General features: G+C 41.7%; 4 protein-coding genes, 1 long non-coding RNA gene, 1 other non-coding gene and 3 pseudogenes across 11 annotated transcripts; 4 read left to right on the top strand and 5 right to left on the bottom strand.

Moving 5' to 3' along the window:
* Positions 1 to 210: 210 nt before the first annotated feature.
* Positions 211 to 110,600, bottom strand: USP13 (ubiquitin specific peptidase 13). 2 transcript variants are annotated; one of them, XM_045788710.2, is made up of 21 exons: positions 110,284 to 110,600; positions 87,003 to 87,128; positions 80,553 to 80,613; positions 72,114 to 72,235; positions 66,423 to 66,565; positions 64,684 to 64,868; positions 57,858 to 57,952; positions 56,595 to 56,782; positions 51,101 to 51,172; positions 50,645 to 50,738; positions 41,220 to 41,345; positions 39,999 to 40,152; positions 37,682 to 37,856; positions 30,995 to 31,083; positions 28,550 to 28,672; positions 27,169 to 27,195; positions 23,701 to 23,844; positions 21,681 to 21,847; positions 19,962 to 20,115; positions 6,743 to 6,827; positions 211 to 5,065 (listed from the first exon to the last, which is right to left on the bottom strand). In XM_045788710.2, the coding sequence occupies exons 1-21, from the start codon at positions 110,449 to 110,451 to the stop codon at positions 4,972 to 4,974; spliced, it is 2,592 nt and encodes an 863-aa protein (XP_045644666.1). In that variant the 5' UTR covers positions 110,452 to 110,600; the 3' UTR covers positions 211 to 4,971. The 2 variants fall into 2 exon arrangements, with proteins under 2 accessions (XP_045644666.1, XP_087717546.1); XM_087861420.1 differs by lacking the exon at positions 211 to 5,065 and adding an exon at positions 5,132 to 5,180.
* Positions 90,830 to 91,009, top strand: LOC123786477 (small nucleolar RNA SNORA81). The gene has a single exon (XR_006777976.2). It is a non-coding gene; the product is annotated as a small nucleolar RNA SNORA81 (small nucleolar RNA).
* On the top strand, positions 101,935 to 102,431 carry LOC123786419 (large ribosomal subunit protein uL11 pseudogene; annotated as a pseudogene).
* A 1,435-nt stretch (positions 110,601 to 112,035) lies between the features above and the next one.
* Positions 112,036 to 122,834, bottom strand: LOC123786416 (uncharacterized). Its single transcript, XR_006777962.2, has 2 exons — positions 115,515 to 122,834; positions 112,036 to 114,778 (listed from the first exon to the last, which is right to left on the bottom strand). It is a non-coding gene; the product is annotated as an uncharacterized LOC123786416 (long non-coding RNA).
* Positions 122,835 to 131,269: 8,435 nt separating this feature from the next.
* Positions 131,270 to 146,557, bottom strand: NDUFB5 (NADH:ubiquinone oxidoreductase subunit B5). Its single transcript, XM_045788709.2, has 6 exons — positions 146,398 to 146,557; positions 139,346 to 139,434; positions 137,996 to 138,062; positions 136,406 to 136,467; positions 135,263 to 135,369; positions 131,270 to 131,497 (listed from the first exon to the last, which is right to left on the bottom strand). Exons 1-6 carry the CDS (start codon positions 146,519 to 146,521, stop codon positions 131,377 to 131,379), a joined length of 570 nt encoding a protein of 189 aa, XP_045644665.1. The 5' UTR covers positions 146,522 to 146,557; the 3' UTR covers positions 131,270 to 131,376.
* Positions 146,558 to 146,684: 127 nt separating this feature from the next.
* On the top strand, positions 146,685 to 175,760 carry MRPL47 (mitochondrial ribosomal protein L47). 3 transcript variants are annotated; one of them, XM_087861418.1, is made up of 7 exons: positions 146,685 to 146,818; positions 149,746 to 149,831; positions 150,602 to 150,662; positions 165,186 to 165,282; positions 170,532 to 170,662; positions 172,749 to 172,844; positions 175,531 to 175,760. In XM_087861418.1, exons 1-7 carry the CDS (start codon positions 146,721 to 146,723, stop codon positions 175,652 to 175,654), a joined length of 693 nt encoding a protein of 230 aa, XP_087717544.1. In that variant the 5' UTR covers positions 146,685 to 146,720; the 3' UTR covers positions 175,655 to 175,760. The 3 variants fall into 3 exon arrangements, with proteins under 3 accessions (XP_087717544.1, XP_045644660.1, XP_087717545.1); XM_045788704.2 differs by having other exon boundaries at positions 149,680 to 149,831; XM_087861419.1 differs by lacking the exons at positions 149,746 to 149,831; positions 150,602 to 150,662.
* Positions 175,761 to 175,915: 155 nt separating this feature from the next.
* ACTL6A (actin like 6A) lies at positions 175,916 to 204,082 on the bottom strand. Of its 3 annotated transcripts, none has more exons than XM_045788702.2 (14): positions 203,971 to 204,082; positions 194,755 to 194,831; positions 194,420 to 194,594; positions 191,910 to 192,010; positions 190,935 to 191,032; positions 186,227 to 186,321; positions 185,824 to 185,930; positions 185,637 to 185,726; positions 183,834 to 183,895; positions 183,436 to 183,550; positions 183,210 to 183,290; positions 180,588 to 180,683; positions 177,995 to 178,081; positions 175,916 to 176,595 (listed from the first exon to the last, which is right to left on the bottom strand). In XM_045788702.2, the coding sequence occupies exons 1-14, from the start codon at positions 203,993 to 203,995 to the stop codon at positions 176,515 to 176,517; spliced, it is 1,290 nt and encodes a 429-aa protein (XP_045644658.1). In that variant the 5' UTR covers positions 203,996 to 204,082; the 3' UTR covers positions 175,916 to 176,514. The 3 variants fall into 3 exon arrangements, with proteins under 3 accessions (XP_045644658.1, XP_045644659.1, XP_087717543.1); XM_045788703.2 differs by lacking the exon at positions 203,971 to 204,082 and adding an exon at positions 203,409 to 203,628; XM_087861417.1 differs by lacking the exon at positions 203,971 to 204,082 and adding an exon at positions 202,872 to 202,892.
* LOC148110209 (small ribosomal subunit protein eS1 pseudogene) lies at positions 197,452 to 199,665 on the bottom strand (annotated as a pseudogene).
* Positions 204,083 to 223,896: 19,814 nt separating the features above from the next.
* Positions 223,897 to 224,417, top strand: LOC123786469 (large ribosomal subunit protein uL5 pseudogene; annotated as a pseudogene).
* The last annotated feature ends 19,376 nt before the right edge of the window (positions 224,418 to 243,793 follow it).

Raw genomic sequence — 243,793 nt, 5'->3', positions numbered from 1 at the left:
TCCCCCACAAAAGTAGCATCTTGCACCACTGCTGACATTCCACTACTGGTGGGAATGAGGCGGCCTTGGTGCCCACACAAAGAAACCCTAAAAAGAAATAAAATTAGTCACTGTCTCAAGTTACCTGTTCCACTGATGGATGAGAACCTGCAAAGGGCAGAATCAGTTTACTTGGCATTTTGCAAAAGAAAAAAGAGCCGTAAAGGGACCTCAGCTTGTGAGAATAGCTTTTAATTTTAAAACAACTGAAGCAATAAATCATCCATCTCTCTTTCCATCACAGGCAATGCTCTCCCAAAACAGTTGAGATATTTTAACAACAACTGTGACTAGTGCAAAATAAAATAAATACAAACTCTTTCAGGAGCCAACATCAAACCCTGCTGGGCAGGTGGGCACAGGCGACAGGCTCAGCCTTTGCCAAGGCCGATGGGAGCGGCAAGATCGACACCGTGTCAGCACACCCAGCTCCAACAGACCAAACAATCCCTGGGGAGGGGAGGCCACAAGAGAATGTTGCCTAAAGTGAAGCAAATACGCCTAGCACCCTCAGGTTGCCATCATCCTTGGCACGTGGAAGATGCCAGAAAAATAAGTGCAAAGTTAGCAGCTTCTAAGCAAAGCTGAAGGAACAAGGTTTGGGGCTCGTTTGCTTTTGTTTTTTAATTGGAGTCTTATACATAGTGGTTTTTACACAGAAAAATCTCCTGCTTTCTGGAAGCCATTCTGTGCCTCACAGAGCTCCCGACTCCAGCGAAAATACACGTGCCGCTTCTATCTGGATGCTTGGGAGAATGACCTTCCACACGTGGCACCTCACTACCGACCCCACGCCATCTGGAGTCTGAGGCAGCGCTGTCCAAGTGCCATGTGAGCCACGTGTCTGCCGTTACAGGTTTGGGCAGCCATAGTTAAAAAAGATAAAAAGGAAAAAGTGAAATTTGAACAATGCCTTATTTATCTAAAATATTGTCATTGCAGCATGTAGTCAATATAAAATACGGATGAAATATTTTACATCCCCTTTTTTTGGTACCAAGCCTTCAAAATCTGGTGTGTGTTTTATGTGAACAGCACAATCTCGATTTGGACAAGCCCATTTTCATGAGGTCATGAGCCACATGTGGCTATTGGCCACTGCACTAAATAGCACAGACCTAGAGCATTTTAATACAAACTCTTTCAAGACGATTTTCGGAGTAGGGAATCTTCATGGCACTGGGTAGGTGATCTTATGCCAACTTAAGAGGATAGATTATTCACCTGTAACCTAGGATGTTTGACCCAAGGAAAGGGTGGAATCGCATCTCTTCTGATCTATTCCCTAGTCCCTCTCGTCACCTGCCACCTCCCCAAGACCATTACACCGTGAAGTGATTTAGCAACAGCGATGCCTGCAAGAGGAAAAGACATCCTTTCTCTGGTAGAAACTCTCTCCACACTTATTTGGGGATCCTAGGTATAACTGAATTACAGTAAGAAAATATTCTGTAAATATTACAGATTAGCTGAAAGTGGTTCTGAGGCTTTTCATCGCGGGAGGTGTTTTAAATCGATTTGTCATTTTTGAAGGGGCTGGAAACAAGGTATCTTCATGGACTGAGAAGTGAAGAGTTTCAAGAATGGGGGGAAAGTAGTATAATTACCCAAGAAACTGGGCAGAGAGGTCGGAGTGGGGACACTAAAAATGATGGAGCTTGTAAACTGGGGTGTATGAGCTGCAACAAACCAACACATTCCAACTAACCTCTCTGGGGTCCCTCACATCCCACATGTCTGGCCCCAGCAGTAACCACAGGAAGATAAAAATCGAATCGAATGTTAGGGCAGGAAGGGACTTCGGAGCTTATCCAGCCTAACGCACTCACTGTAAAGAAAAAGGCCCAGAGAGGTAAAGGGCCTGGGGCATCGGGGCGGAATCGGGCCCCAAGCCCAGGTGCGCTCAGCGGGCACAGCAGGTGAGGCTCTGCCAGGTCAGGTCATGGGGGTAAATGATGCTGGGGGTCACAGGCTCAGGCGACTTGTGGTAGGCTTCCTGTAGCCCGACGTGAGCGCGGGGGAATGGCAGGCACGTTCTCTTACAGTTGAAAGGAAAGAGCCCAGTCAATTCACAACACCGAAGCAATGCTGATGTAAAGTGCCATTAAAACGTGATTCTTCCCAGAGTCCTTTCCGCATGCTTTCTTCCCTTAGAGAAAAAAATCCCAATCTGAACCAAACTGGATTTCTCATTAGTTATATGGGCATTTAGATCAATTGACAAAATAAAAACTTTGATACATTTTCCAAAGACACATTCATTGGGATTTTACACAAACGGATATCAAAAGCTATTTACATGGGAAAAAAAAGTGCACTTTTTCACACGTACACCACACACAGTGAGAATGTCACAATTATACCACCACACCTCACACAGAGGACTCCTCACAGGCTGATAATCAGTTGACAAAATCCACACGCTATTCCAGTTTTCAGTCACAAGTAATCTCGTCAACGTATGTGTGTAAAATGAAGCAGTATGTTCCAGACTTTTATTCCAGGGAAACCTGCCTTGTCTATATTAAGGTATACACATAAATACACTTTTAAGCAAGAAAGAAACCCATTGTTTGCTCCAGTTTTTCCCCAACTCTCAATCTGAAATAAAGAATAGCACATATATAAAACTTCGCCTTGTGGAAATAGCCCTTTGTTTTGTGAGGCAGGAAAAAAAGGCAGCCACAGTATACTTTCTTACGATATGTTGAGGCATCGGAAGGGCTAAGTTTATTTTTCTACTTAAGGAAATTCAATAATGTATATAGCCTATAGTCTTATACTGATTTTACACCATTTTGCAAAGTTTTATTACAAAATTTTTATTTTGTTCAAAATACACATGCTATCTTTGTCCATATCTCACTCCAAATCCCCAGTCACTGCCCCCCCAACCCCCAAAGAAGGCCTTTGCTTTGTAATAGCATTAAAGTCATTTTTGATGTGTGTTTGGAGTCATTATTCCATGACACTCAGCCCTAGGGAGACTGGAGTTTGTAAGGCTGCTTAGCGTGGAGATTTCTACAGGAGTCAGAGACTCCTGGGACCCAGTGGGGCTGCTTTAGGGTATCCGAATCAACATTAAAGAGGGCGCTGGTGGGCACAACTGAGTAGAGAGAATTACCGCATGGTGCGCTCCCTCCTCACGCCAATTGCATTTGTTCCCAAATTGAAGAAAACCCCAGACAGAGAAGGAGGGAGCACACTTTACTCGGACCCACGAGGCGCCCCACCTGCTACTCTTTCACGGGGCACTGTATCAAATCTCACCATATCCTCAAAGCACGGCTGGCAAGAGAGAGCAGGTGTCATTGTGCAGGCAAGGAAAGTGAGGCACAGGGAGGATGAGGGACTTGCCCAGCTAGGGGCAGCACCCAAGTCTCCAGGCCCTGGGCCTCGGGCACGGCGTCCCTCACACACACGGTGCAGCTGAACTCCCTCGAGAGGAGCCCGGATCGTAACCCGAATCCTGACTCTTCATAACTCACCATGGCGTAATCCACCGTCCATGTGGCCTGTTACCCAGATGGTTCTACTTTACTTTCCTACAGTTTCTAGAAAGATCCTTTCTACCAAATGCCTGGTAAGCAGATGGCAACAGATCCTTCTTCACTTGACTGGACAATCTGAAATAGAAACTGCAGAGACCTTGGAATTCGGTGCAGAGCTGCAGGAAGACGGTAAACCGCTCTTGTTGTACTTTTTCACCACATTTGAAACTCTGATCTGATCCCAGGCGGCAACAAAAATACTGAGATACCAAAGTGGAAATGATGGTCTTTCATAATGTCCTGAAAGGTTTCTTTGCGCCCGAGGCCCTAGAGGTGCCCGGGATCACACTGCTAGTCGCAGCAAGTAAGCAGCTAGTCAGCAGCTAGTCAGGAGGTGATTAGCCCCGTGAGGGCGGAGAGGGGACTCTAGCCCCAGGAAGGTGTAGCAACAGGCAGGCAAAGAGCGCTGCGACAAGAAAATTACAGAGAAATTTGGGGCACGTAGTGTGATTCCAGGGAGTGGTTACGTGTTATGGTAAGATTCGCTTTTTTAACTAAAAATACACCCTATGCCTTTGCGGGAAGGGCTGCTGAGAAACAGAAGTCATCTACCTTTGTTTGGCAAATAACAACATCGTGCTGCTGTGGGCACCCGGCCTTATTCCACCAAATGTCACAAAGCCGGTGAATTCCTGACAGCACTGAAGAGACAACTCAGCCCTTTTTACGCCTGAAAATCTAAGTGGGGAGCCAATGTTTAAAACTGTTCCTGAGTTATAGTTTCTTTAAAATAGTTACTCGCTTTTCCCAGCTATGCTTAATACCAACTGCTTTAACCTTTAAAAACCAGCCCGGGGCAGATTTCCTGGTTGACGAGAACGGTCTCACCCTCACACATTCACACAATCACATTATGAATTTCGATACGATTAAATTAAAAATACCTTTCATTGCAGATGCTCTAATCTTCTATACATGGATAGGTCAGAAATTATGTGTAATGAAAAAATTGTCACAAATAAAGCCCATCCCATTACTGATTCTCAATATGAAGCAAAAATGGGCTTTTCGTTTATTGGGGGGTGAGGCCACACCACTGGCCCCCAAAGCATAATAGAGGGCTGGTGGCACGTTCCTATTTTTTGGTGTGACAGTGGCAAATCCCCCACCAGCAATATAAATACTTCTTTTTTTTAAATCATCCTCTCCTCGAACATTTATAAAAAGAAAAACTATCTACAGTAGTGTATCATCGCTAATAGAAATTTCCTCCCAGTTCTATTTCAGAAGGCGTCAAATGATGTTCTTGAAATAAACTATAAATACCCCATGTATTCCTTCATGTCTGGCTGTCCCAACTTCTGCTTTTTTTTTTTTTTTTTTTTTTTTGGCAAATTAAAAAGGCGTGTGGCTTCCTCTCGCCGACCGGCGCGTTGGAGGCTCAGCGTGGCACCCTGTGGTAAAAGTACATGTAGCCCAGGTCCTTGGGGGGCCTCTCTGAGGCACACACTCTGTGGTCATTGTAGATCACCCACCTGAAAACAAAAGACAGGAGAACTCGCTGGATTTCAGTCAGTCCCAGGAAGCGTGGCAGAAAACAAGTGACCGTACGTACTTCATCGAGAGGTTTTAAGATAACCAAACTCAGGCCTGCCGTATAAAAAGAGGGAGTGCTGGTGGGAAATTGCAACTGCTTTTTTTATTCTTGAGCTCAATCAAAAGGTAGATACGAAAGGAGTCTCCAAACGTTTAAAACCCTTTGGTTTCCAAGTCCCTTTTGTAGCAATCCATAGATGGCCTCAGAAATTAAGGCAAAGAATCATGTGCGCCAGTGTTTATTTCAGCCTGAGGTATAAAACCAGGTAAAAATAAGAAGGAAAGAGCCATGCAGGTGAACTATCACACAGCTATTAAAATGTCTTCAAAGAATATTTGGTAAAGTGAGAAAACAATCACAATATAGTATGATGTGGGGGAAGGGTTAAAATATTGTATGTGCTGCGTGCACACTGCAAGCTTTTGGAAAAGTTGTAAATGCGTACGTACAATTACAGGTAGCACGATCGTGTATACAGACGTATACTCTCTCCCAGTGACAATAATAAAGGAGAAATGTATCGAAACATAAACAATGATTCTCTTTAGGCTTCCGAATGACATAGTCTTTGTTATCTTTCTGCAATTTACAAATTTCTTACCATAAATTTTATTGCTTTTTGAATTATACTTAAGCTATTTTTCTTAAGAAAAGTATTTTGAAAAGAGCATCATGCTTGGTAATAAAAAGAAGTTACCGTCAATCAAGTGCCCGTGCTCAACTATTTCATTAATCAAGTTAAGAAGACGACACTACAAGACACACCAAAGGGGAGCACAACCAAGTCCCTGGCGGGAACCGGTGTCTCCCGCAGCGTGTGGCACGGTGTGAGAGGTCAACGTCCCACCAGGACAGGGCAAGTTTCTAGGTTTCTCCAGCATCCACGTGGCGGAGCACGGCCTCAAGCAGGAGGCTGGGCCTCAGGCTTCTCAGAGGGGAGCTCGCAGAAGAGAAACCGGCGGACTCCGTGAGGATCCAGCCCAAGGAGAAGCTCCTGAAGGGAGCGGCAGCCTTACGTGCCAAAATGCCTCCCTCCCCGCTCACCACACACCTAGTGGTTCTACTTACGAAGCCACGAAGCCAACTGCAAGGCCACAAGAGGGCAAAACAGTGGATGTTTAGGGAAGCCAGATAACACAGGAGGCCCAGTCAAATTTAAATAGCAGGGAAGTAACAAATAATTTTTAGTAGAAATACATTGCATGTAATATTTAAGACATGTTTATACTAAAAAGCTTTTCATTGTTTATCTGAAACTCAAATTTAACAGGGCACCTGAGTCTCCTGTTTTGTGGGCTAAAGCTGGCAATCCTACGCAGGTCCCAAACGCACACATTCTGCTGCCGGATGCATCTTATCTTGGAAAGTCGCTTAGGTGCAATGGTTGAGAGTGGCTTCGAATGCCAGCTCTGACATGGCTACTTCCAGGCTAGGTTCCCCCTCAGCTTCTCTGAGCCTCAGTGTCTTGGTGTGTAAAACGGCTCTGAGAGTATATCCCTGCAAAACCTGCACCGTGAGAACCAAATGGGGTAATACGGGCAACACCTAGCTGAGAGCCTGGCATACAGTAGGTGCTCAATAAAACATAGATAGTGATCTTCTAAAAAAGACTCACCTTCCTTCCTTTTTAATATGGCAAACATAATGGCCACTCATTGTAGATGTTCCCATGTGACTGATGAACGCAAATAATTCATACACTATGAAAGAGGAAACAACTCTGTTACAAGGCAGCATTTCTAGAAACCAAGAGCACTTCTGATCAGAATTTACAGGCAACAATGGTGCAACCCAGCAACTGTTTACATTGAAAGACAAAGTCTATTTGCCTTGCAATACTGAGAACACCCCCCCACACACACACACACAGATCCACCAGCTTCAACCTGCAAATTCCTGACAACACAGGACATAAACTATCAAAGCCCGGCTGACATGTAATCGTATCTGGAAGGGGATTAAAAATCCCGCAGTCGGGTCTGGTGGCGAGCTCGTGGGTCCAAAGGGGCAGTCCTGGCTCTATCACTCTGAAGCAGCCATGAGGGTGGAGGAGCTGTTTCCTCTCTCTGAGCCCGTTTCTTCACAGAGATGAAAAATCCACCCACTTCACAAAGTTGTATAAAGCTTAAATGAGCAATTCAGACTAAAATACCATACAAATGTCAGGATTATGAGGAAGACAGCAGAGAGCTGTTGTCATGTCATCATGCTTCCAAATAGCTTCTTGTGGTTTCTGCCTTGCTCTCAATAAACTGCACGGGACCAAAATTCAGACTTCATTCTCTCTGCACAAGGGCATATACGGCCTTCGAGGGCAAGGCCAGTGTTGATTCTCTGAGAAGTACCTCCTGCCAGCTAGCAGAGTATTCTGTTCATACCCATCCCAAACGAATTTCAGCTCATACTCCCCTGGCCCGGGCTAGACCTACACGGCACAGAGTGGATTCCATGGACCCACAGAGTGGGTAACAGTCCACTCTGCAAACTGTCACAGGCTATGACGAGACAGGAATAGAAACTGAGTGAGTGCTTACAAACTTTCATAATAATATGTCTGTGGAACCTAATAAGGAAAAAAAAAGGTTTGCATATTCATTTTTCTTGTGGTCTATTTTTAATTTACTCCATTTTCCAAAGTACTGTTTCTGGACAGACCCTTTCCCTCAACCCCCCCTCCCTCATTCCTCCTCTCCCTTGCTGTTCACCCAGGCTCATCCACTTACTCACCGGGAGTCCCCACCCTACTTCCCCTTGACCACAGCACACACTGCTGATTGCCTCCTCCTTCCTCAAATATTTGCCCCCAGCACACAACCATCTCTTGGTTGTCTAGCTGCCTCATTGGCTCCTCCTCATCTCCCTGATCTTTAAACACCGGTGACCTGGAGCTCGGACCACAGACCTTTCTTTTCTCCATCCTGATTTTTTCTCTTTCTTTGGATGACCTCATCCAGTCTCATGGTGTTAAATTGAATTATTTTCCTAATTTCCTGAATGTTCATTGCTAATGCACAGAAATACAATTGAATTTTGTATATTGATCTTGTTTCTTACAATCTTGCTAAACCCATTTATTAGTTCTAATAGCTTCTAGTAGATTCCTTAGAATTTTCTATATACAAAATTGTATCATCTGTAAAAAGAGAAACTTTATACTTCTTCCTTGCTAACCTGGATGCCTTTTATTTCATTTTCTCGCCTAATGGCCTTGGCTAGAAGGTCCTGTTACAATGCTATGGAAATGGCAAGAGAGGGGGCGCCCAGATGGCTCAGTCGGTTAAGTGTCCAGCTCTTGATTTCAGCTCAGGCCATGATCTCAGGGTCGGGTGACGGAGCCGCACGTCAGGCTCTGCACTCAGTGGGGAGTCTGCTTGAGATTCTCTCCCTCTCCCTCTGCCCCTTGCCCCCCTCCCGAAAGAAAGAAAGAAAGAAAGAAAGAAAGAAAGAAAGAAAGGGCAAGAGTGCACATCCTGTCTTGTTCCTGATCTTTGGGGAAAAGCATTCAGTCCCCCGCCATTCTGCATGATATGAGTGTGGGTTTTTTTAGATGGAAGTTTCCTTTCCTTCCCATTTTGTTGGGCATTCTCTCCCTGGCCTTATCTATCTTAGTTAATGGTGATTCCATTCTTCCATTCAGAACAAAATCTTGTCTTCTCTCTCACATACCTCTTTTTTTTTCTTTCTGGTAAATTTTTTGAGTACAGTTGACACACAATGTTACATCAGTTTCAGGTTTTCTCATGCTCTTTACACACATCCAATCCATCAGCTAATCTTGTCAACATTTCCTTCCAAATATATCCAGAATCCAACCACTTCTTGCCACCTCCACTAGTAATGTCTGATCCTAGTTACCATGATCACTTGCCTGAATTTTTACAACAGCCCCCTATCTGGGCTTCCTGCTTCCTTCCTTCCCCTCTACTGACTATTCTCAGTATGGCTGTCACAGTGGCCTTTAAAGGGAAGTCAGATTGTGGTTATTAGTGTTCAAAACCCTCCTGGTGGCATCCTGTATCTCAGAGTAAACTCTTCCTGTCACAATGGCCTATGAAGCTCATCTCCTCCCATATCCCCCCTCATTTCGCCCCAGCTGCTCCAGCCACCCCTTCACTCCACCCCAGCTACCCCTCTCACCCCACCCTAGTTCCTCCCCCTCTCCCCTTTACTCGACCCCAGCTACTCCCACTTTCCCCCTCATTCCACCCCAGCTACTCCTCTCTCCCCTCACTCCATCCCAGCTACCCCTTCTCCCTTTCACTCCACCCTAGCTACTCCCTCTCTCTCTCCCTCACTCCACGCCAGCTACTCCCACTTTCTCCCTCACTCCACCCCTGATACTCCTGCCTCCTGGCCGCTCCTCAGACACACCCAGCATGCTCTGGCCTTCAAGCCTCTACACTCACTGTTCCCTCTTTGAAACTCTTCTTTCAGATGTCACAAGACTTACCCCTCACTTCATTGAGGTCGTGGGTGAAATGTCACCTCACAGAGACCTTCCTGCATCACCTTATAAAAGAGCAACTCTCTCTCACCCTCACCTTCACCCCTAACCTCCCCCCCAACCTTGCTTTATTACTGTCCAGATAGCAAAAAGTAACTCCTGCCGTGTCCAAACTTACTTGTGTATTTATTTATTGTCTATCCCCTTTTATCTCCGGCTAGAATACAGCTCCATAAGGACAGGAAGTTGGTCTGTTCTGTTTACTGAAAGATTCCTGGCACAGAGAATGGTAGCTTAGCATGTAATAGGCATTTCATAAGTATTTGTTGAATATATAAATAAATGTGTGAATTAGAGAATAACTCTGTTCACTCCATTTCTTCATTTGTTTTTATATCATCTTACATTGTATATATTCTATAAATCACCTACCAAAGTATAAATTGGAGTATAAGTTAGTAAAATAATTATTAAAAAGGAAATGATTCAGAAGAGATTGTTTTTCCCATCAAGTTTTTGTTGCTGTCATATCAATTGATGACAAAAAACAAACCAACCAACCCAAGTTTAAAACCAGAAACCAGGCAAAAACAACGGTGAATGACAACCATTTTGCCTGGCACTTGGTTTCTGAAATAGTGACCCAGGAACCCTATGCTGGTCTGCCCTCCCTGTTGCCCCACAACACTAAGTACCTGCCCTACCCTGTAAACGAGGGAGAGTGTGGGCAGAGAACTTTTCACGTTTCTTGACCCTGGTTGGTTTTAAAACTCTTTTGGAATCATTCTGTATCACAGCCCAATTCTTCAGCTTGAGATACAGGACTGGTCTCCCGAAATGAAGCTGCTTTCTTAGAGTTTTCATGAAATAAAGAAAGGAGCCCAACCAAGGCTTCCCCCTCCCATGGAACTGTTCCCCAAAACAATGACTTAAATAACTGAACAGACTCTTTCATGAGCATTGCCCACATTAAGCCTGGGTCATTCAATGAAACACTGCTTAGATACCAACACAGGGTTGGTTGCTCTGATTTTACTCTTTGAGGGGTTGGCAAAACAAGTAGACAGAGAAAGGGGCAGATCCATACATTCCATATGCCCAAACATGTCATTAAGCCCCCCCAAAGGCATTTCTCCTCTCTTTGGTTAAAAACAACTCAATGTATCCTCAGAATCACAAAAAGGAATTAAAGAAAAAAAGATTAGCATAAATCTAAGTCCTATAATTAAAATTAACCATGTTTATCAATACAAGGAACCACCCCATGCATTATTCAAGATCTCCTGCTGGAACAGACAGCAAGAGAGAGCAGCTCTCTCAACACATTTGCAAAAACTCAACAGGTAAGAAATCTCAATTAATACTTGCTTCCAAAGAGAAAGTGAAGGTGAAGAAACCCAACAGGGAAGCTACTGCTGATTCTTCCCCCATTCGCAGAGGCCCCCTTCTAAAAACAGCATCGACATACACGCTCCCAAAGATGGGCAGACCCCTCTTCACGTAGATGGAAAAGGCAGTTTGAGGCAAGGCAAACCATTTTTTTTAAGATTTTATTTATTTATTTTGGGAGAGAGAAAGAGCATGTGAGTGCAGGGCGGAGGGGCAGAGGGAGAGGGAGAGAAAGTCTCGAGCAGACAGGAGCCCAGCACTGGGCACGATCGCATGACCCCGAGATCATTACCTGCCAAAACCAAGAGTCGGGCACCTCACCAACTGCCCCACCCAGGTGCCCCCCCCAAATCATTTTTAAAATGCTGACCTGCCACAGAGAAACTTTTCAAGCACGTAGAAAAGCTGGACAACATTGCCTAAACCACCATGACCCTCTAGAAAGCCAGAATTAAACAGGGTCTGAAACTAGCACCTTTCCCCCCCCGCCGTTCCCTCTCCCAACAAAAATGTGTCCTTTTTTGAACATAGAAAAATGGTTCCAACCTCTCTAACATGCAGAATTTTTTCATATCAAAATTTTACCACCCCGACCCCTACCCAACAAAACAGCGATTGTGCTCTGATTTTACTCTTTGAGAAAGCACTGTCAGAAAATGAATGTGACACTTGGAAAACAGAAGAGGCAGGGAGCCTGTCATTCATGTCCTGTGGAGGAATGGCCACCCAAGGATTGTCTAGGGTGGGGGCCGGCATAGTGCAATGACTCGTAAGCCAAATCCACCCAGGAGAAAGGGGAGGAGGAGAGGGACAAAAACATGAGATGACGCGAGTATGGCCCATAAAGCCTGAAACATTTACTGTCTGGCCCTTTAGAGGAAAGGCATGCTGGCCCCTGGTCTAGAGGGATGAGAGTTCGTCTCACTGCTTACTATTGATTAAAGATCCCAGACTTAGTCAAGTTACTCATTAACTTGTAAATTTTTGTTCAGTAAAGATAGAAAAAATTTCTGTCCAGCAGAACATATAACCTCAAGGATTTATGATCTGAAGACACTAATTTTATATTTAACTCAGCAATCGAATTATCTTTAATTATCCTAGCTTCTCAGATGCTTTGAACCGGTAATAACAACTAGCTGGTTCCCTCATTAATTAACGAGTCAAAGAAAATCTGTGATTTGTGCTTAGTTTAGATGTACCTGAGAATCGTGATTTAGCCTTTTAGAAAATTATAGTTCGACAACACATAATGACCTAAAGCAGTCTAGATTCAGGAATGCAGTTCAATTAATTATATTTTATAAATCCTATAGCATCTATCTATCTGTCTATCTATTTGAAAAGCTGTAGTATCTGGTATGGGTGCAACACTGATTTAGTCAGTCTGCAGAGAGGGCACAGAATACACAAACAGACTCCTTGAAATGCCCACCAAGACCCCAGGGGCTCCACAGCCTTCTGGTGCGAAACCCAAACTGAGTTTTCCAACCGAATCCTCCTAACTTCAATAATTTTTTCCATTACCTACCCCCTAACCTCTGTACAACAGATGGGAAAATATCATTGCCAATTTACTAACATATAACTCACAAACGCCTTAAATCTGCAAACAATCTCTACCCAGAACAGCGTGATTGCCCTCGTCCCTGCTCTGAGAAAAGACCAGTGGGAGGTAGGGGGAGATGGATTTGGATTTGGAGCTTTTAGAAAACTTCAGAATCCCCAAAAAGAGCGAAAGGAGCATTTGGGTAAATCAGTAACCGCTTAAGTCAGCTGACGACAAGGACAGAGTCTTTTAGGATCTACAAATCTCAACTCCACACAGCTCAAAATTACCAAACCCCTTGACTTCTCTTTATCATACGGCCTAAAACTCCAAATATCAAACAATTCCCTCCAAACTTCATAGTTCTCAGTAATTCATATTTTAGTATAAATTAGTTTATTTCGGAGTGGCTTCCTCTTCACTTCCAATAACGCCATGGGGGGAGGAACCCCCAGGAATTACAAACAGATGCTGAAGTGGGGTGAGCACTGGAGCCCAGCTGCATTGAGTGTGTTGCTTTCAAGTAACCCACTGGTGTTTAGCTCCCGTGTGGCTGCCCCCTCGTGCTCAGCGGATCCTACTCCCGCTGCGTTCCTCGGGAGCCTGGCACGTTAGGAGTCCCACCATTATGTAAGTGAAATGTCTCTCTGCTCCCCTTGCTGGAAAATCTCAGCTGCCCTAGAAGCTGTCAGAGCCATTACGGAGATGCGGCTGGAGAAGCCAGAGCAGATTTTGAGTAATCGCAGCGTAATCACATTTTAATTACACTGGCAATCAGTGAGTTCTTAAAAAAAAAAAAAAGAAAAGAAAGAAAGAAAGAAAAATTAAATGCTCATTAAGTGCAACATAGGAACAGAAATAATTTTGCAAATGGCAGAAGCCCAGATAGGTCAGACTGAAGACCTGATTTTCCACTCTTTACGATATTTAAAAACTCGACAGGAAGTTAGGTGATAGCCCTAAAATGTGCAGAATGTGATGATAAACAGAGCTTTCCAATAAATAGACTGCCGCCTCCCTTCCGATTTAGAAGATCTGTGATAAGATGAAGGAGGAAGTGCACAGGCTTCAAAATCAGAGACCTGAACTCCCAGCTGGTTCTCCCACTTCCCAGGCCCCTCACGTGCTGGGTCCCCATCCTCATGTGAACAGCTAGCTGCAGGCATGAAGGAAAGCTGTCCCGGAAGCGCCCAGGGCCTCGCAGGCTTCAGTGAAGGACAGCCACTGCCTAAGCCAGGGTTACTAGCACGAGCTCCTCCCAGCAAACTAGATCACATTAAAATAAAAGAGTTTCATGCAATGACATTATTTCCTCATTCCAAAAAAAAAAAAAGCAATAGTAATTTTTAGTTAACATATTCCCTAAAGGAAGCATTTGATACAAGTGTTCTTTAATCCCTATCCTTATAGAGTCACATTGTTTCCAATTCAAACTCCCACCTTGTCTTTATTTTCAGGGTTAACATGGTGTAGTGATGTCCTAGCAGCTCCTGTCCCCCTTCTTAAGGCAGTAGTAACTTCATCTGGCTTTTAGGGTGACGGTTCTCAAACACTTACGCTGAACCAGAACCACCTGGAGGGCCTGCCTCCAGCTCACTGGGCCCACCCCCAAAGGCCTGGAGTGGGACCCAACAATTTGCATTTCTACCCAGTTCACAGGTGATGCTGCTCACAGGGGATGCTGATTCTCCGGATCCAGGACTACATTTGAACAACTGTTTGAAGAGACCACACTTCCCTTCTCAGCTTACAAACTAGGAAGGAAGATGTCTCCACCCTCAGGCTCCATGAGTGGGGCCAGGGAACAGGGACAGGGCTGGGCAGCCCGAGTCTCAGGTTGCCAGGACCTTTGCTAAGAACTCCAGGACAATACTCGGCTGGATTTTAACCTGGAGAGATATATTGTGGGAGGCACTGGCAGCCACTTTGTGGCCATTAGGGAGAGCCTATCTGAAACTGACACCACCCCAGAGGAGGTACAGGGGAGGGGAGCAACCAGATAAAAGGATTTCAGTCCCACAATCAAGGGCATGCCTCGAGTCAGGTCTCCCTGGGACTGTCTGGCTCTTATGATACAATACTTCCCTTTTTGCTTGGACAAGCCTGGCTCGGCTGTCCTGCCCCTTACAGCAGGACCCAGAAAACTGAGGTTGCTGGTTTTACTTGGTTTGTCTGTGTCTGTTTTGGCTCTCCATTTTGCTCCTAAAAAACAATTACCTAACCTGTTAAATCGTCTTCATACCCCCAAGTCAAATGTCTCCATCAACTCACCAACCCAAAAAGAGGCCAAAAGCAATGTTTTGGAAATGTAAACAACCTACCGACACAGAATCCACACCTCCTGGGAATGAACCTATGAATTTAATGTAATTCTAATCAAATCCCTACAGAACAGCCAATTACAAGATCAGGAACTTTCCAAAATTCAGCAGTAACAATTTAGAAAATATAATGGGTAAAATTTTTATTCATAAGTAACACAGAAAATGTAATTCGGAGAAGAAACTAAACCAGAAATACACAGGAAGTTTATGAAGAAAACCATATAGCTTTGCAGGGGTGGAAGAAGGGAGAGATGAACTTAAAAAAAAAAAAAAAAAAAAAAAAAAAGGATAACATGTTTCTGGCCAGAAAAACTCAATATTGTAGACTTACCAGGTATTCCCAAGCTAACATGCAATATGTGAAACTCTCATACAAATCAATGAAAACCAGATGAAAACCTCAATAAAAATGGGAAAATGGACCAAACAAAATGAGGAAGTGATTAATTAACACAAGAAGAAAAACAACCAGCCAATAAATATATGAAAAATAAGGAAAATGCTTAGCCTGACTGCGCTGGCGGGGGGGGTGGGGGGGGCGGGCAGGAGAGCCACCGAAGCTGCCTTTCGGGGGGGAATTGTAATAATATGCATTAATACCTCAAAAATAGGTAATTTTGACTCAAAATCTTCACTTCTAGAAATTCATGCTAAGGATGTAATCTAATGAGGGCCCAAGAATGTTCATCATGGTGTCATTTTTAATAGAGAATAAGGGAAAGAGGACAGAAGAGAAAGAAACTTAAATGTTGAACAAGCGTTATTAACTGGATAAGGACTGAAGGAGGCATTTGCTGTACTTTGTAAACAGAATTCATCCTATAAGAAATTTATTATTTAAAAATAATTGCTGTCAGGCATCTGGGTGGCTCAGTCGGTTAAGCATCTGACTACAGCTCAGGTCACGATCTCAGGATTCTCAGATGGAACCTCACATGTGCCCCGCCCCTGCTCAATGGGGAGTCTCCTTCTCCCTCTCCCTCTGCCCCTTTCCCTGCTTGTGCTCTCTCTCTCTCAGATAAATAAAATCCTTAAAAATAATAATAGTAATAATAATTGCTGTCGTCTTCTGAATGTAAAAATCTCCCCATTATCTGAAACTCTTTCTGTAATCGTCTTTTTTTTTTAAGACTTTATTTATTTCTTTGACAGAGAGTCAGAGTGAGAGAGCACAAGTAGGGAGAGGGAGAACCAGGCTCCCCGCTGAGCAGACAGCCAGATGTGGGGCTGGATCCCAGGACCCTAAGATCATGACCTGAGCCGAAAGCAGACGCTTAACTGACTGAGCCACCCAGGCAGCCCTATAATCGCCTTTTATTCAAATAACAATTAGTTGGCCTAAAATCAGGTTTATAAATTATGGTACACTATACAATGGGATATTATTAATATACATTCAGTGATCTGGACATACATATATGTACATCTGCAGTTAGGGGGAAGCAGGTTATAAAATAGCATTTATAAAAGAGCATGTATAGGGGTGCCTGGGTGGCCCAGCCAGTTAAGCGGCTAACTCTTGGTTTTGGCTCAGGTCGTGAGACCATGCCTGGCCTCCAGCTCCACGCTCAGCATGGAGTCTGCCTGAGATTCTTTCTCCCTCTCCCTCTGCCCTTCCTGCTCATGCTCTTTCTCTCTCCCTCTCTCTCTAATAAATAAATAAAATCTTTAAAAAAAATAGCATGTATAGAATAGAATGTTTTATTTTCATAATATTCATACTTATACTCATTTTATATTTGCACAGAAAGGCCTAAAAAATATACACAAAACATTAACAGTGGCTATGACTTGGTGGTAGGATTGGAAATAATTTTTATTTTCTTCTTTTTGTATATCTGCATTTTCTCAAGTGGCTAAAATTATTAAATAGCCTTTTAATTATAAGAAAAATAAACAATATAATCGTTAATTAAAAAAAAAAAAGAAGTGACCGACCTATGAGTTCAGGTGCTAAGGCAGTGAAGTCTGAGAAATCACCTTCTTCCCTTGCTGTGACTTATGCAATGTGACACAAAATAGCGCCCTCCTAACCCCTCCACCTGGTACTTCGTGGAGGCAGCAGAAAACTATCCCTGTGGCCACTACCTCCTCATCTCCATCCGTTCTTCATTCAATCATTCATTCTCTGATCACCTGCTGTGGGCAAGGTACAGTGCTGGAAAAGCTACTTTAAAAACATTCATTCCTCTTAAAATCAGATAGAAAATGCATTTAGCGAGGGAGGGTGCGTTATGCTCTTTTGGTTTTTCATAATTAAAATTTTCACCTACCACTGCTTCTAGCTTCAGTGTACCCCACACTCGATGTCTCACAGTGCGTGGCTGTCTCCTTCTGCACCCTCACCCTAAGCGTGCGGGCAGTGAAGAGAAAGAGCACAGAGTTTGGCCCGCAGTGCCTTTAAATTAAAGGTGCGTGAAAGCGTCATCATGACATCCCATTCAAGGCTGCAACTCAACAACCACAGGGCCAGGAGTACCAAAAGATCACTCTGCAGTCAGCAAGCCCAAGGGGATCATGTGCTCTTCCATGACATTAATGACCATCTTCAAGAGAGTGGCGGGGCCCTCCAAGCTCCATCAGAAAACAGGGAAACCTAATGGGCAGACTCACCCTCTTTCTACAGCCATGTATCTTGGCAGCTTTACAATGGTCCCATCGTGTGGTTTATTCCTTCTGTGAGGGCTCACCATCCCAAAGAAAAGCCCATCACGGAAAACCAAGGAAGCAGTGAACCGATAGACAGGTAACATGTAATAAATCCTGTTCATGAATTATTGAATAACACCCATTACAGCTTTTAATATTTTAGGCAAGCCACTGATTTCCACAAAGTAATACAAGACCCGTTAGATGAATATGGAAGTAGGGAGAACTGTATCTCATCCTCTTCTTACCCTGTTGGGATTGTGACAGTTTCAGTGAAGAAATTACTGTTTTATATAAAAGAAGAAGAAAGTTTTCCTCCCACCCTCGTCTCTAGAGATAAATCAATACATACATTTTAGGTCTGGAAAGACTGCTAATGAGTAGACCATTAATGAGAGCTACAGCTATACCGTTACTGGAACGAATGCTGCCAAAGTAAAAAAAAAAATTTTTTTTTGAGAGAGAGCACGAGGTGGGAGGGGCAGAGGGAGAGCGAAAGAATCTCAAGCAGGGTCCATGCCCAGCACAGAGCCTGGGGTGGGGCTTGATCTCATGACCCTCAGATCATGACTGGAGCCGAAATCAAGAGCCAGACGCCCAACCAACTGTACCACCCAGGCACCCCTGCTAAGGTAAATTTAATTAAATCCAATTATTTTTTTACTCGGTACTTTCTACGTACTAGACACCATGAGCTTTATAAAAGTAAAACAGCCACTGCCCTCCACAAGCTCCCGAATAGGAGACACAGATATTTACATAAATAATTTTATTGCAAGATGAATTGGATAAGTCTTTCTTTTAAGATTTATTTATTTATTTGAGAGAGAAAGAGCACGAGCAGGGAAGGGGCCCGGGGAGAGAGAGAATCTCAAGCAGACTCCCTGCTGAGTGCGGGGCTCGAGCTCATGACCCTGAGATGATGACCAGAGCTGAAATGAAAAGTTGGACACTTAACCAACTAAGACACCTAGGTGCCCCTGAATTTGATACTTCTAATAACAGAAGAATAAATACTATATTATACGGGCTTCGGGCACAGGCCCTGGAGGCAGACGGCCTGGGTTGGGATTCTGCTTCTCCTCATCACTAGCTAGCTATGTGACTTTGACAAACTTAACCTTCTCTTCTACCTCAGTTTCTTCACCTATAAAATGGAGATAATCATGATATCCACCTCATAGGATCATTGTGAGAATTAAATATGGCACAAGTGGAAGTATTGTTCATGCTGGTATAATTATTACCAGCATGAGATAAGGGAGCGCTAATTACGAAGGTCCCGGGAAAGCAATCCCGTGGAATGGGATCTGTGGCCAGGTTGTGAACAATGGTAAGGATTTTAGCGTGCAGTGACGGGACAGAAGGGCATTTCACAATCGAGGATCAACCTGAGCGCAAGCCTGGAAGTAGGAAGAAGGGGCTTAGTGCCCTGACGAGGCTGGTGGTGTGGCATCTGACCTGTAGGTGGGGGGAGAGTGGGTACAGAAAAAATAACACCGAGAGACAAGGCACGCTGGCATCTACCTAGAGGAGGTGATGAATGCCAGGCTAACAAGCCTAAACGCTTTCCGAGGCAACGACAGCCAAAGAGGCAGGGCATCACAATGGTGAAGAACATGGGATTCTGGATTTGAATTTTAGCTCCGACTCTGAAGAGCTGTGTGACCTTGGGCAAGGTAACTAACCTTTCTGTGCCTCTGTTTTCTCACATGTAAAAGAGATGTGTTAAAGACTAAATGAGAGTTCATATGCAAAGTTCTTAGAACCACTGCCTGGTGCATAGTGACACATATGTGTTTGCTGTTAAAAGGTAGAGTGCTCTGGGTGTTATACACAACTAATGAATCATCGAGCCTTACATCGAAAACCGGGGATGTACTGTATGGTGACTAACATAATATAATAAAAAATCATTATTAAAAAAAAAAAAAAAAAGGTAGAGTGCTGTGCGACTCTTAATCTCGGGGTTGTGAGTTCGAGCCCCACATTGGGTGTAGAGATTACTAAAAAAAAGAAACTTAAAAAAAAAACGTAGACTACTGGCCGATGGCGCCTCTTGCTGCCATCTTGATTGGTCCTTCAGAAAATTATCAGCAGTTGGTATGGGCAATGACAGGGTCAAGGATATGACTGCTTTTCAGTCGTTCAAAAAAAAAAATTAACGTGAAAGTAAATGTTCTCTTTTGGACAAAAACTTCCATGGCCCATGAAAAAAAAACAAATCTCAATGGCAAAGTGACCGCAGGCACTACACGGAAGCACACACACTTCTAGGCAACGTGACTCTGAGTTTGTCCCACATTTTTTCAGATCACCATGGCCATGCAAAGTGGCAAAATGCACCATTTATGGGAAGGCGGGATCTGTGCTAACTTTTGGGTGATGGCAAAGGTTTTAATACGAGTGGTGGGAGGGAAGGGCATAAGCCGAATGCATGGTCATGACTGCTCCGACAATCCCTAAGGCAAGAACTTACTTCCAGATCCATCTTTGACTCTAGGTCCTTCAGGCTTGGCCTCAGAAATAATGTTTGCGTTGGCGTTATTCTCCATCTCGATCACAAAGTCACTGTCCTCCTCAAACTCAGGGTGACTAAAGATCCAATCCAGTGCTCTTTCCAGGTTATTATTCTAATAAAATAAAACATTTTTACAATGCATGCAGTCCCAGGGCCTCATTATATCCTGACCACTTGAACCAGGATGTCAAGCAGCTAAGACGGGAGGCCTGAATTCATTAGTCTTAAGTGCCTCTGAGTGCAAAGCTCTGACCCTGCATATGAAATGCACATTCAGCTGGCCTCTCCGAGTCTCCTAACTGAGGTCTGTAATTGGATTCACTGGGAAACAGTTCTGGGCAGCAGACCAGCATTCCAAAGCCCGTATCATCTCAGCGCAGCGTTTCTGCAGGCTGACGCTAACGATGGGCTACGGCCCACCACAGTCTGCCCTTTGCTCAAGTACAGCCCTTTCCTGGCCACACTGACTGCACACACTACATCCCCCATCAACTGTGTTTTCTGCAGAGAACTACGCCGGGCAGAGCGGGGCCAACATGAGGGCTGTGTTCGTGCCTCCTCTCCCACGATGTTAGCAGAATTGCTGAATTGCAGTGGAGACCAGATGAATGCCTTGATTAATGATGACAATACTGGTTAGTTAAGGACATTGTTTTAAACTTAACTCTGCAGTTCAAACCAATGACCATAAAAACATTTCCATTGTCCTCTGTTTGTGATATCATGGGCAGGTCAAAGAATTTGCTTAGACATCATCAGAATTGCCAATGAAACAGTCAGTCAAGAAAAATAAGTGGAGCAGAGCAAGTACCCTGGATAGAACTAACTCTGCTTAAGATATTTCAAGCACTTTAAAGTGCTCCAGCCACACTCCAGGAGTCAGGTGAGAGCAGCTATGACCTCAACAATGGAACCTCACAGGCAACTGGGCAGAACAGGTAAGCAGGAATTAGTAGCAGACATCCACTCAAAAATGCATATGGTGTGGCAAGGAAGGATGAGTTTTTAAAAAAACAAAAACAAAAAAAACCAGCACTTTCCTTCAATATTGAACAAATATCTGCTCTGCAAGAGGAAGACTTCGATCTACCCTCTAGTTTCACAGTCCTTCCCTCCCAATAACATCGGGAAGTACATGAATACCAGAAGGATCTTCTCCCCGCAGACGCAGAAGTGGAGAATTCCCAGGAGCTTCTCAGTCTTCTCTACGAGGACTTCTGCGAGACATTTCTCCAAGGTCTTGGTATCGGAAAAGCAAAATTTGTCCTAAAGAAACGCCTTATTGAACACGGAATCTTATGCATCCCTCTCTGCTCCAAGGCCACAAGGAAGCTCCAAGTCAAATCTTGGAGTCCCGCGCATAAACACTCAGGTGATACGGACTTCCTTTCGGTTTGGTCTTTCAGTTACTTTCATCTTGCCCCAGCTGCGTTATCTCCCTGTTGTTTTTTTATTTTTTATTCCCTATTCTTAAACTGTATCATTTCCCCCAATATTTATTTTAGCTGTACAGAGAATATATGCAAATGAATCTCTGGGGGCCACGGTGGGGTACAGAGTGAAACCAGCATGATTCAAAGTGATCGAGGGCCACTGGGAAGTCTCCACTGCTGCTGACAGCAATGCACATGGCCTCTGGTAAGAGGAGGTTTTCTCACACACAGGCTCTCTGCTTACCGTGGCTCGCAGCGCCTGAACAGCCTGATTCCGATGGAATCCCATGGAGGTAACGATAGCTACAATTTCCTCCGGGGGTTGGTTATCCAGTCCAGTAGCACCAAAAACAGAGGCTCCAGCAGAAGCTGCTCCCCCATAACCAGGCATGGTCAGCGGTTCGGCAAAATCTGGGGAAGACAATCACGCTCAGACCTTTTCCTTTTTTTAGTCTTGAGATAAACAACACCATGGAGCTAAGAAGGAAAAATACCTACAAAGCTATAATAATGAAGAAAGCTGGTATTGACATAAGTATAAACCTATAGATCAACTGAATAGGATTCAGAGAGTCCAAAAATGAACCCGCAGATTTATGGTCAGTTGAGCTCTGACAAGGGTGCCGAGACCATTCCAATGGGGACGGGGCAGTCTTCTCAACAGATGGTGCTGGAACAAGTGCATGTCCGCACGCAAGAGAATGAAGCTGGACCCCCGCCTCAGGCCATATTCAAAAATTAACTCAAAACGGCTCCCTGACCTCAATGGAGAGACCTTGAGTTAGGCAATGAACACAAGTGACAAAGTAAAAATATAGATAAATTCGACTTCATCAAAATTAAAAGCTTTTGTACTTCAAAAAATGCCATCAAGAAAGTGAAAACACTCACAGAATGAGAGAACATATTTGCACATCATGTATCTGGTAAGGTGCTTGTATTCAGAATATGAAAAGAACCACTCAACACTAAAAAAAAACCAAAAAACCTCCTTAAAAATGGGCAACAGATTTGAATAGACATTTCTCCAAATGCCCAAAGACATGCCTTCATAAATTACCCACAAGCACAGAAAGTTGCTCTACACATCATTAGTCATCAGGGAAATGCAAATGAAAACCACCGTGAGCTACCATTTTCCCATCCACTGGAACAGCTGTAATAAGAACAACAATGACAAGTGTTGGTGAGGATGTGAAGAAACTGGAACCCTCACACGCGGTGCTAGAATGTAAAATGGTACAGCTGCTGTGGAAAACACTTTGGCAGTTCCTCAAAAAGGTAAACGTGGAGTTACCATATGACATAGCAACTCTACTCGAGAGAAATTAAAACATGTTCACACAAAAATGTGTACTCAAAATGTTTATAGCCGCAGTATTCACAACAATCAAAAACCAGGAACCGCCCAAATGTCCACCAATATATGAAAAGATAAATAGCTTGTGTGTCCCTACAGCAAAATGTTCTTTTAGTGGTGACAGCTGCAGAATTCCATGAATTTAAGAGAAAGCACGGAAATGTACACCTCAAATGGGTAAATTCTATGGTATGTGAATTCTACCTTAATATAAATAGACAGAAGCAAAAGCTAACTAAACAGCCCCCATTTCTTCATGCACATTTTTCTATTTCAAGTCCTTATCATTTCTTCTAGAAGTGGAGGCGGACCTCAATTTATTGCACTTCATCTGACTTTGCAATTAAAGTATGAACATTTATTAGACATAATGCTATTATACACTTCATAGACTACAGAATGGTGTAAACATCACTTTTCTAGGCACTGGAAAAAACTCATTTGACTCACTTTAAGGTGATATTTTACTGTGGTCATCTGGGACTAAACCAGCAATATCTCTGACACATGCCTGTATAGCCCACGTCTTTCTAGTGGTCTTTGTGCCACTGAATTATAGACTTTAAAAGGGTGAATTACATCTCAAGAAAGCTATTATGAAAGAAAGAAAGAAAGAAAGAAAGAAAGAAAGAAAGAAAGAAAGAAAGAAAGAAAGAAAGAGAGAAAAGAGTAAAGGCGAACACTGTGAGTTTGCTTCATAGGCAAAGAGCCCCCTCATTGCAGCAGAAACGAAGTGAGCTAAGAGTGTAAATTATAAGGGGCAGGAAAAAGTGAGTGAAGAAGCTAAATTAGGAGCTCAAAAGGCAAGTTCTGGGACCCACTCAGAGGACATGGAAGGACCAAGGCTTAGCATCACTGAGGAGCCCATCAGACTCCAAAGCTACCCCCTCTTCCGACCACCCACCTGGCTCTTCCATATGAACGATGATCCAGTTGAAGGCCACTTCAGCTCCCATATTTCCAGTAAAGTACACAGCCTTCCGACACGCTTCGAGGGGGAAACCCATCTCAGCCAGCTGCATCACTGATGACTCATCAATTTCTGAGGCTACGGAGCACAACAGAATACTCTGGTGTAAAAACATAAACTCTCTTAAAATGTAATCTCTCTTTCTCCTCATCCTAGCTTCCCCTCATCCACTAGCCACATGTATCAAAAGAAAGTGCTATTTTGTTTGGTGTATAAATGGTGGTTTAACTTCATTTTGTTTGAATTCATCTAAATATTAAGCTATTTGAGCTTAAATATCTTTGACCTAAGTAGGAATCACGGTAATTACCTGGACAACGCAAGCACTGAAAAACAATTCCTTAATTTCATATGGGGAGATTGAGTGTATTCCCAGAACCATTCGGCCTCTCAGATCTTTCTCAAGACCTCTCCTACAGCAGCCTCTCCTATCACTGAGATCTGAAGAGAAAAGCATCATCCACAGGCCCAAAAGCCTATTCCTTAAATCTCGCAGGAAGCTATGCCAGGCCTTTAGGTGTATCAGCAATCAAAGGAAATAATCAGCTCTGGGAAATGGACAGACCAAATGTTAAGTATAGAAGGACAGACTATGTTCTGTAACGGTATACATTTAAGATATTAAAAAGAGATAGCTTTATAAACCTAATGTGGGCTTAGACACAGAGAGTCTTGTTTTCTTTTCTTTTCATAATGATATATAGATATTGGCGGAGATGTATGTGTATGTGTATGTATATGTGTATGTATACATGTATGCATATATGCACACGTATGTATATATAATGTATCAAATATACATAAAAACCTATAGGCATGTGTATATACATATATGTATGTGTAAACACAAATACATGTGTCTATAATACATATGTGTACCTGTGTATATATACACATCTGTATGTTTATGTATACACATTTGAACATGCATATACACGTGTGCTTACATGTATACACATATGTGTGTGCATGTGTGCACACATGCAAACCTACATAGTGCCCTCAAATTATCCAACAACTAGAGGGGAACAGGAGCACAAAATACATCCCTTATGTTTTCCACATCTGAGGTCTCTAATCTACTGAAAATTCTGCCAAAAAGGCAATTAGTAGAACTGAATAGTAGCAGTAGAACTGAGGATTGGAAATATCTGTTCTATAAAAACTATATTGAAAATGTGTTTATCAGGGCACCTGGGTGGCTCAGTCAGTTAAGTGCCTGACTCTTGATTTCAGCTCAGTCATGATCTCAGGGTCGTGAGATCAAGCGCCACCTCGGGCTCCATGCTGGGCATGGAGCCTGTTTAAGATTCTCTCCCTCTTCCACTCCCCCTCCTGCTCAACTCTCCCTCCCCCCGCCCACCCATGCTCTCTTTCTTTAAAAAAAGAAAAAAGAAAAAGAAAATGTGCTTATCAAAGTTCTCTCTTACAAGGAGGATACACAGAACCTCCTTCCAAGACCAAATTTTAAGAAATCAATGATTTAGGACAGTGATGATTCCCAAGTTGTGTTCTATGACACCTTAGTGTTCTAAGAGAGACGTCATTATTGAACCACAAAACAAGGGGTTTCTATGGCCAAAGAAGTTTTAAAATCTACATTCTCTATTCTCCCCTTAGAAATTAACATTGTGCATTATTAGCATAGTGAAGACACAAAAGTCCTGTCTTAAAGATTTCTACGGTAAGGAAACTAGGAAACTCTTTCTATGGAACACCTTTCAACATCTTGTAAGACTCTAATGTTCCCTACAATGCAATTTAAGAAGTGCAGCTTAATGAGTGGCTATGTGTGTCTCTAATAACATATTAGATTGAAAACATCTAATACCATTTTTGTGAAAAATAAAAGTGAGCCAGGCACAGGTAAAGGCCAGTGGAAGGATACACGCCAAGTGTTAACAATGGTTATAGATGAGTGATGAAACCATAAATGACTCTTACTGCTAACCCAGTTTGTAAGTATCTTTTTACTTTCATAATAAGAAAAGAGTTAAAGTTATTCTTTAAAAATCTGAGAAGTTTCGATGCAAATGTCAAACAATCCCAGATAATTCTATTTTCTCCTGTTGAGTACAGGTAGTTGCTGATAAGACAGCAGGCTTAGATCCGGGAGGAAATCAATGGCCAAACCATGAACCCTGGAAACTGCTGAGTGCTCCCGGTCAGAGACAGACTCCTCTGGCCCAGTCAGCGCCCACCACCCATCACCTCCCCCGGGGCAAGAGCCTTGCAGGCCAGCCCTCTGCAGGATCAGGAGCAGCCAGCAAACCTCTCACATGCCAGAAAAGGTCAAGTGGCCTGAAAAGCACACTGTGGACTTCCAGCCCAGGTTCTGTTCCCAGCTCTTGGGTCTCTGAAGTTTCCTGAGTCTCAGTTTTATCTTCTGTAAAAGGTCACCTGCCCTGCCCTTCTTACTGTGATAATCAAATGAGAATCTGGATTTTATATAAATAGTAAAGTTATATACTATTGAAAGAATTTGTGAAATAATAAACGCAATAAGACTCATGGTAACCATTCCAAAGTATTAACAACCATTGTCATTATTATAATTAGATTATTCACCGAGGCAATGATTTTCCCAAGACCCTCGTTGACCCTAACAGTTTCTAGCAATGAGCAAATCATAACCAACCAAGGAAAGGAAATGTGGAGGTCTAAGCCACGTGAGCAATCATTTGCAGTGTAAAACACATGAACTTCTAAATTAACAATAGTTTGTCTCCAGAAGGGCTTTGTAGATAACAGATTCAGTATTTAGTGTTAAACACTCTCCCTTCCTCCTAATTAATATCCAAATATTCACTATAAACAGTTTATTATGTTCTTTTCAGAAAACCATGAGTTATCAACTCCTAGAGGATTAAGGAACTGAAAGACTATAAAATTAACAGACTATCCAATGACACTACTAACCTTAAGAGTATTAATTAATGTTACCATGTCCTCTCAGTCATGAGTCTTCACTACATGTCCCACAGCAAGAAGGGCAAAAATGCCTGGCCACTGGGCTGTCACTGCAGAAAGAGCCCTACTCGTGCCCAGAGTGGGAAGAAATGGCCACCTGAGCCCACCCTCACATGTGAGGAGACTAAAGCTCAGAGAAGCGAAGCACACATTTCCAGCCTGCCGTCATAAACAGCAGGGCCACGTTTCCAGTCCAGCGCTGGTTGGTTTTCATGCTGGTGACCGCTCTCCTGAGCCACAGAGCCGCTAATCACCGTGCGTCCGGTTTACATGTGCTGCTAACTCAACTTGCAGACAAAGAGTCATTCCCACCCAGGAAAAGCTGCACACACACACATGCAGAGAACAATGCCCCTTTATGAAATTCCCACAGATAAACGTCAGACCAATGACAACTGTAGGACACTGAGAAAAATTTCGAAAGATACATACGGTCTATCAGTTGGTTCATCAGGCGATCTGGAAATTAACAGAGAGGCAGAGAATGAGACCAAAGCATGGCAAAGAGTTCTAGAGAAAGAAAAAGAGTCCATGCAGGGCAATCCCTAATCCCTCACCCCGAGGGATCCCACGCTGTTGTCAACCCCTCAGCACCCCACCACACCCAGCCTGCACATGAAATCATTACAGTAGGGAGTGAAAATAAACAGGTTTCAGACATTTCAACCAGGTAAAACATAATTATCATCTTAATGAACTAAATAATTTATCTCCCTGCATTTCTAAGAACTTCGTATAATTACAAACTAAGGATTCTGTTAAGAACATCAGAGAAAGCAGGAGCAGTGCTAATAAACCAGCCTGTACTCCTCTGATGCTCCCAGTGAACTCTGCTCTCTGGCCCCTTTAATGGGCCACGCATACCACATAACCCAGAGTGTCCCGCATGCAGGTCCCTTCTCTACTCTCCACACTCTACAATTTAACATCTGACTTAGCGTCCGAGAATAATGGAATAATGGAACATAGAGGCCTATCTTGAATCCTATCTTGCTCCTCCTGGATTCACCTTACCCTTCTTTTGCACTTGAATATGGTCACCAATAATATTCAATGTTCAACTGATGAGAAACCTGTGGAAGAGGGGCCCAGCGTGCTCTATCACTATTAATTGACCTAATCAACTGATTACAAAGGTGAACATTAAGTAAACAGGTGAGCAAATGAAACAGAATGAAACTGATTTCATCAGTAACTGAGCTAAAAATGAAACCGAGATTTTTTGGACACTGTCCTTGGATCCACAAAAGTGAAACAATTATTTTCTGCATGTACTTTTCCTTGAAAAAGCTAAGTATTCTGAACAAAAATTTCGCCTTCACAGGGCAAACTCCTCCCTTGCTATGAAACAGTGACAAAGCTGGGGAGGTGAAATGTGGTCAAGATTTTTAAACCAACGCACACTACTGAATTTCCCCTTTGGGTTATCCAGAGGTACTCCCGACATGACACAGCACCTCAAGATTGAGAGCCTACTAAAAGCACACTCCTTCTCTTCCCTACACGCCCATTTACCTGCAGGAAGGAGAGGGAAGGAGAGAGGGACGCCAGAGGCAACATAACCTAAAAACTTTATTGGAGATTTGCTGCCCTCTATTGCCAGTGATTTCTGCAGGTCCGTTTTAACTACTCATGATGGGTCTGTCCCTCTTCCCATGTCGGCTTGAAGTTTACAGTTGCGGCCAGGCCTCACTACTGTGTGTCGATGATGGGTCACAACACAGGCAGATGGCCAAGGGATGAGAAGAGACTCTTCCACTGGGGGTGGGGTGGGGAGAGGGTAGGAGAACATCCTCCTGGCAGAAGGTGGTACCTTTTGAGTCATCAGGAATGACTATAGGGGGGCTGATGTCCGGAAGTTCCTCCTCTCCTGGCTGTAACCCCCTGGCTCGGAGATGGTTGATATCAAGTAGGTCTGGCATATCAATAGAAACATCTACAAAGTGAGAGAGATTACATTCGCTGGACTCTCCAAAAACCCACAATCGCCCCCCAAAGCAAGCACCTCTAGGCAGAGCTAAGGGAATGTTGTTCAGGCCCCTGGAGTAGATCCCTGGACCAGCAGACTCACTGAGACTAGTTAGATTTCATGGAGAACCGGGGGAAAGGACAGAGCATTTCACACTGAACAAGCCAGAGGGTGCAAACTGGGAGCCCAAAGACCAGTGGTAGCAAACAGAATGTCTGATGTTTTTAAAACATTGGAAACAAATTCAATTTTTAAATCAGAAGATTTCATTCCAGATTATTTTGAAAAACAAATATTCTCATATGGTAACAAGTGGCCTGGGGCTGCTCTTCAGCTTCCACTCTAGATAACATGTGCCCCACAGGACTGCGAGACACAGAGCCCACTGCTCACGACTGTCCCCGTGACCCTGAGCGGCATATTTGCGATTCTGATTTTTATGGTTTTCTGAGCCGCGTCTTTATCCAAAGCGGAAATACCCAAGAAAGACCAAGATAGCTAGGCTACACGTTCCTTATATCCAATGTACCCCATCGTTCGCATCATCCCCCGTCCATCTGAGGCCGTCGAGTTTGCAGCCCCTAGATTACGCGCTTTCTCAGAGCCTGATGGCCGCAGTGATCAGTCTCACCAAGGTAATAAGGAATGAAGTTCTAAAGAAATAAATTCGATCTCAAGTGTATTAGTCTTGGGAAATTTTTTTTAACGTCTCAGGTCAGTTGTTATTGGGCTGACTTACTCAAATACAAAATTTATCGGTCTAAGAGCCTGTTGAGATTTAGTATTCTATTCAGATGAGATAATAATGAAAAATGGGTCCAAATGTTGGTGTGGAATAGGTCTCTCGGGCTGGCAAACAGGACTTGAAAATACTATCCCCAAAACCAGTTATGAGGCCAGGTATGTAAATCCTAGTTTAAAACAACAACCCAAAGAAAAAGCTTAGTAAAAAAATTTTTTGTCAATCTCAGGGGACAACAAAACAAACATAATGTCTGACCCACAAAATCAATACAACTGTTCTTCCACAGAGAAGTTCAGGTTCATTAAAGCAAGCTTTGAGGCTCCTTTAAATTCAGCAAGTCTATGAAATCTGATCTGAATTTTTTACCCTTTACGGAAATTCCAAGGACAGCGAAAAATAAGAACGCTGTTTCCAAAGCAGCTGCAAGGCTTTAGGAGAAAGCAGCCTTGTCTCTCAGGTACCTCTCAGGTCCACAGAGGACAGGCTGAGTGGTGAGCATCCTGCCCACAAAATCGCTGCACCGGGAAAATCGAAGATGAGCCGCAGACTCAGCCACGGCCCTGTGTCCTGTCACGTGGCAAACAAAGGCCGTGGCAACTGAGTGCTGGAGGCTCCCGGGGAAATCAGTCCTGCCGATTTCACTTTCTTTTTACCTACCCTCTCCAGATGAGCCGGTGAGTGCTTCATGAACCAGTGTAAGGCCTGAGTTGTCGTTTTTTAAGCACTCAGAAACATAAAACCTTTAAAAGACTGGCAGACAGTCTGAGGGGCTTGCTTGAGAAATGACAAAGGGTAAAACCGTACATCCTTCCGTGGCACGGGGGACCGCCTAATAACACCTTGACTTTGGATCCTGATGATGGAGAAAAGGTTCTTACACACTGCCTGGAAAACTCGGACCTCTAACAAGGGTCAAGGGCCTTTAAAATTAGCCAGAAAAAAGCCCAACGAAGCCAAATCAAATCCTTTTTTTGACAATTTCATGCAACTGACTGTACTCATTTTATTATTAATAAAATTTGTATGCTGTAAGTGACTGTGATTAGCCACACCTGCCTGCTTCGGAGGCCGAGGAGAGCTATTAAGAGGAGCATGTATCTTCGGTTACCTGCACCTCCAAGTGTGGGCTTTGGACCAGCAGCACCAGCAGCATCAGTATCGCCGGGGAGCTTGTGAGAAATAAAGACTCCCAGGCCCCACCCCAGACCTGCTGAACTAGCCCCTGCATTCTGCCACGAGCCCAGGTGATTTGTATGCATGTTAAAGTTTGGGAAGCATTGTTCATTTGATAACATGGGGGTCCCATTTTCACTCTTGGAGCCCAGTCATTCCAGAATGCATTATTAGAGGGATGGGTAACATGGGGTGATTTTCATTGTCAGTGCGTATCTTATGCTCTTGACTCAAAAGAGTAAGGTGGGGATGATGGGAAATGAATGACATGGAACTATTTCTGACAGCCAACCACACGGGCCCCTTCAGATGCCATTTTTTTCCAATGGCTAACTTGATGTTTTAAGCAAAAGCATGCAAAAGATACCTACCAAATTTTTTGGGAACCCAGTCAAGACCAAAAGTGAACTTCTTTATCTGCACTACCAAGTATTCAGGGAATGAGGCAAAGCGAGATGTTCTGGGAAACACAAGGGGATTAGATCAATGAAACAAGGCAATAAGAATCGTGAATATAGTTTTTGAAGCATCACAAGCTGATTGTCCGAGGCCTACCTGGCCGCGCCAGCCACTGCACCGAAGAGGAGGAACACGCAAACAGACATTAGCTGACACACACGCACCCACCCCAGTCACTCGTCCTGGCCTTCTCACAAGGACAAAGTGTTTAACAGAGGACAACGGTGTCCTTTGAGAAGGATCTGGAGCATGTTGCAAAATTACACTTTTACTTTGCTGTGGGGCTTTGTATTTCTGAAAAGTATTTTCAACCATAGACATTTGTTTTTTTCTAAAGCCCTTGTTAGATTTTAGTACAGTGGACCCTTGAACAATGCAGAGGTTAGGGGTGCTGACCCCCTGCCTTGTAGTAAAAAATATACATATAACTTTTGATTCCCCAAGAACTTAACTACTAATAGTCTACTGCTGCCCAGAAGCCTTATCAATAATATCAAGAGTCAATTAACACACATTTTTAGGTTATATGTATTATATACTGTATTCTCACAATAAAATAAGCTAGAGAAAATACAGCATTGTACTATAAAAAGCCCAAAGGACCCACACAGTTCAAACCTGTGTTGTTCAAGGGTCAACTCTGTGTGTGTGTGTGTGTGTGTGTGTGTGTGTGTGTGTGTGTGTATACACACATATTACATTTGCAGGAGTGTGCAGGCATGCGTCTGCTCTGTGCTTACATGTATGGTTTGAAAGGCTCCCCAAGCAATCCTGACATACCCCCCAGCCACCCCTCCCATGAATCACTATCCTACAACACAAAGTTGGCCTGAGGAGCATTCAGTGGAACTTTGGTTGAGGTTGACTATTGGAAATGCCAAAGCCTCATTAAAATACTACTGTATCTAAAATCCATGGATCCTAAAGGGGTATCGATGTATGTATGTGTGTATATATATATGCATACATATATACACATACACATACATATACATATATATATTTAAAGATTTAAGGTTCAGATTTAGCTTTTTAGTTAAGTATCTTAAATATCTTAATCTTAACCTTAAATTTTTAAATTAATACATATGGTCAATATCTCGAGTTTCCCTTCAAACTTTCAGGAATTGCCTGGACTTTGCTTTGACAATTTTATGCAGACTATTCACCTAGTACACCAAATCCATGCCCCAGTTCCAGCTCATTCTCTCCACATGTATCATCTTGGTTATAACAACCATTTCTACGTCAGTGTCAATGTGGATAGAGTAGGTATATGTAAGAAAGAAAATAAGCTGTAGGCAAATACTATATGTATCTTTTAAAATAAAAGATTCTAGGGGCGCCTGGGTGGCTCAGTCCTTAAGCGTCTGCCTTCGGCTCAGGGCGTGATCCCAGGGTCCTGGGATCAAGCCCCACACTGGATTCCCTGCTCTACTGGGAGCCTGGTTCTTCCTCTCCCACTCCCCCTGCTTGTGTTCCCTCTCTCCCTGGCTGTCTCTCTCTGTCAAATAAATAAATAAAATCTTTTTTATAAATAAATAAATAAATAAATAAATAAATAAATAAATAAATAAATAAATAAAAAGATTCTAGAACACTGTCCCCACAAACTCGACTTTTCAAATCTAAGCCATCACCTTCCACTTGGAATGCATCCTCCCAGAATTCAGAAAGCAAATACAAGTGTATTGCTGCCCCCTAGTGTAGAAGAGAAACCACAGTACAGGGACAGAGCACTATCCAAAAAAAGGGTCAGAAGATGTGGATTTGGGTCTAAGATATGCTACATAATTCACTCCAAATGTGAACAAATCACTGACCCTCCCTGAGGCTCCATTTCCACATCTACAAAACAGATTTATTGATAATATCTACCTTCCAGAGCTGTGCAATGTTCATGAAATGATGTGAAACCACTTGGCACACTAGAATATATACTATGTATACCTAGGAAATTCGCATGATTATTTTGTCATAAAAGAGCTAGAATCCACCAAGCGTTGGACACTGACTCAGACTGTTGCTGACCTGTTTTTTGCCCCAGGCAAGTCACTTAACCTCTCTGGATCCCAAATTCTCCATCATAAGGATGGTAGAAGCCTATAGGCAATAATGTTAAGGGAGTTCTTTCAAAAAAAGGAGATTAACCATCCTAAGGAATTTATCTATTATTATCCTGGTTCAGTCTTCAGAAATTATCATATTACCTCTAATTAGGTTTTCCTATTTTCTGAGAAGCAGTAATAAACATCATTCTTACTTAAATATAGCCAAGTCCTAATTTCACCAAAATCCAACAAACTCCATCCAGTTTTATCAACTAATGTAAAAATGTCACCTTTCTGATTGACCTCTTCCTCTCATCCCATCAACTTAAAAGCTGGAAAACATGTAACAGTGAGATCAGCCAAAAGTCATCAGTAAATCAATGACTTCCAAAATATGGTTCAGAAGCCCCAAGACTCTTGCAGTTGCTCTGTGGTCAGTAGCTGGGGGAGTAAATCAGCTGGTGATACCAGGGGGCAAGGGGCAGCACAGGGAACTGGAGGCCAGGTTGGGTGGGGGAGGGGTGGGTAATTTAACACATCCCTTTGCTGTGGGTAACTACCAATCTGAGAGTACCAGAAATCAGGTTGTATGACACCCACATTACATTTGCCCTGTTAAGTAAATGCACTTTATTCATTTTTGTAGCCTCTACAGGGTCTCAAATTAAATTACACAGGTAGTAACTACTGCTCAATATATATTTGTTCAAAATAATGTCAAAATTAATAATTTGCATTCATTAGTTGCAGGTTTGGGACAACAAGTTTGTTACCGAAATCTAGCAAAGTAAGCACCGCTTACTCTTTCATTCCTAAAATTCATTCTTGGAAATCAAAATTTTTCTTGAAAAGTTGTATCTTTAATAAAGACCATTAGAATGTAAGTCATTCAAATAGATCTAGGTAGACAGACAGCAAATTTACCTCCAAAACCTGCTATGGGAACTAAATGAGTCAGCAAAGTGCTTAGAATAGTGCCTGACAACACTACTGTGCGGTCTATTGACAACCTGTTATCATTATCTAAACTATATCAACTGTTCACTAATTATAATTGAGGCAAAAACACTACAAAAGCCTTAATAAGAAAAAAATATAAGCTGTCCCTTTCCATGAAATTAAGATTGTCTATTGTATTGAAAACCTGGCAACTAAAAAAATACAGTTCTGTCCTTTCCATTAAATATGTCGAAAATATGATAATTAATCAACCACAGTCAAACCTTACGACTCAAAGCCAAGAAAAGGAAGGAAAGATAAAAACAATGGTTATAACAATTATAGCATACACTTACTCTGCTCCGGGCACTACACAAAGCACTTTGCATAGTTTATCTCTCCTTACCCTCAGGCCCAACCCTATGAAGAAAGTACTATTATCATCCCCGCTTACAGATAAGGAAACAGCGGCTTAGGGTCACTGGGCCAAGGTCACATGTCAGTTAAGATTCAAACACTGCCCGTCCACCTAAAGCTTGTGCTCTGGAAACCCACACTGTGCTCTCCTCGTCATAAATGATAAAAGTCAAGACAAAATCTCTCCCTATTGACCCTTAACCCGTGAGCTGCTGGAGGGCAGGAACTAGGTCTTGTTCAACTCATTGCCTAGAATATTCCAGGTGAGCAATAATACTTGCTAGATGAATGAAATTTCCAAATACTAATATTCTTCCCAGAAACGGTCCATTCAGGACTATTTAAGAGAAAAGTCTTTATGTCTGGTCCATACTAACCAAAGATCTACAAAAAGGACACCTTTTGCCTCTTACTGGCCTTTTAGGCTCTGGGTCTGACACAAGAAAAATTCAAGGCTCCAAACATATAGTAAGGAGATCATGTCTATATTGCTAGAAATAAGAAAGAAAAAAAAAAACCCTTTTAGAAATCCACTGAACTGGCGTCCCCAAAACTAATATTTGAAACATGGTAAGGCCTAATAAGGAATATGCAAGGGGGCGCCTGGGTGGCACAGCGGTTGAGCGTCTGCCTTCGGCTCAGGGCATGATCCTGGCATTATGGGATCGAGCCCCACATCAGGCTCCTCCGCTATGAGCCTGCTTCTTCCTCTCCCACTCCCCCTGCTTGTGTTCCCTCTCTCGCTGGCTGTCTCTCTCTCTGTCGAATAAACAAATAAAATCTTTAAAAAAAAAAAAAGGAATATGCAAGGCTATATAAGGATTACAAGGATATGAGCATAAGCAAGCATGAACAGGAATGTGGGGTACTATATAACAGAGGCATTAAGAGTTTAAACTTCGAACTCAATCGATCTGAATGCATTCCAGGTCTGCCACTTACTGGCCAATTACTTCTTTTATTTCCTCATCCATAAAATGGGGAGAATAATAGCACCTACCCCATAGTAATATCAAGAGGATTAAATGATAATTGATGGTAAGTGCTTAACACATGACCTGGAATGATAAGTGGACAAAAAGTGGTAGTTGCTTTATTATCCTAAAACATGTTTTTTCTTTTTCCACAAAGACCAGTTTTCAATTACTAACAATTGGATACATCCAGTATTAACTTTTTTCATATACATAAAACCATGAGACCACATGTACGTATAAAAGACAGAGGAAAAGGAAAACTACATTTAATATCTACTGTTAAGGATTACAGAAAGCAGAAACCCCTCCCCTATATAGTTATGTTAGCACTGCCTACAACTAAATATTTCGTAGCACTTGAGGAGAAAACCAGGTAAGCAAGCATCATTCCTCCATTACAGATGGCAGAAGGACATTGGGTGGTGACTTTGCCCGAGGATAGAACATAAGCTGAGAAATGGACACGGGAGAAGAATCCAGATCTCCTGACCACTTGCCCTGGGGTGAGAGCCTCTGACTCTAGAAAGCTAATGCCTTCCAACTCCGTTTTAACATGGGCCTTTCCCAAGTGATGAGAAGGCTCCTTCCTGAAGGGCCAGAGACTATGTCATACCTTGTACTTCTACTTTTCTGAAGAGCAGAAAAGGGTGGCTAAGCAGACAGGGAATGAAGGACACTCTGCAGCTTACACCTGATGCTGGGGACTTTCTAGGTGGTCAGGTGCCCTGATCACTTCTATGTCCCACGTGGAATCAGAATTAAAGCACAAAGAGAAAAGAATCCATCTTTGAGGAACCTCCCACCTATTGTCAATAACTAAAGTTAAAAAAAAAAATCATCATGTTGTACGCCTTAAACTTATACAATATCATTTCATCTCAATATGCAGCAATATGTCAATATCTCAATACTGTCATCAATATCTCAATAAAACTGGGGGGAAAATAATGAAAGAAATCGGGTCTACCACTAAGATAGTGTGTAGATGTCTAACTGCCCAATGTGTCCAGACTGCAGTGAAGTGAATCTCACGCATTGAACATGCCAGCTCACCAACACTTCTCTGTAAGGACGCACGCACACACACACACACACACACACACACACACACACACAGATCCCATAACTGAGCAATCCTAGCATGAAAACTTACTCCACAATGGATAACTGATAACTGAATGGACTATTATCAATCTCATTTGGATATGAACAACATTTTTAAAAAGTATTTTAAGATAATATGGCCTTTTTTACACTTCTGAAATAAAGTCTTTGTGTTTTCCCATTTTTAACATACGAAGTCAATCATCTGAAACAAAGGGGCATCCCGAGCGACGGCTGTTGCAGAGAACCAGCTACTCGAGGGGGGAGAAACATCCAGCCGTGGCTCTTCACGCCTCACACCCCGCTGCATCAACTAGAGCTCCGTTTTAGCTAGGAGGACGGACGGCCAAAGAATACCAAAAAGGAGCAAAATTCCCAGGGCCAGACTTTCAGACCTCCTTTCATTTTATGCCACTCTGAGTGCTCTTTTTCCAATTGTGCGATGTGCATTGGCAAGGACTTGACTGTATAAAACAATTAATCAAGTGGGGAAAAAAATATTTTATGTACCCGACAATGAGGTGCATGATGTGGAAACAGAGGCTCTTCTACACCCTAAGCAGCTCATCTGAACGATGCTCAGAAGCCCTATGTCCACTTCGAGATGCCCCGAGAGCCCCGGTCACCACATACTAAGCCAAGTCTTTAATTATGGAATTAAAATCGATCATAGTGGAGTTTAAATATTGAACACTGTCTTAAGTATTTCTGTAATCTCTTTTTTAATATCATTTTTGCCATGTGGTAGTAGGGGTGGGGGTTTCGGGGGAGTTTTTGGCAAAAAAAAAAAAAAGCAAATTCCTAATAAAGGATAAACCACAACTTTCTTCCAAAAATAAATAAATAAATAGAAGAGAAGACATTCCCTCTCTAGCACACAGCATAGATTATAAGCCTGGTTTCTTGGACAGGCCTCACACAAGTGAGCTCTATGACCATTAGGGTTGCATGAATCATAACCCCATCTCACTACACACAAGCAAGCGTGCGCAGACTCGTACAACACCCCACCACCTCTCCCCTACCCAGTCCCCACCTCTCAAGGGCCCCTCCTCACCCCACTACCACCACACAAGCACAAACACACAAGTGAACACACATGCGCACTTACTTCACACCCGCAGACTTTGCTTGTAGGGCGCTGCTCCAGAAATCATCTACGTTCTCCGGTTCAGAAAAGGCCTGAAGGCAGGCACTAAAGGGTATCTTGGCACGAACCAACTCCGGAAGGGGTCTTCTGTTTGCTTCCGCTTCCCTTCTCGTTAACTCATAGGCAATCAGCTCATCTGAGAAAAAGACCAAATGAATGACCTTGTACTCTATCTTCTTGAAGTGGAAAACACCCTCTTTGGTCAATCTCTCTGCAGATGTCTGGGCCAGGGCAGGATTGCTTACTTGTTGCCCTTCACGGATGCAGAAAAGCCTGCTGAAAGGCTGTTCTCAAGCCATCTTTAAAGGGGCGCCAACAGTCTTTGTGAACCATTCATATTTTTTGCCTGTTCCCCTTTGAGACTGACAGCAGGGACCTGTGAACTCCAGCCCAGATCGGAGGCTCTGACCTCACACGTGCTGCGAGTGATGCAGGAACCTGGTCCAGAGGTCAAGGCTGGGATTACCCAATGCCACCTTCCAATCACGAAGTCTTCACACCACAGAATTTCACACTGAAGGAGACCCAAGGGTCATCTCTTCATTCTGATTAGAGGTCATGGACCAAGGGGCAAGATGAACTATAGGGACCACAGTCCTCCACTGCACTCAGCCCATGATTCTAACCAACACTGCCCAGACAACTTCGGGTTGAGGTTACGCACAAGGTCAGATAGCAGAGCTACCAACCTAGAAGGCCTTTCTACACAATTCCTACTCAATGATTAAATACCAAGGGGGAAAAAAGACAGCACACTATCAACTTCCCAGGAGTCAGCAGATCTGCTCTTGGAAACAGCCTATAAGTCAAAATTTTATATAGTTTTGAATGGGTCTTTCTGGGAATTCCTTTTGTTTACAAAAAAGAAAAAATCACTCCTGATTTATCAGTTTTTAGGCACCCTTATGCACCTACGTGTTTTCTTAAGCACTTCTGAATATGGGTTTAAAATTCATTGTCCAGTCCACAATCAGTTTATGATGTACTTATAGCTAGGATGCCAGCATTAGGTGTTCCCAACAATCAACTTCCAGAGACTAAATTATAAATCTTTCTGAAAGAGAATAGTTACCACTCATAAATTATAAACACTGAGTTAGAGAGGATCACAGAACTGAGCAGAACATCCCAGAGGCTGGCAAGAGAAAACAATTAAGCCTAATTCTAAAAAGGAAATAAACCACAGACCTCTACCCTCATTTCTCCCTTATATAATGGATAAGAATTAAGAAATTGACCAAAAGCTGCACGAGCTTATAGAAAATGGAAATCATTTCATCTTAAAATCATCATAATCATCGCTTTTCAATTAGCACAATATACTGAACACCCCCTCCAAAAAAAGAAGAAAGAAGGCCACCCAGTGAGTTACAGATCTTTGCAGAAATGACCAGTTCGTGGGACACAACAATATAGCAGACATTTCGTCTTTTTCTGCTTCTAAATGTTAATTCTAAGAAATACCATTTGTGGGGCGCCTGGGTGGCACAGTGGTTAAGCGTCTGCCTTCGGCTCAGGGCGTGATCCCGGCGTTATGGGATCGAGCCCCACATCAGGCTCCTCCGCTAGGAGCCTGCTTCTTCCTCTCCCACTCCCCCTGCTTGTGTTCCCTCTCTCGCTGGCTGTCTCTCTCTCTGTCAAATAAAAAAAAAAAAAATACCATTTGTCTATTCTGCCTGGGAAGAACCAGACAGGCTGACTGAAGAAAATTTCCCGAGACCCCAGCAGTTCCTCTACCTTCTTCCTGCTTCCGAAATCCAAAGACCCTTCAAATGGGCCTCACTCCTACAAGAGCCCTGCCCCACTACATCTCCCACAGGAGCAGTCTTCAATACTCATATGCCAAAGTCGGATTATTTCAAGAGATCACTGCTAGAACATCTTACCTCGAAAAATGCAGTTCTGATCATTTCCCCCAGAATTTATGGCACAACTCTTGAGTGCTAACGTTAAAGAATTTTCCACATCTATAATTACAAATAATGTTCCCCCAAATTAAGCTGACTCCAAGCCAACCAGTTGGTCAAATTTATAGTAAAATAGGTTCTACCCATAATCCCTCCAACAAAAACCCTCCGTGACGCATCTGACTCTTCTCACAAGAAAGGCACATGGGGACTGAGGAAAAGAGGAAAAGAGACGTGTGAACCAGACACCATCTGGGCTGGGTCTCCTCCTGACACGACTTAGAAGTGACTAAACCGCATTATCTCCGGTTCGAGGGTGTGTCGCTCGGAGGAGGAAGCACATCGCCAATTTCCCACTTTGGGACCGTTACCCTTGTTGGTTGCCGCCTCCATGGCCACAGGTAACTGCATCAGGTAATCCACCCTCTCCGTGTAGCGGACTTTGCGCGTCTGACAGCACTGAATACGTTCTTCCACCAAAAACCGAAAAACATCACTTGGGTTTTCTGAGCCAATGCGGTTCCTCTGAAGGTTAGATTAGATCAGGTTAGTAAACATATGCACATGAAGCCGTGAATAAAAATTGGCACAAGAGAGAATATGTGGATCTGGCATTCCTTGGGGCATGGCAGGTCGCCAGAGTGCTTTAATAACAAAACGCAGGCGTATATCCAAAAACGGGGGACAGGTTAAATAAACTATAGTTCATCGTGTGAATGAACATGATGCAGCCACTAACAGTTATGAAAGAGGAACTGACCTCAAGGGAGTCAGAAGAAAGGGGGTGAGGGAGCCAGACGAAAAAGAAGGGGGGAGAGTAAAGGTCTGCCCTGCAAAAATTAAGGCACGTGATATGATTGTGGAAATGCATTGGTGTAAATTATACACAAAAAAGAAATCATGCTACGTTCAAATATGTAATGATGTGGCAAAACATTCGCAACACCTTACGTGGAAAGCAGTGCTTCTAAAACAGCACGGCGGGAATTAACAAACGCACCCGGAAAGTGACTGGTGGGTCAGACTCCAAAATGTTAGCCCTGCTTATTTGTAGGGGCTGTTACCACTGGCTATTTTGACTTTCTCCTTTGTGCCTTTTTATGTCTTCCACAGAGAACATTTTTGTAATCAGAAAAAAAGAAGTTGTTTTTTAAGAGGGGGAAGAAAGCCTTTAATCACGAATTCCCGGTAGCTTTTAAAAACCACAGCACAGAATGTGATTCGACTCTGCTGGGAGCAAAGTACGACCATCTCTGAGTGGTGGCACAAGGACACCAAATACCACACTAGACTCTTAAGGAGCTTTGTCATGGAGCCAAAAAAAAAAAAAAAAAAACCAAAAAACTTTAGATGAAATAACAGACAAACTTTCCTTTAAGTACAAATTAAAAGGAGAACGGAGAGATCCAGAAGTGCTACAAAAGAAGGCATGAGCAGGGATCACGCCACACAAGGCAGTACGAGCTGGGACCGTGACAGACCGGGGAAAGGGGCTGGGGTGGGCAATCCCGGCCCCGCCACAGGGGACCACCCTGGGCGCCCTGCACCCTTCTTACAACCTTTCGAACATTTCCGAAGACTGACTTACTCACCTCTACTAGATTCACCAGGTGCAAGAAAAACTCCTGGGCATCCTGCTGTCTATTAGAGGAGAATTCGGGGTGGCTCTTGCTTACAAAGGCCTTAAACATGCGTGGAGAGATCCCATTCTGTTGAGGCTGAAACGGAAAAACAAAACCAACTCACCACACTTTCCTACACATTCAGGGCACTAAGCAGCCCGCAGAGTAGGGATTATTACCATAAGCCCCAGTCTTCAGAGGAGACGACTGAAGCCCACGGAAGCTACACAATGGTAAGAGCCAACACTCACTGGACGTGTCCTGTGGAGCGGGCACCACTAACAAGACATGATCAACACCCCCACTTTCTAAGGAAAGGCACCATGAGGTCCCTCGTCACAGGGTCTGCTGTGAGAGCCCACTGCAGAGCAGGCCAGAGAGGCGGCGTGAGTGGGGGTCCTGGGAAAGAAGGTAACACCTCCCTCCCCTCCCCATGAGAGAGCAGGAGAGAGGCCCTGGTAGAGACGGGGGTGCAGGCATTCCTCGTCTGATTGTGCTTCGCTTTACTGTGATGTGACCATACGGTGTTTTTTACAAATTGAAAGTTCGTGGCAGCCCCGTGTCAAGCAAGTCTACTGGTGTCATTTTCCCAACACCATTTGCTCATTTTGCATCTGTGTGTCAACTTTTGGTCATTCTCGAAATATTTGAAACTTCTTCATTTTATGGTATTTGTTATGGTGATCTGTGCTCAGTAATTACACTTCACTGAAAGCTCAGAGGACGGTCAGCATTTTTCAGCAATAAGGAGCTTTTAATTAAGGTATGTACATTGTTTTTTTAGACATAATGCTATTGCACACTGACTAGACCACAGTATCACGTAAGCATCATTTTTATAGGCACTGGGAAACCAAAAAATTCATTTGGCTCACTTGACTGCAACAGTCCCTTCGTTGTGGTGGTCTGGAAGCAAACCACGTTGTCTCCGAGGTATGCCTGTACTTGCAAGGTTGTCTCCGAGGTATGCCTGTACTTGCAAGGACAGGAAATGACACCACACACCCCGGTAACCGCTGCAGAGGTGCTCAGGCCACGCATCGGCCCTGGGCTGTTTCTGGATCAGAGCATGGTTGTTCCCAGGAGCTTGCCCCTCACCTGGAGATGCTGGAGGAGGCTGGCAGCAGCTGCCAGGATGACAGAGTGGGAAGAGCGGGTGGTGGGGACCACTCTGGAGGACAAGGCTACATGAACTTCCCCAGGGACCGGAAGGATAGCTCAGAAGGTAGCCAGCCTCCTTCAGAAAGGACACTGCCTAAGACAATGGAAGGTCGGCTGGCGGAGAAGACTTGAGGCAGGAGCCGGTGGGGGGGGTTACAGAGGTCAGCTGGACAGAGCATCAGGGAGAGGTCCCAGGGGAGGTCCCTAAGAGGACAAGCAGGGAGGATGGACATCTCTAAAGAACCACTAATGTGCCCCTACAAAAAGGCCAGCATGGCAGCCGGGAGGGAGCCAAATATTCTAGCTCGGCGAAAGGCTCTGCCTCTTGTCTAACGTCTCCATCCTATGGTCCTTGCTTGACTCTGGTGGGGCCAGACTCGGAGGGAGCAAGGACCAAAGACGACCAGAGGATGCTGATGCTAACCCTTGCGCACCGCTGGATTCCAAGACTCCCATGCTTGGTAAGGGAGAGAAGCTTTAACTGCCTTTGATGTGAACTGGACTTTTTGAATGCTGCTCATCTCCAGGAACTCACTGGAAAGCCACACAATCTGCCTGAGATGCTCTGAAGAAGCAGAGTGGGGTGAGGCCACATCACCATTGAGGACAGAGATGGGCTCATGAGAAAGCTGACTCCTGAGTCCCCTCCAAGTTCACACATCTAATAATAGTGTCACCTGTCACTTCATTTCACACTCAACAATAACCCTGCAGAGACGGTACTGCCGTTTTCCACATTTTATAGCTGGGGGAACTGAGATGGGTAAGGAAGTGCCAGACAGGTCTTCCAACTCCAAGTGGTCTTCCAGCCAGATTACCATGCAGCTAACAGAGCAGAACCAGAACGAAGTCCAGGTTCTGACTCCAATTCCAGGCTCTCTGATGCAAAGACGGGAGTGGTGGCTGTAGCCCCTCATAGGTCTCAGTGAGACACACCTCACCTTGCCGGCAAAGGAAGTAGTTCGTGTATTATGCAAAATGTGTGGCTGCTGCCTGCTCACTTCTTCTGAAAACCTCCATTTGCTCAGTTCCAGGCCACATTCCTGACTGGAGTCCAAAGAACGTGCTCCCTGGGCCATCACTGGGTTCGGAGCGCAAAGCACCTCCCACTTCCTTCAACTTTCAGTCTGCCCTGGCCCATGTCCTCAGCCTGACGGCAGGTGGAAGGCACGTCTCGTAGTCCTGTGAGTTCTCCTGGACACCCGGGCCAATGCCTAGGGTCCAGAGACCATGGTAGGTGTGCAAGGTCACACAGTCAGATGTGACAGGGGATGGGAAAATTCCCTTATCCACCTCCCTGCAGCTCCCCAACACATGTGTTCTAAGCAATGTTTCTAATAAAACTCGGGTGAACTGTCCTGTCTTGCTGAATATGTATCTGACCTCGTCATCCCGTATTTACTAATCACCTTCTTCACCTGGACCACTGTGGACTCTGCCCTCAAAGAGCTGAGAGACCGTGGGGAAATGAGAGACAACACACGTATCTATGATAAACGCAGAGGGGCGCTGCCCAGGACCTGGAACAGTGCCAGCAGCTCTTAGAGGAGAACGCCCCAAAGTCGCAGCATGGGGGCATCTGAGGATGTGGAAACTACATAAATGACCAGCTTGCACACATGCCTGGCTTCAGATGTGCTTCCAGTGCTAGGTAAAGGCCACTGTAAACCTGATGATTAATTTTACCTGTATATACACCTCCTGAAACCGAGGTAACAACTGTAACTCTCTTTACTCACACTGCTGACGCCTATCTGCGTTGCATCAGCCAATACAAGCATGCAAAAATAATGCCTTATCTCTGCATAATGGCTCACATTCATTCATCCATCTAACCCAAATTTACAAAGTGCTGTAACATGTCAGACATTCTTCTAGGAACTTAAATGAATACTTACGAGGTGCCAGGCATAGTTCTGAGTACCTTATACATGTAGCCTGCTTAACTCACTTAGCCTGATGATGATGATGATGATGATTTTCTCCATTTGACAGATGAGGAAACTGAGGCAAAGCAGTGTCAAGTAACTGGCCCAGCATCACACAACTACAAAAGTCAGTCACTTGCTCTCCCTCCATCTCACTGTCTGTCTCTGTGTCTGTCTGTCTGTCTCTCTCTCTCTCTTTATCCCACGTCTTAATACCGCTTTCACACACTAGTTCTCCTCTCCGATGGCCCTGAGTCCATCTTACCAGTTGCTGAGAAAGGAAGACCATATGTCTTGGACTCTGAGTAAGCCCCCTTCAAACCCATGCGCCTTGGGAGCCAACGTTACAAGTCAGTCCGGCAACTGCTCCTCAGGGGCAGCGCCTGGAATCAATCTTTTCCCCGGCGCATCTCTCTTTAGGCCTTCACACGAGCACACACTCACTGCCTGCTGCTGACTTTCTTCCTGCAAGCTGGGCTTCACCTTGACGTGCCTGCCAGTCCCCATCAAAGCAGCTGCCTCGGAAGCTGAACAAGTCCGTAAATTCAGGAAGCTGGCTGCTGGTCTTTGCCACTTTGTGGTCGTGCAACTGGGAGAAGTCTCAATAGGGACCGTGGTGAAATCCCTAGAACCTCAGCCCCGCGCCCAGCCTCCTTCACTACCCACACCGCTTCTCTTTCTCTACCCATTTCATTTCCTTGTTTTCTCTCACCTGCCCTTTCTTAATCCTTCGTTCAACCCTCTGCCAAGCTATAGCTTGAGAACTGTTGATCACTGGGAAGTTGTTGGAAAAGGCTTCCTAACCAGAGAGATGCTATCTCTCCCTCTCTCCACATCATACTGCAGACCAGCTCCTTCACAGCTGGTTTGAGCTTTTTTGTTCAACCTAGACTACTCCACAGTTAACGCCTTGATCATCAGCTGGGCTGGCTGCCTGCACCCGTATCCCACCCCTAGTCTACCTGGTTATGGAGGAAGTCCCCCTAATTCCCGTACTCAACTAATAGTACGTTCCCCTCATATCTAGTATTGTAGAAAGTCTTCCAGATCTAGCTTCCAGCTTATCGGAAACACAAGCTGAACAAGGCAACAGTCTTTAAAGCAATCCTGGGGCAAATGATTCAGCTCCTTCCACAACCCAATAGCTCGCAGAAAGAAAAGGAGGGGGACTTTTAAAAGTCATCTTTGCGTATAACACCCAGTGTTATACACACCTAATGAATCATCGAACTTTACATCAAAAACCAGGGATGTACTGTATGGTGACTAACATAATATAATAAAAAAAATATTATTATTAAAAAAAAGTCATCTTTGACACCACAGGGGGAAAGCCAGACATGGTCTGGGTATTAGATGATGCTGAGAACGGTGATTAATTTTGTTGCTTTGCTTCTAACACTTGAAACAACTTTTCACATGATTTTTATGTGGAAAAAAAAAGAAGGTATTCTAGTTACAGGTGTGTGCTAACCTTGACAGGTGAAAAGGAGGATGCCTGGATCTGGTGTTAACACTGCAGGAAAGGGGAGGGACAGGAAAGGGAGGACGGAGGAAGAGAAGGGGAAGGAAAAGTTGGGCCTAGGGGGGATTACTGAAACCAGACTGGCAGGATGGCAGTTGCTGAAGCTACACAATGCTACCTGTATGCATATCTGCAAATTAAAAAAAAAAAAAAAAAAAAAAACAATCTAAAGAGCAGGCTCTGGATAAGGCAGTTAATACTTAAAAGAAACCAAAAGTCAAAATAAGAACCAAAGAACTAAGTCAAAGAAACCACATTTCCTAGTTGGCAATGCGTCAGTGGTATCATCCCAATGACCCCTGTGGGTCTGTCACCGCACCCAAGGAGAGGGAGTGACCAGACGTGCCCAAGAGTCAGACCTGCCTTCAGGAAGCACGCACTCTCACCCACGAGCCGGCTCTTCCCCACCTAAAGCCACGGCTGGTCCCGACAACTAACTATATTAGGAGGGAGCCCCGGGAGTCCCCAAAATAGCAACCACCTAAGGAACCTGGCATATTTATAGGCTACTGTACCTACTTTCTCCATCAGCAACTGCAAAACAGAGCAGCTAAAATTAGCAAGAGGACTACGGTGTTCAGAATCTTTCCCAAATGCTTACCCAGGACTTTCTGTTTAACTTCACACCAAGAAGGGAGCCAGACACTCCTCACGCACATTCCTCGGAGCCTAATGCGTTAATTAATGCACACACAGCAAGAGTGGGGCTTGGTATCCCATTAGAGCCTCAGATATTCACACTGTATGACTCCAGGGGGAAGAAAGAAAGGCAGACACATCCCAGCCTGCCCCGAATACACAAGCGTATGACATCTGTTCATTTCAACTTTTACCCTTAAACCATAAACCTTGGATCTAACCCAGTTCCTAACCAGATCCAAACCCCAAATCTCCAAAGCTAAAGGAACAGAATGCATTCCCCAAGCTACTTTTCATATTTCAAAAAGTGAGTTAGAAACGTGACATTTGCCGCACCTAGGAAAATGGAGATTAATGAAAACATAGTTCTCATGCTTGGGGGTAAAATCACATCACCTCAAAGTCGAACACTGGTTATCTCAAAACTGAGACCAATAATTATGCGCCAAGGATTTTTTAGAGGGGAAATCAAATGAATTGTCACTTAAGAAATGCAGTTTGTCTGAAATATAGAATTATCTCAAACATGTTATCTTCAGAAGGAGAAATAAATCACAGAGTATTCAGCATTAAAATGTGTGAAAGCATGGTCTCAGATTGCATGAGATCAGGAATAGATTTTTTGAAGAAAGAGAAGTGAGAGGTTTTATCTACTACAGATGCAATTTAATTTTAAAAATCAATTCAGAACACATTTATGTAGAAATGGCAATGCCCAAAACAAATACTGCAAATCTTTTTATAGATGAAAATGTCCATTAAGCATATGCATGTACAAAAACTAGATTTCACCTTGGCCTGCAGACCGATTTAATACCAGCAAGCATGTAGCCTAGAAATGCAAGACAGAGGCACTGGGAAACAAGTTGCCGGGCCACCTGGTAATTCTGCAAACTTTAAGGACCCCCTTTTGTCATCCGCCTACACCATCCACACACCGAGGCACTGGACACCTGAAGCAAATGCCGAAACAACTGTTAGGGAAGCAGAATCGTGTAGAGGTCAAAAGCAGACTCCGGGGCCAGCCTGCCTGGTGTGAATCCCAGCCCCGCCCCTCACCGGCTGTGTGACTTCAGGCAAGGTTTCTGTGCATTCGTGAGCATGCAGCAAGAGCCTGGCCTTTCATAAGCAATCTTGGGTATCAGGACGACTGCTGGTGGGGGCGCTGCATGGCTCTGACTCTTGTCTCTTGCCCTCTCTCCCCGTCACCCCACATTCCGCTTGGGGTCCATCCCCTTCTCTGGTTTAGCACACCTTCTTTCTTCTTTCAGGGCATTTCAGGCACATTACAAATCACAAATGCCACAGGCCTGGGACAAGGCCACATGACCAAAGGGCTCCTGACCCCAAAGAGAACAGAGAGTCTCATAAACTGGTTTCTCTGAAACCAACTGCCAGCGAAAATCCTGGTGCCTCAGAAAGTCATTCCCTCCACTGTCAAGGGGAAGGGAGATTTTACTATGAATCACTTATCTGTTCAAGTGACAGCTTAAAGCTGACTCCTCCAGGGCCACAACGAAAATCGAAAATCTTATGGTCAATTCAAGCTCATTTTGAACGTGAAAGGGACCCTATCAATGCCTGAGCCAAAGACTCACTCATATCCCACCTGCTAGATGGGTCTGCCCCACGACCCCCAAGACACACACCGTACTATGGTCACATTCAGGATTCTTTCTCAAAGACCACTAGATCACGGCCCCATAGAGCAGGAAAGGATTTTACAAAACATCTAGATCAAAGGTCACACACCCAACTACAACAGCTTCCCTGCCAAGTCATGAATCACAAAGGGACTCCAGCTGAGGGCTGTGTGTCCTGTCTGAAGGGAGGGGGCTACTCAGCTCCAGCCATCTATCATGGGCCTGGAATTGCTACAGGGTCTGACTGTTTAAGAGAAGCTGGAAGCTCTGGGGCACCTGGGTGGCTCAATCAGTTAAGCATCCAACTCTTGGTTTCCGCTCAGGTCATGATCTCAGGGCCATGAGATCGAGCTCCACATCGGGTTCCACACTGGGCATGGAGCCTGCTTAAGATTCTCTCTCCCGCTCCCTCTGCCCCTCGCCCCTCATCTGCACTCACTCTCACGCTCGCTCGCTCTCTCAAAGAAAAAAAAAAAAAGAGAGAGAGAGCGAAGCTGGAAATTTACATGTCTATGTGTGGGCCAAGCAAAACACACATACAGGTCAAACATGGCCCAAATGCTGCCGGCTTACCCATGTTGGGCAGACAAAGCAGGAGTTTCTGCATGTAGGGTTCAGACCCGTAGAGGTCACAGAGCTACGGCACGACAGTCACTAAGCCCAATGGTGAGGAGCAGGCAAGGGCCCAAGCAGTCATTGTTCATAGAATTAATAAATCATGTGCCTTGCTCATATAAGAACTACTTTTTTCCTAATGTAAAAGGACATTTTAATATTAACAAAACCAAACTTTACTTGCAAACATCACTAAATTAGTAATTTTTCATTCATATTTTCTCAAATGAGAAAATTCCAAAAACACAACCACAGGCACGTAATATACCACGATTTTACTTACATTGGAGAGAGAAGCTTCCTACCTGCCACATTCACAACCACCACCTGGATGAATTCTGCCATTTGACTGCTGGGATTGGAAGTTTACGTGACTTGCCCACAGTCTCACAGCTCCTTATAGAGCCAAAAAGGGAAGCCAGAGTCCCCGAGACCCAATCCAGTCTCCTTCTCCTCCACCAAGGAAGGTGGGCTCTGACCCAAAAGTGGCCTGCAAAGTAGCATAGCATGGATGAAACCCCAGGATAAATGTGATGAAAAGAAAATGTTGGACCAAGCTGTTTTCACCAACACCTCTTCAAAGCCTCACAGGAGCTCAGAGATAGAAGAGGCCTGGATGACTCCCGTAAGCCAGCCCCACGTCCAAACCATCCCTTCAACTGTGTCCCAGATGAGGGCCTTCCAGTCTTGGATGGATAAGGAACGCAGTATCTTGCCATGCTGGATAGCAATGCATCGTTCAGCCTCCACCCCACTCTGCTCTCCCAGCCTGGCCATTTGGAGTGTCTACTTCCCTCTCCACCCTCTTCAACCCCTTCCTTCTTCTCACCTCCAAACACCACCTCTAAATGCTCCCTCATACTCTCCCTTCTCCCAGTTGCTCCACTTCCCCAACTAGATGGCTTCATTATGAACAAGAGTTTATTCACTTTTGATTCCTGCTGTCAATCTAGTTAAGGAAGACTGACTTCATGGGGGAGCACAGAGGCCAACACTTGAGAAACAGATTTGCCCCCCAAGTCAAGACAGAGCACTCTGAAGACAGAGCAGGTGGTGGGGGAAACGGGCATGCACTTCATTCAGTCCATAGGCAACAACATTAACCGGGCTGCCAAATGCAGCTGTGTAAGCTGTGCACTGCAGAATTTCGAGGGCACCACTCAAAAAGACCAGGTTGTGAGCAGTGCCCTCTGGAGTTGTGCAACAGAGCCGCCCAGGGAGGGGTCAGTAGCCCATTCTGCAGGCCCACAGAAATGCAAGGCTGGCTATTAGGAGATGGAGTGCATCAGTTATTCTACCAATAAACAGTGACTGAATGGCCAACTGAGTTTCTCATACCTGGGTGGGTTGACAAACCCCCTAGCAGCTTACCAAAAATGAGGACTGTCCAGACCTCTCCAGAAATTCAGAATCCTCAGCTCTGGAGGTGGGAGCAGGGTGGAGAAGGGGGTAGAATAGGAATGTGTATGCTGCTTTTTAACAACAAGCCTCTTGAAAAATCCCAGCAAATAAAGTTGAGGCTTAGGAGAAGAAAGATATTGTAAGGGCCAAGATTATGTTACCAAGGAGAAGATGTTTATATTTGTATAAGGCTTATTCCTTCCATCTCAGCTCTATTTTATGAAGAACAGTGTTCTGAAAACTGTTAATGATGACACTCACACATAATCCATAAAGCAGCTGTCACTAGAAACACCAACCCTAGCTATTTCTTACCACAATTTTTAAGAGCACACAGACACCCTAGACTCCAAAATGAAATAGCTATTCAGACAGCTCGCTAAATTTATAGCCACCATGTGCCAAATCATAGGAAATCCACCTTCTAGCCGGTAAAGGCCCCTCCTACCTGCATATCAACATGGCAAACCCTGGGGCACATACCTTGTGTTCCTCCTTCATCACCTGTTCAATGAGTTCAGATTTCACTGGAGGTTTTGAATACTGGCCCGAGAGAAGGCCATGTCCTAACTTAGTCCTGGACAGGAGGGAGAAAGAAAAACAAAAAGGTCATTGTTGTTTCCCCATAGAGACATTAACATTACCTATGAATGCTTTTAGGTGGAACATTTTATCTCGATTACTCAAAAATAACTTATTTATTTGATTTTTCTTGGTAACTGATGCCATTGTAAACTATCCTCAGTACTTCATAAATAACTATCAATATCTTTCTTCTTACAAAAGTAACACGTGCTCATTTTAGAACACTTTTATTACAGAAAATTTTTTAAAAAGGGAGAGAAATACCTTTAATTCTGCAACCCAGCAATAACCATTATGAACACTTATGGATACTTTTCTAAAAAAACTTCTAGATCCTTTTCAATCAGCACTTACATCTGTGTGTTGAAGTCCTGTGTTGGATCTAAAGGAGAGTAGTCAAATATTCTTGGAAGATTCCCTACATACCTAGGAAATGAGAAGGGAGAGTCAAAACATAAGAACTGAAAGAACAGAAACAAAATACGCTGCCATCCTAGGGAGACCTTCTTGCCTTTCTATCAAAGTGAACTCATCCACCTCAAGAAGACTTTTCCTGAGACCCTACCTCTGCAGCCATATTCATGGACCTCCCTAAACTGACTGTGCTTCCATCAGTGGGTCTCAACGCCGGCTGCAGGTTACAATCACCTATAGGGTTTCTCCAAAAAGTACCAAAGCCAGAGCCACCGTTCCCATGTCACTGCGTGAGACTGAGGATTTGCAATCTTCTCAAAGTCCCCCAAATGATTATAACATGTAGCCAGAATCAAGAACCACCAGTTTATGCCATCACAATTCCCATCTCAAAAACGAATGGTAAGGGGCGCCTGGGTGGCTCAGTTAGTTAAGCATTTGCTTTCGGTTCAGGTCGCGATCCCAGGACCCTGAGATCGAGCCCCACATCCGGCTCTCTGCTCAGCGGGCGCCTGCTTCTCCCTCTCCCTCTGCCTGCTGCTCCACCTGTTTGTGCTCTCTGTCTCTCTCTCACCATCAAAAAAAAAAAAAAAAAATTAAAAAAACAAATGGGAAGGAATTATGCCAATCATATCAAAATGAATAATGATGATAATAGCAGTGACAACTACCACTTTTTGAGGGCTCTCTGTATAATCCGGTGGGGTCTTCATGACAACCGTATGAGGAACGGATGGTTAGGGTTACCCATCAGAGAGAGGACAAATCAGGATGCTTCCAAGGTTACCCAAGGAAGGAGTGATGAAGCCCAGAGTGCACCCAGGCAGCCTGGCTCCAAAGCCCTGCTCTGAACGCTCTGCCCTGTCTGTGCTCCCTTGAGCAGGCCCCAGCCCCTCCTTCTGACAGTTCACCTTGACAGAGCAGCGCCAACTTCCACCACCCATCTCTAATCTCAAAGTACAATCATTCTTTTCACTTCTTCAGTTCATTTCCTATTTCATACCCTCGGCTTTGTGCTGTTCAACTTCCGATCTTCAGACTTTGACTCTCTGAGCGTGAAAGCTCTAGAGGGAAGAATCCAGAAGAAGATCCCGTTCCCTGGCACTTCATGCACCCTGCTCTGCCCACTTCTCTGACCTCAGTCCCATCCCTCTCCCTAGCCCATAGCACCCCGGCCACGTGCCCTTCTTTGCCAGGACATGCCAAGCTCACACCTGCTTCAAGGTCATGCCTTCTGCCGTCTCTTTCCCGAATGTTCTCTCCACGGACCTTTGCACCATCTCAGGTCTGTTTAAAAGGCACCTCCCCACCTCTCCTAATTCCCCATCACCTGACCCTGGCTGACTTTCTTCTTGGCATGCATCAGTATTTGCAATTTTATAATTTATCTCCTTGTTTATTATCTCTCTAGAGATTATATCCTGGAGTATAATCTCCATGAAGGCAGATAGGTTTTCTGAATTACTGCATCTCCAGCACTAGAATGGCATCTGCCATGTAAAAGGCACTCAAAAAATATTTGTTGAATGAATGCATTCATATCATTTAATCATATAATCAATTTCCATATTTGACCCCCTATAAACCAACAGAAAAGGCATTACTGCAACAAAGCCCTAGCAGAGAACCACGACACATTAGTAATTAGCAATGACCTCTAATGAGACCGCTCGACTCCTGGGCACCTGCTGTCTACAAACTCAGAATTTTTACCCCAGATTATGTACCTACGTCAAAATTAACAGAGCCCACCTCTCTGGGACAGTCCCTTTCTTTTTCTTTTTATTTTATAAGATTTTACTTATTTGAGAGAGAGAGAGAGGGCTCCAGTGAGAGCATGCACAAGCAGGGGGAGGGGCAGAGGGAAAAGCAGGCTCGCCACTGAGCAGGGAGCCCAACACGGGGCTTGATCACAGGACCCGGGATCATGACCTGAGCCAAAGGCAGACGCTTAACCGACTAAGCTACCCAGGCGCCCCAGGACAATCCCTTTCCGATGGCTTTTGGATATGTCACTAAGGCAACAATTCCATCTAGAAATTTTCAATGAACCAAGAGCCAAATAAGAAGAGATCAACCAAACTTTGTAACCAAACTATGCACAGAGACTGCACTGAGGACTTGTTAATATACAACATGATGAACTCATTACCTCTCTTACAAGTCGGCCTTTATCATATTTCGAAAGCTGACCAGATAAGAAAACCTCACTGGGAAGATGAACATTAGGGAAAAGGCTTATGCTTTCAGGCAAGATTGGTGGAGAAAAATGAAAAATAAAGGTGGTAAATCTTTGATGTCAGAAAAGTTTGTTTTGCTAGTCATTTCTATTACTTTTCTAATTGACGAGGAATATCCTTCATTACAACAAAGTTAAATTAAAACGCAGAAGGAATGCTAGGTACTTTTTGAAATACATATTGTAACTTCAGCTTGCAGTCTAGTGGTTCTCGAAAAAGTAGAGTTTTGCTATCTGCCATAACATCTTAGGTCTCATTCAATTTATCCAACAGTTTATTTCAATTTGATTCACATTAGAATTATTCTGAAATGTAAACCGGGTTCAAGTGGCAAGCAGGGTATCACGGAGTCAGGCTGACATTTCCGAATTACACTCTGATTGTGCGTAAGACATTTAATCTCTCCGTGAGTCACTCTTTCTACTTACAAAATGGAGACACTGCTCCTGGACCCAACTCCACTGAGAGCCAGTCCCGCTGGGGAGAAAGGAGTTTGAAGAGCAAGTATTTCAACCACGTGATGTTTGGTAAAAGAACGAACAGACTGAGGACAAGTATTATGAGTAGGTTGCTCGTGTTCTAATATACACAGTAAATGTTTAGAAAATAGAATGTTAGGGGCGCCTGGGTGGCACAGCGGTTAGGCGTCTGCCTTCGGCTCAGGGCGTGATCCCGGCATTGTGGGATCGAGCCCCACATCAGGCTCCTCTGCTGTGAGCCTGCTTCTTCCTCTCCCACTCCCCCTGCTTGTGTTCCCTCTCTCGCTGGCTGTCTCTATCTCTGTCAAATAAATAAATAAAATCTTTAAAAAAAATAGAATGTTAAATGTTCAGAATATTAAATGTACAATTCTGAGACTTTTGAAACAACACTGAGGGGAGATATTTGAATCTTAAATCCAAAACACAGACATGAGGTACATTTTTTCATTAGAGAAAAAAATTCAGAAAGGTGACTCTTCGTCAGACTTTGGAGGGTAGACCCCATTTTCAAAACCTATAGACTGTAAGGTACTGAAACTGTTGTTGGGTTTTGTAACCAAAGAACACAAATTCCCTCCATTCTAGTTTAAAAGAAATAATAATTATACAACATCTACCACAAGGACTTTCCTTCAATGTTTTTTTTAAAAATCAGGGACCATGAGACATGTAAGATGAAGTTACACCATTCCCCAGTCAAATAATAATACAAGTATGAGAGATGGGCAAAAATTTATAAAAATAATACGATGTGTCAGGCACCTGGGAGGCTCAGTGCGTTAAGCATCTGCCTTCGGCTCAGGTCCTGATCCCACGGTCTGGGATCGAGCCCCGCGCTGGGCTCCCTGCTCAGTGGGGAGTCTGCTTCCTCCTCTCTATCTGTTGCTCCCCCCAACTTGTGCTCCCCCCCAAATAAATAAAATTTAAAAATATATATATGATGTGTGAGGCATACCTTTGAAAAAGTGTTCCCATCTCAGAGCTTCGAACTTGCTCTTCCTCTGTCCAAAACCCTCTGTCCCCACTGCTGTCTATCAGTCAAGGTGTGTGTCCCTTTGTGTCGAACTTGCTCTTCCTCTGTCCAAAACCCTCTGTCCCCACTGCTGCCTATCAGTCAAGGTGTGTGTCCCTTTGTGTGCCCTTTCTTCAAAGAGATCCTCCCTGACCATCTCTTCTCCTTTGCCTTCATGCAACTTACCATGTTTATAACCATGCAGTTGTTCTTCTGATCATTTATTCACTGTCTGTTTCCCCAAGTGGGGCCAGGCAGCAGATCCTTTTGTTCACCACTGACCCCCCCCCCAGCACCCTGCTGAGCAGAGCAGAACCCACTCTTCATTGGCTGGATGAGGAAATGAAAACTAGACATGCAAACTGACCATAAATTACCAAAGCCAGAAAACAGCAAAAAGAATAAGTCTTCAAATACCAAGAAAGAAAAAAAAAGGATATTTGATATACTTTTGATTAACTACCATGAAAGCCATTAGCATTTCAACTTCATGTGGGTAAAAAATTGCCCTGGGCTATTCCTAGCGTGCTGTCTGCCCCTCCGTCTGTGAGTACGTGTGTGTCCTCTTCCATACTTGAACCACAGTGGAAACCAACCCACTCTGGAATACACTACAGATAATTTTCTAAATTTTCTAAACTTTAGGCAGTGGCTGCCCATGACTGTACCAGCCTCGGTCCCAGTCTGTGCAGCCCCCCTTCTAAGCCCAGCCCCGGGAAGAGAAGGGCCACAGACACAGCCGCTCTGCCCTCCGTGTGGGAGGAAGAAGGCAGCCTCTAAACACACGCTTACGAAACATCTTCCATCAGTGCCTCCCAATTATCTGTGGCGAAGGGCCAGCGTTTTTGTTTATTTCAACTCATACAGATGACTCCTTTAAGATATATAATAAAAGTAAATTATTAGAAAAATGAAATGCCACTTATAAAGCCTGACAATTTCAGGGGCGCCTGGGCGGCTCGGTGGTTGGGCATCTGCCTTTGGCCCAGGGCATGATCCTGGGGTCCTGGGATTGAACCCCACATCGGGCTCCCTGCTCCGCTGGGAGCCTGCTTCTTCCTCTCCCACTCCCCCTGCTTGTGTTCCCTCTCTCGTTTGCTGTCTCTCTCTCTCTGTCAAATAAATAAATAAAATCTTTAAAATAAATAAATAAATAAAATAAAATAAAGCCTGACAATGTTGACTTGCTACGAAAATTCCCACATGCTCTTTCTCCATCTCCATAGTTATCACAGATCCATACCCAGCAGTCCAAGGACCAGCGCCAGTCTATGAACCACATTTCGAGTAGCAAATAACACAAAGCTTAAATCCTCTAAGAAACTCCACTCACCAGGAGGGCAACACTGACCAAACCGATCACTGAATCTCTCCTAGCGCATCTACAGAAGGAATGCGGCAGGCATGCTGTGAAGATGGGTGATTAATATTTTCTTGGCATAGAGGGTGATTGAAGGTCTGAAAACGGAAGCCATCGTTAATACGACAAACCCCAGTAAGTTTCTCAGTTACGAAGCTCTCCTCATCTCACCTGATTCCCGTAACACTGGACAAGTGTTCTCACCCAGCTTCAGTGCAAGAAGTCACACCATGAGGCTGTGGTGACATGTCCAGCAGCTGATGAAGACGGGCTTCCCCCACACACACCGGGCTGGACGAAGGGCATCGCTGTGCGCCCAGGTCCGCGGGGGGACACTTACGCTCTCTGGAATTCTGGGATGCTGAAGATGGCCTGCATGACAGAACTCAGGTAGCAGCTGTTGCCCAGATTCTTGAGCCCCGTGTACCCGGGGCCATACATGGGCTTCAGCTTCGTCCCTGTCTCCTGGATCACTTCCCACTCGCTGACCCGAGGCTTGATGTCATTGTCCCGAAGCCCATTCTCTGTCTGGGACAAAGTCATTGAAGGAAACCAACTTTTAGTTGTAATTATCACCCAAAGCTCACGTCCCAAGAGTTATTTCTAACAACAGTTGATGCTTCAGCCTCTTTGTTCCCCACACTAAGCAGAAAAATCACCTAATTCAAAAGACTGACATGGTGGTGCTGCACAAAAATGTCCCTGTATTTAACGCCGCAGAACCGCACACTTTAGAGTAGTTAAAATGGTAAATTTTATGCTATGTATGTCTTTCCACAGTAAAAACACACACGTGCACTTCAAAGGTTTAAAAATGAAAGAGAAAGAGACCGAGAGGAAAGGAGATAGGAGGAAGAAAGACAGACAGGAATGGAAAGAAAGAAGCTAGTAGAGTAATTTCAAGGGAAAATACAATGCAACCCAGCAAACAGAAGGGCAAGGCCGCTGGAGAGGAAAGTGAAGGAAAATCATGGGCCTTGGAAGTGTCTTGAAATAGGAGGGAGGTTTAAAGAAGAGCAGACAACATAAAGGGTGACATGAGTGAGGAGAGCTGGGGAGAGGGAGAAGGGCTGGGAGGGAAGGGCCCAAGCGAAGCGCACCCTGGAGCAGCTCCCGGCAGGGGCGGACGTTACATAGTCACGACAGCAGCTTGAAAACACAATATTAAATGAAGCAAAGCTTTTCCCATCAACAACAATATGTTGGCTTATTCTTTCCACCCCCGAGCTCTGCTTCCCTTCCTGAAATTAATTAAAGCGATGTCGGTCACAGATAATTTTAAAGGTCATCTTCCCGTACCTTCTCGCTTCAGTGAACAAGGAGTGATTCATGCAACTCTCCATCAAAGGAGACAGAAATTTTACAAGTAAACTCCAACTGAAACAAATGGTACTTGACGAGATGCCATGTTTATTACAACATAAAAAAAAAAATTTAAAGCTGGTAGCCAAAAGAAAATGCTAATTAATTAAATTCAAGAAGCAAATGCAAACGTTAAAACCTAAAACCTATAAAAGTAAGATTCCTGTTACAGCAATTACATATTAAAGGAACCAAAGGGTTCCCTCCCTGCAAGACAGGAATACAAAGTGGACCTCCTTACCCCATGCATATGAAGCATATCAATTCCAAAATGTGCTAAGTGCTTGGCCAAATGAGGATCCAAAACCGGTTCTTCTTCTTGAAAAGAATAAACATCTACAGGGTGAAGAGACAATAAGGAATGAGATCTTTAATCAAGTTGTTCAATATTCAACATACATCTATTGAGCTCCCACTAGGCGCCGGGCTTGGGATACCTCGAGGAAGAAAGCCAACGAACCCTCTTGTGAGTTACACTCAACTGGAGAGAAGACAGATGATAAACAACAAACATAATTAACAGGTCTATTTTGTAATTATACCCATATATCATTTTTTTGACATTTCAGAAAGTTAATTTTTATAAAGGTTTTTTGAGACAAAAAAAAAATTGAAAAAGCGGTGTCTAACGTTAAAATCATTGAAATTAGACAAGTGTGAATGCCTAACAATTGATTTTCTAACCAAAACAGCACTGGCATAACGACAGTGCAGGAGGAGGGAAGGGTGAGGGAGGAGAGCGTGGCACCACCGACCATGGCAGGGGGAGCCTTCGAGGGAAGAGTGGGGACACACAGGCCCTCAGGAGCAGCTGAATGGCTAGAGTGAGGTGTCAGGTCCAAGACAAAACAAAATTCTGCCTGTGGAATCCTCTCAGACCAACCAGCTCACCAACTTCCACCTCCCACCTGCCCCTTCTTCCCTTCTTTCCAACTTTAGTGTCCACACCCCACAGAGCTGGTGAGGGGCTTAGTGAGGACGGTTCAGTACTTCCCAAATGTGTCTACCTCATAGCAAGCAGCAAATGAGGATGCACCTGGTCCAGTGGGGTAACTCAGGAGGTTCCAGCCACCCCAGGCCTGGCTCACCGGTGCCAGGGCCTGTGGGATTGGCATCTTGGCCTTCTTGGCAAATCCCCAAAAAAGCTATTGAAACCACTGTCTTGTGTGTCCTCATACAGCAATGCAATGTGGGAGAGGGGACCGATATCTTCAGGTCCATTTTGCAGATGAGGAAAAGAGGCTCATAAGGTTAAATCATTTGCCTCAAACCCCACAGGTGGCCCAGAACCCAGGTATCCTGACGCCTCCCCCAGTCCTTTTTCCTCTACACTCAACTATCTCCTTAGATCTGTCGGGAGATTCAGAGACTTGGTGAAGCAAGATCCCGAGCCCTTAACAGGAAGGGAGAGTCAAAAACCACAATTTCTTCACTCTTAAATTGGAAAAACAAAATCTGTTACAAGGAAAATAGATATCAAAACAGAAGGAGCTCCTAGGGGGCTCAGTCAGTTGAGCGTCCTACTCTTGGTTTCAGCTCAGGTCATGATCTTGAGTCGTGGGATTGGGCCCCACGTTGGGCTCCAAGCTGGGTGTGGAGTCTGCTTGAGATTCTCTCTTCCTCTGCACCTCCCACTCATGTTCTCTCTCTCTCTCTAAAATAAGTAAATAAGGGCACCTGGGTGGTTCAGTCAGTTAAATGTCTGCCTTTGGCTCAGGTCATTATCCTGGGGTCCCTGGATCGAGTCCTGCATTGGGCTCCCTGCTCAGCTGGGAGTCTGCTTCTCCCTCTTCCTCTGCCCCTCCCCCTGCCCCTGCTCTATGTCTTTCTCTCTCTCCCTCTCCCAACGAAATAAATAAAATCTTCTAAAATATAAAATAAATTAAATTAAATAAGTAAATAAATTTTTTTAAAAAGATAGCATTCTTTAGGACAGCAAAAGATAGACTGTCCAAGGATTTTCCTCCTCTTTGGAACATCACACACACACACACACACACACACACACACACACGCACACAAGCTATGGTGACTTTCTGACCCAAACCCAAATATGTGGAGACTCCCTGCCACCAAAGGAAGTCAGTCTTTCTATTATTAATAGATTAGATGTTGTATAGCTTTCTCTGTTATCCCTCTTCCTCTAGGGGCCCATTTTAACTTGTAGATAGGCAGCCTGCATTTATAGCCTTTCTTTAGTACAATTTGGTGTTCTCAAAAGAAAAAACAAAAGACAAAATCCCCCTGGGGCGCCTGGGTAGCACGGTCATTAAAGTGTCTGCCTCCAGCTCAGGGCGTGATCCTGGCGTCCCAGGATCGAGTCCCACATCGGGCTCCTCCGCTGGGAGCCTGCTTCTTCCTCTCCCACTCCCGCTGCTGTGTTCCCCCTCTTGCTGGCTGTCTCTCTGTCACATAAATAATAAATAAAATCTTTAAAAAAAAAAAAAAAAGACAAAATCCCCAGCCCAACCAAGAAAAACTTCCCCAAAAGTTTAAATGCTAAAACCATCAACAAAAATGTTTAATAACTTGAAACAAATACATAAATAATATTTTTTAATCTATGACAAGTGACAAGAAAAATACCACTCAAATACTGGCTGAAGGTGAAAATGACATTCCCTAGGCACTTTAACGTTGGTTATTATTAACGAGTGAAATAGTTTTGAAGACTTAAGACTTGAAGCCTCCAATTATTTGAGCTTTATTAGAAAATAACAAAGTTCCCAGAACTGAACAGTTGGCATTGGCATAGGATTTTGAAGTAAGTGAAAATCACACTTATTTCAAGCACTATATAATTCTTCATTTGTTAGGCTCATGCCCTGTTGAGAAATTAATGTTTCCTCCTTCTAGTCATTAATGGTCAGACACGACAGGTTTTTTTTACCCCAATGACAAAAACAGTTTAGTGAGTAACATACAAGAAATCTAAAAATGAACTGTGATCCTTGAATTTGGCAATCATGAAGAATTTATAAATGACATGTAGTCATAGAAAAAATATTTGAAGTGGACTCAGGAAAGAGTACCCTAAGACGCTTCTGAGCTAGTATAGATGGCAATTTCACAGCTGCTGTGAGCATCTCCAGAAGCTTCTCCTGCAACAACCAAGGCACTGAGGCTTCTTCTTAGGTAACCTAGTTTCACGATAGAAGAACAGAACACGCTCTCTTGTCTCTGTCCCTCCTCACTCCCTTCCCACCCAGAACCTCATCCTCGCTTTGCCAACTCAACGTCTCCTCCCACAGAGGAAAGCTCTTTTTATTTGTTTGTGTGTATGGTGATCTGTTTCTTGGTTTGTTTGTGGCCGTACTCATGGAGACCCAGAATGGAATCTGATATGGGGGCCACTTTTGCTACCCACACCACCACAATGGCCTCGCCTAGGCAGTCCAGCCTTCTCGGAAGAACCGATTCTAAGTTGCGACCTCAAGGTAAGTAGGAGTTTCTCACCAAACAGCTATATCCTTATTGGGGAGAAGGAAACCGGGATGATCAGATCACATAACCATTAAATAGTTGAGTCCACAACCTGCTTGGATTCCATGTTCACTAAGCAAGACTCTAAATATAAGTCAGCTCCCCACAGGGAAAGAATGTACTGGTCAAGCCAACATAAACATCCCACTTACAGGCAGTTGTGGTTCTCACCATAAACTAAAAAATAAACACTTTCTCCTTTGCGAGTTGAATTAGCCTCAGCGAGCCTAGCAAATATGGAAGTGGGACCATTGGTAGTGGTACCTTCACCAGGAGGTGGCCACCCGCCCCTAGACAGAGGGCACCCCACGCGCCTAGGCCTCAATGTCCACACGGCTCATCGTCAGACATTAAGGGAAACTTAAGCGTGTTTTCATTAACTTATTTGGCTTTAAAATAAACGAGTTACAGCTAGCAATCTATTAAACAGACTTAAAAGAAACTAACATAACATTGACGCAGCCCATAAACTGATATGATAATTAGACGGAAAATAATCATTTGTGTTAAAACCAACTCTGCACAAGACAAGCAGATATCAAATCCTGATCTTTCTTCAAAAAGTGAGCATTATTTCAGGTGAATGAATTCAAGAACTCTCCTCTCGGGCTATGTGATCTACATTGCTCTTTGTTTTATGCCTTCTATGAAACAGGAATATTTATTCAAATACTCTCAATTATATAAGGAAAAGTTCTCCCTCCTCTACAAACAAACAAAACAAAAGAACACCTAACTATGGCAGATAATGAATTAATATTCTTAGCAGCTAGAGAGGTTTTTAATTTATTTTTAAAGAGTTTTTTCAAGCCAATAAGGAACACCTACACATGTGCCTACTAGAAAATCAACCTAAAAAATTCATAAATAGAACTACAAATAGCCAAAAATACTATGAAAAATGTTCAGCCTCACTAGGAAAGCAAACGAAAACAAGATACCAGATTAGCAAAGGTTCTTAAAAACAGCAAATACCCGAAGTTGTCAAAGATTTGCTGAAATGGGTATTCTCATACACTGTTAATGGAAATGTAAATTACTGTAACTGTTTAAAAGAGAAATTTGGCAACTAAAAATTTAAAGCATTCAACACTTTGTTCATAAGAATTTATCCTAAATATATCATCAGACAAACATCCAAAGATTTCCATATATACAAGGATGCTCATCAGAATAGTAAAAAAATTATAACAACTAACAGGGGAATAGTGAGATGATTTACGGAACTATCGTGGGATACTGAAGAGTATTTAATAACATGGAATATATGTGTGTGTGTGTATATAAATATAATATGTATATATATATATTTAATGTTAAACAGAGGAAAACAAGGAATAGAACTTTATACAGTATGATTCCATTTTTGTAAAAATGTGGGACGGGGGCAGGTTGGGTAGGGGGGTTGTATAAGAATTGATCAAGGCCTTAAAACAGAAAACAAAACTGAAAGAAAATACCCAAGTTGTCAGAAATGATTTGCCAAATGATATTACTACTGATTTTTATTTACTTCTCTAAATTTTTCAGTTTCCTAAATATGTTACAGTATCTGCCCCTTGTATAATCAAAGGGCAAATATAAAATGTTTCTTCCTCAAGTCGAAAGGAAAAAAATTTTAGATGAAAAAAAGAAAAAAGTCTAAATCATAGTTTGAATATAAGTTTCATGCTAGAAAAAAGGTTTCTGGAAAATTAAAGACATGTAGAGAACAGAATTAACCCTTGCCTTTATTATTAGCATACATTTAAATAGAATCTAATTATTTAAATACTTACATACCAGTCGGTTTATTTAATAAAAGTATTTGCACCTACCACGTGTAAGGTTTTATATGGAACCCAAAGATGAGTAAGACATAGCTCTGCCTTCAAACAACTGAAATTTTAGAACCAAGCCATGTATACAAATAGCTGTAGTCTTAGGTTGTTCTGGGAACTGGACTTCTAATAACTGGTCTTATCAAAGCACTACAAAAAACAACATAGAAAGGTAACACATTTAGGGCACCTGGGTGGCACAGTCAGTTAGGCGTCTGACTCTTGGTTTCCACTCAGGTTGTGATCTCAGGGTCATGAGATTAAGCCCTGCGTCTGGCTCCTTACGCAGCATGGAGTCTGCTTGGGATTCTCTCTCCGTCTCCCTCTGCCTCCATCACCCACGCCCACACTCACTATTGTGCGCACTCTCACGCTCTCTCTCTCTCTCTTTAAATGAATAAGGCTTAAAAAAAAAAAAGAAGACACATTCAAATTATTCTCCCCTTACAATTTTACCCACTAGAATTTCTATATTACAAATCCTTCCCACTGTAGCCTTATGAAGGTTGCCTTGTACAGCAGTCATTCAACAGAGCGAAGACCTGTAAGCGACTTGCTATAACCCTCAATCCAACTGCATGTCCCGAATTTCCTCTTCAGATCCTGGAATTCATAGGATTCAGCCTTACTTGTGTAGAGGTTTACCTAGCAGGGGGGTGGGGGGATGTCTGGCATTTTTGTAGCTACTCATCTCTAATGAGTTAAAAATCAGTCCACTAACTTTAGAAGCAGGAAGATTATCCAAAATGTGAATCAAGAGAATCTTTACATGACCAAACTGTCAGCCCTCACTTATAAAACAAACGAAAAACAAAACCAGTTCGATGGAAAAGGCCTGGTAGACAAGAAGGGTGCCATAGTTAGAGAAAACATCCTAGCCAATTAACTCTGAAGCAGCCTAATTCAGTCCTAGAAAGAGAACAGAAGAAAAGACAAATGTCTTTGTATTTCTCCTAAAAAACCATCTGACCTTAAAGTAAAGAAGAAATAGAGACTAAAACTTGGAAAGATGAAGAAGACCTAGGTGCTGGTCCAGATCTATGCTTACTTAGTAAACGTTTTCAATGACGCTTAGATGATGGATTCTTATAGCCCCTGCTCAGCATTTGTGTTTGTTATTGACCCCGATATATTATTTCTCTTCTCCATCACAAAATGGTAGATGGAATGAACTGTACAAACATGCCCAAAACTAACTTTTGAGAGTATACGGTGGGAGAACGTAAAGAAAGAGAACCAATCCTGAAGCTGACAGTACAAGTAGGAACCAAGTCTAATCCTCGGCCGCCAGCTGATGTCAGCGACTCTGACACACAGCATCTTTTCATATCCCTCTCCTTCGTGACTCCATTTGTTTCTAAAATGATCCTAACCCCCATCGTGAATTCTAGGGATTCCCTCTACTGTTCTAATGGTGGACTTGATTCTCCCTGTTCCCTTCACAAGTCCTGGTTCCTACCCCGTCCTCTTAGCCAAGAGATACACAGAAAGACAGTAATAACAGGTAACAGTAGCCACTGCCTTTTCTTGCAGCCTTACCGTGAGCTCTGGGCTAAATACTTTATGCGCATTAACAGACCTGTGAGGGAGCTACCACGATCGTCCTCAAGACACGGCACCTGAAGCTGAGAAGGATTTGAAGACTTGCCAGTAAGAGGCAGAATCAGGATTCAAACCTGAGCTGTGCCTGACCTAGGAAGGAAGGCAGCGGTTCAATTAAGAGGCGCCACTGCAAGCTCGCGAAGTCGGGAACGGCACACTCACCTGCCCCGTCGGGGGTGATGGTTCCCAGCTTCACGGCTAGAGGGTAGCCCATGTCTCTGTAATGCTCCAGTGCGTGCCCGTTGCCTCCAGAGCTGTCAAAGAACCACTTCCCACACAGCACGGAGCCATCGGTCAGATTCAACCAGAGGTTTTCCCGCAGGTCACACCTGGCACACTTCCAACCACTGAAAAGTCAGTGAGCAGTTAGTATCGCCGGAATGCGAGGCAGAGCTAGAAAATTCACATCCAAGACAAACCAACTGTCTCAAGCTGGGGCCACAGGAAACGGTGAGTGGAACAACGGAAACCAATGCTTCCTCCCCCCACTTCTCCCTTGAGAATATTAATGTCACCCGTCCCAGAGCAGCAGGACCAATCAGTACCCTGCCTGCCTTTGCAATGGCTCTTTTACTTTAGAAAACTGACACGGGGTGCCTGGGTGGCTCAGTTGGTTAGGCGTCTGCCCTTCAGCTCAGGTCATGATCTCAGGGTCCTAAGGATCAGAGCTCCCTGTCGGGCTCCCTGCTCAGCGGGGAGCCTGCTTCTCCCTCTGCCTCTCTCTCACTCTCTCTCAAATAAATAATCTTAAAAAAAAAAAAAATGAAAACTGGCACAGAGGTCAGAAGCGGAAGTCATTTCCTTCAAATTCCTATGTGAGGGACAGTGGAGCTCAAATAAAACTAAAACATGAAGGGAGGTGGCTCCGTGGCGCAATGGATAGCTTCTAAAACATGAAGGGAAGGACCCCATGTGCATAAACATGTAAAGTTCTAAAGCATTAACCACACCTAGTAAAACTAGTTTAAACAAAATTCTACTAAGCAGCAGATCTGAATGAAGTGAAAAGAATGTCAGCTTCACAGAAGGTTAAATGTCAGGTACGTGCCGAGTACCTTACGGAAGTTTGATCATCTAATTCTGTTGAACACCCTTCAGAATCAGTATTCCCAGCCCCATTGTCAAAGGGAGAAACTGAGGCCCAGAAGTAGCCTGCCTTCCCCTACACAGAATGGGAAGGCAGCACAGGCAGGGCTCAACAAGACTAGAACACCCACCTCTGTCCACACAACAGACCTAACAGGAGATGCTAATGTGGCCCAAAGAGCTTTCCAGACACAAAGGTGACAACCAAAGACTGGTAAAAGTTGGGTTCCCCTAGAAGCAGACTCTGAAACAAAGGCCTGAATGTAAATGGCTTCTTTAGGAGGTGATCCCAGGAAGCACTGGAGGGAAGGAAGACTGGAAAGGGCAGGAACCCAGTCCAGGTATGTCAACAAGCAGATGACCACCATGGGCAACTGGGGCTCAGTCCAGCTGGGGAACTCCAGAAGACTGTCCACTCAAGGGGTCAGGGTCCAGGGTATTTATCCATCCACTCCACAGTCACTGGTTGAAGGCTGTTGCAGGAGGACGGGAGGGAGCATTAACTCCATGGCATTTCTCACTGTCCCACGCACAGGCCTACCTCGCCTCAGCAGGCAGAGAAAGCCCTCAAGCAAAGAGCTGCGGGTGCTTGCCACTGAGAGCTGAGGGGTGGGGATGAGCTCAGGGGTATGGGCTGGCCACGCTCAGCCTCTACAAAGGTACAGATACTTTTAGAAAGAATCTTGAGCTTAGCTTTAATCAGAGGCATCTGGTAAAAATATATATAACTGCTAATTCAGAGAAGGGGTAGAAACATAAATATTCCTTTGGCTAGTTTTAAGGGGTAACGTTTCATTTTGCTATCTGACACTCACTTTGGAGGAATCCTGACTCCATTGTCCAACTGGGTAAGGTTATTGGCGTATTTGGATACTGGCAATTCATTTTCCCATGTGTCTGGGTCCTGCTTTCTATATGGAGATTTTGAGCTGAGAACCGCATCGCAAGCAATTGTTACCTGTAAGACAAACCCAGATGTCATATGTAAAAACAGTTTGAGAGAACAGCAACTTCTAGAAAAAAAGTTTAAAAGTTTATTAATAAATATAGCCTGATCCAAGAAAATTCAGACAGCAGTGATCATACGAGCAAGACCCTAGTTATCTGATTCCAGCACTTTCTCCATGAATCTGACTAGGTTTTGTCCCTAACCTGGAGTGTGCAGTATTGACAATGATACAAGATAGCAAGGAACCCAATTCAGTTTGTAAACCCAAGCACAGGAGTCAGATTTAACAATTTCTTAGCAAGCAGAGTGAAAAGTATTCGGTGAACCATTTACAAGAGTGAAATTAGCTACAGGAATGCCTAGGATTTACCCAAGTGGTGTGCTTTCCTCCTAACAAATATACACCCAGATATCCAATATCCTCAACCCATCACACAATGGCATGCAGTCAAGGGCATTTGAATGGAATGCAAGCAGCATGGCTCCATTTCTTAATCTGGTGCAAATGTGACCCTGGATGGGGACATGCCTAGGTGTCTCTGTCCCAGATCAGTCAACATCATGAGCAAATCTGTGATGTCCAGCTTGGCACCAACTGACCACAGGGGAAGGGGGTGCAAATTCTCTGCTTTCTCCTAAACCTAATTAATCGGCACATGGGCCTATCACCACATTTGCTATTTACTTAATGCTATAATCACTATTTCTAGCTGTCTTTAAAAAACATATTCTGGTGGGAATGTCGCATGGGGCAGCCACTTTGGCAAAGAGTTTGGCAGTTCCACAAATGGTTAAACTGAGCAATTCGACTTCTAGGTATATAGCCAAGAAAAATGAAAATATAAGCCCATGCTGAAGCTTACATACAAATGTTCACAGCAGCCTTATTTAGAATAGCCAAAAAGCAGAAACAAGCCCGATGCCCATTAATGACAAATGGATAAATAAAATGTCTTATGCCCACACAATGAAATGTTATTCAGCAATAAAAGGGAATGAAGTCCTGATACATGTTACAACGTGAATGAATCTTGACCATGCATGCTAAGTAAAAAACGCCAGCCACAAAGAACTCTGTATAATGTACGATTCCATTTATATGAAATGTCCAGAATAGGCAAATCCATTGAGACAGAAAGTAGATTAGTGATTGCCAGAGGCTGGAGGGACGACAGGTGGAGGGGTGATGAAAATATTCCACAAGGAGATAGTAGCAATGGATGCCCAACTCCGAATACAACAAAAGCCACTGGGATGGTTTAAAAAAGTTTTTAAACCGAGGTCTGTATCCTACCTCACTAACATCCTGCGCAATTAGCTGAACTTCACGCAGAGTGTTTCCCCCTGGGTAGCTGTAGAACTCATTAAGAGACAACGAAGGAAGCTCCCTCAGCTGCCATCTCCCACCCACCCAACCCATGAGCTATTCCTCTTCCTCCTACACCCAAAATCTATTTGGAACCTTCCTCTTCTCAACTTCAGTCCACACTCGTCTTGGTCCCGACCACTAACACAGCTCACCCGGACGGCCACATTGCAGCTTCCTCCTCCACACCTGCCCCCCACCCCCCTGCACAGCCACACCTGCCCCCCACCCCCCTGCACAGCAGCCAGACTGGTCTGCTGGGACTATCAGACCCTCTCCTGCTGCAGCTTAAAACTCTCCAAGGTGTACCGATGGCTGACACTGAGCAAGGCACAGTCAGGAGTTAAGGACGAGGTCTGTGCCCTCAAAAAGCGTATGCTCCATGACACGCCAGGCATCCGTAAATATATTTAAACCTTTTAAAAGAGATAAACAAATCACGGAACTTTACATCAAAAACTTGGGATGTACTGTATGGTGACTAACATAACATAATAAAAAATTCTTATTAAAAAAAAAGATAGTCCCACTCATCTCTCACCACAAGCACTTTTATACCAATTAGCCTTTCCTTTCAATTATCAAAATGCATCTCCCACTTCCTTCCAGGAATGCCTCTAGAAAACAGGGTTGAGGTCACCACAAAGCCCTTCCTGATCCTCTGGGTTTGGGCTCCCTGAACCCTTCCGTGCTGCCGTAGCATTCTGGCTACACATCCTAATCTTTTTAGTCTGGTCTCTTATTACAATCTCCTGGTTGCTTCAATGACTGTCCCCGTCCTCCTCCGAATCTTCTCCACCGTGCACAATAATGTTGACCAAGATTTGAATACAACATTCTCCCTTTTCTTTGAATATACTTGTTGGTGACACTCAACGTTTCCTCAAACTTCGGGGCCACTACAAACCACTGATCTAGCGTGTTCAGAGTATCAGCTGAAATCACTGAGCGGCCCTTCACATGGACCACAGCTGAAGATCGGGATCCATCACCCTATAATTATGCCATGAATTATCCTTTCCTGGATTTGTTGTCTAGAATGAAGAGAAACAAACGTGGTACTAGTCCTGGCTCCATCCCAGGACTCACAGGCCTCAAATTCTGTGGTGTTCTGGAACCGACTCCAACTGGCTCACAGAATTATTGTTAAATTTTAAGAAATTCTGCAAGATGATTGTTAAACACAGCCGTTATTGAAAAATTTAATTATAAAAACTTATAATCACGTAAAATATATTTTTAAAAAGTAACAAATCTTCTTCACTTCCTGTTCTACTATATCTTAGGGTTTTCTGTGTGCTCCTGAGGTTATTTACATTTACCTTATGTGACTGGTGGGAATTCTATATAATGGTGTGCGACCACACACTCGTTTCAGCACTGCTTTCGGAGACACCATGCTAGCCTGAAATCAGCCATGGTGGGAATATTTACACCACAAAAATCACCAAACACTACAAAGCAGGCCTCTCCCCCAGGGAGCTGTTTGCTAAATATTTACAAGCACACCAGCGCTTGAGTTCCTGATGTCTAAGATGAGGCATTGGATTTCAGGCTATAATATCCCTACTGAGCTCCAAATGCTATGTCTCTGCGAACTCCACATCACTGAGAGGTGGTTTAACTTTCTGGTAGAATCCACGGAGTTCTTATCTGGAACAGAATTTTTTTCTGAGCTGACAAGCTCAAAAGATGAAGGAAGAGTCATCCGGTTGCGTGTTTTCAGCTCAATAATTTTTGTTATTTAAAAGCTTAAAAAGAGGGGCGCCTGGGTGGCTCAGTCATTAAGCGTCTGCCTTTGGCTCAGGGCGTGATCCCGGAGTCCTGGGATCGAGCCCCACATCGGGCTCCTCCGCTGGGATCCTGCTTCTTCCTCTCCCACTCCCCCTGCCTGTGTTCCCTCTCCCTCTGGCTGTCTCTCTCTGTCAAATAAATAAATAAATCTTTAAAAATAAATAAATAAATAAATAAATAAATAAATAAATAAATAAATAAATAAATAAATAAATAATAAAAGCTTAAAAAAAGCCTGCCTTCGGCTCAGGTCATGATCCCAGGGTCCTGGGATCAAGCCCCACATCGGGCTTCCTGCGCAGTGGGGAGTCTGCTTCTCTCTCTCCCCCTGCTCAGTCTCTCTCTCTCTTTCTCTCTCTCACACACACACCTACTTGCTCATTCTGTCTCTCAAATAAATAAATAAAATCTTTCAAAGCTTAAAACAAGAATATCAGACACAAAAAAATGTAGCAGAAGCATGAAAAGAAAAGATAGGAACTAGCACCTGTTATACAAATAAATCCTATTAGTTACCATCAGATAAACCCAGGCTTCTCCTTCAGCATCCCCACCCCAACTTTCAAGTAATTCTCCCTCTCCTTTTTAAGAAAATTTTTACAAATTTCTTGATTCTAAAAGATTCTGTATTAAAAATTATAACACACACAGAGGGATTCGGATTTCTATGACCCTTCACTCTTATTTAAATAAAAGTATTCACACTTCGAATTATATTCTGAATATAGAAATAATCACTTAAAGTCTCCTTCATTAACTTTTTCACATAAAGGCTTTTCCTTCATAAGTGAGTGAGAGAAAAATCATTTCTCGTGACATTTATTCACAATGTGCTTCTTTATTTCTTTTCTGACGGCTGACGTTAAGAGTTACATTGAACAAGGACAGGCAGTAAGAACTCTCAGTATCATGGAGATACAAGCTTTAGTATGTAATTTCAGGTAATGGGACGAGGTGAGACCATTTTGCCTGCTCATATATTTTATCCTTGGTAACAGCCACATGAGTCAACACAGGGAACTAGAGAAAGGCGAGGTAATTTAATTCTCTATGCACTGCTAAACACGGTGCACTCAGCACTAAAAAGGATATGTCACATATAATAATTAGAGGAAAGAGCTACAGTAGCTAAATACACAACATTTTCATTTCTATGGTCTTATGTTTAGGTAGAAAGTAGGTCAGGGGCAAAAGAGGTTAAATGGTAGAAACCTGGTCTCTAATGACATGGGAACCCCAAGCACAAACACACCCCCCCTCCTGGCAGAGGCAAGCGAGCAGGTGGCTGGAGATACAAAGTCACACAATGTCCTGAAGATTCCCGGACCTAAACACCTGGCTTTTGTGCTGGGGGAGTGCGAGGAGGGAAGAAGAGAGCTAGCACGTCTAAACTCCATGGACCCTGAGCTCCCGGCTCCCGGGGGCCAGGCTCTGAGAAGTCAGGGTGTGCACAGAGTGGGAAAGAGAAAAAGAAAGGGAAGAGAACAAAGGACAGAAGGATGGGGTGGGGGAGACAATACCGGAAAGGAGGAAAGAACAGGAAAAATACTTGGGTCCTTGTAGGAGCTCGAGCCTCCTTACAGGATCAAAGTACAACCGAACGTGGCTCCCTCACCCCGCCCTTGCCACCCCCGGCTTCATGTTTTCAGGAAGGTGAATGTTACTCCACAAAATACACGAGAAGGGAAGCGAAAAAAAAAAAAAGAAATTCACCACCAAATGTAAACGTTAAAACCCAGAAAGTAGTCTTGGTCTTCATGAGGAGCAAAACTTTCAAGGCGTCTCACGTTACCACGGAGCTCCTGCAGCCCTGTGATTTGTAAACATTTGGTTGTTTTTACAATCGTGTTGCTGTTGTTTCGGCAGAGGAATCCTTACTTTTCCCAAACAAAATCTCACATGGAAGGCTAACATGCAGAAGAGATAAAAATATAGCCATTCCTCTGATCAGAAGACACCCCTCTCCAACAGCCCCTGTCCATCTCAGGGGCACAGTGTGAAAACCTCAGCAGCAGACTGTGAGTTGCGAGTGGCAAGGAGCCAGCCCACCGAGGGGGAGGGGGCAGCCCACCGTGGGGAGGTGGGGGATGCCAGGCCGCTTGCGGGAGGCCAGCCCACAGGGGAGAGATCAGCCCAATGTTCATATACTTAGAGGCCCACGCAGCAATGGAAATAACACGCAGCAGAGGGTATCCGGCCGAACGCCACTATAAACCCTCACCCTGCAAGACCCTTTCACAGAGAAGAAGCAATATGCTCGTGTTCGTGCTCATTCTTCTCTTCTCTCATTCAGCCGGCCTTCCCCGCCCCCCGAGCGCACACACACCGCACACGCACACACACACCTGACACAGAGAGCCACGCGCATCTAGCTAGCAGCCGTGCACACTCACTGACCAGGGCTGGTAACTCCTCAATATTTGGCAGTGCTATTTCATAGTGGTCTGGGAATATAACAAGTTTGGCTTCGTCTTCATATTCATAATCGTCGCTATTTAAATCGTCATCAGTATCTAGATCTGAGGAAAAAACAAAAACAAAGAACAAGAAGTGAAGAGAGAACATTCTACACCAAGGCAGCACTCACTGGGAAAGCCAGAAATCCACAGGAATGACAAACCAAGAGCATGACATTTACGGTTCCCTCCTCTGACGACCATCCGTCTGCCCCAAACCAGGAGTAAGAGGCCCACCATCTTTCCCGAGTTATGAATACTTCTTAATAAGTGACAGATGTATAAAGACTGAGTCCTGTCATCAGCTTTACAATTAAAATAGACACATGTGCTAGGTATTCAATTTGTAAAGGCTTTTAAAGGAGTCAATTGTTCGTTATGATCTGTTGGGTACCTGGCTCCTGACTGCATAAGAATGGATTGGAATGTTTTTCACAACACGGTAACCTGGAAGAAAGTACAGGGTTTCAGAATAGAAAAACCAAGGTTCAATTCCACCTCCCAAATTTAATGTAACTTTGAGCAAGTCCCAAAGCCTCTAATCCTTAGTTTCCTCATTTGTAGAATGGCGGTAATAGCTCTTATCTCACAAAGCTCATACGAGGAATAAATACGAAATTGTACACAAGACATCTGGCGCATAATAGGTAGTCGATAAGTGACAGCTATTATTTAAAAGTAAAATCTCAAGTTCCCTCTCTCTGTCTCTCTCTCCCTGTCCCCCTCTGGGAGTTATTAAGATATTGCAGGGGGTGGGGGAGACCCCACAATATAAGTAGTCCTGCTGTCCTCAGGCTGTGCAGAATTTTCAGTAAGAAAATTGAGCTCCTCTAGCCTGCTATGTTCCCAGTCATCACCTGTTTGCCCGGCTAATCTCTGGTGAAGGTTAAGTGAAGGCTCAAGGAAACGTCTTGTCACAATATTTACACGGACATTTTGGCCTTACATTCACACGGATGCCAGTATCCCAGCTCAGGTCTGTATATTTACATGTTTGGAACTACGGTGACAAGGAGCTGTTGAGCCATCTTCCACTCACATCACACATAAACAGGGACACAAACATGGGTCTGTATACAGAAGAAAGTTATTCTCCTAGACAGAGCAACCACTTGAGGACCAAGGATCTAGGTTGTTATTACCTTGTTGTTTGCCTCCAACCAAAAAACCTAGTATCTTTTTGTGCACCGCTCTGCTCCCCAATTCTCAAAACGAGGCAGTTTCAAGTGGAAAATAAGATACAGTGAAAACATGGTCTCGACAATTTAATAAAATATCCCAAATAATAAGAATCAGAAATGCCAAAATAAAGAAATAGCCAATATTATTAGATAGCATTAAGAGGTTAGTTTGACAAAAAGCAATGTTAAAGATGATTCTAAGAGTTTAAGAAGTCGTTAAAGGCGTTACTTGCTAGATAGGATGCTGCCCAATTCATGAATCATGTAATAAAAGCAATGAGATCTTCAAATGTTTTTTAAAAGTAACACAAGGCATTTTTTAAAGGAAATGATTCAAACAAAGACAGACATTCTATATGTTATAAAAATTTGAATGCCCCCATATCTATCATTTTAAAAATTAGAACCTAAATGTTCTATGAGAATGGTGTTCAACCCAGAATATTCTTTAAATGATCTTTATTTAGACTGTGTAGAAACATGGAAATATTTATGCTACGTCAATGTTAAAAACACAAAATTCATCTTCACCGTAAAGACAATTTTGTAAAAGTTATGCTCATAGACAAGAAATAGAAGGAAATCCGAACAAATGAGAACAGTGAATGGATAAGCACTTTTCTAAATTCTTAAATCTTTATTGTATCTTTTATAACAATTTTGTTACAACTCTTTTGTTTTTGTGTACAGATTCGGCTCATATTACATTATTACCTAAGCGTTTCTTATGCACAGAAAACACACTCTTAATACTAAGTCAAGTCTTACCTGGCCAAACACAATGATAAACTAAGTCTTAAAAAAGTCCTGCTCTGTCATTTACTAACTATGTAACTCTGGGCAAGTTCTTTCCGAGATCATTTTCCTCACGGGTAAGCTATGAATGATGTTATCTGCCCCACAAGATTGCTGAGCAGATTAAACAAGATAAGGCTTTGAGGCACCTAGCATAGGATCTAGCAGGTATTAGGGGCTCCACAGAGAGTGGCCACCATCGTCACCATCACCACCTTCTCGACACTCCTGACAACCAACATAATCAAAATGGCCTTCCCCTCCCTTTGGCTGGTCCCAGGAAGACCACAATACCACGTGGGGATCCTCCTGCGTGATCGCGCTGTGGAGAAAGGAACTTCAAAGGCTTCTAGACTGTAAGCTGTCAGAGCAGGACACGGGTCTCACTCACCTTGCATATGCCCGGCCCCTGCACAGTACCCAGCACACACCACACACGCAGTAAACGTCTGCGAAAGGAGACTCCAGGAAGTTACAAACCCTAATATGCTAAGGAAACAGCAAAGCAGGAGCATCAGAAGGGTAGTTGTGAGTTGGGAGTTTTTTTAATTGGTAACAGGTATGTGCTTAAAAATAAGCAAAAGTGCTATTGTGCAAAAAAGCAGGACTTTGTTGGGCTTCTTTACGCTTCGTCTACAGTGCTTTTATTTTTCATTTAATGGGATAGAAGGGGACCATGATCTTTCCCAAACACCTTTATCCAAATTAAGGAAAAGTCGGTAGCAGTAACCTACAGTCTGCTTTTAAGGGACAAACCTAAGATTTCTCCTAAAGATGTATGTCCCCACAAAACTCAGTTCCGAAGTTCCCTAGAGTCTTACCACCCCAAAATATCTAGTTGAGGAACCTACAGAGAAATTATACCCTAGGTATGATCTAGTGCTGTGAAATCTGACCAGCCATTCACCCTCACAAGAAGGTATGGGGGAAACCTCCTTGAACGCAGGCCCTGGTCTGGAACCTACTTCAGAAGGAAGTGGCAGAATGGAGTTTACCAGAACCTTCTGGCCATTATAGACACAGATGATTTCCCTGAACAGGCCCATTCCTAAAACCTTCCACAAATGCTTTGTTTTCAGCCTGTCTCTCATCAAGTGTGAATGCTAGGGTGAAAACTAAAAAAGTGGAAATTTAAGCTCTCTGAGGTTTAGTGGTGGTTCTTCAATGTCCCAAACTTCAGACACAGAAGAACTTGACTCCTTTAATCCTATTTCTGAAAACTGGTGGGAAAGAGGGGAACTCAATAAAAATGTGAATATTTAACACTGTGTTAATGACATACCAAAGGTCTGCACTAAATGCCTTAGCAGCTATTTACACATCTAGACACATTTGTAGCTTGACTGTAAAAAATATGTAAGATTAGGCCAGAACCAAATCATGAGTCCTGGGGTATTTCTTTGAAGATCCTGGACTCCCTTATATCCCCCCCCTTTCATCTCATAAAACAGTAAGTTTTATATTAGCTGAGTCCAAACATTCACAATCTCCCCTATTGTCGTAAGTTATCTTTTAAAAGACAACCTAACAGTGTCCCTCTCTAGCTTAAAAACATTGACGCAGAGCTACCCACTTTCTCAGTGCACAGCAGGCCTAAGCCAAAAGAAATGCCCAATAGCTCTGTTTATTTAGTAGTTGGGCCCAAACAACTTAATAAGTATTTATGTCCTAATGACTTAGTAACCATTTGAAAAAAATATACATAAGTGAAAAGGCAGAAATGTTTTATTTCACTCTTAAATAACCACAATCCCTTGCTAACGGGATGTGTGCCCCTGTTGGGCACTGCACAACTTCTCTCTGAATCAAATGGAACACAGCCTCCCTCATTTCCTGTTCCACATGTATCTTCACATGGTACTTGCCTTTTACCATAGAAACCACCAAAAAACCAGCTTCACAAACAGGTAAAGTCCCTGAAAGGAATTTAGGATACCCCAGTAGTAAAACGACACCATGCTAATAGTTCATGCAATGCTCAAGCATCACTGCTGTTCCCTTGAAGGGTTAAAATATCCCGTGATGCACCTGTGAGTTCACTATAGCACCCTCGGGTGCCTCAGACCACAGTTCGGAAGCTAAGTGTTAATGGTCCCCAACTGCCTACAGGAAAAAAGTCTAAAAGCATGGTATATATCTATACTATTACTGGAAGAATATACAAGATATATAAGAATGTGCAAATAGAAAATACTCCTTGTCTCTGGGGAGAGTAACCTAGCAAGCTAGGAAACAGAGAAGCAAGAAAGACTTACTTTTCATTGTAGAGCCCCTTACAACTTTTCAGTTTTAAGCTTTGTCCAAAAAATACTGTTCTAAAAATGTTTTTTAAATCCTAAATATTGGGGTGCCTGGGTGGCACAGCGGTTAAGCGTCTGCCTTCGGCTCAGGGCGTGATCCCGGCGTTGTGGGATCGAGCCCCATGTCAGGCTCCTCCACTATGAGCCTGCTTCTTCCTCTCCCACTCCCCCTGCTTGTGTTCCCTCTCTCGCTGGCTGTCTCTATCCTGTCGAATAAATAAATAAAATCTTAAAAAAAAAAAATCCTAAATATAAAAAGTATAAAATTTAAGTGATTTAAAAATTTATAATTGTCACTGTTGATTTAAAAACACACACACACACATACACACACCAGCAAAAGCTAGCGTTGAGGGAAGGATCCTTAACTGTGACTTCACCTGAATGAACGTCAAGGTAATCAGGAAGAGTGACTTGAATGTTGAGGGGCAAGATGATGCCCCAGAGACTTGGATAAGCCATTCAGCACCAGCTAATGGCCTCAGTTTCCCTTATAGAGTCAATATTGAAGGTCATAACTGAATGATTCAATGGGTTCAGTGTCACTGTTGAGTCAGTGAAAAAGGAATTGGTCACAAGTCATGAAGTGACCGGAGAAAAAGCAGCTTCTATCCAAGAGAAAGCATCAATCAGCTACATCTATTTTGTGAGGGGAAGACGGGCATCATGATGACATTTCAATACCAATGAAAAAATGCTTTCTAGTCAAAGAAACAAAGAGACTGCAAGAGAGTTCTGAGTTCTCCTCCTCTCCAAGAAGAGACAACCCCAACGTCCCTTTTAGGGAAGGAGTATGTGGCAGAGACTGCTTGCTGCCTCCAAGTAGCCACTCTCCCCTTTTTCCTCAAACAGACTTTACTCAATGAAGCCAGATAATAAACTTAATGTACTTTCCAGTCTCCTGTAGAGCACATGGTATGGCCACGTGACCAAGTCCTGACCAGAGAGGTGTAAACTGAAGTGTTGCTTAGGGATCTGTGAGAAGACCGACAAAAGGAAGCTGATGACTCCACAGGGAGACTAGATATTTTCTTGTCATTCCCCTCTTCCTCTTTGCTCTTTCTGGGATCGGGATGTAATGGCAGGAATTCCAGAAGCCATTTCGGACCAGGTAGTGACCTTGAGGTTAGAATCACAGGGCACGGGGGCGCCTGGGGTGGCACAGCGGTTAAGCGTCTGCCTTCGGCTCAGGGCGTGACCCCGGCGTTATGGGATCGAGCCCCACATCAGGCTCCTCCGCTGTGAGCCTGCTTCTTCCTCTCCCACTCCCCCTGCTTGTGTTCCCTCTCTCGCTGGCTGTCTCTATCTCTGTCGAATAAATAAATAAAATCTTTAAAAAAAAAAAAAAAGAATCACAGGGCAGGATGGAGGGTGAAGTCGAGATAGGGGAAGAGTCTAGATCCTGATGAACATGAGGCCAGCACATCAGCCTGGACTTGCTGCTTCCCGATATCCTCTACATGAGAGAGAAATAAACATCCACCTTATTGCAAGTCACCAATATTTTAAGTTTTCTGTTACATAAGCCAGATCTAAGCCTAATATGGTCCTTCACCTGAATGCACAGGCCACATCAGCTTGAAAACAGCTGTCATCAGTGTAACAAGAGAAAAGTCCTAGGGGACATGAAGCATCATATCAAGGGAACTGTAAATCTGGGCTTGCAAAGCCAAATTCTTACTGGGATGAAGCAGCCAACATCAATTTGTGACATATCTGGGTAATAAACAATAGAGAGAAGCAGGGCCTGAGGCAAGCCCCAAAGTGCCAATGGCGTTTACATTTAAATTTTTTTTTAACTGGTGGAGTCTAAATAGAATATATCTGCTGAACTGTGATTTTCAGGTATGTTCTGTGGTTTTCTACCGTAGGGAATGTTGAGTGAACACAGACAGCAGCCTGTAGAAATAGACCAGCTGAAATGGAATGGTAGGTTAGCATTTCCCAAGAAGCAATGGAAAAGGTCCACACAGTACGAAGCACCAAACCTCAGTGTTTACTTTTGGATTAATTCTTAAAATAGTTACTTTACCATATTCTATACCACCAAAATGATCACTAGAGAAATCAAACTGCAAGGTCTTTCAAGCAAAAGACACAAAGGTTAAAGGACAGGAGGTCAGCTGACTTCTCCATTCAGCCAAAGAAAATAATGAAAAATAACACCAGTAATTCAAAATGTTTAATTATTTCCACCTTCAAAAATGCCACGTCGATGCCATTTAACTCAGAAGTCACATCATCTCTATTAGTAGAAGGGAGCCCAAGGCTGATAACCAAAGCATCAGAATGCACCCAGTCATTTCAGCGTTGAGGCCCATTCTGAGCTGGTTTGGGTTTGGTTGGTTGATTTGGATTGTGGTTCAAAGACCACAGAGAGGTGGGAAAGATTGGCCAGGGCAGAAAAACCAGCTACAGATAAGCTTCATAAAGAAAAACACGACTGAAAATCAGGACAGAAGGCAGCAAGCATGAGTCCAGTGTAGAATAATGGAGAATCAAAGCAGAAGGACACTCAGCTCCATGACTGTATCCAATGGCTTTACTTTTCAAATAATTAATGTGTCTTTTCCTTACAACAGTAACACATGTTTGTTATAGAAAAAATTTAAACACCAGATAAACAAAAAGAAGAAAATAAAAATCACCTCAATCCCACCACCAAGAAAGAGCTACTATATTAACAATCTGGAATATATTTTCCAGACTCTTCTGGACTCTCAGTTATATATCCATACGTGTACGTATATACCCACACATGTATACACACACACATACATGTACACACATAGATCTTTTTTTCCCCAAAATGAAATCATAACATGCAAATGATTTTGAAATTTCTTTTAAACAATAATCCTAGGCATTTAAGGATATAAACTTGCTTGGTCAAAAATTATCAAGTCACGGGGGCGCCTGGGTGGCACAGCAGTTAAGCGTCTGCCTTCGGCTCAGGGCGTGATCCCGGCGTTATGGGATCAAGCCCCACATCAGGCTTTTCCGCTATGAGCCTGCTTCTTCCTCTCCCACTCCCCCTGCTTGTGTTCCCTCTCTCGCTGGCTGTCTCTATCTCTGTCAAATTAATAAATAAAAAAAAATCTTAAAAAAAAAATTATCAAGTCACTTTTTCTCCTGGCAAAACCATGTCAGAAGTTTAATGTGAAAAATGAGCATGATGACATAAACTGGTGCTTATTTGCATGAACAAAACTGGCTCTTCGGAATGAGGGAGAAGAAAATCACTGCTAGGCACACACCACAATAATCATTGCTGCAAGCAAGATCCCCCGACAGATGATACAATTAGTGTGCAAAACTTTGAGGAGACACAAGATATTAGCATAGTCTCAAAGTATTACTCCCAAAGTATTTATTAATTACACTGTATCTTCACAGTGGAGAAACCAAGCCAATGCCACCTCAACAAGGGATCAAGGTTACAGCACCAATATGAAGACAGCTCAGCATCACATGCCCCCCAGTATCATGCACTGAGGCGGGCACATCACCTCTGTGGTGTTCTGGCCAAAAACGCATTACCTCAGACTTTGGAGGAAACATCACACAAACCCGAATGGAGGAACATTCTACAGAATAACTACCCAGTATTCTTAAAAAGTGTCACAATTATTAAAGACAAAAAAAAAAAAAATACTGAGGAACTATCAAAGATTAGACAGGATTAAAAAAGACATGACAACTAAATACAACATGGGATCCTAAAAAAAAGGACATTAGTGGGAAAAAATTGTGAAATCTGAATAAAGTTTGTAGTTGGGCTAATATTAAAAAAAGAAAAAAAAATTTTTAAATATCTCTACTTTCAAGGCAGTGAAAAAAGAGAGCAGAAGCAGAATCATAATTACTCTCCAGTCACTGTAAGTATAATTGCTTCAGAACACTAAACCCAACTCAAAGAGTGCTAGAAGCATCCTTCACCCCTAGGTAAACACAGAGCGGAGGCAGATCATCACAAGGTAAGTGGGCTCCTCTTATCATTAAACTGGAGAGCAATAAATAGCCTATTATTCCAAATCAAACAAGCACGTGCACACACACACACACAGAAAATCTGGGCACACTATTGATAACTATTTACGTTACCTAAAAAAATCTTGGAATTCCTCCTTTTTGGTAAAGCTCCACCAGATGCCCCTCTTACCTTCTGAAAAGAAAACAAGAGATTGTTAAAATGCAGCTTAGAGAATAGACAACGGGGAAGGGTGGGGACAGTACATCTCATAGGTTCTCGGATTTTACGAAAGGCCAAGAGGAAATTCTCAACCTGGACTAGAGACTCCAGGATAAACCAGAACTTGACCAGGTCAATGGAGGTAGGTGAAGGGTAATACAGTTGTGCTACCTGATTATTTTCACCAAGTTATCAAGACAGCACTTCTGGAAAGGGAAGTGGAACCGGGATCCAGGTGAACCAGACATTCCAATTTTGAATCGGCACATGCTCCCTAGAGGCTGGAGTCCGTGCCCAATGTTGGCACTACTCTGGCGAGATGACGGTGGCTCCCAGAGGGAAGGCCCTTACTCTCTTATTCCCCTGCTACCCACTGGGTCCCTGTGCTTGGTCCTGGGCATGCACAACAATCACTGTTGAGAGAGCTAATAAATACTGACAAGCAGTCACTGATGTTCTGGTCATATGAAACCTCGGTCTAACCTCCCTGAACATTTCTGGAACACCAACTAATGGCTAGTTGCCATCGAGGCTTCGTGTATTTTCTACCTCCGGTGGAAGTCCCTGGTAGTGGTGAAATAAACACCCATCAAGTGGTTATGCAAAAGAAATCATTCGTTACCCTTCGGACACACACAAAATTTTACTCTCAAATACGATTACAAAAATTTTTGTTTCGGGCGCCTGGGTGGCTCAGTCAGTTAAGCGTCTGCCTTCATGTCAGGTCAGGATCCCAGGGTCCTGGGAGTGAGTCCCACATTGGGCTCCTTGCTCATCTGAGCGTCTGCTTCTTCCTGTCCCTCCACGCCCTCCCCACCCCCTTGTGCTCTCTCTCTCTCTCTCAAATAAATAAGATCTTTAAAAAAAATTTTTTTGTTTCAAATGACCAAACTCTTGTTTCCACACTGTTTGTCCTCTCAGTTATTTGAAAACGCACATTTCCAGCACACCAGGGTGTGAGGGTCAAAGCCCGGCATCTTTCCAAGTGGCCACGTGTTATGGCAGCCTCAAGGCCTTGCTGCTGCTTTAGTTCGTTCCATTATCAGTCTTAAGTCTCCTTTGCCACATTTTATTACTTGGCATTGAAGGCTGACTCACCTTTGCGATTCTCACATTAAGTTTTTACAGCTTTTACTATAAGTTTATAGTTCGCATCTTAGGCATGTGAAAATGATTGAACACGTTAGCTCAAAAACCTGTCTCTCCAAATACCGATACCAAATTCACATCCCCTCTCTTGGAATCCCTCTCCTCCAAGGTCTCTGAGCCGCTGTTCCTCTCCCCACCACATGTCTGCCTCAAAAAAGGGATGAAATAAAACCTGTACCAAAGGCACATTTGACAGTCCTGGAGATAACTGGAAATCTCTCTGCCGAAGTTTAGGGCATGCTTTTAATTGTTCCAACCTCACCGTCTCCTCCATTCCTGCACGATGGTGGAGGGAGAAAGAAGGAGAGGGGCTGCATGAAGACCGGCTAGAACTCGAGGCTCTCCCTAATTCTGCCATTCGCACCTTAGACTTGGATTAGATCCACTTCCTTTCAGAAAAAACAAAAACAAAAAAACCCACTGGGTCTTCCTTCCAAAGACCATCGCCTCTGTGCCTGCCTCAGTCTCCACTAGAAATCAATGGGGTTTGAGAAATGGGAACTCCTAAGTCGGCAAACATGACTATGCCCATGGGTCAGGCTCTCTGGTGGCACTGAGGCTGCAAAGTGAATGAAGACATGGTCCATCCCTTGAGGAGCCCACCAGCAAAGTAGGGGAGCATATTTGCAAACAAATAGCACAACTGACTCTGGTGAGTATTAAGAGCTATGTGAACAAGGTAGGATCATAAGGAGGAAATGACAGTTCTGGAGGTGGAGATTGTGGGCAGGTAAGAAGAGGAGCAGGTCTGGCATTTAGCAACTGCTCAGCAAATTTTGTTCAATGGATGGATGAATGGATGAATAAATCGATGGAAGATGGGTGGACACACAGATGAATGGATTGGTGGATCGACGGATGAATGAATGAATGAATGGTTGGATGATTAATGGATGAATGGACAGGTAGCATATGGATGGGATGAGGCATCCCAGGGAGAAAAAACAAACAGCATGTACAAAGGTATTTCAGGAAGAAGTAGTTTGATATGTCTAGAGCACAAAGCTGGTGGAGTAAAAGTAGAGTCAGAGAGGCTAGAAGGGCCAGACTATGGAAAGCCTTGCAATCACATGGAAAAAAATCTGGACTTCATCCTGCAACAAAAGGAGATACCAGAGATTTAAGCTTCAGAGTCCCACAGATGCACAGATGCATGCATTAGAAAAGCTCACTCTGGGTGCAGCATGCACGCTAGGTGGGATGGAAGGCAGCAATTCTGAAGGAAAGATTAGTCAGGAAGCTAGAGCATTAGTCTTTTTAAGGGATAATGAACCCTCAGACAAAAACAGCAGGATGGAGAGGACAGGATGGACTGAAGTCCGTGGCTTCTGGACTGAAGAGCCATTTAGGAGGTCCAAATAACTAGACTTGGGTCACCAACCAGCCATAGAATGAAAGAACAATCCAAAAGATTTCTACATCTCCAGAATTCAAGACGAAGGACAACCCTGAGAAAGAGGCTTATTCATTGAGTCTGGGCACACTGAGCTTGAAGTACCTACGAGGTGTTCAAATAGGTAAAGCCACGTCAGAGTCAGACGGTCAGATCTTTGGCTCTGGAGAGACACTGATCAGGAAGTCATCGGTTCAGAGACAGCGGTTAAACGAGAATACAGACGACGCTGATGAGGAAGAGCAGCTTTCGAAGAAAGATGGTGAAAGGCACCCTGGGAAGTATGGATATTTAAGGAGTAAATGAATGAAGAGATAGCTAGTGAGACAAAGTCAGAAAAGGTGGCCTGAAAAACAGGAGGAAGCCAGGAAAGAATGGTGCCAAAGAAAGCAGGACAGGAGCAGTTCCAAGAGGCAAACAAGTTCAAATACTCAAAAAGTCAAGTAAAATCAGGGCTGAAACGTATCCACCAAGCATGACAACTCAGCAGTCACTGCAGCCCCGGCAGTCTGAGTGGATCAGCAGGAAGATCGACCCGACGGCAATGCTGAACTTCCAGCGAGGTATACGAGAGATGATGAGAACAGGAAAGCTTTTAAAGACACTTTATAATTGAGGGATGGGATGACCAAAAGAGGACACAAATTACAGGGACAGTTTTGCGATGTGTTCTTTTTTAAGGTGGGATGGAAAAGCCAGAAGAGGGAGATGTTGAAGAAAAGGGAGTCAAAGAAGAAGCAGGTTTCTGAGGAAGAAACAGAGCTGTGAGGACAGAGAGAGTATAGCTTTCTGCTGGGATGCGGCAACCAGAGGCAATGAGTTCCCAGGAGGCAAGACGGGAGTTCAGGCAGTTCCTGTCCAGGGTCCCTGTTTCAGGGAAGTACAAGTCAAATCGTTTTCTGAGAATGATGAGGGACACTCTGGTAATGCCCTGAGGACTGATCCAGAGTCTGGAGTGGGAGAAGCTGCAGGCCAGGTTCGCTGGGCAGTGAGTGGGCCCCGCGGAAGGGGGATGCCAGGAGTCTGACATGGCCCCAGACCACGGTAGTGCCAGATTGCTCGCAGTGTGCGCCTGGAAGCCAGGATGACGCTGACGGCATACCTGGCCCTGGCTCCGAGGAGGCAAGACAAGGGTATAAGCGTCCCTTGAGGGCACCAGTGGTAAGAGAACATTTCAAGTCCTGAGAAGCAGTCTCAACAAACAGGGGAAGTGGCCACCTGGACAAGTCACGGCCCTACAAACTGCAAGGAGGGAAAACCACAGAGTGAAATCAGAATAAATGAGAGCTACACTGAGAGAGGGTTGTGGTCAGAGAGTGAAATATTTAACCGAAAAATTCAGAGGCAGAGCTAACCACACCAGATTATCAGCATTCTGCGATTCTACCACAACCTCTGGGAGCACATTATCTCAAGCCTCGGGGCCTCGGTTTCATTTCCCTCCCCCCTGGTTTCCTAACACTTCATCATTTTACACTAAGACATATGTCCGGGACAAAGCGTACCTCCTCAGAATTGCTAGGTCCCACATAACAGGAGGAGTGAATATAAATCATGTACTATCAGGCCAACATTTGATTATTTTAAAGCTAATCATTGAGTTGATGGCTTATCTGACCTCCTGGCCTTTCTTCCTCCTCTTCCTCCTACTCTGCCCACTGTCCAATTTGGGGATCTCTCCTTTGTCTGGAACTTAAACAGAGAACATATTAGGTAGGCTAGGGTGAACGATCAGATGAACTTCAAATCAGCGTTGACTATTTAGAAGTCCCAACACAGTCTACAAACTATTAGGACTGAAGTGAAAGCTGAACAGTATTGCTAAGTATAAAAATCAATATTTGAAAATTAATCACATCCCCAAACATCATCAATAACCAATTAAAATACATGAAGAAGTAAAAATTAGCAGTAACAACAGTTACAAAAATTACAGAGTACCTAAAAAAATCTCACAAAATACAAGCTCTTTAACTGAAAATTACAAAATAGTACTGAAGGAGACAAAGAGAACTGAATAAACAGAGAGATATGACATTTTGAATACTCATTCAATAAATATTTATGAAGCACCTACTATGTGCTGGGACTGTTAAGTGCTGAAGACACAGAACTGAACAAAACAGACAAAAGTCCCTGCCTTCGCAGAGCTTACCCGATGCTGTGGATTATAGATTAATCTCCAAATTCACTATGATCGTGCTCGAAATCTCAATAGGTTTTTTTAAGATAGATGAACTGATTCTAAAATCTACATAGGAAAATAAACATGCAGACCCAGGGAAGTTCTGGAAAAAGTGCTTGCACTACCAGATATCAAGGCTTGCTGCACCAGTGCAGAGACAGAAAAATAAGATCAACAGAAAAGAACCGAGAGCCCCAAAACAGACCCAAGGACAAATGGCCAGTTAAAATATTAAAAAAGATGGTACTATAAATCATTGAGAAAGACTGCACTACTCCAGTAATAGCAGGACAACTGGTTACCAGTAAGGAAAATAAAAAACAGATTCCCATACTTCATACAAATACAACAATAAACTATAGACAGATTAAAGTCCAAAAATGTCAAAACACACATACGCCCATGCAAACACGCATGCACTTCAAAAACAAAAGTTTTAAAAGAAATATCGTTATGACCTTGAGTTGGGCAACAATTTCTTAGATAAGATACAAAAGGCACAATTCATAAAAGAAAGGTTTAATAAAACTAACATCGAATTCAAAACTTCTGTACACAATAATTCATAAATGAAGCAAAAAGTCAAGCCACAGACCATAAGAAAAAAGGAAAATCAGAGACGAGAAAACCAGGACGGCCAACAGGCATATATAAAGATGTTTGATCCTTGCAGAAGGAAATGCCAATTATTTAGATGCTACTTTGCGGCCTTAGGTTGACAAAAATCAAAGATCTGACCAAGTGTTGGTGAGGGTGTGGGAAAACAGAAATTGATAATCATAGCAGATAGTACAAATCAGTGCAACCCCACTGGGGAAGGATTTGGTAATACCTCGTCAAAACGAAGATAAGCACCCCTACACTCCCGCATTACCACTTCCAGATATTTAATGGTTGCATCATTTGTAGAAGCGAAAAAAAAAGGAAACAATCTAAATGTTCATCTGTAGGACACAGGATAATAAATGACAAGGTATTCATAAGAGGGAATAGCAAACAAATCATAAAATGAATTAAGTATATTCAGATGGATTGCAACACAGACAGACTTCAAGAACAACATGAAAAGGGAAAGCTCTACACAGAATTATAGGTAACAGTATGACAGTATTTATCTACAACTTAAAACCACATAAAGTCCTTCTACATATTGTTCATGACTATCTGTACATAAATAAGATATAATGACGTACATAGGAATGAGAACAAACTCGCAGCCATGGTTACTACTGGGGAGGAAAACAAAAGGGACTTGAGCTTTCGGGAAAGCTCTTTCTCTTGCTTAAAAAAAAAAAGTCTGAAGCAAAAATATCCAAATATTTTTTTCATTTCTGATTTGGGGATTTCTGACATTATTTTGTGTACTTATCTGTATTTTTAACTTAATTTTTTTTTCCTTCAGTCGACTCATGTCTTGTTAACACTAATGAGAAATTCAGAGGAAGAGAAAAATTAAACTGGGTAAGGTAGGGTTTGGGGAAACCTATGAATTTCTGTCAATGGCTACGTTTTTGTTTCCCATCATCAAAGGGCATCAGAAGTCACGTGGGCAGAGTAAACCCTGGAGTAATAAGGCACAGCTTGACAATGTTACAGGAAAGATATCAAGGCCAGTTCTCCCAGCGTGTGTCTCACCTCTCGCACGTGTCTTTTCAGGTGCATGTATACACTCTGTCCAGTTTTTCGAAAATGTCTTTCAACATGTTCCCTTCCAAAGGCCAAAAATGTATTCATGCATACATAGAGTCCACCTTCAGAATTCTAGGAGAAAGAGACAGGTGACAAAATTAGCCACGGATACCTCACCAAGTCATTTAGATACAAAAAGGGGAAGTGAAGGAGGGTGAAAGATGAAGACAAGACCCGGCAAAAGGCCACCTGGCCGCCGTAGTCACCTGCGATGACCCTCTGGGGTCCACGGCCACCCGCAGCAGCAGCTCCCGCTCCAACCCCAGGCTCCAGGTGCCCCCGGACAGCTGTGCACAATTTCCCAGTTGGATGGGAGACTCAGAGGCCTGAGAAATAAACATGCTTGTCTGAGTCTCCAAACTGGGGTAAAGGACGATAAGGGAAAGATAGAAGCTTGGCAAGTGATCCGACTACCACCAGTGCAATGGTTTATCAATCCCTCACTGATGGGTGCAAGTCTCCAGGAACATGAAGTTGTATATACTCTTTTAGCAGGACGGGTTCTTCCATTCAAAGATAATCTTCCCTTCCTTCGGGGTCACATGATATTTGATGGTGCCCATGAATAAGTTGTGACAAATTAATAAATCAATAATAACTTAGAGTAAATAATAAAGGATGGAGTCCTATCATAATCATAGCTTTTTTTTTAGTTTTTTTTTAAGATTTTTTTTTTTAAAGATTTTATTTATTCATTTGACACAGAGAGAGAGAAAGCCAGGGAGAGAGGGAACACAGGCAGGGGGAGTGGGAGAGAAAGAAGCAGGCTCCCAGTGGAGGAGCCCAATGTGGGGCTCGATCCCAGGACTCCAGGATCACGCCCTGAGTCGAAGGCAGACGCTTAACGACTGAGCCACACAGGCGTCCTCATAGCTACATATTTTTGCATGCCTGATATGTGCCCCAGGTGCTTCTCATATATTATTTCTAATCCTGATAATACCGCAAGCTGCTTATTCTTATTTCCATTTTACAGTTTAAATAAAAGAACTAAAGATAAGTCACTTGCCCAAGTTCACACAGCTTGGAAGTGTCCGTTAAACTAAAGCTATTTCTCTTTTTATCCTTCTATGCCACATTTTGAATATTACTTAATTACAGACATATTGGCACAATGAACAGTCAAGGATATTGTTCACATTTTAGATGCTTGAGTTTCTATCCCAATTTCATCTCTCCTCTTTCTCTCACTTTGTTTAATATGCTTCTCTATAAATTTTGCATATAAAATTAGCCATCCTTGGGGCACCTGGGTGGCTGAGTCGGTTGAGCGTCTGACTCTTGGTTTCAACTCAGGTCATAATGTCTGGGTCATGAGATCAAGCCCCACATTGGACTCCTCACTCAGCACAGAGTCTAACTGAGATTCTCCCCTCTGCCCCCCAAATAAATAAATAAATAAAATCTATAAAATTAGCCATCTTTTCCTCAATGAAAGTGGATTTTTATTAAGCTCTTGTCAGTCTCACCTCACCAAATAATTTTTTTTAAAGATTTTATTTATTCATTCAACAGAGAGAGAGACAGCCAGCGAGAGAGGGAATACAGGCAGGGAGAGTGGGAGAGGAAGAAGCAGGCTCCCAGCAGAAGAGCCTGACGTGGGGCTCAATCCCAGAACACCGGGATCACGCCCTGAGCCGAAGGCAGACGCTTAACGACTGAGCCACCCAGGCGCCCCACACCAAATAATTTTTTAAAAACAATTTTTTTTAAAAATCTATCAGAATTGACAACAAGGACCTATCAAAATTCCTTACATTACATTTTAGTAGAGCACAAATTCAACGTCAAAACAGGCACCGATGTTCACTACAAATATATGAAAAATAATTTTTGAGTTCCAATAACTCCAGATTGTATATTTTTTAAGTTTCTAATAAAATTCTCCAACACTGTATCTATGGTTATAAGCCAGATATAAAGGAGTCTTATCACAATGAGGATATTACAGCAGCATTAGTTCAGATATGTGCCTATTACTGTAGCAAATATGTTGCATAAGACAAGAAAAGGAAAAAGGCATAAAGATCACAAAGAAAGAAGTAAAATGGTCTCGATTTGCTGATAACATTATAGTCAATACGGAAAATCCTTAAAAATCTACAAACTACTAACTAGTAAAACTAATAAATGAATTTAGCAAGGTCATGGAATACAGGTTTATAGGCAAAAATCAATTTCAATTTTATACTCTGGCAACAAACATCTTGCAAATAAAATTTTTAAAATTTGACTATAATACAGTATTCAGAAAACTCAGAGTTATGTAGCTTATGCTTCTGGATAACTTTTTCTCTTTAAATGAGATCATTTGAATAAAACTAGAAAAGTTTTTCAACCAGAGGCAACGTATTATATTCACTTGATCAGCAGATTAAATCCTTTCAAAAGTTTTAAATAGACGTGTTTTTTGCATCGTCATAACTCTTAAAAAACTTACATCACTATAATGGTCCGTTATTCATTAGGCCCATTAAATTGAGCACCACATCGTGTGGTTTAAAAAATAACATTTCCATTCTCTTCCAATAAAATGTAATTCAATCAAAAAGAATTCAAAGTAGAAGATATACCAGGGAAAATATGAGATTTGCAACCAGTCCTGAACTGCCACTAATGAGCTCTGTGGCCTAAAGGTCGTCATTCAGTCTCTGAGCTTCGGTACTTTCCTTGCTAAGCATGGCTGCAGCAATAATTCCCACCTCACAGGGTTTCATTAAGTTCAAAGGGGGTGACATACATGCCGTGCTGTTTGAAGCATTATATAAACAATACCAATTATTTATTATGAGCTACAGTTCTGTGTGCCACGTGTATCTCCTATTATCTCAATTATTTTATAATTGGGGGAAATAAGCAGAAGGAAAAAAACAGTGAGTCTGACAACCACACTGGCTGGGGGCAACAAATATTAATCTACCAGAAAAATATATTAAGCAACTAGCAGGAGCACCAAGAAATTAGCAAGTGGAAGAAGAAAAATGCTCAAGGACAGCATTTTTCTGGAGAAAAATACAGAATAGCTATATGATGCAAGAGTTTATAAAGTAATCTCTAAAGTAGTCATAAAGTCTTTGCTAATTTTCATTGCCAAGAGTTTCTGACGTATTAGGGAATTTGATTAAAAAATTTAATATACCCCGAACATTCACCCTCACTTTCTGGGGTCACCTGATATTGTCACAAAGTCCATAATCGGTGAGGGAAATGCATTAGTATTCACAGGCAGATGGCCCCACACGGGGAAGGATCCTATGACAAACGTCCTCGGTCTCTTCCATGCCACACGTGGCTGGCCTCTGAAGCCGTGTGTGTCCCTCCACGAGCGGCTCAGAGATGGAGACACTGCCCACAGGACTTGTCAGCTCTACTAAAATGTCAGGACACACTGAGGCCCAAATCCCTTTAAAAGCTACCCCATATTGAACAAACACTTCAGTCTACTGATCCATGCTTTCTTCGCTCTTGCTACATTAATGTCTACATATTGGTCCTTTAAGACACTTTCTTTCACATTCAAAGGCAGTGCTCCATGCCATGTGCTCTGAACACCTTCTTTCACTAATGATGACAAGTCTATGCTCGCAAGTCTCTCTCTCGCAATTTCTTTGGTTGATAGCCTGGGATCAGAGCTGAGCTGATTCTTAGTTTTCGAACCCTCAACTTCATGCTCTCATTAACCAGCCCCAGCCCCACTAAGATTACTGCCCCGGAAAATACCGTAAAGCCCTTGCCTTCCTGTGGGGGCAAGTGCAGCCACAGAATCGGGCAGGACCTTCCTTTGTGTAAGCGCTGCGCTAAAACTGCAGAAACTAGGGTCACATCGTGGGTTTTGTAATGGTGCTGGCACAATACATACGAGAAGAAAAGGAACTGCACTAGAGTATAGAGACTGGGGTGAGCCTCTCTCTTAGTGTCCCGTGTCCTTTGTCTTAAGGTGTGATGCACTATGTCTTTAGAAAAAAATAAAAATAGGGGGCACCTGGGTGGCTCAGTCGGTTGAGCATCCAACTCTTGATTCAGCTCAGGTCATGATCTCAGGATCGTGAGATCAAGCCCCACATCGAGCTCTGCGTTCAGTTCAGAGTCTGGCTTGAGATTCTCTCTCTCCTTCTCCCTCTGCCCCTCCCCCGGCCCTCACCTCACTTTCTCTCTCCCTCTCTAAAAAAATTTTAAAAATTTACAGAAAGAAATCATGCAGGTTAGAAAACTACCAATTGACAGTGAAATACAACTTGAAGAATAAGAGGGCAGAATACAAAATAATGCTTTTCTCAAGCTATGATGGTAGAGTGCTTTATTAAATTAAAACAGGTTACAAATGAAATTCAGATATACTGCAATAATTCTTTAAATAAACTGTAGCATGCAGGAAGATTCCAAAAATATATTCATTCTATGGTAACTGCTTAATATATGTCAAACCACAAGAAACATAAACATGGGGGGAAATCACTGATAAAAGTTAATGGGACAGTTAGATATCAGTACACAACAAAATTAACCTTGATCCATATCTTATACCAAACACTGGAATAAGGTCCAGAGAGCTCTAACAGATAAGCATTTAAAAAGCTAGAAAAGAGCAGAAGAGCATATTTATCCCACTTCTGAAGGGGAAAATAATTTCTGGCCAAGAAAATTTGGGTTAGAGAAATGGAGTAGTTGAGTATAAAAATGTAAACACTAATGAGCAAGTTTTACACCACAAAATAAAATAAACAAAGAGAAAACCAATCACAACACAATGAGGAAAGATGTAAAGTACAATGAAGAAAAGTTTATATCCAAACTACGTAAAAACTGATAAAATTTCAAGACGTCAGCATTCAGGCTTAACTTGGTAAGTTTTTCTCTTAAGATCGTGTAGTTTAATTATGAGAAAATATTAAAATCAAATCATCACATTCTCACTACCTCCTGAAGTAATAAGGACATTACAACCATCTCAGGGCAAGTACATGCCTACAAACTAGCAAAAGTATTAAAATTACAAAGGCTGAAGGCACAGATAAAACCTATATATGTATACTGTCACAGTGTAAATCGGTTCCATCTCTCTAGAGATCAATACACCTATGACCCTTTGACACAGTATTTCTCCTTTGGGTACAGACTTCAGGAACCCAAAAGACAGAGAAAAAAAAAAAAAACCTAATTTGCACAAAAATATTCACAGATGCACTATTTATAATAGGAAAAAGAGCTCCCAAACAGAGGAGCTAAGAACTTGTGGCATATAAACACAACAAAATATTATAATGTTATTTTTCTTTTTTTCTTTTTTCAAGATTTTTTTTTTAATTCAAGTTAGTTCACATGTAGTGTAGTATTAGTTTCGGGGATAGAATTTAGTGATTCATCAGTTGCATATAACAGCCAGTGCTCATTACATCACGTGCCCTCCTTAATGCCCATCACCCGCTTATCCCTTCCCCAACCAACTTCCCTCCAGCAACCCTCATTTTGTTTCCTATGGTTAAGAGTCTCTTACAGTTTCTCTCCCTCTGTTTTCATCTTATTTTATTTTTCCCTCCCTTTCCCTATGATTCTCTGTTTTGTTTTTTAAATTTCACATATGAGTAAGATCATATGATAATTGTCTTTTTCTGATTGACTTATTTTGCTTAGCATAATACCCTCCAATTCCATCCACGTTGTTGCAAATGGCAAGATCTCATTCTTTTTGATGGCTGAGTAAATATTAAGAATTGTAAGTCGTATATATAGGACAGAGTACAGAATTGTATATAGTACGCACAGAAAAGTAATGTTCATGAAAAAAGCATATGCTGATGACAAGGAGGAAAGAGAAGAGAGGAAGGGAAGTCTGTTCATTGACAAAAACCTGAAATGAAGCTGCAACGTCATCAATGGTTTTATATTCAAGTTCTTCACCTTGGGGCTGACAGGCTTACCTCCCATTACCTTTGTGCTGGGTCCAAAGAAGTGTGTGTCAAACTACTATCATGAAGGACTACATTGTTTTGTGTTGTATTTCATTTTGTTTCTGTTCATTAAGGAAAGACATGTGACCCCATTGCATGTGACTAGTCCCCGCTCCAGCCAGACGTGAACTTACTCCCACAAGTAAGTCCCACAAAACCCAAATGGGTCTACATGCTGTTCAAACAAACTAATCCATTGGATGTGGCTACAGTGTCAAGTTGCTATAGAAATTTCTAAATGCTTACTCTCAATGTTGGTACTTATCTCTTGGAACCAGTCAGCTGACCACACTTGAGTAGCACTGGCCTAGAGCTACTGGCTGCCATGTCCACACCCCATTCTTAGAACTGCTGAGGACAAGACAGTTCTAAGAATGTCTCATGGTCAAGAAAGTTTCAAGGACCTTCAGAGACAACGGGTCAGGCCCCAGACCTTCAGAGCAGCGCACCTCAAAAACCAGCTACATACACCAATGCCTCCATGACTGTACAAGCCCCCCGGAGCCCACGCCTGCCACTTGTCACCTGCCAGCCCGTGCCCATGACCAATTCCCAATATCTCCTGACTCATCACCGTGTGCTGCTGGACCTTAACCCCAAATCCACTTGTATTTCCTAACTGTTACCATCGCATTTATTGAATGGTGTGGCTGTGAGAAACCCAGGCTTCCTTCATTCCAGGCCACCACGTTCAGATCCTGAATCACACATTCGCTCCTTGAGGGCAGGGAAATCACGTCACGTTCATTTCTTTCTTTTTTTTTTTAAGATTTTATTTATTTATTTGACAGAGAGAGAGAGAGACAGCCAGCGAGAGAGGGAACACAAGCAGGGGGAGTGGGAGAGGAAGAAGCAGGCTCATAGCGGAGGAGCCTGATGCGGGACTTGATCCCAGAACGCTGGGATGACGCCCTGAGCCGAAGGCAGACACTTAACGACTGAGCCACCCCGGCGCCCCACGTCACCGTCATTTCTGAATTCCAACAACAGTACCTGGTACAGAGTAGAACTGAAGAAACATTTACGGACTGAGTGGCAAAGCTGGTGTAGTGATTCGTCATTCAGTTACAGCATTTAGTCTCTCTCTGGAACTGATTCTCAGTGCCCTTCTGATCTGTATGTAAGACACTTCCGAGCACAGGCTCCATTTCAAGTCTTTGACCTAACTAAACAATGCGGATCATCAAGAGAACGCTGATGGCCTTGCATAGAAAACCAGCCTCAAGCATCTGCAAGAACACTAGCTTTTCAGGTTTGTTCAGCTAAAGCCAGACTCTCAGCAGCTTGGACACTTGAACCCTGTTACCCCAGCTCCCCTACTTTCTGTGACCAAGCCAGCCTCACTGGTTCTTCATCCCACCTTAGACCCTATCTGGCTCCTCCTTGCCGAGGCTACCCAGCCCAGAACAGCCAGAGCGCTTCTCTGCATGTTCTTAGCTAAATAAGATTCGACCGATCATTTTCATGATGCACTGAACAGAAATTTGACCAACATGCAAGACTTGACTTAGAAACCTGAAATTGCAAGGAAGTCAAGAAATACCATTCAGGACTTCTTGAAAGCTCTATAATGATCCCCTGAGACAATGTCTCCCACCCCACAATCACACCACGAGAGAAGAGCAACATTAGAAACCCATGCATTGCTTAAACCCACTCCTCAAAGCATTTCAGTATAAACATGATATACACACAGACATTCATTTATTACTGTACATTGTATTATCCTAGCTACTATTCAGAAGTAACATCAAGGACAAAGTCACCTTTTTTGTACTGCTGTCTCTTAAAAGAATATGAAAACCGAGGCGAACATAAAGGTCAAGGTTACATGTTTTCAGAATAGCAAGTGAACAGTCATTTTAAATAAAAATACACCACATTGTCAATCAGTAGGTGTTCAGAGAACTTTGTTTACGATGGTGTGTTCTTGGAGACCGGCCTCCGCTGGAAGACAGGAAGGGAGAGCGAGCCTGTGTGAAGAGTGCACTCAGGAAAGAGTCGCTGCGTAACACTTGTTTTTATAACCACAGAACAGTGTGGAAAACAAGCGGTCATTGCCGCAAAGAGAAACATGATGTAGGTAGACGGAGTCACAACAAATCCATGTCCAGGACAAATTACATACTAACACCAAGGAAGGCTGTGACTCACACACTCGTGCAAAGGGGAGATGAAAAAGGACAAGAACACAGTATTTTCTAGAACACTGATATTAAAAAAATACATAAAAGGAAAGAAAAAGCAATGAACTGAGCTAGCTACTTGTAGCAGTGAAAGGAAATCACCCGAATGCCCAAGAACAGATTTCTTTAGTAATTTACACATTCATGAACTGTAACACCCTTCAGCAATTTAAAATTTATTTGTAATGCGTATTTACTGATAGGAAAAGCTCTGCATGGTATTTTTGAGCAAAAAAAGCAAGTAACCAAACAGCACGTATGACGTTACAATATACACAACATGCTGGCCCTGTACGGCGTGTGATGTCATCTCTGCACGCAGACATCACGTGGGATGGTCTTCTTCATGTTGTCTTTCACATTTTCTAATTTTTCTTCAGGAAAATTGATTCATTATTTAAATGTAAAAAATAATAAAATTTTTCTTAACCAAATGTGTTTAAAACTAATTATATGTATACATAATAGAACGAGCAGTTGTTCAAATGCTCCCTTTTCTTAACCCAAGCTTTCTTTAGGTTTTTGCAACCAACTAGCTCTAAGGAGCTGTATATTCTTGATACAGTAAAAGTGTGATCTGAAATCACTAAGATTATCTCAAAATGTATAGCTCAGGAAATTTGGGAACACAGTAGTAAAAGAGGAGACGGAGAGTGTAATCTCAGGGAGACAGAGGAGACTATGATGACAAGAGAGAAAGGAAACAAAGCAAGGGCACTGTACCCCAGGCCAGGTAGATGCCTTCCGTGTTCACAGAAGGGTATTGAGAGATCGATCATCTGTGTGGAGTGGGAAAAAGCTATGAAGGAGAATGAGGCTGTGATGTCTTCTCTGGGGGTTAGAGAAGTTGGTGGAGTGTGGGGCAGGAGGAGTTGATTCAGCAGAGGGAAAGAAAGTCAAGCACAATTGGTACTCTGATTACATTTACATCCTACTACAAGATCACCCAGGCTACTGGGGGGAGCCGTAGGGTGGGGGCCAAGAGAATATATGGTCACGAAGCTATTATGCAGTCTAGACCCACGCTACCTCTGGCCACATGGAAATATTTAGCTCTAAATTAATTTAAATTAGTTGAATTAGAAGTTCGGTTTCTCAAACACAAAGGCCACATGGCAAGTGCTCAGTGGCCTCATGTGGCTGGAGATGCAGAACAACTCCATCACCACAGAAAGTTCTTTTACACAGCCCTCGTCTAAACAAGGCAAGATGGTGGCTCAGCCTGGGGGAGGTGGCAGGAAGTCGCAGAAGGGGACTCACAGCAGGGACTGGGAAACTTCGGCAGACACAGGTTATAACTTTAGGATAGAGCCCCTGGGCAAAGAAGATGGATTAGAGGTAGGGGTATGTGGAAAAGGGTAGAATCAAGGACAACTCCTGTTTTAATTCATTAGACTCATAAGACGACCCAACTCTCTCTGCTCAACTCTTGCTTTCATCAAGCAACCACCTGCCTATTAATTCTGCCTCTCACATACCTCCAATCTGAATGGTACCTATAAATATTCCAATGACCAGAGCACAGACCCCCAGTACATTCTGGCTTCTAGAGCCAAACAAACAAACAAGAGTTTTTCAATGCAAAAATTAAGTACAGGCAGATGGGAAGCCAATGTGCAATAAGAAAGCAAAACAAGGTTCGAGATCAAGGGCAGCAAGCAGGCAATCCACAGCAAGGAGAAATATGATGAGGAAAGAACACTATCGAAAACCAGGCTGGACAGCAAGGAAAGCCTCAAACAGCTCGCCAGTTGAACAAAACTTCCAGAACACAATATTTGCAAAATCCAGAAACCTTGCTTCCAACAGCAAATCCACTGAAATAAAATAATCCAAATAAACTAAGTAGAAGAAACCAAATGCATATAATCCCAGGAGAGTGCAGGCCTCTCTGATAGACATCGATAAATCATGCTCGTGGCCGTGAAGTGTTAAGAAAAAATAGAAATATTGATGTAGGAATGATTCTTCCAGTTTGCTCCAACTTTTGCCTCTTTCGTCTCTGTAGAGGGACTCCCATGGACACCTTAGAGCTGCACAACCAACCCAGACAGCTAAAGGCAGAGTCCAAACAACTACATTTTGACACACTATAGATTTACCACGGTTCTGTCACTTAGGACCTCTTTTCCTAAGGATAAAACCACACCCTTGCTCTGGGTATTTGGAGCCATGAGGATGCTGTCCCCCAAACAGCTGGGGAAGGGTTTTGGCAAGGCACGAGGAGCGGCTACTACAAGGTTCACAGGACAAATGAACAAAATAAAACTCATCAGAGTGAGGACACTGAGGTGAGCACCTTCGGCCGAGATAAACCAAAGCTACGTCCACGTAAGCAGTTCCCAGCTTACATCTAAAAAGAGAAAATGTTGAAACCACCTTGTCAAAGGTAAAAACATTTTATAGTCATTTCTTCTCATTTTTTTTTAAGATTTTATTTATTGATTTGACAGAGAGAGAGACAGCCAGCGAGAGAGGGAACACAAGCAGGGAGAGTGGGAGAGGAAGAAGCAGGCTCATAGCGGAGCCGGGAGCCCGATGCAGGGCTCAATCCCAGGACTCTGGGATCACGCTCTGAGCCGAAGCAGACGCTTAACAACTGAGCCACCCAGGCGCCCCATCTTCTCATTTTTAAAAAGAGATGGTTTTCTTCAGGATGCATTTCCCCTGACAAACTATATTAAACATGAGGATTGGGTTTCCAGGCTAACCCATAAAAACCCATCACTACGAGCTGGATCTGAGTATGAATAATAGCCCTGCACAGAGTTCCCCCCAAGGAGGTCAGCAAACACTCCTGCCCAAGGCTTTTGCTGCAGGGCAGAGCCTCATGCAGAATTATCAAGTACAGGCTGTCTCTCCCTGGCAACCCCAAGACACTATAAATCCCATTTCACTGTCTTCTCAGAAGAATCCCCCCCCATTAAATCCCACTAAAGAGACGGCTAATATTAAGTAGGTTTAATGGGAAGCCATGATTATAACAATAATCATTACCTGCCAGGTACGTAGTACAGAGGGAAAAGCCGAGGCTCCGAGAAATTCAGTGAAATTAAGATACCTGCTGAAGTCTTACTGCTACTACGTAGCAACGGGGTGAGGGGAGGGGCTGGAACCCAGGCCAGTCTGGCCCTCCACATGCTGCCTAGTGCCACTGAGAAGCAGATGTTGTTTTGGTGGAAGGAGCCAGGTGGGCGGCTGTGGGCAAGCCCATGACATCATGGAGGCTTGGGGGGAAAGAGCAGTTTCTTCCTTTTTACCAAGGCTGTTTCCTTCCAGGAAAGCAGAAGGGGCAGACAAAGGAGAGCAGCCGCACAAGTGGCTTGCGCCAGGTGCTCTGCCAGGCTTTCCTGAAGGGGAGGAGACAGGCTCCACCTGCTCCACTTCCCAAACTCCAAAGGACAGCTGGAGACCCTGGGAGGTGGCTGTCCCAGGCTGACAGCTCCCCGACAGAACAGTGGCAAGACCCAAGGTGCTGGGCTCCGGACCCCTGGGAAAGCAGCTGCAGGGTCTGGCAGCCCCCAAAGCCCACCCACCCTCATCAACCGATGGCCAGCCAGTAGTCTGGATCTGTCGGTGGTCCTGCTCTGCTGGTACAGGCCCAGAGATATAGTGCACATCGGCTGGGGCTCCCTCCAAAGCTGCAGGCTAGAGAGTCCATGGCAGAACCCGCCCAAAGGCACACGTCCAAAGGAACACACCAGCAGCTGTACCTAAGAGTTCCAATACGTGAATTACTTTCGCCCTTGTCCCCTGCCCACTCCTCTCTCCTCCTGGCCAGTTAATCCACTGATCCCACTAACAGACCACCAAGCCTATTTCTAAGACTGCTGGGGACAGAGACATCAGTGTCCAGGTCACCACTTTGAGCAACACCCAAAGAATTAACCAGGGCCAACATAGCAACACTTGGTTGGATCAGGAGAAAGTTTTCATAATTGCAACTCACAAGAGCCGTCAGCCTCTGGGCCCATCGCCCATGTAGTCTATATGGGGCGGATTTACTCTAGAGTGATTTTATTTCATACAACGGTAAAATCTGCATGTATTCCATCTATAACTACTTGTGCCACATGATTATCTGTTCAAATTTCTAATTCCTTAAGGAAATACTGCCCCAGCCTCCTGCATGAGTTTCTCTATGCAGCACTCGAACACCGGACCTGACCGTCTCACCCTCACTGACGCCCCTGATACACTCCATCTGCGGGCTACAAACCGTGAGGTCACCGTTAGCTCCTCCCACCCCTTCATCCGCAGCATACTCGGTCACTAAGTTGCATTGTATCATTCATCAAAATGTCTACTGAGTTTATTCCCACCACTCCACCATCTCTAGCCCCACTGTCATCACCCTCAAGAAAGAACCACTCCCCCAATATTACTACTACCCCGATCCTACTACCCCCATTCCTCTTCAAATTGTCCCCACCTTAGTCCTCATTGGGCTTCCAGGACAGGAAATAACCACGTCCTCATGCTGCTCCCTGGCTCCTGACCGGCCAGCCCATCAGTCTAACCTTACCAAGGCCGACCTTTATAAACCGCAGAGGATTCAGCCTCGCTTTCCTGTTGCCCAAATAATCCTCTCTTCCTCACATATGTGCCAAGCTTGGTCCCACATCCGTGCCTCTGTCCCTTCCTCCCCCAAAATGCCACTTTTCAGATCCCATCCAGGTGTCCAGACCAATAACTTTTCTAGATTTTATTGATTATTCCTGCATCTGAAATCTCCATTCATACGTGGTAAATGCCACACTGTTCAAAATTTAATACTCTCTAAGTGCTTCAGGGTCTAACGTCATGACACATCAGGGCTTAAATCCCACCTGTGTCCCACACCAGTCTTTGAACAAGTCCCTGAGCAAGCTACGTAACTCTCTCTCAGTTTCTTCTTCTGTCAAACCGGGCAACCATAGTAATTATAATTTACAAGCCAATTACTATTGTAACTAAAAGAGATAATGTATATAAAAGTACCCAGTACTGTGTTTGACTCCTAGTAGACACTCAGAATTGCACTCATACTCCACACTATGCTAGAAACATCCTTGTCATACTCTACTGTGGTCCTCTGTTTCCCTCCTAAATACTCAGACCCTCCCAGGGCAGTGCTGGGTACATAGTAGGATCTAAGTAAGTGTGAATACTTGCTAATTAACACAAAACAAACTGGTTTTTTTAAAGATTTTATTTATTTATTTGACAGAGAGAGAGAGACAGCCAGCGAGAGAGGGAGCACAAGCAGGTGGAGTGGGAGAGGAAGAAGCAGGCTCCCAGGGGAGGAGCCTGATGTGGGGCTCGATCCCAGAACGCCAGGATCACGCCCTGAGCAGAAGGCAGACGCTTAACGACTGAGCCACCCAGGCGCCCCCAGACTGTTTTCTTTTTAATCTCATCACAGGAAGCCCCATACTCTTGTGCACCTCAAGCACCATCTCTAGTCGAGGCACGCTCAGATTCATTGAATTCTTGTCATTATTGCACTGACCTGCTGTTCCAGCCCTAAAAATAGGTGCTCTTGTTCCCATCTTCCCTGAGCTTGGGGACAAGAGGAGTCCTGGGCTGACTGCCCATAATACTGAACATGAGCAGCCAGAGGCCGGGGCTACATCCACAGAGACCAGCCCTCTCGTCATCTCCCCGAGGGGCATCACGTCCACCAAGATCCCTGTGGCGCCCAGAAACACAACACACAAAACACCCAGCAAGGGCCCAAGACACCTCTCCCTAGCTTGTCAAGGGTCAAGTTTACGACTTTTTAGATTATGACAAAATAAAAATACAGTATTAGCTACTTTTAATGACATTTTTTATTCCAAAATACATATTCATGATTTTTAAAAAAAATAGAAAAAACAGGGGCGACTGGGTGGCTCAGTCACTTAAACGTCCAACCCTTGATCTCAGCTCAGGTCTCCATCTCACAGTGAGTTCAAGGCCCCTGTTGGGCTCATGCCTACTTAAAAAAAAAAAAAAAAAGATAGAAAAACAGAAAAGATGCAGCCTTACTAGCACAGGTGCACAAGACCCCAACCGTTCCGTGTCCTCAACAATCGGTATCCCAACCGTGACAGAGGTGTACTAAGTACTTTGTGAGCACAGGAAAATGGGTGTCTGACTCAGCTTGGGGAGATGGGAGTGGTGAGTGCTTTACGGAGAACATGTGAGCTGGTTTTTAAGGATCAGTAGGGTTTTCCCTGGGGGGAAAGCATTCCAGGGGTTGGGAGAAGGCATTCCAGGCCAAGGGAAGAGCATGCGCCAATACATGGAGGGCCGAAAGCATGGAGCACGCGAAGAACACAAAGTCCCTTGGGCCAAAGGGAATGTAAGTAGAGGTTAGGTGCTAAGTGACAGCACTGGCAGGAAAGTTGGATCAACTTGGTAAACGGATTGAGGTGCTATGTTAGGAAAGCCTGAATGGTGCTTTGAAAATATCTCGGCAGCGAAATGACACAGTAAGACTCAGGTTTTAGAAAAACTAAGGGTGCAATGTGACAGACTGGAAGGAAGGCAAGGTGGTCAGTTAAGAAAACTCTTGTACAACAGTCCAGGCAAGAGATGATGAGGGCTTGCGCCTGGGCCGTGGATAAAGAGAGAGCAAGCTATCCCAGAACCTGGTGTCTAGTGGGATGTAATATAAAAGAGAGGGAAAGCTTTTGACTTTGGCCTCAGAGGACGTGAAGGTGCGACTCTCTTCGGTGGTCCCAAATCCGGGTTCATCGGACACCAGCTGCCTCCACCATGCCACCTAAGTTCAGCCCCAATGAGATCAAAGTCCTGTACCTGAGGTGCCCCAGTGGTGAAGTTAGTGCCTCGTCTGCCCTGGCCCCAAAGATGGGCCCGCTGGGTCTGTCTCCAAAAACAGTTGGTGATGACATCGCCGAGGCGGCCAGTGATTGGAAGGGTCTAAAGATTACAGTGAAACTGACCATTCAGAACAGACAGGCCCAGATTGAAGCGGTACCTTCTGCCTCTGCCCTGACTATCAAAGCCTTCAGTGAACCACCAAGAGACAGCAAGAAGCAGAAAAACATTAAGCACAGTGGAAATATCACTTTTGATGAGATTGTCAATATTGGCTGACAGCGGTGGCACCGATCTTTAGCCAGAGAACTCTCTGGAACCATTAAAGAGATCGTGGGACTGCCCAGTGGGTGGGCTGCCATGCTGATGGCTGCCACCTTCATGACTTCATAGATGACATCAACAGTGATGCTGTGGAATGCCCAGCTAGTTAACTACAGAGGAAAATAATTCAATAAGGGGTCATTTGACCAAATAAACAAATAAACGATGGGGCGCCTGGGTGGCTCAGTCGGTTAAGCATTTGCCTTTGGCTCAGGTCATGATCCCTGGGTCCTGAGATTGAGCCCCGTTATCAGGGTCTCTGCTCGGCGGGGAGTCTGCTTCTCCCTCTGCCTCTTCCTCTGCCTGCTGCTCTGCGTGCTTGCGCTCTCTCTCTCTGTCAAATAAATAAACAAAATCTCTAAAAATAAATAAATAAAATAAAACAAAATATAATAAAATAAAGGAGAGGGAGATACACGCATGCCCACAGCAGCCTTATTCACAATAGGCAAAAATGGAAGCAAGCCAAGTGTCCCTCAGCAGATGAATGGATAAACAAGATGTGGTCTACACATACAATGGAATGTTACTCTGGCTTTAAAAGGGAAGGAAACTCTGACACATGCTACAACATGGACAAACCTTGAAAACATGGTAAGCAAAATAAGCCCATCACAAAAGGGTAACTACTGTATGGTCTCGCTTAGCAAATTGAGACAGAAAATAGAATGGTTGCCAGGGGCCGGGAGGCTGGAGGGTGGGGGCCTGGGAAGTTATTGGTTAAGGGGGACAGAGTTTCAGTTTTGCAAGATGAAGAGCTCCAGAGATGCTTGGTGGTGATGGTCATGCAACAACATGAATGTCCTTTAATGCCACCGAACAGTACGCTTAAACATGATTAAGATGGTTAAATTTATGTTAAGTGCATTTTATACAATTTTTTTTAAAGCAAGAGAGGAAGAGGGAGGCAGAGTTGATAATATTGTACATCTCCCAGCCTGTGGCCCTAAATGAAGGGCAGCACCTTTAAGTGCATTCCAGTCCACAGGAAGAACAATGCAGGGGAGTGAAAACAGAATTCAGAGCCACACAGATGTCCAGGCTCAATACAACTGAGGACACAAACTTTCCCAAAAGGCTCCCTGACAGGATCAGCATCATCTCTGATATTCCTAGACTCTGAAAATGATACAACTTGAAAGATAATCAACAGCAGCCAAAAAGAGATAGGAAGTGACTTCTTGATTATTTGTTTGGAAAAGCGGGATTCTAGTGTATGTGGGGCAGATTACGCAAATACGTCAATTTCATTCCTTGCTGAAAACCCAAAGAAAAGAACAGTAAAGACAGTATGTTTTTAAGAAACATCAACCGTAGCAACAAAATCTGGAAACCGAACTGCAGATAGAGAAGCAGCACAAGACTAAGACAAGCCAACAAAGAGGAATCCTAGCTAGGCCTGCTGCAGAGAAAACCAAGATCCGATCTGACGTCCACCCCAAAATTTCCAAGAGACTCCAGAACTAGTAGCTCCAGGTAACTCTGGAAGCTGGGGTGAAAGAAGGGCTGAAGGAAGAACAATGCAGGGGAGTGAAAAGAGAATTCGCTCTCAGGAAGGAAGGTTTGAAAATCCGTCTAGGTAGCAGTCAGAGCCCCAGATCCCTCCTCTACTCCCAGTGGGCCCTCCCCCACAGGCAACCACTGGAGGTTTATTCTCTAGAGCAGGTAAAAACACGGGACTCGGGTCTGTGGGACAAGGGGCTCAGTTGAAGATAGAGGTTCCATTCTGAATATGCGGAGACTTAGAGTTGTGTGTGTAATGTATATGTGTCAGTCCGGATGTGGACCAAACACACCAACTATTCCAGGTCTTTCAAGCAGGAAGGGATTTAATATAGGGAATTAGAGGGTACGTAATCATGGTTAGAGCTGTGAGAGCCAAGGTCAGAGAAACCACCACTCAGGTTCAGGAAATCCAGATGCACAAGCATCGTAAGAAACTGGGTAGATGATCCCCGCTCCCCCATGGCTGAGGTGGCCTGGAGTCCCAGAAGGATACTCTGAAGCTGATGGGAAAACCCCACATCTAGCACGGGCCACTGCTTTAGTAACAATGTGGCTTCTCCTTCTGAAACTCTCACTGGCAGAATCAAAATCAGAATCCTTCTGTCTAGGGCACCTGGGTGGTTGGTTAAGTGACTGCATTTGGCTCTGGTTATGATCCCAGGGTTCTGGGATCAAGCCCCACACTGGGCTCCCTGCTCTTCGGGGTGGCTGCTTCTCCCTCTCCCTCTGCCCCTCCCCCACACACAGGCTCTCACTCTCTCTCTCTTCTCTCAAATAAATAAATTAAATCTTTTTTTAAAAAGAAAAAGAATCTCCCTATCAAAGGATTCTGGCAACTGTAGCGTCCAGGTTCCCAGCCCCTACAACATGGGAGAGGGCTTAACAAAACGGGGATAGAGTGGAGAACCAGGGGACCATATCCGGCCATATCCAATATCCAGATGCCCAGACCACCCTCATCCTCTCCTCCCACTCAGTTCCCTGCTCCCCCAGTGATGGCAGATAGACCTTCACTTTCCAGGCAGAAGATGACAAAAGTCTCCTAACCAGTGGCCAGAGGAAAAAAATTAGGATGCTAATATTTAAGGTTCTCAAAGAAACATCCCAGCCAAATCACCCTCCAGGGAAGCTCACAGTCAACAGAATAAGGAATTCTCACCTCCAAAAAGGTCAACAATTTCCAGCTAAGTAGCTGCAATTTTTTTTGAAGGACCTCAAATCTCTAAATTTTAATTTCCTTCAAAAAGAATGTACATGAGACATATGACATCTATAGTTGAGCTAAGATTAACAACCAATCATCCAATCACCACAAATGTAAAAATGTGAACCCATAAAAGCCATGATGCAGGTGGAATGTGTCACTGGAGTAACCAGGTGTGCCCATACTATAGAACTCTAGAATTCTGGTTTTTAAAGTATGACCTGGAACCCCTATCATGCCCTCAAGGCCCTTCAAGTGATCTACGAGGTCAAAACTATTTTCATAACATGAACTTATCTATCTTTTCCACTCCTATTCTCTCCTGAGCATACAGAGGCATTTTTAAGACTCTGCATAATATCTGATGACACCGTCACTCTAACAGCTAACAGAATAGAAGTTGTTTTAAACTTTTCTCAGTCTTCATTTCTAACAGGGCAAATATCAATAGACAGAAACCACACGAAAGCTCTCTGGCATCCTCAATAATATTTAAGAGTATACAGGGGCCAAAAATCTTGAGAATCATTGCTATAAAACAACATTTTAGTCAGATGCTTTTGGAAAGGAACTTTTAATATGTGAAACTAATTAGGATGAGTTTAAGTTTATGTTTTCAGAGGGAAAAGAAATAGTCAATGTTTTACTATCTTAAATCTGTTGGTCCCTTAGGAAGGAGATTTTCCCACATAGATCCCCAAATTAAATTACTTTTCCCCTACAAGTAAGCACCATGATGCAAGCCTGACAGCCTGGAAGGTAGCATGCACACCACTATAGTAGCGAGCCCCTAACACGAGCTGTTCCTACAAGTAAATGATCTCAAAGCCTTTCCCAGTGGCTATGTAAACCAGCCAGTACCATGAGGTCCCCGTTCCCCAGAGTTTTACAAAGGAACATGGAGAACCAACAGTGACATCTCAACATCGCCAAGGGATCTCAGAGCTTCAGAGAATGGGAAACAAGCGCCTTTTTATAAAATCACGCTGATGCTGGAAGGGAAGGAGAGGTGTGAGGGACTGCTTATGCTGGTGTCACATTCTCTCAGGCCACCTTTTCAGTGCGTGCAGCTGCTTGTCAGAGCAGGTGTGGCCACGCCTCACTGCACTGGGATCACTCTCTTCTCAGTAGCTGCTGGTCGCGGGAAGGCTTCTCAGGCAGCCCTTCCAGCACAAATACGAACCTGGAAGAGTGAGGGCATTTCATCCCTGGAGCACCCTTGACCAACAGCCCACGGGAGCCAGTGGATAAATATTCCCCTCTCCATGTCCCAGGTGGAAGACACCGAGGCACACTCAACAGTTCCTCAGAGGTCCCTGGACGGAGTGAGCACCAGTGGTCCATCATGGCAGCCGGCTCAATAACTTATTCTTGGGTTGGCTTTCCTTCTTCCTCTTTGTCATCATTCCCTTGGATGTGCTTCCTCTTATGTTCCCTGATACCTTTCCAAAATAAACTGCCCATGCTAAGCCCTTGTCTCAGTCTTTCAGTTGACCCCAGCTAAGACAAGGCATAAGATAGGCTCTCCACTTCATGGGGAGCCAGGTGGGGAAGGGGCATAGTTAACACAGGAGTGGCCCAGCTCCTCTCTGATCCTAAAGCTTGGTAGAAGCCTTCACATCTAGCAGATGTTTTAAAATGAGCAGTTAAATGAAAAGAGAATGAAATGATAGCCGACTATGGAAGAGCAACTACAACTAACTGCTGTGTTGTATGACACAGACTCTAAGTAACGTGGGTTTCACAGGAAACGATGAAATCTCAAGCAGAAGATGATCAAGACAGGAGGGTGGTTCTGGAAAAGGAAATGAGTCTTAGCCACTGGAGACCAAGAGACTGACTTCCCGGGGCTGGCAGCCTAAAGCTGAGGGGAGGCGGGTCAGAGTACATTCAGATGAACGAGGGGTTCAACAACCAAAGGGGTGAGTAGATTTTACATGGTGGTCCATGAAGCCTTGTGAGAAAAAGTGTGGACCAAGGTCTCCCCTTAATCACACCAAACTTTCTACATAACCCCGGACAATCAAACACTTGGGCTTACAACCCATGACTGACTCTCTTTATCTCTTTCTTTTCTTCCTAGAGTGATTACGAATTGTCCGGGCATACTTTACACATTAATTTATTTAATCCACAAAACAACCCCATGAGGTAGGTTCTATTATTGCCCCCATTGCACAGATGGAGAACCTGGAACACAGAGAAGTGACACAGCTGGGAGACAGAGCTGGGGTTAAACCCTGCCACTCTGGCTCTCTCTCACACTGTGTCCCCCACAGTCAATAAAGTCACCACATCCCACATGATAATCCCACATGATTCCTTTCGCAGTGTTTCCCATATGTTGTATCCTTAGCATTTTCAGAACCTGTAACCACAGGTAATTCATACATTTCCTAGGCAGTAGTTGGGTTCCTGGTATATATATATACATATATATATATATATACATATATATATATACATATATATATATATATACATATATATATATATATATATATATATATATATGTATATATATACATATATATATATATATATATCAGATGCTGGGCCAGCTGTGGGGGATAAAGATGCAAAGTCCTCACTCTCCAGGAAGGTCACGTTACACACCTTACAAGAGGTGAACCTACAGGTCAAGGTGAGAAGGTAGGCCTGGGCTGAAATTGGGACGAATTGGTAGGTGAAAAACACAAATTCTCACTCATCCCAGAAGAAGTAGCACTCAGCATCTGCCCTGTGCTAAGCCCTAGAAGGCAGGAAGGAAGGAGAGGACACTGAAATGAGTTACCATACAGTCCCACTCAATCCTCATAAGCAGGTAAGGGATAGCAAAACTGTTCACAGCAGGCCTTAGACATCGTAGATCTGTAATAAAAAATGATTGATTCAGTCTCCCTCTAACAGCACTTTAAGTCACATATCTTATAGTAGTTTTCCATAACTGACCATATTAAATCAAGTTCCATATAAATTCAATGCCCTCATCTTCTACTCTCAAGTCTGACCTCGCTACTGGTTAAATCAATCTTTTTCTTCCCAGTACATTACAAGCAAACAGGAAAACATTCACACTTTATGTGTTTGCCCATGTGATTTACCTTGCTGGATGTTGGTCTTCTTTGTTTCTATCCATCTTTATCTATGGCCATTTTCAGAAGTATCCAACGATTTTTTCTTCCACCCACATGGCTTTGGTCTTTCCTCTACCACAGTCCCATGGCACCTGTAGACTGAAGTCTCTGGGGTGTTTGGCACCAGTGGATTTTACTCTCTACAGCTCTAACAGCCATGCATGTATGAGTTGGCACATACTAGGTGCTCAATATCCCTTATCTGATTCATGATTAAGTGTTAAGTACCATAGGGAAAGATCTCCCATGATCACACACTGTGCGTTAATACAACTTGTATAAAACCTTCTTTCTCTTCCTTCTCATAGATAATGAAATATACTGATTCATCGGCCTTGTAAATAAGCCCAGTCTCCCCAAGGAACTACTGTGATATGAATGGAATCATCATTTTACACTGGACATGATGCTTCTAGAATAGTGTTTGGCACACCATTAACTCCCAATAACTATTTATGGAAGTCAATTAAAACAATCAGCTTTATTTCACACCTGCCACATACTATATAATGTGGTAAAGATTTCCAATAACAACGTTTTGAATTTGAAGAGCAACCCCAATCGAACTATCCTAAAAGACTAGGCCACTTTCTTCTTCCTGGACTTCACAGGAATTCAATTGCTTAACTTAGTTAAGACCATCATCCCTCTCCACCCTGAGGAGCTACTCGTGGGAACCTGCCCATCACTGGGCACAAAATCTGAAAATGGCATTTTCAAATACTTTGTGGAGAATACGATTTAATGACACTGCTGACAGTCACTTCAAGTAGTGTGATCACAATATGCTAAGTATTTAAATACGACCATCTCATTCTACTTAGACCTTTTTGAAAGAAAATAATGAACAAAAAGTGAAATTTTTATCCCCCAAATGATCCGGAATTAGCATAAAAGAAAAACTGAATATCGCAGGGAGGATACGAATTCTGGGAGGCCAATGTGTAACAAACTAGCCAATATCAATCCAGCAGATAATAAAGGGTACTTTGGAAAATTCGCCTCTTATTTGGGTTTATTTTTTTTTCCCTCCAACAATACTCTACATAATGTGAGTAAAATGTGTTCGACTATTGTTTGAAACCTGCCTCAGTCCCTCTAATCCACGCGCCTCGCGGTTGCATTGAGATCTGCCGGGTGACACATGAGATCTAAAGTGGGTGGATAAAAATAACCTGGTCCTCAAAAAGACATGATAAACGCCAGACAGCTGAGTCACTTTGAAGCCCATCTGACTCTGGAAAGGGACATTCACCCTCCTTTTCCTTGTCGCACATATACATGCCACCTGGTGAAAAACACCACCAACCGCCCTGGGTGGAAGGCGGTGATCTGTCGTAACTTCCCCTCCAGTCTCAGGTCACGACCCGCGGCTAAACTTTTAATAATTTATACTAATGCATCTCAGCCCAGGCGATTCATATAGAGGAGTAAGGGGAATGACTGAAAGAAACCATAATAGTCCAGTAGACCCCCTATTTCTGCTGCCCAATTGGAGGGACCCGAAGGTTTCTTCTGACATTCTAACGGGAAGAAAAGGAGTGGGGAGCAATGGAAAGTGGGGGAAGAAAAGCTCGGCGAGGAAATCCGAATTGTCCGGGAGTGGGAATCCCTGAGCAAAGCAAACGGTCCCAGAAAGAGAAGGGCTGTGTGTGTGTCGGCCGGGGGGCGGGGGGATCGATGCGGTCACCCAGCCGCCCTCCGCTCTCGCCCCCAGAGAGGACGCAAACCATCCGCAACGTGCAGTTAGATCAGGGAACTCTTCCATTGGATCTATCTTTCAAACGGTGGCGGGGCTGGGGCCAAGCAGCTGGGAACTGGGGCCCTGTCAGCCTCGGAAGGCTGGCCGAGCAAACCCCGCGGCGACCCAGTCTTCAGCTGCAGCAGCCTCGGGGAAAGCAGCGCCCCGCACGCAGTAGGCGCTCACTCGGTGTTTGCCGAACTGCAGTGCCCCTGAGCCAACTCCGCCGCCGGGGGAGGAGGTCCCCGGCTGCCACTGCGCATCTTCTCCCCCAGCTTCACGTGCCGCCCAGTTGCGCGGCTCGCGGCCGCCACAGGCCGCTGGCACCGCGACCCTCCCCCGAGGCGCCGCGAACGCCGCCGAGCCTCACTTACGGGGGAGTCGTACGAGAAGGCGCACTCGTTCTTGTACACCCTGTCCCCCGACCTGGGCACGCGGATCGTGGGCATGTGAGGCACCAGCAGCTCGCCGATGTCTCCTGCAGCCATCTTCCTGCTGCCGCTGCCGCCCGGCATGCCGAACAGGGCGCCCCGGCGCTGCATGGCCGCGGCGTGCGCCCGAGCGGAGCCGAGCCGGGTCGGGCCGGAGCGCTGGGTCTGCCCGCGGCGGCGGCGGCGGCGGCGGCGGCGGGCTGCGCGGGCGACGGGAGCCGAGCCGGGGCTGGCGGGCAGAGAGGGCCGCGGGGCGGGAACGGGCACCGGGGGCCTGGGGCGGGCGGGCGGGGGTGTGGGGGACGCTGCTATTTTTAATCCAATGGCGAATCGCCGGCCCAGCTGCAGCGTCAGGCGGGGCGCTGGGGAGCGCCAGCCGCAGCGCGCCGGGGAGGGGGCGCTGGAGAGGGGCCCTGAGCCCAGATCCGGCTCGGCGGCGGGGGATTGGGGGCGGGGGACGAGCCCCCCGGGCGCGGGAGCCGGGAGCTGGCGGGGTGCTCCCCTCGGCCCCGCCGGCGGGCTGCAGTGGGGCAGCCCCACGGTGTTTTCTACCCTAGATCGATAGGTTGCGAAGGGGCAACTGCGAGGTAGCTAACACAAAGAGTAGGATTTGGGGGTTTACAAACCGCTTGCTTCTAAAACAACTGAAGATAAAAGCGGGGACTTCCCCTGCCCGGGGAAGGGTGGGACTCGATGTGCAAATCTGGATTGCACAGCGGCGGGCCCAAATCGAAATTTGCGCTGTGCACTTAAGTGTTAACCTCTCTAAGCCTTGTTCCCCACTTTTTTAACATCTAAAGCTCATTAAAAGAGAATAGAATAGGATCCAGTGAGGATGGACATATATTTTTGCAATAATACAGATTTCTTTCTTACGTATGGTGGGAAGGATCAAGATTTTTTCGGGGCGGGGAGAAGCTTTATATTTTTCTCTCTGGAGCGTATTTTGCCTGATTTGTTCGAGGTCCCCGCGTCGAACGTTGAATAGCCTGATTTGAGCATCTTATTCAGACGCACATATTCCCGTCTTGCAGGTCCAGTTCCTCAAAATAAACAATGAATGGGGGGCGGGGGAGATGAATAATTTGCGAACAGAGCTTGCCTCACAGCATACTCTCATTTTCTCCAAAAAATTCTTAAAACATAGGTTCGATTCCGCTGAGGTTCCCTAACTACACCCAGTGTAAAGGACAGGGTACCCTGGGATTCCTGCCAATTAACGGAAAGCAGTAATAGCAAAAAATAGAGAATAAAATGTTGGTTTCTGTAAGGCTCTCTCAAACAAATCAAACTGTGTTTAAAATCTTTTTCCCCCTCCCATTATTTGTGTTACTCTGCCTGATTCTGCAGATGTGCTGGTTTCCGCTGGGAGATGGCAAGGGTACCTGGAATTTGATGTGAAGTAGAAACATGAGCCCCTCTCTTGCCCTGCTTGCCTAAATTTTCATAGCGTCAAGCAAGGCTGAGGCACACTTCACATTCAGGTTCATGGATGATGCTTGCTTGTCCAATTGCAGAGAAAAAGTTTATTCTAAGGCATTCAAATTCTACAGTTTAAAATATTTCTAGATTAAATGCAATTTAAATCAAGACACCGTTTTTCATCCTTCAGACTGATTAAGATATGTTGAGTTGGCGCAGCGTGGGAAATAGGCCCTCCTACACATTATCGGTGGGAATAAAAACGGTAAACAATAACAATATCGACCATAATTTAATATGCATATACTGTTTCCCCAGCAATTCCTCATCTAGACATTTATGCTACAGGGAACTTCACACTGTGTAAGGATACTTGTTAGAGCATTGTTTACAAAAGACTGGGAACAGCCTAAAGATGCCTTTGTAGGAAGTGGTTAAAATACAGCCCTGTTGAGAAGAATGAAGTGATCATTATCTGCTGATGTGGACCAATTTCCAAATCATATTACTACATGAAAAAAGCAAAGTGCAACTCAGTGTGCAAATGCAAGGAATGCATGCAAGGCACTCTGGTGCACCCAGAATGTCACCGGCCTTCGTCCAGTTGGTTGTACCTATGATAAATATTATATATATATATATACACACACACACAGAGGCTAAATTATATATACTGTGTGTGTGTGTGTGTGTGTGAGTGTGTGTATGTGTGTATGTGTGTATTTGTTTGGCCTTAAGATGTCTCTAGAAGACTACGTAAGAAAGTAATGACAGTCAGGCTCTGTGGAAAGGAACACAAAGCCTGAGAGTAGAGAGGGACCTACTGCCAGTCTTTACCCTTCTGTACTATTTACATTTTTACTTTGTGCAAGTATTGCTTAAAAAAATAATTAAAACTCGGGGCGCCTGGGTGGCGCAGTCGTTAAGCGTCTGCCTTCGGCTCAGGGCGTGATCCCAGCGTTCTGGGATCGAGCCCCACATCAGGCTCCTCCGCTAGGAGCCTGCTTCTTCCTCTCCCACTCCCCCTGCTTGTGTTCCCTCTCTCGCTGGCTGTCTCTGTTAAATAAATAAATAAAATCTTTAAAAATAATAATAATAATAATTAAAACTCAATTATACAAAAACTCTAAGTTCAATAACCAGTTAACATGTTTGTGTATATTAACCTCACATACTTACAATGTTTATACAATATTATTGCAACTGGGTAAAAATCAACATGCATTTTGACAAGACTGGAAAGACATGGAAAATTTAAATAGTTATCTTTAGAATTTGGTTATACGATTTTGTTTCTATTTTCAGAATGTCTTCAAAGACGTTACATTTGTTTTATAATATAAACATTTATTTTTTTTAAGATTTTTAAAGATTTATTTGTTCATTTGAGACAGAGAGCATAAGCAGGGGAGAGAGGCAGAGGGAAAGGGAGAAGCAGACTCCCCGCTGAGCCAGAAGCGGATCTGGGGCTCCATGGGGTACACAGTGGGGGACTAGATGAGGGACTCGATCCCAGGACCCAGAGATTATGACCTGAGCCAAAGGCGATGCTTAACCATCTGAGCTACCCAGGCGCCCCTATAATATAAAAATTTATTGAGACACAAAGTAAGAGAAACTTCAATGAATTAAGACAATGTCTTAATCATGTCATTTCAGGAAAAAAAATCTCATTCAATTACTGGAACTTTTTAACTTAATCTTGCCAATTCTACCTCTGAATTTATAACCAGACTATTTTACTGAAAAGTTTCGAGTTAGGAATAACCACGCCTCAGATAAAACCTCATTGGCTCCAACACCGCCACTGCTCGAAGATCATTGAACCAGACCATTTTACTAATGGGCCAGTTTCTCCATGTAAATCTTGAGCAAAGAGCAGGATTGAAGTGATGATGGGTAAACAATTTTCACTTCCAACATAAATTCACAGCCTTACTGAAGACATTTCAGAGGAGCTAAGACGAAGAACTAACTTTTGCCACGTCAAGTGTTGGGCCGACAGATCAGTACTGCTCACCAGCCCCCTCGCAGGACATTCCCCGCGAGTCAGCCCCCCTTGGCCTGGCGTTCAAGGACCTCGCCCTTTGATACTCCTTCAGACTTCAGTCCCACACCTACTCCCGGTAAGCTCGATGATATTGTCCCAAGGATAAACGCGCCTGTCTCCTAGCCTTGGTTGAAAGCTCTCCGCTCTCATTTCAATCTTCTCAATCCTTTCAAGCCTTTTCTGACTGCTCCAACCCTCTGGGACCCATCTTAAACACAGACAGCCCCTGTTGCCTGTATCCGTCACTGCATTCTGCCAAAGAACATCTTTTGTACGTTATTCAATTACTCTGGGTTCCATATCTTTTCTCTCTATATGAATAAGACACTCTTCGAAAGAATTTATTTCTCAGGATGCCTCGGTGGCTCCGTCGGTTAAGCTTCTGCCTTCAGCTCAGGTCATGATCCCAGCGTGCTAGGATCGAGTCTGGAGTCGGGTTCCCTGCTCAGCGGAGAGCCTGCTTCTCCCTCTGCTTGTGCTTTCTGTCTCTCTCTGACAAATAAATGAAATCTTTTTTTAAAAAATGAAAGAAGTTATTTCTCTTAGTGTCTTTGCACGTTGTGGAATATTGCCAACCCAAAAAGTTACTGCTCTGTTTATTTTAGGCACTCAATAAGTACCTACCAAGTGAATGACTCACATCTGTGACACTGTAATAGATATGTTTTGCAGTCAGCTTTGTGTCTTTTAGGTAAATTCATTGTTTCACAAATTTTGTTCCCAGAACCGATGTAGGTTACATTAAAGCATGACATGAATGTTACTGTGACTAATGCCAAAAGGGGAACTGGGGAAATCTACAGAGAAAAAAGATATCTTAATTATTTCAATTAATGAAGTAGCTCTTGACCTCAGATGTCCTCCAGTAGTGTGCAGTGATCTAGTAAAGCCGCGTATGGTGATAGCTTGTGGTGGAGGCATATCCATAAAACGTTCCATCCTGGCCGATAGCCTCTGCCGGAAGCACTGGTTATTAAGTGTAAAACAATAGGTCACTGCTTAAGAAATGTAATACGCACTCTAATGAATCATGGAACTTTACATCAGAAACCAGGGATGTACTGTATGTTGACTAACATAATATAATAAAAAAACATTAAAATAAAAAAAAAGAAATGTAATACGTTTTCCATTTGAGAAAATTCTACATAACCATCAAAAGTCATGTGATATAAGAATATTCATTGACATGGAAAAATGTTCACTATAATGCAAACTTCAAAGACGGGTTATAAATGAGCATATACACTATGATTCTGTTTAAATACACACACACATATATACATAGTCATAGCACAGAAAAGAGATTAGATTGGAGTAGGCCATATGTTAATGGTGGTTATCTCTAAGTGAAAAAGAAATTTGTGCTTTTCCGTGTTATTTAAATGTTTTGCATTAACTATCCATTTATTTTTCTTAATAAGGGGAGATGTTAACTTTTTACACTATTACTGATTATATCAATTTCTTTTCCACCTGCCCTCTTTCTAGCCTGCTTGTCCCCTTCACCACCCATGTAAAACTTAGCAAGTTTTTGCTTAGGTTTATGGGCAGTGTGCGTAACTAGAAGGGAGGTTCACACTGGAATGAGCAAACTCCTTGAACAACTCTTACATCAAGATGAGCTAAGCTGTTACTTAGTTTGAGAGGAAATCTGAGATCCCTGTTCACATTTTTGGGTTCTGTGATGTGTAATACTCACCACAGTTCTTCCAGAAGCCTGACTCATAAGTTACTCATAGAGATAGGTAGGCATACTGCCTTTTAGGCCGCTCTGACACAATCCCTACTCATGCTCATTTGCCATTTCCATGTGCACACAAGAAGACATGTCCTCCAGTCAGGTATAGAAAAGCCTGTTATAAACATGGTAAAAAAAGGAAAAAAATATATATATATGTATGTATATACATACACACATACACACACACGCACACACACACACACACACACACATACACACCCCCCATGGGGCCACAGGTCACTTTTCAGGTATCCTAATAAAGCAGGTTACCTAAATATGATACATATTGGCTCCAAAATCCAAAGAAACTCATCAAACATTGTGCCCCATTCTTTTTAAAAAAAAAAAATTATTTATTTGAGAGAGAGAGAGAACATAAGTTGGGGGGGCAGAGGGAGAGGGAGAAGCAGATTCCCCACTGAGCAGGGAGCCCAACAGGGAGGGGGGCTCTATCCTAGGACCCTGAGATCATGACCTGAGCCAAAGGCAGACGCTAAACCAACTGAGCCACCCAGGTGCCCCATGCCTCATTCTTAGAGCGAGGGAGCTCAAGATGAAGAACTTGACCTTTATTCCCCTATCTTATTAAACTCCGCTCTGGAATTTCACTGGGATGGCAGTCCCTATATTTCCCAGAATATATCACCTACCCTCTGTCACAGGACACCTGCCTCTTCCTGCTTTCCAGGTCCTGTCTGCACATTGTCATCACTCTAGGGGTTAACATGATGTCCTACAGATGTTGACGGCCAAGGTGAAGAGTCAGTGCACCGCAGCCCATGGACCGAATCCAGCCTGCAGTTTCTTTTGTAAGTTCTGTTGGAGCCCAAGCACACTCTGTTTACACACTGTCTCGGACTGCTTCTGTGCTACAACCACAAAGTGCAACAGAGACCATACAGACCCAGGATATTCATGTCCGACCCTCTACAGGAAAAGTTTGCCAGCCCCTGGTCAAGATCCCTACGGTTATATGGTATGATCCAGAATCGGAGATTTGGTGTAACCTTAGACTTGTGCTGCTTATCCTCCAGGTGATGGCAAACCTGTTTATCTGAATGGAGCAAATACTTTCACCAGATCGATAGCTGCAAACCGAATGCCAGGAGATGTATTAATTTGCTTCAGTAAGGAAATCGTCTCTGGAATATCAGCCAAGTTGAAATCACCAACTTGTCAACTTTACCACAGTTCACCATCATTCTTCATTCTACTGGGAAAAATAATAGGAAATGATGGGGGAAAGAGTGGGAATATGATGCAATCACCAACTCTGTCTTCCTGGTCTTTGATACTGGCATGAATTCACTTGAAGAGCAGCTGTGTTTCGTGTTAACACTTTTGTTAGAGAAGAACACCAGTGACATCCTCTTGGTCTTTCCTACTATAGTAATGATTACTCCACAGGTAAGGGAGCCATCGTGGAGATTCTACAATTCGCTAAGGTTAAGTATGCCAATACTTTCAAGAACTGGCGTACTCTCCACAGGAGGAGCTTGGGTCCCTCCGTGAGTGGGATCAGAAGCTCATACATCATCTATTTCCAATAAGCCTCCCCTCTGGCAGGTAGGAGTGGCATTCCACCAGGCTATCGTTTCCATCAGAGCCAGTGTCCGAGAGTCTCTAACAAGTTTGGATAGTTCTCATCCTCCAGGGCAGTTACTAGGGGAGTGGTTGCAGGGAAGGCCACAGGTAGGTTCGTAGTGTCCATATTCGATAATACTGCAGCATCTTTCCTGAGGAACTCAGCCCCCTCTTCAATCAAGAAGCTCTATGGTGTCAACTTACTCCTGTCTGTAACTGTGACTATTCAGCGTGGTGGCTTGATTCAGGTCTTTGCTTGCTAAACTTGGAGATGGGGAGGGTGGGCTATATCTTAGTGGAATGTCCACTGCTTGCACTCCTGGGAGCCCCACAAGAAACCATAGCCAGAGTTATCTGTGAATTAGCCATTTCCTGAGATCTGTTCATCATGTTTGGACTGCTGCCTAATACCATAATGACTCCAGCTTTGCTCCTGGCAGTAAATTTCTACCACCTGAGGTCCATCTAGGACTCCTCCCAGCCCCACAGAAATCAGAAAGCTCACTTTAGGGCCAACTCTTGTCAGCAGCACTCAGACCCATTGGAATGATGAGCAAATTACCTTTGAAAGATTCTGAGCCCCACTGGAGACATATCTGATAGATCAAATTCAGCATTTCTGTATCTTCAGTCCCTTCCACTATGCTATGTCAAGGAACTTTTAACCCTTTGTCACCATCTAGCATGAGCCAGCATTTGGGCAACCAATTTTGCATTAGGATCATGCCAATACTAATACATTTTATACAGAATGTCTGCTGAGTAAATCCATATTAATCAAATTGGCCTGATCCAAATTCATGTTTTGCCCTCCTTGATCAAATATCCTCAAAATTCATTCCCACAAACATTGCCCCATTTTATAGAATTTGCTAATTCTTATGATTCCTTTGAGTATAGCAGCTGAACTCCTTCCACTCTGATTTTGCAGTTTACTTAGGGACCACGTTGAGTTACCAATGAAAATGTTTATCAGTAGAAAACACTGCAGGGTTGGACAATGGGAAAAATGCTAATGAGCCTAAAAGGGAGTATAGCTTTCCTAGAAAAGGAAAGTGTGTTAGGGGGGAAGTCCAGAAGGATTTCAGAATTGGGGATTCTCCAAGTCTCCTACATACTCCTAGATTTCCCTGGTTCAGTCATGGGTATCCTACTCTTCTCTCATCTGTGCCATAACTTGAACATAAAATACATGAAAAAAAAAATAAGTGAGACAGCATTTTCAAAAGTTTAATTTGATTTTCAGGAATCTCATTCTACGGATGCAAGCAGAAAGCAATCATTTTATCATGGTCACATAAAGACTTTGAGATTCGTCCTATTCCTTAAAGACTGTAAATACTCGAGCATGCCCATCCCTTGCATCAAATTATCCAATGTCTTTTAAAATAGAGCCCTGACATTTCCCTCTCCCTAGGGTCTAGGGCAGCCACCTTTCCCCAGAGCTACATGGCTCTGGACACACAGTCACAGATGACACAAGTGCTAACTTGGTTGATCTATTTCACCACTGAGTATTATGGGCTGCTATTTTCTATCTTGAAATCTGAATGGAAATCTAACTGCCTTCTATCCAATTTGTAACTGAAAAGCAAATCCAATACTCCCTCATATCCTCAGGATCTGCTGCTTGCAAACATTCTCTGAGACTGACAAAGTTTGAGTTCTTCTGTTGTAAGCAATAGAAACTAGCTCTGACCTATGTAAGCACTATGAAGGAATGTCTTGGAAGACTTATGGATAAACTTCCAATACTGAAGGATAGATTGAACTATCAGAAACCAAACGTCCAAAGTCACAGTAGCAGCCACTTAGAGACTTTGTTTCCAGAGGCTGCCACCTGTTGATGTGACAATAATTTCATCCCATCCATATGTGTCTCTACTCAAGATCCAGATTTTTGTAGTGGGAAAGGGGCCATTCTGCAAAGAAGGTATGCTGATCAGCAATACCTACATACATACATACATTCATACATACATTCATACATACATACATACATATATACATTCATACATACATACATACATACATTCATACATACATACATACATTCATACATACATACATACATATTACTATACTCATCTTGCAAAATTTGCTACAAGGATATGAAATATTTGTAAAGTACTTGGCAGACTTCTTGGACTATGCTAACCATTCTTATTATTTCTATCATTGTCCACAAATCTGACTCCTTTCTTCCTCTCTGTGGGAATGACTGCAGGCTACTTTGGGGAACTGCTTTCCCCCGTATATATTTCTAAGAATGTCGAGTCTACTCAACATTCATTGATCACTTCATGAACATTCATGCTTTTTACTTTTGCTCTTGATGAACCCTAGTTGGAATATTCTCCTCCATTCTTTAAATGTATCTAAATCCCACTTGCCCCACATTTTTCAGAAAGCCTATCACATACATTTACTGCCTGTGCCGCTCATGAGCTACTAAAGTATATATGTTTTTTAATCTTTGTTTATGCACTGTCACCCTAACTAGAATGCAAGTTGCATGAGACCAGAGATCTTTGTAATATGTCTTTGTATCCCCAAGCCTAAACCTTGCTTCTACATAGAGAAGTTGCTCCAAAAAATTTTGTTTTTAAGAATGTTTATTACTGTGAAAAGATTGCTAATTGATTTCCAAAGCTGAGCTCTCCTTCTCCCTTAGAAAAATCAATCAGTTAATGGGCTCGGGGGGGGGGGGGGCGGGGAACTAAATGTTCCAACTTTGCATCTCAGTGCAGCTAGTATGTTCTAGATATTAAGATGTAAGCAGAAGGTTATGGCTTTCTGAAGCCTGGCTTCTGGATGTAATGCCTGAAGCTCCCGCAGCCATCTTGGAACTTGAAGTGACCCTAAGAATGGAATCCAGGTGTGACAGAGCATAAAGATGGAAAGATACTGTGTCCTTCATAGTTTCTTAGAGCCACATACTAGTTAGTCCTGGGCTACCTACTTCTGAATGGTCTTACATAAAAGAAAAATAAAATTTTATCTTGTTTAAGTCACCTTTTTTGAAAGGCATAGTCAGTGGCGAATGCTCTGTTACAAGTAACTAAATACACTTTCTAAATGATACAGCTACTATTAGAAAACACAGACCAGTTTTTTAAAATTCTTATCACTTAGTACATAGCACTAAGTAATTATACTTTATTAAAAGCTCCTATGATCTCCTGACTCATACAATAGGCTGAATAACAGCCCCTTAAAGATATTCAGGTCCTAATCCCTAGAATCCGTAAATATTATCTTACATGGAAAAAAAATGTGCTTGACATGTGTGATTAAATTAAAGATCCTGAGATGGAGAGATTATACTAGATTATCCGAGTGGGTCCTAAATGTGATCACAAATGTCCTTATAAGAGAGGGGCAGAATGAGCTTTGACATACACAGAAGAAGAAATGGCAATGTGACGACACAGGCAAAGATTGGAGTGATAGGGCTACAAGCCAGTGAGTGCTGGCAGCCACCACAAGCTGGAAGACCAAGGACAAACTCTCTCCTGGAGCCTCCGTAGGAGCATGGCCCTGGCAACACCTGACTTCAGCTCAGTGATACTGACTTTAGGCTTGGCTTCCAGAACTGTGAAAAAATAAATTCTGTCATTGTAAGCCACCACATTTGTGGTAATTTGTTCCAGCAGCCATAAGAAATTAATACAACTTGAATTACCTGCCACAGACAATAACCAGCATACTGGAGGAATGCACAAAATAAATTTAAAGGACAGACTGGTTTGGAAAGAATCAAGGATCCAGGAAGTTTATCACTGGAAAGAAAATGACATTGCAGGCAGAGGGAGCAGGGCAAGGACTTTGGGTTTCCTCCTTACAGGCAAGGGAGGATCACTGAAAATGGTGAGTAGGAGAGTGACACATGAATCTGACCTTCGAGGAAGACGAGGCTGGTGGCTTAGGCTGCAGGGGGCACAGCTGCTGGTAGAAAGAGCCTGGAGGGGGATCCTTCCTGGAGTTGGAAGAAGCCATCCAGCAGGAAATGACTGAACCGGGGGAAGCCAGGGGAAATCATGTTTTTGTGAGAGAATTTGCACAATACAAATCAACAGGACATTGATTTGGGAGAGCGAAGGCCAGTGATCTACTCCTAGCTATGGCTATCCAGCTGTACTTCCTACCTGTATCACCAGAGAGAACTAATTAACTACTCCAGACTGGACTGTGTCTCTTCATCTGTATTCAGAAGATTAAAAAAAAAGATACTTTCTTGGATGAAAAAAAATTATATAAGAATCGCACCTTCCCTTTCCTTCCTCTCACTTTCATTGCTTCCTGTATTTTTTTTTAACTCAGATATCTCCTAACCCTCCTGAAAGGACGCCATGACAAAAGACCACAGTGGGAGAGAGCTCCAAAGTACTGAGGAAGTCAAGATGTGCTAATGAAACTTCTGACAGATACGCATGGTGTCACTCATTATAAACTGTGTTGTATCATTTTCAGTGTCACATTGACAGCCCCATCAAATTAAGTAGTTTGCAAGAATAGCTTAAATATATGAATATTTCTCAAGAAAAGTGTGTTCTGGGGCGCCTGGGTGGCACAGCGGTTGAGCGTCTGCCTTCGGCTCAGGGCGTGATCCCGGCGTTATGGGATCGAGCCCCACATCAGGCTCCTCCGCTGGGAGCCTGCTTCTTCCTCTCCCACTCCCCCTGCTGTGTTCCCTCTCTCGCTGGCTGTCTCTATCTCTGTCAAATAAATAAATAAAATGTTAAAAAAAAAAAGTGTGTCCTATGAGGCTGTCAGGAGAAGAAGAAGGTAAAGGACAATAAAAGGATGAGGAGGAGGAGGAAAGGGGGGAAAAAAGAGGGGGAGAGAAATAGGAAAAGAGCAGTAATGTATTGAGCTCCTGCTGCACCAGGGGCTACATGTGTTATGCCATATAATCCTCGCAAAACCCTACCTTGAATGAGTCTTACATCTTTTTTCCACCATCATAGTCCTAACAACAGAAACAATACGAAAACACTGAGACAAAACAGGAGGTAAAGCTCACAAATTATCCCAAATTCTTCCACTCAGAACTACTGTTGTTTACAGTACGAGAACTTCACTCTAGCTCTCTCTCCATGTATTTCTATAGATTACAAGGTGGATGGAATGGCTAGTCGGAAATAACTTTTTTAAAATGGGAACACGTGATATCTGAAGCAAGCTTGGTTTTTCTACCTTATAAATGATCTGATTTTTCTACCTGGAAATTTCCCCTACCCCCATTTTACTTTAAAAACAGTTTTTAAGTACAATACAGTGTTATCAACTACAGTCACCATGTTATACATTAGATCCTCTGTCTTTATTCATCTTATAGCTGAGAGTACCCTTTTTCCAACCTCTCCCCATTTCCCTCATCTATAAGCCCTAAATGCTATCACTGAATCAGGATATTTTTTAGCATCTATTTTTCCATTGTTTCCTAGAACACAGTAGGTCCTTTTTATCATTGGCTTAGGTTCTTCCTTTATTTCTTAGAAATTTCCCTTCGTGGGGCACCTGGGTGCCTCAATCAGTTAAGCATCTTGATTTTGGCTGGGGTCGTGATCTTGCGGTCATGGGATCAGGCCCCGCTCCGGGCTCTGCACTCAGTGCAGCCTGCTTGAGATTCTCTCCTTCTCCCTCTGCCCCTCTGCTCGCGCTCTCTCTCTAAATAAAATCTAAAAACAAAGAGGGAAGGAAGGGAGGGAGGGAGGGAGGAAGGAAAGGAGGGAGGGAGGGAGGGAGGGAGGGAGGGAGGGAGGGAGGAAGGAAGGAAGGAAGGAAGGAAGGAAGGAAGGAAGGAAGGAAGGAAGGAAGGAAAGGAAAGGAAAGGAAATATCCCTTCTTACATCTCCATCTCAGGGATTTCAGTGCTTGCTCCTACTTCACATTTCATCTTCAACATGATTTGGACTGGCAATAGGGGGCAGAAGCCAAAGCAAGGGAAATCCAAAGCTCACAGTAAAAAAAAACATCAAGCACACAAGAAAAAGCGTGATTAGTGATGACAGCTGCAACAACCAATACACAAAACATACCTGCACGACTTCAGGTACTTGAATTCTCAGACTATAAAATAACTCTGATTATCGTGTTCAAAGAAATGGAAGACAGATTTTTAAATACCGGCAGGGAACATAGGACTTTCTGAAGAAATGTGTTTTGTTGGTATTAATCATCTTTTATTGCAATTCAATGAGGACATCAAACAATTTAGTAAACAGTGTCAAATGCCAAGATCTGGAATGCTGAACAAAGGTATAAGGTCTGTGCTAAGTGGGAAAGAATATGCTGAGAATTACAGTGTCGAAAGAAGCTGTCACAAAATCATACCATCAGGCTGACAACAGATTTGAAGTTGAGAAAATTGATGCCCTCTTATGAGGCCTACGGGAGTGTGAATTGGTCCAACATGAACAGGAAGGCAACTTCGAAACATGTACCAAAAACCTGAAAACATCGTCTTTGGCTAAAATTTCCCTTCTGGGAGTTTATTCTAAAGAACCAATTCAGAATGCATGGAAAGAAGGACGCCTAGGTGGTGCAGTTGGTTAGGCATCTGACTCTGCTCAGGTCATGATCTAGGGGTCATGAGATCGAGCCCCAGGTCAGGCTCTGCACTCAGTGCAGAGCCCGCTTAGGATTCTTTCCCTCTGCCCCTCCCCACCACACCCTTGCCCTGCTCATGCTCTCTCTAAAAAAAAAAAAGGAAAAATTTAATTATGATATTAGAAACAACATAGATGCCCCAAAACAGATTGTTAAATAAGTTATGCACATCCAAGGGAAAGGAGGAGACTGGACACTTAGGGACAGATATGCTAAACGAAAGTCACCGAGTCCTGTCACTTCCCCTCTGAGACCGGTGTGCTTCTATTTATTTATTTTTAATTCCTTTTGAAAATCTGGTACAACTTTTATTTGATGCAACCTCAGGCTACTTACTTTACTTAACCTTTCTGGGCCTCAGTTTTCTTATTTAAGAGAAAATAGTCAAATCTACACTGCAACATTATTGTAAGAAATAAATCGGATTAAATAGACAAAGTACAGCGGCGCCTGGGTGGCACAGCGGTTAAGCGTCTGCCTTCGGCTCAGGGCATGATCCCCGCGTTATGGGATCGAGCCCCACATCAGGCTCCTCCGCTATGAGCCTGCTTCTTCCTGTCCCACTCCCCCTGCTTGTGTTCCCTCTCTCGCTGGCTGTCTCTATCTCTGTCGAATAAAGAAATAAAATCTTTAAAATAAATAAATAAATAAATAAATAAATAAATAAATAAATAAATAAATAGACAAAGTACTTAATTAGTGTTTGCTATGTAGTGGACTCAGTAAGGGGTAGCTACTTCTAATTCATTAAAAAAGAGATGTGAAAAACAGTAACATAGCATCGCAAAAAGTTGGAGGGGAAAAATAATGCCTCCACCTTATGTCAACCATTTTATCTTTTTTCACTTCACTTTTAGGTTTTGTTCACATTTGCAATTATGGTGGACATACACTTATTTTTTATACATTATTTTTAAAACTTTTAAAATTGAAAGTAACAATAAAGTTGTATAATAAAATAGTACAAGGAACACTCATATCCTCTTTACTCAGATTATCTATAATCCTTATACTTCATTTGCTTGAATTTGTTCTTATTCCTATGTATATACAAGGGTGTATAAGTGAGTGAAATACGCACATGTACATACACACACATATGATACACAGATATACACATGTATCGCATTAGTCCACAAGGACTGCCAGAACAAAGTACATAGACTGGGGGACTGAAACAACAGAAAACTATTTTCTCAGAACTCAGAAGGCCCCCAGTCCAAGATCAAGGTGTCAGCAGGGTTGGTTTCTCCTGAGGCCTCCCTCCTTGGCTTGTAGATGGCCATTTCCCTGCACCTTCCCATGATCTTCCCTCTGTACATGTGTGTGCTCTAATCTGCTCCTCTTAGAAGACCAGTCATGTTGGGTTAGGGCCTCCCCAGTGACCTCATTTTAACTTAATTACCTCTTTAAAGACCCTACCTTCAAATATAGTCATAGTCCGAGGTACTGGGAGTTAGGACTTCAACATATGAGTTGTGGGGGAGACACAATTCAGCCCGTAACACACAACACACACACACACACACACACACACACAGATCTAAATCTATAGATACACACAGCCACAAATACACATAATACGTATATATGTGTAAATATATTCATATCATATACATAAGTACATATATTCATATACATACATGGACATGTATTTATACACGTGTATGTATATATGTATATACACCATTGATAAATATATTTTTTCTGAAACGTTTGAGGTAAGTCACACACATCACATACATCACCTTTACCCTAAATATTTCTACTCTCTACCTCTAATAAATATGTCTATTTCCTAAGAATGGGGCTAGTCTCTCATACAACTACAGAGTGTTATCAACTTCGTACATTCACTGTTGTGATACTTCCATCTGATCCACCTTCCATACTCCCATTTTGCCAGCTGGTCTGACAATATCCTTTATGACATTTCCTCCCGCTCCAGTGCAGTGCAGTATCAAGTATTGCATTTACTTGCATATCTCTCCACCCCCTTTTTATGTGGAAGATTTCCACAGCCTTTTCTTGTCTTTTATGACATTCGTATTTTTAAAAAATATACTTCAGATCTTTAAAAAAAATGGAATACTTACCATTTTTGTTTGGCTGATCTTTCCTTGCAGTTAGACTGAATTACACTGAAGTTATACATTCGTGGTTGGCATAGTGCCTGGGTCGTGTTCTTCTCAGGGTACATCCCTATGTCCCTCATATCTGATGTTAACTTTTGTGTGTGATGCTAATTTTGCTTATCAGGTCAAGGTGTTGCCTGACTTCTCCACTGCATAATTATGTTTAGCATGAAGTTACTTTTCCATCCTGCTATTTTCACGTAACATTATAGAAGATTGAAAAGAAAAAACACATTATTGAAGATTGGCAGAGAATCTAGTTTCCTTTCAACAGCCATTCTCCAAAATTTTTAGCTGGTTATAATCACGTGACTTGAAAATGGTTGTAATCATGTGACTAAGTCCCGTCCAGCGATGCGGGAACAGAAATGACATGTGACTTCCGGGTTTATGTTTTAGAAGGAAAGAGCATTTCTATTTCCCTTTTCTATTTCCCACTTCCCATTGGCTGGGATTTAATCATGACAGCTGAGGCTAGATTGGCCATCTTGGACCATGCAATGGAAGCTGCATGTGTAGAATGGCAGAGCAACAAGACAGAAGGAGCCTAGCATCCTAGGAATTTCATGGAGGAGAGCCACCATACCAGCTGACACTTCTACAAAGAGAGAGAAGTAAACTTCCATCGCATTTGTGATATATTTGGGGCTTTTCTAACAGCTTTGGTACCTGTATTTTGATTAAAATAGGTGTTTCCCTTCATTGCCACAGTTTTTATAATCGTTAATTGCTATATAATATTCCACCAAGTGATGTGTAAATAAACAATTCTCCTATTAAGTATGTATTGCTCATGTTTTTCCACTATTACATTTATAACTATATTGCACTATATTACATATATAACATTATATATAACATATATATAGCATTATATACTCTATATGGCATTATATATTATATACACGTTATAATTAGAACTTAGTGTGTACAACTTTTTCATTTTTGTGGATTATTTCCTTAAGATAAATTCCTAGATATGTGATTAGGCTAAAAATAGAAAAGAGATCATGGCTCTAGGTAGGTTCTGTTCAAATGTTGTCCGAAAAGAGACTCTGTGGTTGGATTCTGATGTGCAGTGCTGAACAACTTATGCTTTTGGATAATTAACTGAATGTGATGCTAAGTGATGTGCTTTAGCAATTAATATATAACTTAAAACAAATCAAAACGTGAATTGAGGTTAATTATAACTGATACATTAGAGGATATTTATTTACATATTTTCAATGTCAATAGTACTGCCATCCTAATGAAATATATAAAAATTGGCGAAATGTGGGCATATGTAGAACTACCATACAATCCAGCAATTCCACTTCTAGATATTTATCCAAAGAAAATGAAAACACTAATTTGAAAAGATATATACATTACTATGTTCATTGCAGCATCATTTACAATAGCCAAGATATAGAGCAACCTAAATGTTCACCCATAGGTGAATGGGTAAAGCAGATGTGATATTTATATATAACGAAATATTACTCAGCCATAAAAAGAGAATGAATTCTTGCCATTTGTGACAACATGGACAGACCTAGAGGGTATTATGCTAAATGAAGTAAGTCAGACAGAAAAAGAGAAATACCATGACTTTGCTTATATGTGGAATCTAAAAAACAAAACAGAAACCAACTCGTAGATACAGAGAACAAACTGATGGTTGCCAGAGGAAAGGGTGTTGCTGGGGGTGGTGGTGGACAAAATAGGGGAAGGGGATTAAAAAGTACTAACTTACAGTTGTAATAAGACACGGGGTTATAATGTACAACATAGAGAATACAGTCAATAATAGTGTAACCGCTTTAAATGGTGACGGATGAAAACTAGACTTATTGAGGTGACCATTTCATCATGTGTATAAATATTGAATTACTGTGTTATACACCTGAAACTAATACAATATTGCATGTCAATCATTAATAAAAAATAATAAAAATATAAAAACAGAAAGATGTGGGCATGTACCTGGAGGATATAATTCATCACATCATGACTAAGTTACTTTTTCAATTCTTCATTTGATTACATCAAGGAAAGCCTCCATTTGGTACTGGTACGTTTTTAACACCACTAATTTCCTTTTAAAACTCTCCATTTTCAACAAAAGGAGAGTGAGGCCTTAGGCCCAGAGCTTTGGGTGGGCAACAGAATCTAGGTGGAATATAATAGTTATATCTGTGATTACTTTTTAAGTATGACAAGGGGCCGATTTTCTATTCATAGTCATGATACATTTCTTTTTTCAAACTTGAAGTTTAAAAAGGTCAATTTAAAGAGAATATTCAGTATATATCACACGTGGAGGCAAAATAGAAACAGTTAAAATCAAGGACTGAAATTTGAGGAAGAGTGGCGTAAGGAAAGAGACTGAGCCCAGGAATTTACTGCAAACTCTTTTTTGATCTCCAGCAGAGTGTATTTGTTTCTAAGGAGAATAGTATGGCTAATTTACATTGTAGAATTTGGACTTTTTCCATGGTTTGGAAGTAGTGTCAAAAACATTGCTCATTGAATGTCCACAATAGCTAAATCGTGGAAGGAGCCAAGATGCCCTGCAACAGATGACTGGATTAAGAAGTTGTGGTCCATATATACAATGGAATATTACTCAGCAATCAGAAAGAATGAGTTCTCAACATTTGCTACAACATGGACAGCACTGGAGGAGATAATGCTTAGTGAAATAAGTCAAGCAGAGAAAGACAACTATCATATGATTTCTCTCATCTATGGAACATAAGAACTAGAATGATCAGTAGGGGAAGAAAGGGATAAAGAAAGGGGGGGTAATCAGAAGGGGGAATGAAACATGAGAGACTATGGACTATGAGAAACAAACTGAGGGCTACAGAGGGGAGGGGGGTGGGGGAATGGGATAGACCGGTGATGGGTAGTAAGGAGGGCACATATTGCATGGTGCACTGGGTGTTATACACAACTAATGAATCATCGAGCCTTACATCGAAAACCGGGGATGTACTGTATGGTGACTAACATAATATAATAAAAAATCATTATTAATAAAAAAAAAAAAAAAAAAAAACATTGCTCATTGGCTCTTGTCTACCTGTAACTCCATTACTCCTTGAAGTCAATAGGCTTGAAGCAGACATAGTATGGGATATTTAGTAATTTTCTTGAAAAAGGAGTAGTCAATCTTTAGTTGGCCAAGAGAAGTCTTCATCGCCTATTATTTACTAGTGTAGTAGGCACTTTACATACATTGTCCCAGTAATCTTTACAACACCACTGGGGGATGAAGATCATAATCTCTTTTATATAGGGCTCAAAGCAGTGACGGAAATTTCCCAATATAAGATAGAAGAGGAGATTCAATATAAAGTTCCTGGTGTAGTGTCTGGCACATGTAGTGGATACCAAGTAGATGGTAGTCATCAATACTGTCCTAGTAATCAGCAAGCTCAGGATTTAGTCTGAGGTCTGCTCAATTCAAGCAAGCCCATGTTTTTTTAACACCGTGCTGGGCTCTGTAGAATTGCAGAAGAAAAAAAATAAAGATAACCCAAAACAATGTTAAATCCATGTATCATCTACTCAACAGACCTTTACTCAGTGTCTCCTGTGTTCCCGATGCTATGAAATGAGCTTATAATCATTCCATGTTGCCTTCGGCTAGCTTGGGATCCCACAGGTTGCTACAGTGCCATTCTTCCTGTCAAACCCAATGCATATAATTTCTGCTTTAGCATCTACCATTTATACTAAAGAGTAAACTCTTGGGAGGAAATATGTCTACTGTGATGACCACTTCATTCTTTGCCTGTATCATAGTGACTAATATAGAGTAAGCTTAAATATCTGAATTCGAAAAAATTACATAAAAATCAATATAAACACATACATACTAGCCTTATTAAAATTTCCCTTCAAGAAACACTTTCAAAACCTTAAAAAAAAAATTCATATGATCCCAGCTATGTTAAAAAAAGGAAGACTGAAGGAAATTTCTCAAATTTCTTTATGGATGGTGGCATTAGTAGTATTTCTTATGCTTTCCATATCTTTATGTTGTGTTTTCTTACATCTGTATTAGTAGAAAGGAGAAAATAAAGTAAAACCTAATAATGCCAGAAAATAACCTGTAAACTCCAAGACATATGAACATAAATGTATACAGATGAAGCATCATTCACAGTTACCATTCTCAAGACCTATCTGTATCCATTCTCCTTACCCCTTTCCTACAAAATTGAATTATGCGTGTAAACAGAGGCTTAGGGACAGCATGCCCTTCCCTCAAATCTTTTGTTAGAATTATGAGGTGGTCATTAGACTGCATAGGGAATCTTCCCAATGAAATCTAGAAGTAGTTGGGTGAGGCAGCCCTCTTCTGGGGAAATAAGAAAATGCAACTACTAAGGATCCCGGCTGAATTGTACAGGGCACTGAGTGCCTCCAGCGTACAAGGGTACTGAAAGGTATTTCTTGAAAACAATGGATTTTTTAGCTAAAGTCATTCTGGAAGTTGAAGTGTTAATATTTATTTTTGTAAATACTGAGTATGTGTTTAAAATCTCTGAGCCTCAATTTCTTATCTGTAAAACATAAAGTGATAGTACTTCGTAAGTTGATTTTGAAACTAATGTAAAAAATACAATCATTTAGCACAGTGCTCAGCACACAGTAAAATGTTTAATAAGTGGTAGCCATTATTTTAGCTGTTACTCACGTTTTATAATCTTTGCAGTAATCATTTTACCTTGTGTAACTTTTCCAGTGTTTACAAAAAAAAGGGCTCTAGGAATCTTAAGAGATTGCATCTAAGAAAAAGGGTGCAAGTGTGCATGCATTTAAAAAGCATAATATATTACACTACATCTGAAACTAATGTAACATTGTGTGTCTACTCTACTTCAATAAAAATCACTTTAGTGACAAAAGTTACAGGCAGAAAACATGAAAATATTCAACTGAGATTTGTTCACTGAAAAATTGTTTATTAAGATGTTAATGTTTTATATAGTTCAGTAATTGTGTAATTTAAAATTCTGAATCACCACTGAATAATCTAGATATGTATATAAACTACTACGTTTCCTCATATTTAACATAATTAGACTTTTCTAACTTCCAATTATCAGACAAATAAAACTTTGATCTTTCAAAGTCACACCCCTAGGAGTTCATAAATTCCTACTTGCCCAAGTTTTTTTTAATATATGGTAAACCCTCATAAAGGAGGAAGCCAAAACACACAAATCAAAAGTCTTATTCTGCCTTTCACAATGCAAATCAAATCATCACAATGTACACTTTAAACACCTTACAATTTGTCAATTATGCCTCAATAAAGCTGAAAAAAAACTGAAATGCCATATGAAAGTCTTAACCTGAAACAATGTTGAGAAAGAGTGCAATGGAAGATCTTTTATTCATCATGTGAGCAAAAATACAGAATATATTTACTGATTAATTTTCCCCTTAAAGAGAATATACTTCGTATTTAGAGAAATAAAAGATTAATTGTCGGGAGTTGCTTTTGGAGAATAATCAATCAGCGCCTTATCAATAGTTGAATACTGATACCAGGGACCATCACCTCTCGCTCGCATTAACCTTCGCACTTCCAGCTCCTTTAACCTATAACAAACAGGATAGCAATATTGTGGGTCCAGCATTTCCAATTGCAAAATTAATTATTTCCATAAAGAATAACCACTAGAGAGTCTTTTGCTTTTGTGTAAAGTATTATGTAAAGTATTAATGTACCTCCATAGATCCATGGGTATGCATATATCTGATATGCACCTATAAGCAAAATCTGGAACTTATCTCTGACTTTCATTATCTTGCTTAGGTAGTTAGCCAACAAATACTGTTTTTAATCACCAAAACCACTTGAATTGATGATCTATTCTCTCCTCTTGTCCCTGGCTTTTTATTTGGACAGATGACTTTCACATCAATAATGGTAATGCATTTCCTGTCTTCTTGCCTTTTAGAAAACCTCTTGAGACCACATATTCCTGAAATAGCTCCTCTCCAAAGCAAACCATAAGAGACTCTTAACTATAGAGAACAAACTGAGGGTTGCAGGAGGGGAGGTGGGCAGGGGATAGGCTAAATGGGTGATGGGTATTAAGGAGGGCACTTGTGTTGAGCACTAGGAGGTGTTCTATGTAAGTGATGAATCACTAAATTCTACTCCTGAAACCAATATTACACTATATGTTAACTAACCAGAATTTAAATAAAAACTTGAAAAATAAATAAACTAAAAAATGAAAGGGTCTTTTCTCCATCAAACCTTTCTCTTTCCATTTTTATAGACTACATATTAAAATTGTCATATGACTGGAAATTTATCACAGTTAAATAAATCACTTTATTAACCTTAACCAGCTCATTGACCCTATCCCCTATCTATGAGAAATTAGAAACCTTTGTGATTGTGTATCTAAGAGAGTATATTTCTTTCCCTTTTTTTAGGATTATCTATCTTCGTATTATCCTTCTTCTTTTCTACTCTTTAGAATGTAATTATCCAAAATGCAAATATTAAAATATTCATCAAAAGGACTGGTTAAATAAATTATGCTTCACCCTTGTAAGAGACTACTAGTCATCTGTTAAAAAGAATGAGGAAAATCTGTATATAGTAAATACAGATGATACATATATGGTTAAATTAAAAATGCAAGGCCTAAAATGAATATGTGTAGCATCTTCCCATTTCGTTAAAAAATAGAAACTAATAATCTGTGACTATGTATATGAACATACGCAGAGAGTATTAAAAAATATGGAGGGCCATAATTAATAGTTATCTCTAGGGGGAGACCATTATGGGAGGTAGTCCCTTTCTATTTTGTATCTTTCTTTTATGCTTTGATTTTCCAAATACCTAAATATACTTTTTAAAAAATGCAGGTATTCTCATTCCATCCTCACAATGGCATCTTTTCTTTGGGGGTAGAAGTCAAGGTTTTATTTTTATTTTTACTTTCTTTTGTTTGGGAATTTGTTTAAAATCTCTATGTCTAAGGAATTCTGGGATCTGTCTTTTAATTGGAACTCAAAGGTATATGTCTGAAGTTCAAAAGAGTCCAACGTACTAAGTATGAGCCATATTGCTGTTTCACGCTCTTAAATACTTAACAATTCCATATGGTAACTATATACATATATAATTAGAAATCTATGGGGCGCCTGGGTGGCACAGCGGTTGGGCGTCTGCCTTCGGCTCAGGGCGTGATCCCAGCGTTATGGGATAAAGTCCCACATCGGGCTCCTCTGCTATGAGCCTGCTTCTTCCTCTCCCACTCCCCCTGCTTGTGTTCCCTCTCTCGCTGGCTGGCTCTCTGTCACATAAATAAATAAAATCTTTAAAAAAAAAAAAAAGAAATCTAGAAAACAGGCCAATCATATGTTCGTTTAATCATTTAAATATTTTTTTACTATAATAACAATTTTTATAAACTACAAAGTTTAAAAGAGAATAAACAGAAAGCAGATCAATGGGGGCCTGGGGCCAGGAGTAGTGGATGGGGAATGACTGGAAAGGACAGCAAATAGGCTCAGTTGGTGATTGAAATGACCTTGACTGTGGTGGTTACACAGCTGTTTATCTTTGTCAAAAACTCACCAAACTTAATGGGTACATGTGACTGTATGTAAACCTCACAACAAACACTAAGATAAATCTCAACAAACACAATTTAAAAGTAGCAAAAGGAAACACGAGTGAACATTTAAAAAAATAATTTGGACTTACATACTTGCTTATTTAACCACTATCAGCGACCTATGTATGCAAAATCCCAAAAGCTAAAGAAAAAGACTGACAAACCTGACAATAATGAAATGAGTAAATATATATAAAGTAATTAAAACACTAATACATAGTACGTGTTCAGAAACATATTAGCTTCTACTATACTTTTGTCATCCGAAACATAAAAACACTTCGGTTGCAAAAAAATTCTACACTATCAAAAGACAAATGACAAGTTGGGAAAACAACTGTAACAAAACCCAAAAGAGATATTTTAAATGTATAAATTAGTAGAAAAATGGGCAATTTACACGAAACAAACACAACCAATAGATATATGAAAAAATAATCTTACAAAAAAAATACAAAATTGAAATAATGAGATAACATTTTTTCAACTATCTTAACAGCAAAATGCTTAGGTTTGATAATTTCCATTTACAAGGATAGTTATGGAAAACAGAAATGTATTGGTGGCAGAAAAAAACAACCGGTACAACTTTTTGGAAAAGAGTTTGGCAACAACTATCTAAAATTTAAAACTACAACATTTGGTTTATCAGTGCCACTGCTAGGAATTTATATTTCAGACCCACCAAATAAATATGCAGAAATCTATGTATGAGGATATTCACCATAGCACTATGTATATTATTAAAAAACTTGGAAAGAACCTAAGTACCAACAACACGGGACTGGTTAAAAAATTAAGGCACATCCATCCAGTGAAATATATGACGCAGCCATTAAAATGAATGGGGCATATACTATTATAGAAAGATCACCAAGATATATTTAAGTGAAATGAAGACAAGGTGCAGAACAGTGTTTATAAGAGGATTCTATTTGTGTTAAAACATGTATTTTTAAAATTCAATTAGCCAACATATAGTAAGTACATCATTACTTTCAGATGTAGTGTTCAATGATTCATCGGTTGCATACCCAGTGCTCATTGCATCACATGCTCTCCTTAATGCTCATCACCCAATTACCCCATTCTCCCACCCACCTCCCCTCCAGCAACCCCCAGTTTGTTTCCTATAATTAAGTGTCTCTTATGGTTTTTCTCCCTCTCTGATGACTTCCCATTCAGTTTTATGGTCCTCTGCACTGTTTCTTATATTCCACATGAGTGAAACCATGTGATAACTGTCTTTCTCTGATTGACTTATTTCGCTCGGCATAATACCCTACAGTTCCATCCACATCGATGTAAACGGTAAGTATTAGTGTTAATATATTTTTAATGCATAATTTTTTTTAGGAACAGATACAAGAAATAACTAAATAGTAGTCGCCTTTAAGGATGAGACTAGGTAGAAGAGGAAAGGAAATTGGGGGATAGGGGCAAAAGGAGGGGAGGGCTGCCTTGCACTTAAGAGTGGAATATTTTAAAAAGAATTCCTTTTACTCTAACAGATATTATCAACTAACAGTCTCTCAGTTTCCAACGTGTACACTCCACTCTGAATGAGGTATTCCCTCCCTATCTTTATCCTTTTACATGGAGCATCCTACAGTGCTGATATAGTTTATTAAATTTTTTCTCTTGGATTGCAATAGTAAGAAAGGATTTTCTTCCTTGCCCCACTTCCCACCTTTTTTTTTAATTATTATTTTTTTTTTACCGTAAATCAGCCTTTTCAGCTTCAATCTGAAGGATAGCCATTGTTTTTTCATAATTCTTTTCAGGGCCATCAAAAAAAGTTCGGGCAATCCATCTTGATATAGGATGCTGCAAGAGAAAATTTGTTTATTTTCTGAACAGTACTTTGCTCTTCCAGTTTACAACTCTTTAAAATGGCCGTGTCAGGTAAACCAGTAATACTAAATGCCAACTACTTTATATGTATTTTAAATAATTTTAATCCATTAGATGGATACTATTTTTGTCCCCATTTTATAGATGAGCAAATTGCAGAGTTACACAGTTACTAAGTGCCAGCATCTGGACTCGAACCAGGTCTGACTCCAAAACTGTGCTCTTTGCCATTACACTACACTGAGTACACCTTAAGTGGCAGATTTAGGAGCCCAACCCAGAGTTTGGTGATCAAAAACTGAAGCTCCTTCTCTGAGCACAGATAAACTACCTGTATGGCCTGCCTTAAGGTACAATAATGATACATTTCTTTCCTGAAATACAGTTCATTCAGATAATAAAACATGATAGTATTTACTCTAATCAAGGCCATCTCACTACAACACTTGTAAAGACAAGTAACCAGATTAACTTTCAGTTTTAGTAGCAGTGACAGTGTAGTAAAATGACCAACAGTATGGGCTGTCAGGCCAAGCCTACCTAGGTTCCAATACTGGCCCTACTTGTTGGACACGTCACTTATCCTCTTTAAAGTCTCAGTCTCTTCATCTCTGACTTGGGAATTATATTAGCACATTTCACATGGAATAAGAGAATGTTTGCAAAATACTACCATAGCGCCTGTGACATAGTAGGTGCTCAATAAAAGACAGCTAGCATTAGCATGGGTAAAATCTTTTCTCTAGCATTGAACTTGGGATAAATTCTGTTACTCTGCTAGAGTAAGAACACACTACAGAGTCATTCTTTAAAACACCGTGATGATTAAAGTAATAAAACGCAGAAAATTATCAAAAGAAGTTGCTTGTAAAAAGTGAGCACAAAATGTATCATCTCCTTGACATCAAAAACTGAATATAAAACAGTATCATAATTGCTAAATTAAGACATTAATCAGTGCACTGACAAGACACCTAACAGAAAGTAACTTTCAACGACCTATACCAACCTTGAAATATTCCCAGTGTTCTGGGATGTAGCCTTCTGGAATCTCTGCTAACTCAGCTTCACCTAGTAAGAGAAAATAGTGTATCCAAGTTTAGCATCAGGAGTTTATAATATTAATTCTTCCCCATTTAAATAAGAAACCAACTTCTTGTGGTTTTAAAGGAACTTTTGTTTGTACCAATGAAGATTCAAACACAGTTGACCCTTGAACAATATGGGTTTGAATGGCATGGGTCTACTTACATGTGGATTTTTTATAGTACAGTACTGTAAATATATTTTCTCTTCCTTAAGATTTTAATAACATTTTTTCTCTAGCTTACTTTTTTCATTTAATTTCACTTATTTGAGAAAGAGAGCATGTGCGCAGGTGGGGAGGGGCAGAGGAAGATGGAGAAGGAGAGAAGTGGACTCCCCGCTGGGGAATGGCCGAGCCTGATGCCGAGCCTGATGCGGGGCTGGATCTACAACCATGAGATCATGACCTGAGCCGAAACCAAGAGTCGGACACTTAACCGACTGAGCCACCCAGGCGCCCCTCTTTAGCTTACTTTATTAGAAGAATACAGTATATAATACAAAAAACATTCAAAGTATGTGTTAATCAACTCTTTATGTTATTGACAGGTTTCTGGTCACAATAGGCTATTAGTAAAGTTTTGGGAGGGAGTCAAAAATTATATGTGATTTTTGACTGAGCAGGGGGTTGACACCCCAACATTGTTCAAGGATGACTATATTTTAATTACTTTAATGTGGTTGAAAATCATTTCATTCATTAGATATTTTTTAGATGTCTTCTATGTGTAAGGCATTGCCTATAGTCATTATATAAGAGTTTCAAACTTTGTTTTTATATAGTATAACAAAATATAATAAAAGATACATTATTCCTTCTGGCTTTCCCTATCACTACTAGACAAAACATTTTAGGATTCAAGATGTTAGAAGTACTTTGGGCAGAATTTCCCATGAAAATCTAATGTTAGCTGTCTTTCACAGTTTCATTCTTTTTTAGATTATAATTTTATGTGTTCCAAGATGGATAAAAAAAATTCTTCCATCCCTCAGCCTCTCTTTCACCTCTATCTCTTTCTATTTTCCTTATTCAGATTTGTCAAAGCTGGTTTGGAGAAATAACGAGGAGGAGGAAAACGAGGCTTTCTGAAGCCTTTTGTGGCCTCCACAGAGTTGATGACCTTAAAGGTTTTTGGAGGAAAAAAAAATGTTTAAAAAAATCGTATATTATTGCAGATTGAGATTTGGTTACTGTAAAATAAAATACCATGCCTATGTTCATTATTTAAATAACTTTTCTTGGGGCGCCCGGGTGGCTCAGGTCATGATCCCAGGATCCTGGGATCAAGCCCCACACTGGGCTCTCTGCTCAGCAGGGAGCCTGCTTCTCCCTTTCCCTGTGCCTCCCGCTCCCCCTGCTTGTGATCTCTCTACCAAATAAAAAATAAAATCTTAAAAAAAAAAGATTAAAAATAAGTAAATAAATAATTTTACTTTATAACATCCATAATTTCTTTGTTATTGATATACATAGATTTTAAAATTTTACCAATTTAGTTGGAGAGGAACTTACCAATGAATATGTTCACCAGAGTTATGCCAATTGCTACTGGAATCCCAGTCAACAAAATGTAGAATTTCTGTTGAGATTAAAAAATAGTTTTCATATAACCATTTCCTGACTCTATTTCCCCATTCTCAAATTGTCTACAATTTTTTATTTCCTTACATTGCCTGTAAAAGAAACTTGCCAAATTGGAGATGTGATACCAAATTATTTCTGAGATTTTCTTTTACTCTAACATTTAGATGTCTATATTTGGCACCAAAAATGAAAGAAAAAAGTAAGGATTAATTGTACAAGTATAATACAATATCTATGTAAGTGATTTTTCATTTTTTGGTTAACACAATGTAATAAAAGTTGAGAAGTTTTCGTATTAAGATGAAAACGGCAAAAACATTTGAGTGATTTCAAACACTGTAGAGTTTGAGTTGGTCATGACAAGAAAAGTGGGAGCTCAACCAAAAGGATGAAGAGGGACATTAAGCACAAAGGGCAAGCAAGAGGTCTAGAGGGCAGCCATTGCTCAAATGGTCACAACTATAGGAACAGTGGCAGAGAGTCCAGACAATCTTCCATCTTCCAAGCCTCTACTTTTCCTTATAAAGCCTTGAGATACAAATATACAGCCAGTAGCCCACTTGATCCTCTGAAATCAATGTTCCTGAACAATACAGATATAAAAAACCATAACCCAAAATAATGGAGTTACTTAAAGAAGTCTTTCAGTGAGTTCCTTGGTAATTTAAAGAATATTTTAGTAATACAGATAATTATCCCCAAACAAATCCATTTTCAAAGTTCTGTAATTTATAGATTTTGGTGTGTGCATGCGCACGTGCACGCACAGGGAACAAAGATTATATTTCAAAACCCCACAATCTTAAGAATAAAGGAATGGGGGGCGCCTGGGTGGCACAGCGGTTAAGCGTCTGCCTTCGGCTCAGGGCGTGATCCTGGCGTTATGGGATCGAGCCCCACATCAGGCTTCTCCACTATCAGCCTGCTTCTTCCTCTCCCACTCCCCCTGCTTGTGTTGCCTCTCTTGCTGGCTGTCTCTCTGTCAAATAAATAAATAAAATCTTAAAAAAAAAAAAAAAAAGAAGAAGGGAATGGCTCAAATTTTACCTCCAATACACATGAATCCTTTTTTATGAAGAAGGAAAGGTTCACTAATTTAAAATGAAATTCAAAAACAAATCAGACATTACTACAAAATCTCAACATTTATTGAAAAAAGAAATATGAATTTACAAAATAATGTCTTTTATAAAATGAAAGATGTTCTCTAAATAGACAAAAAAACACACATTCCTATTTGTATATAAAGAGTTTAGTTCAGCAAGATTTTTAACGTACCATTAAACTCAAAAACCGCCTGTCATAGAATCCAGATGGTTTGATGATAAACAGTCTTTTCCCATGGTCTCCACTGTGTCGCACAGGAGCTAGAAATATTAAATTACCCTGTTATATGTAAGGCTCAAGGTATACTGTTACATTCTAAGATCAAATCAGGTTTTAAGAAAATGTACATGCATAAATGTTTAATATGAATTAAGATAAAAAATACATATTTTGAGTACTGAAGGCAGAGCAGACAGGTATCTTTAAAGAGACTGATGTACTGTTGTAAACTATAGTTCTCTCCATTTTTATTCAACGTTACAAAAATATCTAAATAATTGTTTGAATTTGTTTCCATAGCAGACAGGTAGGTCAAATACTCTTGGTGGGCTACTTATCTTTGTTTACCGCTATAATAAATATTTGCTAAAGCTATTAAATAAATAAACTTAATTTAGACTGTGTCATTTAAAAAAAAATTCTGTCATTTCATATGATGAGGCAATATACATTAGGGACTTGCAGCAAAATAGATGGAAAGACATCTATTCAACATATCTCTGGCAGGAATTTGAACTTGTTCAAAAGTAAACACTGTAACACGTATCAATAAAATCACTCTGTAAGCCATTTCTGATTGTGAATATTGTCCTCTTCAAATTCTCCCTCTGATGGTATATAATCAACTCTCACTGGAGATAAACTGAGGCAAAATTTCACTCCTAATCTTATTTCTACACGATTTCCCTTTCTTGGACATCTGGAAGGACCACTGCAAACACTGTAAGCCCTTTCTGCTAGAAGCAGGAAAGGATCTCACTGTTACTGGGAAACTGAACTTACTGTTTCTGCTGTGTGTAACTGTATTCACGGAAATTTCACATGAGAGTCACTGTGGGATAAAAAACTAATTCCGATTAAAGGAATTTCAGTCATGGTAGAGGTCATAAAGATTTGTATCCTTTGTTCAAGCTTAAATGTCTGGAATGCCCTCCCCTCTCCTGAAATCTATTCTTTAGGCTCAGATGACATTTTATCCTCCAAGAAACCAACCCTCTTCCCAAGCCTATCAGATCTCTCCTACCTTTGAACTGCTGTATATTCTAGTGATATTCATACTTGCTTTCACTGCTCCCACTGAAATATAAATGTCTTGAAGGCAGTAACTGAATTTTTAATTTTGGCATCACCCACAGCAGCTTGCAATGAATTTAGGACGTTAATTCATAAGAGAATTAGAAGCTGGCATGAATTCACTGAGTACAATTCATACTATTAAGGTTTCTAAAATAACAAGAGAATGTGACAAAGTAATTATGTATTTCAGAAAATAATTGGAAAGATATAATAGAATTCTTTGTGGACTAGGTGGGGAAAAAAGGGCTGGATAACAGCATAAACCACTCATTAATTCAATAAATATCTAAGTGCCTACTATGTGCAGGTCCTATGCTAGGCCTACAGTCTAAAAGGGATATAGATCCCACTGGGAGAAACAAATACACATAATTAGCCATCTGTAAGTACAACAAAGAGAAGAAGCAGGATGCAATGTCAGAAAAAAACAGGCCCGAAGTTCCTATTTACACAGGATGGTGGGGGAGTATGAGGAAGATGCATTATAAGCTGAGAGAGGTAGCAAGTTAGATGAATTTGTAACGGGTGATGGATTGATTACACCCAAAAGGTGCTGGTTACTTAACTCAATAACCTGCCAAAAGGCTCTCTCCATAGCCCTGAGAGGTCAAGATTTCTACACATGGCCTGGATGAAGTAAAAATGGCATTCCTGATGACACAAATCTACTACTACAAGAGTGGCTACTACATTGATGATGAAGTGGGATCCCAAAAGTCTTCATACGCATTCACAAAACGCTGATTCTTTTTTTTTTTTTTTAAAGATTTTACTTACCTATTTGACAGAGAGAGACAGCAAGAGAGGGAACACAAGCAAGGGGAGTGGGAGGGGGAGAAGTAGACTTCCCGCTGAGCAGGGAGCCCAATGCGGGGCTCAATCCCAGGACCCCGGGATCATGATCTGAGCCGAAGGCAGATGCTTAACAGCTGAGCCACCCAGGCACCCCCAAAAGACTGATTCTAAAAGGACTAAATATAGTAGGTGGAAAGTCCTGACCGCATCCCCCAAAAGTTGCTCACAGGTTTAAGAGTCATTGATGTGATGTTACCAAGAAGGCCGAAGACAATTCAACCCTAATCTTATGTACTAGAAGCATAGAGTCAAAACAGAAGACCCACCCCCGTCTCCTAACCACACCTGCAGAAGTGTGTCCATCCCAGAGTACACTGTTTTGTTATTGGAACAATCTGGAGCACACCCAATTTAAGCAACCAGGAGAGCAAACAACCTGGAAACTGACACAGTGAAGCTTAAAGAATGGAAACTGATGGGCCTACAAAAAAAGAAGACTGGGTAGAAACCAGATAAGTGTCTTTAAATAGCTGAAGGGCTATCCCAGGACAAAGGGCTTGTATTACTCTGTGTTGACCTAAAAGGATCAATGTGTGAAAGAGTAATTTTCAGCTTAATACAAGGAAGAAGTTTCTAACAATTTTACTGGTTCAAAATAAAATTGGACTGCATCTCCAGTTCCCCTTTATGGAGTTATTCAAGTATCAACAATGGATGTAACAAGGATACTCTGGGGGTTGGCCTGGAGGACTTCTAAGGTCCTTTTCCTCAAAGAATCTGAATACATGGCCTGTCTTAGAACAAAAGGGCATACCATTGGACTTTATCAGTCTCAATGATTCCCTTCCAATTCCAAGAACTTTTTCCAGTCTTCATGTTTTTGCACTTACTTTCCTCTTTGCCCAAAAGCTTTTCCCCAGGCTCTTTGAATAGTTACCTCCACACCTCATCCTGCAGGGCCGAGATCAAATGTAACCTCCTCGAAGGGGCCTTCTTTGGGTACCCTATAGAAAGCTGGCCTTCCACTTATCCTCCTTAATATCATTTGGTTAGTTCCTTTAGACTAACACACACCAAGCCTGATTTTTTTTAAGCCCGATTATTTTGTTAAAGTCCGTCAGGTCAAGGACTGTATTATTCGATACTGTACCTTCAGTACCCTTTAGTGTCTGCCACATGGTAGGTGCCCCAACAGTATTGTTGAATTTCTATTTCTTAAGTAAATTAAATGTTAGTCAGGATCCTTCCTTGCCTTCTGAAAGTAAATCAGAATAGACAGTGTACTCCCAATTTTCCCTTTCAATCAGGCAGACAGACAGAAAGACACACACAAACACACATACCCCACAGAGAAAGTGAGATGGATCAAACTGCATGGTTTTAGAAACAACTGATTATGAGTAACACTATTAATAGATATGGAAAATGTTACAAACAAAAAACTACGGAAGAATGCTTGGTCTGGCTTCATTAATGCAGTTAGGAAAGTGAACTGCTTGCTTTCTTTACATATAATTACCCTACTGTTAAACAACAATTATTCGTGTCATTAAATGTGGTAAATAACTATTATTACTATTAGCTTTTCTAAAGTATACTTCATAGCACTAAACTCTTTTCAAATATTCTGAACCTTCATGATTTGTTGTTGATGTAGTAAGGCCATCTGCTTACAATCTAAAAATATTAGGGTGAACACTGCTTACAACCAGGTGACTGCCTGGATTTCCAGAACTCAGATTCTCCTTCTACCAAAATATGCATCTTCTACCATTCTCTAAAGCCTGGAAATTCTCAAATAGGTATTCATTTAGCCATATAAAACTAAAGTTTCAATAACCAATTTTTTTAAATGTAAATAACTTCAGGAAAGTTATGGTTTTGACAACTGTGATATTTGTGAGGATCAAATAAGATAATGTAGATTTTGTGTCTTCATGACAACAATCGAAAATTGGCCATTTTCTTCCTCTCATTCTCAGACTATTCCCAGTTAATGACTCCACCAACTCAATTACCCAGGATAAAAATCTCACTTATCTTCCTTGCACTTATCCCTTGCTCATGAGTTGACAAGGCCTCTTGATTCTAAGATTCAAACTCTGGATTTCTTTCCATGCTCTTTTCACCTCACTGGCTTAAGTAATCAACACCCCCTTAGAAGCCAACAAATATTCAGAAGCATCTTCCCAAAACACTACTGATGTTGCTCTCCTGCTAAAACATTCACTCTCTGCAGACTACAAGAGAGTTAAGATACTTTGGTTTTGTATTCAGTGCCTCCACTCCCCCAATTTAATCCCAGCTTCCCTTTCTTAAGCCTTTTCTCTAAACACCTACCTATCCCAAAAGCCCCATATTCAGATATATCAGAAAATACATCCTCTTTTTCTGCCAATTGCACCTGTTAAAACTATCCAGAATTTAGTTAAAATGTCCCACCTTCTACATCTGAATTAACTCCATACTGCTTTGTTTATATAATATTTAAATACTCTTCTCAGGTTTTTTTTTAAACCATAATATGTACACATCAGTCTTCAAGTTAAAGCTCCTGCAGCTGAGGAAAGAACTTAAGTTCATTTCTGGAATCCTTTGATATATGACAATAAATAATTTAATTAAACAGAATACTTGTATCTGCTTACTTCCTGAGAAAGGTTTTCAGTGACGGTGAATGAAGATAACGTGACAGTACCAGATGTTTAAGAAATGGGTGGCCACAGGGCTCTGTAGAAGGCTAATGCTTCTTTTTTTTTTTTTTTAAAGATTTTATTTATTTATTTGACAGAGATAGAGACAGCCAGCAAGAGAGGGAACACAAGCAGGGGGAATGGGAGAGGAAGAAGCAGGCTCGCAGCAGAGGAGCCTGATGTGGGGCTCGATCCCATAACGCCGGGATAACGCCCTGAGCCGAAGGCAGACGCTTAACCGCTGTGCTACCCAGGCGCCCCAAGGCTAATGCTTCTAAATCTAGGTGCCATGGATTTTCCCACTCACTCTTCACAACTCCTTTATGAGGTAGGTTAAAATTATCCTCCTTTTTTCTTTTAAGCAGTTCTTATGGTAAGAGATAAGTACCTTTCAAAATGACATTCTAGAAAGATGAAAACTTATGCAGAAACATATTTCAGGGTTTTTTTTTTTTTTAAGATTTTATTTATTTATTTGACAGAGACAGCCAGTGAGAGAGGGAACACAAGCAGGGGGAGTGGGTGAGGAAGAAGCAGGCTCCTAGCAGAGGAGCCTGATGTGGGGCTCGATCCCAGAACGCCAGGATCACGCCCTGAGCCAAAGGCAGACGCTTAACGACTGTGCCACCCAGGCGCCCCCATATTTCAGGGTTATAAATTCTTGTCAGAGATTAGATTTATTTCTCTGTCAACAGAATATAAGCATACTTGTAATAAACATCCTCTTTTTTTAAAGATGAAGAAACACAGGTTCCAAGTAATAGCCTTCCACTTAGCTTCCAAGATATGATGACCCAAGGTCACACAGCTACTAAACTCTGGAGCCAGGATTTGAACGTAGGCAGTCTAGCTCCAGAGAAAACAAACCAAGGCAAGGTTCTCTACACTGCTGGATCTTACAGTCTCATAGGGGCAGACATAAGCAATAATGTAACAGATTAAAACCTTTCATTCCACAGTGACAGATGAGACCATCTGCAAAATACCTTTGAAAGCAGGCATGAGGTTGAAACGCAGTCACTCTAGTGTAGCTATTAGGTCCTTTCCTGCTTCCAGTGGAAAGGGTGTAGATTATCTGTGTAGATCCTTCCACAACTCGAAGAATGCGGAACAATGTATAGAGGTTCTAGGAGTGAGATTTTTATCTGAATTTATCTCCAGCAAGGCAGGATTAAATACTATCCCCAGCAAGTATTTGATGAGGATGTTTGTAATCAGAAATGGCTTACGAACAGAATGTATCAAAGAATGTTTGCACATGTAGTTTTTTAACAGGTTCAAATTCCTGCTGGAAATTTGTTGAATACCACTGGTTCTTTCCATCATTTTTGCAACAAGTCTCTGTAGAATGCTTCATCATGTGAAGTGACGTAAGTCAAATTAAATTGGAAGAAGAAAAAAGCGGTAAACAGTAAAAGATATTTTGAGGTTGCAGATCTTTTGGAATCACTTCCTCTCTACCTACTTGTATTGCCTAGAGCAGATAACTTATAGCATATTTTTTACCAAGAGCGTTAAATGAATTAATACCTTTAAAATCTTAGGATGGTACATGCCACACAGGTGTTCAATAAATGTTAGCTACTGTTATTATTATTAAATTTGATGCAGTACTGCATTATTTTTGTAATAACTAAGTCACAGTTCCTTCATTAGTAAAATGGGGATAATAACATTGTACTTACTTTCCAGTCTTTGAAAGAATTAGACTGAATACAAGGCAACTGAGACTCCGCTATTATGATTATTCATTCTCCTATAAGTCAATACACAGTCTCCAAGAAGCTCCAACTAGCCCTCCCATAACTTTCCTTCATGGGCCCCTTCCTAAGATATTAAAAATTATTATTTTATGACTGCGTTGATATAAAACGAGTACAATCCTAGCTGGATTCATTACCACATATCATTAACATTAACCCTAAAAACATAGGTTTTTTTTTCCCTTCTGGTTTTAAAAGAAATTAAAACATTTTCATGGACCCTAAAAGTATCGTGTAGGCACTGTGCCTACTTAATGAGTTAGTCCTGAGCCTCTCCACCTGCCTACCTATTACTTAGCACCGGTGGGCTCCTGGGCAACATGACTTCCAATCTTATGGGACTATTACCTATTGTGGGTGGAACGTACAAAGAATCTGGTGCCTGAGAAACATAGGTCTTAGCTCTATGCCCCCTTAACCTCAACTTCACCCGCAAATTAGCACCAATTGGAATGGCTGAGAGACAAAGTGTTTCACAAATGCTAATTAACAATTTAAACGCAAACGATCTGATTACTTCAGGAAAACCCTTGTCTCCTCACAAAGACACTCCGTCTCTCCTCCCAAGCCCCAGGCCCGCAATTTCTCCCAGATCTCACCAAGGTCACCTGGGAAGAGTTCTCCATCTCTCACCCCACATCCCCTGAGCGCGCTTTCTCCCAAAGCTAGCACCCACCGACAGTCTTCGGAAAGCCACGGGTGAGGAAGCCCCCGAATCCAAGCCGAGTACCAAGCCGGCGGCCGGAAAGAGCTGCCACTGCAGTGACCGAAGCCCGCTGCAATAAGCTCATGGCCGCCATGGCTACTACGGGCAATTGAAACACTGGGGAGAGTCACGGGAGCCGAAAGAGCCAATTTACGAACCACGGCGAAGGCGGAAGTGGCCATGTTGAGTGAGGGCAAAGCCTATTTCTGTTTTCCCCATCCGGTGAGACACCGGAAGTAACGTCTTCGGAGAAAAAAAAAAAAAAAAAGCGGTGTGCTTATTTCTGTGGAAATATGGCTGCCGCCAGTTTCGGCGTTCTTTGCAGAAAAGCCTTAACTGGCCTGAAGGTTTCCAGGTCGCTTATAAGTCCTCAGGCCCTAGCTAGCACAGGGTAAGTGATGTGAGGAGTAGGTTTGTTCTCCTCTTCGACTTTAGATCTTGTTTGGCTGCCGAGATGCTGAAAACAGCTGAGAGGCCGTGCGGATGGCTGAGACCAAACGCACTTGAGTGAGGAGGGAATGACCTTAAAAAGTCGCCCGCCTCCGACATTTCCGTTCCTTCCTCATTTTGTTTTCTCCTACTGTGGACCAGGCAGTCCGTGGGGTCTGTGGATACCCAGCATTTGTTGAATTAAACCTAGAGGTACAGAAGCATCCTGTTTGGCTGGGTGAGTTGCACTAAAGAGTTTTTGGTTATGGAACGGAGTCAGGTTTGGATGGATAAAAACGAAGAGGCCTTTGTACGTCCAGAATCTGTCACAAAGAGATTGCTTAGTAATGTTGAGTGAATAAATGAAAGTAGTCAAATGAACGGAAAGTAGCCCTGCAGGTGTGAGAAAAGAATATCCTACGTATGGTGTTCATTATTTCTGGAAAGACAGTTTGTGTTCTGGACAGACCAACTAGAGTTTATGGTGTATGGTTTCCTCACTTTTATTGGCTTTTGTGTGTACAGAGTTGAATTTTATACATAGTTGAGTATGTCGGATTTTTAAAAATTATTTTATTTATTTATTTATTTATTTATTTATTTATTTATTTATTTATTTATTTATTTATTTATTTTAAGTAGGCTCCACGCTCCTCTGGCGATGGAGCCCATCGCCCGGCTTGAAAGGAAGTAATCTATGTACCCTTGAATCCAGCACAGACAATTGTTGAGCGTCTATTATGTGCTACAATATTATTACTTACACTTACCTTAGAGACAAGAATATTTTTTTCATTTTGTAGAGGCTCAAAGGTTGTAACTTGATAAAGGTGACAAACTTGGATCAATTGTCTCTTCCTCATCATCCTTTTTTCTTCAAAATAAATTTTAAATTTTTATTATTAAATGAATATCTGTTCATTTGCAGACACCTGGGAAAATAAGGCAAAGTGTTTTGAAGAAAGTAATAATAGACTATAATTTTTGCCACTCATACATGAAGATCTCCTTCCATTCTTTTTAACTTTGCATATATACACATAGATGTAATCTTAAAATAAAGCCAGAATATATTTACATATATGCAGTTTTGTGCTTTACCCTTGTTTCCCCAACATGTTATTTTTAAAAATTTCAAACCAACAGAAAAAGTTGTAAGAGTAGTACAAAGAATAACCGTATACTCTTCATCTTTATTAAGCAATCCTTAGCAATTTTGTCACGTTTTCTATATCCCTTTATATCCACGCCTTTATTTGTTTTTTCTGAGCTGTTTGAGGCATATTAGAATTTCAGACATCGTGACACTTCAGTGTATATCTCTTAAGAACAAAAACACTGTCTTAATAACAACAGTACTACAATGATCACGCTGGAGAATGTAGTATCAATATACTACAATTACTGTTCTTTTATCTAGCATTATAGTCCAAATTCAAATGTCCTCAATTATCTTGCTAATTTCTTTTTTTTTCTTTCTTAAGGGTCCTGTCAGTGATCATTCACTGCATTAGTTGTTATGTCTCCTTCATTGTCTACAATCCAGAACATTTTTTTAAAAAATGAGCCTTTTTAGATTATTCCTCCATTTGGATTTGTCTGATTGCATCCTTGTGGTTAGATTCAGGTTAAATTTTTTTGATAGAAATACAACACTTGTGATGTACTCTTTAAAAACATGATTTTTAGGGACCCCTTGGGTGGCTTAGTTAGTTAAGTGTCTGCCTTGGGGCTCAGGTCACAATGGGATTAAGTCCCATGTTGGGCTCCTTGCTCAGCGGGAGCTTCTCCTTCAGCCTGCCATTCCCCCTGCTTGTGCTCTCCCTCTCTCTCTCTCTCTCTCTCTCTCTGACAAATAAATAAATCTTTTAAACAACAACAACAACATGATTTTTAAATTACTACACAATAAATTATACCAATACACAGTAATTGGGGGGCTAGGTGGCTCAGTCTGTTGAGTATCCAACTCTTGATTCCTGCACAGGTCATGATTTTAGGGTTGTGGGATTGAGCTGCCCCCCACCCCGACCCAGGCTCCACACTCAGTATGGAGTCACCTTGGATTCTTCCTCTGCCCCTCCCCCTGCACCAGTGCATATGAGTACATACACGCTTGCTTGCACACTCTCTCCCTCTCTCAAATAAATCTTTAAAAAAAACCAAATGCACAAATAATTTTTTAACCATTTCCTGGTCGCATATTTACATTATTATCAACTTTTGGATATCACATATAATGCTTTAATAGACATTTTTACTTACCAATTTCCATCTATAATATTTTTAGTTGAAATTTCTAGATGAGGAATTATTGGGTTGAAGGGGGAAGCATGGAGGCTTATGATACATGTTTGCAAAATTAACCTTCCGAATGTTTTTATCTGCTCCTAGAACCACAAGCAGTGTATGAAAGGCCTAAAAATGTTACTTTGAAATATATCAGTGGGGAGGGAGTCTTTAGAGGTTGGGACTCTTGATCTCAGGGTTATGAGTTTAAGCCCCATGTTGGAGCCTACTTAAAAAACTAAAAAATAAAATTATATATATACATATATATATATATATATGTATATATATATATATGTGTGTGTATATATATATATAACCTCCAAAATCATGTGAATATATTAACCTCTAAAATTAAAGGGTAGCAACATCTATAATGCAATATTTAAAATAATTTCTGAAGCATTTTATGTTTGTTTCTTGTGCAGAAACCCTGAGTAATTTTTTTAACATTGGAGATGAGGAAATGATTCCAGTCATTGTTGATGAAATCCAGTGTTGTAAAACTTTAATCTCTTGTTTATATATGTTCAGTTGCAGGTTTTCCCTTAGTCTTTTGCCTAAGAACATACCAAATGTCACATCTTTTCACCAGTGTAGATTACTTCATACCACGTTGTCAAGGAAAGGACTGGAAGAATTTTTTGATGACCCAAAGAACTGGGGGGAAGAAAAAGTGAAATCTGGTAAGATAGTTGGGTTGATCAATATTAAATATATTTAATATTTATTGAACCCTCTATCATTTTGGGATTATTTATGCACCTTGGAAATCATTTAAGTGTTTCTTTTTTTGATTTCCTTTGGGAATGTCAAAGAAAATGAAAAGGATAATGTAATAGTAGAGTTAATTGTTGATTGGCAGGTTGGCAAAAAGTTTAGAAGAGGAGTAGGTTGAAATTGTTAAAAGGGGCGCCTGCCTGGGTGGCTCGGTTGGTTGAGCATCCAGCTCCCGATTTTGGCTCAGGTTATCTCAGGATCGTGAGATTGGGCCCCGCATCTGGGCTCAGTGCTGTTCACCCAGGAATGGCTTGGGATTCTCTCTCCCCCTGCCTGTCCCCCCACTTGCATGCACACGCATGCTCTCTCTCTAAACAAATAAAATATTTAAAAAAGAAAAAACAAATTGTTAATTGAAGTGAGGTTTAAGGTTTGTTTTAGATTTCATTTTTTAGAGATAATTGAATATTGATTTATGATACAACAGGTTTGTTTTAGATTTCATTTTTTAGAGATTATTGAATATTAATTTATGATGAATGCTGTTGCCAGTCACATTACTAATATTTTCGTGTGTTACCTAATTTAATGCCAATTTAATCTTAATTATGCATTATACTATAATACAAAACTATTATATTTTATAGATAAGCAAATGGGTTTAGAGAGGTTAAGTAATTTGCCACAGGGCAAATAGCTAGAATATTATTTCATGTGAATTTCATAATTTTAATAGGAGCTTCATGGACCTGTCAGCAATTAAGGAATAAAAGTAATGAAGATTTACATAAACTTTGGTAAGTATATTGAGTACATTAATATGTAGGCTCAGTCAGTAGAGCATGTGACTCTTGATCTTGGGGTTGTAAATTCAAGCCCCATATTGGATATAGAGATTACTTCAAAATAGAATCTTAGGATATATACATGTGTGTAGGTGTTTGAAGCAGTTAAAGTATAACAATGAGGTATAAACGTTGTATCTATTTGATGTAAGAAACTGAGTAACATGATTTGTCTTATAATACTATGGATGATATATAAAATCATTAAGGATTTTATATATATGACAGGTTAAATTACATTAAGGCATATGTATCAGTGTTCTCAAGTATTTGGGGATTTAGAAATCTTACTGCTACTAGTCATACTAGCATCTTTATTCTAACAATTTTAGTAAACTAATGAAATGGGAAGAGTTTGTTACATTTAGGCCTTCCTCCTTTTTATTACCTTGTGCATGGTCTGTAATCTTTATTTACTCTGGGGAAGTATGTTGGAGGGTGCATTTAATTGGGAATTTAGCTAGATATTTCTGGCAGATTTTCCTGATGAATTAGAGAGGGTTGAGAGAATTTAAGACAGGGTTACATTTTTAATGGATTATTTACTTACTTATTTGTATTTATTGTTATTAAGGAGTAATTGACATAACATTATATTAGTTTTGGGGATACAATGTAGTGATTTGATATTTGTATGCATTGTAAAATGATCACCTTAATAAGTCCAGTTCAAATATGTCACTGTACATAATTAGAAAATTTTTTTCCTTGTGATGAGAACTTTCAAGATCTGCTTTCCTAGCTGTTTGCAAATAAGCAGTACAGTATTATCAACTATAGTCACATTACATCCCTATGACTTATTTATTTTATAACTGGAAATTTGTACTTGTTCACCCCCTCACCCATTTTGCTATTAACCTTAAAAATAAAACAGTTATTTTACCAGCAAAAATGGGTTTATTCAGGAATAACAGAATTGAATTTAAGGACAAGCAAGCTATGCCAAAACCATAGGCAAGTCCAACAGAGGAATATTATTTTATGGAGAAGGAGGATAAAGTTGGATGGGTTGTTTTGAATGAAAGTCCATTGAACATTGGAGAAAAGCAAGAATTCAGGGTGATGATGGTTTCTCATTAGCTGAGCTGCAGAGGTAGTCAGTTTCTGGTAGGAGATGACAGTGTATGTCTTTCCCCATTGAAGCCTGTAATTGATTCTTTTTCTATTGAGGATTCTTCTGTTAGGGATCTGTAATTGGCATTTTTTCCTGTAATTGAGATGGAGTGGTATCGCTCCCCCTTCCGGCATTCCCTTCCATCATCTTCAGTCCACTTTAGTTAGGTGTGGACTGAAGATCAAGTCCCCCTTTTGATCAAGATCTTTCCTTGAAAGCAGTGCTGATTTAGACTCGGTTTTTCGATATTTAGTGGTATTGTCCTTCAGTGCCAGGAAGGACCTTTCCTGGTTGTCATGTCCTACCTTGAAGGGAAAGTGCCAAACAGTTGGGAACCTTGTAAGGCCACATTTGAGTAACAAGGAAGGTTAAGAGGGAGAATTCTCTGGCAGTTCCCATCTAAAGTTTGTATCTTCTCAAGGCCCAGCTGTTGGAGATCATCTCCTTATTGGGTGCATCATTTTTTTTTAATTTCAGTATAGTTAACATAGTGTTATATTAGTTTCAGGTATACAATATAGTGATTGATCAATTCTATACATTACTTAGTGCTCATCACCGTAAGTATACTCTTAATCTCCTTCACCTGTTTCACTACCCCACCCCCCACCTCCCTTCTCAGAACCATCAGTTTGTTCTCTATAGTTAAGGCTGTTTGTCTCTTTTTTACTTTGTTTTGTTTCTTAAATTCCACATATGAGTGCAATCATATGGTATTTGTCTTTCTCGGACTTACTTCACACAGCATTATATGTTCTAGATCCATCTTTGTGGTTGCAAATGGCAAGATTTCATTCTTTTTTATGGCTGAGTAAATTCTATTGTACATATATACCACATTTTGTTTATCTATTCATCTATCGATGGGTACTTGGGTTGCTTCCATACTTTGGCTATTGTAAGTAATCCTGCAGTAAACATACGGCTGCATATATCTTTTCGAATTTGTTTTAGTATTCTTCGGGTAAATACCCAGTAGTAAAATTACTGGATCATGTGGTAATTCTATTTTTAATTTTTTGAGGAACCTCCATGCTGTTTTCCACATTGGCTATGCCAGATTGCATTCCTACCAACAGGACACAAGAGTTTCTTTTTCTCTGTATCCTTGTCCATACTTATGTCTTGTGGTTTTTATTTTAGCCATTCTGACAGGTATGAAATGATATCTCATTGTGGTTTTGATTTGCGTTTCCCTGATGATAAGTGATTTTGAGCATCTTTTCATGTGTCTGTCAGCCATTTGTGTGTATTCTTTGGGGAAATGTCTGTTCATGTCTTTTGTCCATTTTTTAATTTGGTTATTTGTGGGTTTTTTGGTGTTGAGTTCTATAAATTCTTTATGTATTTTAGATACTAAGGCTTTATCAGATATGTCATTTGCAAATATCTTCTCCCATTCACTGTGTTGTCTTTTTGTTTTTTTGGTTATTTCCTTTGCTGTGCAGAAGCTTTGTATTTGAATTGTCCCAATACTTTATTTTTTTTTTTAATTTATTTTATGAAAAGTAGACCACACCCAGTGTGGAGCCCAACATGGGGCCTGAACTCACGACCCTGAGATCAAGACCTGAGCCTACATGTACAGTCAGATGCTTAACCGACTGAACCACCCAGGCATCCCCACAGTAGTTTATTTTTGCTTTTGTTTCCCTTGCCTCGGGACACCTATCTAGAAAAATGTTGGAATGGTTGGTATCAGAGAAATTACTGCCTGTGCTCTCTTCTAGGATTTTTATGGTTTCAGGTCTCACAGTTAGGTCTTTAATCCACTTTGAGTTTATTTTTGTGTATGGTGTAAGAAAGTGGTCCGATTTCATTGTTTTGCATGTAGCTGTCTAGTTTTCCCAACACCATTTGTTGAAGAGACTGTCTCTTTCCCATTGCATAATCTTGCCTCCTTTGTTGAAGATTAATTGACCACATACTTGTGGGTTTATTTTTTTTAAGGTTTTATGTGTTTATTTGAGAGAGAGAGAGAGAGAGCACGTGCGTGAGGCGGGGAGGAGCAGGAGGGGGTGGGAGAGAGAATCTTAAGGAGACCCCGCTGAGTACAGAGCGGGACCCTGAGATCAGGACCTGAGCTGAACCAAGAGTTGGAGGCTTAATTGACTGAGCCACCCAGGTGCCCTTTGTGGGTTTATTTTTGAGCTCTCTATTCTGTTCCGTTGATCTAGGTGCCTTTTTTTGTTCCAATACCATACTCTTGATTACCGTAGTTTTATAGTATAACTTGAAATCTGGATTGTGATACCTCTGGTTTTGTCCTATTTCAAGATTGCTTTGGGTGTTCTGGGTCTTTTGTGGTTCCACGCAAATTTTAGGATTGCTTATTTCCAGTTCTGTGAACAATGCTATTGGTATTTTGATAGGGATTGCATTAAATATGTAGATAGCTTCGAGTAGTATGGCCATTTGAATAATACTTGTTCTCCTAAGCCATGAGCATGGAATATCTTTTTGTATGTGCTGTCCTCAGTTTCTTTCATCGGTGTTTTATAGTTTTCAGAGTACAGATTTTTCACGTCCTGGGTTAAGTTTATTCCTAAGTACCTTATTATTCTTGGTGCAATTGTAAATGGGATTGTTTTCTTAATTTCTTTTTCTGCTGCTTCATTATTAGCGTATAGAAATGCAGCAGATTTCTGTAGATTAATTTGGTATCTTGGACCTTGCTGAATTCATGTGTTCTAGTAGTTTTTTGATAGAGTCTTTAGGGTTTTCTACATATAGTATGTCATCTGCAAATAGTGAAAGTTTTCTTTCTTACCAATTTGGATGCCTTTTTTTTGTTGTTGTTGTTGTCTCCTATGGCTAGGACTTCCTGTACTGTGTAGAATAGAAGTTGTGAGAGTGGACATCCTTGTCTTATTCCTGATGTTAGGGGAAAAGCTCTCAGTTTTCCCCCATTGAGTATGATGTTTGCTGTGGATTTTTCATAGATGGCCTTTATTATGTTGAGGTATTTTCCCTCTAAATTTACTTTGTTGAGGGTTTTTATCATGAATAGATACTGTATTTTGTCAAAAGATTTTTCTGCAGCTGTTGAAATGATCATATGGTTTTTATCTTTTCTCTTGTTGATGTGATGTATCATGTTGATTGATTTGTGAATATTGAGCCATTCTCTCATCTCAGGAATAAATCCCACTTGATTATGGTGAATTGTTTTTTTAATGCATTGTTGGATTTTTCTTGCTGATATTTTGTTGAGGATTTTTGCATCTGTATTCATCAGAGATACTGGCTTGGAGTCCTCTTTTTTTGCTATGAGGGTAATGCTGGCATCAAAGAATGAATTTGGAAGCTTTCCTTCCTCTTCTGTTGTTTGGAATAGTTTGAGAATAAGTATTAACTGTTCTTTAAAAGGTAGAATTCCTGGGGTTCCTGGGTGGCCCCGTCGGTTAAGCATCTGACTCTTAATTCCAGCTCAGGTCATGATCTCAGGGTCCTGAGATCAAACCCCACATTGGGCTCCTCACTCAGCGAGGAGTCTACTTGGAGATTCTCTCTCTCTCCCTCTGCTCCTCCCACTTGCGTGCCTTCCACCTGCGTGTATGCATGTGGTGTCTCTCTCTCTCTCTCAAATAAATAAGTGTTTTAAATAAATGAATGAATGAATAAATAAATAAATAAATAAATAAATGGTAGAATTCCCCTGTGAAGCGAGCTGGTCCTAGATTTTTGTTGGTTGGAAATTTTTGATTACTGCTTCAATTTCATTGCTGGTAATTGATCTGTTCAAATTTTCTATTTCTTCCTGATTCTGTTTTGGGAGGTTATGTGTTTCTAGGAATTTATTTATTTCTTGTAGATTGTCCAATTTGTTGACATATAATTTTTCATAATAGTCTCCTGTAATCCTTGTTATTTCTCTTCTTTCATTTATGATTTTGTTTGGGTTCTCTCTCTTTTTTTATGAGTCTGGCTAAAGGTTTATTTATTTTGTTGATCTTTTCAAAGAATCAGCTTCTGATTTCATTGATGTGCTCTGTTGTTTTATTTTCTATTTCATTTATCTCTGCTCTAATCTTTATTATTTCCTTCCTCCTGCTGGTTTGGGGTTTTGTTTGTTGTTCTTTTTCTAGCTCCTTTAGGTGTAAGGTTAGTTGTTTGAGATTTTTCTTGCTTTTTGATATAGACCTATATTGCTGTAAATTTCCCTCTTAGAACTGCTTTTGCTGCATCCCATAAATTTTGAACCTGCTGTTTTCATTTTCATTTGTCTTCATGTGTTGTTGTTTTTTTTTCCCTCTTTGATTTGGTTGACCCATTCATTTTTCAGTAGCATGTTATTTTAACCTCCGTGTATTTATGTTTTTTCCAGATTTTTCTTGTAGTTGACTTCTGGTTTCATAGCATTTGTGGTCAGAAAAGATGCATAGTACAACTTCGATTTTTTAAAATTTGTTAAGACTTCTTTTGTGGCCTAACATGTGACCTGCTCTGGAGAATGTTTGATGTGCTCTTGAAAAAGAATGTGTATTCTACTGTTTTAGGATGGAATGTTCTGAATATATCTGTTAGATCCATTTGGTCCAATGTGTCATTCAGAGCTACTCTTCCATTGCTGATTTTCTGTTTAGATGATCTCTCCATTGATGTAAATGGGGTATTAAAGTCCTCTGGTATTGTTGTATTACTATCAGTTACTTCCTTTATGTTATTAGCTGCTTTATGTGTTTAGGTGCTCCCATGTTAGGTGCATAAATATACACAATTGTTAGGTCTTGTTGAATTGTTCCCTTTACATTATATAGTGTCCTTCCTTGTCTCTTGTTATAGTCTTAATGTCTTAAAGTCTCTTTTGTCCAATATAAATATTGCTACCCATTTTCCTTTTGCTTCCATTTGCATGATAAATGCTTTTCCATCCCTCCACTTTCAATCTGCATATGCCTTTAGGTCTGAAATGAGTCTCCTGTAGGCAGCATATAGATAGGTCTTGCTTTTTTATCCATTTATCACCCTTTGTCTTTTGATTAGAGCATTTCGTCCATTTACATTCGAAGTAGTTATTGATAGCTATCCACTTTATTACTGTTTTATGATTGTTTTTATCCTCTGTTCCTTTCTTCTCTTGCTCTCTTATAGTTTACTGGCTTTCTTTAGGGATATATTTGGGTTCCTTTCTTATTTTTTATGTATTGATTCCTGGTTTTTGATTTGTGATTACTTTTAGGTTTATATATAACACCTTGTGCATGTAGCAGTCTGTATTAGGTTGATGGTCACTTAAGTTTGGAACCCATCCTAAAACCACTAAACTTTTACTCCTCTACTCCTCATGTTTTATGTATATAGTGTCATACTTTGCATCCTTCTATTTTGTGAATTCCTAGACTGATTTTTATAGATACACTTAATTTTACTGCTTTTGGGCTTCCTACTTTCCTTATTCCTGCTTATGGTCTTTCTAACATCTGTTAACATCTGTTATAAGGCTGTTTTAGTGATGAATTCCTTTAACTTTTGTTTGTCTGGGAAACTCTTTCTCTCTTCTTGTATTCTGAATGATAGCTTTGCTGAATGATAGACTATTATTGATTGCAGATTTTTTCTTTCAGCATTTAAAATACATCATGCCACTCTCTGGCCTGCAAATTTTCTGCTGAAATCAGCTGATAGCCTTATGGGGTTTCCCTTGTAGGTAACTGTTTTCTTTTGCTGCTTTTAAAATTCTCTCTTGATCACTACTTTTTGCCATTTTAATTACTATGTGTCTTGGTGTGGACCTCCTTAGGTTGCTTTTGTTGGGGGCTCTCCTGGATCTGAATTTCTGTTTCCTTCCCCATATTCAAGAAGTTTTCAGCTATTATTTCTTCAAATAAATTTCCTGCCCCCTTTTTTCTTTCTTCCCCTTCTGGGATCCCTATAATATGAATGTTATTATGCTTGATGGTGTTGCTGAGTTCCCTAAGTCTATTTTCATTTTTTCCCCCCTCACATTCAGCATGATTGCTTTCCATTATTCTGTCCTCCAGGTCACTGATCTGTTTTTCTGTTTCCTATAGTCTGCTATTTATTCTCTCTAGTGTATTTTTAATTTCAGTTATTGAGTTGTTCATCTTTGATTGATACTTTTTTATACTTTCTGTTTGTTGAGGGTCTTGCTGAGGTCCTCCATTCTTTTCTCAAGTCCAGTGAGTGTCTTTATGACCATTATTTTAAATTCTCTATCAGGAAAATTACTTACATCTGTTTCGTTTAGGTCTCTTGCTGTGATTTTGTCCTTTTCTTTCATTTGGGGCATATTCCTCAGTCTCCTCATTTTTGTCTAACTCTGCATCTGTTTCTGTGTATTAGGAAAGTCAGCTATGTGTCTTGCTCATGAAAGAAGAGGTCCTGTATGCCCTGCAGTGCAGTGTCCCCTGTTCACCAGCACCTGGCATTTTAGGGCTATCTCCTATGTGTGTTGCATGCGCCTTGTGTCTGAGGTGTGTTTGGATTGTCAGTCTAGTCATCTACAATGATTTGCTTTGTGTGTTGTGGGCAGGATTTGGTGCCGGTGTTGTTAGTGTGCCAGTCTGGGGCCACCGTGGCTTGAGTTGGGCCAGATCAGGCATTTGCTAGAGCTGCGGTTGCTCCGAACTGCAGGGTGTTCTCCCCGTGTTGTCCCCTAAGAAGCTTTCATTGTTGAGCAAGGCCTGCAGTCACGCCAGGTGTCTGCTCCCCGTCCACTGCTGGGAGCACGGTGGAACTAGTGTGTGCGGTTATCTTCCTCTCTCCTCAAGATGGGAGTCAATTTGGGGTGGTATTGACCCCTGTCAGGGCTGCTTGCACACTGCCAGGCTTGTGGTGCCATTTTGGATGGACTCCTACTGAGAGAGAGTTGGAGGGAGCAGGTCCACGGAAAAACAAAGGGGCAGGTGCACAGTGTTAGCAGAGTTTGTGCAGGTCTGCTGTGGGAGGAGGCCGGGTTGGAGGGAGTAGATCTGTGGAAGTGGATAGGGGCCAGGCACACTGGTACCAAGCTAGGTGGAGAGTGTTTGCACTGCACTGCTTCCTGTAGGTGTCTGTGTATCTAGGGAAGGGAAATGGCACCTACAAATTCCTTTGTTCTTAGCGAAGTCTCCCTAACATCCTTGCCCCTCCAGCGTAGTTCCCGAGACTAACAAACAAATCTCCCTCCTGTACACCCCAGGATTCTTTCAAACCTGTGCTCTGTTTTGTATCTCAGTTGGACTGTTTGTTGTACTGTTTCTTTAAGCATGGGGACTCCATTTCCTCTCACCCTCAACTCTCTTGGGCGCAATCCTGCTGCTTTTTAAAGTTACAAGTGTTAAACCCCAGTGATTGTAAGAATTCCAGAAATTAAGCCCCTCTGCTTTTCCAAGGCAAATGTTACAGGGATTCATCTTCCCAGTGCAGGTCCTCCATGCCTGGGGGCCTGGCACAAGATCTGCTCCTCTCTCCTCTCTGCATCCACCAGGTCCCTCCTACGGACAGTCCCCTAGGCTTGTTTGGCTCTCCACTATGTCTCCACCCTCCTACTATCTTTGATGTGGCCTCCTGTCTACATTTAGCTGTGGAAAGTCTGTGCTGCCAGTCTTGGGTCGTTTTCTGGGTTATTTACACTGATGGGGTGTTATCTAAGTGTGTCTGTGGGAAGAGGTAAGCCTAGGACCCTACTACTCTGCCATCTTCCACGTGTCTGGGTATGGTTTTTACAAAAGTTTAACAGGCAGCAAAGTACAAAAATTTAAAATAACTGTACAAAATACAAGAAGTAGCAATTCAGAATCATTTCATGATTCTAATCTAGGACACTAGATCTAAAAGTACTCAACCGAAAATATTTTTGGTACTTAATCCAACTTAGAGGAGAAAAGTTCTCCCTACAGAGGCAAACACAGAGTCATGTATGCCTCCTGCAAGTCCCCACTTAAAGTAGCCATGAAAGCAAAATAGTGGATACTTCGAGAACACACTGGAAGAATCAGCCAAGTGCCTTTTGGAAGATACAGTGCAGGTGTAAACATGAATTGATAATTAGTGAACTTTTGCAAAAAATAGCAGAATTTCAAAGCTGTATTAAAACAGTGTTATCTCGAAAGAACTGTTTGAAAACAGACATTATCCAATGCTACAACCTTTAAGGTTGCATATTCAGAGACCATGATTCTGGATAAGAATCCAGAATCAGATAATAGTTCAGATGAAAGACTTTTGTGAATTCTGTACCTTCTACCCTTCAGAAAAAGCCAGTGAAAAAGTAGTTCGTCAGGAGATCATGATGAAAGGCCATAATGAAAAAAGGTTTCCCTCTTCACAGGCATTTGGGAAATGTGCACAAGGGTATTTTCTTTTCATGAAAGAGATAGTAGAAGCAAACAGGAAAAGGTATGCAGACCTGGTCTGGACATGTTGAGAAAGCTGTCTCGTCACAGTCACATGTCTGCTTCAATTCCAGGAACTTTATACTTTTCAGGTCACTAGATGCTGTGCAGGTCCAGTTAGGGTTTAGTGCTTTTTCTAGATGTGTCGTGTGGATCCAGGATTCTATCCCTTGGAGTTTAGTGGCACAAGGTTGAAGAGAGTCTTTCTGGAGATGTCTTTTTCAGTAGATGAAATCTTCAGGTTGCAAAGTGTGATGCTAAGGTTGCCATCTCCAGGGAGCGCACTGTGAAAAGATTGCTCTACCAAAGCATGATTATTTTTTTTTAAGAATTTATTTAATTTATTTGACAGAGAGACAGTGAGAGAGGGAACACAAGCAGGCGGAGCCGGGAGAGGGAGAGGCAGGCTTCCCGCTGAGCAGGGAGCCCGACGCAGGGCTCCCGTCCTAGGACCCTGGGATCATGACCTGAGCCAAAAGCAGATAATTAACCGACTGAGCCGCCCGGTGCCGCTCCATTATTATTTCTTAAGTAGCCTTAATTAAAGGGGTGGTGGCAGGAATGGCTCTGAGACAAGGGGGAATCCTCATGCCACAGAGTCTAGTTGTTAGCTGTAATACCTTATGGGGTTGATGATGGTCCCCATATTTTGGGGTGAGTACTCCCAAGGGCATTCCCTTCTCTCTTACAAAGAGGAAAAAGGAAAGTTGATGATTAGGATGTCCAAGGGCAGGGGGCATTACTAGGCTTTTTTTAAAGTTCCAAAGGTTACATCTTCCTGATCTTTCCAAATAATAAGGTCAAGTTTGTCATTTTTTAATAAAGCATATAGAGTTTGAGTCCTAAGAGAGAATTTTGGGATCCCGTTTCCAACGGTAGCCAGCAAGTCCAAGAAAATCTCATCATTGGTGCTTAGTTTTAGATTTGGGGAAGTTCAGGATGTCTTGAAGTCTACCTGGATCCAGATGTCCTTGTTCCAAGCTCAGGTGCCCTAAGTATCAAACCTAAGTTTGTGTAAACTGCAGTTTTTCTTTGGAGAGTTTATGTGCCTTTAAGGCCAAAGTTGCAACAGTTAGATGCTGTCAGGAATTCCTGTGAAGAGTTTTGAGAAAGGGAGCAGAGAAGCAAGTCATCTACATATTATAACAAAGTAGAGCCTACAGAAAACTGTACCATATAAATCAGTTTTTAACATTTGTTAAAGTAAGAAGGACTCTCTGTAGACCTGAGGCATTACTGGCCAGGTGTATTTCCCATTCTTCGAAGTGAAAGCAAAAAGATGAGCTCTCCTTATCAGCTGGAATACTAAAATATGTACTGCAGAGATTAGTTACGGTGAAAAATCTGCTTTCAGTGGGAATGGATGTCAGTAGCAATGGGGGGGGTGGGAGCCATTCGGAACAAGGTTCAAGGGATAACAATGTTATTTATTGCTTAGAGGCCCTGGGCTACCCGCCATCCTTGGCCATTGGGTTTTCTTACGGGTGAAATAAGGGTATTACAAGGACTAGTATAGGGATTAAAGCAGCCCAGAGCCTTGTAATCTTTTATTAAGACTTCTTTATGGCTATTCATTAATACTGGGAACAGGTTTTGAGGGATCTGTTTGAACCTTGATGGGAAATGCATTGTGGATTCTGCCAATATCAGTTGAAGATCTTGCTCATAAAGAGGATGATAGCTGATCCAATAGGGACAAATGATCAGTGTCCCCAGATTCAGCTACAGTGCTCTCCGAGATGTATCAAACAATAGATGTCAAAGGGCCATTTAATTTACGTAATTGGCTATTTTGATACTACCATCAAATTCTAGAATTGTTTCCTTGTTTTGGAAGAAAGGAATTCTGGTATGGTATTTTTCTAAGAGATCTGCCCCATAGGGGCAGGGGAACTAAGGAGGAGTTGTGTCTCTCAAAGTGCCTGCAAATTGGAATCAGTTCAGAGACAAAAACCTGTGTGGTTTATTAGAGATCCCTATTACTTGAACTGTCTCAGTACTCTGAGGCAGAGGCTGCTTTATAGCTGTGGGGTTGAGCACCAAGAGTATAGCTCTCACATCAGTAGAGACAGATTCATTCCCAATCTGGAGAGTGGTTTCTCTGAGCTGATGAAGAGGGAAGATTGGCAAGAGCTCCTGTTGCTCCTCAGAGCACTGTCACTGGGAATTAGGAAGACATTGGAAAGGCTGGCTGGACGGCTGAAGGCTCTTGGGGCATTTCAGCTGGTAACAATCTTTTTTTTTTTTTTTTAATATCCTGGCTCTTTGAAATAATAGAAAGTAGGAGGGTTTTTGTTTTGTTTAGGGCCCTTATTTGCAAGAGTTGAAAAGTAAGAATTTTAGTGGTCTTTTAGGTGACTCTCCTAAGGATGCAAATAAGCTCGTTTGCCAAATTAACTAAATCTGGAGTGAACATAGTTTTCCCTTTCCACCCTGGTCCTTGTAACTAAAACAGAAGTATCTTGGTTCAGTCCATTAATAAATAATACGGTTAATGTTACCCAAGTGGATTCATCATATAAAAGGAAGACCAAATTGTCTTTAAATTTTTTTTAAAGATAATTTGGAGTCTATTAGAATAGTAATGACAGATTTACCAGGCTTTTCATTCTAGTCAACAGACTTAGGAAAAAGTACTGTAATTGCTTGGTGGAGATTTCCAGTGAGTGTTCTAGCATCTTGCCAAAAGTTAGGGATCTTTTTCTCTGGATCCTTTTAGGATGTTTCTATCGAGCTAGTTTCATCTAGTGTTTGGTCTAGCCCTCACCAACACGGATATGGACTAATTATCAATCTGAGAGACCGGGTTGGTGAGTTTGAATGACTATGCTAAATTCTTCAGAAACCTCTGGTTATCCTCAGTCACTTTAGGGAACTCTTTAACTATGGCTTGCAATTCAGCCTTAGTGCAGTGAGCATAGATATGTGGGGTTTATTTAGATCCTCAGAAGACTTAACTTTAAAGGGGCAGGTCTTAACAGGTTCAGGAAAGGAAAGGAGAGAGTAAGAAAGGTTTAGAGGAAAAGGGAAGTTTGATGAGAGAATTCACATGGGGAAACTGGGGGTATTGAGGGGAGGCTGTGCAGAAGGGAAGGAGGAGGATGGCTCCAGATGTGGGGCCTGAACACAGGTGGCTGCTGCGGATCCTGAGACAAAGAAGATAGGAGGGGAAAAGACCTTATAAGCCTTTTTGTCTTTTTAATTGTTTGTCTGTTAGCCTAGAAATTGTATCTTGCAGAGAGGCAATTTTAGATTCCTAATAATGTTTGGAAGTTTTGCAATACCAATCAGTCCTATTCCATCTTGGCAATTTTAGAGCCATGGCTGTCCAGTTCAGTTTTGAAAAAGGTAAGGTTGGGGAGATTGAAAGATCTCCCAAATGGCCACTAAAACTCCAATTTATAGTTGGCAGTCAAATGTCTGGGGGCCTGAAACTTGCTGTTGGCATGTAAAGTGGGAGAGAGCCTTAGAGGGGCTGAAGCCTTAAATCTGCAGACCTTGGCTCTACAGGCAGTGTTGGAGAGCTGGAGAAGCGGTGTTGGAAAAGTCAACACGCATTTGGTGTCAGGATGGAAAAAACCTCTCATTTGGAATCAGAAAAAAACCTCTCATTTGGAATCAGAAGTGTTATGTATAGAACAGCTCAGATTATAATAGAAAAATTAGTTGTATGAAAGCACTGTTACTGTTGGTTATTGGTAAAGGGCTAGTCAGGGCTGTACAGTATTCATCTTGGTAAAACCAGACAATTTATCTTCTGCCAGCTCCTTCCCCAAAATCATCTTCTTCCATAGCTTAAGATACCCCAGTGCCTTTGTGTCATTTTCAGTGCCCTCCACATTTATTTCCTTTCCTTTCTTCCAGCTCTAAATCTCAAACAGATTTAGTCACAAAACCTGCCCCCACTTCAGCTTTGCCACATCGGTACATTTGGTTATGTTTGCTTTGCTTTCCTTTCCAGCCTAACAGATCCCATCTCTCTGAAGCTTTTCTCGGTCATCCCAGCTAGAGGAGATGTGTCCCCTCTCTCCCACTAATTCTTCTGGTACTTGTCTATACCACGTAATACACCACATCACATTACAATTTCTGAGGCAGCCTAGTGGAGTAAAAATAAAAAGAATTACGCACACAAGGAGTCTAGAATTTGAATCTTGAATTAGCTATGTGCCCCACAATAGCTTACTTCTATCAGCCGTACTTTTTTCTTTTAGAAAGTAGAAATAGGCCCAACCTCAAAGAGTTGTGAGAATTAATGAGGTAATACATATAAAATGCTTAGCACATTGCCTGGCATATAATAGGCGCCAAATAAATGTTATCTTCCATCTTCTCTCTCTACTTGGAATGTAGGGACTTTTTTTTTTAATGTTTTTTCGTAAACTCTCTTGGCACTTAATACAGTATGTGTCACATGGAAAATTTATTAAATGAATAAGAATCAATACAGCTTTGTTTAAAGGATAATTCTTTATAATGATATTCTGTAAATCAAGATTTCTGAAGGACTTTTGAGTACAGATCATCAGTTTGATGTCAAAAATTAAACCTCGGCGGGGGGCGCCTGGGTGGTACAGTCGTTAAGTGTCTGCCTTCGGCTCAGGGCGTGATCCCAGCGTTCTGGGATCGAGCCCCACATCAGGCTCCTCCGCTGGAAGCCTGCTTCTTCCTCTCCCGCTACCCCTGCTTGTGTTCCCTCTCTTGCTGGCTGTCTCTCTCTGTCAAATAAATAAATTAAATTAAATAAAAATTAAAACCTTAGGGGCACCCAGGTGGCTCAGTTAGTTAAACGTCCAACTCTTGGTTTCACATCAGGTCATGATCTCATGCTCCTGGGTCAAGGCCCGAGAGGGACTCTGCATGCAGCAGGGAATCTGCTTGAGATTTGCCCCCTCTGCCCCTCCCCCAACTGCTCTCTCTTGCTCTCTCTGTGTTTCTCTATAATCAATCTTTCAAAAAAAATTACAACCGTAATGTAATCATAGAATAGCATCACAAGCTTTGTGTTCTTTGCTATAGGTATGTGCTACTGAAAGAAAGAAACATGCTCCTAACTCTAGAGCAGGAGGCCAAGCGGCAGAAATTGCCAATGCCAAGTCCGGAGCGGTTAGAAAAGGTAACATTTTTGGGGCGCCTGGGTGGCACAGCAGTTAAGCGTCTGCCTTTGGCTCAGGGCGTGATCCTGGCGTTATGGGATCGAGCCCCACATCAGGCTCCTCCACTATGAGCCTACTTCTTCCTCTCCCACTCCCCCTGCTTGTGTTCCCTCTCCCGCTGGCTGTCTCTCTCTCTGTCAAATAAATAAATAAAATCTTTAAAAAAAAAAAAAGGTAACATTTCTGGGAGGCTGCAGACTGTTGTATGGGATAAAAGCCAACAGATGTTAAGTGTATGGTTCCTGTATTTCTTGGCAAGTAGATTTCTTTTTTAAAATTTGTTCGGTTTTTAGTAAATGGACAGAGTTGTGCAACCTTCACTATTTTAGAACACCTCCATCACCCCAAAATGAAGTGTCATGCCCATTTGTCGTCACTCCCCATTCCCAGCTGCAAACCTCAATAGATATGCGGACATGCGTTTTTATTTCTCTTAGGTAGATACTTAAGAGTGAAATTGCTGGGTCCTATGGTAAATTTATGTTTAATGTTTTAGGAAACAGCCCAATTCTTCTCTAAAGTATATGCACCATTTTACATTTCTAGTACCAGTTTAACTACTTCCTTACAAACCAGGTCAAAGTTTTTAATACTTTTTTTTATTGTGGTAAAAAACACATACCATAAAACTTACCTTTTTAGTCATTTTTAAATGTATAGTCCAGTAGTGTTAAGAATATTCACATTGTTGGGGCGCCTGGGTGGCTCAGTCATTAAGCGTCTGCCTTCGGCTCAGGGCGTGATCCCGGCATTCTGGGATCGAGCCCCACATCAGACTCCTCTGCTGGGAGCCTGCTTCTTCCTCTCCCACTCCCCCTGCTGTGTTCCCTCTCTCGCTGGCTGTCTCTATCTCTCTGTCAAGTAAATGAATAAAATCTTTAAAAAAAAAAAAAAAGAATATTCACATTGTTGTGAACAGGTCAACTATTGTTCAAATTAGGTTTTCTTCATCATTAAAAAAAAAAAATCCGAGGGTGCCTTGGTGGCTCAGTCAGTTGAGTGACCGACTCTTGATCTCAGCTCAGGTCTTGATCTCAGAGCTGTGAGTTCAAGCCCCAAATTGGGCTTCATGCTGGGCATGGAGCCTACTTTAAAAAAAATGCCTTAGGGGGCGCCTGGGTGGCTCAGTCGTTAAGCATCTGCCTTAGGCTCAGGGCGTGATCCCAGAGTCCTGGGATCGAGCCCCACATCAGGCTCCTCTGCTGGGAGCCTGCTTCTTCCTCTCCCACTCCCCCTGCCTGTGTTCCCTCTCTTGCTGGCTGGCTTGCTCTCTCTGTCAAATAAATAAATAAAACCTTTAAAAGAAAATGCCTTGGGTTCATTATTTCCACTCCTAGAGGTAGTCAGTCATACGTATTTCCTGTTTATCCATCAGAATTTTTCTCTGCATGTAGAAGCGTGCCTAATTATTTTTATTTACAATAAATAAATACTCTAATTTGGTTATACTGTATAAGCTCTTCTGACATTGGCATTTTCCACTTACCTAGTATGTCCTGGATGTCTTTCCCTATCAGCGTATGTAGATCTGCCTTTTCTTTTTCGTGGCTGTACACATTTAAGCTAGTTCTTCCATGTCGAAGTTTTTTGTTTTATTTAGTTAGATTTCTCAGGGTTTTTTGCCTGGATTGCCTGCGAGTCAGCTGTTTGTTGACGTGTCTGTGCCAGAATAAGTAAGTAGCCAGTGAGAACAGAGCTCAGCAGTTTGCCCGGCCTGGGCCTCCACTGTGCTTCGCGTTCCTTTCCCCGCCCTACTCAATGGCCGGCACTGCCACGCCGCCTCTAAGAGGGAGGACCTGATATCCCCGCAGAGTCTAACGAGGTAGGGAGTAACAGCAGTTATTTACCCTAGTTAGAATTCTATAGCGTATTTGGTTTTTTAAACTTTATTTTGACATGAGACTGACAGAAAAGTTAAGAGCATGGTACAGAGGTACCTTTCACCCAGTTTCCCCCAGTGAGTATTTTACCACATTTGCTTTCTCCTTCTCTGCCTCCTTCTCTAAATAACACATTTTTTTCTTCAGAAGTTTAAGAGTAAGTTATATACATAAATAATTAAGTATATGTTGCTCGAACAACAAGGATATTCCCTTATATAACTATTGTACACTTTCCAAAATCAGGAAATTAACACTGAGGCAGTACTGTTACCTAGTCCGCAGATCCCTTTCATCAGTTAACAACATCCTTCACAGAAAGAAAATCCTGGATCATTTGTTTTCAGTTGTTCTCTTTAGTCTCCTTTGATCTGGATACTCAGTCTTTCTTTGTGTGTCGGGACATTGAGGTTCTTTTGAAGAACATAGGCCAGTTTGGGTTTGTACAATGTTTCTCCTTATAGTCATGATGATTGGCCGAAACGTCATGGAGGTGATACTGTTTTCTTCACAGTGCATGATATTAGGCACAGGATGGGGATTTTTTCTGTTACTGGTATTGACGTTAATGATTTTTTTAGTGTGGTATCTGCCAGGTCTCTCCACTGTGCATATAGTTAGTAATTTTTCTTTGTATTGAGATCATATAAGTGTCCTGTAATTCCTCAAACTTGCACTGACTAGTTTCAACACATCTGTTGATCAGTTATTGCTATGATGTTTGCTAAGTGGTTTTCTCATCCCACAATTCATTCTTCGTTTATTGGTTAGCTTTTTTCTGTAAGGACTGGTTTTCTCTTCTGTTTCTTCCTTCTTTCCTATCACTGTGGACTCCTGGATTCCAGTTTTATTCAGTAAGTTATAATTCTTTCATCCCATCATTCCAGACTTAATGGCCAGTGTGGGTTCCTTCAGGCTGGCCCTGTGTTCTCATCATTCTTTCATGAGGCACAGCAAGTTGTTTGGGTTCGCTTTGTACATTTCCTGCCCAGCCCTTTCACAGAGGAATACCCTCATTCCTTTTAGTGGAGGGTGATGTATTTAGAAACTAAGATCTGGGTGGTAGGTGTCCTCATTGCTACACAACATTTGTAAAGTATTGAGATTTTATTTTCGGGTATATTTGCTAATTCTGCTATTAAGGAAAGTTATGTTTTAGAGATTTTTTTTTTAAGATTTTATTTATTTATTTATCAGAGAGCGAGCAAGCACAAGCAGGGGGAGTGGCAGGCAGAGGAGAAGCAGGCTCCCTGCTGAGCAAGGATCCTGATGTGGGACTCGATCCCAGGACTCTGGGATCATGACCTGAGCCAGAGCACACACTTAACTGACCGAGCCATCCAGGTGTTCCTGTTTTAGAGATTCTTAATAAAAGTACATTGGCTGGTTATAAATAGCACATTATTTGGTGAAGAAGCTTTTGCTTGTTCTAAGATTTTTAAACTTCAGTAATAGATTACCCCTTCTCCCTGTTTTAAAAAATATGTATTTCAGAAGTGAACTTTATCCCCATAGGTCCTATGTATCCCACTTTCCGAATAAGTAGAATCCAAAAATAATGAACGTTTTCTCCAGATAAGCTGAAAGCAATAATTTTTTTTAAGCCTCAAATGTATGGAGTCTTCTCAGTGTTTTGTGAGGCACTACTAAGGAGAACTTACCAAGAAAAATATTTAAAAAGAATGATTCCCAATTTAAGATATAAACTGAAGATTTCGAAGTGTGTAGGGACACTCTTGGCTCTGGAATAGTTAAACTAGAAAGGAAAGAAAGCTCTTTGAGGTTGGCTTGTTTTGAATAAGGTGATTTTCCTTCTTACCTGGTGGCGTGAACATGAGTAATCGGATGTTAACTCTGTGGACTGGGTAGCCGTTTACTGTCTTGGTGAGCTAACATTACATTTCAGTTAGGAGCCCCAGAAGTAACCTTGCATAGGACAACTCGAATGCAGCCAGTTTACAGCCAGGCCTACTAAGTTCCTAAGGGCTACACAGCTTCGTAGTGGGCCCCACCCAGTCTGGTGTCTTCACGCTTCTAAGTTTGTCTGTCTTCAAAATAGGATTCACCATTCTCACCCATCTTTTATTTCTCAAAGATTTTGTAGAAATTCATATAATTAAGAAGAAGTACATGTGGATTCAGCTGCTCAGTGTGGCTTTGATTGAAGAAGGGAGAACAGAAGCACTGAGTGTGAGCTGAGTGTACGGGTTATGAGGTAGTCTATCTAAATTTGTGGCTTTCATATCTCTTTTGGGTCCCGCAGCTACCTGGAGGACTATCTTCTTTTGGGGGGTGTGAATGTGAGGTGGGTGGCAGAGGGGGAGAGGGAGAGAGAATCTTAAGTAGGCTCCACACCCAGTATGGAGCCCAATGTGGGGCTCGATCTCATGACCCCGAGATCATGACCTGAGCCGAAATCAAGAGTCAGACGCTTAATCGACTGAGCCACTCAGGTGTCTTTGGAAGATTATAATCTAATCTCTCTATGCCTCCCCCTTACCCCCCATTTTTGAGAGCTCTTTTAAGAAACAAATGTGTATATGCAATATTTCTATTTGTTATGATGCTCACAGATAATATATATAACCAGCTAAAAATGCCTCTCGGTATTTAGAACTATGAAAACATTTAGCTCATCTGTCATTATAGCCCCCAAATGTGAATATTTATAAAAAAAATATTGCCTTACCAATATATTATTATATGCATTATAAAACTCAATAGAAATGTTAAAAGAAAGAGATTAGAATAAATAGAGGTCCTAATAGGATCTTCTTGCATCTGGATGGATCTTTGGAGATTAGGCTCAGGGTAGACTGATATTCCATTCTCTGTAATGGTAGCAGCTGCCAGTTAGGTCAAAACATCAGTGTCTGTGTGTTTGGGCACACTGATTAAGGCCAAAACATGGGTTTTAATATTAAAAAGTAGCAAACTGTTATCACTTACTAGTTCATCGAGTTTTGAAATAACAGGAGTCAGTTGGGGCCTCCATAAGGAATCTCTGCAAGTGTAACCCACACCAAACAAAACTAGTACATATATATGGAAATCTGAGCTAAGTAGATTTTCATTTAAATGAAACTTAACTTCTGGGGCGTTTTGTGTTTTTTTACAAAAAGTGGTATTATAAACACCCATATATGCATACGTGTGCCAAAAAGATTTTTAGGAAATATTTGACAGAATGGTTCTTGACAGAAATATTCATTAAGGTTTTCTGTACCATTGTCTTTATATGTTCTCTCTCTCTCTCTCTCTTTTTTTTTTTTTTTTTGGTATTTGTTGTAGGTGATTGTTGAAATTGTATCTTCTTATTCTCTTACCAGGTAATAGATTCCATGGATGCATTAGATAAGGTTGTCCAGGAAAGAGAAGATGCTTTAAGACTTCTTCAAACTGGTCAAGAAAAAGCTAGACCTGGTGCTTGGAGAAGAGACATCTTTGGAAGAATCATCTGGTACATAGTTTCCACTGTGATTTTTCTAAGATGAGCGTGGTAGTCTCATGCCTTTTTCTCCTGTCCAGTATCTTTTACAAAAACCTCACCATATGAAATATATGATAGATGTATCTAATGTAAACAGAGGTCCCCAGGCCCCTTTAGCTCCCCAAGATATGAAAGTAGCATTATATGGTAGTTCAGGCACCCCATTCTCATGATTCAATTATTTGTAGGGTCTTTATAACAGTAGTTCCTAATCCTATGTCAGTCATACGACTTTTTGAGAATTTGATTAAAGTCATAGATCCTTTCCCTAGAAAAATGTACATGTGCACGTATAATTTCAAAGGATTAGAAATACCATGAAGCTAATTTTAGGACACATACCTGCTCATTAAGAACCTGAGATTTAAAAAATTCTTTTTTTTTTTTTTTTTTTTTAAGATTTCATTTATTTATTTGACAGAGAGAGACATAATATATTGACAAGAGAGGGAACACAAGCAAGGGGAGTGTGAGAGGGAGAAGCAGGCTTCCCGCCAAGCAGGGAGCCCGATGCAGGGCTCAGTCCCAGGACCCTGGGATCATCACCTGAGCCGAAGGCAGATGCTTAACGGCTGAGCCACCACCTAGGCGCCCCTTAGATTTAAAAAATTCTCAAAAAAAAAAAAAGTTCTCAAGGAATAAGGCCACATAAACCCGTTTCAATGTTTGCTCCCACTGCAATGCTTATCCCACTAGGATAAGCCCTAGTCCAAATTATGAAACTGTTTATTTTCATTACATCATTCCACTTTTTGTCCCTCTAGTTCTTGAAGTTCTGTCAGACCTTGGGAAAGGATCTGATAATAAACATTCAAACTGAGGTGTAAATAATTAAGAAGACCCAGTGTAGTCTGTCTCTTCCAGGGCTTTATTGACATTTGGATTGAGCTGCTGAAAGGGAGCATACTTAGTAGAATTTTAAACATCAGTCAACAAAATGAGGAAGGCATTGTGGGTGATTGGAGACCTTTTCTGTACTCTTGAAATTAAACCACATAATAGTGCTTACTCATTAGATAGGCTCTTTTAATGGAGTTTGCAGTAATGGGGCTGCTTGGAGCCAACTGTAGGGGAGTAGCTGTATGTCTGTAACTGTGTAATCCAATACAGGAAAGAGAGAAATTAATTTCCAGAACATCTAACTAGAAACTTCATGTTATTTTTTACTAATTTTTATTTGGATTAATCCAGTTGAGGTCAATTAGGAAAGGGTGAGATAAAGAATAGAATCTGTGTCAATATTAGAATCCGGGTGAGTGCTGTTCTCTTCCAGATTTTTAAAATTTTGCTTTTTAACTTTTCCAGGGCTAAACAAAGTAGTGAACAACGCAATTATATCATCTTTCCAATGTAGCCTATTAACTCAAACATTGTAATTCCAGTGCCTTTTTCCTCATTTGCTATTGCGTGTTAAAATATTTACGATAGCCTTTTAAATGCAGAGCTCCTTCTTAAAAACATTTCATCTAAGGTTTTTTTTCTGTCAAAAAGAACATGTGGCATATTATATTAATTATATTAATATTCTTGCAGGGGGTGGGGCAGAAGGAAAGAGAATCCTAAGCAGGCCCTGTGCTCAGCGCAGAGCACGATGCAGGGCTTGATCTCACGACACTCAGATCATGACCTGGGGCGAAATAAAGAGTCAGACCTTTAACCAACTGAGCCACCCACATGCCCCTGTAAAATCTTTTAAAAGCCAGTTACAGGGGCGCCTGGATGGCACAGCGGTTAAGCGTCTGCCTTCGGCTCAGGGCGTGATCCTGGTGTTATGGGATCGAGCCCCACATCAGGCTCTTCTGCTATGAGCCTGCTTCTTCCTCTCCCACTCCCCCTGCTTGTGTTCCCTCTCTCGCTGCCTGTCTCTATCTCTGTCAAATAAATAAATAAAAATCTTTAAAAAAAAATAAATAAAAGCCAGTTACAAAAAAAAAAGCCAGTTACATCTCATTTTATTGAAAATATATTTAGCTCGAAGATGGCTAAAACTCTGTAAAAAGTGAAAAATATATTAAATATTTTCTATTAAGGCAGTATCTTTTTGTTTTCTTGGCAGGCACAAATTCAAGCAGTGGCCTATACCTTGGTACCTAAATAAAAGGTACAATAGGAAGCGATTCTTTGCGATGCCCTATGTGGAACGTTTTGTCAGGTGAGCACAAATACCCTTGATAACAAGACTTATCTTTACGTTAGATGACACAGGTTAAGCTTTTACATAAGTCATGCATGTACATTGTGGAAAAAAATACAAGAATCAGGTAGAAAAGATGAAATTCAAGTCTTCCATAATCTCACTATCCTGAAATAGCTTCTAGTGTATATCCTCTGAAAAATTTGTATTGCCTTTCTATTCATCAGTCTGTATGTAAGTACATGATTAAATCCCTCTGTAATGTGAAAAGGAAGGTCCAAATACTTCAGTTGCGTAACATATGAGCTCATGTTATTGCATGAAAAGGGGCTAGGGCGAGGGGGCGCATCTTTTGTTTTGTTAATGGTGTAACTTTTGGAGAGCACCTAATGATGGGGCCTAGTTTCTAGAAGAACCAACTCTGCATAGGTGGTTGAAACTTGCAGTTCCACTCCCTGATTTCTGGAGACGGGAAAGGGGCTGGAGGTGAATCAGGTGCCGGTGGCCAGTGATTAATCAGCCATGCCTAGGTAATGAATCCTCCATAAAAACCCAAGAGGGCAGGGTTCGGGTTCGGGGAGCTTCCCTGTTGGTGTGCAGCACCTGGAGACTGGAGGAGAGTGGGACGCCCCGGTCTCTGCCCTGTGCACCTTTTCAGATTGCTCTGAGTTCATATCCTTTTATAATAAGTCAGTAATATAGTGAGTAAAGGGATTTCCTGAATTCTGTGAGCGACTCCAGCAAATGAATCGTACCTAAGGAGGGGTCTTTGGAACCTCTGATTTATTTATTTATTTTTTAAAGATTTTATTTATTTATTCGACACAGATAGAGACAGCCAGCGAGAGAGGGAACACAAGCAGGGGGAGTGGGAGAGGAAGAAGCAGGCTCATAGCAGAGGAGCCTGATGTGGGGATCGATCCCGTAACGCTGGGATCACGCCGAGCCGAAGGCAGACGCTTAACTGCTGTGCCACCGAGGCGCCCCTGGAACCTCTGATTTATAGCCAGCCTGGCAGAAGTATAGATCGTAACCTGGACTTGGAACTGGCATCTGAAGTTCAAGGAGGAAACTGTGGGAACTTCCAGTCTGTAGCGGGTTGCTGAGCACAGGCAAGGACCTCTGACACAGTTTCAATGGAGACAGTGTCAGAATTAAGTTGAAGTCTCAGACATTCTGCTAGTGTCTGAGAATTGCTTGGTAGGAGGGCAGGGGTAGGGGGACCACCACCAGAATTAGGTCCGGAACCCTTTTATGTAGTACGTCCATTCTACATGGGCATTAAGCAGCATTGGTCCTCCTCATCATCAGTGCTCTAGATGCCATCAGTCCTTGATGTAACCCTTCCTGCAGAAGGTCTCCAGGATCTGTCCTCTGTGCTCATCTCTGCCCTGTGCGTTCCCTCTTCATCAAAATGAATTACTGAACATCTTCCTCACTCCAGTCCGTTCCAATATTGCTTCCTGGCTGATTTTCCTCAGACCTTCTTACCACATTAGTGCTGTTCAAAAATCTGTGGCTTCGTCTGCAGAACAGATCCCCACTCCTTCCACCCTAGTGGAACACCCTAGTGTTTTCCACAACTATTAGCCACGTATCCTTCATGAAAGACCTTCCTGTCCTTATTTCCTGAACAGTCTGTTCATTTTCCTTTTGTTGCTCCTTTATCTACAGGTCTAAAATCCCTCCATCATTCACATTTTAAGGCCCAGTTCAGATTCTAAGCAACTGAAGAAATTCAACTGTACTGTTTTTTTTTCCTCCACAATTTCTCCAAGCCTAATGTGCCATTTGGTTCTTTTGTCCCTTAGTCATATACGGTGAAGCTATAATTGACTTTTAAAATAATGAGAATTTATGAATCCAGTGTCACTCTTACAGGCCTTATACATGTTAGATTTATTCTATTTTTGAAACTACCTTTTTTAGCCTTCCCTTCAGAGCATAAAGCATAATCTTCTGACTATTCTTAAGAATAACCTTTATTCTTTCATATGGGTTTATTAATTTTTTTAATGGTCAAAATTTAATTGGAGCAAAGAGGATGAATAAAATGGGTCATCTGATTTCAGCTTTGCTTAGTCTTTATACTTAATTTACGGAATACCTTATATCATATTTTTAAACATCTACGCCTATTTTGGTCTTCACCCAGATTCTTATCTCAAATTTCTATGACCTCTCCCACAGCACTGGCATATTAAATTATTCACTACGTATCTTTTAATTCTTGTTATATTTTATATAAACTTATGCCTAGTGATCAATAAAATATCCTGGAAAATATCAACTAAAGTGACCCTAGAGGTCAAAATAATTTAGCTGAGGCACAAACGCTTCCTGCTCCAGGATGCTGGTGGGTAGAAGTGAACTCACATAGAGAGTGGCGAGTCTAACTACAGGTAAGCGTCATCTCTTAGTATAGTTTTATTCTCTCTGTTGGAGGGAAAATGATATGGTAGACTGAGTGCTATTTGGAATTCGGGAATTCTTAAAAGTCTCAGGATATATCTCAAGATACAGAAAAATCCATTGACTTGTGTCGGTTTACAGTGATTATTCAAGTTTAATAGTCTGCATGACACACGTAAGATGGAGGCTGGTGTGACTAAGGCTTTTAAGTAATTGATTTAGACGTACTTTGATAGTATTGAATAACGGGAATAGTTTTGTATAAATTGCTGTTATGCTTTTATTATTCTAGATTGAGACTTGAGAAACAAGCCCGCATTGAAGCAAGAAAGAAAAGTTTAGAGAAAAAGAAAGAAAAATTTCTTCAGAAAAAGTTTCCACATCTTTCTGAAGCCCAGAAGTCAAGTCTTGTCTAAAATGTCTGAATTCTTAAGTTGCCATTTTGTTTTCCTTGGATAACCGTCTATATACAAAAGTACATAAGTATTAAGTAATTTTATTAAAAATTTGTGTTTTTAGTCAGATGACTGTCAACTCTTTTAAGGGTTAATATGGCATGCTAACTCGAAGTGATCATGCTTCTGCCAGAATTTTTTAAAAATCAAGTATAAAGTTCAGACACCCACTTTATAAATGCTGACATCTAAGCAGACTTTAATTAACATCACTTGTACCTCAGGGTGGGAAAGTGATGCCAACTGCTATAGCAAAGGCAGTAAGGTCGTTTTGGAATTCAGGTAATATTTTTACTGTTATGTTAATAGCATGTGAAGGGGGTGTGGATATTACTATTAATAAACAGTTCTTTCACTCAAAATCATGATAAATACATTTAGTCCTTAAAGTAGTTAAGTCATAACACAACAATAATCCAAAAAGGTATTTCTGGAATGGCTAATAATTTTATTTAATTTTGTAAGCCTAAGATAAAAAGCATAGGCAATAAGTTTTACTAGTCAATAAAAACCAATTCTAATCACTGGTAATTAACATACTAAACAGAGTTGGAAAGCATTTTACTGAAAGCAAAATATTTAGAGAAAATAGACATTTATACAAAATTATAAAATGCTTGTAATAAGAATAAGTGCATTTCAAGGAAAGCACAAACTTATCTTAATTTATAGAGCCAGTTAAAGCCTTAAAAAATTTAAGTGGAAATCGAAATATGCAAAAATGTATAAACATTCTACAAAAGATGGTCATTCTTTTCCTGAGTATACTAAAGCTATGAAACTTAAGGTGACACAGGAAGGTAGAGCTCTGGGAACTCTTTTCAAGGGCATTTCCTTTCTACACACTGTTTCCCTCCTTCTTCATATTCTTGTTTGGAAATCCACATCTGTTGAAAGGTACCCTGTAAAATGGAAAGAAAAGTTATATATTATGCCTTTTTATTAGGAAATAATTTTTTTTAAGATTGATTGATTGATTGATTGATTTATTAGACAGAGACAGCCAGCGAGAGAGGGAACACAAGCAAGGGGAGTGGGAGAGGAAGAAGCAGGCTCCCAGTGGAGGAGCCTGATGTGGGGCTCGATCCTGGAACGCCGGGATCACGCCCTGAGCCGAAGGCAGACGCTTCACGACTGCACCACCCAGGCGCCCCCAGGAAATAATTCTTAAATATCTTTTCACAACTCCCAATCTTTCCCTTAAGCCCCTCCCCCCAAATAGTCCTCCATTACTCCCCTGTTTTTGCCCTCCTCCACAACACTCAAAGACACTATTTAGAAAGAATATTAAGTCTTCCTATTCACACTGTCATGAGGCTTTAGAAAATGGCTGTCACAGGAAGATGGGGGGTTTAGCTATGATGGCTTGCTGCCAACTTACAACAACAAAAGAAACTGTCATTGGAAGGCTTGATCCCAGTACAGAACTGAAGAGCTATCCTAGCACTTGACTAACGGCAGCATTTAGATCTCCAAAGTGCTCATCCATCAGGACTAGGATAAAGTTCTGCAAGTACACGCACAATAGTACATAGGCACCGCAGAAGGTGGAAAGGAGGAAAATGACCCAAGGAAGAAGGAGCCAAGGCTACATGAGTAATAAAACATAAAAGTAGGACAAATTCATTCCCTAAGATGGACTCTATCCAAGTGGATTCATGCATGGTATTCCATTTTGATCTAAGATCTATTAAAAGACTACAAATAGAACAAATACATAAATAGACATTTACTAGCTTAAAAATGTTCAGTATAAGTACTTCACGACATTTACTTCGGTGCTCTGGGGTGAAGAGGGAATTCTCCCGAGTCTAGGGTTGCAGGTAAGTACGAGGACTTTTTCTCCTGATTGAGAGCAAGCACCTGTCCAAGCAACATGCAAAACCCAGCACCATGACTTCACCATTTGCCCCAAAAGCCAACTCCTGATTTCCTCCACCTCACCAAGAGGCCAGGGAGCAACCAGGACCTGAGAAGGAATGATTTAATTTTAAGTGTGCTACAGAGAAGTCCTGACCAGTGTCAATGGGAGTATGAGAAGAGGCATAAATCAGTAAATTCCCACCTCTGTTTGAGAAGGGAAATTGAGATTAGACTGACAAATAGCCACTGATAAGGCACTGAAGCATTTTGTTAAATTAGCACATGTGAAACTGGTATTAGGTCCTCTACTCATTTGATAGTTCTAAACTACAAAGATAAATGATGCACTGGAATTAAATGTCTTCTTACTAAATTTACTATATTTACTGGTACACTTAAATCATTCAATAAGACTATTTTTCAAAGTAGTTTACTAACCAAAGATGCTAGAATTGAGCCACCAATCCATGAACTAAACCTCCGTTCTACTGTTGTATTATTTGCAATCAATTTCAACCGCATACTCTAAAATAGAGAGGGAAAAATAAGTATTAGTACAATCAAAACAGATGACTCAACTCAGAAAATTCGGTTTTGATGACTGCCTAATGACTGTTTCAAACACCAATTATACATGATTATTTTGCAGCAGTTAGGCTAATAATAGGCATGGGTTGAATTACTGTACAAAGTACTTTGACTAAGCTACTTTGTGGCTTTTAATGTATAATAATAAATTATATAATCCTTAGGAAGCTGCATACTAAATGTATGGCATTCACAATTTATATCCTAGAATAGCAAACATCCTGAATACTTACCTAAAAATCAGGTACTATGCTAAGTACTTCATATATTATTTCATTTCTTCCAACACCAGATCTAATTATTACCCCAACCTGCCACCCTTTCTATAATCCTCAACTTGCTCACTACTACTTTTTTTAGGCCTTCACACTGTCCTAATCCTTCCTGCCTATGGTCACCCCACCCCCCTCCACTTCCAAATCAAAATGCAGACATCAAACTTCAGGTTAAATTTTTTTATTTATACTGATGTCCTCCCAAATTAGTGTTTATATTTTGAACTCTCTTCACAAACAGAGTTTATGGCTCAGTATTGTCCCTGTCTCCCTGTATCAAGAGATTTTCCCCCTACGTAGGACTTTGTTTCTGGGGATAGTTCTCAAATTGTTGATACTTCCCTATTATTTTGTATGAACACACAGTTTGAGTCTTTTTCACAGTGAATAAATGTGTATGTTTTGGGGGTAGAATATGTGCTACGGGAGGGAGGGGGTGCTGGGAGCAGGGGGGATGAACACCTTGTAGGTGAGGAACTGGTTGATACCTATTGCAATGTACTTTTTGTTCCTGTTACTGCATTGATTTTTTAATTGCCTCCTAAATGACAAGGATAATACCGAACTGCTCTTGACCAGACCTTGGACAGCCCAGGTCTATACTCATTATTCTGGGACTTCCTATCAAATCTAATGATTAGTACTGTAAGTAAGATCTTTTCCAGATATGACTGTACCTCCAAGAATGTAGTAAATACAAGTCAGGTGTCAATCCTGTGCCTATCTCAATATTTAAATAACAATATAACAACTTAAATAACAATGATTAAAATGTGTCATACATAAAATTTTCCTTTATATGAGAAACAAAAAAGACTACCAAATATATAAATTCTATAGATAAAATTAGGGCCCATGTAACCCTTAATAAGTTTCTTTTAATGTAATAACTAGTACAGAGTAACATACAAAAAACTACTTGATAGAAGTTTTAAAATCTAAAGATTATGACTACTACTCTGTTATCAATGTGTACCAGAACTTCTCCCCAAACCACGTTCTTCTAATCCTTTTAAAATCCTTTTTAAAGTTCTCACAATGCGCCCAGTGATCTTTTTAAAACAAACACAGGAGCTCTGCAGTCCTCTGCCAAATTTTATCCCAGAAGTTCACTATAGTAACATGACCTGGTACCTATCTGTGTGGGTGGAATTGTGGCCCCCAAAGAGATATGTTGAAGTTCTAATCCCTGGTACCTGTAAATGTTACTTAATTTAGAAATAGGTTCTTTGCAAACGTAATTAGGATACAAATTAAGATAAGGTCATACTGGAGCAGAGTGCGCCCTTAATCCAATAGGACAGGAATTTTTCTAATGAAGAGAATAGACCACGAGAGAGGACTGCCCTATGACAATGGAGACAGACTGAAGTGTTGGAGCTGCAACCAGTAATCACCAAAGGATTCCTGGCAAGTGGTCTGATGCTAAGAAGAGGGAAAAGAATTCTCATCTCTATCTTAGAGAAAGCAGGGCCTGCTGACATGTTGATTTCAGACTTTTAGCTTGGAGAACAGAGAATAAATTCCTGTTGTGTTAAGCTACCCAGTTTAGTTTGTGGTACTTTGTTATGGCTGCCTTGGGAAATTAATACACCATCCACTTCCCAGCTGTATCACTCTTCCCACTTCTGCACAGACTAAGCCAACTACGTTGAAATACCGGAATACGCCATCTTCCTTCATAGTCTGCACATGGTATTCCTCCAACTAGATGTCCTTTCATAAATTACCAACCAGTTGAACTCCTATTCACTCAGACAGTTTCTTCATGAGGGAGTTAAGTGCTTGCTCTACAGTGTTCCCTAGTGCCTGGTTCATGACCTACTAAAACCACTTAGCATGTTACAGTCTTTATGCATTTCTGTTCCTCCTAGCCAACTGAGCCCTTAGTGGGCAGGGACTATAGTTTATATCCCTAGTGCCTAGCAGACTATAGGTACTTAAATATGAAATCAATGAATAAAAGATACAAACAGTACAAGAGTCATCTATGAAAAGATGTCATCTATGAAAATTTATTTGACTAGGGCTATTAACCTTTTTTAGGTAATACTGTATTAGGCACACACAAAATATCAATCTACTACTGAAAAACCCTATCTGTAAGATTACACCAGCGATGAGGACACATGACTGAAGAATACCACTAAAGAACAAACAAAACTTACTGGGGGAGTTTTCTGAGAGAGCTCTCTATTCAACCTGTCAGTAAAGCTCTGTATTAGCGTGTTTCCTCCTGCCACTATAACACTTCCATAGAGACCCTAGGATAAAAAAAAAATAAATTAGTTCCAAGTGTTTCTGTTTTTTGGGGTTTTTTTTAAGATTTTATTTATTTACTTGAGAGAGAGAGAACACAGAGGGAGAGGGAGACAAAGACCCCTCCTGAGCAGGGAGCCCAATGTGGAGCTTGATCCCAGGACCCTGGGAGCATGACCCAAGCCAAAGGCAGACGCTTAACCAACTGAGCCACCCAGGTGCCCGTTTCCAACAGTTTTAAATACAACTACAACTAAAACTATGTCATCCTCTACCATTTTCCCTTTCTTTTTTAATTTTTTTACTTCTGTATAGGCCTAGTATCTTAATCCAGTGGTTCTCAATCCTCGATGCACATTCAATTCATTTAGGGAATTTATAAAACATCAATGCTGGAGGCAATTAAATAAAAATCTGGGGATGGGGCCCAGGCAAAGGTTTTGTTAGTTTGTTTAAAACTCCAGATGATTCTGGGGCGCCTGGATGACTCAGTCGGTTGAGCATCCAACTCTTGGTTTTGGCTCCCGTCATGACCTCATGGCTCATGGGCTCAAGCCCTGCATTGGGGGTTCGGAACTCAGTGCAGAGTCTGCTTGAAGATTCCCTCCCTCTGCCCCTTCCCCCACTTGCATGCTCCCTCTCTTAAAAAAAAAAAAAAAGAAAAAACCTCCAGATGATTTAATGTGCATTAAAGTTTAAGAACCACTAACTTAAAACAATTATTCTAAAACTAAAACCCAAACATAATTTTTTTGGCAGATAGCTGCCAATATTTAGTTAGAGGTTTATTTTATACCTTCATCTTGGAATGATCATCTAGAATTTACAGTATTTAAAAAAAGACAATGAAGATTATTTAGTGACTCTGACGGACGATGCATAATCATAATATCCCTGGCCAAAATGACTGCTACCTTTCTCTTACAGGGGTTTGTATCAGAACCACATGGGGAACTTTTTCAAAATCGGCATGCTGATTCCTCTCCCAAATACAAACAACTCTCCACTTACAAGGAGTATATTTACCTATAATTTGCATGTATGTATCAGAAAGCTAAATGTCACCCTGCCTTTTTTTTTTTAAGTTTTTATTTGAATTTCGTTAACATACATGTCAGCCTGTATGCTTTTTTAGTGGCTAAGTTCATATTTTAAAAATTTACTCCAAATGTCTAAATCACATAACTTTTAAAAGAAAATGGAATATAGAAGCATGTCCTCTGCAATCAACATTAGTTAAGGGAGAAATCTCACTAAAAACAAAAAGTTATCACACTCTTATAATAAGTATAATTCATTGCCTTCGCCGAAAGTGGCCCTGAGTTTGTGCTAAAAAACTCCATACTTACATCCCTATTGTCCCAGAAGCAGCCATGCCTGCTAGGTGGCTAGCCGAAATAAAGAACATTTTTCATAGCCACCCAAAGTCTTTTTTTGAACATGTTTTTTATACATCCCTAGCTATCAGCACTATGCCTCTAAGCAAATGAATTAACTCAATTTTTAAGACAGTATGCTGGCTACAAACTGGATCTAGCGATTATTTTTTAAGATTTTTTTTTTTAAAGATTTTATTTATTTATGTGACAGAGAGAGAGACAGCCAGCAAGAGAGGGAACACAAGCAGGGAGAATGGGAGAGGAAGAAGCAGGCTCCCAGCAGAGCAGGGAGCCCGATGCGGGGCTCGATCCCAGGACCCTGGGACCATGACCTGAGCCGAAGGCAGACACTTAACCACCTGAGCCACCCAGGCACCCCTCATTTTTTTAAGATTTTTAAAAATTTTGTTTATTAGAGAGAAAGAATAGGGAGCAAGCACGAGCAGGGGGAGAGGCAGAGTGAGAGGCTGCCTCCCCACTCCCAGGGAGCCCGAGCCAGGGCTAAATCCCAGGACCCTGGGATTATGAACTGAGCCGAAGGCAGACGGTTAACTGACTGAGCCATGCAGATGCCCTTGAATCTAGGGTTTAAATAAGATATGATCAATCTAATAATTAGTATGTATATATGGAGTTAGTATTTAAAACTTGGGAAAGCGCAAAAAAATATGAAGGTTGATTCTCTAAACTCCATGTGAAAGTTACATTATTTAAACCCATACCTTCCTGAACAATAAAAGTAGAAAAACTATACAAAAAAAATCATCAATGATATATATTTTGGTTTGTCACGTTTTTGGAAATCTCTAGAAGAGCACTGTCCAAGGAACTTTCAGTGATGACAGAAATGTTTCCTATCTGCACTGTCAAATAGTAGCCGTTAGCTGCACTTACAATGTGGCTAGTGCAACTGAAAAATGGGATTTTAAATTTCTACTTATTTAAATTGGCACACGTGGCTGGTAGCTTCCACACTGGACACCATAGCTCTAGAGTTTTGCATTTTTCCTTTTCTAGTACTTCATGATTTTACATATTCTAAAATGGACTTTAAAGTCAATGGCCAAAGTTGACAACTTAAAATACTGATCTGGGGGCACTTTCTTACCCTAAAAAATACCTTTATACTATAAACAGGAGGCTGACACTTACTGGTCTGATATCAATATCGCACATTCCAACACTTGTCGTGACCACGTGACTGACTCCCAGCATTGTATTTCCTGATAACCCCTACAACAAAATAAAAATGAGCAGTCAACAGAAGAACTTCAACACACCCAAAAATATCTAGTCAGTCTTATTTAGGATTGATAATTACACAAGATCTTCACATATATGGGAGAAGCCAAGCTAATTATGAGACAAGCTTTCAGACCTTTACATTGGAAGGGTCAAATAATCCTTCAGGAATCTTTAACCGCTCTGCTCCGAAGTCGCAGTTGTACCCATTGGGGAATTCGTAATGAACAGTTGGCATCTGTGCAGCTACTCTGAAACCAGATCAAACAACATTCAACAAAAGACAAAAATCCTGCTCAAAATGATAAACTAAGAAATCATCAACTTGTAAGAAAACAGAGTGAGAATATCTTTCTTTTATAATGTTAGCCAGTGTTTCTTACCATAACTTTTTACCCTTAGACCAGTTAAGTATATTTTGCAATTCTTTAAACAAATCAATTTCTTTCTTCATTTATGACGTATTCAGTGTTTAGAAGATTAGTATGAAGGTTTTAATGAGCTATTATAAATCTTGTAGATAAGAAAACATACTGTTCATCATAAGTTGAATCCGATACTTGAAGTACTGAAGCTTGAAAGTCCTGGATAACACACTATGGATTTAAAAAAAAAAAAAAAAAAAGTTTTTAAGAAACAAGGTCATGGAGATTTGTTGCAATCTATACTTTTGTAATATTATATTTAAAATACTTTTCTTAATGAAACTGGACCATGTTCCTGGATGGCAAAGTCATTTCAAGGATATAAGTCTATCCAGCAAGTATTCAGAGTATCAAGAAACCCAATTCTAAACATTTGCATTAGAAACTATATTATACCACATTTAAGTTAACAATAATTACAGAACAATGATGAAATCAAAACAATCGGGAACCTCTGTACCTGTCCTGCATAACAAAACTGGTTTCAGAACACTGTTTTTTCCTTAAAAATAATCCTAGACTTAGAAGCCAGATGTCATTATCTGAATATGTATACATCGCACATACATGGCATCTTATGTAATTTTTAATGACTGCACGTAGTATAAAATAATTTAAAATTTTGCTACGAAATACAGACAATCTCTGGGCTGCTAAGGAAAAATCTAATATCTAGGCAAAACTGTTAATCATCTTCACAATTTTTCCTTCTACTTAACACCCACAAAAAATCTTTATCTTTAGATGCAAAGAAAGTATCAGAGAGGATACATCCCTGACATAGTAAATTATGACTTTCATATCCTTTTACTGTTAGAAATGAACATACGTCTGTGGTGTAAGAGGTTTTACTAACCTATCTTCCTTTAAGTTAGATGTTCAGAGATGGATTTTTATAGTAAAGAGAATCTTACTGGCTCCTTACTAGGAATAATGACACTTTTTTTTAAATATGGCTGACTGATGTTAAAAAAGAGAAGATAGGGATGCCTGGGTGGCTCAGTCAGTTAAGCATCTGCCTTCAGCTCATGGATCCTGGGATCAAGTCCTGCATCGGGCTCCTCGCTCAATGGGGAGCCTGCTTCTCCATCTGCCTGCTGCTCCCCCTGCTTGTACTCTCTCTCTTTGGCAAATAAATAATATCTTAAAAAAAAAAAAAGAGAGAGAGAGAGAGAACATAACTGAGCCATACTAGCAGGTCTCTACAGACTAAAACCATTATCTTAGACAAAAAACGTACAGAATAGCATGTTTGTTTTTACTCCAGAACCAAAGTTCCTTCCAGGTCTTATCATTGTAATCCAAATGAACATAGTAGTTTGTTGTGATAATTTGTTTGACAAATATGAAAAGCACCCCTTCCCTCTCAAAATAAACTATTATTTTTGTTTCTAGAATACCATTAAAACTATAAAGTGCACAGGGTGCCTGGGTGGCTCAGTCAGTTAAGCGACCAACTTCAGCTCACGTCATGATCTCAGGGTCCTGGGAGTGAGCCCCGAATTGGGCCCTGCACTCAGCAGGGGAGGCTGCTTCTCCTTCTGCCTCTCCCTCTGCCCCTCCCCCCACTCATGCTGTCTCTCTCTCTCAAACAAATAAAATCTTGAAAAAAAATATAAACTGCTCACATTCTATTAAAAAACTTAGAGCCTATAATAGTTTCATAAAGATGGGGTGCCTGGGTGGCTCACTCGGTTAAGTGTCTGCCTCCAGCTCAGGTCATTATCCCAGGGTCCTGGGATCGAGCCCCACGTCAGGCTCCGTCCCTGCTCAGTGGGAGCCTGCTTCTCCCTCTCCTCCCCACTTGCTTGTGCTCTCTCTCGTTATCTCTGTCACTATCCGTCTCTCTCTCTCAAATAAATAAATAAAATCTTAAAAAAAAAAGTTTCATAAAGAGAATAAGGGTACTTACATTACACATGTAATTGTGCCAAGACCTTGTAACCTGTGGCAACTTCTCTTTTCTTTTCCAGTTCGCTGGAGATCCTTCACGAACAGCTTCCTGAGTACCAAAAGCATGTGATAGGTTAACAGAGTTCACAACATGGGGGTGGGGAGTTGGAGAAAAATTCCAAAGAGAAAATTCGAGCATCACTTACTTTTGATGCAATCATATATGGAGGAATCAGTTCTATATTCATTTCTTGGAAGAGTTCTCTGCATTGCATAGTAATGAAGTCTCCAGCAAGAGGGGATTTCACAATGCCTATGAAAACAGATTAAACAAGGCTAAGACAGCATTAAATCCAAGCTCTAAGACAAATTCTTCTGTGTATATATATATGAATAATTTTTTCAAGTAGAATTAACTGAGTTATCCCTCTAAGCATGAATGAAGCCATGCATCAGTTTTAAATATACATTATAAGGATTTTTAAAAAAACTCTTAACAAAGAGACATTATTTGGAAGCTGATATGTGATGGTCCAATTCACCGCTCTGTTATCTATATCTTCATGACAGCGAACATCATCTCAGCGTACCCTCGTTAAATCCATTTACCTTGCTGAAGGACATAGCCATCGTGAACTGGAATTGCAGTGGTATGAGTGGCTCCACTGTCCAAAATAAGCCCAGTAGAACGACCATTAGCAAATCTAGTTTAAAGCATTAAGGAAAAGAAAGCATCAAGCCTCCTAAAATAATGTTTATTGCAAAGGGAAAGTTTTATTAAGGCATTCTTAGATATGTGTATTTAACATTCTTTAAACATGTGATTCTGGCTTAAAATGTGTTAAAGTTAACCCAGGGATGAAAGCTGGTGTCAAATAACTAGCTTAAAGACTAATGACAACAGGCAGGACTTCCAAAATGATGGTGACAGCAAGTTGGGGAAACCTTATCCCAGAGAGACATCTATTAAACTGGTCAAAATTAGCACAATCAGTCAAAAGTCTCTGGAGACAGATGAAAGGACTTATATTTAACAAAATCTATAGAAACTCGGTAAGAACGGCGGGAGGCTGTGGCATTTGAGCTAGGAACTAAAACCACTGCCCACACAGGATTAAAGAAAAATCATTTCAGCAGTGTGGGAGCTGACTGGCAGTTCCCACAACTCAATGGGAAAGCTACTCCAGGTGGATTCAACAGCCAACAAATACTGGCAGATCCCATCTCCCACAGCTCTGTGCTGCAGAGGGCCTGCGTCACGTGAACCTCATAAAACAACATGTAGGAGTAGGGCCATTCACTTGGTCATCAAATATCTATTGAGCATCTATTACGTGCCTAGTGTCAAGTATGGTACTGAATAAAGGAAGACAGTCAGTCTGGCCCTGGCATTCCCAAGCACAGACGGCACAAAAAGGTGCCCTGAAACGGACTCTGCCCTGAAGTATATCCTGTTTAGTAGAGATCGGTAACGCTGTGAAAAGAACAGCTGACAGTGGCCCGGGGGTATAACAGAGAGACCACCTAACCAACCCTGGGGAAATCCAAACGTAAGCTAGGGAGGAGAACACAGGGAAGATACAGGAACACGTGGGAAGTGCAGGTGGCAAGAAGTGACGGTGAGGCCAGGGAAGTGCAAAGTAGTATAGCAGAGCCTATAAGAATGTGGAAGATGATTCTGGCTTAAAGCAGCCTGGCAATTAAAGATTATTAGGGGGACAGTGAGAAGAATGGGCAAGGTAAGAGGAAGGGTTGCAGTAATCAAGGAAAGAGCTTGCACCGAAAGCAGTGGCAGTGGAGAGAGAGAAATCAAAGGATTTGAGAGGTAGCGGGGAGAAAAAAAAAATAGGTCTTGATGACTAAATTTGAAAGGTTAAAGAGATTTCTAGTCTGGGCAACTGGGAGTAAGAAGATAAAAAGAAGGAAAAGGAATAAATTTGAGGGGAGAGAAGATTAATTCAGTTTTGGACATAATGAGTTTAAAGTGCTTCAATGGATAATTAATACAAAAAGTTCTAGTAGGCCAGCTGGATGTGGGCCTGGAGCTCACAACAAAGATCTGGGATACAAAACAGATACAGATTTGGAATTTGTTAGTGTAGAACTGGTATCTGAAGCCAAGGAAATGGATAATTTAAACCAGAAAAAGCATGTCAAGAGAGACGAAGGGCAAAGGGCAGAAAACCAAGCAATGGGTAAGAATGATCAGAAATCAATGAGAATCAATGGCCAGAAAGATAGGCTGGCGATTTATCTTTGCTAGTACTGGTACTCTACCTCTGGTCAACTATATACATAAACATTAATCTGATGTTGTATTAGTACAAAGCGCAGACACAGTAATTACCAGACTAGAAAGTGGCATAAAGGCAATATGGACCTTCCTATAACTAACAATTCAAAATCTGGACAAATTATCTTAAATGACCATTTTAAGATACTAGAAAGTGTTCAAAAGCAGTCAAAATTCAGCCAAAACTTATTCTCATAAAACTGCAACTGGAAGGGGTAAGAAGTTCAAGTTTGTAGCTTCCTTGCCTGAAAGTGCTCCCCAGCTACGTGGCTACAGCTTGGGAAAGCAGTGGTGGAAAACCGCAACTTTACCACCTTGAGTGAACAGAGAAAGGAGTTCAGGGCTGGGAGAAAAGCTGGACAGGTAAGGTAGAAACCCTAGAAGCCAGAGAACTACAAAAGGGGTCACACCCAAAATCGGAGTATACAATATACCCACATCTCTGACTGACTGCGGAACTCTTCAGGGGCAGGACGTCAGGGGGCCCGACAAAAACGAGAGAGAACAGAGAGTAATTCACTCTTCAAAACTGGAGCAGCACCTAGGAGTTCTGTGATTTTACTACATTTTTAGCTACTGCATTCTCCAACAGTACACACCTTGGACAGCAGAAGATCCTTTTTACTAGCTTGAGGTGTCAAGAGGACAGAGCCTGGGGTTGGCAGATATGAGAACCCAGCTATGAATTAAGTGAGATAAAACAATGCTACCCTTCTAATATTTTTGTTTCGGAAAATACATCTTTTTCATTAAAATGTTATTTATGGGGGCGCCTGGGTGGCTCAGCCATTAAGCGTCTGCCTTTGGCTCAGATCATGATCCCAGGGTCCTGGGATCGAGCCCTGCATTGGGCTCCCTGCTCAGCGGGAAGCCTGCTTCTCCCTCTCACACTCCCCTTGTGTTCCCTCTCTCGCTGTCTCTCTCTGTCAAATAAAATCTTAAAAAAAAAATGTTATTTATGTTAACCTTAATGGGTCTTTTTTGGTCATTTTTAAGTGAATAAATAAATGCTAAAACAATTCTCAGTTGGGGTGCCTGGGTGGCTCAGTGAGCGTCTGACTCTTGGTTCTTGCTCAGGTCATGATCTGCGGTCATGAGTCCTGACTCAAATATACGACACTGTTTAAAAAAAAAAGTTGTGATTACTTCTTTCTTTTGTCTTTAGACACATGGTAAAATCTTTTAGAGATACACGCTAAAGTTTCTAGGGATAAAATTGTATCATGTCTGGGATATACTTCAAAATCATAGTGGGAGAGGCAGTGGGTAGCGTTATAACTACTACAAGTTAGCTATGTGTTGAAAATTGTTGAACTATGTGATAGGCACATGGAAGTTCAATACAACATTGTATCGTCTTTTGTGTTAGAAATTTTCCATACTAAAAGGTTAAAAATAGAACAATGCCCCATTCTGCTTACACACTCCTTGTTAAGGAAGTAGCCAAATAGACCTATGTTCAAATTCAGTAAAGCCACTTGCAAACTGTGGACTTGAACCACTTTACTTACTTTGACCACGTTCCTGAGAGGGTTATAGGAGTATTAAATGAGAACGCACACAGTGCTAGCTAGCATTCTCCATCCTCTACACAAAAACCTGCGATGGCATACTAGGGTCTAAAGTTCAAATTTTAAAAATCTAACCTGCAAGGTCTCTACAGTTTAACCTAAAACTATTTCCACAACTCCTTCTGAAGTCTAACAGAAATCTTGAACTATAAACTAAGTCACTGGAAAGAACACTTACACTTTCTACCTCCACGCTTTTGCTAAAGTCATCTCCAAAACACAGCACTACAGACAATGTTAGATTACAGTTACCACAGTGATTTACGTATAAATATATACGTAAAATTTATTTGACTATTATAGCAATCTAGGGAGGTATAAGGCATAAATGAGTAAAAAGTAAAGCTAGGGTTTAAGTACTTAATTCAAAATCACACAGTTTGTAAGCATTTCAACTTAAACTAAATACAGGGCTCCTTCCCCATATCATACAAATAAATTCTATTCTCTTCATAAAGATTTTTAAGATTTTTATTTATTTATTTGACAGAGAGAGAGCGCAAGCAGGCAGAGCAGCAGGCAGATGGAGAGGGAGAAGCAGACTCCCCGCTGCGGAGGGAGCCTGACTCAGGGCTCGATCCCAGGACCCTGAGATCAGGACCTGAGCCAAAGGCAGACACTTAACTGACTGAGCCACCCAGGCACCCCATGTTCTCTTTATAAAGATTTGTCAAGCTACTATTTTCCTCTGATGAACTTCCACAATTATCATACAAAAATTTCAAATTAATCATGTACTTCTTCATGACTTTTACCAGTTATTTTGAAGTATCATTTTTTTTTAAGATTTTATTTATTTGTCAGAGAGAGAGAGAGAATGGCAGGCAGAGGAAGAAGCAGGCTAGGCTCCCTGATGAGCAAGGAGCCTGCCTTGGGACTCGATCCCATCAGACCCAAGCTGAAGGCAGACGCTTAACCGACTGAGCCGCCCAGGCATCCCTTAAAGTACTATTTAAATTTATTATTTACCTTTTAACACGAATATTACATTACAAATTCTTTGAGATAAGGACATAATATCTCCTTGTCTGTCCCTTAACATGCCTACAATAAATATTCGGTGATTTTTTAAAATATTGGTGATTAAGCCTTAAGTGAATTCACAGGTAATTTCCACTTTTCTATAGTCATGGGAGGGGAGAAAGGAAATGACAATCTTTGAACTTGTTTAATTCAGCTGGCTTACACCCGACCCTCTGTTCACATTCCCCTCTGAAAACAAAAAATTTTTAAACCTTGTCACAGCAGGACTTGGGCATTTCTTTCTTATTTCCCTCTAATAACTAATTGGTATATTTATTCCAATAACAGATAGCTTAAAAGGAAGAGAGAAAAAAAACCCAAACTTCTGAACAAGCAAGAACTGGCTCATGTCTTCCTGCTGGGGGCGTTCTCTTTAACGGCACCACATTTACTTTGAAAGAAAAGCTGAGTATTACTCTTTCAAGGATACGCTGTCAAAACTGCAGTTTTGCAAAGGAAGAATGCAGGGATGTTGTAGTGTTCAAACATTAACTCTGTCAGTTTCTCTCTCTTTGCTCTAGTATTCCACTTGAGAAGAGGGAAAAAGAAATGCAAGTTATTTACTGTTTAAAAACTAAAATGTTGATTTCAAGATTCAATACAGCACTATACTAACAAGGATGTAAACATTAAAAATAGAAAAGAGTACCACACAAAATAATCTTCATAAGAATATATGTATATTTATTTCTATTTATAAATAAATATAGTAAATATAAATTAAAATTTATCATTTAATAAAAAAAATTTATCATTTAATAAAAAGTAAAACTGTTGCTATGAATTCTACAAGTTACAGACTTTTCAAAGTACAAGAAAATCATGATTCTTAGAAACATGAAGTATTACTAAATCTTAAGACTGAATCTAGTCATTTTAAACCACCAAATGCTCCTACATAGAGTTGGCACTCCTAAAGGAAACTAGGTTAAAAACAGTAACATAATATTGATAATTTATGATCTAATTATGCTAGCCTGCTAGGCTCTTTGGACTCTGTACCAAATTTATTTCACAAGAGGCTTCAGTCTCATAATTTCCAGCCCTAGTTCCACACTTGACTTCTCTCCTGGAGAGCAGGGTATAAAAGCAGGTACACCCTGCCCATGGGGCATAAGGGACAATTCATGAACCCAAATGGGAAGCAGCCCAAGGAAATCAAATGTTAAATAAATCCCCAGAAAAAATAATCAAACCCCATTTAGAGTGCTTTGTTATTGTTCTTTGATTATTTTAATTACTTAAATAAAAATTATAACAGTATATAAAAATTAATCCCCCTTTCCCTAATTTTCAAAATTCAAAATATGAACTTCTATGCCTCTAAAGAAAAAGAAAACATTATTTGAATGAGTTTAAAAAACAACAACTACTACAGAAACTCAGAAAAGAAAGTCTGTCTTACCGGTGCTTCTGACATGAGAACAGGATGCAGGCTGGCTTCTGATTTGACATGCATTTTGTAGGTATGATCCAAAATAGCCTGGAAACTATCCCAGTCTTCAACTACAATGTAAGATTAACACCGTGAAAACAATGCTTAGTTGAAGATGAATACAGAATCTTTTAAGAGACTGTTTCTACAGTTTAACATTAACACTTTAATATACAGAACCTACTTATTTCATATTTACTTCATAATATGGTACTTTATATAGACATCATCTTTGTTTTCTATGAATATGGAAACTCTTTTTCATTCCTCCAGCCCCCACAGTATCACAACCCCTACCTAGACCTGTCCCAAATGTAATTAGTGTATCTACCACACCCAAAATACCAAATAAGTATTATTCAGTAAGTACTTACTAGAGGCACAGTATGCAATTCAAATGGTGAGAAAATACAAAAGAATGGTATGATCTAGACCTGATATTCAAAAAGCTTATAATCTACTTGAAAAAAGATGAGAAGACATAAAAAAAAAACCCTCAGGGAATATAATACTCCTTCAATCTGGCTTCCACGTAAACATTCCATCAAAAATGCTTGCGTAAGTCAATGACCCTCTAACAGACAAATCCAGCAGAACTTCACATTTGTAGTATTACTTGACCTCTTTAACATTATCTGACACTACTGACTGCTCAAGCTTACAAACGTGCTCTACCACAGTAAAAGAAGAATGTCATGACTTATACAACATACTCCCACAGCCGTGAGGATTTTGTTTTTGTCAATGAACTTTGTTAGTCACTCTAACTTTTCTCTTCCCTTCTTAGTGTAAATCTCAATGTCACAGCTGAGAACAATGAGAATGAATCACTTCTATTCTTCCAGAACTTGTTCTTCCCTTGCCCTTCTGCTGAATATTCATTCTCCTACATCCCTAACTATTCCTTCTCATTCTCCTTCATGGGCACCGTTTCTTCTCTTGGGTTAACTACAGAACAAGCTCTGACAAGGAACCCCATCATCAACCCCTGTCTCGTATTTCACACTCTTTCTGACTAATATAATGCAACTCCATGTCTTAAAATTTTTCTTATCCGCCTACAAGAGCACCTATATTCCAACACTTTGAACGCAATAACGAACTAATTTACATGCTGTACAGAAAAAAGCCTGCTTGCAACGCTGACCCTTGGCTGGCATCCGGGAATTTGACTGATAACCAGTTCCCTACTCTGATATAAAACTTTCCCTAAATGATAAGAGTAGTTCTCTGCGCCTAAACTGTTTGTACAATGTGATTTATGCTGAACACCTTTCTTTCCCTCTGGGAGCCTTGGATTTTAGTACATGTGAGGCACAGGGTCCCTACGTGACCACCTCCAGTAAAAATCGTCTCCAGTGAGCTCCTCTGGTAGACAACACATATGTTGTTACATCTCGTCGCTGGAGGAATTAGGTACATCCTGCCTGACTCCACTGTGAGAAGACTGAAAAGTTTGCACTGGTTTCCTCTGGACTTCACTCCATGCCCTTTTTTCCTATTTTGCTTTGTATCCTTTCAGTGTAATAAATTTTAGCCATAAGTACAACTATATGCTGAATGCTGTGAGTCCTTCTCATGAATAACTGGACCTAAGAGTGATCTCGGGTATTATACTTGCCTCTTAAGACCATAAAACTTGCTCCTTCCCATTCTATCCTACTTCAATGCATGGTACCCAATCACCCCAATCAAAAATTAGGAAATTTTTTCAACTCTTCTCTTTTCACCTCTTTGATTTCTCTCAAAGCCACCTCAGGATCTCTACCATCAGTGATGAAATTTCAACCCTCTTCACTTCTCATCTGAATTTTCACTTCCCTGATACCCCTGCCTCTAGTAACTCCCTCCAGTCTAGCCTACACACTGCTTTTAGAATCACTTCTCCAGCTGGCAAATATGAACACTTCACACCTCTGTTAAAATTCCTTTGGTGTTACCTTTCAGAGTTGCCAGCTTGGCATGGTTTATAAGCCCTATTATGACTGCTCTCTGCCCAACTTTCCTGCAACTGGTCCTAATGCACCCACTGTTACAGCCATACTTAACTGATGATCTTTCTAAACAGGTATGCTTCTTCCACAGCTCCACCTCTTTACATATGCTGGTTGCTCTCCTTTACCCAGCCTTCCAGTCAGGCTAATCCTTATTTATTGATCAAGATCCAATACAAAAGTTACCTCCTTTATGAAAACCATCGCTGACGCCCAATGGCAGAGTTAAATACCTCTCCTTTCTAATCCCACTGCTTATCAAACATAGCTATAACACTTATCCTACTTATTTGTATATTTATATCTATCTCCCCTATGAGTTTTTTAAGGAAGAGGAACATGTTTGATGCACCTTTGTATTCTCAGTGCCTGGAACATCAGTTTGTGGAGTAAAAACAAAATATCTGATATTCAACTTACAAGTTTTACGTCTGAAACATAGCATGTACACTCTATAAATCAAATCCATAGAAACAAACATCGTACCCATCCCATTTTTTAGTGGTGAAATGGCCTCCGTGTTCTCCCTGGGAACACGCAGGGCATTCGTATCTATGTAATAGGTGGGGCCGCCTTGTTTGCCTTTATCGCCGTCTATTTCCATCAGCGTGCTTCCATCATCTCTTTCTACCACCATACCAATAGCTGTGGGGAAATCCACCTGGAAGAGTCAAAAACATAATACAAGTTTTACCTGCTTTTATCAGGTAGTCATTTTTTCCCAACTAAAGTCTTTTACCATAACTGAGTCAGAATTTCTGCATGAATTTAATTCTACATAAATGGCCCTTTCACATCCAATTAATTAACACTACACTTACCTTGGGACAGTCTTCACCAGCATAACCAGCTCTCACAGTATAGGACCCAATATCAAAAACAAGAGCTCCAACTTCGTCTGAAAAGATGAAAAGATAATTAACATTAACAACCTACAAGTATCATATGAAAATTAAGAGTACTTAATGTGCTTAAAATGAGAAAGTATGTGAAACCTCTATTACAAATTAAAACAGGTATTACATTCATATCATTACCAGCTTGAACCTAGTTTTAAATACACCTTAAAATAAAGATTCACTTAGTTAAAATATAACAAGTCATACGCTGTATATCAGTATAGGTTCAATCAGGAATGAGATGGTACACTAAAATTGGGTAATTTGCAAGAGTTTACTTATTAAAGGGACTATTTACAAAGATATAGGCACAATACAGGAAAACCAAAAGGGATAGTATGGTACGCTAGCACTCATAGAGATCTGTTACCACCCTTAGAACTGAAGAAACATGGAGAAAGAACTGTTACCAGAACCCAGAGAGAGTTATGTTTGGAGGGCTACCTGAGAGGAGCTGTGACTTCAGTTGAGGGTTGCAGTGAGCCATGGCTAACCCTGAGGGGAAGGAACCAGACTAATAAATATGCCAACCTTTCTCTCCCCCACGCTCCACTGGCTGGGGTGATCTCACAATTTCTCACCCAAGCTGGGCCACTTCTGAATGCACAAAGGGTTCCGTATTAATAGTTCCACCAGGACAAGAGGCATAAAGCAGGACATATGGTTACCCTACCAGTGGCCAAACCAGAGGTTAAGAGACCCACTGAGGCACTCTCTAAGGATCAGCCTTCAAGGGCACAAAGAGGGTGGAAATGGGTGGAAAGTAGATCCAGAGGTGCAAAAGGTACCATTTTTTCATATGTTAAGGGAAATTACATTCCATGCAATTAAAGAAGAAACTTAGCAAACCCCAAGAAAAAAAGGGACTCTGAAGAATTAGAGTTTAAGATATAATTATATAGGCCAAGTAAAAATCATTAAAATGAAGTTATCAAAGTTCGTGCATTTCAAAGATTTTTAGTAAAGTTTAAGGCTGAGGAAGAAAGCTGGTAATTTTTTTTTTCACATACATATTCAGAGGAAAGCCTCTAATTATACTTTAAAAAATTTCATCCAAAACAGCATGCCTCCAAAAACAAAACACTTGGGTTTTCCAGGCACTAATTTTTCAAAGAAGAATTTTTTTCAATCATTAAAAAGAATAAAGAACTATTATTATCTCCATTAAACTGGCAAAATCCATCTGATAAGACCAAGTGTTGTCAAAGATGTAGGGAAAGAAAAGCTCCTACACATTTGCTTATAAAAGCTGTAAACTGATACAACCACATGCACAATTTAATCACATGACTAAAGTTGAAAATGTGCATACACAAAAATTACACTTTTACCTTCTCTAGAGAAACTCTCTCACACATGTCACAAGGAGATACGTTTCAGAATGTTTACTAGCTATGTGACCTTGGGTGATTTCTAACCTTTCTGCCTCAGTTTCCTCATATATAAATGTGCATAATAATAGTTCCTATCCCTATCTCATAGGATGCTCTAATAATTATGTAAATGTGTTAAATGCTATAATGCATGTAAGCACCTAGAACAGTACCTGCACATAATAATCACAGTAAGTGGGAGCCACTATTAACCATTATTATCACCACACTGCTCATCACAGGAAAAAAATAGAAATAATCTAATGGTCTCTCAGTAGGGAAATAGATAGACTATAATTTATTCACACCATGAAATACTATACAGCAGTTAAAATGAATGGTCTAGATCTACATGTATTAATATGGATAAATCTCCAAAAAATGACTAGCTTGAAAAGCTAGTTACTACACACACACACACACACATACACATTATGATACTGTTTAATTCATTATGGACACACACACTGGGTAAAAGTATAAAATATGCATGGGGTCTGGGAATGTTGCCTACAACTTTGGTTCTGTGGCTACCTCTAAGGAGGGAGAGAAGGGGACTCTATATCCCACATTCTACTTCTTAAAATATCTCAAGCAAATACAGTAAAATATTATACCAATTTATCACATATAAACTTATGCATATTTTTAGTATGTCTGAAGTACTTAAAATTAACTTTTAAAATAAAGAAAAATTAATGATTATATAGATAGTTGTAGTTAAGAGATGGTGTCCTTACAGAATAATGATCTCATTTTTATTCAAATAAAATGAAGAGCCATCTATTTTTCTTATTTGAAAGGAAGTTTCTGCATTTATTACATTTCCCAAAGTAATTATCCATTCTCTATACAATTCTCTGATCCAAATTATTTTGTCTGAAAGTAGCGGTCCTTAAAAGCAGAACATGCATTTGTTGTCACCACAGCGTGTACATTCAAGCACAAATGGTAAAGTTACTAATGAATATGAATTAATAAACGTTAACACTGACTAACCAGAATATTGGCTAAAGAAATATCCTAACTAGGGGCGCCTGGGTGGCTCAGTCGTTGAGCGTCTGCCTTCGGCTCAGGGCGTGATCCCGGCGTTATCGGATCCAGCCCCACATCAGGCTCCTCCGCTGGGAGCCTGCTTCTTCCTCTCCCACTCCCCCTGCTTGTGTTCCCTCTCTCGCTGGCTGTCTCTCTCTCTGTCAAATAAATAAATAAAATCTTAAAAAAAAAAAAAAAGAAATATCCTAACTAAATAAATGAATTGCCTTACCTGGTTAACCAAAATTTTCAATGACTGTTCTCAAAGGATCAATCTTTTGTCCTATACCAGGGCTCTTAACCTTTTCTGTATCATGAACCTCTTTCACAAAGCTCTGGGCTGAACTGTTTTCCCCCTAAAATTCATATGTTGAAGTCTTAACCCTTAGTACCTTAAAACAGGACTATATTTAGAGATTAAGATCTTAATTTAAAGAGGTGATTAAATTAAAATGAGATCGTAAGATGGGCCCTCACCCACTATGACCGGTGTCCTTGCATGAAGAAAACATTTGGACACAGATTCATACAGAGGAAAGACCATGTGAAAATACAGGGAGAAGACAGCTTTTATAAGCCAAGGAGAAAGACCTCCAAAGAAAACAACCCTGTCAACACTTTGATATCAGATTTCTTGCCTCCAGAATGGAGAGAAAATTAATTTCTGTTATTTAAGCCACACAGTCTGTGGTACTTTGTTACAGCAGCCCTAGCAAACAAATACAGACACGTTAGGAAACTTATGATTCCCTACTTAGAAAAAATTATAAAAGAAACCAATTATAATAAAATATAGTTCTACCTGTGGATTACTTAGGGAGGCCAGGGACCACATATTTTGAACCCCTCCCTTAATTTACCCTTTCATAGGTAATCTGTTCCGCCCTACAGCCTCAACTTTATCAAAATATTAATAATTCCAATCACAAATCTCTCTCAAGCCCTCACCTTCATCTAGATCCGTATCTCAAACTTTTTTTTTTAATTTTTTTTAAAAAATTTATTTGTCAGAGAGAGAGAGAGAGAAAGAAAAGCAGCAGGCAGAGGAAGAAGCAGGCTCCCCTCTGAGCACTTGATCCCAGGACCGTAGGATCATGACCCGAGCCAAAGGCAGATGCTTAACCAACTGAGCCACCCAGGTGTCCCTCAAACTTTTTTTTGAGCATCACAAATAAGATTTTTTGTTACCATTAAACGTCTGAATTTTAAACAGCTTCTTGGACTGGTGGTTCGTATCCATCAGCTTGTTCAATTTTAGCACTGGTCTCATCCCCAGAAGCTTTTACCAGAATTACTACCTTCACCATGAAACTCCATGAGCTTTCTCAATTCAAACCTGGGCTTCTTCAGCATTTTTACTTTTCTAAAAAAGACATCATGGAGAAGATGAATAGATCGGCAAGCTTTTTCTATGTCTTTTCTGATGGTGTCTGGAATCAATTTATTGATCACTTCTTTCAAATCATTTGTCTGCACCTCTCAGGTCATAATCTCCATCATCTTTTTCTGGATTTGGTGCTGAGCATAAAAGGTCTTCTGAATCGAATTTTGGCAATTTTTAGTAAAACTAACACCAAATAAATGAAGCAAATAACCATCAGTAGTCTTGACCTCAACATGAGCTTCAGTCACATCTGCCATTTTTTGACCATGGAGCACATTTTGTCATGGGCAAGATCCATGCCATGGAAACTAGTCAGGCAGTTTTTGCCCTGAATATTCTCAGTAATAAGCTTAAATTTTTTAAATGCAACTTCATCAGGGGCGCCTGGGTGGCGCAGTGAGTTAAGCACTGGACTCTTGGTTTCCACTCAGGTTGTGATGGAGCCCCGCACCCCTACCCTGTCCCCTGCTCCGTGCGAAGTCTGCTTAAGGCTCTCTCTGCTCCACCCTACAACAACCCCCCGCCCCCCAGTGAACGCGCACACACTCTCTCTGAAATAAATAAATCTTTTAAAAAATAAGGAGTAAAAATAAATGCAACTTCATCATTCTGCAAATCAGCAAGGTTCACTTCAAAAACATGATCCTTGAGGACTTCAGACGCAATTTTGGCTTCACTGAGTTCTCTTGACTAGTGTTTTTCCAGTATTTCTTATACTGAACACAGGTGGTACATTCACATCATACCAATTTTTCTTAGAAAACAGATCAACTTGGCTCCCTTTCTGCCACCTTTCTTTTTTCTCTTTTTTTTTTAAGATTTTATTTATTTATTTGACAGAGAGAGACAGCCAGTGAGAGAGGGAACACAAGCAGGGGGAGTGGGAGAGGAAGAAGCAGGCTCCCAGTGGAAGAGCCTGATGTGGGGCTCGAACCCAGAACGCTGGGATCACGCCCTGAGCCGAAGGCAGTTGCTTAACCACTGCGCTACCCAGGCGCCCCTGCCACCTTTCATAAGGCACTTGTTCTTACCAACCGCCATGGTGCTACTTAGCGAGCCAAAAGGCCGTATCTCAAACTTCTTAGTGTACAACATCAATTCCTCCTGATGTCCCACTGGTACCCCAAATTCAACATATCTGAAGCACTGTCTTCTTTTCCCCATCCTATCTAACCTAATCTCAACAGTGCTATGACCATTAGTGGCCTAGTCAGCAGAGGCAAAAAACTGAGACTTGTGAATGTCTTCAGATTTTCATATCCCTCATCAAGTTTTGCCAAATAGTTCTGCTATTTCTCAATTACCTTCCTCTTTACTACCATTGACACTGTCTTGAGTCAACTCTTCTTTTAAAAAAGATTTGAGAATGCATGTGTGAGTGCACGTGGTGAAGGGGCAGAAGGAGAGGGAGAGAATCTCAGACATTCCAGGAGAGCACAGAGCCAAGGCAAGGCTTGATACGACAACGAGCCTGAGATCATGACCTGAGCAGAAACCAAGAGTCGGATGCTCAAACAACTAAGCCACCCAGGCATGCCTTAAACGAAGCTCTTATCTCAACAGAGAATTATTACAATTCCCTATAAATATTGTGCTTCCCATCTCTCCACTTCTCCATCGCCTTTCAAACTGCTGCACTTGTTATTTTTCAAAATTGTAACTCTGAATGAACATGTAGACACATAAATCCTTCAATGAAAAAAGAGCATCACTCAGTGGTTTCCCATCATCTACAAAACAAAATTTAAATCATTTCACCCAGTTGATATTCAAGGCTTATTAGCAAAAATCTGCCCCTAGTCTCATTTCCCACCTCACATACTAGCATTGCTGGATAATGTTGTCTTCTAAACACACAATGTGCTCTCACTCAGCTAACCTTTGCATATGCTGTCCTTCTCCACTCTTCTTCCATCACCTCCATAACCTCTCTTGTGAAGTCCTCTGAGTTGAGCTGGTAACTTGTCTGTTCTACCGTTGTACCTTCTACATATTGTCATTACTGAACACACTACGTTGAATTAGTTACCCTTTCTCATCAAGTCACCCAATTATCATGATATAAATGATAAGACGTACCACTACTTCAGGCATCACTAAGAAAAAAAAGCATGCTGCCAATTAAACTCTGCCATACCAATTAAACTCTGCCACACCATCAAGAAATATTCCATGTTAATTAGACTAGAATTGAATTTTTTAAAATTTTAAATATGTAAAATAGAAAAAACCTCCACAAAAAAAAGAGAAATATTTCAACTTCAGCTCTTTAAATATGGGGGGGGGATGTACAACTAAAACTAAATAAAATATGGTGTCCATTTATTTGACTGATTCACTTATAAGACTGTCCTTCTTGGAGGCAGAGGCTATACCTGCCTGGCACATAGTGAGCACTCAAAACTTTTTTTTTTAATGAAATGAAAAATCTAACAAATCAATCATGCTCTTGTCCTAATTAGATGGCAAACGAATTTTTTTTTATTTTTTTAACTTTTTGGCAAACTAGACATAGAATTTTAATCTGAGTGGGACTCTTGATTCTTGGAATTTTGCATCTGCTTATTTTCCTTTTTCAAAGGATGGGAAATAGGTCTATTTCCTGTACCTTGTTTTGTTAAAATCTAAGTACCAATGAATCCAAAATAGGAAAACGGTAAAGGGAGATAGGAGGCTTAAACCATAAACATGGAGGTCTGGGTATTTAAAAACCAGGATACAATTTCTAACGGATAAAAATCCTCAAGACTTGCATCCCTTTGCTACTAAAAACACCGTTTTCACTTTTCTGAGGATGCTGCTGTTTTTCCACAGAGTAAATAGCTTTCAAGTTTAGAGGTGTGGTTGATTTTTCTGGGAAAACATGAAGCAATGGTGGCAATTTTCTAACCTGGTCTTAAAACATTCCAATATGATACTGAAGGCAAATGACTTTGGAAGAAAGCAGGAACGTTATTTTTTTGTTTGGACAAGGGTGCCTCAACTCATGCAGATGACGGTTCTGAGAAATTTTTAAGGTTAGAGATTTGGGGGTGAGGGGTGCAGGAATGATGAAACACAATTTAATCAAAGTTGAACTGTTTATCTTTATAATGTGAGTTTGAAGTAAAGGAGAACCATGAAAGATGGTCACAGGAGCAATGAGTAGGCCCAGAAACCAGTTAGAAAGTATGGAAATCTGGGTGAATTATGCACTACACCCAAAGCTAAAAATGAATGTCAGATTTAGTCAGAAATCATTATTAGAATAAGATAGCTATAAATTTTAAAATTTATACTGCAAAGATCTTTTAAATATGCAAGCAAGTTAAAAATACAGCTAAGTTAATTACACAAAACCTAGGTGGGAGGTTTGGTTTCTTTTCATAGTACACCCTTTGGAAAATTGACCTACTACAAATACTGGCCATACAGGGGTAACTCAATCACAAAATCATACACTTATTTTTGTGAGTTTTAAATACTTTATATATGAAACAGGCTTTAAGACATATTCCTCTCCATAAGCAAATGAGACACAGGACGTTTATTCTGAATACCTAAACCATACATGAATATGCTCTGATTATATAAGTGAAAAATGACTTATGGAGAAACCAAAAAACTGTTTTTAAAGTGGGAAAGGGTTTTATTGAATTGCCTTTTTCTTCATCCCAGAGATTCTTGTTCACCACTTATTAGGAAGTTATGTAAGTCTGGGCCAGTTACTTAATCTTTTCCATACCTTATTTTCTTATTCCATTATATGGGGATAGCAGTATCATTTCCTATGGCTCTTGCAGATTGACTTAATGGACATATTAAATGCAACACATGAAAAGTCTCTGGAATAGCTCTTAGTACAAAGTATGCACTCAATAAATGTTTGCTGCTGGCATTATTAGTATCCATTTCTACCTCAAATTAAACAATGCCTTCTAAGGAAATACTCATGAACAGCTTCTAGGCCCTTGGATCAGTGAACCTAAAGGTAAAATAGAGTCAACAGCCTCCATGAGGCAAAGGCACAAAGATCCAGTTTTTTGGTCAGGATTGCATCTTCAGATGGAAAAGAGGTGAATCATGAAGATCCAGCAGGCTTTCTCCAAAGTAAAAATGGGAAACTACTGACTCTCACATTTGAGAAATCAAAACCAAGAACATAAACGGGGATGACAGGGATGAGGACCAGCATATTACTAAAAAGAAACTCAAGCTACATTCCAAAAACTACTAAGAACTTTGATAAACTCATTTCTATCCCTTACCTGTAAAATGCGATCCTCTTCAGAAACAATAACCTTACTAAACACAATGACAAAAGCAACACTTTAGATTTGTCTTCTCGTTCTCTAGACTCATGAAACACAGCACAAACCTGAATATACATCAGGGCCTCCTACCCATCTAGCAAGAATGAAAGCTCTGAGTATATTTCGAGTGGGGGGTCGAGATACTGCGTTTCTAAAAAGCCTGCAGGTGATGCCGACACTGCTGATCCATGGACCACACTTGGGGTAGCAAGTGTATCATTATCTCACTGAACCTTCGCAACCACCCCATTGGGTAGGAATTATCATTCCCGAAATGAGGAGCCTGAAGTTGGGAAAAGTTAAGTAACTTGCCCAAGGCCAAAACGCTCAATAAATGGTGAGACTGAAAGTACAAGTCAGGCGTGTGTAACTCCCAGGCCCGTGCTTATCTTTCCACCCACCACAGCCAACCCAAGGACATCAGAGTTAAGTTACAGGTGTTCCCACGAGTAACTCTGGAGAACCCCCAGTCAGCAAACGGGCAGAAGTTACCGAAAGGTGTAAGGCAGCTGAGCACGAACGAGAGGAGGCTGCGTCCTGAGTGGCCGCCACTCCTCCAATCAGTGGTACCTCTCGCGGCTCGCTTTAGCCTCCACGGGACGTTGCGGAAACCCTCCGTCCACGCTTGCAAACTGCTGGGCCCTCCCAAGTTTAAACCCGCGCGCGCGCCCCAACGTAGCCAAGTTATGGATGGTGACACCGAGGAAGATGCGACCCTGCGGCCGGCCACGCAAGCCTGGGCTCTCCCGGCCAACACCTCAGGATGGAGTGCCCGCCCAGGCGGAGGCCGGCGCGCAGCCCCAAAACCCCGCTCCTCCGGGGGCCAAGGCTGGAAGGAATCGCAGGAGGCGGCGACTCCAGGCGCCCGAGGCTCCTGCCGAGCCGGGTGGGCTCCGGGGGCGGGCAGAGCACGGGGCGGGGATGGGGCGGGGAGGCTGGGGTCCCAAGCGGGGGAGACCGGAAGGGGCCGCCGCGGAGGGGAGGGCTGGGGGCGGCGGTTACAAACCCCACACGCTAAAAAGGCGCGCTCTCTCGTCCGGCCGCACTCACTCACCTCCCCCGTACACCCCTCCGCTCATGGCTGCTGTCCGCGCGACTTCTACGCTAAAGGCTACCGAGCGAAGTGACTGCGACGACCGCGAGTGCGGGTCCCGAGAAGCACTAGCCCCCTACCCCCTTAACTTCCACTGCCACCCCCCTCAGGCAACAAAGCGGCGTCCACACACCCCGGAGCTCAGTCACACTTGCTGTCTGCTCTTAACAGCCAATCATGAGAGGCCCGGATACCCTTTAGCCAGTCAGAACGAGGCTGTGCTGCATCCCTACCGCGGCACTGCCAGTTTAACCAATCGAAGGCAGCCATGGAGGCGGGGAAAGGGGAAAGCGACGGAAGGAGGGAAGGAGTTGGGTTGCGGAACCGGCCGCAGGCTGGCTGGGGGTGGGGGGGAGGGGGGCGGAGGGAGGCTGGGGGCGGAGCTTCCCGAGGGGCCCGGAGAGTAAGCCGGAGCGAGCAGGAGAGGGAGGAGAGAGGCGAGGGGGAAGTGTCGGGGTGGGTCTAGGGGTGTGGCTGGGCGCGGAGGAGCGGTGGGAATCCGACAACCTAAACTAAACCCCTGGAAGACAGTCTAGAAATACAAAGTGTCTCCACGCAGCGATTCCTAGGTTTGGACTGTGGAGAATGTAGATTTTTTTTTCCCCCAGAAAATGTACTTTCAGCTAACTTTTATGTTAAAAAAAATTAAAATGTTATGCTCAACTTTGGGGTAGGGAAACAGTAAATCAGACAAATCTATAGGATCCTACAATTTTTGAAATGGTTATTAATAATTAAAAGAAGAAAGAGATGATATACTATATACTTTCCCAAACAAATTTAGGTAGCACTTTAAAAAATTATTTTTAGAAGTATCATCAGTTTCTTTTATCCTGTTAGACAAGTGTAAAACAATCCTCATCCAGGTGAGTACCTAATACTAAATACATATCCAGTCTGTCTACTGTTCTTAGTCCCCTATTTTTACTAGCCCAGTCCGGGTCACCATTGTCTTTCCTCCTGAATTACTGCAATAACTTAATTGTCTTGCCTCTTGGCCACATTGCAAGCAGCTTGACCTACAAAAACGCCCAAATCTAGTCATGTTACTCCAACTCAAACCCTTAAGATGGACTGCATCTCTTGTAGTTGAAAGCAGTTTTTTAGTTGATTTGTCTAGAGTCTAGACATAGGGGCTGCCCTTAACCTTAGGAACAATGGAATAAAGTCCCATAAGTCTTAGTGCCAGCAACGTAGCAGAAAGTGATAGCAGACATTGTATGGTGACTAACATGATATAATAAAAAAATATTAAAAGAAAAAAAGTGATAGTAGGGTGAGGAACAAGGCTAGTGAGAAACTTTCCCATCCACTTAACAGAATAATCTCAGTATATCTGATCATTTAGGAGACCCGCATTAACGCAATGAGATAATGCAGAAGTCTGCAAACCATAGCCCCATGGCCATATCAAACCTTCTTTCTATTTTTGTGTGGCCTATGAGCTAAGAAAGGTTATTCCACTTTTAAATGGTGTTTTGGAAGGGCACTTGGGTGGCACAGTCAGTCAAGTGTCTGACTCTTGGTTTCGGCTCAGCTCCTAATCTCAGGGTCATGAGGTGGAACCCTGCCTGGGGCTCTGCTCTGAGTGCCGGGGTCCGAGTTTCTCTCTCCCTCCGTCTCCCTCTGCCCCTCCTGCTTGCGCCCTCTCTCTCTAAAATAAATAAATCTTTATAAAATAAACACTTTTTATTTTAAGATTTTATTTATTTACTTGTCAGAGAAAGAGAGAGCCCAAGCAGGGGGAGGGGCAGGCAGAGTGAGAAGCAGGCTCCCCGCTGAGCAAGGAACCGATGTGGGACTCGATTCCAGGACCCTGGGATTGTGACCCAAGTGGAAGGCAGATACTTAACCAACTGAGCCAAACAAGCGTCCCTAAGGTTTTATTTATTTCAGAGAGAGAGAGCGCAGGCACGCACAAGTGGGGTTGGGGTGGGAGGAGGGGCAGAGAGAATTTTAAGCACACTCCCAGCTGAGTGGGGAGCCCCAAGCAGGCTCCATCTGAGAACCCTGAGATCAGGACCTGAGCCAAAACCAAGGGTCGGTCACTCAACTGACTAAGCCACCCAGGCACCCCCATTTTTAAAAAGATTTATTTATTCATTTTAGAGAGAGAGGGAGAGAGTGCGAGTGGTGGGAAGGGCAGAGGGAGAGGGCACAGGAGAGAGAGACTCTCAAGCAGACTCCCCACTGAGCACACAGGGCACTGTGGGGCTGATTCCAGGACCCCAACATCATTACCTGAGCCAAAATCAAGAGTCCGACCCTCAACCGACTGAGCCACCCAGGCGCCCCTATTTTTAAATGGTTTTTTTAAATGTTTTTAAGAATAATATTTTGTGACATGTGAAAATTATATGAAATTCACATTTCAATGACCATAAACTAAGCTTTACTAGAACATAGCCTGGCTTATTGCTTATTCATTTATGGCTGCTTTTGCTCTATTGAGTAGTTATGACAGAGACTGTGTGAACTAAGCTGGAGAGCATGTTTACTATCAGACCTCTTGTAGAAAGAGTTTACCAAACCCTAAGATGATGTGTTTAACACATCTAGCACAGTGCACTAAGTACTCTGTGTTTACTGTTGTCCCATGATTGTATCTCTACGTACAGATACATATCAAATCCGCAAAAAAATTCCATTTCCACTCTGTGGTTTTATGCTGTGTTTGGCTAATAAAGCTGATGAGCTGTAAAATATGTGATACTTTGGTAGTAATTAAACGTCGAAGCAATACTATTTGTGTTCAGAAACACAGGAATTCATTTAAATCTGTTCACAATTTGGGGCGCCTGGGTGGCACAGCGGTTAAGTGTCTGCTTTCAGCTCAGGGCGTGATCCCGGCGTTATGGGATCGAGCCCCACATCAGGCTCCTCCACTGTGAGCCTGCTTCTTCCTCTCCCACTCCCCCTGCTTGTGTTCCCTCTCTCGCTGGCTGGCTCTCTCTCTGTCAAATAAATAAATAAAATCTTTAAAAAAAAATCTGTTCACAATTTAAATGCATAGGAATTCATACATGTCAACTTAAGTAGATTATAAGTATTGATATCTCTCATCAATACTATCTCCAATCTCTTCCATACATGTAGCAAGTTGGGTTGGAAAAGTAATATATTTGTCCTACTAGTTCAGAGTTCATCAGAAAACAACACAGTTCAGTAAGGTTAATGAGGACCACACTGCTAGCCTTCAGGGAGGCCTGAGATGCTGTGAATGTCTCCACCCACAAAGAGCACAGTGGAGTGCAGGGAAATCTTCAGGATGACAACGCAAAGAAGACAGCTTGAGAAAATACTGGAAAGTCATTCTTAGCTGTTTTGTTTAAAATAAGGGTTTTGCTTCATTTGATAATTTGAAAAGATCTCAGAAAACAGATCATTCATTCGTTCATAATTTCAGGTCAGCTTATTCTCTTGATGTATCACTGGACATATTACTTTATATGATAATAAACCATCGTAAGGAACTTCAAACGCACTGAACTTCAAAGTCATTTGATATGTCTCGACTAATGGCATGTTAATGCAGATAAAAGCGCACACTTCAGTCTTTCATAAATTTCAATCAGCAAAATTGTTACAGGACACTAAGATTGTTGGCCTTAATGTATTGAATTGCCAAAGGAAAGGACTCTTGAAAAAGGAAACCTGTTCAGTACCCCAAGCGAACGATGCTAGGGAGCTGCGCATCCTCGGTAATAATGACATTTTCTCCTTTGTGGCAAGACTTATACTGTCGCAGCTTGTTGTCGTCCATTCTTCATAATTAGGAAAATCGGTAGAAAATACATTAAAAGAAAAATACTGACCCAGCAGAGTCTACTTTGTAAAATATAAAATACGTGAGGGATTTTTTTTTTTTTGGCATTAATATTTCTCCTCTGTAGCCTGATATGTTTTCCCTAAAGTCTTCGCTCAGCCTACATTAACATTACTGATAGCTAGTCGGGTTAAAAAAACAACAAAAACAACAGGAATTCAAGGTTATTGTCTGTATGCCAGTTCTCAAGGGCATAATATACCCAAGCAATCAATGCTTGCAATTCTCCCGCCTGAGCCAGCATTCTCCTTCTGTCTATCAACCTAATAATAAAAAGATATTGAAGTGACATATATGTAAACTTACTGAGCCTTTAGTAGATGCTCAGTGGTTGCCTATGAATCCAGGTCAATAAAAATAAGTGCCCTTTCAGAAATCCTTTGTAATCTCCGGCGGCAAGAATCTCCTGTCGTACCCGGCGCAATACTTGGTTTTTCCTCACTGGGTCGCTGGTCTTCCATTCTCGTAATGCTGCACAAGTCCGCCCAAGGTGCGGTACCTCGTTCCTTTTTCACCAGCTCCGTCAGATTTCAGATGATGAAATCAACGGCAGTTGTTAGAAAATATTACCCATCTTGTCCTGTCTCAGCCTTTATCAGTCTCAGAGTGGAAAAAAAGTTGCAACTTACTAATGTAAGTTAGGAAACACATTCAGGAGATTATTATTTGTTAAAAAGAACGACACAACAATTCGTGTACATTTAGAAGTACTTTGTTTCATTCAGCAAAATATGTGACATTAGCAATTACCAAAACTAATTGCTTTCTTTTTTTTTAAGATTTTATTTATTTATTTGACAGAGAGAGAGAGAGACAGCCAGTGAGAGAGGGAACACAAGCAGGGGGAGTGGGAGAGGGAGAAGCAGGCTCCCAGCAGGGGAGCCTGATGTGGGGCTCGATCCCAGAGCGCCGGGATCACGCCCTGAGCCGAAGGCAGACGCTTAACGACTGAGCCACCGAGGCGCCCCTCCAAAAACTAATTTCAATGTGAACAGTTTTGTGGAGATAGGTTTGTGTATAAGGAGTCATTTTAAGTACCACTCTGTTTAGTGAAATTCCAAAAATATAAGCACTACCAGGGTAAAGGGTAAAAATCTGGAGTCTAGAGTTTTTCACCAATAGAAATATGACCGATCAGATTTATACATCTTTTTGCCATTAGAGTAGTTAAGAGCTCTGCTAACCATTTCAAACAATACGACCTAGCTAGACAAAGAAGCAAATGAAAAATATATGGTTATACTTGGTACCTTAACAACACGCCAACGGATTTGTCATAGTATTAACAATGTGATCCTGAAAAGACAAATAAGGAAAGAAAAGAAGATGAAGTGCTAGATGTTCTGTGGATTTTATAAGTCTTTGTTGCTTTTTTTCATAATCACTTAAAAAATCTCTTTGCTCATTTGATTTAGCTCTTTTCAGAAAACACTGTCAACATTTAATCATCTGGTGCTATGAAGTGGCACCATGCCACCTGGGGTCACTTCAGGGCCAATCCTGGGCTTCCCACTGATCTAGGTCAGTGCCCGCACCACGTTATGGGACTGTTCCACACCCCACATAGCAACACGGAACCGAGTCCAAGGTTCTTGTTCTGTATTGCTTCTCTAGAACCCTTGAAACTGTTTTTGGAATATGAAGAAGTTCATCTGCCATATGATAATAATGACTACAAATTACTGACCTCCTAATAAGTGCTATAGTTGGAAATGCACTTTACGTGTCGTATTTTCTAGGTAATCCACACAACATTTCCATGAGGGTGTTTTCATAAGAGGCCCAGAGATTTCAGCAAGTTGCCCAACATCACACAGCTGTTGAAAAAGTCAGGATTTGAAACTAGGGCTTTCTGACCCTAGCAAACATGCAGTTCCTACTTCCTAAGATACCTTTTCCTTTCCACTTCCTCTGCACCTCTCATAAGCTTTATTTTTTTTTTTTAAGATTTATTTGAGATAGGGAGAGAGTACACAGGGAGAGGGGCAGAGGAAGAGGAAGAGAGGTGGAGAGAGACAATCTCAAGCAGACTGCACTGAGCAGGGAGCCTGACGTGGGGCTTGATCTCATGACCCATGAGATCTTGACCTGAGCTGAAACCAAGAGTCTGACGCTTAATCAGCTGAGCCACCCAGGTGTCCCACTTCTTGTAAACTTCTAAAACAAAAACAATTTTAATTTTTATTTATTCATACACATATGAATAAATATACATATGTATATATATACATACACATACACTTTTTTTTATCAAAAGGTACAAAAAGACATAGAGGAATGTCTCTCCTCTACCTGTGTCCCCAGCTGCCCCATTCTCCTCTTCAGAGATGTTCTATGCTTCTATGAGTAATTATGTAGATATATCACCCCCCCCCTTGCAACTTTCCTGGTATAAATGGTAGCTCACACTACGGTGAGTTTTAAAAAGCATTCTCTTCGAAGACTAATTTTAAGATGTTTACTTTTGAGCATTTTTATTTAAAATATCTTAGTTGCTAGTTTATACACACAGCTAGAAACTGAAACAATACAAAAGGGTGAAAAAAGCAGGGAGCCTGTGTGGCTCTGTTGGTTAAGTGTCTGCTTTCAGCTCAGGTCATGATCTCAGGGTCCTGGGATCGAGCCCTCTGTTGAGCTCCCCACTCAGTGGAGAGTCTGCTTCTCCCTCTCCCTCAGTCCCCTCCCATGCTCTCTCTCAAATAAATAAAATCTTTAAAAAAAAAGAAAGAAAGAAAGAAAGAAAGAAAGAAAAGAAAAGAAAAGAAAAGAAAAGAAAAGAAAAGAAAAGAAAAGAAAAGAAAAGAAAAAGAGAGTGAAAAAAGCAAGTCTCCCTCCCTCCGATTCTTGAAATTCCTTGGTTTCTCCACGCAGACTGCCCCACTCTTACCAGGTTCTTTTTTAACCTTCCAGAGATAATTTCTTCAAGTAAAAGCGTGTATGTGTATCCCTTCCCCTATCTTTTTTGTTTATTCACACAAGCAGTAACATACTGAACACGCTGTTTTGCACCTGACTTTTTTCACTCAACTGTTTTATCTTGGAGATCATTCCAAGTCCCGTTATGTGTAATTCTATCTTACTCATTTTAACATCAGACAGAATTCCATTATATGTATATACCATAATTTATTTTACCAATTCTCTATACACAGACATTACGTGGTTTCTAGTTGTTTGCTGGTATAAAGAATGTTGTGATGACTATTCTTTTCTGCATGCATGTGTGAGAGAGTTTTTATGCAGCATGAATTCCCAGATGTGGAATTGGTGGGTCACAGGGTATATGCATTTCTTTCGATGGTCATTGCCAAATTACTCAGAAGTTGTACAATTTACATTCATCCATTAACATGTTTGGGGGTGTACTTTTTCCTCCAAACCTCACCAGCGTAGAACTTTATCAAACTTCTATCCAGATGGAGTTTTTATATAAGATGTTTCATTCATTCATTAGCTGTTTAGGCAGAGCCCCTGATTATACTAACTGTGCCATTAATGGTGTACCAGATCCAGGACTACATTTTGGAGGCTCTAGACTCTGGATGACAAAAGCAAGCTGAATCTTTGATCCCCTAATTTATGGAACACCCGCTCTAGGCCAGGCACTGAGGATACAAGGAGAGGTGAGCTGTGGTTCCACTCAAGGCCTGTAACAGTTCCCACATTATAGAAAATGGCTGCGAATACTTTCCAGTTGCTAGTTGGAGAACAGATCCAAATGTTCACTTAGACTTCGGCTACCACCAAAGCTTGCAAAGATGTGGGTGGTGGTTGTGCAATCCTTTCATTTAAAGTCTTTTATCTCCGCTCTGGCATATGAATAAGACAGTCGCAAAGAAAAGAGAAAGCATCTGGCACACCCAATAGGTGGTACTCCCATTTTAATTGCGGGATGCCCTCTGGCTCTAGCCAGGGAACAGCTTCTAGGGTTTGTTTGGTTGGGAGGTGTGAGAACGTGTTTCTTTTGTTCTGGTTCTGTGGGGGATAGGGGGAGATCCAAGTTTTTTAGAAAAAATATATGAGAAACAGAGGGATCGTTAATTACAAAACCATCGGTCTTCGCAGATAATTCAAATAACTAGCCATCTTCCAGCGCTACCTAAAGGAACTATAAGAAAAGCTGTATTTTGGGGCACCTGGGGGGCTCAGTCGGTTGGGCGTCTGCCTTCAGCTCGGGTCGTGGCCTCAGGGTCCTGGGATGGAGCCCTGCATCAGGCTCCCTGCTTGGCTGAGAGTCTGCTTCTCCCTCTCTCTCTGACCCTCCTCCCTGCTTGTTCTCTCTCTCAAAAAAAAAAAAAAAAATTAAAAAAAAAAAAACCAAACCTGTATTTAAACTTACCATTGTGTTTGTTGATTTCTGATAAAAATGTCAAAAGTGACCATATCCAGATGGAAAAACCCAAACACTGAAGAATTTGAGCAAGAAACAAGGTCATAATTAGCCTACTGTACATAATCAGTACAATGAGGTGTGATTCTGGAGTCCAGCCTCTCTTTCCCCCCTGTCCCTTTACCTCATACAGCTTCTATGGAATCACATTATGCTACTCTAAGATTACTCACTTTATCAACTGTCAGACTTTGATAAACTCACGCAGGGATTAAAAAGCCTCTGGTTTTACTCCTCGTACCATCAGTGGTGCACCAAATCCGGGAATACATTTTCGGGGCTCTAGACTCTGGATGACAAAAGCAAGCAGAATAATTCACAAGCTAAACCTTTGATCATTTCGTATCGTTCTGTCAGCTGTTAGAAGCATCAAAGTCATTCCCACTGTGCCAGCTGGGCTATAGGAAGAAACACAGAGATAGCAATGCTCTGGGAAACTTTTGGTGCCTATCCCCTGAGACATCTGAACAAAGAGATTATGAAGGATTTTATCCCTTCTGAAAGGTTCCCGAGTAACATTTGACAGTAACCTTTATGACTGCAACTGCTAGTTTTTTCCAAGAAGACTTGTTAAAAAAACTTTACCTAAAATTTCTATACTTCACATCATTATCACTATGATCATAATCACAGCTGCTAACTAGCATTTATTGAACTGTGGTTATTGCAAACTGCTGACCCTGAGGATACAACGGGAATAAAGCAAAGAAAATCAGGAAAAAATACAAACTTTGACAAACATGTAATGCAGATAAGGATTGAAAGAGAACACAGAGAAATGAAAACGGTTGTATGCAACTAGTAGAGTCATGTGCACATTTTTTAATGTTTTGTTTGGTCTCATAAATTTGTCTTAACCATCCTTATTTTTTAAAAATCATTTAAAATTTTACACTAGGAAAATAATTTTACAATCCTAAATCGGGATATTGATCTCTGGGTTAACATTTTGGTACATATTATTTCAGGTTTTTTTTCCTTTGCTTGAACTATTTCTTTACCTAATTAAGGATATAGATGTAATTTTACATATAATTACAATATCTTAATATATAATCACATATAGTTACACATAATTTTATTTATATAATTTGATGTATAAAATATTTAATAATATACTATATAAGTACACATTCTGTTAAATATGCATATTTTGCTTAATATAATTTAAACAGGTTTCCATAGTATTATATAGAGATTTACCTAATTTTTACAAAAATAATTGTTTAGAACAGGGATCAGCAAAGTATAACCTGTGGGTTACTTGCATATTTTTGTAAATAAAGTTTTACTGGAACATCCTATGCTTTTTTGTTTCCTGAGTGTCTATGGTGGTTTTTGTGCTACAACTGCACAATCGACTAGTTGCAAAAGGGACTTCATGGCCCACAAGCCTTAAATATTTATTATCTGTCATTTTACGAAAAGGAAAGCCTTCAAATTTCACTGTCAGGATATTTCATAATTTCAGCAATTGTCTTTTGATTGACATTTCAATCATGTCTAATTTTCTGCAGTTATAAATATTCATATAGACTAAATGATAGTTTTATCTTGAGTTATAAATATCTTGGATGTTTATGGCTTTGCGACTTTGCGAATGTTTATTGTCATAGAAGTTTAAAATTTTTATATTGACATTGATATGCATACATCAGTCTTTTCCTCTATGATTTTTGCCTTTAGTATCTTTCACAGAAAGGTGGGTGGTTCACTTTTGTTGAAACACCCAACCCAGAGCTACTTAGGGGCTGGAGGGTTTTGTTGGGTTGTTTGTTTGTTTGTTTCAGAATATCTAACCCTCAGCTGTATTCTTCAATACTTGGATGGGTCTGTTTATCCTCTGTCCATTTACACCAGGGAAACTGCTCAAAACCAAAGCAGGCAGGGACAGCTGCTGCCCAGGGCTCAGCTGCCCCGTCCTGATTGTACTCCAGCTGCCGGCCACTGAGTTGGTGTTTCCAGGCTCTGGTTGAATGCCTTTATCTCCCTGCTAACTCCAAATTCTGACCAGCACACTGAAGCACCCGACTTGGGGCCTACCTGGCCTGGCTCTAACCCTTGGCCTCCCCGAGACTGCCTGTGCCCCTGCTGAACTCTCAGAGTGCTAACCTCTAGGATTCCATACTTGCTCACGCCTTCCAAACTCGGCTCACACCCTTACCTGCACCTTTTAAACTCTTGGCTTGCCTTGTTTGTTGTGCGGTCACCCCCTTGGGAAGGCGAACAGAATCATTGCCCAATTAAATTCCTCTTCAAATAATTCTCAGTGTAGTTTGTATACATGTGTATTTGTTACTAAAAAAAAAAAAAAAAAATCCATCGTGTAAGAAAAATCCAGTTAGCCCTCTTGAAGTAATGCCTCGTACATACCTTTGAATGCCTGAATTAAATCACAGCGAGCCTCAAATACCATCCAAGAAAAGATCTGGGAGCACCAGGGAGAGACGTGAGAAGGATGCGTCTATATCAATAAAATTAACCCCTACAATTAGCTGTTTTTCTTTAAGTAATCTCTACACCCAACGTGGGGCTCAAACTCATGACCCCAAGACCCAGAGTCACACACTCTACGGACTGAGCTAGCCAGGTACCCCTACAATTAGCTATTTTTTTAATGATTCAAAAGACCTAGAGGTTGACACTAGAGTATAATAATTTATAGGACAAAGTGGAATTTTCCTTAAATTTTTAAAAAATACTCTTTCTTAAAGTTTGTGAGAATTTACTCTCACAAGTTTTATTGGTGCTAAGAATCCTTCTTCATAAACTGTACAGAATTACCTTACAAAACGTAAATGCATGGAATAACTATTTCTTTTGCTTTTCTTCTTTTTTGGGGGGGGAGGGGATTAGCTATTTCTAAAATGCAGAGTTTATTTTCTTTTAACTTCTCTTTCATCATTTACAACTCTCTTTCATCGAACCTCTCCAGGAGGAATTTCCAATTCTCTTTGCAGACTAACACACATAACTTCAAAACACCCTGGAATTTGTGTAGAAGCATAGAGCCATTGCATTTTTTCCTGAGAGAATTTAGCTATTACTTCGATTACTTCTATTGGATTTTATTTTTCTTTTAAAGATTTATTTCCTTAGTTGAGAGAGAGCGCGCTAGTGGGAGGACGGGCAGAGAGAGAGGGAGAGAATCTCAAGCAGACTGCCTGATGAGTGCGGAGCCTGACCTGGGGTTCGATCTCACAACGCCGAGATCATGCCCTGAGCCGAAACCAAGACTCGGATGCTCAACTGACTGAGCCACCTGGGCACCCCTATTTCTATTGAATTTTAAAGATGAGGAATAGCAAATGACAATTCCTCATTATTTTCCCACCTAACTCCAGCCCTCCTTTTCTTGCCTTTTCCTAACGTTGTGAAGTCAAAGCCTGGATTCTCCTCAATCATCTCCTTAGAAGTTGTATTAGTTTTCTACTGCTGTTGTCACAGAGTATCATGAAATCGATAGCTTAAAACAGCTCAGGTCAGAAGCCCAAAATCAGGTCTTAGGGAGAACAGATCAAGGAGCCTGTAGGGCTGTGTTTGTTCTGGAGGCTCAAGGGGAGACTCCATTTCTTGTCCTTTCTGGCGTCTAGAGGCTGCCTGCATCCCTTGGTTCATGGTCCCACATCACTGTGTTCTGTTTCCTTCAACATAGCTCCTTTTTGAACTCTGACCCTCCTTCCTGTCTCATAAGGATTCTACACCTGCCCAGGTAAACCAGGGTAGTGTCCAATCTTAACCTTAATCACATCTGCAAAGTCCATGTTGCATTGGAAGGTAATGCATTCACAGACTTCAGGGATTAGGTTATGGACATCTGAGGGGTGGACCATGATTCTGTCTCCTACAGATAGAGTTCTAATCTAGTCATCCACTTGATCTGCTTTATAATTTTGTCTAGATTAACACACTAACAGGAAAACACCATTACTATTCTCTGCCTTTAAAATGAAAGTATAGGGGCACCAGGGTGGCTCAGTTGGTTAACTGCCCGACTCATAATTTCGGCTCAAGTCAGGATTTCATGGGACATGGGATCGAGCCATGTGCTGGGCTGGGCGCTCAGCGGGGAGTCTGCTTGAGATTCTTTCCTTCTGTCCCTCCCCCCCCACTCTCTCTCTAAAATAAATAAATAAATCTTTTTTAAAAAGTAAAGTAAAACTGAAGTATAAAGACAATAGGCATGTTCATGAAAAGAGACAAAAGCAGAGATTAGGGCAAACATACTTCTGTAATTATCTATTTCCGTAATTATATAACCACATATCCTCTCTGCTAGTTCCCTGCTTTCGTACCTTGTCTCTGTCCATTCTCGTATCTCACGTGCCCGGCCTTAACTAGGATCTCCTTTCGGGCAGTAGGAACTCCCTGTCTGCCATATTCTCTCTGCCGGTATTCCAAATTTGCTTAGTCCTGGGGTAATCCTTAAGACCATTTATAAAACTACCATTTGTTTTCCCTCCAGGTACCTGCTAGGATCTTACTTCTCCATTCCTCTACTCTGGCCAATAAAATGTGAATAACTTTGAGGAGTCATATATCTAGGTAGCAACTCTAAGAGATAATGCTCCCTTGTTTATGTTCTCTTTCCTTTTGCCTATCTGACCAGCAGCACTCTCTGCAGGGGGAACAGCGGCCCCAGTGGATGTAGCGGCAGGAGAAATAAATCCCTGTTGTTTTGAGATTTTGAGATTACAGGTTTGTTTATTACAGCATCACCTCACCTGTCCCGAAAGAAACCAGCTACCATCTATTTTCTCTCCTGCTGTTCTCAGCGTGGTGGACCTGGTTGTTTTGTCTGACTGGCATTCCTCTGAAAACCCACCCCTTCCCCACTTTGGGTCCATGTGATCCATGGCTTTAGTGATTTCATGATAGAGATTCAAACAATCAAACTGTCCCAGCCCCTTGGCCCCAGTGGTTAGTCCAGCCTGGGGCCCCTTAACCGGAACTGGGCCAGTTATATTAGGATTTGGCTGGAAAAATTGGGGAAAGAAGGGCTCTTTCTATGGGGGCTTACTAAAGCAGGGGGACTATGCTCTTGGAGCTGCCAGTGGCCATCTAGGAAAGCAGAGCCAAACAACGGAGAGAAACATGTTTTTGATGACAATTGTTTGAGGCCTGGCATTTAGCTATGTCGTAAGAATCTTTAGGCTTTCTTTGAGAAAGTCTCTTTCTTTGAACTTTCCTGTTATTTAAGCCAATAGATTACCTCTAGACTCTAATCTAGTTTGAGTTGGGATTTCCATCAATTACAACTGAAAAAGCGCTGACTAAAATAGCTTGAAGCATTAATGGAAACATCAGGAAACCGTAGAAATTTTCCTTCCTTTTTTTTTAAGATTTTATTTAATTATTTGTCAGAGAGAGGGAGAGAGAGAACGAGCACAAGCAGGGGGTATGTCGGGCAGAGAAAGAAGCAGGTTCCCTGCTGAGCAAGGAGCTGGATGCGGGAACTCAATCCCAGGACCCTGGGATCATGACCTGAGCTGAAGGCAGACGCTTAACGACTGAGCCACCCAGGTGCCCCTTCCTTCCACCTTTATGCTATGGAATATCTACTGAATTCTCACTGGGCTTAGCAGTCTTTTGTTCAGCTGTATTTGCTTCCTATTATATTCCTCATGGTGCTTATTTATCAAACACATTCCAGGGGCGCCTGGGTGGCACAGTCGTTGGGTGTGTGCCTTGGCTCAGGGCGTGATCCCGACATTGTGGGATCGAGCCCCACATCAGGCTCCTCCGCTATGAGCCTGCTTCTTCCTCTCCCACTCCCCCTGTTTGTGTTCCCTCTCTCGCTGGCTGTCTCTCTCTCTGTCAAATAAATAAATAAATAAATAAATAAATAATCTTTAAAAAAAAAACCAAACACATTCTGTTCTCCTTAATTCCTTTCTCACTCTCCAACATGAGCTGGCCTTTCACTCCTCTGAAATGAAATTCATCTGTCTTGAGCTTCCTCCACTTTAACCCCATTCCTATGTATTTTCATCTATCCACCTCTTTCCAAAGATAACAACATCACTCATTCCTCCGCCTGTGGCTTTTGTGTCATGGCTTTCCTCTGATACCTCTGACTGCTCCCGCGCCTCTACATCCTTGTCTTGCAGCCTGGGAACAGCTATTCAAAGCCTCTACCTTTCTTTTCTTGCAGTACAGATCCCTGATATCTCTGGCTATATCTGCCACCCATAAGCAAACAGCTCTCAAATCTATGTATTCCTGTCTTGGCCTGCTGGATGTTTGCATTCACATGTCCCAGTTGGGAATGTTCTTCAAACTTGATGGGGCCAGAAGTGAAATTATTCTCCTCTTCCGAAATTCAAGCTCTGCGTTATTCTGGGCTATCCCAGGGACCTTGCTTGATACCCTGAGATCCAGTTCGTTGTTAGATCCTGTCCGTATCACCTTACGGTGCCCCTCCAAACTGTACCCTCCTTACTACAAACACAGCTACTAGTTCTGACTTTATTACCCGGTTTTTGGACTCATGCAATCACTGCCTCAGTTTCCCTTACGTGATCAGGCACCAGAAGGCCGGAAACAAAATGATGTAGAAAAATACATGTTAAAGTAGGTTTTAGGTTGCTACTTCTTGTTCAGGTACCTACATCAGTTCAGGACTCTCAGTTGAATGCCTGCTAGAGATCTGTTATTCACGAATTGGGGCTCAGTATTTCCTATTCACCATGATATCCTTGGCGCACTTGGAAATAGTACATCTTATGCTCAGCGAACATTGCTGCAAAATTCTTTTGTAGTCCTCATGGCTCCACTGCAAATGTCAAACATGCTCTTGTGAAAGGTTTCCAGAACACATGCAGTATCACTGTTTTCTTAGAGCGTTCTCCCAGCCTTGTCCCAGACTCTTTGATCTTCTTGTTCCACTACCATCCTTTTGTATCAGAGCCTAAAAATATGCAACATTATATAAGCCTCAAATATAAATACATAAACCTGGAAGAATCAACCCTGACAGCAATAATCCACCCAGCCTCCCCCCTGTCTTCTTTCTAGCTCGTTCTCTGCAGAAGACGCTTCCAGCTCCTTTCCTGAAGGGCAGCAAGGATCACATTACCCTTCAGTTTACTTGCTCACATTAACTCCAGGACCCAACACGGATTGATTTGCCTGGTGTCTTAGACCATTTGGGCTACTAAAACAAGATACCATAAATTGGGTAGCTTATAAACAACAGAGATTTATTTCTTGTAGTTCCGGAGGCTGGGAAGGATCAAGGATTTCACAGGGTCGGTTTCTTCTGAGGCCTCTCTCCTTTATTTGCAGGTGGCCATCTTCTACCTCTGTGTTCACATGGTCTTTCCTATACGTGTTTGTGTCCAGATTTCCTCTCCTTGTAAGGCCGTTAATCATATTGGATTAGGGCCCATCTTAAAGACCTCATTTTAACTTAATTACCTCGTTGATGAGTACTCACCAATATGCTGATTTTTAAAAAGTAGATTTGGCTTAAATAGGCAGAGATAGGGGAGGCTGTAAGGATGTGATCTTGTGAGCAAAGCCCAGGGGCAAGGAAACTTCAGGGAATGCTGTGTGGCCGGTTTGGCTGGCTAGAGAACCAGGTGACGGATGGATAGGCTGTATTAAGGGTTGAACTGGGTCCACCCCCCCCCCCCAATTTATATGTTGAAGTCCTAATCCCTGGTACCTCAGGCTGTAACTGTATTTGGAAATAAGTTATTTTTTAGTTTATTTATTTATTAGAGGGAGAGACCATGCACAGGGGGGAGGAGCAGAGGGAGAGGGAGAAGCAGACTCCCCACTGAGCAGGGAGCCAGGTGAGCAGGGCTAGATCACAGGACCCTGGGATCATGACCTGAGCCGAAGGCAGACGCTTAACCCACTGAGTCACCCAGATGCCCCTGGAGATAAGTTCTTTACAGAGGTAATTAGCAGACAGCCCCTTCTCTGCTGTCCTACGCACGGCTCCCTTGTGGTGTATTCAATAAACTTCTATCTCCTTAGGGGTGCCTGGGTGGCTCAGTCGTTAAGCGTCTGCCTTCGGCTCAGGGCGTGATCCCAGCGTTCTGGGATGGAGCCCCACATCAGGTTCCTCCGCTGAGAGCCTGCTTCTTCCTCTCCCACTCCCCCTGCCTGTGTTCCCTCTCTCACTGGCTCTCTCTCTGTCAAATAAATAAATAAAATCTTAAAAAAAAATAAAATAAAAAATAAACTTCTATCTCCTTAAAAAATAACTAAATAAATAAAGAGGTAATTAAGTTAAAGTGAGGTCTTTAAGGTGGGCCCCAATCCTGATCCTAGCTATCTTTCATGAAGTCTTTGCAAACACTGAATTAGTTAATACTGAATCATTGCTACTACGGAAAATACAGGGTTACGTTCCTGTAAGCCTCTGGTCACAACATTTTCGTCAGCTGATTAATATATAATCTTCTTTAATGTGTGTTTCTGTTTAAAGGTGTTTCATTTAATATACATTGTTGATTCATTAAATTTGAACTCAGCCATCAGCACTGTAACCCACGCCTGAACAAAGCTCGTGGAACACACGTGTCTGTTTCTGTAGGGCACATCGCAGCCTTCTCGTGCTGGGGAGCACGAGGCAGCACTTCACCACTAAACTTGGGGGCCATTTTAAGTGGCAAAATCACCAAGAAAAATCACAAAAATGCAAAAACGTGGCCCAAAATAGACCTAAAGATTATTTGTTTACAGCAGGGCGGAAGCAACAAGGCAAAGATCACCGTGTTTCAACTCAGCTGGGAACATGCCCGTCAGGTGACTCTAATTGTTCATTGCACTGCGCAGGTGCAGGAATTACTGCGAAAGTGCTGTGAGTATTCATTCGGGGATTACAAATTCTAGCAAGTAGATGAATTCGCAAATATGGGATCTGTAAATAATGACGATCCACTGTGCTATTAATTTCATTTTATAGATAAAGAAACTAAGACCCAAAGTGGTTAAAATCTTACACAAAGTTAGAGTTTGTGAAATTGGTACAGCCAAGATTCAAATTCTGTTTTGTAAAAGAGGGAGATATTTTTCACCTATCCTGCATCAGGATAGGATAAAGAGAGTTGAAGAAATCAGCCAAGCACATTAACAGGGAGGCTGCAAATAGCAAAGAGCCTTTACAAAGGCTTGCCAATTACAGGAAGCACGCATTCTGGGAATGGGGAAAGATAGTAGTGATGGGCACTTCCACACTTTAAACAAAGATGATGGTTGTTAGAAGTACAGCACTAATATATTCACCTGATGGCCCTGGAGCCCAACTGACCAAAATCCATAGCCTTCATTTCTGCAGTTTGTCAAATTCTCAATGCAATTCTGCTTTAAAAAATGAAAGAACATTCACACCCAGGCATTATGAGATATACAAAAGCATAATCGGGGCCATATTATAATAGAGCAATTCAAGGAATTCGTTGTCAAATCTATAAAGGAGGTTTCATGCACCAAAAGCTTACTATATCACCGTAAGCCATTTTTTAAAAAAGCATGTATTCATCCAAAAAAAAAAAAAAAATCTATCAAGCTGCCACCATGTACTGAATGTTAGGTTAGGTACTCAACGTCAGTGGTCAATATAAAATTGGTCCTGCCTTGGTCACATTCACAGCATGGTACCCGCGATGTGTATAGAATAATTGTGTGTGCCCGTGTGTTTGAACTCCTTGGCAGTTCTTTTTTTTTTTTTTTAAGATTTTATTTATTTATTTGACAGAGATAGAGAGAGCCAGCGAGAGAGGGAACACAAGCAGGGGGAGTGGGAGAGGAAGAAGCAGGCTCCCAGGGGAGGAGCTTGATGTGGGGCTCGATCCCAGAAGGCCGGGATCATGCCCTGAGCCGAAGGCAGACGCTTAATGACTGAGCCACCCAGGCGCCCCTCCTTGGCAGTTCTTATCCATTTCCCCCTCCCTCCATACCTAATGCATCTGTAGATAGGCGCAGCTGAGAGCCTCCCAGGAGAACTCAAACCAGATTCAAACCCTTAGGGCTGAGATACATACAACAAATGGGCTGATCTGGGGGTGGCAGAAGTCAAATTACAAAGCAATTTCAAGACACCTGAGAGGCAAAAAGGAGTCAGGGATGATAAGTGAGGGCAATAAAGGATTCTGGGAGTCCCAGGGAAATGGTGGCTTGGGCCACTTTAGGACTCTTTCTCGAACCTGTCTTCACTGAGCCACCACATGTTCCTGATTTTCTTCCCGTGTCACTCCCCCTTGTGGAACTCACCTCCTCTTTCTAGCCTCTATATAAGAGTGAGTCCTCAAGTTTCTTTCCTTTTCCATCTCTTCTTACTCCCTAAGTGATCTCATCCAATCTCTGGTTTTAAATTCAGTCAAGGCGCCAACAGGAAATAGATGGCACACTCAAATTAAGGTAATTCTAGGGGGGCCCACTAAAGGACTGTTTATAAAAGTGTAAGGGTATCAGTACTCGAGTGAGTACTAGTGAGGGGAGGAGCTGTCCCCATCCATGGCCCTGCAGGGGTGAAGGCAGGATGCAGTTATTGCATCTGGTGAGAGACAGCTGTGTGCAGACCTGCCTGACAGGAGCCATGAATTTTCTTGGAGGGACTCAGGCAACTGAGGGGGAAGTGCACAGTGGGAGCTGGGGGAATAAACTATCCCATCTTATTCTCCTCCCTTTTGATCTGAATCCAGCCAGAAACCAGAAGGTTGGAGTCCATCCACTTAATCCGTACTGGTTGGTCTGTACGGAGGCAGAGAGAAGGGTGGAGAGGCAAGGAGAGAGAATTTGGAAGGCCTACAAAGATATCCAGCACACTATTACATGGTGAAGACCCCCAGGTTTGTATAGCTCCAACCCTAACCTTTGGAGCTGAGTCACAATGGCCCATTTGGACATCTCCACCTGAATTTTCATTTGATTTTCCCCTGCCGCAGCCTGGTCCCCTCCTAGCCCGTTCCTTTCCCACTCCCCTCCAGTTTTACGACCATTCACTTGGTTGCTTAGGCCCCAACCTAGCTTTCATCCCTGCGTCGTTTATTTCTCTTACAGCCAGTCCATGAGCAAGTTCCAGCAGCCCCACTTTGAACAAGTGTCCAGAATCTGGATACTTCTCCTCACCTCCCCTGCTTCCATCCAAGTTCAAACCCACATCGTCTTTTGCTTGTATGATGGCGGTAGACTACTAACTGGGTTCCCCCACTCTTATTCCCGCTAGGGTATATTCTACTTTTGGACCCACAGTCAGTGTCTAACCCTGCACCCTGTTCACATTTCCTTCCCAGCAACTGTCTCCACTTAAATGCCTGTTACATGTTTATTCCTTTATCTGTTTCTCATTTTTTCTTTTATCCATTTCTCATTTTCTCCATTAAAGGGTAGGCTTCACAAAGGCAGGGATCTTCTTGTCTACTGAGTCGTCCCCTCATTGAATAGACTATTTCGTGAATGAAAAAATGGAAAATGCTTCTGTGGAAGATGCTGCGAAGAGAATGAGAAGACACAGCAGACTGGGAGAAAATGTTTGCAAAAGACACATCTGATAAAAACAAAACAAAACAAAAAAACCTCTATTATCCAAAATATGCATAGAACCTTTAAATTTCAACAATAAAAAAACAAATAACTTGATTTAAAAAGTGGGCAAAAGTCCTGAACAGACTGTATCACCAAAGAAGATATACAGACATTTTCCCCATTCTCCATCATGACGCAGGATCAGGATGAAGAAAGAGAACCCCTGTGCAAACTCTGCATCCACAAACTGACACAAGGTCTGTGTTGAGCGAGTGGAGACAGACTGATCCTGGCAGTCAAGGCACTGGAGCACCGCACAGGCCAGACTCCTGTGTTCTCCAAAGCTAGATACGCCGTCAGAACCTTGGGCATCAGGAGAAATGAAAAGATTGCACGGTGCGTGTGGCCAATGCAAAAGAAATTCCAGAGAAAGGTCTAAAGGCATGAGTGTATGAGTTAAGAAAAGTAACTTCTCGGATGCTGGAAACTTTGGTTTGGGGTTCCAAGAACACGTTGATCTGGGAATCGAGTATGACCCAAGCTTTGGTATCCATGGCCTGGACCCCTACGTGGTACTGAGTAGGCCAGGTTTCAACATGGCCGACAACAAGCACAGGACAAGGTGCATTGGCACCAAACAGAATTAGCGAAGAGGAGGCTTTGTGTTGATTCCACCAGAAGTATGATGGGATCATCCTTCCTGGCAAATAAACGCCTATTTCTATCCAAAAGGCCTGTAACATTTTTTCGATGAAAAAGAAAAAAAAGAAGATAGACAGATGGCAGATAAGCATATGAAAAGATGCTGAACATCATATGTCATTAGGGAATTACAAATTCAAACAAGGTATCATGGGGCACCGGGGTGGCTCAGTTGGTTAAGTGTCTGACTCGTGGTTTCAGTTCAGGTCATGATCTCAGGATTGTGAGATCGAGCCCTGCCTCAGGCTTTGTGCCCGGAGGAGTGTCTGCTTGAGATTCTCTCTCCCTCTGCCCCTCCCCCCCCTCTCTAAAATAAAATACAACAACAACAAAACGAGATATCACTACATACCCATCAGAATGGCCAAACTCCAAATGTTGAAAGGGATGTGCAGCCACAAGAACTCTCATAATTCCCGGTAAGAATGCAAAATGGTACAGCCACTTTGGGAGACAACATAGTTGTTTCTAACAAAACAAAACTGAACATACTCTCACCATATGATCCAACCATTGTGCTCCTTCAGATTTACCCAAATGAGTCAAAACTTAAGTCCACGTGAAACTTGCACACAGATGTTTATAGCAGTTTTAGTCATAATTGCCAAAACCTGGGAGTAACCAAAATATCCTTCAGTAGGTAAATGCGTAAATCAACTGTGGTACGTGTAGACAATGGGAATTACTCAGCACTAAAAAAAAAAAAAAGAGCTATCAAGCCATGAAAAAATATGGAAGAAACTTCAATGTGTATTACTAAATGAAAGAAGCCAGTTTGAAAAGACAATATACTGTATGATTCCAGCTGTATGACACTCGGGAAGTGGCTAAACTATGGAGATGATGAAAGGATCATAAAAAAACATGGGGTGGGGAGGAAGGGATGAATAAGTAGCATACAGAAGATTTTTAGGGCAGTGAAACTATTTTGTATGATACTATAATGGTGGGTATGTGTCAATATACATTTGTCAACACTCAGAGAATGTCTAACACCAAGCATGAACCCTCATGTAAACTATGGATTTGGGGTCATCATGTAGATTCAATGATGGCAACAAATTTACCCTTCCAGTTTGTGATGTCGACAGTGGGAGAGACTGTGCATGTGCTGGGGGAGGAAATATTTGGGAACTCTCTGTACTTTCTGCTCAATTTTGCTAAGATCCTAAAACTGCTCTAAAAATAAAGTCTATTTCAAATAACAGGAGTGTGTATAGAGACCCTAAAGAAAGTAATCAGAGCCTTGAAAAACCCTGGTTTGGTACTCATGTAAGACTGCAGTACATAGTGGGACATGGAAGGCGGAGATGGCAAGGGACTGCTCCTGCAGCTCCAAATAGAAAGATCATAGCTCATTAGTCCAGCTTGGGGTACAAACCTACTGCAGGACTTACTCAGGGGAATGGGCTACAACAAAGGCTGTCAGATTCACTTGGCAGGGCCTAGGCCAATCAGTCAGTGCACACCAGTGGGGCCATCCCCAAGGCTGAAATCCTAATACACATCCCTGTATGTTGTTATATAACCACTGCTGGAATCCCCCAAGTACCTGTCTATTGCCCATTACCTTGGCCCATGCCATGTCCCCTAGACCTCCGCTGCTCCTCCAACTACGAAAAGAGAAGCTCCACATCCCAGCTGTGGCTGACTTGTGATTTGATCAATTAGGCTACCCTGTAACAGTTGTTAAATATTTTGACCAGGACCAGCTTCATGAGTGTGCAACCTGTGCAACCGAAAAGGTCTTACACTTAATTTAATGCTTGATTGTCACCATCTTCAAAAATTTTTTTAAAGACTTATTTATTTGAGAGAGAGAGAGTGCAGAGGGGAGAGGCAGAGGGAGAAGGAGGAAGAGTCTTAAGCAGACTGTGCAGAGTGCAGAGCCGGACCCAGGACTAGATTTCACAACCTTGAAATCAACCTGAGCCAAAACCAAGAGTCGGATGCTCAACCACTGAGCCACTCAGGCTCCCCACCATCTTGAAATTCTTAATAAATTTTGAACAAGGGCCTTGCATTTTCATTTTCACTGGGCCTCAAAATTTATGCAGTCTGTTTTGATTTGCCTTTCATCCCTAGAAATGGGGTATTATGATTACATGATTGAAATAGGGGGAAAGCTAGAACAGAGCAGAAGTAAACGCTGGACACACTAATATTAAATGTTACTAAACATGTACATTTGCAATGTGAGGGATAAATGAAGTCCTTGGGACAGTTCAAGGGAGGAGGCTTTTAGAAGTAATAAGCCCTTAGGGCACCTGGGTGGTGCAGTCAGTTAAGCAGCCAACTCTTGGTTTTGGCTCTGGTCTGATCTCAGGGTCATGATCTTAGGGTCATGACCTCAGAGGCGTGAGATCAAGCCCTAGTTTGGGCTCAGGGCAGAGTCTGCTTGGGACTCTCTCTCACTCTCTCTCTGCTTCTCCCCTCCTTGCTCGCTCTCTCTCTAAAATAAATAAATAAATCTTTAAAGAAGAAGGAGAAGAAGGAGGAGGAGAAAAAGAAGAGGAAGTAGTAGTAATAAGCTCAAATACAAAGCTCTAAAAAATACTTTCGGAAATCAGGAGGATGGTTGGGGTGGGATTGAATGGGAAAGGGCATATGGGAACGGAATAGGTTGATAGTGGTGTTTTATATCTTGATAGAAATTTATATACATTTTCAAAACTCAGCAAATGTACATTTAAGACTTGTACATTTCATTGTTTATAAATGCTATATCAAAAGAAATATTGAGGGGCACCTGGGTAGCGCAGTCGTTAAGCGTCTGCCTTCGGCCCCGGACGTGATCCTGACGTTCTGGGATCGAGTCCCACATCGGGCTCCTCGGCTGGGAGCCTGCTTCTTCCTCTCCCTCTCCCCTGCTTGTGGTCCCTCTCTCGCTGGCTGTCTCTCTGTCAAATAAATAAATAAAATCTTTAAAAAAAATGATATGCATGATGAAATTTTTAGGGGTCAATATACTCATGCCTGTGATTTTGATGTTTGAATGCATCAAAAAATAGATGGTTTAAGGTACGGACAAGAGGATGGATACATGGATGGATGGATGGATGGATGGATGGATGGATGGATGGATAGTTGGATGGATGAATGTGATAAGGCCAGTAAAGTAGAATGGTCATGACTCGGTGATGAATATATAGGTGGCACTGTAAAATTCTTTCAACTTCCTATGTCTGAAATTTTTCATATTAAAATGCTGCGGAAAAATACTTTCAGAAGAAATGGGTGGCTTCCATTTGTTTTTTGAGATTTACTAGGGCCCCACATTTTTATGGACTTGACAGTTATTGTGAGACAGAGTGCCTAAGCGAGTCGCTGAATTGTGTTTTGCTTAAATTAAAAACTCAAAAGATGCTCTTTTCAGATCTCACAATCTTAATAAGTTTATGAAGAATGTTTGTAAATGGAAGCTTGCTTGTGCTCCTCTTAAAGCCATTTAGTGCCTGTATGAGCCTAAGAATTCGAAGTCCTCAGAATGATCTCTAATGCATGGAGAGTACGCTCTCAGCAGTGTTTTTCCTCTTTTCTTGACGTCAGTTGCCATTTGTAAGGGTTGCCAAGGTAATGACCAGACACATCTAAAGACGAGCCTACAAGAAAGGACAGCGTACTTATTTTTTTCCCTTTTAGCATCAAATATATTTAAAATTCATAACACATTCAGTTTGATGAAATTCTACTTCACAGAGAACCAAACTTCACAGTACGGAAAAGAACTCTCCCCTCCCTTGTCCTTGCAGCTCTGCCTTGAAAGACTGGATTTGTTCAAAAATTGCATGTAGACATTTATATATGCCACAGGTTTTTTTCCCTTGGAAAAAAATGTAAGGTGTGGTTGTATTTCATAAAATCATCTTGGTAAAGTCAATAGAAAGATCTAGTTTGCCTCAAAGGCAGGCATGGGAAAAATTGGGATCTGTTCAAAAAAGGAATATTTCATGTTCTTTGTAAAGTACTTGATTTTTTTAAATTTCTTAAGAAATAATACTTGGGATTATCAATCAACAGGATTAATTAATATGTTTCTGATGGGATAGACCTGTCATATCACACTATTTCCAAGTTTTCTATCAATACAAGTGTAAATTTTACAACTTTACACATTGACAAATATGTTTTCATTTTGTGGGAGCAATAAGTAAACCATTCTGGATTGAGGAGAAACCCCATCACAGCTGAGCTGAATTTCATTCTGTTTTGAAATGCACTCGATCTAATATTAGAAAATCAAGCTCTCCCCTGCACTTCAATATTCTATTTCTGTTGGTGGCTCTTTCATTTCAAAATAAGTTCTTACTATTGTATACTCTTGAGTATGTACGTTTTGGTGTCATTGAAATTCATTTATTTACATTTCAGGTGAAATTAAAAACATGGAGCAAACGTTGTTTTCTACAGAAATCCTTTGCAAAATGCAGAAGGCGTTTTATGTCTGAACAAACATTTTAAAAATGTTTATATGAGATACAGAGACTTTTTGTTCTTGAGCATGCTTGCCTCGAGGATGCCAACCATACAGGATCAGAAATATATCTTGTCCTCAAACACCCTTGGATTCTCTTAATAGCCCATTGTGAATTTGATGATCAAATATATTTACCTTTTTGGGGGGAATAATTTCTATTTTCAGCCTGAACCACTTCTTGAGCAGATTCCATAAACTTGTAGCAAGTCCGTCCGATCGCAGTGTACCTCTTTTCAAGCTTCAAATCATGTGCCCTTTTGGTATGGACTTTGACGGAAAATTCTGTCTCCATTCACATGGTCCCCTCCTTCCCTCACTTCACAGGGCTGAGTCACACTGCCTCCGAGTCTCCACCACAGGCCCAGGACTCAGGGTCCAAACCCCTGGAGGTCATTCTCTTGCCTTTGGTCATTTTGGGATTTCTGCTTCGGAGCTTCCCCAGCTCTGTTATGTCTTCCTTGAGAGTAAACACCATTCCATGCAGTGTGCAAATGGATTCCAGTTTGATTCTTAAAACAAATGAGTGGATTAATAAACACTGAATGGTAATGTCTTCCTGGGGGGGGAGGAGACCGCTGGTGTGGGAAATGGGGAGGAGAAAAGTACAATTCGAAATACCCACTGGGTTGTGTTAGTGTTCTAAAATTTTCTGAACCTGTATTTTGCTTGGATTTTTTTTAAGATGTTATTTATTTATTTGAGACAGAGAGAATGCGCATGCTCGAGCAAGGGGGAGGGACAGAGCAAGAGGGAGACGCAGACTCCCCAGGGAGGCCGGTGTGGGGCTCAATCCCAGGACCCTGAGATCATGACCTGAGCCAAACGCAGATGCTTAACCGACTGAGCCACCCAGGCATCCTGTTTTCCTTGAATTTTAAGGGTAAGAAACATCCGTAAGTGAATCCCTTACGGTCAACTCTGTGACAGTTCATCAGTCAGTGACTATCGATGGTCACTGCTTTCGTGCCTCGCACCGCACTGGGACACTACAGTATTTGTGCCTCCCTGGGATTTCCCCAAGGATCAGGCTTCTGAGGCCACATAAAGAAAACCAGCACGACTCTCCGATGCAGGCACGGTCCGCCCCTCCCTAAGTTCCTGTCCCTCACAGATTCGTTCTGGCTTCGGGTTCTCTTTTCTAGCTCTTCTTGCAGTGACCTGCTCAGACCTCCTGTCTTGTTTCACCAGCACCGGCTCTGCACCTCCACAGTCCACTTGCGGGGTTTGCTTCACTCTCGCAGGCTTTCCCACTAAGAGAGCCTCTTCCCACTTGCCCCAGACTCCTGCTTCTCCCTCTGCCCCTCACCCTGCTCGTGCTCGCTCTCACTCTCTTCCTCTCTCTCTCAAATAAATAAATAAATAAATAAATAAATAAATAAATAAATAAATAAGTTTTTTTAAAAAAAAAAGTAGAGGGAGAGTTCCTGAGCAGAACTCAGAGCGTTAATACCAGAGGCAGCGGAGTTGAGCACCATGTGACCTTGAGCAAGTTAACAATTATGAATCTGTTCTCTAGTCAGGAAAATAGAGGTGACATTCTTCACTTCTTGGGTTACTGGAGGGACTAAATAAGATCATATACAGAAAGAATCTTATGCATAATGGGCTTTTAAAAAGATGGTAGCCATTATTTTTTTAAGATTTTATTTATTTGTCAGAGAGAGAGAGCACAAGCAGGGGGAGCAGCAGGCAGAGGGGGAAGCAGACTCCCCGCTGAGCAAGGAGCCCCATGCGGGACTCATGACCTGAGCCTAAGGCAGACCCTTAACTGCTTAACCGACTGAGCCACCCAGGCGTCCCAAGATGGTAGGCATTATTATTTTGAGATTATTTCTGAATTATTGTGCATAATATTTGTGTGGAAGCCTGAACCTGGGTTTAAAAACGGTAATAGAAGAGCGACAAGGAAATAAATCCGTTTGGTCCACAGAAGTTTAAAGTGAAAATGAAGAAATGGCCCACAGCCACTCTATTTATCTAAGCTTATCATTTTTATGCATACTCGTTCAGCAACATGTATAAAATGCTTTCTACTCTCCGGGCGTTGTGCTGGCAATAGATAGCTTGAGTAGATGTTCCTCTCCTCCAGGGACTTGCAGTCTAGCCAAAAAGAGAAATATGTAAATAACCGTTTAGCGATATGTGACAAATATTGAAAGGGTCATATTGCTGTGAGAAGCCCTTGACTCTGCCTAGAAAGGTCTGGAAAGACCAAATCCCTGTTTTCAGTTCCCTGTAGAAGCACTGAGGTAAAGAGGAAAGCTTTTACATTGTTGGTCTACCCAGGGCTGAAAACTGGTGACTTATGGGCCCTATTATTTTTTTTAAGATTTTATTTATTTGACAGAGACACAGCGAGAGAGGGAACACAAGCAGAGGGAGAGGGAGAAGCAGGCTTCCTGCTGAGCAGGGAGCCTGATGCAGGGCTTGATCCCAGGACCCCGGGATCATGACCTGAGCGGAAGGCAGCTGCTTAATGACTGAGCCATCCAGGCGCCCCACTTATGGGCCATATTAGGACCACAAACTTGTTTTTATTTTGGTCCATACAGGTTTTTGTTTTTTGTTTAAGATTTATTTATTTATTTTTAGAGAGAGAAAGAGCCTGTGTGCGTGCGCGCGCCCGTGGTGAGGGAGGGGCAGAGGGAGAAGGGGAATCCGGAGCAGACTCCCTGCCGAGCAAGGAGCCCATGTGAGCTGCTCTCAAGACCCTGAGATCATGGCCTGAGCCGAAATCAAAAGCTGGACGCTTAACCGACTGAGCCACCCAGGGGCCCAGGTGCATACAGGGTTTTAAAAATCAAGATTGTCTCATATAAAAGTCCAGAATTATTGATTTTCTGAAAAATTACAAAATGTGGAAATTTGGGACCCACATGAACTGGATCTAGACTAGCTGCTTTCAGTTTGTTTTATAACCAAACTACGTGACCCATCGGTTCGGCCTACTCAGCCTCCGTAGGCATTTGAGATTTCAGCGTTTCGACCAGGCCCACTTGGGCCCAAATCCCACTTTCCCCACTGACGAATTGTATTGCCTTCTGCAGTTGCCTCGCCTGTTACCTGTCCCTTAAATGGGACCCATACCGCCACCTTTTCGTCTTACGGAAAGTGGATTCTAGACGAGCATGGATTTGAGCAGCGTTTTTCAAAATGTGGTCAGCAAACACTGTTTGTCAGTATCACCAATAACAGTGCTTCCAAAAATGTACCTGCAGTGAGTCACCGGGGATTCTGTAGACCGTGCTCTTTCAAAGTCTTAGAGCTGTGCCGCCTAGCGCAATCCAATACGGTAGTCACTAATTATGTGCGACTCGAAATTTAAATTAATTAAAATTTAGTTCCTCAGTCACACTAGTCACATTTCAGGTGCTTCCTAGCCATATTGGCCACTTGACTGGACAGTGCAACTGTAAGAACATTTTCTCCACCACGGAAAGTTCTGTTAGATAGTGCTGTAGACAACATTGTCTAATAAGCCTACCTGCGATCACCCGATTATCTCGGGGATGTAATTTTGTTTGATCTCTTATGTTTTATTAATTAGGGCTCTAAGTCTTTAAAAGTAGGTGTTAATGGAGAACAAACTGACGGTTGCCAGAGGGGAGTGGGGTGGGGTATGAGCAAAACGGGTGAAGGGGTGTGGGAGGTACAGGCTTCCAGTTATAGAATGAATAAATCCCAGGCATAAAAGGTACAGCATAGGGAATATAGTGAATGGTATTGAAATAGTGTTGTGTGGCGACAGATGGTAGCCACACTTGTGGGGAGCACAGCATAACATACAGACTTGTCAAATCACTATGTTGTACACTTGAAATTAACGTAACATTGTGTATCAACTATATTTCAAAAAAAAAAACCTCAAGAAAGTAGATAGTGTCTAGAAGATTGTTACATTGCAAGTTATTTTTGTCCTATAGAGATACAAATGATTTATGTCCAATAGAAAATAACCCTAAATGTTTGGTTTTATTGCCCTGGGAAACATTAGTCAGTTTTCTATTCTGTATCGTTGCAGTCTTGTCCAGCATGCTTTTCTTCCACCTGTGAGACACATGCGCGCACACACACACACACACACACACACACACAATCTTGTATTCTCTCCTTTGAACCAGTTGGTTCCCTTATAAACGAGGTGAGTAAATCTTCCACGTTATAAGTTTATCTAGAGATCATGTTTCTAACTTTAAATTTATACTTCGGGCAAATGATTTAACCTACAAAGCCTCAGTTTGCTCATTTATAAAATGAGGAATAATTTCAAAAACAGGGACTTTCCTCATTGGGTTCTTGAGACTTACGTGGGATAACAAATACGAGACAGTATAGTTCTTGGCATGTAAAAATGGCTAAATGAACGTTAGGTATGATGGTTACTATTTCAGAAGGCTCTGTATCAACAGTATTTCTAGTTGTCTACGCATCTCCATTCGTACTTTCCTGTGGTTCCATTCAGATGCTGGAAGTTCCAAATGTATTCTGGTCACAACGCCTGTATGTCCCGACTCTGGCTTCACTCCATGTGCACTCAGCAGCTTTTCATCCTTTGTGCAGCCACGGGAGACGTTTTCTGGCCCATATGTGGCTTCAAATTGTGAAAGAAAGTCTCCAGGCTGAGAACAACTACAAATCCGGTGCCCTGCTCCGTTCTCCCTCCGCCTTCTCTACTCCTTCCTGCCAGCAGAAGTCACTGACTCCCTGCTTCCTGCCTCGAACTATAAACACTTCTTCCAGCTGCTGCCTGCATTCACTCAAGGTTTAACTATTTAGTTGCCAACGACCCTTTCTCCAGAGCAATGCGCGCCCAAGTCTTATCTTCTAGGTTGGGGAATTGTTCGCAGAATTTCTCTCCCCTTCCCCTTAACTCTCCTTATGCATTCTACCACGACCATTTGTACCAGTCGTCTATAAAAGTAAATTTTGTTGTTAATTCTGGGAATGATGCCAAAAATAATTCTCTTATAGCTCAGTTTATCCAGGATCTTCGATGTGTGTAACACTGTAATTTATCTATCCTGTAAGGAACTACACAACAAGGAAAAGAGAGAGGATGATTTTTGTTCTCTATTTTTCAAAGTTTATGCAATCAGATTAAGAAAACTCAATCTAGAGTATAACTTGACAGGGTCTTGGCGTAGAAGCGCAGTTCAGATTTGCGATAAAGATAATAAAGACAGTGTTGAGTTAGAGAGAATGACATTAGAATCTTATGAGAAAGTTTGCTTCTATATCTGCAAATTGGAGTGTAGTATGTTTTCTCTTCAGTGATACTGGGGTGGAGAGAGGCAAGGAAAGCTTGAATTCAGTTTGAAGTCAAATACTCACATCCTGCCTTTGACTCACAGCACCTCGAGTTACCACTTAGTTTCATCACAGAACTTATATTCTGCTTACATTTTTGAGTTGCATCTGAAAATAAATTGTCCTCAAGGCATTGTCAAATGGCAATACTTCTTATTAGAATGTTAATAATATGGACCAATATCTAGGTGTTACATCAGTTCCAGTTGCATTAACCTCAGTTCTGCATTTCCCACCTGTAAAACCTGGGGCAAGTCACTTAGCCTCCCTGTGCTTGCTTTCCTCATCTGTGAAATGGGCATAATAATAGTAACTACCCAATGTGATTGTTGTGAGGATTAAATGAATCAATACACGAGGAGCCCTTTAGAGTAGTGTCTGCTACATTGTTAAGTGCTCGGTGTTAACAGTTGTATTAATTTTATTGTTATTATTTTTATTATTAAGTCATTTTACCTGAAATCAGTGTGCTAAGATTGTGACATTTAAACATTTATACAGAAGTTAGCATACTGTAAATATGAATGAGGGTATTCAATATCAGACTGTCATACTGGGTAACAGCAGTGGAGTCAGTCTGACGTGTTTAAATGGAGAAGCAAAGCTTGAAGGGGTAAGAACAATTCCATTATTATTAGATGTGACTATCCTAAAGCCTTTTCTTTAGTAAGAACCAAGAAAGTTCAGGGTGCCTTGGTGGCTCAGTCGGTGGTGAAGTGTCTGCCTTCGGCTCAGGTCATGATCCCAGGGTCCTGGGATCCAGCCCCGCATCAGGCCCCTCAATGGCCCCGCATCATCCCCCATTGCCCCCCAATCATCCCCTCAGGCTCCCTGCCGGCAGTAGCCGTGCACACACACTCCTATAGTCTCTTTACCTTATTACAAGGACTCCAGTCCTATTGGATTAGGACCCCACCCTTATGACCTCAGTTAGCCTTAATTACTTCCTTAAAGGTCCTATCTCCAAACCTGTCTCACTGAGGGTGAGGACTTCAACATATGAATGGGAGGAAAGGGGTGTCACAAGTCACTCCGCAACACTGCCTCAGTCCCTTGCTTTGAAACTTTTAAGGTCTCCTCGCTGTCTTCAGAGATGATCCAGCCTAAATCATGATGCCTGAGGGTTACTTCCCACCACGCTTCCCCATAAGCTCCTCCAATGCCTTAAGCAAAATGCATCATACATTGTTTTGCTTGAGGTATATTCCTTTTCGTCGGTACTCCTGTAGCTCCCTGCTCCTAAAATGCCCTTCTCCATCCCTGTGTGTCCACGTCACACCTACATCTCAGAATCCAGCCTAGATGCAGCTTCTGCCGGGAAGCCCATCCCAATCCTCCCCGAGGGAAATCCTTTTTTCTCAGCTGAGCTCTCAAAGCAGGGGGTCTCTCTTTCTTAACTTTACATATTCTCCACATTCTATCAGTCCACGCCTCTGTTTGTCCGAATTCCTTGAAGGCCAGGTAGTTCTGATTCATCTGCCATAACCCTTTCTCAGTACAGCGCCCTGTTATTCTATGTAGATGCCACCAAAAAAATGTGGTGAACTAAAGGTGGGTTGCATGCCAATGACAACCAGGTAGGGGTAGACAGGGCATGAAGGATCAGGAAGAATAAACCCCAAACTTGAGCTGTGGTTATCCACAAAGGAGTGGAATTTCAGATGTCTTCAAACATTTTTTTAAAAAGGTAGGTGGGGGAGAAAAGATTGATGTCAGGAAGTATGGCTAGTATACCTAAAATGCATTGTTGTGTGGCCAAAGTGGAGAAGGAGGGCTTTGGCGGCAACTGACAGAGGTATGTACATAGGCAGAAGTGTCCATCCTAAAAAATAATCCACAAGGTTTGCAGAATGATTTGATTACTTAAAATATGTGCATGTATAGCTGATGACAAATGCCTTATACTTACTTTCTGTGGTATTGAAAACATTTTAAGTATGTGTAATGCAATCCATTGTGAAATACAATTTTTACCACAAATTGAGCCTGCAACTTATCATTTCTTCTTTTTCTCTTCTGGTCTTCCCCACCACATGGAAAGCTATCCCAGAGTTCCAGAGGAAAAAACAGAGATTGTTGTTGTTGTTGTTGTTGTTGTTTTAAAGGTTTTATTTCTTTATTTGAGAGAGAAAGAGAGTGTGTGTGCGGAGGTGGGGGCAGAGAGAGAGGGAGAAGCAGACTCCGGCTGAGCAGAGAGCCTAACATGGGGCTCCATCCCAGGACCCTGGGATCAGGACCTGAGCTGAAGTCAGATGCTTAACCGACTGAAAAGCACCCCAAAAACAGAGATTGTTTTTGAAATTGAAAAGAATAAAGTCTTTCAGTGATAATTGGAGAAGATACATTTTAGTAGAGTAAATAATAATATGTTTGCGAAAAAAAGAAAGTAAAATCTATTTCAGAACATACCTTCAGACTCTTATGGAGTCATACCTTTAGGATTACCTACACAAAGCTGAATTACACACACACACACCCCTCCTACTAAGAAAAGCCCTAGATATTTATGGTCATTATACTTAACAACGCATATGAGTATAACCTAAAGCTATGGTTGGTTACTTTTACTCTGCTTTGAACACAACACAGAAATGAGTCCAGAGAAAACATAAAGTGTGCTTTCCCAGAGTCCAATCCTGCCATCAGACACAGTGAATGTTGTCCTCTGGGAGAGAAGCAAGCCATTTAAATTCAGAGGACAGATCCTCAACACTGGCAAGCTATTTTTAGCTCAAGCTGTAGCTTAATTTGGAATCCAACCAGTTGAGGTCTTGCCTTTTCCTTGGATTGATTTTTTTTAATGGCAGGAGATATCTATACATATGGAAGAGGAGTTCTCCAAAAGTAGCATTTTAAATGTTCTTGAAGAATATGTATTCTAAAACTGGTTTTAAAAATGTTCACATTAGATCTTTGAAAGTTTTTGTTTATCCGTACACTGTTGTTGTTTTTAAATTCATGGTGTATGGCCTTAGAAAAAAGGAAACAGGCTCTTAACTGGTTTATTCAACCACAGCTCTGGGGGGTGTGCCAACCTGCCCAGCTACCTGATAGAATAGCAACACTGCCTTGATGCCAGGTGCCTGGCCTGGGAGGCCTGACCAAAATAAAGCTGTGGGGGAGTTTATTGGCTTCCAGGAGACGGTGCTGCTCATGCTTGAAAGGATGTCCCTGGGCTTAACGGGCAGCCAGATTCTGTCAGCCATGACAGCTTGACAGCTGTAAGAATTCTTGCTCCTGACTATCCGTCTGAGTAGTCTAAATTCAAATTCTAATTAATTAAAATTAAGCTAAATTAAATATTAATTTCCTCCATCACACTAGCCACATTTCAAGTGCACAGTAGCCCCATATGGCCAGTGGGATATCGTATTGGACAGTGTGGAGCCCTTCCATCATGACAGAAAATTCTATAGGACAGCATAAGGCCAGTGACAAAATAACATAATCAGTTTTGTGAAAAGCACTAGAGAGGGAGTCAAGAGACCCAGAATTTGGTCCTCTTCCAGCTTCTAACCAACAGATACATAATGCTTACTATGTACCAAGTATTTGAAGCACTTTATAAATATTATTTAATCCCTATAATAACTGTGAGCTGGTGCAATGTTCCCCATTTTCCAGATGAGGACACTGAGGCACAGAGACATTAAGTTAATGTAGACGTTACTGAGCCAGTAAGTGGTAGAGCCTGGATATGAACCCGGGCCTGTGGTCTTAACCCCTACTTAATGCCGCCTTTCTGAACATCTATGTGATCTGGAGAAACTGCTTCACCTCCCTCATCAAATGAGGAGAGCAGAGCGGATACCTTCTAAGGTTCTTCCCCCTGCCAAATGGTCTGGGATTCACGCACACAGCGGCTGTTGAGTGCCTCCCCTGGGTAGGGCGTATACTAAATGCTGAGTACACATCGGCAAACAAAGTACACGTGGTCCCTGCCCTCCGAGTGGGAGAAGCAGACAAAAATCAAACACGTCATTACGTGGACAATTGCAACGGGGAACAGTGTGACAAAGGACCGGCTTTGGGGCTGAGAGTGTTTAATGAGAGTTGAGCCAGTCAGAGAGGCCAGATGTGGCTCTTGAGCACAGAAGGATCGAGAGCACTGCAGCTCACACGCAGACAAGGGGCAACCAGGGAGTTTCCACTCTCTGGCTGCTGCCACCCACGAGCGTCGGCTGTGCCCACCGTTGCCCCAGGAACGGCGCTTCCCTGGGTCTCTGCGGTTGGGGGATGGGAGGGAGACGCGGAGGGTGGAGGCTGGGGGTGAGCCGGACCACAGAGAAACAAAATTTGCCCTCCCTCAGGGCGCTTTTCTCCCGGGTCTGCCCAGATTCGTGTCTCCTGGGCAACCAGTGCACGTGCCTACGTCAGAGTTAAAAATGGAACGCAGGCGAACATCTGTAATGGGGACCAAAAATAATTTGGGCTTCGGCCTCTGCACAGCTTGCACACAGGGGCCGGGCCAGTTCATGCCGCTGCGGGTAATGCCGGTGTGTGCGAACGTGCTCCGCCACGCAGCTAGCGGCTAGCGCACGAGACAGGAAACTTCTGTCAGAGCTTCGCCTCAGGGCTCCTGACTGAGGAGGCTCCGCTTCACCGAGCGTGCTGATTCTCAGCTCCGTACGTGGGAAATGCCGAGAAGGAAAGAAGAAAGGAAAGGAAAGGAAAGGAAGGGAAGGGAAAAGGGAAAAGGGAAAAGGGAAAAGGGAAAAGGGAAAAGGGAAAAGGAAAAAGGGAAAAGGGAAAAGGGAAAAGGGAAAAGGGAAGGAAAAAGGAAAGGAAAAGAAAGAAGCAACTAGGAACCCCATTCTGAAGAGACTTCTTTTCTTCCTCTCCCTTTTCTGCCGTGGGTTTTCCCCGAGGCTTGGGCTTCCCTTTCCTTCTCTTCGGCAAACTCCATTCTATTGCATGGCGGTAACCACGTCATCGGTAGCTGGTGCAAATGCAGACAGGAGATCAACAGCAGATACCCTGCTCTGGCCTCGAACCCGGACACTAGGAACAAAGATTGCCTTCTGAGAGTTAACGACCCAACGAGGGCAGTGGCCCGGGAGAGTGAGTGATCCTGCAGAGGCACCTCAGTACTGCGGTTGCAACCTCGGCACCTCCCCCGGTTAGAGCAAAAGAACCCTCTTCCGGGAGCAGGTGCATGTGGAGTCACTTGTGTGGCGATGGGTGCCTCAGATGATCGCGGCTTGGTGGTATCAGCCACTGGGATTACCCAGCTACCTCTGTTCACTCTGGCTTGCTGCTCACCATGCTACTTTTGCTCATAATTTGCTGTCCTAAGATCGGTCCACAGATAGAGATGCAAATATGAATAGCCAGTTTATTTGGTAGTTTTACTCCACCTTCTAAAATAAAATTATTCTGATTTTACAAATTGACCTCTTTTGGTTAAACCAAGTGTGTCCCCCAGAACCTTATCACCTAAGACATGCTAGATAATTACATTTCTATATGATGAAGTATATATATACACACACACACAGGCACACACACACATGCATCTCAGGTCCTAGATCTGGAATCACTCGTTTCTGCAAGGAGCCTTGGCTTCTTGAGTGGGAAATGGTATTTAAAGGCCACAATCTGTGCTGTCATTACATCTAGGCCTTTTCAGTGGTCAGAGCTATAAAATACGTATTTCTGGAAATTAAAAAAAATCACAGGCTCCTACTGATATTTCCAATTCAAATTTAACATTACAAGGGAGATATATATACTACTGTGGGAAATCTTGATTCCTAACAACATTAACATAGTTAACATTTGCTTTATCCTGCAATGTAAAAACTAGTTTCAAAATAATACTAATGTGACTGTTAGCAATAAAACTATTCAATGAGTGAAGTTCATGGCTTCTTTGCAGCTGTTTGTCCCTGGAATACATTCCACTGAGCGTATATGGTAAAAATACGGTGTTAAAAACTTGAAGTAATTATTTTCTCTGTGTAGTTCTATCACCAACTTGATATAGAGCTAAAAATAAGGAGGCCTTCCTTTCATTTTTAAAAACTTATTAGGGATTGCTTCTTTAGTTATCTTTTGGATGTGTAAGATATCGACAAGATGCAAAATCTAAAACTCTGTATCTTCGCAGTGTTAATCTTTACAGTGTTTCTTTTTGCAAATGTAAGCAGGTAGGTGTCTATTTTAACCCAATCCCCTTATATGATACTGAAGGAGGGAGCTTCACATTGCCGCGGACGCTGCCACTCCAGTGAGGGGTCAGCGGTGCCCACGTGCGCCCCCATGGTGATGCGCTTTCCGTGGATCGGGATGGGTGAGAGCACTGTGGTTATATGAGAAAATGTCTTTAAACAATCTGATTTAAAAATGGGCAAAGCGGGGCGCCTGGGTGGCACAACGGTTAGGCGTCTGCCTTCGGCTCAGGGCGTGATCCCGGCGTTATGGGATCGAGCCCCATATCAGGCTCCTCCGCTATGAGCCTGCTTCTTCTTCTCCCACTCCCCCTGCTTGTGTTCCCTCTCTCGCTGGCTGTCTCTATCTCTGTCGAATAAATAAATAAAATATTTTAAAAAATTTAAAAAAAAATAAATAAAAATGGGCAAAGGACTTGAATAGACATTTTCCAAAGAAGACATACAGATGGTCAACAGACACATGAAAAGAAGCTCACCATCACTCATCATCAGGGAAATGCAAATCAAAACCCTAATGAGATATCACCTCATACCAGTCAGACTAGCTATCATCAAAAAGACAAGAAATAACAAGTATTGACGATGTGGAGAAGAGGCGACCCCCATGTATTATCCATGGGAATGCAAACTGGTGCAGCCACTGTGGAAAACAGTATGGAGGTTCATCAAAAAATTAAAAATAGAGCTATCATATGATTCAGCAATTCACTTCTGGGTATTTACTTGAAGAAAATGGAAATACCAATTTGAAGTGATATATGCACCCCTATGTTCATAGCAGCATTATTTACAATAGCCAAGATACAGAAGCAACCTAAGTGTCCACCGATGGGTAAATGGATTAAAAAAAAAAAAAAAAGATGTGGTACAGTCCACACAGTGGAATATTGATAGTTCAACCATTGAAATGAATGAAATCTTGCCATTTGCAACAACGTGAATGGGCCTAGCGGTATTACGTGAAGTGAAATAAGTCAGAGAAAGACAAATACCATATGATTTCACTTATATCTGGAATTTAACAAAACAAATGTACAAATAAAACAAAACAGAAACAGACTCATAGATACAGGAAAGAAATTGTTGGTTACCAGAGCAGGGAGAGGATGGGAGCAGGCAAAATAGGTGAAGGGCATTAATAGGTAAAAACTTCCAGTTATAAAATAAACAAATCATGAAGATATAGTGTGCAGCATCAGGAATAGAGTCAACAATACTGTTATAACTTTGTATGGTGACAGATGGTGACTAGACTCATAGTGCGGATCCTTTCACAATGCATAAAAATATGAAATCACAATGATGTACACCTGAAAAAAAGAGAAAATGCCCATATTTCTCTTTTCTATTAAGACACTGTCAGTAAAAATTCAATATGTATGAAGCCAAAGCGTCGGCCTTCTCCTCAAACTAGCTCTGCGTCCAACATTTCCCTGTATCTGTTCTCAGCTCCTAATCACCCAATAGCAGAACTTTGGTTAATTTGGAAGCTCCATTCTGTTTAGTCATCATATTCTGTCAATCACCAAGACATTTGATAGCCACATTTTTTGAGCATCGACTCTATGCCCAGCACGTGATAAATCAGACACCGCGGTGATTCCAAGGAGCTTACATTGCAGTGGGAAGACACAGAGTCACTAACTCATCCCAGTGGGGCAGGAAGTGCTGTAATGAAAGTAGGCAGGAGATGGTTTGGGAGGACAAAGGAGTACAGAAATCTCTAACTAAGGAGGACTTCACAGAGGCGGTGACGCCTGAGCTGAGTTTTGGGAGAAAGTGGAAGTGGAATTTAGTCATGAGAAGGGGATGAAGATGGGAGAAGAACATTCTGGCAGAGAGACCTCAGAGGTAAATGAGAATAAGATATATTTCAAGAACCACAAATTTTTCCATATGGAGTGTCATAGTTGGTGGAAGAGGAAAGATAATTAGTGACCTGATGGTGAAGAATTTTTTCTACTCACCATGTTACAGATTTTGCTGTTTTATCTGAACTCTTTGTCTGAAATTGTATGGTAATGTAATCAGAATTGCATTAAAAAAAATCACCATGGACATTGGACAGAGAATGAGAACAGAATGAAAGAGGGCAAATCTGTAGGCAAGACTAGCACAATAATTCAGGGGAGAAATACCCTGAACTAAGGGCAGTGGTGGAAAAGATGGTGGGAAGAAAACTAACTTGGAGACATAAAGGAGACAGAACTGGTAAGACTTGGCAAGCGGATGGTGACTCCAGGACACTCTCAGACTTCTGGTTTGGCCACCTACATGAATGGTGGCCTCATTGACTTAGAATAAGAGCACAAGAGGAGAAGCCACAGATTAGAGGATGCGGAACAATCACGAGGGTATCCGCATCGTTGGAATAACACTATGAAAAATATACTCACTTAACAAATATCTGTTAGGCATCTACAACACAAAAGACACCATGTTTTCTGGAGAGTGAGCAACAGATTGTAAGATAAGGACAAGGATGTGCAGGTATTTATTTAAAAGAGAGCAAGTTTTAGAGAAGGTAACCTAGGAAAAAGGAGGCAGAGAAAAGCAGGGGGATGAGTGGTATTGGGGATGAGAGTAGGAGCTTACATTTAGGAAGCATAAAGGAAGTAACTGATCTGGAGGACCCCGACAGTGCGCTGCCCTAAAATTGCTTCAGTATGAATAAACGCTGAAGCCCGGGAGAGTTTCAGAGGCTGGTCAACTGGTTCCTCTCAATTTCTGTTCTTATAAAACTTGCTGCATCTTCCTTTTCCTTCTCATTGCTGTCATCAGAGCTCAGACACTTTCCTCCTATGGCTTTACTTTGTACATCTCTCCTCTTTTTTGTCTGTATTTTTCATTTTTCTTGGAAGTGTTTCACATCACTCCAACTCGTATTTAATTGGCCAAAGCAAGCAACATGGCCAAGCCTGATGTCAGTGAGTGGGGAAGTCATCACCCTCTTACATGGAGAGACAATTAATCATTGGAAAAATAATAAAATCCACCTCAGCTCTAAAGTCCTATGGATACATGTATTTTGCTTATCTCTATGTATCATCTTTATGAACTAGCTGGATTTTGTGTAACAAATTTTTAAATAGCTTTTTTTTTTCTCACTAACATTCAAATATGCCTGAATGGCATCTCCTTCCCCAACTATGGAGATTATCTGAAGGACATCCGAAAGCTTTTCTTAACACTTTGAGATATTAGCACACAGTCTTGTCTTTGTAACTTAAAAAGCTCAATTTGATCAAAATAAAAGCTGTAATTCTGCATTCAGTGCGAAGCTCCTTCGCTCTTCCATGACTCTTAATCAGACCCAGGCTAGGACACATGTCATGAGAGGGTCTGCCTCTCCCCCTAACCGTTTAGCTTGACTCGTGCCACACTGGTATAGGCCCTCTGTCCAGCAGATGCAGAATTACTGGCTGTTT

The sequence above is a fragment of the Ursus americanus genome, chromosome 4, assembly GCF_024610735.1.
Source record: "Ursus americanus isolate L20-20 chromosome 4, mUrsAme1.1.p, whole genome shotgun sequence".
Taxonomy (NCBI): domain Eukaryota; kingdom Metazoa; phylum Chordata; class Mammalia; order Carnivora; family Ursidae; genus Ursus; species Ursus americanus.
The sequence above is the reverse complement of the archived record's forward strand: the minus strand, read 5'-3'. Positions and strand labels throughout refer to the sequence as shown.

Coding starts and splice junctions, on each gene's coding strand:
- USP13 (XM_045788710.2), bottom strand. CDS start 110,451: ATGCAGCGCCGGGGCGCCCTGTTCGGCATGCCGGGCGGCAGCGGCAGC. Junction 87,129..110,283: donor CCTTCTCGTACGACTCCCCC/GTAAGTGAGGCT, acceptor TCTTTCTCCTAG/AATTCTGAAGGTGGACTCTA. Junction 51,173..56,594: donor ATCCCAGAATTCCAGAGAGC/GTAAGTGTCCCC, acceptor CTCATTTCCTAG/GTATGTAGGGAATCTTCCAA.
- ACTL6A (XM_045788702.2), bottom strand. CDS start 203,995: ATGAGCGGAGGGGTGTACGGGGGAG. Junction 194,595..194,754: donor CTGGTGAAGACTGTCCCAAG/GTAAGTGTAGTG, acceptor TGACTCTTCCAG/GTGGATTTCCCCACAGCTAT. Junction 176,596..177,994: donor GCTCAATTCTAGCATCTTTG/GTTAGTAAACTA, acceptor TCCATTTTACAG/GGTACCTTTCAACAGATGTG.
- NDUFB5 (XM_045788709.2), bottom strand. CDS start 146,521: ATGGCGGCCATGAGCTTATTGCAGCGGGCTTCGGTCACTGCAGTGGCA. Junction 139,435..146,397: donor TGGCTTTCCGAAGACTGTCG/GTGGGTGCTAGC, acceptor TAATATTTCTAG/CTCCTGTGCGACACAGTGGA. Junction 136,468..137,995: donor TCTGGTGAACATATTCATTG/GTAAGTTCCTCT, acceptor TTCTCTTACTAG/GTGAAGCTGAGTTAGCAGAG.
- MRPL47 (XM_045788704.2), top strand. CDS start 146,721: ATGGCTGCCGCCAGTTTCGGCGTTCTTTGCAGAAAAGCCTTAACTGGC. Junction 150,663..165,185: donor GAAGATTTACATAAACTTTG/GTAAGTATATTG, acceptor TCTTTGCTATAG/GTATGTGCTACTGAAAGAAA. Junction 172,845..175,530: donor TATGTGGAACGTTTTGTCAG/GTGAGCACAAAT, acceptor TTATTATTCTAG/ATTGAGACTTGAGAAACAAG.